Here is a 208,421-nt window from a genome sequence, read left to right as displayed (position 1 = left end):
GTTACCTGTTCGGGACGGCCCTTACGGGTATATAGCTACGCTCACTCCCCCTAGATAGTTTACACTCTCTTCGTAGCCAACTCATGTTACCTATTGGACTATACAGTTCTCAGTAACAGGTGACTGCTCATACCTTGCGTGATCCACAACCAGTTCATACTATTCAGATTGTTACTAGGAACCCTGACCCAGTCAGATCCAAGTAGGATCTTTAACAAAATGGAGCAGGTTAAAGAGGGATAGCATTCTATGTTCTTAATATTCAGTGCTATATAAGAAGTGATGATTGCTCTGTGCTGAGCTCACCTTCTGTCATTATAGCAAAACTCCATCCATTGTCCCGCACACCTCGATATACCCAAAAGCAACCAAAGCCTCCAGTCTCCACTACGGCAATTATATCTCTTTTTCAATATCTTAATATATTACGGCTTCTGTCTGTTCTATTTATACTTCTTGGATCGCATATATTATCGGTCACAGCCGGCCAATGCTTCTTAGACCAGTCCTTTGAGGCCCAAAACCCTCCTGCACCTCCATACGATACAGGAAAGCCATGTCGAGAGCCACCCCCAGGGGAGCTTTGGGCTTATCAAAATCTCGACTTTTCTACCGTGGATTGTCTCGTTGCTGACATCACTACGTGCGGAGTCATCGGAGCGAACAACGCTCCAAGTATCTTCTACTCCTTTGGCGTGGTTCAGGGACAAATTGATACACTTCGCGACTAAGTCGTCTCAGAAGGTAACTATTACGTTAACTGTTACGACGATGCCTATTAAATAAGTGTAATATCACCGATGAAGGCTACGGTAGGACAGGGAAGAACGGATGCTCTCATTGCGAGGTCTACGGAGGCGTACGCTAAGGTTGCTAGTGGCGAGATCCTAGTTTTTGTCGAAGATAGATTCAGTAAAAAAAAGAATGGCACAATGGGCATTTTCTAGACCCCTGGAGATGATACTCCGGAACCCAATATCTAGCAAATCTACGAACTTCCCATTCTGCAACGCAGCCCGACCGTCACACGAATTGTCAGCATTATTGTCTCCGAGAACTTCTAGAGATACGTGAATTGGGAGAATGAGCAATCGCCACCAGGGATGAACTTTCCTCTTCTACCCCTTAACAACGCAATGTCCGTGCCCGTCCCACTAATTTCTGCCGGGGCTCAGAAATATAAGAGAGATGAAAATGGCACCGAAGATGATGTCGCAATGACCCCTTGTTCTATTCCGGCTGCCGCCGCGGTTGTTACATCCAGCTCGGTGTCCTCGTTGCCAGCTTCCAAACCATCATGCATCTTACACGAGCAAGACCCAGATCAAGGCATAACGCAAGCATTCTGTCTCTACGATAGCACTGCGACTCTCTCTCCACTTTCTGTGGCATCGACGGGCCACCAGACCGACAGCTGCGCCTACACGACCATACCAGCTACAGCCAAGGAAACAATTACCACCGCCGCATCAACTTACACTAAGAACTGCCAGGGGTGTACCCAAGTTCGGTTCAATGCACTAAGCTGCACATCTGTTCCGAAATGTGCCCCCATCAGTGCAGAGGTTACTGTTCAAGCAGGCAGTTCTCCCGTGCACGTCGGCACTCTTACAGGCACAGCTCTCTACACTTCTGTTTCTAGCGCCCTGGAAAAACTGTGCCCATTGGTGACTCAAACTAAGAGTCCAACTGTCTGCGAGACAGGCAGCGTCACAGTACCGAATATTGAGTATGTCAGCGACGACAGCCTCGACAGAAATGGGGAGCTAGTGATCAAAGTGGCAGCAGGCTCGTACAACTCGACTGCGCTCCGCGATGCAATGATATCAAGTCTGCAGCTTTGACCGCACAAAAGGGATCCGAACAGACGAGTTCCTGTTCCAACCAAACTTATACCACCTTGGTGAAGCGCGAGAGACGCCCTCTATCGCGGATATACGGCAGAATGAGCGATGCTTTCGCCGGTTATATCCGAGACCGTCCAGAACCTGTTGTGCAGAAAGGTCTTTTCTGCAACACTGCGGCATTTGCAGGCGTGGGATCTTGCTACGGTCCCGGATATGCAGGCGTTTTGCGGCGGGACTCTTGTTGGATAATGTGACAGGAAATCTGGAAAAGAGGTGGCATTCTGAGAGATATTGGAATTAAGGCTCAGCTGGGGAGGCGTATACGGTTCTTGATGATGGATTAATGTTTTATGTATAGTAGCAATAATGAGATCTCTTCGAATGAACGTTCTGCTGCTCAATCTCCTTTAGCCGTACAGCCTTGTCTCGCCCCAGGGTTTTGCGTGGGGCCCCTAAGCCCGAACTGGCTTCTGAGAATTGGCCTCAGACAAGCTCCCTACGGCTCGCCCAGTGCTCGAGTGCGCTCCCCCGTACTCTGCCGCGGCTCCCACGACGCTCTCCCGTGCTCGGCCGGGCCTCCTCGATGCTCCGTCACGTGCCCGATTAAAGCGGCCTCGTTCCCCTTGAACGAAAATGGTATGGGATAAAGCATAGTTTGGGGTATATATAATAGATATATATATATATATATATATATGGAAATAGCATACCCAGTAAAGAACTAGCTCCCACAACGACCCCATCACATAGTTCATAATTCCTAGAATCGCTTTGCGGAGGATTTCCTGCGGAATTCACTGATCCCTCCCAGTATGCACAATACGTTACTAGGCAGATACATAGGCGAATCACCCGTTCGAATCTCCAGGTTAAGCAGAACACCGTCCCATGCAAGCCTCGTAGAGGCCTTTGACTCCCGCATAGCTGAAACGTTTTCGCCATCCCCCTCTCACCTCGTCTGGTTTCGTCAACTAGCCTCCAGAATCCCCTGCTCGCCTTCTTCCAAATAGTAGGATCCTATCACTGACGCAAGCTCACCAACTCAAAGTACTCCTCCTCTTCAACCTCCGCCGCTTCAAAACCTCTTGTCCACCCTTAGATTTTAGCCGCGTGAGATAGCCGTGTCGACGTTTCTGGACTCGTCTTGAGGGACTGTATGTATCACATCTCCTTCGATAACCGAGGAGGGTGGGTGTTGTGGAGAAAGGACGGCATAAAAGCACTGACAGCCGGGGCTGTGATGGAGAAGGTAAGGCCGACGACTGTATTGACAGGGAAGACGGTCTGAGAGCCGAACTACTTGGGGTGCGAAGCGAAAGATTGCTGAATGCGCGGGTGATTGAGGACGTCGAGGTTGGAGCATACGTGGCTCTAGGGAAGATCCCGGGTATTCGTCTGATCGTAGTAAAGGCTCTTCAAGGGCTAACAGTCAGTGCCTCTTCCGAGAAGAGATGGCAATCGTATTAAGCTCACCTTCGACTCGGCACATGATGAATCTTCACCCTCGAAGGCATACTGTCAAAGATGCATTTGACCACGCGGCCACAAATCCGGCACATGATGGGGTAGGAATGGTACTTGTAAGCACTGAAAGGTTTGGTCGTTGAGATTGAGTTGCTCCAAACCAACAAAAGAGCTACTTACTGTTGTATCCGAACGCAGTCGTGCTTTGCCGTGAAGTGCTCGCCGCACTTTCCCGATTTAGCCGAAGTAAGGCGTGTTTGAGGACACAAACCCCGTATGGCCCATCCTCCTGCGGTTCTGCGGCCTGCATGTCAACTCGCATTTACATATCGAATCGCATTTCATACATGCATTCGTCTCTCATTGCTTCTGACTAAACTGTGGAAGGAACCATGGCTTCCCTTCTTCAAATTCTCGGCGACTTCCCTCGTGTTCGTCTCTCAATGCCCTTCTCTCCGCCCTGTCTTCCCCTCACTAACCATTGTGTTATCTACAGCGCCTTGCGGTATTCCTTGACCGCCCTGGCTTCCCGTGGAAGAAACTGATCCTGGGGTTTTCTTTGGGCCAATATGTGCTCGAAGGTCTCTTATCGCTGAGGCAGTATAGAGTGCTGCAAAAGAAAAAACCGCCCAAGACATTGGAGGATGAAATCTCCCAGGATGTTTTCGACCAGAGTCAAGTACGCGCGCATCGCCCTTGACATTGCATCTGCACATGTACAACTTGCTGACCGTTGTCGCCAGGCATACGGTCGCGCAAAAGCCGAATTCGGCTTCTTCTCCGGCCTTTACTCCCAGATCCAGAACGTCCTCTTCATTCAATACGATGTCTTACCTAAGCTCTGGTCGTTGACAGGTCTCTGGCTGGCCCGTTACCTCCCAGATCGATTCTCCGGCGAGATTTCCCACTCGGTGCTCTTCTTCTTGACTTTCACTCTCATCTCCCAGATCTTGGCACTGCCACCTTCATACTACAGCACTTTCGTCTTGGAAGAGAAGTTCGGTTTCAATAAACAGACAGTGAAGTTGTGGATCACGGATATGCTCAAAGGCCAGGCGTTGATGGTGGTATTGGGGACACCTTTACTGAGCGCCTTTCTCAAGATCATCCAGGTGACGGGCACAAGGTTCTTCTACTATCTCTGGCTCTTTGGGATTGTCGTCCAACTCTTTGCCATTACCATTTATCCGATCTTCATTCTCCCATTGTTCAACAAGCTATCACCCCTCGAGCCTGGAGAACTCAAATCTGGAGTGGAAGCGTTAGCGCAAAGACTGAAGTTCCCCCTGAAGTCCCTGTACGTTATCGATGGAAGCAAACGGAGTGCGCATAGCAATGCGTACTTCTTCGGGTTGCCGTGGAAGAAGCACATTGTCATTTACGACACCCTGATCGAAAAGAGTGAACCTCAAGAAGTGGTGGCGGTGCTGGGTCATGAGCTAGGGCATTGGAGTCTGGCTCATACCACAAAACTGTTCGCAATTGCACAGGTATGTTGGACGCTTCCGACAAAAGCTCTGGGCTGACTGCTGTCTAGTTCCACATGTTTTACATCTTTGCGCTCTTCAGCATCTTCATCGACAACAATTCCCTTTACTCCTCCTTCGGCTTTCACGACTCGCACCCCATCATTATCGGCTTCATCTTGTTCTCAGATGCCCTCGCTCCGATGGATGCCGTGGTGAAGCTTCTTATGAACGTGCTCTCCCGGAAATTCGAATTCGAAGCCGACGCATTCGCAACTAGATTGGGATATGAGAAGGAGTTGGCCAGGAGTCTGATCAAATTGCAAGTGCAAAATTTGAGCACCATGGACGCCGATTGGATGTACGCAAGCTACCATTATAGCCATCCCATTCTAGCGGAGAGATTGGCTGCGCTGGGGTGGAAAAGTTCCAAGCCAACAGCGAATGGAAAGGTCGTTGAGTTGGGTGAGAAGGTTGTGGATGCGGATGTCGTGAAAGCGAGCCAGAGGGAGCTGTGATCGCCACGATTCGTTCGGCTTTTTGAATGATCTTCCTTTGATGTTGAGCCGGGGATGCTTCTCCCGTCGACGAATGATGGCGAGTTTCAACTTGAATTATGGCCTTGAAGCCGGCATAGAAGAGGCATGGCATGTGGAGAAAGCAGGTTTAGCCATTGTTTGTCTCGGGCTAGGCAAACAGAAGGCAATGGATGTGAAGTTGCTGGATATCGCTCGGCACTGAAACTTGGTCTGCTTGCGTTGTGATGGGTATTTTGGGCGAGGCAGCGCGCATGAACGCACAAAGCAGATGGGAACACCAAGTCCAGCCGAGCCACACCAAGGAGGCTCCATTCTATGTCATACTAACGCGAAGATAAGGGAAGAGGCTGAAGTCACAGATTAAATGCTACCGCCACGGTCTAAGGTTTTCAGCCGTCCATGCTCAAACCACAAACATCCACAACAACAAGGACTTACCCCCTGATCCTGCGACTGGTACGTCAAAGACCGGGCACAGCATCAATTCCGGTCCCAAACCAATAAACTAGACCAAAGATCTTCGCCGATTAGCAGAAGGATAGCCATATTCGCAGACTTGACGAGTAGCAGGGAGGAAGGTCAATGTTTCCTAGTGTCCTCAGGACTCAGTCGAGTCTTCGCCACGATATATAGCACTCGAACTTGTCGAGTGCATTCGTGACCTCGTGTGATTCTGGAGTTGTCTGTCTGGGAGATCGAAGCACCTTGTTTGGATCGATTTCAGGATCTAGTTTTCAATGTAGAGCAGGCGCAAAGACGAGGGATGGACGAGATCAGGCCACTTTATGAGAGTTCCCGGTATTAGAGGAAGAAATGCCACGTCGAATAGAATTCTAGAGAGTCTACTCTATATACCTCGTATCCTTTAGTGCTTCGTCGATGGTCAAGGGGCGTCCCGAATCAGGCACAATATGATTGGCTGAACCTTTTACTAACAAATCCGTCAGCCTGCGAAGCCTGCTTCCCCTGCTTCCCCTCGTATCCACGAAGTTTTTACGCAACCCTCTCCTCTTTAGCGACCAAGACACAGTCTTCTTCTTACTAGATAAGGTTCCCTCCGACGACAGCTTTGCGGTCTGAGTGCCGCCCGTCTCCATGCCCTCCATGGCGGGCTCCAAACCCGTGACGGAATTACCTCGATTCTTTCGACTGACATGGACCTCCGCCGCCCTCGTCCAGGCAGCGCCCCAGTCGATTCCCAAACGGCCTCCTGTAGCTCAAGCGCTGAAGGCGTCTTCCTTCGAGGCTGTCTCGAGGCCCAGAGCAATACATACCGGTGCAGCTAGGAGCTTGAGTATGACGAAAACTTCCCACTCACGGAAGAGACCGCGAACCTTTGTTCAATCACTTCCCCCAAACTCAGCTCCTCTCCGGCATAATGGGGTTTACGCCGCTGCATTCAAGCCGGCCCGTCGAGCATTCTCAACCACTCCTGTGCAACACAAAGCTCACCACTTTGACACGTTGCGATTCGTCCAAAGACTGAAAGATGAAGGCTTCACCGAAGAGCAGGCTGTGGCTATGATGCGCGTCCTGAACGACGTGATAGAAGAGTCGATCCAAAATCTCACTCGTACTATGGTCCTGAAGGAAGATGCTGAGAGAAGCACATACACCCAGAAGGTTGATTTTGCCAAACTGAGGAGTGAATTGTCCAATGCGGACAGCACCGAAGCACAATTAACACGATCCAGCCACGATCGTTTAACCAGCGACTTGGCCAAATTAAACTCGAGATTACGGGATGAGATCAGTCGCACGCAAGCCAGCGTGCGGCTGGACCTGAATCTCGAGAAGGGCAGGATACGAGAAGAAGCGAATGGACAGGAGATGAGGATCAAGGAGACCGAAGCTCGAATCGAACAAGAGGTGGCAAGTCTCCGGGAACGAGTCGAAGCAGTCAAGTTCTCGACCCTGCAGTGGCTCATGTAAGTATCATGCTCCCCTCCCAAGGCCAACGGAAAGTGATTCTGACCACCATGATAGGGGCGTCTGCACAGGCACAGCTGCGCTCATTCTGGGTGCTTGGCGCTTGCTAATGTAAACGCACTCAACACTATTGGTGCTACATAGCATGCCAGAGCAGAAATATTTCGTCTCCATCGGATATGGCCTCTTCCACACCCGCATCGCGCCCTAACTAGGCAGAAAGGCGACAACACCTTAGCGAGGTGACATTGCAAGTCTGCTAAAGCTCTCCTATCCGAAATGGTAAAGGCTCTTATAACTCTTAACGGCATTCAGACTGTGCAGAACGCAAGCTCACAGGAATGCTCCTCCATGTTTCGGAGTCGCATTGCCTCGGATCTGGTCGGCTCATTGAATGGACCCTTGTTTGAGCTGCATCACTAGCTCCACAATGCGGACTCCTCGCTTGAACGGCTGTGACTTCATATCGCACCTAGCCTGTCTACATATTAAATAATATGTGTTGCCTGAGGAGCCTTCATCTGATCGCGGACCATAGTCGTCATTCTTGTCCCTCTAGATATCTGCTGGTCTGGTCATCTTCACGTTCACCAGTACGCCCGGCCGATACCAATTTCCAATTCGGCCCGACCAAGTTTCGTTATCGAAGCTGTGATTATTGCCGATCCCAAAAATGTCCAAGACGACGACAAGGGTAAAATCATGGGTTCACACGACTGCGGGCTATCCAGAGACACTCCAGCTTTCCGAGACAGAAGTCCCTTCGATTCCGGCACCGGGTCATATTCTCATCCGCATGCACGCGGCAGCACTGAACCCAGTAGACATCCAACTTATGAACGTCCCGTTCAACTCGCTCCCTTATCTGAACGGTCCCAAGGTCGCTGGGCGGGATTTTGCGGGTACGGTACTAGCAGCAGGCCAAGGCGCCGAGTTCGAAAAGGGTGATGAGGTCTTTGGCATCAGCATGGCTCTCAACGGTACAGGCTCTTTGACTGAAGTGGCCGAAATTGATCTCAAGGGCGCATGCTTCATCAAGAAACCACTGCATCTTTCTTGGGCACAAGCCGCCAGTCTTCCGCTCGTCTACCTCACAGCGCGGACCATCATAGAAAGGTGCAGGCCGTTTATGAAGTCCTCAACTCCTTCTGAGAACAAATTTGTCGTCCTTGGTGGGTCTTCCGCAACAGGGATCTATACTGTGGAGATGGCAAAATCCCTAGGCTGGAAAGTCCTCGCCAGCTGCAGTGGTCGCAACGCCGAGTTCGTAAAAGGCCTCGGCGCTTCACAAACTGTGGATTATACTACATCATCGACAGCCGTTGCAAATGCTGTCCAGGATTTCTCCCCGAATGCGATTGCGGACTGTGTGGGCGGGACAGAGTGCATCGGTCTCGCTCCACAATATGTGACCATTGTGGGAGACAAAACTTCGCGTGCAGCTATGGGCGGACCCATGATATACCTAACGCATCCTCGAATGGTCTTCAGGTGGCTCTATGGATATCTGGGTTTGGGGCAGTCTTACGAGTGCATTATGCTAGATATGAGAAAGGAGTGGCTGGAGGAGACGACGAGGCTGGATCCAGATAAAGACCTCGTCATCGACAGCGTCTTTGACTTTTCCAGGACCAAGGAGGCATATGAAAGGCTGAATACTGGTCGAGCGAGGGGAAAAGTCGTGGTGGAAATCCAGCACTCGTAGAAACAAGCCTTCGTGTCCAGACTCCGTATATCCAATATTGAATTTCCATATATCTTGGTGGAAGGATTGTTGCCGAATATGCGGGTCTAAATGCAGAGCATAGAATGCCTGGTTCTTTCATTCAGGGCTGATACTGGGATACAAGGAGCTGGTCGTGGATGGGCACGTAGTACATAGTACCCGATAGACCTGGCTGTCTCGCTGTTGAATCCCGTCAAGATCTCATCCAGCCTTGTCAGGCTTCTGCATGGGTAAACTTCGGCAGTTGACCTTGACCCATGACTTTGTTCAATATGGCATCTTGTTTTGCCCACATGATCGTGTCACGCTGGCTTCATGCAAACAGTAGACGAGTCTGTCTGCCTGGAAAGTCGACGACTTCTTGGCTTCCGTTATGTGCGATCTTGTGAAGCGACAGCGACCGCGACATCATCTCACCTCCAGCTCGCGGCATTTCTGCCGAATGCGAATCTCCATTTCCTCCCTCCCGAACAATGAAGAAGTCTTTCATTGAACGAATCTTTCCGCACCCGCCTGGAAGTATAAGTTCACTTCCTCGCTACGAAGATGACGTTTCAGTCTCATCTTCACGATCTGACGCGACCCGTCCTCGAATTCTGCTCCAAGATGCAACATCCCCATTTTCATCGGCCGACCGGCGACGGACAGCATCGACCTCTCCGTCCTCTCCAGCACCCCAAAAGTTGAGCTCGTCTCTGGTGCGCCACGATGACCCCTTCCTCCCAGTAGAGAGAGCAGCCAAATCCCTCGAGCGGACGTTCCAAAGCCTTCTCGATGCGCAGTCAGAGGGACTCAGTGCTGGCAGCATTGCGACGGCGGAAGTGGATGACTCGTCTTCCGTTGGAAGCCCCACGCCCACCCCGTCCATCCTCTCAGCATCTACAAGAACGGGAGCGGAAACAGGACCGCGAACCCTACCGATCCGCCAACCAAAGTCCAAAAAGATCACACTCAGAGGCGCACGACGCGGTCTAGCAAAGTCCATGAAGGAGTTTGCAGCTCTCAGGGAGTGGGAATTGTCCCTGATCGACCGAGAAATTGTAGCCAGAGATAACGCCCTGAAACAGGCTTCCGACCTAGGAAATCGGAGAAAACTCCTAGAGGATGAAATCCACAGGATCAAAACTGAAGAAGGTCCGGTTGGGTTACGCTCTGAGATTGAAGCTGTGGAAGTGGAGATCCAACGCTTAGAAACAACGCTGCTGGAACTCAGGTCCAAGCACAGAATACTAGTGAACCAGCTTCGCGAGACTGAGAGCTCGAGGGACTCTGAGTTGAGCTCATACATGGAATCATTGGCACTGAGTGAGAACCAAGTCAAATCGTTCCTGCGCAGACCACCGATCCAGCAGAGCCTGATCTCTGGACAAGATCCGGGCGTGTACGCCTTGAAGCTAGAGAGGCGCACCCTGCAAATGGCGCAGGAGCAGTGGACAAGCGAAGTGCAGATGTTGGGCCAAAGAAAGGCGAGCGCCGAGAGTGAGAGGAATGCGCTGGAAGACGGATCGAGACTTTGGCGTGATGTTGTAAAGCGGATCGGTGAATTTGAGAGGGAGCTAAAGGCGAAAACACAAGAGCTATCTCAGTCGCAACTCCAATGGCCTGGCGCGAATGGAGCAGATTATCTTGAGGTTGCCCCGGCGGCAGAGACCGGAGATATGTCCATGCACCTCGTCTTGACAAAACTCTCCACGCTAATCTCATCTCTCGAGGAGGATCTTGAACTGGCCGAATCGAAGAACTGGAATCTCCTCAACTGTGCGATAGGGGCTGAGCTCGCGGCTTTCCGACAAGCGCACGATCTGCTCCAGCGGACGACTAACGTATCATCCGCGACAACCAGTGGTCAATTGTGCGATGGCGACAGTGTCAATGGATTCGAAGACCCGAATCGGCCTGCACATGACGAGGGACAGGGTGATAAATACACCGCGGATTTGTTCAGGGATGACCCGCTTCCGACCAGCAGGACGCGGAGCCCAGGCGAAAGCAGCAATCAAAGTCTAGAAGATACATTGCGTCAGTTTGGGGACCCGCTCAACAAAGGCAAGCAGAAGGAAGAGGACGCTTCTGTTCGAGGCCTCGAGCTCGATCCTTTGAGCGGCCCGAGGTGGTCACAGCCTCGTGCTCCGTCCTCCGATTTGGATGCCTTTGGTGGAGGAAGCGAGTGCGCCCCAAGCTCAGCACCAATGTCGATCCCGAACCTTCGACCGAAGCCTCCAGCTAGGACGATGACATCCGAAAGCGAAGACGACGAACCAGGGCCGGAGTTTCTTCTTTCCCATTCTTGATAGCCGAGTTTTCATTAGAAAGGCAAGGGATTGTATAATTAGAGGCGTGTCAAGCGGCATGCCCAAGTGCTTCATGAGCGTTGTATCATATTCAGCATTGTTCACACCACTTTCCAGACCTTTGTTCCCTCCATCGGTGAATTTGTTTCACAGTGGGCCAGTTCTTCTTTGATTTGAAACTTGAACAAAACTCGCCCATTCCTCTATCTGTTCTGGGTGGTACCCAGGCAGCAGGGACTTGTGCTTCAGCACTTCACAATGCGAGGAAAGCTTCGTGGGCGGCGTTTTCAGACCGTGTCTCTGGCCGATGGCTCTGTGTCTGGGAGGTCAATGAAGAATCTCTTCTGCAAGGCTAAGTGCCTTCAACGAGGACCGATACTGTTTCACCACCAGTCTCACCCTCACTGTTATCCTTCGTGCCCTGCTGTGCCTATTGTATTACCTACCATGCTGATGAACACCCAGGAACTCCCCCAACAAGATACGAAACACGCCCTGCAACCATTCTCTATCTCGGCTCCAACCCAGTCGAGTCAATCTTACCTTTCCTACCCTCTCAACCGCTCTTTATCACTCAGTGGCCCAGCAGAAACCCAAAAATGCTCGCAAGACTCTGGTCACGAATCAACCAGGACGACATCCCGTACCACTACCGAGCCTACCCAGTCTGGCGCTGCGAGACAAGACTGTACCATTGCTGCCCTCACTACGTCAACCCAAACTGCTGCCGTTACTGGTACGCGGACTCGTTCGGCCCATACGACGCCTGCGAGTTCATCACGCCAGAGGCATACTCTGCGAGGGGAGGCCGCTGGGACCAACTCGTCTCCTTGACCCTACCCGCCCCCTCTGAGATCTCTGCCTCCTCTCGCGCCTCCGTTATGATGACCGCCTGTCAGCGTACTTTCATACGCCTTGGCCGATCTGCTATCAGAACCGCTCGTGTGTACTACTTTGGACGAGAAGCTGTCGAGATACGTGAGCGCGAAGCGAACGTCCTCGCTAAGCGGCGTGAGATGGGGGAAAAGGAAGAATTTGTGATGCGCTTGATTGCGGTCAGGTATTTGGGCGCGGGACTATGGCGTGACGATTTGGAGGCGGATGGGGAAGGCGAGGACGGGGACGAGAACGAGCACGACATTTATAGTCTCAATGGCCGTGGCAGCTGTGGCTTGGCGGTTCTGAACGAGGGGAGGATCGCGGCGCCGGTAGTTAACCGAGACACAGCTCAGGGACGTGCAAGAATGCTCGGGACCGATGGCTGGCCCGGGAAGAGAAAACGGGGTGAATGATGGTGAAATGATGGGGAGACCGGGAAAAGGGAGACAGACTGATGGGTCTCGGTTCATGGCGAGGCTGAGTTTCACGGAGGCTCCAGACAGAATTGGATATGGATGGATGGATTCATTTATTCATTCCCCTAAGCCCCCCCGGCCCGAACTGTCCACCATGTACGTAAACATATACTAGCTCCCTCCAAACGCCTAACCATACATACACACCCATCAGTCCCTCCCTTTTTGGACAGTTGTCTGGTTGGTTAGCTACTGAGTTACCCGCCAATTTTGTCCCCTGCCGGCACGCTTCTTGACCAGATTCGAAGCCGTGGTGATTTCAATAGAGGGGGGAAGAAGAGAACAAGAAATAAAGAAAATTCGTCCATGTCATGGCGTGTAGGTGGGTCGATAGCTAAGCCGGTAGTGTTGGTCAATCTTGGTAGAAAACAAACCCGGGAGTTATGGTTCGATGTTCTGACTTTGATGTTTTACTTTTGTGCCTTGTCTGTTCCCGAGTCCCCGCGTTGGTGCTGGGATGACTTTTGTTGATGGGATTGTTGTAGCGTGAGCTATGAATGCCTGAAGATCTCGTTGACCGCATGGGTCTTGTCTTGGTTCCCGTCGTCCTGCCTCGTGGCTTGATCTGTGTAAGTGAAAGTAGCTCGCAAGGCATCTCTGGTCTCGACAATCTCTGGTTATTGTGGTGTTTTTGGCCGGCTTTCTTGGGCATTGTCGTCCATCCAAAAAAGAGGGTGACGGTGTTGGTGGTGGCAGATCATATTCATCCCCATAATTCGTCCTGGGGCGGCACCAAATCTGGTCCTTCGTACACCTTTGCTTCTCTGTCCTTCTCCTTGTCCTTCTCTTTCTCTCTTTCCTTCTTGATCAGGTTCACAATGTTGATCCCCGAGCCCTGCGGATCGGACGCCGCGATCTCGGCCTCGACATCGCGGGCAATGAGTTTGTAGTCCTGGACAACGTCGCCGTAGAACCCTTTGCTGGAGGCTCCCACCACCGCGGGGCCGTTCCATCCCTTGCGCGATTCAAAGTACATCTCGTCCGTCTCGGTCTCGATGTCGGTGGCCTCATCGGCGGTCAGCTCACCAGCAGAGGTCGAATCTGCCGCGCTTTCCCTGTCGGCAAATGCCACGACCGGGGTTCCGCGGCGAGCAATGATATCATCTCTGGGACTGGCGTGGCGGGAGAAGATGTCGTCCCTAGGGCTAGCATGGCGCGAGTTAACGCCGTCCTTGGGGCTGGTGCGACGCTGAAAAGGGTCGACTGATACAGCGCGCTGAGAATAGTCATCAGAGATACGGCGACGAGTGTATGGCTCGCGAGAGATTGCTCGACGGTTGAAACCGACCGGAGAGATTTCGCGTCGACCGGATGGGTCTCGGGAACGTGCTCGCCGCCGAGGATCTGGACCTGGAGACTCTGCGCGAGGACGGATCGGCTCGTCGGAGAAGACGCGAGGAATGGTCGCTTGTGGTGCGACGGACTCGTGAACAGCTTGTCCGCGAGACAGAGCCCGGCGGGTTTTGGGTTCCGGCGAATCTGCACGGCGAACAGCGGGCTCACGGGACAGAGCTCGACGACTTACTAGTGGAGGAGAGTCGGCATGTCGCCCACCTGGTTCTCTGCCTAGAGAGTGGCTGGAGATTGGTTCGCGCGATGCGTTTCTTCGCCCAGTCCTTCGGGAAAAGGCATGACTAGTCACACCTCGCACGGGGGAATCTGCACGGCGTTGTGCGGGTTCTCTCGAGAGAGCTCTTCGTCGCAGTGGTTCCACCGAGCCAGCTCGCCGCTCAGCAGGTTCTCGAGAAGCAGACCGACGTCCATCCCTTTGCTCTACGGCTCCCCGGGACGATGCTCGCATGTAACTCACTTCACCGATGCCAGGCCCTCGAGAAGGGGGACGGGAAGGTACTCTAGCAGTACTGCGGGAGTCGGGTCTCTCAATTGCTGTGTCAGGAGCTTCATCATCTGAGCTTGGGGTTTGAGATGATGGTAGAATTGGAGGCGTAGTGCGGGCTTGGCTTTCCAGACGGCTGGCCAAGCTTGCAGCATCAATCTGCCCGTCATAAGCCACAGGGAGGGCGGATTCGATCTTTCGAGCAATAGGAGTGTTATCCATGGGTGTGGCATTGTTGCTCTCCGAGAGCCCGTTGTACTTCTCTGCCACTGGACTCAAAATGGAGACTGCCGAAGCCGGTTGACTCTTGTTGGGTGGAACAGATGTCTGGATCTGTGGTAGTCGCGTCGGACCGGGATGCTTCTCGGGAAAGGCTGCCCTTGTGAAGAAAGTGCTAACATCGTCATATACGGGTGACTGAGTGTGCGTGATGGGCGAGTTTGAGCGATATGGTTCGATAGCTGGTCTGGATTCCGCGACAATGACTTCGTCAATGTTGGTGGTGATACTGCTGAGAACGGGCCGTGATTCCGCGGTGATCAACTTCTCTGCCACTTGGGCCAGCTGGGCCTGCTGTTGGCCGCTGGCCGATGACGATCTTCGGTGTGGCCTCCGACTCCATGGGAAGGGGATTGTGATGGTGATACCACCGCGTTCTCTCTGGATGAGCGGAGGAGTTGGCTGTCTGAATGGTTCGACGCTGACCTTTTCAATCTCGTCTTTGAAACTCAGGTCTGGGGAGTTGTTGACGAGGGTTTTCTGCGAGTCCGGACTGCCGTGAGCTTGATAGGTGACGTTATTGAGGTCACCCCCCACATAATGCTGGGTCCAACCGCCATTTGGAGCGGTGATTGCAACATCGCCCCAGCGAGCATGAAGTTGCTTCCCGGATTCTGATCGGGACCTTGAAGGTCGACGCCGGGATGAGATAAATCCTTCGAGCACGCCAGCCATGGTCGGTTAACGATAATAATAGTATGAGAGATTGAAAGATATTTCAGGCTGGTCGAGGGCTGATCGGACGTTGGGGCGATGTATGGACAGACGCCTGTATCAAAAGAAGAGCGCTGAGCTGAAAGGACTGGGTGAAGTTCAAGCCGTGTCGACGGGTGTTGAAGTGGAAGGCCGCACCAGGCGCCTACCCCCAAGCATGAAACCCAAAGAAAATGGAATGCAGCCAGATGACTGCTTTTATTATATTTGAGATTGTATCACTTGTTGAATCAAAATGTGCTCGATGAAGGAGTACAAAGGGGACACTCGGCGGTAGAAATAAGCCAGGCAAAAGAGAGGTACTTACCGTGTTTATTTTTGAATTCGTGATAGTGCTTGCCCAAAAGGAGCTGCGAGACGTGGTACAACAATATCAGAGGCTCTAGACTTCCTTGTCGCCTGATGCAGCTCGTGTTGAGCCCATCCGACGCCCTCGAGTTTAGCGAAGCTAGATACGGGGCTTAAGAAATGCAAGGGACGTCAGCGATTGTTCCCCAAAAAGAACTGGGACGTCAGGATAGCTGGTCGCCATTGGGGTCTTTTGGTCTGCAGGCGTTTGGAAGCGAAAGAGGATTGGATGACGGGAAAAGATGAGACAGATCGGATGCAGGGGGGTGTTGATGGGTCGTGGGCGAATAGACCACGTCGACTGCGTGTAAGCGCCGGCCAGGCCAATATTGTGGAGGCGAGTGCAAGACGGTGGAGATGAGTGGAGACCGGTGGAGATGATATTGGCTTTTGACGCTGTTCGCACGGAGCATCTATTGGTTGATGGCTATTTATATTCAGTCCAATCAGTGTTTACGGCTTGAGACCCACCGGGAAAAAGGGTGGACTCCAGCCTTGCGAGCTGCCTTACTGCCACGCACACCCACCCCTTCCGACTCATCCAGAACTGGACAGGTTGAACAGGTTGACGCGGAAGACTCCTTCCGGTCTGGACTCATTTTGACATCGAATGGCACCGTCAGAGCTGCACGTCAGCTGTTGAACGATCCGAACATGCGTCATATACGACTAAACGAAGGCTTGAAGAGCCACTAACTGGCGAGAAGCCTGAAGAATATACTTTCGCAACGGACACAAAGAAGTCACCTTGGCTTTGTTATTGGAGCTATGGCACATCTCATGGTGTAGAGGGATATACCATCGCACGATCCTTCAGCTCGCATCGGGCCGCGTTGCTCAATTTGTCGCAGACTCAGACCATTGAGTTTTTGTTTTCTGCTTCTCAGGAGCGAGCTGGAAAACATGGACATCAGAATTTCTCTTTTAGAATTTCTCTTTTAGAATTTGAGGGCGGCACGACTTACAGCAGTGCGGTGGTTACCAGCACCGGCAGCGGTCTGGAGCTTCTCCAACAATGTGCTGTCGGCATAGTCGTCGTAATCGATATCCACATATCCACGGGGCGCGTATCTTCGAGGGACGATGGCAAATGCTCGACCTGAGACAGCTCTATCAGTATCCTATTCGCAGAGAACGTGTCGCCTGCTTACCGTTGACTCGGGGATCAGACACGATCCTCAGCGTACACTGGCCAGCGTCCTCAACTGTGGCAAACTCGATGCCCGACTTCGTCAGATGTTCGACGACTGGTTTGCTCAGAATCTTGGTTTCGACAAACCTAGGTTGATCCAGTCAGCTTGGATGAAACTCGACAAGATATATTTCCATACCAAGGTCCAATATATGCCACTCGAATATTGTGTTGGTGCTCCGTCTTGCGAAGAGCCCTCATCATTCCGCGGAGACCAAACTTGGATGCAATGTACTGAATAGCTCCTGGCAGGTCGAGATATCCCGCTAGACTGCCCTGCAATATGAGGACTTGATCCAGAGGAGCTCCCTTGTTCAAAGCATTCTGTCGGCGGAAATAATGAAGCGCCAACTTGACAGTGTACATGACGCCGTTGAGATTCACATTGAGGATATTGAGCTTCGGCTCTTCAGGTTCCTCGGCTTCGGCTAGACAAGCCATCAGATTCTGTCCTGGTCATCTCTCGGGTTTTTCCTTACGATCGTTGAAGAAGACCGAATCGGCGCCGCTAATACCGGCATTTGCAATGACAATGTCCACCCTGCCAGAGGGTGAAGACGAAATTGCAGTTTTGAAGACGGCCAGTTGATCAGCCCAGACAGTGACATTGCACTTGACGAATTTGACCGAGCTGCGGACGGAACGTCAGTGGCATTATCGACGAAGCTCGAGGGGAACCTCTATTATGCTCACCTGCCCAATTCCTTTTCCAGCCTCGCTCCTTCTTCAGCGTCCAGATCTGCAATAACGACAAAAGCCCTGCATATCGATCAACGTGATGCCCGTTGCCATGTTAGAGGCTTGGTCATACCCGGCGCTTGTTAAAGCACGAACATATGCCTCACCAATGCCATTGGCTCCTGAGCAAGCATATCAGAAAATGTCACAGCTTTGTCTCGCTATGATCTAAGCATACCGCCGGTCACAATAGCAGTCTTGCCCTTGACATTGCTAGTGTCAATATCGACATCACAATTCACGGCTCCTGTATTCGTGTAAGGCTCCATGATGACAGGGCCGATTCGGCGGCTCGAGGTAGGCACTGATAAATATTGCCAACTCTGAATACACTGGTAACGAGGAAAATGCCGGGACCACCACAGTGCTAGGGCTCCTGGATCAACTGAAGGATCCGGAATGCTTCAAATTCATCCTTCGAGCTGTATATATCCTTCTCCCGTACAAACTGGTGTCAGCTTACCAAAGAGGGCGTATTAGCCTCGGTAAACTTCCGTCCAAGAAGCAACAACCGCCTGGGCAGTCGATTCGAAAGCTAGGCTTTGCTTTTGAACTGAGTACGTCGCGTTAGCCGGTGTTTGAATAGCGGGGAAGACATCACATGTCAACAGCCAGCTCGCCGGTGGGTCACTTGGGTTGTGTGCTCGAATTGCGTGTACGGGCTCCTGGGCTTTAGTCATAGCTCATAGCCCTGGCTCAGGGCCGAAAGGAGAAAGTTGCCGCGGACCATTTGGAGGAACTGGTTGATCCAGATTAGAATGGGCTATAACTCTGTCGGGCAACTGCTACGAGAATTGCAATGGGTGAATGGCAAGGCCTCCAAGGCGGCCCGACCGCTAGTTGGTCCGCGTCGTCTTCAGATATGTAGGCCGCTTGAAGGAGATGTGCGCGAACAAACGCTGCTTGCGTTGTCGAGTATAACGCTGCCTTCGGACGCGGCCTGCTGACACGAAAATCCCACTGGTGTCATGTCAAGTCGTTGATCGGAATGACGATGCAGTTTCCCGCATGTCAAGACATACTTAGGTGTACCACGTAGGGTAAGTTGAAGCGTGCGCTCCGTCGTTAAGTGGGCGTCCAAAGGCGAGACAGAGCAGCCGGACTATGGAATCTCCGCATCCGATTCTCTAATCCACAACGCGCAGCCTCGTCACATTTTCTGGTGACACTACTCGGTACCAAACTCGCGAGTCACCTACCGGCCTCACCAAATGGAACAATCAATGTGGCCTCGTCTATAACCGTCTGCCCTTGACCTAGTACCGAAGACAATGGCGCTCCTGTCCTCTACACTCCTTCTCCGCACGCACTCCCTCACCCTCCTCACATGCGCCTACTACCTCCTGACCTCGCCCATACACCTTCTGTCCTCGACCCCCATATGGCTCCTCGGGGAGAGCATGAGCGTCCGTCCCGCGGGATACGCCCCGGAAATAACACCCAACGATGCCTCATCGACTGCAGGCGCGAGCACACGAATGAGTAAGAACACGAACATGAAAGGCCTGCTCGCGGGACAGGGTAAGGGAACAGGGCAGCCCGAGAGGGAACTGTTCGCGTTTCTAGCGCTGCTGCTGGTGGTTTATGCGGTCACGCAGTTTCTCTTTGCGGGAGACCTGTCCATGCTTCAGAGTACTGCTGCAACCACCGCATCCTCGTCGTCTTCAACGCAAGCGAGGTCGTCGAGAGGCACGGGCGTGAGCAGCCCCCGAAAGGACTCCACTGCAAAGTCACCCTCGCGCTACGCCGAAGAGCTGCACACCCTCCTGACAGCCCAATCGCGCTGGCTCACGCTCTCGGCGATACACGTCTTGGCCTCGTCGACGTTGGTGTTTTGGATTTACACGTTCCACTCGCATTCTGCCTCGGAGGCTCCATCTGCAACAAGTTCTCCGGAAAAATGGACATCGCTACTCTCAGGACTGAATCTGCTAGCGAACCGAGTGACCTTCACGGTTGGGCTGGCTGATATGCTTTTCTGGGGGTACTTGTGGACGGTCCTAAAGGAGGAGGGGCGGGACATTGCGAAAGTATTGGCCAGGCGCAGAGAGACCGAAGACGATGAATAAAATACCGTCGAGACGCGTGTGGCGGGCACGAGACATACCTTCATTTGTAAGGGTCCAAATAACACAGTCCAAGCTCTCTCCCCCATACCTGATGCAAGTATTAAATGAAATAGGCCTGTGCATATTCTCCTATATCCAACATGGCAGATCAGAGCAGACATAATCGTCACATCTGGCCGCATTACATCTTCAACTATTTCCCACCTTTAAACCCGTCACTCTCGTCCAAGATGTTCGGATACATTCCCTCTGGAATCTGCACCTACAGCATAGCAGCCAATCCTAACATCCCGACCCCGACGGCACCCATCGCGATCGTCAAATGATTACCAGCACCTGTGGGACTCGCAGTCGCCGTAGAAGCAGACGAACTGGCACTGCTTTGGGCAGAAGAGAGAGACGCGCTGGCGCTGGATGCAGCAGAGCTGAGAGAGGCAGAGGCGCTCGCGCTAGAGGCGGCAGCAGAGGCAGACGAGGACACGCTGGCAGCGCTGCTTGCGGCGGAGGTGGTTGCACCGCCGGCCGTGCTGGATCCAGCCCCGGAGGACGAGGAGGTCGCGCTGCCGCTCGACGTCGAGGTACAGGTTGCCGATGCAGGCTGCAGAGGACAGAAGGTTCAGCTAGACTATCCCAAGGCGTGGATTGAAACCAGAAGATGAAGGCGGGTGTTCTCAGAGAGCATTGGCTGGTCTGGGCTAAGAGAAAGTCCGCCCATGGAATACAGTAGTGACCACACACGCCCGAAACCAATTAAGCGCAGTTGAATAGAAGGGAACGTACCAAAAGCGAAGAAGCCCCAACAGGGTCACAAATGCTGTGCGCGTAGGCGAGGGCGGCCGTCTGATCCGCGGTATCGCATGCCTGGAAGACGCAACAGGCGATCCCGTCGAGAAACGACGCGGTGTTGCAGATACCTATATCGAGTTGTCAGCCAGTGACGCCCCTTCTCTTCCCTTTTCCTTGCAATGTCAATGCGACCACCCCATAAGACCGGACTGACATGTTGGATTCCCGTTGCAGCTGGCGGGGAGGAGGCTAGACACGCAGCTGGTGGCACCTGCGTTGGAGTAAGTCAGCCATCAATGCTAAGGACGAGACGGATGTCAGACGCTTTTTTGCCTCTACAACTCTTTAGAGCACGGCGTCAAGAGCGCGCGACAAGAGATATTAATATGGACAGGTTCGGAACACGTACAGCTGGGAAGAGTTGGGGCCTGCTGGGCAGAGGCGATACCCACCAGGAGGGTGGAGGCGGCAAGGATGCTGCTGAGCTGACGAAGCATGGTGAATGGTGCCTTGAGCTTTCCCCGCAATCTAGGAGTCGCCAATTGATAGAGAACAGTAAGTATAGCCAGGTAGATGGCAGATGGAAACTATCGGTGGGAAGATAGGAAAATGGGAAAGAGGAAGAAGCGAACAGACCGTCGCCTGCGGATAAATACCTCGATGGGCAGGGTGCGCACCCTCAGCACCCTCCTTGCCTCTTCTGACGCATGTCTCTTCATCTGCCCTGCCCTGCTTCTTTAGTCCCGCTTCCGGATTCACGCTTGTTCACACTCTCCAAATGCGTCGAACTCTATCTCTGATTCTCCGTCATCCAGGTGTTAGCTCCCCCCCCCCCCCCCCCAAAGTTGCATGTAGACGTTCCCATTCAATCGAATCGCCACGCGCGATTGCGGGACCGAAGCGCACTTTGACCCAATCTTCATGCTCGAATTGACCGAGCTTCAATTGTTGCAAAACGACGCTGGGCGCACCTCGATGGGGAAGAAAAAGCAACCACCAACAACAAAGAAAAATAACAATACAATCAGGGCTGGCTGAATCTCGCGCTACTGGGGCCCCCGGATTGGCTATCCAAAGCATTAGATGCAAGCCAAGCAAACACCATGGAAAATGAGATCTCAATCGCAGCTGGGGCAGTGAGACACGAACTGCAGGCCTTGTCGTTGACAGAAGGGCGGAATAGATCGACACAAGGCTGGAAACCGACACGAGGCTGAGGATGGAAGAAATTCTTCACATACTAGTATGTTGTCATCAAACATTACACAATCGCCATCTTTTCACATCCCCCTCGCTTGACGGCGGCGACACATTGCCCGGCGAGCCCGACTACCTCTGGACCACCTTCTTCCTCGCAACGCTGCATGGGCACGGTGTTACAAAAAGAAAATATGTCCCAAAATGCACCATCAATCATCCAATATGATACCCATCGACATTCACATCCCAGAACCCCCCCCCCCAACATCAAGGCATATATACATCGCCCCCCTCGAGACATCCTCGTGACCTTTCCCCATCCTATAACTCCATCGCTGCCGAATCACTCCCCTTGAGGTCTTCAGATGATATTAATCGTGTAGGTGTAATCACTCGCAAACCAATACCCGTTCTCGTGGTCCAGCCTCTCCACGTAATTGTTCATCTCGGCCTCGCCTTTCATGACACTGCGGAATCGATCCCAATTGACCTGATCATACCGACTCACGTCAAACGCTCCGATCCTCCTGAACTCGCCCTTTTTCATCGTCGCGCACAGGAGCAATCCCTCTACCCGATCCACGACGTCGATGACTGGCAACAGGTAGATTTCGAGCATTTCGCAGAGCATCCCGCTGCCGGCGTCGGAGAGTTTTGGTAAGCGGTCGTCAAAGGATGCGTTCTCAAGTTCAACTTGTGCTTTGGTGCATTGGATCATGCAGGGCGTTGGGCCCCAGTAATCGCGCGTTCGTCTCAGCAACCCTCTCGCCATGAACCCTCGAACCTTCATCTTGCCACCCTCGACGAAACCGAAATTGTCGCCCGATGGACTATATTTCATGTCAAGATCGATGATCTCAATGCAGGTTTCTCGGGCCGACGATGCCGGTTCGGGGTATTTGACTTCGCCGTCGATCGACGCCCAGGTCCACGTCGGGGCTCTGTATTTTGTCGGTCGCCTGCCGCCTTCTACTCGCCAGAGTAACGCGTGAGGTAACTGCGGCTTCCATAGGCCAACCAAGTAATCGTCGGTATGTAATCTGTTCTTTGCCATATACTGCTTTGCTAGTCCTTGGATGGCCAACAGCTTGTCACTCGAATACGTCAATTTCTTGGGGGAGTACATCCTCACCAGCTGGTGCCAGTTCCCATGTCTTTGATGATGAACCTTCTTGCTGAAGAATTCCACACTCTCCTGAGAAGAAGGCGGGCCCATTGTTGCGGGAAGCCCCTTCGGAAACACCTCTGAACAACACATCTGCTGGCATTCCCAGAAAAGCTCATTGCGAGTAAAGTGTAATGTGCGTTTTGCAAGGCAGCGTTCTTGAAAGGCCCAAGCGCGCTTGTTGAGAGGGGAAGAGTCAACCAGATCGTGCCATAATGTGGAGCGTAGGATTTTGTACATCCCTTCATCGACGCCCAAGCCCGAGGAGACGGAGACAATGCATGGCTGTAAGGCGGAAACGTTTCGACTGTAGATCAACCCGCTTGCATCGTCCCTCGAGGACGTGGCGGCAATGTTGAGTGCCGCTTCCGAATAGACGCGGTGCATCTGTGCCACTTCCGCCAACACGTCTGTTTCGCTGTCATGCCGAATACACAATGCATCGATCCAAAGGTATCGAAAACCCAGCCGATCCGTCACAAGAGCTGCTTCGGCAAATGTCTTTGGTAGATTCGCCACACTGACGCCCTGCCTTAACGCCGCGAGAGTCCCTTTATGCAGACGAATCGTCTTGGATTTACCCCAGCAATGGCTAAGAGTCACATACTCGCTCAACGAGTCCGCGAACATGCCATCCACAAGTTTCACTCCAGGAGCGCCCTTGGGACCCCGGATCGAGACGTCGAGCAAATGCGTAGGCTTCCACGTCGCGTCGACGGGGGAAGTCACGGAGCATTTCATATGGTTGAAAGTACAGTCTTGGATCCACTGTTTGGCGAGATCGAAACTTTCTATCGATGCTGTACTCACGGATCTGGGGTCGATGGTTCGGACCCCGGGTTCGACGGCAACTGAGAAAACAGCATGTTAGCAGGCTTGATGAGGGTTTCCATATCGACCTTCGATTCAGACCGGGACAAGGCCCAAAGGAGCACTTACACCTCGGGTGCATCAAAATCAACTCAACCACCAACCCCGTCGTTTCCTCCCAACTCAATGTCAGACTCGCCTTCGACCCGCTACTACTCGGTGTAGGTCCCCTATTCTCCTTGTCCGCATCCGACTTCGTAGGCTTCACGTATCGAAACTTCAGCCTCGCTTGATCCCTGGCAATAGGCGACATCCAGGCAAACCCGACCGAGTTGGTTGTTAATCCTTTATTGCGGAAGTTTCTATAGGCGTCGGGGTCGATGGACATAAACACGGTCAGACATAGATGACAGCTGCTTGCTCGGCCCGCGAGTTCTTCCAAGCCATGATGCGGAATCTCGCCTGTTTCTTCGGATTTCTGCGTCTGTGGCTCAAAAATTGACTGACACGCTGCACAGAGCGTACTGGGCTGTAGTTCTGACATGGTTGCGATTTTTCTGTTCGATTGTATGATGTCGTTTCCCGCTTCTTTTCCTCGGCATCTCGATGTCGACGTTGCGGATTCGAGATTTTCTAACAGTCGCGACCACTGTTCATGTTCTTGGTTGCACAAATTAACTCTGGGGACAACCGTCGTCGGCAGTCTTTGTCAAAAATTCATCGGCCCGTCAAAGAGAGTTCAAGTGAAGTCGTCTTTCTCCTGAAATCGTCGCCGTTTGAGCCTAACACCAACCTCTTAATTTCCGAATGCGGGCGGAACCCAGCGCCACGCGACCCAAGCCCGTTTCAAATAATAGCAACGCGCTTCAAAGTGATACGCGCCTCTGGGAATTGCATCATACTCCTCGCCCAGTGACAGTCGGATCCTCGACTCACGGTGGCAAAGGGACGGGGAGAAAATGCAGTCGGCTCGTCACCCCGTCATCCGTTTCACTGTTGTGTGGGGTTGTCTTCATCCCCTTTTCGGAACAGCCAAATCTCAAGGAACTACCCCTGACAACCAACGTACAGTACTTACCGTACGGTAGGACCATGGTAGCGAAAGGTGGAGTCGGAGATCCTCATCCCCTTTTCCTGACATAATGAGGATCGGCTGGCTGGTGACAATAGGATTAGCTACATAGATATTCTACCCTGTATATAGACCTCCAAACTTCACGTCATCTGAGCTTCGTAATCTTCAAGAGATCATGCCGGTGGAAAAACTCCCTGTTCTTCTTCCCGAAGATATACATGGGAACACTCAGCACACAGATCGCAATCTCAATGCTACCGAATATGATAAATAAATGGTTGATGCGAATTGCGAATACCCAATTGAAGGCATGGTAGGCCAAGATGAAGGAAAAAATGTTCTTGAAGATGATGAGGTTTGTGAATGCCTCGACTGCGATGTCGCGATGCGCGTCAAGGAGATATTGGGCAGAGGCGATGGAGCCCATGACCATGCTGATTATAATGAAAGCGAGGAATACCTCGGGGACGATCCAGCCATATCGTGCCACATTGTTGGCCGTTATACCAAATCCGTAGAGACCAATGCAGGAGAACACGAGGGTCGGAATGACGAGCAGAATACGGAATTCAGGTTCGTACTTGCCCCTGTTGAGTTTGATCATGAACCTCGTCGTGAACTCGCTGTACAAACCAGCACCGAGCAGGCCGATGATGCTGCCGATGAACGCACTGGTGTACATCTTTCCTGCTCTCTCTTCATTAAAGAAGAGAGGCGGACCCAGAAAGATCAGCGAGAGTATGACTCCGACCATGACAGTCCAGCCGATAATCACACCTTGGATCAGGCAAGCCCAAAGGACTGCAGGATGTAGGAACAGCGGGAATGGCCGGAAAAGGAGCTTGAAGAAGGACTCATCGGTTTTTCGACCGTTAAATGGCATTAGCTGTTGCCAGTAGGAATTCTTGGGAGATGTTTCGATAGGCGCTGAAGAGTGCAGAGGCTTTTCTTCCGCATCTTTTGTAGTCAATGTCTCAGTTCCTCCATCCGTTTCCTTTGAAGAGTCCTCTTCGGAGAGGAGGTCAAGATCAAGAGAATGTTCTCGTCGATAGGCCGTCTCGGGCACGAGGAAGAACACGAGGAAGAATCCCAATGCCATGAAGATGGCAAGGAAGAAGAACTGTATGACCCTAGGTTAGAACATCTTTCATGCAGGAAATAGCCCGTCTCAACTGCCGTGAGTTGTTCAGGTCGGGAAACCAGCGAATCTGCTCAATATGGACCTGACGCCAACCACGCCTGCCGCGATTCAAAGACAAGGAACATATCAACTTACACTCCATTGCCAACCCATGTGAGCCGTGATCATACCCACGAAGACTGGCGTCAAGAAAGCTCCTCCAAAAAGGCAAGTATTTGTGACCGCCATTCGAATTCCACGCTCATGAACGTAATATAGATCGCCCACACAGGCATTGACTAGGGCCTCAAAGGGCGCCAGGGCGACTCCTTGAAAGATGCGACTCCACAATAGACTTGCATAATTATGACCGTTATGTGTAGAACCACCCCAGGCAGAGCTCACAACCATGAGCAGCGCTCCTAAGAGAAACAAGTGCCTTTTGCCCCATACTCTTGCGGATGCGACGAACAGCCACCCCGCTACACCCACGCCGCAGAGATGGTAGGCCGTGAGAAGGGCAGCATCTTGAAAAGTTCGCTTGAAGACGATCGCGAGTGTCGTTGAATCAGCGGCAAGGAGGGGAGAAGCTGTGGTGGCAAGGCAAGAGACAAAGCAAAGGATCCCAAGAATCAGGTCGCGACGCCATAACGGCCAATTCTGCGGCCCCTGTTAGCTTCGACATTGATGGAGTAGTTGGCGTGAGAAACACGAACCAAGGGATCGTTCGGGTCATCCGAGGGTTGAGGGACGAGAATGACTCGCCCGGTCCTGTCTTTCTTCAGATGCCGAGCAGTCTGCAACAGCTCAGCACGTCGTTGTTCCGTCTCATAGACGTACACGGTCCCTGGGACGTGTTCGACCTGCGGTTCAAGAATCCCCAGAGCCATTGCTTAGCTAAGGGCGCTGACGTTGGCGGAGCCGATGAATCGGCGGGGAGCAATCTCGCCTACTCTATTTTGATGCAGAATTCATGAGGGCTCAGGAGTTGCAAATACAGCCATGCCGCGAGTGCGACGCTTTAGAGGGGTTGACTGATCGCCAGAGGCGCTGATGGTCGAGGCCAACATGGGGTTCGAGCATAGAGAGCAGCGAAGATTGCGCGGCTCAAGCCACAAAGAGGAATGCAAGCGACAGCTCCAACGGCTTTGCCCCTTCGGTTCTGGACCTCAACTCGGACACGGCAATGGGAGCGAATGTCTAGTCACCGGGCTCCTCGATCCGATTGGGCAGCGATTCGTGCCTATCAAAATACAGCTAAGTATGTACGAGGTACAGAGGACGGAGCAAGGACGGAGTACAGAGTAATACATGTTATGGATTTCCATCTCGTCAGGCGGTGCAGGGTCGAAGTCCAGACAGAACCATTCTGAACCTCCCTGCACTGGCCCCTGTTTCCCAGAAGGCAGTACGGATGAAAGACCAAACGTACAACGACGTGCAAGATCAACCAGGCACCCTCAATGGATGGAAGGCCACACATTGAGTATGCATTGCTGTACGTTTGGGCCCTTCCCTTGCGCGTTATTGAACTCCAGACATTATGCTCCGTGCACCGAACAGTGACGAATTGACCCTCTCATTTCCCCTTTTCACTCCCATACATCGTCTTGTTCCACCATTTCTCAGGCTTGGTGGGGTTGTTCGGCCGCTGGTCGTCTCCCATCCCATCCTGCTGGCATCCTGTGGGTTTGTTTGTGGCAGAGCCTTCTCTCATCGGTGCATCTTCTTTTTGTCCCTGTATTGTTCCCCCATATGCCTTGGTGTGTGTGGAAGTGGCACCACTTCTCGCATAAGCTTTCTCTATGTTCTGTACACTGGTGGTTTTAGCGGTAGTAATTGGGGCGCCGGGAACTCCTGGTGAGGCGCTCGGCCAGAAATACAGTGCTGCGCCGACTACTAGGCCACCGAGGGCTATGCGCCGGCCGAGGGACATGCCGCTTTGCTCGGGATGGATTTCTGATGGAAGAGGTTTTCAAGTTTTGTTAATTGATGCTTGACTGTGCTGCGAGGCTTCTCAGGTGCCTTAGGTACGGGCAGAATATCTGCTGTTCGTCAAAGTAGCAGGTTTACCAGTAACGCAGGGAAGAGCGGATAGCGAGAGTGCAAAAGATACTGTCACGAAGCTGTTCAAAGAGATGGGAAATTCTTCTCACCGTAAAGGAGGCTCTTGCTGGTAATACAACCTCACAACCAAGGGTCAAGGTCCGTTTGGATAAGGACAACCCTTGATGCATGACGCAACTGTTGGTCAGGGACGAAAATGTGAGACGAAGCGGAAAGTCAGGCATGCTCTGGAGCTTCATATTGGATGTCCCTGAGGTTCAAGAGGGCAGTGGTTGGCACGGCGGCATGGCGGCAGTGGATGCGGAAATGAAGTCATGACTTTTACCCATCTCGCCATCCTAGCCCATCAAAATCAATGTGGCCGGTAAATCTTTGTCACACTGCCAAGGAATATGAGGTCAGGGTAAGTCAAGGTCACATGTCTTGCCTGAGCATGAGACCGAGATGACCGTCCAGCCGGCAGAGGTGGCAGCAGTCAAAGAATCAAAGAGGGATAAGACGAAGAAACACTGACCAGAACCCATAGTTGCACATGTCAAAGTGTGATTGTGGACCTTTCCGCGACGCGCTTGCTAACTCCATTCATCAATCCACCTGAGCTAAAAGCTATGTGGTATCGTAGGAGACAATAAAACGAAGAAATCAGTTTTGCCTTGGGGAATCGCATTCGATATGGATGGGGGGAATAGTTTGGGGGTAGGTAGTCTGCCCGGATCTGGGAGTCTTGGTAGTTCTCTCTCTCTCTCTGCCTTTATCTGGGCCCGTTGGAACAAATCACTTCGCACGCCTTCCAGTGCAATACCTAGAATCCATGCTCATTACAGACATGCTAGTGCAAGTGCTGCCATTTTGAGCAATAACCCTGCCCGGAAAACATAGAGAGTTGTTGATGTTGTTGTTGTTGTAAGCAAGAGTCGCCAAAAAGGCGGAAAGAAATGCACAGCTGCCTGTCGGCAATCTCTCTAGGAAGCTGGAGCAGCCTCTGTCTTGTCTGCAGGCTCGGCAGGAGCACCGGCCTCGGGCTTGTCTTCCTTGGGCGCATCGCCAGCCGGGCCAGCTTCACCTTCACCACCATCAGACGATGTCCACAGCGTCAAGTTGTCTCGGAGCAACTGCATGATAAGCGTGCTATCGCGGTACGACTCCTCGGAAAGCGAGTCAAGCTCGGCAATGGCATCATCAAAGGCTTGCTTAGCGAGGTGGCAGGCACGATCGGGGGAGTTAAGGATTTCGTAGTAGAAGACACTGAAGTTGAGGGCAAGACCCAACCGGATAGGATGGGTAGGGGTGAGTTCGGTCTGTGCGACATCGGTGGCATTCTGCAAGCGAGGGGAGTCAGTGAAATGTTTGTTACACCACGCAGGACCACTGTCATACCTTGTAGGCCTCGTGAGCAGCGGTGGCCGCAACCTTGCGCTTCTCTCCAGAAGCGAATTCTGCAAGGTATCGGTGGTAGTCGCCCTTCCTGTTGGCCGTGTTAGGTTTATCTCGAGCATCCGCTGCGCCAGGAGATGACGTACATCTTGTGATAGAAGACCTTGGACTCTCCAGATTCGGCCTTGGGGATGAGGGCCTTGTCGAGGACATCGAGAACATCCTGGCAGACCTTCTCAAGTTCGCTCTCGATCTTTTGGCGGTACTCGCGAATGGTGGCAACGTGTTTGTCAGAACCTTTTGACTCCTCCTTTTGTTCAATGGAGGAGATGATGCGCCAGGAAGCACGTCTGGTTCCAACGACGTTCTTGTAGGCAACGGAGAGGAGATTTCTCTCATCAACAGAGAGCTCGCCGCCCATCTAACACATGTCAGCCCGGTAAATCCACAATGATTGTCCAAAGGTGTAGACGTACGTTGGCCACCTCTTTCATGTAGTTGACCATCTCATCGTAGCGCTCAGCCTGCTCGCAGAGCCTCGCAAGGAATGTTTTACTGGAATAAGATCAGTGAATGGATGATTCGAGAGAGAGGTGAGGTAGTAATACCTTTCGCGCTACAAGTCGCATACAAGTCAGCACAGCGTCTTATCAACAACCAGATCGGGGGGGTTCATGTTGGACAGTGAAGCCAGCTGAGATTGAACCTGGAGGCGCGGGGGACCAGCACTTACATCGGTAGCCATTGTAAAGGATCAGGAAAACTGATGACAAGAGGGAGATGGTGTCGATGGGCTCTGAAGATGTGGACAAGAAAAGGAATCGAGGAGATGGGGGATGGAAAATCAAAGGACGAGGTGAATATCTGGTGATGGGAAATGGGGATTGGGTTGCAGATTGATGGTTTGTGAATGATGGCTCATAAGGCAGGTTGATGCTTAAAGGGCTAGAGCATCACCCAGGCACTGGAGGCGCTAGCCGCTCTGGGGCACCGGGCTTGCCTGCCTGCCTGCCTGCCTCTTGCCCGTTGCAGGTGACGAACAAGTGATTTTTGTTTGGCGCCAGCGCCTGAAACCTGCCGCCAGCTGCCACCCAGAGTTTCAGGATTCACCCACCATTCATCCATCTCTCAGTGAAGGATCTCTGATACAACAGCACAGCACCAGCACCTACTGGCTACCGAGTATATATGCACCTAAAGGACCACTCTGTACTGGCTTCACGTGCCTCCCTGCCATCTACTCCCTACGCCCTCTCCCTGCCCAGTATTCTGTTCTCCCTTCCCTCCCCTCCTCCGTAGTTCCTCCTGCCGTGCAAGTCATCGCCATACCAAGTGTGCCTCTGTCGCGTAGTTCCTATGGTTATTGCATAGGGCAAGAGGAAGTGTAGAACGACCACTGTAAATGTGCTGTATAGACGCCACTGCTTTGCCTGCGATTGTGCAAACCCCCCCGACCGGCCTCGTATTCTCGCCCTAGGCTGCGCTGTTCGGCGTCTGGAATTTTCGATGATTCAACAGTGTCCACCGTGTCCAATTCACCACGTGGGGCATAGATTCTCTATCCAAGTCACTGCCACAGTCGCTCTTTTCACCATGAAACTGTTAAAATAGATTCCCTACCTCTCATTGTCAATTTCGGCATTCCCTGGGCTTCACTTAGACGGTTCGCAGTGCTGCATGGATCTTCTCAGGTCGTTTCACAGCAACCTCATTTCCTTGTCCCTCCCATAGTCGTTCACTCCACGGCCCTCGCGAGATGGAGCGAGCATATGTGCGCTCGACTTTAGAAGTGCTGAGTCAGTTCCATGTCACCGAAGCAGCCGGGCTGTCGTCTGCACAAGTCGTCGAGTCAAGAAAAAAATATGGAAACAACTGTGAGCGCAATTGCAGGAAGTCGCGAAAATCAACCACCGAATGCTAACGGGCGCAACAGCCCTCCCAGAAGACCCTCCTACACCTCTATGGCAACTCGTTCTCGAGCAATTCAAAGACCAGTTAGTTCTCATACTGTTGGGCTCAGCCGCCATATCTTTCGTCCTAGCCCTGTTTGAAGAGTCGGACGACTGGACTGCGTTTGTCGATCCCGTGGTGGTACGTTGAAACAGATGGCTTGACGAGACGGCTGAGACTAATTGGCCTCTAGATCTTGACAATCCTCATTCTGAATGCGATCGTCGGTGTAACGCAAGAAAGCAGTGCTGAACAGGCCATCGCTGCCTTGCAAGAGTATTCCGCGAACGAAGCCAAGGTGATCCGGGATGGACACGTCCAGAAGGTCAAGGCAGACGAGCTTGTACCGGGAGACATTGTTACTGTCGCCATTGGAGATCGGATACCGGCCGACTGTCGATTGTTGTCCATTCAGAGCAACAGTTTTGCAGTCGATCAGGCTATTTTGACGGGCGAAAGCGAAAGTGTGAGCAAGGAGTGCAAAGCCATAGACGATGTGCAGGCTGTCAAACAAGATCAGGTCAACATGCTCTTCTCTGGCACAACAGTGGTGACAGGACACGCTACAGCAATCGTGGTTCTAACGGGTAGTTCTACTGCTATTGGCGACATCCACGAGAGCATTACTTCGCAAATTTCGGAGCCTACCCCCCTCAAGGAGAAGCTCAACGATTTTGGCGACACCCTGGCCAAAGTCATTACAGTAATTTGTATTTTGGTCTGGCTGATTAACATCCAACATTTCAATGATCCCTCGCACGGTGGAAGTTGGGCCAAGGGTGCCATCTACTACCTGAAAATCGCCGTTTCCCTGGGGGTTGCTGCAATTCCAGAAGGTCTCGCTGTGGTCATTACGACATGTCTTGCCTTGGGAACGAGGAAAATGGCCGCCAAGAATGCCATCGTCAGGAGTTTACCCTCTGTGGAGACCCTGGGTAGTTGCAGTGTTATATGCTCTGACAAAACCGGCACTCTCACGACTAACCAGATGAGCGTCGAGAAAATTGTGTATCTCAGCGAGTCTGGTGATGACCTGGAGGAGATCGAAGTCACAGGAACCACGTTCGCCCCGACGGGAGACCTCATCCGCAATGGCAAGAAGCTTCAGAATCCCGCGGCAACTTCAGACACTATAAAGCAGATGTCAGAAGTCCTGGCGCTATGCAACGAGGCGCATTTGTCCTATGACGTGAAGAACGACACCTATGCAAGCATTGGAGAACCTACCGAGGGAGCTCTCCGTGTGTTGGTTGAAAAGATTGGCACCGATGATGCTACGATGAACAAGACTCGAGAGGGTCTTGCTGGCGCTGAGCGAGTAGACTTTGCCAGTAAGTATTATGGAGAAAGACTTCCTCTGCAGGCAATGTATGAGTTCTCGAGGGATCGGAAGAGCATGTCCGTCCTAGTTGGTACCGGTCAAGCCCAAAAGCTCCTTGTTAAAGGTGCGCCCGAATCGATCATCGAACGGTGCTCTCACATCATTCTCGGGTCAAATGGGAAGAAAGCTCCGATCAACAAGCGGCATCAGGCACTCCTTACTCAGGAGCTCGTTGAATATGGACGGCATGGCCTCCGCGTACTCGCGCTGGCCAGCGTGGAAAATGTCAGCAGCAATGAGCTCCTGCACACCGCAAAGAGCAACCAAGCGTATGCTGAGCTGGAGCAAAACATGACCTTGATTGGACTTGTTGGCATGCTCGATCCACCTCGCCCGGAAGTGGCCAGGTCGATCATGAAGTGCAGAGAAGCAGGAATCCGGGTGATCGTGATAACGGGTGACAATCAGAACACTGCAGAGACAATCTGCAAACAGATTGGAGTATTTCACCAGGACGAAGATCTCACCGGCAAAAGCTTCACCGGCCGACAATTCGACTCGCTCACAGAAAGCGAAAAGCTCGAAGCTGCAAAGACGGCATCTCTGTTCTCTCGCGTCGAACCCACTCACAAATCTAAACTTGTTGATCTCCTGCAGGAAGCCGGCGAAGTAGTGGCCATGACAGGCGACGGCGTGAATGACGCCCCAGCGTTGAAGAAATCTGACATTGGGGTCGCCATGGGAACGGGCACCGACGTCGCCAAATTGGCTGCCGACATGGTCCTTGCGGATGACAACTTTGCCACGATCGAAATCGCCATTGAAGAAGGCCGCACTATTTACAGCAACACCCAGCAATTCATCCGATACCTCATCTCGTCCAACATCGGCGAGGTGGTCTCGATTTTCCTGACTGCCGCCCTGGGGTTGCCGGAAGCCTTGATCCCGGTGCAACTTCTCTGGGTGAATTTGGTCACGGATGGTCTTCCGGCAACGGCCCTCTCATTCAATCCGGCCGACCACGACGTGATGCGGCGGACCCCGCGGAAACGCGACGAGCCCCTCGTTTCTGGGTGGTTGTTCTTTCGATACATGGTTATCGGCACCTATGTCGGCGCTGCCACTGTGTTTGGCTATGTCTGGTGGTTCATGCTCTACCCTTCCGGGCCGCAGGTCAGCTTCACACAACTTCGAAGCTTCCACAAATGCTCACCGACCAATGCTGTCTTCAAGAACGTCGACTGCGCGGTTTTCTCGCCCTCGTCGGTACCGACACGCGCCGCGTCGACTGTGTCCTTGTCCATCTTAGTTGTGATCGAGATGTTCAATGCCATGAATGCCCTCAGCTCCTCGGAAAGCTTACTTCAGCTCCCGCTTTGGAAAAATATGAAGCTCATCTACGCCATTTGCCTCTCCATGCTTCTACACTTTCTCATTCTCTATACACCCATTTTGCAAGGTGTCTTCTCCATTGAAGCCCTGGGTTGGGACGAGTGGATGGCCGTATTGTGCATCTCGGCCCCAGTCATCCTCATAGACGAGATCCTGAAGGCGATCGAGAGGGCCGTCTACGTGAATTGCAAGGCAGAGCGGAGGAGACGGGCCAGCATTTCGGCTGGAAGTGGAAGCGGTCTGAAAGGGGAAGGGAACGGGTTTGTGGCAAACGGCAAGATCAAGGCGAATTGAGAGCGTGTACGCGAGAGAGAGGCTGGCCAGATTCAAAGCCAGAGCCAAAACCCTTGGTTTGTTATGTGACATTAGCTACAGTACCATAGATTCTGACGTGCGGCAACGAAAGAGAAGAAGAGAAAAAAAAGAAGAAGAATAGACATACATGAACATCATCCTGCATTCCATTCATGGATAGATACGAAAAAGAAAGGGAAGGGGGAGGAATGATGACTAGGGCAATGACATCCCGGTGGTGTTCTGTATGCTTTCAATCATTTATTCCCTCCCTTCTCTGCATCTATCTTTCTTGCTTGCTTGCCTGCATGCGAATATGCATGGTTACGGAGTCCATGGATGGGACTTGGGCTACTTCGTAGTGGCGTCGTGGTGGTTTGGCCATCATATGCTCGGTGTCTACGGAGCGCATCACATCACATCAAATTACAAATAGAGAGGACAAAGAGGATAGAAGACAGCACTGAAGTAGGTACACGCAATGAGCAGATGGCCCGTCAGCTGGGGTTCTTGTCTCGTCCCTTCTCGTCTGGTCTGTGTTGTCCTGCCTCGCATCGTCCCATCCCCATCAATCGACAGATAGATATACACACTGGGGCCGCTCGGACCCTCGCTTCTCTCCACTGTCTCTCTTCCTCCAGCAGCAGCCTCGTGTATCTCTTGACCAGAGTTCCAATTTGGCTCAGCCATCCAAGTTCAAGCCGGAGCTCGACGGAAAGGAGAGCTGGTCCCCGTCCTGTCTTCTCAAGCTCGAGCAGCCAAAGGGTGTTTGATGTTGATGTCGAAGTAGACAAACGCCCACTGCGCTCCCATCTCGTCTCATGCGACGCTAGTGGCGCTGCTTGCTACACGCCGTGATTTTCATATTCCTGTTTTGCATTCTCTCAAGAGCTTTTCAATCCGGCTTCAACATATCCGTCTATCACACACATGACTTTTTGGTCAGCATTGGACTCAAGCAAGCGGGAAGGTCTCTCCTTATACCTGTAGCTGAAGTACCATCTTGTCCCATCTCCTTCACGTCACAGCTCATGATGTTCTTGCATCGTTCAATAATAAGACGCGCATCCGCCCAAGTGTAGACTTTCAAAACCCCTGAATTCAAATATAGCCTCATGAAGAAGAGAATTCATTCATCATAACTGCACGCCCCAAAAACCTCTACCGCCACAAACCCCTAGCGTGCCCGCCGTCGGAGCCCAACTCAAATTGCTCACTTCAAACTTGGAATCCCAGACTGCTGACGGCCCCCTTTCTTGTCCCTGTCCTCCGCTGCTGTTGTTCGTAATGCCACCCGGCACACTGTTCTGTCCGGTTGAGGCACTCGAGCCCATGAGATCCCAGAGCAACACACAGCAATCATCTGCACCAGAAGCCAGTACGCCACGCTGCGAATTGCTCCAATCGATGCAGTTGACGGCGGCACCGTGCCCTTTCAGTTCAAGTAAGGCCTGGCCGGGCTGTCGAACGTCCAAAACACGAATGATATTCGAGTCTTGGCTAAATGTGGCGAGCAAGTGGGCGTCATGGGGAGAGGCCGCAATGCGGAGCAACGGAGGTGGAAAAGGGAGGGTTGAAACGCCACCTGAACCTGATGCGCGTGTCGGTGAACTGGAAAGAGGATCGGCAAGTTGTGCTTTGCAGATGTTAGCATGACCAAAGTGTAGGGTATCTAAGCCCCCAACTTACAATTTTTCTCTTGCTGCTGCTGCTTCTCTGACGGCTCATATATAATGGTGCTGTGTTCGAGACTTCTCAGATCGAACATCCTCACGCTTCCGTCCGCGCCACACGAGACAAACACGTCAACGCTATTCGCGCAAAACCGCACATCGTACACTTCCTTGTCGTGTGCGATTAGCTGCGTCTTGGCCGTGAGTGTGGGGATGTCCCAGATGGTGCAGGTGGTGTCGATTGACGATGTGATAATCAAGGATGGCTGGACCACATTCCAGTCCAGCGACGTGATGGGGGCGGTGTGTTCGGGGGATTTCGAATTCGAAAGCAATGCAAGTGGTGCCAGCTTCTGTAACGGAGGTGTTTTATTGGTGGCTGACCGCGTGATGGAGTTCGATTGATATGAATGTTGGTCATTTGGGAGGGACCACAGTCGAAGGTGGTCGCCAGACGTTGCTAATAGGTCTGTTGTCTGCTTATTCGACGAAGGCGGTTCCCATAATATCCTTGTCACGGGATATGCATGTGTAGCTTCTGCGGTTTTGAGAAACTCCAAACCTCGTTCACCGTGGGGGTTGTCTGGGTCTATTTGCGATCTTTGGGTATCCAGTATTTGAATCTGTCCCGAAATTGTCAGCCTCGTATTCTAGATATTTCCCGAGTTTAGCCTTGGCCATGAATGCTCACATAATTGTGGTTATCCTCCAGATAACTTCCAATAGCCACTTTGCCCGTCGAACCGCTGCTCGACCGAGGAGGCCACTTGCACCAATCAACCGCGTATATGGGCCAAGGCGCAATATAATTGCTATTTTGAGGATATTGTACAATGTCGTTCTCCTGCGCCACACCAGGACTGAAGGGCATATCCGTGAACGTCGGGTCTGTTCTCGGTCTGATGTCCGCTAGACCGAGAGGTGAATATGACGGAGGTCCTTGAGGCGTCTGGGGCACGTATGAACTCGGGGCGGTTGGATACTTGCCCTGATCCGGAGTATCTGAGAAAGGCTTGTATTTTGGCTGGTCCATGGCGCCTGGACTGGACCGAGAGTAGGAGTGGGTATGATTCAGAGTCGTTGGTCTTGCGGAAAGAGGAGGTTGCTGCTGCCCCTGCTGCTGCTGCTGCTGCTGTTGTTGTTGTTGCTGCTGTTGCATCTGGGTCGATATCTGCGGTAGAGTAGGGATTGTCGCAGCGGTGTTGCTGGCTGCTAGAGTCGCAGGTCTGCTTGCAAGACCCGGTTGCAGCGTACCCGGAACCGGCTGACTGGCGACACTGTTAGGATGCTGAGGTGTAGAGGGTTCGATCTTGATGGACAGTGCTTCCCCTGTGTAGGCCGGCGGTGCACCATAGTGGTGGACGTCGCTCATGGCCGTTCCCTGCTGATTCAAATGCAACTCGTCGGCCTGTTGGCGACCGATTGTAAGAGAGCGCCTCAGACCCGGCTGGTATTGGCCAGGCTGGGCCTCTTGCGCATTTGCGTACGCCGAGGGAGGAGGACCAGGACGATATGGGATCACGGTACCGTTGCCATTGGTGTTTGGCTGGGATTGAGGTAGGTAGGATCTGGATTCGGGAGCCGTGGTGGGCGGATTGGGGTGGTTGTCCAAGTACTGAGGGTTTGGGGCGCCGACAGAGCTCAAAGTCTGGCCGGCAGAGTATATGGCATTGACAGCGCTGTAGTAGTTGTCGTGGGTGAACTGAGGGTCGGAGAGGTGGTGCTGGTGGTGAGGGATGTGGAATGGCATAATATCTTGTAACGAGCAACGGGGAACAGCGAGCAGAGGATCAGATCAGCACATGCAGACCAAATTTGTGTTTCTGCGTGCGCGGTGAGAATCAGTGTTGGTCCAGTGGTTACAGCCTGGACAGTACACACGCCGCCAGGGCGCAGGCGGGTGGCAGGGGAGCAAGGGCGGCGGGAACGTTACGTTGTCTTTTGTCAGTGCCCGGGCCTGCTTCGGGCTTTGGGCGTCTTGGGGCTCTTGGGGCTCTTGGGGCTCTTGGGAATCTGGCTCTTAGGGCCAGCCAGCTCCCTGTTGTCAGCCGCGGGTGCCGCTGGTGCCGCTTAAGCGCGAGGTTGGAGGGGTCAAGAGGGTCAATGCTCTCTGAACAGCCATTGGGCACGAGCCAACCTCAAGTTACGTGCAGATTAAAAAACCCCCCGGTTCTCACTCACCTCGGTATATTCCAAGGCGACGACACAGTGAACACGACAACTCCTATGGAGATGGTTCAATAAGAATAAAGAACACAGCTGGCACGCAACAGTCTCTTCCCGCTCACTGCTCTGTCCTTCTCATCCAGCATCCCGCGCACCTCATTCCCTTTCATACCCTTGGGTGTGTGAACCATGGCACAAGAAATCGTTCTACTCCTCCTGCCCGCTCTCGCACCTTCGTCGCCAGCATCCTCTTTCAGATCAGCGTATAAAATCACATTTGAATCCCTGCTCCCTAAGCTCGTCCCAGCTGACAAACGGTCGACCTCTCGCCTGGATATTGGCCTGGTCCTGTCCCCCTCGTATCCCTTGAGCAGTAATACTTCCCGCGCCGTCGTATTTCCTCTCGTCCAAACTCTCCTGAAACAGACATATAGCCTCATTTGCTCCGTCGCCGCTCAGCAGGGAATCGACCTCGACTTCCCTGGCGGCATTGATGTCAGGATATTCATCCTGGAAGCTCGACTGGATGAACTTTCCGAGAATATCGTCGGCAAGCAATATCTGTCCGGACCGATAGTGGACCTCAAGACATTTGTCCTCTCCGACCGATCATATACAGCTCTTTATTCTGTCGAAGGCGAGGTTCCAGAAGCCTCCCTTCAGCATTTCATTAGAATATGGAACTCCAAGACCAACCCTCCGGCACTACCATCCGTCCACCGCCTCCAGAGCGGTCCGGCCATTGTTCACCCAGAAAGCTCCTCTCAAAAGCTCTCGGGATCGAATGTTGAGGACGGCCCGCTCACGATCCACCGTTCTGTCGCTGTAGGCGGCACATTTGACCACTTGCACATTGGGCACAAACTTCTGCTAACCGCCACCATTCTGACCGCCGAACCAGCTAAGTCTCCTAACCCCAACTCGAAAGAGTCTCGATTAATCACGGTCGGCATCACCGGGGACGAACTGCTCGTCAACAAAAAGTACGGCTCCCTAGTCGAACACTGGGATGTCCGACAACAACGCACCGCGGACTTCATCGACTCCATTCTGGCGTTCTACCCCTCCAAGACAAGCACGAGCAAAACCGCTACCACCAGCAGTCTCCGAATGACCGACTACGTCAACCAACCCGGCCCCAACGGCAAAGTCGTCCGTGTCAAGTATCATTTCCCCAGCTCCTCGTCTCTTGCTGGGGGTAGTAGTAGCATCGCAGATACAACCGTAAATTACACCCAGATCTCCGATCCGTTCGGCCCCACCATCACAGACCCGGATATCACTGCATTGGTGATTTCCGCCGAGACGCGCAGTGGCGGGAAAGCTGTCAACGACAAAAGGACGGAGAGGGGCTGGAAAGCACTGGAAGTCTTCGAGGTCGATGTCTTGGACGCAGGCGTCGGTCTGGAGGACGATGAAGACCTGTCAGAGGAAAGAGGAGAGAAGGAGGACAAGGAAAAGAAGGGGTTTGAGACGAAGATCAGCAGTACCGAGATAAGGAGAAGATTACAGCAGAAGGAGCAGGCGATATATCAGTAGAACACCGTCGCCCTTATCAGCAATAAGCCTGACTTGTATGAGCCGTCCATGCATTTGAAGCACGTTTGTATCGCGGTGCCAACAGAAGCGATCCTCTTGCATCAGCAGGTATACACCGTCACCAGGGTCAATAGGATCGCAGCACAACCACTCGAGGCATAAAATATTTGAAAAAAAGGTTGGAATTAGGTGACATTGCCTGGCTACAAAATGCCCGTGGAGGCTGCAAACTCACTGACTACCTATACCGCCACTGCACATATCAAACCCATGCACCATCAAGAATATTCCCGTCCAATATCTCATAGTCCGTCTATCTCCTGCCACCATCTTCTGAACTCCCGTTGACATAGTGCGTGCTCCAAAGCAATTGATACGCGAGATCCGGTAGAGCTTCCAAGAGAGTGTGGGCCATTTCGTGGTACCTATGCCGCTTATATTCTGCTTCGCTGATTGAATTGTTGGCATCAAAAGAGGACCAAGATCTTTTTTTTTTTTTTGGCGGAACTCGTTGCACCCTTTTCCACTCCCATAAGAGCGTGTCCATTTTTCCTCTACCTAGACTTCGGTGCCATTTGAAGTTCGTCTGTCTGCTGGTGGCGATGACTTCTCCTTGACCGGGACCTGATATTGCACACCTTCCAAGTGTTGCAATGCTCCGGCCAGAGGATTTTTGGTCGTCACAAAGGGGTCATCACCTGGCGATCCACTGGCAAACATGCCAAAAAAACTGCCAAAAGGAGAGTCGGATGGAGGAAGTCCAGGATCGGTAGGTGGTCGAATAGGGGACTTCCATGCCAAAGGGTTTGCGCCTGCACCTCGGAAGGCTATTGGAGGCCCTACCAATGGTGGGATATTCTCGTTTTCAACATGTGTTTCGTAGTATGCCTGATACTCTTGAGCCACTGGTCGGTAGGACGTATAAGAGTCGGTATATTGTAAGACCGATTGATACTGTGGTTGAAGCCAGGGTGTGGAAACCTTGGGTAGTTGCTGGAACGAGCCGTTACCATACCCTCGACTTCCAGACTGGAGAGGGTTCCGCGTTCCGCCCCGCGTCATGTTTCCGTGGTAGCCGGGGCTTCCGTCGGCGAAGATCTCAAATGGAGGAGGCCGTTTGCGAGGAGCGAAAGCTTGAATAGGTGGCTTGACGTCATCCTCATCATCTTCGGCCGGGAAATAGCGAGGACCCAATCCATACGAGTCGCCGGTGGATGAACTGGGCAAGTATGGAAGGGGAGGTAGCCCTTGGGCGAATGGAAGATCAGCATATCTCTTTGGGGCATTGGCTTTGGCCTTGCGTTTCACAAGTCGAGGAGCATTAGCGTCTCTCTCTGCAAGTGGCTTCCTCTTGCGAGATCGAGGGGCTTGCTTGACTTTTGGAATGGGAGTCTCCCCATCGACTAGACTGCTTCCATCTTCAAGGTCGTCAATGTGTCTCGCCTTCAGGACATTGCTGCCGCCAGGTGAATACACTACCTCGGTAGGCTCGACCAAGGCAGCGAGTTTCTCCATGCGTCTCAGAACGGAAGCATCCTTCTTCTGATTTCTCTTCTGTTGCATTTCCTGCGAGGCAGCATCAAAGAGGTCCATGCCTGGCCAAACGGTCCCTTTCAGTTTCATATGTTCTGGAGTGGCGAGAATCGGACCTGAGGGTTCATCCTCAGCCGGGCAATCATCGAGAGAAGGGTAAACGTCGTCAGAGAAAGGGGAATGCTTGACGGGAGAGTATCCTTGAAGTCGATGTGCTCTGTGTCTGGTATACTTGGTTAGTCTGGACAGGACACACCTGTAGGAGAGGCGCCCACCTAGGAGGTTTGACAGGAGTGAAGTCCGGGTCACTGTCATTGTCATCTCGTCTTGCCTTTTTGCCTCGACTGCGTTTCCTCTGCATTTGAGTCTGGGTCTGGGTCTGGGCCTTTGGTCTACCTGGGCGCTTTGGGGGCAAAGGTGGATTTAACTGTGCATGGTCAAATGTGCCTGGTTGCGGTACGCCAGCGTTTCGTACCGCTGCGGAAGCTCTTCTTTTCTTAGCCTGTTTGTTCTCTTTCATTTGCATTCTCTCCGAGAGCAGTCTGTCAATATCATGTTGTTGGTACCAGTGACCATACGTGGCCAATTCCACCCCGGCTGCGATGTCCTGGTAGCTCCGTACCTGGAGTTTGTGAAACTCAGATAGGTGACCTTTGGAACTGACGTGAGTGAGCAAGTGGGAGGTGTCGCTGAAGGAGGGTTGGCCTGGACAGATGCTGCAGCTCAGCAAGGCCGCTGCCATAATGGCCGGTGTAGGTCCGAGGGTAGAGAGCAAAATCGCAAGGAAGCAGCAAAGCAAATTTGAAGCGATAAGGACGAAACAGAAAACGGTTCAGGGAACAGACAAAATGCGGGGCCAAGGTATACTGCAGTCCAAGCAGGATGCACGGATGAACGAGAAAGAGAGAAGGGAGCACAGTGCGCGGACAGAAGTGACCCAGCCAGGGGAGTGGTGGAGGCGTGAGGGAGCGCAGGTGGCATTGATGAAGTGAGAGAAGAGAGAAAGAGAGAAACTCATCCAGCGCATCAAAGAGAGAGGAAACTCCGACCAAGCGCCCACCATGTCATCGCCTCGCCTTCGCCAGAAAGGCAGGAGCGCCCTGAATAACGACAGCTTAACACCTTAAGTCTATCGACTACCACAGGAAGCTGGCTGTGATGCTTGGGAGAGACGACTTTTGAGCTAAGCTCATCACAATACCGTGAAATCTCCATCTTCATGGTCTGCCAACAAAATAGAGTGCCTGTCCAATTGTTCCACCAGGTCTATGCTTCCTCTAGGGCGAGGACAGTCGAGTGATGAAGCGGATATAGGCCGTGGTGGACCTTTGCTCTTCTCTTGCCTTGTATCCCATCTTTCACAGGCCAACTCAAGTGGGGTATTAGATTGCAAGAGGGCTGCACCGAGCCACACAGGGTCATCATTTTTGCCAGTATGGCAGGGCTTTGGTGACTGCTTTGGGCATGCAGCTGAGGGCACCAATTAGCGTAGTATAAGAGAAGGCATCGTCTTTGCGAACTTACTATACGGGGTCGACCTCGACGAGGCCCGGATAGCCCAGCAAGCTCAACCCTGCAAGACCGAACACGGTATGGAAAACGTCCACCATGTCGCCGGGTCTGTCTGCAAATCCACCTCGATCGGCGTCTTGACACCTCAGAATAAATTTGATCAATTCTGCAGCATCGATCCAGCGCAGCTTTCCCAGCATTGAGATGCTGCTGAGCACCCACCAACTATAGCAAACGTCTTCAAGCTTTTCTGGGCGGCCATTGAGCCCACCGTTGGGAAGTTGTCTTTCACTTAACCATGCGGCCAGCCGGTCATGGTCCACAATGTCCAGTCTGCGAGCGATCGTCAAAGCCCCGAGACAAGTAAATATTTGGCCAGAATGAGACTCGGCGCCAGGCGATCGACCAAACCCTCCATCGAAATTTGCACAAGCCTGAATGTGGAAGACAGCCTTGTCCACATCCACTAGGTGCATCATGTCCAGGATGGAGAGGGCATTGAAGGCACCATAGAGAAAGCGAGTGTCTGTCTCACCCCACTCATCTCCGGCAAAGGTACCTGTATCGGCGTTCTGTAGGCTTGCGATGTCTCCAAAGGGGAGTATCAGCGGCGCCGGTCATAACTGTGGCGAGATGCGGAATTCGCTTACATTTTGCGGTTCGCTCCTTTCCTCCTCTTTCGGGCTTGTCCAAGGCTTCCAAGGCATTGATTGTGGCAAGAATCTGGACGGCGCTGACGGTGTACAACATGTGGGAATCATGCCCAGGAGCAGCACCAAAACCCCCATCTGGGTTCTGGCAGGAGAAGACGAATTGCAAGGTTTTGTCACGGGGCAGGGCATCTGGATAGCCGAGGAGATGAAGGGCTGTCAAACCCCAGTACACACCATTCAACCTCAGGTGTTCGGTCAACCAGTAGTCGAGTTCATCTTTTCGCTGGCACAAAGTATCAACATGCTGCGCAGTGTAAAGCACTCACATGGACGCACAGTATCCAGGAGCTGGATATATTTGACATGCTTTTCCACCACCAGGCTGAGATTTGAGGGCAAGGTCGAGTGTGATCCTCCCACCCCAGGTCCTGCAACCAGTGACATTTTCTCGGACAAGACGGATGTTGCTGCAATGGCACCAATGGAGGTGAGGATGGGGGCAAGCTTGAGTAAGATGGTTGACTAAGTCGATGAGAGTTGGCAGGCAATGTGTAGTGGAAAGGGGTTCGTCAGGAGGCTGAGGCTGCACACGAGGTGCAGTTGATCTGCTTGGCGTTGGTAGGTGTTGACAAGGCGGAGAGGTAGGTAAACTTTTCATCACAGGCACCATTTATTCCCGGGGTTAATTACGCGTCTTACTTTGCGGAGTATGTAATACCTATGTGATTGCCGCTCTCAGAATCGTGCCCGGTAGAGAAACATGACCAGGTGTGCGGTATTCCTACACGCAGTATCTCGCAGTTCAATCTGAAAACGCCGCGGTTGTGTGCTGGTGGCTTTTCCGCCCTCTTTTCTCGGGTCCTTCGCAGTTAGACCAGATCTCACAAATCTCAAGCCCTGTTGTCGATTTTCTCTTTGTTCCTGCGCGTTTAGCTTCCTTGCTTTACCTGATTGACTCGCTGGACAACAGCGGGCTCCAGCCGCGTGCATGTCGAGATATGTCTCTTGCCCCTGGCGACTTGGGGTGCCTGAGGGGCAGCCCAGGGGGGTCATCCGGGCCATCAGGGCCAGTTAGCTGGAGAGGCTAGGCAGCCTAGTGGGCAAGCAGGGCCCACTAGGGTGTCCACCTGCAAGTAACTTCGCTGGTGAAACCCAGATGGGGCTTGAGCCCTAGCCTCGATGGACGACACTGAAGCTCGAACCTCAGGTTGGTGAGGCACCAAAACATGGTCAAGCATGGTCTCCAAGCGAGTCCTGCTTCACCACCTGATCCCGTGTTTGAAGTCGCCATCGTTGAAATCGGCCTTTGGCATCAGCTGCTCATCCCCCCCACACAGCTGCTTGCGTTATGCACCCGCTATTCCAACTAACCTAGTCTGCACCAAAGAGCAACAAGAAGCATGCAGTAGCATAGTACCAAAGCAACCATGAAAATCATCGCCTGCCGCTACTGTAGGTGCAGGTAGAAGACGAAGCAAGCATTTTTGAGTGTTACGAATCCTTCTCGCAACGCATTGCAGGGTCTTGCTGTCCTCTCTCTTACAGCCCAGCCCCAGTCCATTAAGGTACGGGCAATTACGTGTCCAGGTAACTCCGTACCTATCGACCTAACTAGCGAGGCAAGGTAGATACCCAGTACGGAGTATCAACTGTTAACTCCAGGTAGGTAGGTCTTTCGCCTGCTGCGACACCTGCAACCCCAAAAGCCCAGAAAGTCCAGGCAGTCAGGCTCACCAGGCCCTTCCCCTTGGCGCCCTTGGTGCCCTAGGTGCCCTTGGCTCCGATTCCTGTTCCTGTTCCTGGCCCCTCAGTCGTCGTGCTCCATGCCTAACGCTGGTCCCCTCATTCCTTCTCACCGCTTGGTTCCGTCTCCTCCACCCACCACCACCACCACCACCATCACCACCGCGTTCGTTGATTTTGTCTGCACACCACCACCATCCATCCATCCCGCGTAACTTCGAAAGCACCCATACCTCCTTGAACCGCACCAACTCTCACACTCTTATACGCCTATAGCCTGTTGGTTCAATTTATTTGGGGCTTGGTTCTTCGTGCTTTTTTAGTCCTAAATTTGACCTTGCTCGTCCTGATCCTTGATTTCTGTCGCTCCTTCGATCCTCCTAGATTTCTCCTTTGTTAACCGCCCTCCTCGCAAGCCACTCAGCGATATTGGCAGTCAGCCTGTCACACGAGCACGCCTGGCAATGAACAACTGTCCGATGAGCAGCGTGTCTCTCAATTGAACTCAACGCTTTCACGCGGCTGCAAAAGCATTCCTTGCTCAGCGTCTTCTTCATCACCTATCATTTCCAATTCCACAAATCAAAGGCCTGCTCCTCTGTTACGGAATACTTGTTGGATAGCGAACAATACTTGACATTACTCGCTTGCGACACGCAAATTGGTTGCCGACACCTGGCTGCAGGCCCATAGCAATTGGAATACGTGGCAGTGAATCGATCATCGGAGACGTCCTGACGAGACCAGCACTCCCCTGCGCGAAACGAGCAGTACCAACCCCTTCCCACCTACACACCGTTTGATCTTGCGTCTCATATCAACCTGTCATCGCAAAAGAGGTGGTACAAAGACTCAATACATTCGACGGGGGATATCGCGGTCCCAGTGATCTGGCGCCAGCTGCTGCTTTGTCCGACTAGAAGAACACGGCCGGCTACCTGCAGTCGGCCTTGTGAATGACATTTTAAGGAGCTGCAGATATGCCAAAAGCCTCAGCTTTGCCCCATCTCAACTTGGCTCCTGAAAACAATGAGGAGCTTAATGGTCTAACTCCCGCGACGCTGAGCCCTCGCTCAACGGGCTCTCCTCACACTCCACGGTCAGCCCCGACATCTCCATATCTGCGAGGCCCTCCGCCATCTTTTATGTCGCATCAAGCCTCTGTATCTCAAGACAGTCCAAATGATGGCTCGCGTACAGGGCCCAGCTCTCCCCGAATCACAGCCATGCCCGAATTCCCTCCTTCGCCTGTTCCTCAATCACCAAAGCATGGTCGAGATCCCTCTAAGGGTTTCTTTTCCAACTTGATGGCCTCCAAATCTTCCCACAAATTGCATGCTTCGGAAACCAGCATTCCGGAGGGCGCAGAGAAGCCAAATGGAAGGAGCCGGGCTAGTTCGAAGGAGAGGTCCCTACATTCAGTAAAGAAGCAAGGTTCGACTCCAGACTTGCCGAAAGCTGGATCAGGAAGCGGCCCCATCAATGACAACGAGCCCCCAGCCTCATCGGAGTCGATTCCCTCTCAACCCTCTCTCGAGCCTGTCCTGGCGGCCAAAAAGACCAAGTCTAAGTTTGGAGGCATTCTCGCAAGGACCAAGACCGTGAAAATGGAGGAAATAACGCCAAAGCAGAAGCACCCGCCCCCGAGCCACCTGCAGCTAGACACCTCCAATGTAGGCAAAGACCACGACGACACATCCCCAAGGACTGCACCCATCAAACTCGAACACCGAGAGAGAGCGTTTGGCCCTGAGGGGAATGCAAGCGTTCGAAACCGCTCGGTAGATAGGCAGACTCAGACTCGTGACGACTCGCAATCCATAAAGAGAGATCGGCAGACGGGGAACATACCCATGTCGCACTCCTTCAGAGACGGATCAACCCTTCAAATTTTGTCGAACCTTGGGCAAACCGGCAAAGGCGTGGGCGACCGCCTTGGCAAGGCTGGGAAAGGCTTTTTCGGGAAGATTACACGGAGTGGGAGCAGCAACGAGCGCGAAGTTCTGACGGTCACGGATGACAATTACGTATGTACGACAATCAACCTGCCACTTGTTAAGCAAACTCGGAAAACCAGGATAGCAAGACGGCTGGAGTTATCCAAGGACAAGACTGAATTTTGGATGCCGGCGTTGCCTTGGCGGTGCATTGAGTATGTTGATCCTTCTTAAGTCTTCTGGCCCTGTACTAAACATGTTGTGCAGCTACCTAAATATGAATGGCGCCGAGGAAGAAGGCCTGTATCGGATTCCTGGCAGCGGAAGAGATGTGAAACACTGGCAGCGGCGCTTTGACACCGAATTCGATATCAACCTTTTTGATGAGCCTGATTTGTATGATATCAACACCATCGGATCAATGTTCAAATCATGGCTGCGGGAGTTGCCCGACGAGATCCTTCCCAAATCCGTGCAAAACAAGATTGCTACCCAGTGCGCCGGTGCGACTTCGGCGCCTCAACTGCTGAGAGACGAACTGTCGCGTCTGCCGCCCTTCAACTACTACCTGTTATTCGCCATCACATGCCACCTCAGCCTCCTTAACAGCTATGCCGAAAAGAACAAAATGGACTATCGAAATTTGTGTATTTGCTTTCAGCCTTGCCTGAAGATCGATGCCTTTTGCTTTCAGTTTCTGGTCATGGATTGGAAGAATTGCTGGCAGGGCTGCTGGACCGAAAAGGAGTACCTGGAAGAAGAATACCGATACGAGCGGGAAGGGTCGGTTAATGAAAGTGAGGACCTTGCCGTGGACGAGAGGGCCATTTCTTCCAGTGGCAGCAGTCAGCAACAGCAACCACCACCACCACCGGCGGCTGCTGATCGACAGGTATCTGCACAGCAACCTGTTCCTCCTCGAAGTGCAGATGCTGCAGCACACCGCAAGTCGATGGCGCCGAGGACAAAACAGAGGAGTCTGTCTCAGGGTGGAAGTGCTAGAGACAGATCTAACAGTGCGCATGCGCCTAGCCAATCCGTGCCCGCTGTACCACGGATGGTGACGCCAGAGCCTCCCAAACTGTCGCTTGACCAGAAGTTGCCTGAGCTGACAGGACTTTCTCCTATCAGAATGTGACGTCTTCGGGTATGTGTCGATGGCCTTGTTGTGATTCTCAACCGACATCTTCCCGTTCGGATGCGTCACGGACTGAGACATGTCCATTTTCCTTTGAACGCGCTGCTTGGATAAGCTTGCCTATAACGACTGTTTGGCATTGAAAGGCTCTAGGATATATCTTGTATTATCTATCTCCCTGGTTTTCCCTTAGCATTGCATTTCTCTTTGCAGTTGCATTGCATTGTGGCTTTCTTCTGGCTTTCGCCTCGAAACAATGATGAAGATTCATGAGGAGAATTGGTATAACCAAGGTAGAGACTGCAAGGAGGAGGATGCAGACTGAGGCTCTCTTTGTATGATTAGGTGCGTGTTAGAGCTTGGACTGGTCATGGCGAGAAAGCGCCGAGTGAGGTTGAATAGAAGGAGACAAGTGATCTTTGAGACCATAGACTCGCGATGCCTCGAGTCGAATGCAGACAGCGGCGGAAGATGCTGCCTCCTGTCGGATGATATTGCCCAGTTCATCACTCGAGTGTCTTTCAACAGCTTCGCGATATGTTCCCGTCCAACCCTGGATTGACCTGGCCTTTCTCGAACACGAGCTCCCCCACTAGTCGGATGCTCTCCGAGATCATTTTGGCAGAACGCCGCCACTCGCCCGTCGTGGACCCCCCCCCCCCATGGTGCAAGTATACATTCCTGCAGGGGGGACGAATGGATAGCAGCACCATGATTTTGCGCCCATTCCGGTACAGGGTTGATAAGAGCCACCGGCTGGCTGGCTGGTTCGCCGGTCGAGCAGACGCAGCCGCTTGATCCCAAACTTGGAGTTATTTTTTTTCTTTTTCCTTTTCATCAACCACTAGATCTCTGCGACGGTCCTTGTTGTTGCCCACGATCAACCCATCTTGCCAGCCTTTCTACTTGTCCGCTCATTATTCCTCTGCCGCCGCTCCTGCCTCTTGATCCTCTCCTTCCTCTCCCTCCTCCCTTCCCCTCTAAACGTCTTGCCGTCGCCACTTTCGGCGCCTGCTTTCTCCTTCTTGACTGCCTTGTCGTCCAACTCGACAAGCCATTCTCCTTCATCCTTCTTGTTCCGTCCCTTGTAGCCCCATTTCTTGACCCATTCGCCGCTCTCCTCGTCGTAGACCAGGTTCTTCCGCCTCTCCTCCTGCGCGGCACCGCCCTTCAGATTGCCTCCGTATTTGCCGATACCTTTCTTACGGGCGAACAATTCCCACTTCGTCGGCGCTTTCGGCTTCGGCAGCGGTTTCCATCTTGGTAGGTAGTGTTGCGGTGCGGGCGGGGTCATTACTAGGCCATCGGTCGTCGACTGGATGGGGCAAGTCGTGAGGAGGGTGTTCAGGAGGGATTGGGCGCCGTCGCGGGCAACTTGTCTGAGCGCCTCGTTGCGGTCGGAAAGTGATTGAGAGAGAAGTTGTGAAGTGGCGGGGAGGGGATTTGGGTCGGTCGCCGTCAGGTAGCCCAGATCGTAGGTGTATGGAGTGGGCTTTTCGACCGTTGTTGGGCTGGGGAGAAAAGGACAACAATTCGTTAGTAAGATTTGATCATAGAACAGCGCAATCTGGCGCCTCGAAGACAAGCAGACGTACAGTTTTTCTGATTTTGCAGGTGCATGGTGTGAGATAGTCGAGGCCAGGATTGACACTTGCGTTCCGGCCTCTACCATAACCGTGTCCATCATTGTATCGGTGGCCATATTTTCTCCGGAAGTGAGTTTTCTGTCCTCCGAACTATGTACTAAAAAAAAAAAGAAAGGTGTATTTTGGAGGAAGTGCTGAAGTGCGCTCTTTCTCCGCACTCGAAATTTTGACGAGGCTGAACTGTGATTCCGCTCGCACAACGAGGCTGAACTCCCTGTATGGAGAATTGCCAAATATCTTGGCGCAGTGAGGTGGACGGAGGGTCATTTCCCCAATCCGCATTGAAAAATAGACACCTTCAGAGTCCTTTGCTGTTCCAACAGCGGTGGCCTTTGTTGGTTATGCGTATTCCGTTTACCTTGGAAACGGTGGCCCTCTGTCATTCAGAACCATGCGGTCAAATATTTCCGATGGAATCATCGCTTTTGACGGTATTGAGCACTCTTGAGGTACATCTTCCGGTACTGGGTACATATTCTGAGACAGACTGTGCCACTTATTTTTGAACCCAGCGTGCCCCCGAGCATCCGACCTTGACACTCATCCCTGGTGGCTGCCCTGGGCACTAATCTTGTAAGGCCAATTGGCCCATCTCTCAGTACGAGTCTTCCATGCCTCGTGACACACGAAGTTATGCTCTCTGCACTGATCCAGGTTCGTAAACAAAGTATGCAGACGGCCCTGCACCAAATACCAAGGCCAATTCAACCTCTTCCCGATAGACAGCAAACCGATCCCGAGCTATTACGTGATGTTGCTTCATATACCAAACTACTTGCCGGGCTAGGCTCTACAAGGAGAAGGCCCGGGAAGTGCACCACGTCTCACACCACGAGAGTTGCGTGTTGCTGATGTGGCATCCTCATGCACGGGTGGGAATTCGATAGACCGATTGTGCGTTTTGTTTTCTCCCAGCCATTTTTTAAAGTCAAAGGCATCAACCTTCGTGTTTTCGTTGACAGTTTCCGATATCGAGATCTATCAGGACACCTCCGACACACTCCCGAACATCGAGCATTCTTTTTAGCGTATTTCGGTCACAAAAACCGCACACGACCCCTCATCCCCATGTTACAGGTCTCCTCGGTTGAGAGACCTCTTTATGGTCCTAGGGAATCGCCTTATCCTGGCAGCGTTCACGTCGTCACAACCTAGGTCACACGGTATAGTGGATATCAGTATCCTTCTTGACCATGGTACGGAGACCCAACCGTCCCTCTATCTCTCCTTTCAGCAAAACCCAAAAAGTTGAACTGACCAATAGGCTACCATCGAGCAAAACTTCCTTCGGATACTTGTTGATCCACACGATGCTGATATTGAGTACGTTAAGTCAAAGGTCAACTGCTTCCATATCCTGCCATGATCTGGCTTTGTATAGATCTCCATTTGAACCATGTCCCTCCGGGTAACAGCTATCCAGCATTGTGGCCGTACATGGCCTAAATCCGATCAACAAAAAATTCCATGCCGAGGCCACATGGACGGCTGACAACAAGAAGATGTGGTTGTGCGATTTCCTTCCCAAGCGCTTGCCAAATGCAAGGATTCTTCTCTTCGGATATAACTCCAACGTGGCGATCGAGACCTCGGCCGCTGGCGTCAACGAGCAGGCTGTCAACCTGCTTGATCGGTTCAATGCGCAACGAAGGCAAGTGGATCCGCACAGGCCGATTATATTCATCGCACACAGTCTGGGGGGTATTGTTGTCAAGAGAGTAAGTGGAAATTTACCCTCCTAGTCAGTACTCTGAGCCCCTTCTTGCGCGCATCTCTATTTCACTTCTTTCAGGAGAATCGAGTTGTCCGTCCCAGGGACCACCATTTGACTCTACCTAGGCACTCGTTGAAGCGAAACTCAACGACAAATACGCCAGTATTCGCAAAGCGACCTTCGGATTGGTCTTCTTCGCGACTCCTCATCGAGGAGGCCGTCATGCTCAATTGGGCGACATTGCTGCAGATATTGCCAGATGCATCCTGCGGAATCAGAAGAATACTTTCATGGATAATCTAAAGTACAACTCGCTGTTCTCTGAACATCTCCAGGACGAGTTCAGACATCAGTATGAAGACTATCAGATACTCTCATTCTATGAGACACTGCCAATGGGACCGCTGGGTTTGGTATGATGACCTTGAATTATCGCGGGCGCCGCAACTAACATACTTCAGATTGTGGACAAGCAATCTGCTACTCTTGGTCTCTCGGGACAACGAGAAACTGCCATCGCGCTTGACGGCGACCACAGAAGTATCTGCAAATTCCCCGAACCAAACTCGGCTTACCAGCAAGTCGAAGACGATTTAGTAGCATTGGTCGAAGAAGCACTTCAAACTCCGGTCCAGAAGAGTTCTCAAACCAGTAATGTTCAGTCGCCTACATGTAAGTGACGTGAAATTTTGAATGAGCAACTATTGCCTCATATAATATTGACGCTGCTTTTGAATCGCCGAACTCGAGTATCTCCTTTGTTGTATATGAATGCTCTGTCCCTTTTTTTTCCTTCTCCAACGAGAAACTTGTCGGAAGAACAGGTGCTGACATGGCCCTAGTCTTTGTACCATATCAAAAGAATTCGAGCTTTGTTGGCCGTGAGAAAATTATCGCGCGCTTGATTGAGATACTCTCACCTCATCCTGGATGGCAGAGGCGAGCAGCCCTTTACGGGCTTGGTGGGATAGGGTATGCTCATCAGAAAGTCTAAGCTACTACTTTACTCACCGTCACAGAAAGACTCAGATTGCCCTCAGCTACGCCCATTGGTGTAGAGAAACCCATCCTAAGACGTCTGTATTTTGGATACATGCCAGCAATTTGGAACGATTTCATCAATCATATATGGATTTGGCCGAGGAATTGAAGATACCAGGAGCGGACTCGCCTAAAGCAGACATCCTGAGCCTTGTGAAGAACTGGCTGAGTATAAAGAAGGATAGTGAGGATTGGTTAATGATCGTTGATAACGCCGACGACTTCGACATGTTCTTCAAGTCCTCTAATGCTGAAGGCAAAAGAAGTTTTTCGGGCAGGCTGGCAGATTATATACCAGACTGCGCACATGGCGCCGTTCTGTTGACAACCCGAGACAAGAAAGTAGGTATCGGGATGGTGAAGATGAGCTCATTGCTACAAGTCAAGCGTATGGCCGATATGGAAGCTATTGGTCTTGTCCGCAAGATTCTTGAGGATGAAGATGAATACAAGAAAGAGGACATCACTCAACTCGCAAACAAATTGGAGTACATACCGCTGGCTCTGACTCAGGCCGCGGCGTTCATTTGGGAGAACACCCTTAGCATTCAGAGATATCTACAGCGATATGAGGAGAGCAGGCTCAACGCGCTGAAACTCCTTGGTCATAGCGCTGCTAGCACCATGGCCGAGGATGAGGCTCGAAACGCAGTGACGACAACTTGGATGATGTCTTTCACACGGATCAAAGAACAGAACCGTCTGGCTGCCGATATTCTCTCTCTACTGGCCTTCCTGGACAGGCACTGTGTTCCCGACGAGCTAATTAGAAGACGAGATCAGAGCCTTCTAGACATCGATTTTGAAAAAGCCTGTGGGCTCTTGAAACGATTTTCTCTAGTCGAAGAAAGCCCCCTGACGCTACGAGGTGAGACCCATGCAGCATTCAGCTTGCATCGGATGGTGCAGCTGGTGACACAGCAGTGGCTGCAGTCTCACGGAGAAGCCGCTATTTGGGCGGAACAGGCACTGGTGGCTGTTTCAATTGTCTTTCCCCCTGGCGAAAGGGAAGAATGGAAAAGCTGCGAGATATATCTACCTCATGTCGAGGTGGTGCTGGAGAATAAGGTGCAGTCCGAAGATGGCAGAGTTTCGACATCGAAGGCGGCATTACTACACAATGCAGCCACATATTTTAGGGTCAAGGGCTACCATGGTCGTGCAGAAGAGACAGCATCCGAAGCTGTAGCCGTCAGGAAAGCTTCACTCGGAGCATGCCATCCTGATACATTGGCTAGCCACACCAGTCTTTCACGCATTCTTCTCGAGCAGGGCAAAATTGAAGAGGCTATGGCACTGCAGCTTCAGGCAGTGGCTACCGCAAAGCAATCCGTCCCGGAGGACAACCCAGACCTGCTGCGGGCGGTGGCTCATCTGGGGTCTCTTCATGGTATACAAGGTCGATACGAGGAGGCTGAGCGCCTACAAGGCCGTGTGCTGGAAGTGAGTAAACGAACACAGGGACTGAACCATCCCGACACCCTACTCACCATGCGCGACTTAGCCATCACCTATGGGCACCTGAGGCGCTATGACGAGGCAGAAACACTGAACAAGTTGGTCCTGGAGCGCAGACAACAAGTTCTAGGTGAAGACCATCCCGAGACTCTCATCAGCATGCTAGACCTAGCCGCGACTTATGTTCGCCAAAATTCTGACCAGAAGGCCGAGATGGCCGAGGAAATAGAGCTCCAGGTGATTGAAGCTCGCAAGAGAGTTCTTGGTGAGGAGCATCCGGCCACAATACAAGCAATGAAGCAACTTTGTGAAACATACGAATGGCAAGGCCGGCAGAAGGACCTGGCGAAACTCCAAGAGCAGATAAAGGCGATCGATCGAAGAGGCGGCCAGAAGACGAAGAAGCCATCAGACGCCGCGCTGCTGACCATGAGCCATGATATTTTGACATACGAGCTGCCGCTGCGGTCGAATCAGACACGGCGCATGTCTAGCGACGAGTGCACCGCAGTGGGAAGCGCCGAAAAGGAAGATAAAGAAGTGAGACCCACGATGCGAATTGTAAAAAGCTCAGTCGATCTAAAGCACGAGGTCAATAACGCGGTAAGCACCGTCGCATTCGTGGAGCAGGTCGAAATGCCCGCTTCCAACATGAATAAGGGGCATCACCACACTCAGTCAGTGTCGTCTTCCGCATCGCTGCTGTCCCCTGCGTACGTTCCCCCTCACGAACAAGCAAAGAGAACGCGGAGTTCCATACCCGGCATGCGTTCACGTTGGAAGAGCTGGCAGGGGGGTGTTGTTGAAGAGCCAGGGGAAGTGGTGGAGAAGCCTCGGAAGAGAGTCTGGAGCTTGAGGCATTAGGCCATGGATCGTTGAAAGACGCCCTCGTCATAGTCCTGGCCACTAAATAGTGATGGCAATAGTGACAGAGGATGTCTAGGTTTGTCAAAGGGATGTACGGAGGACATACGAGAAGTAGACGAAAGTCCCCACTATCTTGGTCACAAGTCATCGCACTATCCTGACGAGGCTGAGCAAGGCTGAGCACTATTAATGCCAAGGCACTAGACCGCTTCAGCCACCCTTCGGAAGTCGAACTGCCAGCGTCTTGTCCTCTCTGTCCTACATAATACTCGAACCTTACCCACCAGTAATGCGTGTATACCTGCGAGCCGAATCGAAAAAGGTGCATCCTGACAAGCATCAGCACGGCGCGGCCTATCTACCATCGAAACACTGAATAATTGACCAAAATGAGAGCTACTCCGATAGAGCTTACTCACGCGGTTGAGAGACAGGTAACTACCCCATCTCAAGGTATGTAACCTCCATTGTAAGTTAAGGCCACCTTTGATCTTTGCAGATACAAATGCTTGGTCATTCTTAGACAGTGGCCGCGGCCGAGGAAGACGTTTGGCAGACTCGTAACTTTTCATCAAGCGATCTCGGCCACTTCAAGTCAGCCAGTTGGATAATTTACGAATTAACAACCAGCAATAATCGAGCTTCTGCCGGAACCAGGGTCCACGCACCATTCACGATAACAAGATGGTTTTGTGAGTGCCGACATCTAGTTCATCTCATGCCACCTCACTGTCTTCGAGCTGGCTCGAACAGCTTCCCACAGCTGCTCGTCCCCGATTACATCGGATGGCGTCTCTCAATGAAGTACCCAAGAAGCGACTCCTTGCAATAGCTGCAGAACGGCAAAGAGTCCTGCACTTATTGCGACACCAAGGTCACCTCTGTCCGTCATTATAGAAACCGCAGCTCCAACTGCGACCAACAGGAGCAAATTCAGCCACATGAATCCCTTGGCCTGCTTTGTTGAAAATATCCGTCGGACAAAGACGACACTCTCTTCTGCTGTCGCCGTCCAGGTTCACAACTCCGGATAAGTGTTGCCAAATGGAAGTCCTGATTTCATCAATTCAGGGTGATGAAAAGCTTCTGTCATGCCCCGGTCAAACCGTCCCCTGCCAAGGAAGACTCGAGCAGATTGAAAGTTTGACTCAGCGTCGGCAAAGGTGAGCTGTAGCATACTCAGTCCTTGACTTCGCTCAATAGGGCGGCAAACAAACGGATGATTTTGGTATGATCTCAAGGGCTAGATCTTGGCAAAGAAGGCACTTTTGCAACTGCGTAACAGACGGACCATGGACTTCTCGGGAGTACTTCTCTTGAAGTTTGACCATTATTCCCGCGTAAGTCTCGAAAGGTCCGACGGGCATGTTGCTGTACACAAAATGCTTGCGGTGGTGTTGCAAGACTACACGAACACTTGTTTGATGGGTTGAGCTCGAACTCATTTTGGCATCCGTTTCCAACTGAGGCCTGATCAGCGGGAAAGTTGCGCTTCTTGCTGGAAAGCTTTACACCTGCGCTTAGCTTTAAAGTGTAAGGTTTGTCTCGGTCTTTTGGATCGCTTTTATCCATTTACATCGAACATTTTCCGTTGACGAGTGTCTCTATTGTCCATTTTGCAGCGTACCAGCACCAGTATCCGTACTGGCATACGAGTGCACGGCTGCATATCATCTCTTTCTAACTGTGGCATAGTGCTGTGCGATATATGCGTTCAACCTTTTCCTTTCGAACCCAAGACCTCCGACAGTTACAATTGCAAGTTATCTGAACGCGGAATCCGCAAAGCCAATTCAGGCCTCCCTCCTCCCTCAACGCTCAACCACAAGAAAAACTTCAACCACACTTTTAGTAGGTGGCGTTCTCATCGATGCGGCGGTGCTGCTCCTTTAGGGATGGCGCAGTTTGGGAAATACGAGGATTTAGGAACGCGGATTCTGCGTTGCGGATCGATTGCTTTGCGGAATTTCCCCAGACGCGAGTTTTAGTGTTGGCTCCAATCTTCAACGATGGATCACACTCAGCTCCTCCGGCAGCCTGCGCCGTTGAGATCATTCATCCATGCCATTTGAAATCCACTGAAACGAATCTATCAGCTAACGGATAACGGTCTCTATTTTATTGTAACAGTCCCTTCTACGAGTTCCAATCTCATTCCAGCATTGATTCCGACAGGCATAATGACTTCAGACTCCGCGGACGATGCCGTCCGTCAAGACGCCCCACGAACGTCCAAAACCAAGATCGCAGCTAGAATGGCCGGGCTCGTTTCACAGGTGAATTTATGGGCGCATGTCTGTGAAAAGCGAGATTCTATGGCAGGAACGAAGGCAAACCCGTCGGCCTCTACATCAATAATTGAGAGATTAAAACGAAGAAACACAGGTGACAGTCCCGCCAGGCCAAAATCCCGCCACTACAAGTATATCCCGATCACAACACCGATTCGCTGCGGAGAAGATAGATGGAGTTCTCATCTCCAAACGCCGATTCTTGATGTGGTGAATCCATCCTGCAGTCCATCCTCGGACACTGGACCCCGGTTCCCACAAACACTTATAGGCCCCCGCGGTCATTCGTTCCGAAGATGAGACATCAATGCACATATCTCCGAAGCAAGTCAAGTTCCAACATGCAGACTCGGAGACTCAATCGAGCCATGGCGGTACCACAGACTCCGGCTATTGGAGCGAGCATCGTGGTCTTAGGGCGTTTGATTTTCAAATCCAGATGACGGAGGAGGCAATGGATTTGGACCGATACTTCAACGCAATCCAGAAAAAGCAATCTAGTGACCTAACACTAGAAATAGGTGCAGGCTTTCGGGAGCAGAGTATTTCTTCTCGATTCAATGCAAAGTCGTCGAATCAGCTAACCCAACTATCAGATGAGATCCACCCATTACCCCATTACAACTTTTACCTGTCAAGAATGTGTGATGACATTTCAGAACTCCCTCCAACTCCAGTACCATTGCGCTAGTCTGCATTCTTCCTCATCCACCAAGCCCCTCAACATAATTGACGAGGATATCCTGGGACTAAATTCTGCACACGAAGCTTCTACTAGGGGTTTGCTCAAACTAGAAGCCGAGAATCATCGTCCCACATACCAAGTTGGCCTTGTACCTAATTCGCATGAGCTTACGATCTCATCGCCTTTGAAGTCGGGGGAAGCTCCCCTGCTCCCGATTTCCACGGGGCCCGAAATCGACTCGGAGTAGGAGACATCCGAGGATGAATCTTGCGCCTCAGACGACAGCTACGAGGCCTGCGAGCATCACGAATGGGTTATTCGGACGATCCTTGCCTGGGCCGAGAGAGAAATTCTTCCAATATTCGCAAGGTGGCTTCGTACGGGAGAGTTGGATGTGAATGGATTACTCCGAACAAGATCCATTGAAACTTCTTCCACATCAGCTGGCAATAGATCTTCTTCCAATGGCGCTCGCAGCTCCACCACAGTACCGACTTCACAGGGTAACTCGAACAACCTGAAGAGGAAAAGAGGTGACCAAGAAGATGACCATCGAAACAATGGCGGATTCAGGAAAAATGACACACCCGAGCAGCCGAAGTCATCCAAAAGACCCAATCGAAAATTAGCATGTCAATTCCACAAACTAAATCCCGGAAAATCCAGGAGGGGTTCGGTGAATGGACTCAAGTACAAAACATGTACGAACGGTTTCTCGGACACGAAGAGTCTGTCGTACCACTTGCGAACTATTCACTGTGGACCAAAGTACTTTTGTAAACGTTGTTCCGAACAGTTCGTCGACGAGGCCACTTTAGACAAGCATGCGAAAATGCCACAGCCATGTAAGGTACACGTCGATCCAGAATTCGCGGAAGAACGTTACATCATGACTGAGGAGCGTCGCAAGGCCTACGAGAAGAAAGCACCTTTGACGCCGCAAGAGGTCCGCTGGTTCCAAGTGTGGGACATTCTGTTTCCAAGCGAAAGTCGGCCAGAATCTCCTTATCAACATTTTGACTCTGTTGAACAAGCCATCATTCAGACTGCTGATGATATTATTCCCGATCAAGTGGAGTACCAGGTTCGCAACTTTCCTGGCTTGGACCGAGCGGATGCGGAGCGCATTACTCGACGCGTGTTGGACGATTTCCAGACTCTTCTCTGGGAGCGATTGGATGTAAATGGACTGGCCCGAAACACCATCGTGGCTCCGGCTGAAGTTGGCAACAACGTCGGTCGTGCTAGCAATCAGGGACCATTTTCAACCGCTTCTGTAGAGGCTCCCCAACCCAACGTGCATCCGAATACGACCAACGACGGCGCCACCCAAGGGGACCTTGTCAATGCTGCCAACATTGGTTGTGGTGGTAACAGTGGCACGGAACATGGCATCTCTGCGAACCTACTCCAGAAGGCTCACAACGCCAATATGCCTACAGACCATGGAGTTTCCCAGGATCTCAATCACACTGAGATTCCCAATAACACAGCTGTAAACTTTGACTGGCAAATCAGCCCTCAACTAGTGTGCACTGTCCACGGCGGTGTCCTTGAGAACGTCACCGCACCCGAACAGCCTTACCAAGAGGTACAGTACAGCCCAGATACAACGCGATCACCCAGAGATTTGGAAACGATCAGGGACATAGATTGGTCCACCCTGCTCGCAGAGGTGGACCCATCTACTTTTGGGGCGATTGATTGCGCGAAAGTCCTGCAGAACTGAAACGACAGACAAACGAAAACCATGACCGCAACCGCACATCTTGGAGACATCGACTCGTTGGCTACTGGAATGTTTGTTTGTCCGACGACAAAAATGCACCGAGAGTTCCGAATGAAGGCATTCATTTCATCGCAATCCTGATCTGGTTACTGCGTTGGTTTCATAGCTTGGTACCACGGATAACTTGAGGTACCCGACCCAAAACAAATTTCGTCCCCGAAAATCAGTTCAGAAACCTTCCGGTCGCATCAAGCAATACTTTGCATCTCGCTACGGTGACGCTCAGCCTACTATGCCCTGTCTTCGTTTCAAGCCATAACTGGTTTGAAGAAGTCGACCATATCTGCAATTGCAGGGTTGACAAAGTCATTCTTGTCGTAGAAGTCCATGTGCCTCCCATCTGGAACGACAACTTTCTTGACATTGTTGTTCTTGCCATCCAAGATCTTGTAGATCTTCTCCGAATGCCATCTGCTCTCGGCTTTCTCGCCCACGATAATGAGGACAGGCTGCGTCAAGAATAGATCGGCAAATTGCCAGGCATCGAAGTTGAGGACCAACGGCACAGAGCGTAGCAACATCTTGTTCTGCGCGTTCTTGTGCTGCGCCCGCGGGGTACAGTAGTAATTGTACGCATCGGCCAGATCGCCTGGGGTATTATCCCCCGGTGTTGGGGGAACGTATGGCGCAGTGGCAGCTTCGGCACCTTGAGCTTCGGCCTGGATGGCTTGAGCGACTTGGTCAAGGCTAGCGACCTGGCTGGATGGTTGCTCATTCCCATACCATCCGAAACGAGCACCGTCGCCAATGTTGACAGCGCTGACCATGGCGACGGCTTTGAGACGATGATCGCCTTTGGCAGCAGCGGCAGCATAGCCACCACCGGCACAGATTCCGACGACGGCGATGCGGTTCATGTTAACATAGTCGAGCCTTTCGAGGTAGTCGACCACGGCAGAAGCATCGGTGACTCTGGCCGAGGGATCTTCGAGAAAGTGAGGCAGACCCTCCGAGTCGCCTTGGTGGGCGGCATCGTAGCAGATGGTCACGAAACCCTGGTCTGAAAGACGCTTTGCGTATGTACTGGCAGTCTGCTCCTTCACACCGCCGCCGGGGTGAATCACCACAAGACCGGGGGCTTTGTCGGAGAGGGAAGCTGGCTTGAAGAGAAGGCCAGCAAGGTTGATAGAGCCCTTGGGGATTCTGATTGCAGACATTGCTTCAGTTCGTATGATGGGACTTAGATGGCATGTTGTGTGGATAGCTTCTCCAACCCTCGACATTATATCGACTCCCGCGGGGGCGAATTGAATGACGATATCTCATAAAAGCATTATGTTCGTATTTGAGAGCTGTCGAAGAGGCCACAGGAATGACCATAATTGGTCAAGTAGGCCCCGTCTTGATCATCAGCAGGCATCTCGATTCTCCACCCCCCGAAGATTGTCGGACACCGCGCAACAAACTCCCTTTCTCTTATACATGGAGAGAGTGATTGACGAATTACCCTGAGTTCTTGATCGGTATGGCCTTGTCCTCGCCAAAGCAGGCGGAACCAACCCGGCCTGGCGCAGATAAATGTTGCATTAGCTGGGCCGTGATCCGGCTTCCCCTTGTCTAACCGGCGGCATGTAACTGGTAGAGATACTGGCATGGACATCCTGAGACGTATCTAGGACCGGTGGTAATCCTTCCTCTCCGCCTTTAGTTCTGAGTCTGTTAGAGTCTGCGAGGCGCCGAACAGACCTGCAAGTCGTGACCAACACAAATCTTTCAACCCATTTCACCGTCTAAGCTGAACATTGCAAGCTCAACATGTCTGCCGGTCCGTCTCTGACAGGTTCGAAAGTGGCCGATGGTCTTCTACTGATCCTTGTCGTCGCTTACATCTCTTCTTGGCTGAGATCGTGGTACCAGCTTAGCCATATCCCGGGGCCTCGAGGCTGGGGATGGAGCATCTTCCCTTGGCTCAAACTGCACACTCGAACCGATCTTTTTGATCAGTTCTGTGATCTGACTGACAAGTACGGGCCCCTCGTGCGCGTCGGCCCTCAAACCCTCATTTGCTCCGATCCAGATGTTATGAGACGTCTTTCCGCGCCGCGCTCGCCCTACGTGCGTGGAGATTGGTACTATGCCATGCGGCTGAACCCAGGTCAAGACAATATCTTTTCCACCCTCAACGAGGCTCGACATGAAGAACTCCGTCGAAAGATGGCGGCCGGGTATTCTGGCAAGGAGAACACGTCGCTCGAACAGGATGTGAACGCTGCCCTCCTGGAGTTGATTGACCTTGTCAACAGGAAGTATATTAGCACGGATGGGATTATCAAACCTATGGACTTGGCCCGCAAAGTTGCCTTCTTCACTAGCGATGTCATGAGCAAGGTCGCCTTCGATGCCAAATTCCACGATCTACGTGACGATGAGGACAATTTTGGCTACATCGAGGAGCTGGAGGCCCTCTTCCCCAACATCACCTGGACAGCCACCGTGCCGGGGTTCCTGAAGTTCATGACGAATCTTGGCCTCTTACAAAAGCTGGCCGCAGCTGGAGACGGTAATATGGGTGTGGCCAAGGTCAAAGCGATTGCATTTGAGCAGGTAGGCAAGCGGTTTGGTCCCGACGGGAAGCCCAACCAAGATAAAGAGGACATGTTGGGAAGCTTCATTCGGCATGGGCTCGCCCAGGAGGAAGCAAAGCAGGAGAGTGTCCTCAATTTGTCCGCCTCACGTTGAACACAGTTGTCTGGAGCACTGACTCGTGATAGAACCGCTGGTTCTGACACCACGGCAACAGCAATCCGAGCAACCCTTTTGTGTATCATGACAAATCCAAGAATCTATCGCACACTCATGGCCGAGATTGACCAAGCTTTGGCGCAAGGAAAGATTCCCGCAGGGGCAACAGATATCGTTACAGAGGCTCAAGCAAAGCAGCTGCCATATCTTCAAGCCTGTATCAAGGAGGTTGACCTTGGGTTTCTTTCTTGCCAAGCTGTTAAAAATTGACATCATACAGGGGCTCCGTTGGTACCCTCCTGTGACCGGTGAGCTATCCAAGAAGGTCAGTTTCCAGTACGTACCTTATATATCGTTTTCGTTATAGTAACCGTAGCAGACTCCTCCTCAAGGCGACACGATATGTGGCTACGTCGTACCTGGTGGAATCAAAGTTGGGCAAGACTTGATCGTCCGGGCCTGCCTTTTGCATGCTAACTATCGAGCAGGTCCTCCGTCAAGGCAATCCATCGTAACCCGAAGCTCTTCGCACCAGATCCCGACTCGTTCCGCCCCGAGCGCTGGATCCTTGCTTCTGATCCGCATGGCCACGAGTCCTCAGCCGAGAAGCTCAAGGAAATGGAACGCAACAACGACCTTGTATTCGGCTATGGCAAGTATCAATGCCTGGGCAAGCCGGTTGCGTTTATGGAACTGAACAAGGTGTTTGTGGAACTGTTGAGGAGGTTTGAGGTCGAGGCTAAAGACCCGCTGCATCTGTGGGATACCCGCTGTTGTGGGACGCATCAGCAGAAGGACATGTGGGTGGTTGTGCGTAAGAGGTCTGTGTAGAAATCGGGGTTCATGTACTGGGTACTGGGTACCTCGTAGCGGCCTCGGGAGGTTGAGGGAGCCAGATGGAGTTTGTCAAGTCACCTGATGTCACCTGATCGTTTGTTTACGTAGGCCTCTGTTCCGGCAACCAACAGTCAAGCGGGAACTCACCTGCAACTTTGCATCCAATCTTCGGATCTGTGAGAAACTCTCAAGCAAGTCCCAACTACCTCGTACTCGGTACGAACTAGACGACCTGTGCTCGCGACCCCTTCCCACACAGACCATCTTCGGTCAACCACATCACTCGCTGCCTCCATGTCATCAACCATGTCCGGGGTCAGCGGCACATATCGAGGCACGCCCAACCGGCGTGGTCAACTCCCATTTGCAGACTCTCCTTCCGCAATCCCTCGTCCCAAGATGGAGTCTTCCACCAATACAGCCCCCAGCGAGATGTCTGGCACCTCCACCGTGTCTGCAAGTCGACAGAAGCAGAGTAAGAGAGACGAGGTGCGTGTTCTTATCCCGATCTTGTTCAAGCCCGCTCGGTGCCTAACATACATGGGCTGTTGCTACTAGGCAATTCGACGCAAGATGGAAGCCGACCTCAGCAAGAAGAAGCACGTCCCCTCCCGCGCCCGACACACCCGCAAGGCACCGCCGGGGACAGTCCTGGCCCTCAAACCCAGTCAGGCTTTACAGATCAAGCCCTCCACCACCGTCGCCGAGGCGGCTCAGCTGATGGCTGCCAAGAGAGAAGACTGCGTTTTGGTTACCGACGACGACGAGAGGATCGCGGGTATTTTCACCGCAAAGGACTTGGCTTTCCGCGTTGTCGGCGCCGGCATTAAAGCTAACCAAGTCACCATTGAACAGATCATGACCAAGAACCCGTTGTGCGCGAGAACTGACACGAGCGCCACCGATGCCCTGGATCTCATGGTCCGAAAAGGATTCAGACATCTGCCTGTCATGGATGAAAACCAAGACATATCCGGGATTCTTGACATCACGAAATGCTTTTACGAGGCTATGGAAAAGCTGGAACGTGCATATAGTTCTTCGCGCAAGTTGTACGATGCCCTGGAAGGCGTACAGTCTGAACTTGGCTCCAGCCAACCCCAACAGATTATCCAGTATGTCGAGGCTTTGAGACAGAAGATGTCGGGACCTACATTGGAATCGGTGCTGAATGGGCTCCCTCCTACGACCGTCTCGGTCAGGACGTCGGTCAAAGAGGCGGCTCAGCTCATGAAGGAGAATCACACAACCGCAGTGCTGGTGCAAGATCAAGGGTCTATCACCGGTATTTTTACGAGCAAGGATGTGGTATTACGTGTCATCGCCCCTGGTCTTGACCCGTCAACTTGTAGTGTCGTGAGAGTCATGACGCCTCATCCGGACTTTGCGCCCACAGACATGAGCATTCAGGCTGCTCTGCGCAAGATGCATGGTAAGTCTTTTCTGTGCCCAACCCGGGTAAAAGTGCTCACAGCTCTAGATGGACACTACCTCAATCTCCCCGTTATGAACGGCGAGGGTGAGATCGTCGGCATGGTGGACGTTCTCAAATTAACGTATGCCACCCTCGAACAGATCAACACTATGAATTCCGGAGAAGCGGAGGGCCCGGCATGGAACAAGTTCTGGCTGTCAATGGACAACGACACCGAATCCATCATGTCTGGTGAAGGCAGCCATCGCCCAACGACTCCTGGCCATCGTTCAATGATGGAGTCAGAGTCTGGCCGTCCTGGATTTGAAAGGGGGGACAGCGTGATGCCACACGACTCCGCTTCGCACCGAGGAGACGATGTTCACTCGGAGGTCCTTCCGTCTGTCGAATCGCCGGAGACACCATTCCCGTTCAAGTTCAAAGCCCCCAGCGGACGAGTCCATCGGATACAAGTCCACGCTAGCAGCGGTCTAGCCGAACTGGTCGACCAAGTCACCGCCAAACTAGGGGGTGAAGTGGAATCCGTAGGCGGAGAAGCCACTGTTGAGGAAGGCAAATTGGGTAAAGCAGGTTATGCATTGAGTTACCTGGACAATGAGGGCGATACAGTCTCTATCACCACGGATCAAGATCTTCTCGACGCAATACTGCTAGCGAGACAAGGGAAGAGAGATAAAGTCGACTTGTTCGTGCATGACCCGGCTCAACCGCCAATTGCCACGACGGTGGATCCGCGACCTCAGCTTTCGAAACCGCCCACTCCTCCAGAGTCCATACTCAAGGAGGCAGCAATAGTAGAAGCCGCAGACGAGGGCGATGAAGAAGAGGGAGAAGAAGAAGAAGCTGCGCCCGTAGCAAAGACGATACGATCGAAACGAGCACCACCCATGACGCAGCAACGGCAGGAAGAACAACCCCAGATTATTGCTGGTGTGCCGAATGACCTGCTTCTTCCTGGCGCCATTGTCACGCTTGCAGTTGTTATTGTTGGCGTTTTTGCAATTAGTCGAGCGACGGCGAAGTAAGAATGATACCCACGGCTCCAATGCTGTTGCAGCTACTACTACTCATTTTGCTGTTCAGCTTCTCGACTCTCTAATCCAGGGGTTGCGTTCCATATGACGGGGATAGAGGCAGTTTTTACTTAACTTCAATACTGCTAGGAGGTTTCATGAGTGAATATAGATTACTTACTTCCCAACTTACCTAGTTACCTACTGTACCGGCTCTCAAATTCTACTCCCCGTTTTGCTTTTATCTCTTCTTTTCTTTTCGGGCTTGTAATGCGAGCACATTTGTTCGACAGGCAATAGACGTGAGCTCTCTAGGGACTACGTACTCGGCCCAAGCAGGCAAGGGAGAGACCACTACGTAGTCTCCTGGTGCGAAAGGACATCAGGATGAACGAGTGAAAGGCAAGGCAAGGCAAGGCAAGGGGCATGTGCTATGAAGAACCTAGACTCTCCAGAATTCCTGGCCCGTAATAATCCATCTCATTCCTGACCTTTTTCTCACTTGGTCCTTTTTACATGATATGGAACTGGAACTGGATGGGTATTTGTACGTGTGTACCTCTCGCCTTGCTCGCTCGCAGGACAAGAGGGTCTTCACTCTGCGATTTGAAGGGTCCATAAACCCATCAACATCGGAGCCTGGTATGGCCTGACTGACTGACTGCCGGCCTACCCCACCTGTTTGCCTACGGACCTACTCATATGTATGTAATATTCTATATCAGAACAGAAGCGCATAGGTTGTGAGTATCCGATTTAATAACCCCTCTCTTTCTTTCCATTGTTACATCAAACTTGTCCTCCCCCCGACTCCCGTCCCGCCTTGACCAGAGGGCATCTCGCCGTTCCTCCCGACCACGAACTCCTCATAGATGGCGGCCAAGCGACGCTTCTCTTCAGGACTGATGGAGCTGCGGGTCGTCGCGAGCGATTTCTCCATGTGTCGCCACTCGATCACCACCTCGTCCTTGCCTCCGGACCCGCCGGGTTCCGCCCCGCTGTCGCCGTCTCCATCGGCGTCTCGGTCGTTGGCGGGAGTGAGAGCAGATGACACAGTCGACGACGGTGTGCGACGTGCAAAGGTGTTTTTCAGGGCGGCCTTTTCGCGTTTGCGCGCCAGTTTCAGCTCGTCTAGCTTCGAGGCGATGGCCGCTTTTGACTCCATCGCCGAGGCGCCCGTGCCGAAGAACTTCTTGGCCAGTGCGTCTTCTTCGGGCGAATACAGAAAATGGAAGAAATCGTGCTTGCCCTGGGTGCTGTGGCGTTTGCGCCGTTTTCCTCCTCCACCGGTGGCGCCACCGCTGCTGCTGTTGGTCCCGTTGACCAGTTCCCTGCCCTTTTCCCGATCGGATGGTTTGTCACCTAACAAATCGTGAATGGCCTCAAGATGAGCGTTGTACATGAGCGCTTGGAGATCTGCACCACTGAACCCCTCGGTGCGCTGCGCGACGCTGAGTAACCGATTCTCAACTTCGGGCTTCAGGCGTAGTTTTGTGCTGACTGCTTTCAAAATATCCAGCCGATCATTCATTTCTGGCATGTCGCACAACAGACTCTTGTCTAGTCGTCCCGGTCTGAGAAGGGCTGGGTCAATAAGATCCGGCCGACTTGTCGCTGCTAGCACGTAGACACCTTCGAGCCCTTCGGCGCCATCCATCTGCGTAAGCATCTGATTTACCACTCGATCCGTTACCCCCGTTGAATCATGGCCTCGCTTAGGCGCAATACTGTCGAACTCGTCAAAGAACAATACGCATGGCTTCGCAGCTTGAGCGCGCTCAAATAGATCTCGCACGGACTTTTCAGAAGCGCCGATGTACTTGTTCAAGATTTCTGGGCCTTTCACGGAGATGAAGTTTAGGTTACACTCGCCGGCTACGGCAGAGGCAAGGAGTGTCTTGCCGCAACCGGGGTATCCGTAGAGCAAAAGTCCCGAGCGGAGACGGAGTGGAGAGCGAGCGAAGATGGGTGCATATTTTGTCGGGTACAGGAGTGTTTCGAGGAGGGTATTGCGGGTGCCGTGTAGACCGCCGATGGAGGAAAAAGTGGTCGTTGAGTGAGTCAATGTTACGTTTCGAAGGGAAGAAGGCGTGAAATTCTTCAACGCGGCATCGAAGTCGGCTTTCGTGAGAGTGGGTGGTGCGTCTGAGTCATCGTTGTCTGATATCATGCGTGTTAGCGTTTCGTTTCGGGCGCGGGCCAGGAGGAGTACGAGGTCGGCGGGCATGTAGCCATCGGTTTTTCCAGCGACGTCGAGAAGATCGAGACTGGGAGCGAGGTGGAAACCTTCAGCTGGTGGTGATGAAGCAGCAGACGTTGGTCTTGACGACGGGTTTGACGGATCCATCCAAGAATTCTCAGACATACTTTGCGTATCACTTTGATTTCTGCTGTGGCCATGGCTGTTGACTTGCGACCCGTCATTTGTGAGTGACACAAGAATGTCTCGCCGGATTTCCTTCGTCGGTGCTTTTATGGAGATTATGTCGCCTACTATATGCCCTCCAATAATGATACTGTTGAGCGAATCCTTCGACTGTGCAGTTGCCAGAAGAGTGACACCAGAATGGATGCTGCAGTATTGGCGCACAATGGCACACAGAACCTCGGTGATTTGTCGACTGCGCCCATTGTCATTTCCGACCTCCAGTTCAGTCTCAGCGGGACAAATCTTGTCCAAGTCATCAAGGACGACGACTGACTGTCCGCCTAATCTTGCACACCAAGACGCCGACATGAATAACCTCGTAAGATTTTCCTTTACCGTGGAGACTCTTGTTTCGTCGGTTACCAGCTTCTGGCAATCAAAATACGTCACGTTGAAGACGTAATCCTCCCGCAGCTGTTGTGATATGCAATGAGCGAGCGAAGTCTTACCTGACCCAACGCCGCCAGTCAAAAGAACAGACGAACACAAAGTTAGATTTGAAAAGCATTGCTTTAAGATACCATCGACGCCTATCAGCTTGGGAAGCTTGTTAGGTATGCCATGGGCGAAGGTTGGAAATATGGTCGTCAATTCCACGGACCGGGCAACTTCAGCCTTGATCTCAAATTCATGGTCCTGCTCCTGTCCTAGCACCCACGGGCAAGAATTGTCGGGATCTTCTTCAGCCTCAGCTGGACGGCGAAATCTGAGAATACCGCCATCAAACGATGCCGCAGAAGAGGAGTCTCCAGAGGCCGGGAGAATCATTCCGTCAGTGACTGGCCCTGACAGCAATCCGTCCTCTCCGGCGAATGTCAGTCGGATTTTGTCAGCCAGGGCTTGTTTTGCTGCTTTCGAATCTCCACCAAATTGGAGACCATCTTTCTTTTTTGAATTCGCGGGCAGAAAGGGATAGAACTGGAACTTTTTAATAGAATATCGGGGCAACGGCGGCCCCGTAGCTTGAATTCGAACAATGATCCCAACCATCCCTTCGGCACCAAGCATTTTGCAAAGCGAGGCGGATAGAACCGCGTGATTCCTGTCAACCGGGGTAGGCCAGGGAAGGATTTGGGCGACCACTTTAGAAGCCGGCCTTCCAACTTCGCTGTTCTCTTCTTCCTTGAGCCGGTTGACTTGACTACTATCCAGTTGAACCCGCATACCGGCTGGTTTGATAATAGTGACATTTGCCCATGTCGCAGCTCTCAGACTCTCAGACTCAATCACATCATTACTGAGCCAGATGCACAGTTTATTGCGTTGCGATGGGTTTAGGTCTTCGTCGAAAAAGCTCCCGGCTATTGTTCGATCGATCGCACGCATGAACACTGCAGGTTTTGTGGGCCCCGTCCTATTACGGGCATTACTGACACCGCTTTTGCCGCTTCTCCTGCTTGCTGTGCTCCTTGCATCCCTTCTGTCATTCCTACCAGATTTGGGTCGAGTCTTAGGCGCAACAATAACCTCGGCGTCTGGGGCTATTTTTGCGAATGGTACGGTATTCGGGACCGGCGGTACCAAAGAAGTAACGACGATATTCGCTGTTGATGTTGGTGACAGGTGTAGGGTCAAGGGGTGGGTATTTTCTGCCTGAACGGTAGTTTTACTGCTGTATGCAGGATTTGGAAGTGCACGAATCTGAGATAGGAGGTTCAATTCCAGGAAAGTGGCATGCAATTCAATAACCTCCCAGTCGGCAGGTGTCAGTGGCTCGATATTGATACTGTGAGCAACAGGCGGGTCAAGATGGACCAGTATACCGATTTTCTGGCCCTCAGATAGTCCGAGCAGCTTTGCGAATGTCGCATCAATCTCGACGGTTTGACCATCCTGTTCTCTGGTTCCTGGTCGAGCTCGTTCGCTATTCAGAAGTGACGCCGGTCTCGCCCGGCTAGGCATCCCTGTCCAGCCAACGTAGGCAGATCGTTGGAAGCCGGCGCTATTGCCACTGGAGACAGCGCCAGAGGAGAGGGTCTGGGACCGATATTGTAGCTCGACGACAACATTTTGAGCGGGCTTAACGAAGGTGAGCAGCAGAAGAGAGCATTTCACAATGGTAGCTTACAATATTGGTATTGCTGATCAATGCAATCAGTCCAGGAGGCAGATTCACCAGGCAATTCTGGAGGGATACCAGCGCCACCTCAGCACGTACGGGAGGAGGCATCTTCTCGAATGTTGTGAAAGGCAAGCAACGTCCAGCCGGTTGGGAAAGAGCCTCGCAAATTAGCGGAAACAGACTCTTAATGACAGTGATAGCGCATTACGACTTTGGAGAGAAGGTAAAGATGTTCAGTAACGTGTAGGTTTCTTCAGAGAAATGTATTATGATGGTATGCAAAATGAATGAAGGAGGTTGTTGAGAGATGTTCAAGCGATGTCCTTTCGGAGGCAATTGCCACTCGTCGAGCCTCGGCAAAGAATCAGGTAGTGTCTGACTGAGGCATTCTCGACAATTTCTCTCTGAGAGCTCAAAGAGCTCCAGCATCATAGTGTCAGACAATAAAATTTATTTTCATTGGATAATGCTATACACGGTCTCTTGCTCCGGAGTAGCACTTAACGCGCGACGCGACGCGCTTGCATTTGAGGGCACCGCCCAACCCCCTCGTACTCCGTAGATTGTTCAATTGCTCGACTCGGTACAACGCTGGCAGCTTTCCACATCTTCCAATTGCACACAAGACCATGGCTCTCCTGCAGCACAAGGCGCTCGCCGACTACGAGAAGCAATTGGACGCCTTTCAGTCCTTCCTGGAGAAATTTGAAACCTCGAAGACGTCCTCAGACTCAGCTGCCGAAGCTATCAATGACCTTCACCTCGATGGCGATCATACCAGCGACGAGTATGATTTTATGGATGATGTTGCAGGCGAAGACCACAACAGGGCTCGCAGGCGGCCCAAGAGGAAGTACATGGAAATGCTTCAAGAGGTTGCAGACCGAGAGCGACAAAATATCCTAATAGAGCTGGACGATCTGAAAGAGGTATGCGTGATGTCGAGTCGAGAGATCCAGCCACTGACAGTTGTACAGTTTGAAGAGTCGTTGGGAGATGAGATGCACCTAAGACTTGTTGAGTCAGTCACGAACAATACCAAGCACTACGTTGATCTATTTTCGGAGGCGGTGGACAAGATAATGCCAAAAGCAAGCAAAGAGATATCGTATGGAACTTGCATCGCTTCCCTTGGGCTAGGTTCTGACGCACGAGTAGATTTAAAGACGATGTCCTCGATATCATCATGGCGCAACGAGCAAAACGGAACGAAACCGTGGCGTCAGCGACCGAAGCAGATGCTGAAGCTGCCATTCCTGTGTCGACATTTCCGGCAGAGCTAACCAGAAGGTACACTCTGAATTTCAAACCTGTCACGCCCACAGGCGCCGATGTCGGCAAGAAGACGCTCGCGGTGCGACAAGTGCGCGGAGAACACCTAGGCCACCTGATCACTGTTCGTGGTATCACTACTAGAGTATCAGACGTCAAGCCGGGCATACGAATTCAAGCTTACACCTGTGATCGCTGTGGTTCCGAAATCTTCCAACCAGTTTCTGCCAAACAATTTACACCGCTGCAAATGTGCCCGTCGGAGGAATGCAAGCAGAATGACTCCAAGGGTCAACTATTCCCATCAACACGTGCTTCGAAGTTCCTCCCATTTCAGGAAGTCAAAATCCAGGAGATGGCAGATCAAGTTCCTGTTGGTCACATTCCAAGGACGCTGACCGTTCACTGCAATGGTAGTCTAGCGCGACAGATGAATCCTGGTGATATTGTTGACATTGATGGCATCTTTCTGCCAACCCCCTACACAGGATTCAGAGCTATCCGAGCCGGTCTGTTGACTGATACGTATCTGGAGGCACAGCATATCACCCAGCACAAAAAAGCTTACCAAGACCTGAAAACAGATCCCCGCATCATACGCAAGATCGAATCCTTTAAGGCATCTGGACACATGTACGAATACCTGGCTCGTTCCATAGCACCAGAAATCTACGGTCATCTGGATGTCAAAAAGGCCCTCCTTCTTCTCCTCATTGGCGGTGTAACCAAAGAGATGGGTGACGGAATGCGCATCCGTGGAGACATCAATGTCTGCTTGATGGGGGACCCTGGTGTGGCCAAATCGCAATTACTTAAATACATCACTAAAGTTGCACCTCGAGGCGTATACACGACCGGCCGCGGATCCAGTGGTGTCGGGTTGACTGCAGCGGTAATGCGCGACCCTGTCACCGATGAAATGGTTCTTGAAGGCGGCGCACTCGTTCTAGCAGACAATGGTATCTGCTGTATTGATGAATTCGACAAGATGGACGACGGAGACAGAACCGCCATACACGAAGTCATGGAACAGCAGACCATCTCAATCAGCAAGGCTGGTATCACTACTACTTTAAACGCACGAACATCGATACTTGCAGCAGCCAATCCCCTCTATGGCCGGTACAACCCTAGGATCTCTCCTGTGGACAATATTAACCTTCCCGCTGCTCTACTTTCTCGATTCGACATTCTCTTCCTGATTCTTGACACGCCGTCCCGTGAAGCAGATGAAGAACTCGCTCAGCACGTCTGCCACGTGCACATGCACAATCGGCATCCAGAGCGTGAAGGGGAAGGCGTCGTTTTCTCTCCCCACGAAGTGAGGCAATATATCGCTCAAGCGCGCACATTCAGACCCAATGTACCTAAGTCAGTGAGTGACTACATGGTCGGCGCGTACGTTCGAATGCGCCAACAGCAAAAGCGTGATGAGGGGTCAAAGAAGCAGTTTACGCATACGTCGCCTCGTACTTTACTTGGTGTTTTACGCTTGTCGCAGGCGCTTGCGCGACTGAGATTCAGCAATGAAGTGGTAAATGAGGACGTCGATGAAGCGCTACGATTGATCGAGGTATCAAAGGCGAGTTTGGACCACGATCAGCGCTCCCAAGGTGATCAGACCGTGAGCTCAAAGATATACGACCTGATTCGCGGCATGAGAGATTCAGGAGCCGCGAGTGTTGGCCGTGGTGCAAGGGGCGAGCTGAATCTCGCGAGAGTCAGAGAGTTGGTGACCGCGAAAGGGTTTACGAATGATCAATTCACCCGAACCCTCGAGGAGTATGAATTGTTAGATGTAAGTGAACTAGTCTCCTTGTCCCATTTGTTGTTGTTCTCAAGTGTGAACGGTGTACTAACTTGCGGGGTTCAGGTTTGGCAACTTGCCAACAATAACACCCGGTTGGTCTGGATCGAAGCCGGAGACAGTGACGACGACAACGATGAGGACATGGGCGATGCTGACGACGACTGAGTGAGCAGCAGGAGTTCCTCGTTGGGATTAGAGCGAGCAAAATCCCCTTCCACCCTTCTCAGGTTGGCGAGCCAGTCCGGTGAGCTGCACTTACACGTCTGCGAAGTGTCAGACAACTTTCAGAGCCGCTCTGTTTGGCGGATTTCCAACAGATGGACTTGGATTTGGCTGGTTTCTGCGACATTGAATGTCATTGCATTGCATGAAAATTTGGATTGTACCACGGGGTCTCTGAATGGATAACTGGTACACCGTATTGCGATATTGAATTTTGAGTCCTCAGTTTCACGATTGTTCGGAGCGGCTTGGAGTGGGTGCGGGATCCAGAGAGATGGATAGCAACACCAGAGTCGAATGAAGGTTTATAACCAACAACCAAGCGCAAGAGCTGTGTGTGTAAGGGAGAGCGTTGGGCAGTGACCAGTCAATAGCTGAAGTCGGTACATGCTGCACAGGCCCCTTTCCCTCCGCCCCCCTTGTTTGGGAGCCTCGTCGGCTTACCAGCCTTACAATCCTTACAAACATCCTCTCCATACTACCTCCTAGGTAGGTATTGTCTCGTGTCAGCACCTGGTGACTCCTGTGGTTCGTCTTTGGGTCACTAACTTGTCTGATCTCCTTTGGTAGCAACCTCGGCCATCGATCAACAGCCGTGGGTAATTAGGGTTTTTTTCTGTTCCCCATCCCACTCAACCTCTCGTATAGAGACAGGAACCCTGTGGACCCCTCTTGACCACGACTAGGACTAATACTACCAAGTACACCTCACGCACGCCCTGCGCAGTCTTCTTTTGGAATAGCTTGATTCTTTCCCCCCTCGAGTTCGTTCATTCCAAAGAGTTCCTTGTATCAGGGCCGATAGCTCTTCCCCCTCGGAACGTGCCACGACACTTGTCACAGTTCCTCTCCGCAGAAACGTCTAGGCACGCCTATTCTTCCCTAGCCATTGGATACGTTGCTTGAAGACACTGGTCACCCTCCCCACGTGGAATCCTGGACTTCTCCAGTCACCCTCTTCAAGAATTTACCCGAGGCTTTTGAGGGGCATGTTTGCAACTCCAACGGGTTGGAGCATGCCACTGCCCCTCCTTTTACCAGGCGGTTTCTGGGGACGCTCGACAACTCTGACACGAGGAGTCGCGTGTTAGGGCGAGTCTGAGGTAAAGGGAGCTCATCATTGCGGGCTCCTAGGCGTGGAAAAGCCTTTCCGGGTCACATTATAAAGAGTGCAAGGTTCCCGATCAATTACCATACCTCCGTGTGACCGTTTCCTCGTGCTGCCCCTCAAATTGATTCCCAGTGAACACACTCTTTCCCTTCAACAAAATGGCGGACTATTCTAACCTTCCAGACTTTGACTCGCTTCCCAAAGTCGAGGGCATGCCTCAGGGCTGTGCCTGGGGCGTCTTCGATAAGGATGGGAAAAAGGACCACCTCGGCTGCATAAACCTCCTCACCCCGAAAGTCGTGCAAGAGGCCTTCAAAGAAGCCCGCGATGGCGTCTCCGTATCGCTCAACTGGCCCATTGGCGCCATCAACAAGCCGGGCTTCCAAAGAAAAGGCCTGGAACACAAGGTCTTCTCCTTCAAGGAAGGACCCTTCGACCTGTACGGGTTTGACGACGAGGTCGAATTCAACACCCAATGCTCCTCACAATGGGACAGCCTGGTACATTATTGCCATCAACCCACTGGTTGCGGCTACAATGGGGCCAAGCCAGCCCGCGAGCAGCTGGTGCAGGGCTTCGGCAACGTCGACCTTGACAAGGCCTTGCCAACCTTGAACCACTGGCACGACCGTGGTGGCCTTGTGGGACGGGGTGTCCTTCTCGACTACCGCGCCTATGCCGAAGCTAAGGGAATCAAGTATGACTGCTTCGATTCACACGCCATCTCGGTGCAAGATCTCGAGGCCGTGGCCGCTCACCAAGGCACGAAGTTCAAGCACGGCGACATCTTGATCGTTCGATCCGGGTTCACAGAGGACCTCGGGGTGGTGGGTGCCGAAGAACAAGAACGCATGCTGGGGACCCATAAGGCTGTGGGTGTCAAGGGGTGTAAGGAAACGGCGAAGTGGGTGTGGAATCACCATTTCGCTGCCGTCGCGGGAGACGCGATTGCGTTTGAGGTGCTTCCTCCCTCAATCGAGGAGGACGGGAACCGGCCAGGCACGATTGCAGAACTTGGTAAGTTATTGAGTCCTCAACACTCTGGACGCTTTCCTGCGAGCTCTTCTTCTGACCCGCCTCTCTTGTTCAGTTCTCCATCAATACTTCCTCTCCCTCTTCGGCCTCAACATCGGCGAACTCTGGGACCTCAAGAAACTCGGCGAGCATTGCAAGAAAGTCGGGCGGTACGAGTTCCTCTTGACGAGCGTGCCGTTGAACGTCCCCGGTGGAATCGGAAGTCCGCCGAACGCACTTGCGATTTTCTAGATCAATGATCACGCAGTGATGCTGGTGAGAAGGTGGAAGAAGAGGAAGAGTACGCATGAGACAAAAGAGGGATACAAAAGGTAAGAGTGGGGGGGAAGCAGGGAAACAGGAGATAATGCGCAGGGAGGAGCAAACAGCCCCATTGTAAGCGAGCGAAGGAGGCAAGGCCGTTGTTCCTGGCTTGAGAAGGGGAGAGAGGTGGTATGCAGCTGCAACTACTGGTACGGAGTCCATCAGATGCTCCTCGTCTACATGTACCTATTTTCTGTATGTACCTTGCTTGGGCACGAAACTGCTACCTATATGTCTCCCGAGTCGACTGCCAGTCCTCTTCCCTGTCGCCGAAATTCGATAAAGCTCGTCAGTCTGGTGTTGACGAACCAATCTCTTGATCTCTTTTGCTAAAGATTACGATCAAGCGTCATCTCCTTCATCCTCGTGGTCTTGTACAAGGGATACATGTGTAGGTCTGTATTCTTGAAGATCATTTGTATTGTACACAATCCTCCTCGATATCAGACAAGACGGAGGTCTCTCTGCGTCTGATCCGCGTATGAGGCAGCTGAACTTGATCACTCTCTTTCCGACATCTTATCCTCGGAGAAAGGGAGACGACAGGCTGCAGTGGGTTGTTCATTGTAGCGGTTGCTTGCTCAACAAAATCATGCACACTTGGCTGACCTTCTGACGCTTCCAAACCATCTCGCTTTCTTTCTCCCTGTTATACGATTCTAATTCTGCCATCCGTCACATATCGTCCTCTCCCCTTTCAAGCAATCACGCGTCTACCCAATTTTGCCAGCTCGCCCACGACTCCGCCTCCGCTCAGTCCCCTCATCTCACTCACCAACCCATCCGTGACGCGTTTATGTAAAAGCCCGCTCTTTGCGAAATATTCCAAATAACCCCGTGACTCTGATTTACTCAATCCCCTCAAATCCAACAGATTCAAATCGCCGCGAGTGACTGGTGCGGAAAGAGCGAGGATCCTAGGATCGGGTTTACTGTATGGCTTCGGCAAGGGGAAATTCGGGTGCGTGGGTGAGATAGAGTGTAGTTGGAGAGCGCGCATTTGAGAGAGGACGAGGTTGAAGGTTGGGTAATTCGGAGTGTTGGAGCCCGATGTGCTGTAGAGGACCATGCCGCCATTGACAAATGGCGACGCATTCGATGTGTCGCCCGAGAACAGGAGATTGATAAATTGCTTCACCAGCATAAATTGATGCGAATGAAGGATTTTATGCTCGCTGTCGCGGTATGCAGTGGGACCCATCCAGTGGTCAATGCCGTCGGCAGCAACAAGCACCGGTGGGCGACCGTTTTGGCCCGGCTCGGTAAGTTCCTTGTAAAAGGCTTGCCATGCCTGCCAGGAGAGGTGGTGGTCGCCGGCGCCTTTCTGCACGAGCTCCAGCAATGTGGAAGTATTCTTCAGAGAGAGTGCTTTGGGATGAGTGTGGTTGAGTCTCAAGGACTTCAGGACAGATTCGTTGGAGGTGGCAATACGGGTAAGGAGGAGTTGGGTCAGGTGTGGTTGGATGTACACGTGTTCGGACTCGTCTTCACCGTGTCTAAGAGGGGTGTATGAAGACGTATTGTTGACGAAAGCTTGGGCTGCAGAAATCCAAAGTCAGTTGCCTTGTCTCTGGTCGTGGATGAGCATGGAGAAGGTCCTACCTTCTGGGACATTCAGGACGATCCAGTTATCCATGTAGGCCATACTCATGGCCTGCAACACGAGCACACTCTTCCCACTGGCCCTCTCACCAATGACTAAATGCTTGACGAACTGCTTCTTCTCCCCTCCCTGCTTCACATTCGCGATATCCCTCGCGATCTGATGTGTCTCCTCTCTAATCAAAGTTGCCGGTCTCCGAAACAGACCCCAATTCTGCGTCGTCTTAAAGGCCCCTGAGTCTCTCAGTTGATCCAACAGTTCACCGTCAAGTGCCATCATCTTTCCAACGGACTGCTCGTCAACCATGTTCTCCTTGCTCCAGGTCTCCATGTCCGACACTGGTAAGGCATTGGTGTTTGAGAGAACGATGCGATGGCGTTGAGCTCGGCGTTCGCCCACAGGAGGAAGCTTGGGGCGCTCGCGGGATTTCTTCTTTAGGCGTGCAGATTGAGATTGACGGGATCTGGAGGATGCGGTACCAGATTGGGCGACTTTCTTCTTCAGCAGAGGGGATTTATATTGCGCGGCAGAGCTGTGGAAGGATGTTGTTTGGGTCAGCGTTGATGCCTGAACGGCGAGACCTTTGGGGGTCGTGGACGAGATTCGCAGCCGCGAGAGGCATTCGGTGCATATCGATAGCGACATGGTATCCGAACACAGTCTCTGCTGAGACAGCAGTGTGGTAATACCTGCTCAAAGTATCACCACGTCAAAGTCAATGGATGGCTAAATTGCTGCTCGAAGAGAAAGATGCGCAGTTAGCCCGCCTTGCCTAATACGCACTAGCTCAGTACGATACCCAAAGAGTCCAAAGAGTTGTCCGTCCCGCCGTTGTAATAGTACAAAGATAATCTCACCCAGTCCACCCAGTCTTGTCAGCCCTAGCTGTGAACAGATCGAATCGATGTGTTCCCGTGCACTTGCTGAACGAGATATTGCATATTGATCACTTTCGCCATGATCGGCCCTTTTGGTCATCAACCAGTATCTTGCACAGAATGTCAGCGTCGGAAACAAAAGGTACCATGGCGCTTGGTGAACTCCAGATGAGCAAGCTGCTGACGACTTGCAGTGCAACCGCGAATGGCCTCGCAATCATTGTCGCTCTGGAAAAGTATCTGATCTTTGCAATTTTACAGGAAGAAAAACACCGTCAAATCGTGCTTCAGTCCAGCAGCCACCGAGGTACCTCCCATCTAGACAGCTGCTGAAGCTTCTTGCCACTTGCTGCTGAATAGTCAATCATGGGGAGTTAAGAGGCGCATCGAGGAGGATCAAATCAAGGCTTTCAACAAAGGCCCATATTATCCCGAGTTGGACGAAGATACTGGTCTGAAAGCTCTGGGTTACATACCAGGCATTGCACATTTCAACCTTGATTTACCAGACTCCCAGGTATGCTCATCAGGCCTCTCTTGAACCTTGCTTCTCACCTGTCGGAGCATTCTGGGATTCCAAACAGCCCGAGGATCCTGTGGCGGAGGATGTCACATCAGCCCTCATCACTCTTCCTCCCCGATATTTGGGTGGTATAATGCCTCCCTTCCCAAAGTTCTTTGCCGGTTGATGCTGACACCCAGGAGATGTTTTGGTACAAAACTTTTTCAACACGTCAATTTCTTCTACTATAGCATCTACCCGCCTCACTTCCTCGAACGATACGCAGAGTGGTGGTCGCGCCGATCCACAGGACAACCAGTCTCTCAGCTATTGACGTGTTTGCTTCTAAGGATCTGTTCATGCTCGACGCAATACTTAGATACTTCTTTGCGTCGAAGGCTCGAATCGGAACTGAGAATTGGGAGCCAAACACTTGCTGAAAGGTATTATAGAGAAGCCGAACGTTTGAGTCGATGTTTTGCTCCGGGCAGAGGCGGCTTGATGCAAGCGCAACAGTTGTTTCTGACAGCTACCTGGTACAAGTGAGAAGCCAAGTTCGTCGAAGCATGGCATTCTCTCGGTGCAACTATTCGTGAAGCCCAAGAAATTGGTAGACAGATGGCTCAAATCTACTTAGAGCAGGCCCCGAATGACTTCATACAGGTTTACACTAAGACAGCCTCGCAAAAAACACGTCAAGTTTTGAGCTGGAAATGAGGAGGCGAACATGGTGCCTCCTCTTCGTGTGGGATTGGTATGTGTGCCTAAGAGTAGGTGTTTCAATTTGTCGCTGAGGCTGTGTCGAGGCAAATATCCTTCTGGTGGTCCCGACCTTTCCTGATCGACCACAAAAGCTGTGCCATTGCAGTGCCCAGTCTGTGCCTCGGGGAGTCCGATAACCCACCTGGGCCGCCCTCGCTGTTCACCCCAACGCGATTACAATATCAACTCCGCTTGACCCTGTCCTCCAAATATGATGGAGATCCACAGGACCGGAAGAACATGCCAACCATTCTGGAAGAAGTGGACTATTGGCAGAAGTCGTTTCTTAAAGCCTACAGCGTCACGAAACCAGACACGTCTTGGGACAAGGATTTTCCATATGTGCAGCTCCAGCGCGAGCATCTCCACACAATGTCCTACGGATCCAAGCTAGATGCTCTAAGGTCGTCTCTGACAGGTAAAGGGGTGGGAAAATCGCTGTCGGGGGTGACAAATTGCCTTCGAGCGATGGCTGTTGACATCTCCCTGAAGACCGTGGAGACGGGCGCCCGACTCTTCGACCTGACGTTCCCAGCTAAAGCTAAAGCACACATAGTGATGTGTACTACTTGTTTTTCAGTTCCACTCGAGACGCTAACCGCCTGATATACTCTTGTTAACCACATATTGCGTACCTTTGCTCCCAGTGTTCACATCTTCCTCGACGCTCAACTCCCTTCACTTGTAGTTATTGAGCAATGTGGCGTCCGACCACAGCACCAAGGTCTGTCTTTTTCGTTTACATGGTCGGCTCAGACACGATCTGGCGACCCGTAGCGTAGTGGAGGCTTCTGGTCCCGTAGGCAGGCGGTTATACTGATGTTTTGAAATGGCGGAGCACTTGTTTGTTGATTCCGGGTTCACCGGTGTCTTGATCGCTTGCTTCTGTGGGGTCTCGACAAGCTGTCGCAAAATGAAATCTGGCTGATTCAAGACTTGTAGGCAACCGGCTTGTGGCGCGCCTTCCTCGATTCAACAAGTGTGTTCGTGTCGATAGTGGTCACTTCGGACAAGGCGGTTCAGTTCTGAATCTTGACGTTCCTCGTCGCTCTGCTTCGCCCGCTTTTTTGTCATCGTCGAACATCCATTCCAGACTATGTATCCATTTGATGCCCGGAGATCCTCATCGAGATTAGCGAAGAGCAGGGGGCGAAGACGGCTCAAGTGTCTTGTAAGACGGTTTAAGCGTAGCAAGACTGGGAGCTCGTTTTGCAAGGCGGTCCTCTTGGCCCACCTCAATTTGTACGAACCATCTCGAACCATCCCTTCGATGAAGAAGGCCGCCATCTCTTGGATAGCAATACCATCCTTGAGAGACGCATTGTCCACAGGCTTGGGTCTAGGCTCGCTCTCGAAGCCTCCAATGACTTTACCAGGCTTGCCGTCTGCTAATATTTCTACTTCTGGAAGTTGTATTTTCTGTGACAAAGCTTTCAGAGTATACAACACGACCGCCGGAGATCGCCCATCCACCATCGGACTGACCACAATCACCCCCGGTGATTGTGCGTCGGGCCAATAGCCCCATTTTATGATCTCATTCTCTGCAGGTAGATTCAGTCCCGGTGCGGCGAAATAAGACTTCCACTTGAGGCATCTGGCCTGGTATTCCTCCGGTAAGTTTGGGAACGTGTAACCGACGATTCTGTATTCAACGTGGTCTTGTGTTGGCTCCGATTTCTCTTGGTCCGTCAACTGGAAATCCGGACTCTCGGGGCAGATAGTCGGCCGACTTTGGACCGTAGCCCCTAGTGGAAGTGAGTTAGCCTGGAATCCATAGACTAGATGAAAAGACTGACGACGATTGTAGTCTAGTGAGACCGCCGCTTGCACTTACATCTTCCCAAGCAGGTGGTGATTTGTAGTTGAGATTTTACTGGGTTTTTTTTTTTGTGTTTATGTTAGAGTTCTGTTAGTATTTATTCTCTGAAAATGCCCATTGTGGGCGGCATCGTGGTCGTCATCGTCGTGGTCGGCATCGCTGTCTTCGTCTTCCTCCTCCTCTTCGTCTTCGTCTTCCTCCTCCTCTTCGTCTTCGTCTTCCTCCTCCTCTTCGTCTTCGTCTCTTCAACTTCCTTCTGTACCTGCCTCTCCGGCCCCCGGTTTACGTAGCCTCGGCGCCCGCCGGCAGGTGCACGAGTATAGTATGTAATGGGGCCAGAGAGGGGGCCTTGGGCAAATGGCAAGACACATTCCTTTTCCTAAGAGGAGGTCGCCAGAGACAAGCCGGTAGAAGGGGAGTGGTTCCCCAGGATTAAGGGAGACGTCAGAAAGAGAATGAGAAAAGGAAAAGGTTGCCCATGCACGCCAGGGAAGAGACCTTACAAACGAAAACGACAGATTTTCTGGCTCTGGTCGGGCGCAATGTCGTAATGTAAGAAATAGCAAGACCATTGCTTGTCGAGAATGGATTGCACAGATACGCGGGTGAACTTGTCGGGTTGGTCAGAGTGTTGAAAGCAGTTGTCGGCCATGTTGGATGGTATGTGAGTTTCCTGAAAGCAAAAAGCCCTCGATACTTGCACCACAAGCAGCTGGGATTCATCAGATAATATTCCATCAGTGCACGGAGTAAATGTACCGACTATGGCAGCCCATTGAGGGATGTTGTTTAGGGCAGTTAGACATGGAGCCAGCCTCGTCTCTCGCCAAGTCAAAAGAGACTCGGCAGTTACCCCACTGCACTTGACTGTTTTTGGACTAGCTGCGGGTGTCATACTTGGCACCCACTGAACCGCGAAAATGCAGCTTCCAGTTTTCACATTATTCGCATGACACTTGAGCGCCTTGTCCTCTACAACTTTCATATCGGCCTCATCACGTCGTCCGCCACCACCACTTTTGCAACGCTTTTACCACGGTCAATACACTTCCGATACTTTCAGTACCATCTCACCACCACTCAACATGGTCAAGAAACGAGCCTCCAAGTACGCCGCCCTTTCGAGTTCAATTGAACATATCTAACACCGCCAGTGGTCGCAACAAGAAAGGCAGAGGCAGAGTCAAGCCCGTCAGATGCTCGAATTGCTCGCGCTGTGTACCCAAAGACAAGGGGGGTTTTCTTTATTCCAATGGATGGTTCATTTTGCTTATATGTCAATAGGCTGTGAAACGATTCACAATCCGCAACATGGTCGAGTCGGCAGCAATCCGTACGTATACCGAGAAACGTGTGAGGAAAAAAAAGGTGACTGACGGGATGGGGTGCCAAAAACAGGTGATATCTCCGATGCGTCAGTGTTCGCCGACTACGCCGTTCCGAAGATGTACTTGAAGCTCCAGTACTGCGTTTCGTGCGCCATCCATGGCAAGATCGTTCGTGTCCGGTCGCGCGAAGGCCGCCGAAACCGCGCTCCTCCGCCAAGAGTCCGATACAACAAGGATGGCAAGAAGGTCAACCCCCAGCAGGCCGCTAAGACCGCGCAGGCATGAGGGTTCTCTCGGATATTGGTGCGTGTGGACGACGGGAGAACGGGGCACTGATGGGCCTTTCGTCGTGGATCTGGTGCGATGCGTGTTGAAGAACTCCGGGCAGGGTTGACTTGCCCTTTGCAGAGGCCGAGTGCAGGATCCGGACCTGTGATGTTCTAGGCTTTTCTCCTACGATGTCAATGGCAGTGGCAACGGCAGTTCAAGACGGGAGCATGTCCACTGGTAGACAGGGCCTCGGTGCTACGAAAACGGCGGAATGACAATGCAAAGAAAGACCCATGGAAAAGAAAAGCATAAATGAGCTTTGGTCACAATCACAATCACAATCCAAAAATGCATTCTTGCAAGAAATACCCTTGGCCGGCCAACACTGAACCTGAACAAAATGGCTAACTGCTAGCAATGCGGCCGACATGCAGACCATCCCATCCTCCCCTTTCTAGTGCCAGCAGACCCATAAGGCATACTAACTCCAGGATTCCCAGTCAGTCATAAGGGCACATGATGTTTCGCACCCCTCCATAAAAAATGTTCGAGTCATTCCATCGCGACAAGACTGAGGGCATATCGACTCCTCAATTCTTTTCCCTAGCCAACGACGCTGCTAATTCATGCTCCAGCACCCACTGAGACGCATTCCATTGCACCGCTTCTTGGAGTCGCTATCTCCTCTTTGACGCCGGGAGAAGAGTGTCGTCCGGCAAACCCCCTCTTTTTGTGCCCGGCAAACTCCCAGTCCCAATGTCATTCGTTTCCGTGCTTACCCTTCTGTGCGGATATACCTCGTTTAGCCCCTCGAAGCAGTTGTTACTGACCCAGATTTTGCCTTTGTTCGGTCCGTCGTCGGTGTTTCTAAAGTATTCGTGATGGAGAGCTTGCTCTGCCGTCAATCGGAGATCCGGATCGTATTCGAACAGTTCAGACAAAAGCTGGAACCCACGTTGACCTGGAGACTTTTCTGGCGGGTAGCTGGCATGCCGGATGCAGTTGTTATACCACGCTTCCAGACCACTCCCATTGTTACTACCAGATCCGCGATTCAGAGATGTAGGAGGGGTCGGATATAAGCCCCCCGGCATACCACCACGGGAAACAATCAATGACTGCAATTGTGGATATTCCGGCATGTCCACCAATCCCTTCCAGTTTTCCCGTCGTGGCATACCCAAGATTTCCACAATCTTACCCATCTGATTCCTCTGAAAAGGCACCGTCTTTTTGCTGTCCATTTTAGTCTCTTCTCCCTTGAAGATTGGCCTGAGGCTGAGAAGTTCGGCAAAGATGCAGCCCACAGCCCACAAGTCGATTGATGGCGTATAATGGCGTGCACCCAGAAGAAGGTCGGGGCTCCGGTACCATATAGTAACCACAACTTTATCACCGGAGTACAGGGATGACAAAGGCTTGTGGAAAAGCCGGGCAAGTCCCAGGTCCCCAATGCGCACATGTCCAGAACTGGTGACCATGATGTTGGCCGGCTTCAGGTCGCGGTGGATCACCCAGTTCTGGTGAAGATAGTAAAGGCCGTTGAGAAGTTGAAATAGGATCGACTTGATCATGGTGGCGGGAATAGGGCGTCTGGTCGGCTGGGTGTGGTGGTGGATGATTTGGAGAAGATCATGTTCGCAGTATTCAAAGACCATGAAGACACACTTATCTTCTAAGATTATCTCGGCCAGGTGAACTAGATTTGGATGAGACAACTCAGTGCACAACGAAATCTCCCGGATAGCGGATTGAGACAATCCTGTATATTGTACATTGTCGCCTTCTTTCTCTGGCTTGAACCTGTGAGAGGTCAACGCTAAATCCGGGATAGAAGGGAACGGGGTGTTACTTTTTAATGGCATATAGTTCCTTCTGTGGAGATGTTCCTACAGGGCTGGAGGGATCGCCCTTTGGGTTCTTCTCCACAGCCTTGTAGACTCGACCGTAGGTGCCACTGCTAATGAAACCGATAATATTGTACTTGTGGCCGATTTTCACCTTTGTTGTGTAGTTGTTCCCGGGTTGCTTCTTGTCAAGGCCTCGGCCAGAATCTAACCATTCATGTCAGCTTGCTGCCGTCTGTGGTGTCCAGCCAATGGCCGAAATGGACTCCAAAAGAGAACCAAGGAAGCCAGTCGTACCTTCTAAGGCCAACTGAGTAGACTTGCGTAGCTGTTGGGCGATGTTCAGACTTGTGCCAGGGCGGGACATGCCAGGAATCGACATCTCGCTCAATGTACCAGACGAGATCTCGAGTTTTCCGCGCTCCAAAGACAAGCTTCCAATCTATCATGACCGGGGCGGCATTAGCGACATAATCGAACCAGGAGCATTCATATTCTCTACACCATAACCTCAATGAGGCTGTCTCCCACAATGATGATTAGGCAGAGTCCGATCGATTCCGGCGGCCGGCGGGCCAAAGCCGAGGGGCAAAGAAAGAGTTTAGTAGATCAACACAGGGGTAGATCCTGCTAGAAACTAGATCTGAGATGGGAATCTGAAAATCAATGGTTAATAGTCAGATGCGCATTTAAACTTGAAAGCATGAACCCTATGGAGGCGAAATGATCGACGTGAAGAGAGATTGAAACGAGGTTTAAAACGGAAGCCTCGCCATTGCCACATCGGCGGTACGAAGCCCGTCAAGGTCATGTACCCAGTACGACTTGGCAGTTTCGACCTGGCCAATGAGCTGCGACAAGGCCACGGCACGGCTGCACTTTCCCAAGTTTGAGTCTTGGCGCTGGACCGACTTCCTTCTTCCCTCTCGCCCAATTACTCCTTCTCTTCTTCTCTCCCTTTCATCGGAGGCCGCCGCTTCCTTCTCAATCAACCATGGAGAATCAAAACAATCTTGCTGCCTGCGGGCAGAGATACTGCACAATTACGCCACACTCTGCATCATTAGAACCAGTATCTGACCGTGTCTTATCGTCTTCGGGTCCATATTATAAGGGCGAGTTGTCTTCCTGGCAGCATTTGAGTCTGGATCCCCATCAACAGCTATCTCCCCAGCATAGATCAAGTTATGCTGACCAGAACCGACATTGGCTACAGGGCCCACAGGCAGGCCGACCTCGCTCCAACCCTGCCCCCCAAGGGCCTGATGGCTTCTCCAGAGCCTCAAGGCTTCACCCTGTTGCTCATCTATAGCGTCTACGTGGTCACACTTGGCCCTCTACTCTTTGGGTACCACTTGGTAAATCTCGGGTTACAAGCCGTGATCGGGATAGGACTGACAGACGTCAGGGAGAACTCAATGCCCCTCAGAAGGTCATCACTTGTCAAGTCGACCAAATCCCTGGATATGTTGCCCTAGGGCTCCCTCACTGCATTCGGATGAACGCTTTCCAATGGGGGATGGTGCAGTCCATGTTTACTGTCGGAGGTCTCTTCGGAGCCATTATGAGTGGTGCCGTCGCCACAAGATTCGGACGACTCTTTGCCTTGAAATGGGCCTCCTTTTTCCTGGTCGGCGGACCTATTGCCGAAGCACTTGCGGGTAAAATATGGGTAATGGCCTTGGGCAGAGCTCTCTCTGGACTTGGAGCCGGTACGGCCACCGTTGTATCTCCTATCTACATCTCCGAGGTATCGCCCCCAACGCGCCGTGGCTTTTTCGGGGCCTTTACCCAGGTCCAAATCAACTTCGGCATCGCTGTGGCACAACTCCTCGGATTTTTCTTGTCCAAATCCAACAAATGGCGTTGGGTCCTGGCCGCCGGCGGCTTCATTGCCGGACTCATGTTCTTCGGCCTCATGCTCACGCCAGAAACTCCGAAATGGCTTGCGGCAAACAATCGACCGCGAATGGCACGAGGTATTCTGCAGCGCCTCAGAGGGAAGACGGCAGACATCCGGGAGGAGATAGAGGACTGGGAGATGTCGGGAGAAGCTGAAGAGGAAAGCCTTCTCGGAGCCTCGAGAGGCTTTCGACAGCGCAAAGAACCCGGCCGATCCATCATTGACGTCGTCAGAAGGCGTAGGTACCGACGGCCCTTGGTTGCGGTGACGGGTACCATGATGGCTCAACAACTCTGTGGTATCAACAGCGTTGTCATGTACAGTGTCGCCATTATTGGCAAGATCATGCCCAAACACGCCGGCCTCGTCACGGTCATCGTCTCGGGGGCGAATGTCCTCGTCACCTTGTTAGCAGCCCCTCTACCTGACAAAATTGGTCGAAAGCCCTGTCTCCTTATTTCGATCGTGGGAATGGGCTTGGCATCGGGCATGCTGTATGCGGGGCTCGCAAGGGATATTCAAGCCCTCACGATCGTTGCCGTTGCACTATTCGTGGCCAGCTTTGGGATCGGACTCGGACCCATTCCGTTCATTTTATCGAGTGAACTTGTCGGACCTGAGGCTGTTGGAGCTGTCTCAAGCTGGGCACTTGCAGGCAACTGGCTATCGACATTCTTAGTGGCGATGTTCTTCCCTATCTTGAACAAGGTACTTGAAAATAATGTGTGGTGGATCTTCGTGGGAGTTTCTGGGGTTTGGGCTATCTTTGTGGCCGTCTTTGTCCCCGAAAGCAAAGGCAAGGCCAATGCGGACGAGGTGTGGCGGAGAAGTCGACCTTCCTGATCAAGATTGACCGCGGTGTGCGTTCGGAGGGCAGCGTGGGTGCAACCCCTCACAAGGCGCTTCTGGTGGTACCTGGACGCGTTAGAGGAGTGAAAGAGCCCTGGAGGAGGATAAACGGCTGATTGCCACTGTGGGCGTCTGTTGGCGAGATCGGTGCGTAGAGACAGCCTCGTCGCCTCGTGCTGCCCCTTGTATCATTAGCTCATCATTTGAGATTAAGGTTCATTCTCTTGGCAGGCCCCAAACAGGTTTATTCTGACTTGTTTGCTTGACTTCTTCTGTTGTGCTGCAACCACCGTCAACCTGTCCAGCACCAGCAGCGCTGTGCCAAATGGAGTCAAGCAATGCCACCATGTTCTCTCGGATGGAAAATGAGCCGACCAGCGTTGCCTTGACATTGCCGAAGACTGTGTGACCGCCGCATGCACTACCCCGCAGTCCTAATATCCTTCGAATGTTCTCCACAATGACTTCGTCGACAGATCTCAGTACCACCAAAACAGGTTGTGGGAAACGCTAGTTAGTTGCATGACTAGCTGAGCGTAGGAGCAAGATACTCGACCTCGCAGCCAACCACCCTTTCAAGCTCGGAGTGAGTCCGGAGAGAGATATGTTTCCAGCTCCGCTTTGCTCTAGGTTTGACGTACCACTGGTACTGACCTCGACGCACCAACTTATCTCAGTGCCTGTTTTCTGATCGACCTCAGTATGGCAAATGGGAGGCAAGAGGCGAACCGAATCCACCGACCCGTCATCCCAGCGATGCTGCCGAGGCAGGCCACCGAGGCAGATCCTGTCCATTCATCTATTGTATTCGCTCATTCCAGTGGTTCGAAATCACCCACCAGCGTATTCGGGCCGTGGAGATGATTGCCGTGTGGAGGGTGAAGCCGTTTCCTGCTTGGGAAGCTCGAATGCTCTCGGATTTTGTGTAACCCATCATTTGATGGATTTTCGAGACCCGTGTCAACCGTGCCCCCAGTCGGCGGCTTCAACCAAAGCTTCTCCAACACAGCGGCGGTCAAGAAGTATTTGAATATGCACTCTTCCCCACGTTCGAGACCTGTCTTCCGGAATTTCCCTCGAGCCCTCCAGAGGCAGGCTCTTCCTCTACTCTCACGATGGTATCTTTCATCAATCTGTCGCTTGCGGTGACTACGCTTTTATTCTGTTCTGTTGCTCGCACGCAGAGTGATCTTCCTCAGGTTGATCTTGGATACGAAATCCACAAGGCAATCAGCTTCAATGTATGTGTTTCGGTGGTCAAAATCAGAGCCTTGCTCATACTACTGACGCCTCTCTAAAGCAAACCGGGCAAACTTATAATTTTTCAAACATACGATTCGCCCAGCCTCCCATAGGTGATCTGCGTTTTGCTGCTCCCATCCCACCTACAGACAGAAACAGTGTCGTGCAGAATGGCAGTGTCGAGAGGATCTGTCCTCAAGCTGCCCCTGCATGGTCTCCAATTTCCACAGAGTTTGTTCAATATCTGTTAGCAGGCAATGCATCATCTTTCAACCTCACCAAAGCCGAAGAGCAACTTCAGATTGCATTACAAAACGCAAACCCTGTCCAGCCAGATCCAAGAATCTCGGGAAGACTGCCTGTTCTTGGATGTGATCGTGCCCAAACAGGTCTTTGACGGCTCCAAAAGCAGAATCAGGAGGCGTCAGAACGCGGGCGCTGCGGTGGTAGTCTGGTGAGTCTAGGCGATGTTCTCGAAATACTTAGCTTACCAGGGACAGGGTCTACGGTGGTGGTTACACGGAAGGGTGGAAAAGATCATCTGGTAACCCTAGTGGTCTCATTGAGGCTAGTCAGGCCGGCGGCGAAGAGGGTATCGTCTTCGTGGCCATGAACTACCGACTGGGTGCGATGGGCTGGCTTGCTGGTCCTACCTTGCAGGCTGCCGGAGGAGTATCCAATGCCGGTCTCTACGATCAGCGTCTCGCTCTGGAATGGGTTCAGAAGTACATCCATCTGTTCGGCGGCGACGCAAAGCGAGTCACCGTCATGGGTGAGTCCGCTGGAGGAGGCTCAGTCGTCCACCAGATCACCGCCTATGGAGACCAAAAGGGGGTTCCATTCCAGCAAGCTATCCCACAGTCACCTGGCTATCTTCCGACGCCGTCATATTTCGTCCAAGAAAACACCACGCAGACGTTTCTGTCTCTGCTAAACGTCAGCACCATCCAGGAAGCCAGGCAATTATCCTCAGCTGCCGTGATCAAAGCCAATGCACTTCAAGTGGGAGCGTCCACCTATGGAACGTTCACTTACGGGCCAGTGGTTGATGGAGTATTTGTACCGGCTCTACCCGGGACCCTTCTCAACGCAGGGCAATTTGCAAAGAATGTTAGCGTCATGGTTTCTCATATGCTCAGCGAAGGCCCCGCCTTTACGCCACCGAATGTACGAACCGACGATCAGTTAGAAGCGATGATACTCTCGCTGAATCCTGAAACCCCTGCTCCCGCAGTTAACTACATTGTGAAAACACTCTATCCGGCAAAATATGATGGAAGCCAGCCTTACAACTCTCCTATCGAGCGGACAACCCTGTTTGTCACCGAGACCTCCTTCACCTGCAACACCTATTTCCTCAATAAGGCATACGGCAACCAAACCTACGCATATCAATTCGCAGTTCCGCCGGGCTTTCATGGATTTGATGTGCCATATACGTTTTACAACGGTCAACCCACCAACCTGACCCAGGATATGATTGCGCCTGTGGGCAAAACCCTTCAAGCCTACCTTACTAATTTCATCATGACGGGCAACCCAAATGGAAAGGGGCTGCCGCCCTTCCCTATGCAGGGCCAGAACGCCAGTATGAATTCTATATCCACCACAGTAAAGCGGGTCAAAGATGATACCTCAAACCAGAGATGTGCATGGTGGGAGAAGTCGCTGTTTACTTGAAGATCGGTCGGGTGCTTGATCTGATACACATAGCGGAGGCTAATGATGTATGTGATGTGTTCCTTTTTACCATACGAAATCTCAGCTTTGTCAAAATGGCTGGGTCCTGATATGCAAGCTCAAAATGAAGAGGACTGACAGCAGCTCTTCTGGTTCGAAAGAGTGACCTCCCTTGGCTCATTTGACCTGTGACCATGTCTCAATGGCATTGAAGGTGGAAGGCTTTTCGTCACCATTTCTCTCATCTGTCCCCCTCCCCCCCCCCCCCCCCCGATTCACTTGCTCCTTCATGACTGCCATCGAACCCATGCCGCACCCTTCTGAGACACACAAACCAAATCTGACGGAAGTTCAAGGGCCAAAACTTTGCCACAGAGCAGATTCGGCCCGGGAGTTTGGGTTCTGGTCTGTGGTAAGTGAAACCTTGCTCTCTCGAGTGGGGGGGTTCTTTTTGCCTTACTCCTCAAGCTTAGCTACGGCCTACAAGAGGTAGGGTCAACTTCATTGCCCATCTGTTGACTCAGGCTCTGTGTAATCAGAGACAAACTGTGAAAGTACAAAATATATGTTCGACCTGGTGAAGGGAAAATGGTGATCATGTGATGTTATTAACGGTGACGGTCTCGGCGACAGTGAAGAGTCAAGATCATGCAAACGACTGTTCAGCCCACCGATTTATCATTTTCTCTTGGACAACTTTTCCACCGCCAGCTTGTACCTCTGTCGACAATTATTCTTCTCACACCTCATACCTCATGATGGCGTTCAAATTGCTCGTCCTGCTCTCAGCTCTACCCTCTATCTTCCCTCGGTTCGCCTCCGCGAACTACGAGAGTTGGACCGGGCTTCCCTACTGCGCAGTAAGTCCAGCAAAAGGAGATGTGGTTCCTCAACCCAAACTGACAATCCTTGCAGCAAGACTGCTTCAGCAAGGCAATCAATGATTCTCTCTCGACCTGCACCGATGTGTCGCTTGACTGCTTCTGTCGGAATACTGACGCTGCTAAGAAGTTCGACTTCTGCCTCGAGACCAATGTACCTTGTGACTCGAACCCTATCAACAACGATGTCGAGATCTTCAAGAATCGTGTCTTCTGCAACGCCTCCGCCAACAGTGGCTTCAAATACACGGTGATCAAGGGCGCCATGACCGTCACACTGGGATCAGCTTCCGGGGGCGATGAAGCAGCCACAGTCTCGGATTCTGATCAGACGCAGGCATGTTACCATGTCACACTGACAACCCAACTGCATGGTTCGAAGGACTAATATTCTGCAGATGTCCTCAACTTCGCAATCGTCCATCCCAACTACAATGTCAATTGACCCAACTCCGACCAAATGCGCTAACTCGAGCTCTGTGACTGCGACCCCTTCTCAGAGCTTATTTACCAGCACATCAACTGTTGTCGTGGAACTCACAAGCGCTATTTCATCCAGCCACATGTTTAATGGGACTTGGACTGGGTCTTCAGCGCCGACCGTTATCGTTGCAGGATCGGTCAACAGCGCAGCTCGTGCTCGTGCTGGTGTTTGGAAGACCGTGGAATTTGGAATATGCATCCTCGTGACATGGATTGTTGTTGCCAGGATATTCCACTGACGCGAGAACGACTCTGTATTTTGGTGGCCGTATCCCAACGTTCTTCCCTTCTTCGAAGGCTCAAGCGGTCTGGATGTTGGATATCAGATGAGCTCGGCGTTGGAATGTCACGGCAGCTAGAGAAGAGGCACAATGATACTGTTACGGAGTACTTGAAGGTTGAAACTTGGGTCGCACATTCAACAACACAACTGCGGATTGTTGCTCTAAGGTCCGGACCTCTCCATCAGTGACTCGCCATGGATAAATGCCTCCTCACAGATCAAGGTCGCACGGAGAACGTTGTGCATCTCACGAAGCTCTGCAGGGTATCTCCGGTGGGTGTAACGGTGCCTTATTTTTTTGTGTAGGAGTTTCGCTCTTCGTCGCGCAATTCATTTCCCTCGAAGGAATCATACATACATAATTTTCCGAGTGGCAATGCCATTTGTTCTCCCCTGTTATACATGCTTCCAGAACCCTCCAACCGACATTCACACCCGCTAACTCGTCGCATCATGTCATTGAACCCAGTTCAAACTCCGAGAAATTGAGCGATCGCCGACTCTCTGAAGAATTTACCTACTGTCTTTTATATTTACGATGGATTGTCATGGATTTTCTCCAGCACTTCGTGCACAGGAGCGGCGCCTAAATGTCACGGGGCTTCGTCTCTCGCCCTTGTTCTACCGACTTGAGCACGACACATTTCTATGGCATCACAGCAGCGTACGGTATCACTGTCTTCGAGCTCAAATCTCAGGCAGTGTTTCTACTCTCCAATTTTGGCCATTAGGACTTTGTTTCTCCGTCTATAAGTTCTTGGTTACTTCGCAAATCAACCCCGTTGTTCTTGGTCCTCTTGTTTGCACGCTACCCTCCCCTTGCCCTTCTTACTATTCAGCCCATCATTCTAACTTCGATAAAGCGTTTCTTCTCTTTGTACCGTTATGGCTATTGCGAAATCCACCATTTTGACCCTGATTCTGCTCGTTGCGGGCTATACATGTGCCCAATTCCATGGCTGGGACGACCTTCCCTCATGTGCGCAACAATGCTTCAACGACGCTTTCATGTCCATCATCAGCGACTGCGAGAAGCAGGCAGAAAGCAGACTCTCTGTTCGCGTCTGCACTTGCTTCGGCTCCACCTATAACAACACTTTGAGATCCTGTCTCTCCAAATCAAGCCCATGCAGTGATCAGATGCTCACAGATCAAATCCTGATGACTAACGACCGGATCTTCTGCAATCTGTCTATCGGCGTGGCGGCCTCCTGGGGAGGGCTATATCCGCTATGGGCTGTAGGTGGTGCGTTCGGAGCGACTATGTCTACGAGCACCAACTGGAATTGCCCTGCATCGACGACTGAGGTATGCAATTTTCAGGCTTCATAGATCATTTTCAGGGGAGACGACTTCTCTGACGCTTCAAAGGCGGACTCAGCGATCTCAGACCCTGGCTTCACTTCCTTCTCCAGCCCGTGTGCTGATTCTTCTTCTACAACTACACCCTCTACCTCTGCTTCTGGCCCAGCCTCTTCTCCCTGCACTTCTGCGAGCGGTTCCTCTTCCTATGCTCCTTCTATTCCATACTCGGCTCCAACCTATCCTCTTCCCTCACTTGCCTCCTCTTCCGATACCTCCTTCGCAACACCTCTTGCCTCCATCTTCCCTTCTACCCATTCTACGCATCCACAAGTCGCATCGTCACCTCCCCCTTCCGCCCCAAGCATATATACTTCCAGCACCACTGGATCTCGCTGCCTCAAGAGTCCACACTGTTATCAGAACACGACAATCACAATCTCAATCACAAGCACATCTTACGTAACAACCACTATCGCCTCGACTTTGCCCACAAGCATTCCCGGAGCTCCCACTTTGCACTATACACTCACATCCGCTTTCACGGATGCATGCCAAAGCACGTTTCCAGCCTGGGAGGGCACCACAAGCAGCATCGCGATATCGACGGCCCTGACGAGTGCGCAGCAACCTAGTTTCAGTCCAGGATATCCTACCCTAGTGACTCTTACATCAGCCGGGTCAATCACGAGCAGTAACGCCTGGTTCTCATACGAAAGCAGCGACAGCAGTAGCGGGTACGGTTACGGAAGCAGTCAAAGTACTGGCGGCGGCGGCAGTAGTGATGTGAATACCACTACAGGCCCACAAACACAAACGAAATCTCAGTCTCTACCAGTGACGACCCATACTAACACTTCTGGCACTACTGGTAGCATCACCTCAATCCCTTCTCGGACGAGTGGGAGTACAAGTACAAGCACACACGCAGTGCCCACCCAAACGGGTGGTGTGGGAGGACTAAACTTTCGGTTCGAAGCGGTCTTTGCAACATGCCTGCTGACGACCGTATGGGTTCTGGTACTTGGTATGTGATTATCAGAAGTGAATCGCATGGTAGCCTGAGACATTAATAGGAGGCTACTTAATTTGAGTATTAAATGTGTTGTGGATGCGGTAAACCACTTAAGCCCCTTTGGCTGCTGGAGTCTGAATGTTGACCAAAGTGAATGGATATGAACCATGTGAGGCAAGGGCCTCATGACGAGTTTTGTATGGTCATCAAGGAGTTACGATGAATCCATGACTCTGCACAGCCGATCTCTCGCTTTCATTTTTGGTGGCGTGCAGCCAGGTGTGAAGCCATCACTTCCTCACAGAATATCGAACAGTTAAACCTCAGACGCGACAGCGGTCTCGGCCTCTTCCTCGTCACTTGGTCTGGTGCACGAGACACGGGGATGACGGTGACATTCATGCTGTCTGCTGACATGTTTTCCTTCGTCGGTGGCTTTCCTCAGATACTATATCGATCGAGGAATCCAACGCCAGTTTAAAACTTGATCCGTTATACCCACCCGATTACTTTGGCCCGAAGATAGAACCAAGACAGATACCTGGCAGCGGCCAGCTAACAGAATGACTGTACCTACTCCCCTTCTCGAGGCGTTCCTCGCCGGCATGCTCGTACTTTCGCAACCAGCTCGGGCCCAGCATTACACCAACTGGACCCAACTCTCCCCATGCGTGCAATCATGCTTCAGCACCTCGCTTCTCGAGGCCTTCGGGTCCTGCGGTTCCATCCTCTCCAGCGGAGGCAATGCCACGGGCGTCGACGATTCTCCCAACACCCGACTACGGAGGTGCATCTGCACGGATTGCTCGTACCGCTCGACCTTGGGCGCGTGCCTGGAGAGCCATTGCGCGGGGTCCGGTGGCGGGTCGATCGACGAGATTTTGAACTTGGATGACCGGGCTTTTTGCAATGCGAGCGTGGATGCGAGGGTGCAGATGTGGGATCGCAATTTGATCTGGGTGGTTGATCAGAGCGACGATGGCGCTGGGACAGACAACCCTGCGAGCTCGTCGGGCAGCGCACAGGGGGTGCTTTGGACTTGTTCAGCGACCTCGAGCACTGTGGGTGATGGAGGAACAGGAACGGCCATCTCTAGAAGCAGCTCGACGTCGACATCTCCAGTTTGTTCTCTCTTGCTGAACCACTCGATCTGGGAGCTTGTCCTTGCTGACGCGCAATAGGCCACTGATTCGGCCATCCACACGGTGACTGTTCTAGCGACTCTAACGGTAGTGGCGCCTTCTCCTGATGCAGCCACGATCCAGAGCGTCCTGAGCGCTAACTCGACCACCGCTCCCTATGAGGGGAGCGGCAGATCAATGCCAACGTCAACATCGACAATGACATCGTCAAGCCAGGTCAATTCTTCACACAATATCCCGGCCACGCCGACGAGCCCTGCGGTGTCGCTGAGCACGACAGCACTGTCATTCACGTCTATGTCGTCAAACGGCACTATTGCTTCTGCGACAAACACCAGCGGGGCGGAGCCGCCAATCCGTCTATTCGGACCCGGAATCCTTTTGGCGTTGGCTGTGTCTAATCTTTTATTTCTGGGGACCTAGTCGGCGTCATCTCGCGCACTGCATAGTGAGACGATTGTCAACATAGACAGATAGCTGACGTTTGACGATAGCGACGGACAGCTCAACTTCTACCGGGGTAGTTTCTGTCGACACGGGAAAGGCGGATCTAGAGATCCAGAGTCGAGGAAGCGATAATTCAATTGGATATTGTCATTAAGCACAAAGAATGACCCTTGTCGGACTGTTGTTGCCGGTTGAGAGCACCGTTCAGACCAATCTCAGCCAAGGGGCATATTTTGTACCAGTAATATTAGTACGAATCGACTCACCAACCCGCCCACCAAGATTTCCTCACCAAAGAGAGCTGTAGAAACTGGGGTCAGCCTTGATCAGGTCGTTCTGGATCTCCTGCGGCAGTATTTCCGAGCTGTTCAAGTCTAGACAAACGAAGCCTGCGGCGAGAAGCCCATTTCCTGGCCGCTGATGAAGAACGAGTGCCCATTGAGGTCGGGATCGCACAGAGTCTGCAAAAGACATCAGCTGGCGTCCTGTTCCTCTGCCTCTGCGAACGGGACGCCGTGTGCCGCTTGTTCCCAGTCCTTCTCGGCCAGGATTTTCATCTTCAAGTACGCAACTATAGGCAAAGCGGATAGGTGATTTTCGTAGAGGAGAGAGAGAAATAGGGATAGGGGAGGCAGGGGAGGCAAGGGAGGCAAGGGAGGGAAGGGGAGGTCAAGGGGGTTTGCTAACGGTAGCACGTATACACCGCCAAGAAATCCAAGCTTTGGCCTTGGCAGCCATTTTCTTGCCGTCGAGCCCCTTCCACCCCTTCCCCCCTCCTCGGCTTCGGCTCAGCCTCATCGTCCCTTTCTTAGGGAGACCAGTCTGCTGCTCGGCTTCCTAGCCCTTTCTCTTCACTCCTCATCAAACGCCTCTATTTCGGGTGGAAGAGACTTTATGCGGTCTTCTAGGAAGGTGCAGTTTTAGGAACCTGGCAGACGTGAGACGATGGATAAGGCTCTGTTTCCAGAGGTTGCTCCTCCTTTCGCACCTGGATTGGATCATAAGGCCCGTGTTGGTGACGGCCACTACCAATTCTGTCCGTCGGGATTGAGATCGCCAGAGATTGCCGCCCATACTACCCAAGGGAACAGCCAGTTCACTGCTGAGGCTGAAATTCTAGTTAGAATTGGCGCTTCACCTTTCTTGTTCCTTCAACTGCATAACACCCATGACCGCATGCCCTCGTTCCATATATAGCATCCAAGAGTTTTCAATCGCCAGCCTCGCTTACCAACTGGATGTTCGGGCCGCGGAGACAGCTATACTCTCGGGTTCTAATCTGCAGCAGCGACACGAGTAAGGCGTTCGTGTTTGACTTGAAATCGGCAGACTCGAACTCGGAACTGGCGCACCCTTGGTCCCATGATCAATCTCTTCCCCCCTAAATTTAAAAGCAAGGGATTCACGTGTGCATAGAATTGAGAAGAGTGTCATTGGCATGCCGGTGCTGAGAACTGCGTCGACCGGCGGCTTTTCGAATTGAATTATGCAATGCATTTCGGTTACCATACGCAGAGCCACCAGCTACTAAGGTATACAGGCCAAGATACGAGCAGTGGCAGTGACACTTCTAGGCCGATCCATGGCACCTCGATAGGATGACTCCTTAATGCTTCCAGCAGAGACTATTGAAATGCGAAATAAGAACCACCGGGAGAGGAATCGTCACAATTATTCGGCTCTAGTCCCAGATACCTAAGCCAAGATGTTGCTTGTGTAACCTGAGAACGTCTTTGGGGCTTTGCAACCTGTGAGTGGGCAACAGATACTGGGCAACAGATACTGGGCTACTTGATTGATCACGAAAAGTGAGAAACAAATGGTGACCACTTCTACACAACAAACACGGCTGGTGAGCTTGCTCCGCAGCGTCAAAGAAGAAGGCATAACAGGCCATCTGCACAACATTGCGGCACCCAATAGTGTGCCACTCTATCGATGGTACAACTCATGCCTACTCAGCAACTTCACATTTGACCCCGCCATCACTCCGACCTAAAAGTCCACTCTCTTAGAACGTCATACCTGGGTGCACTATCGCGCTGGAATTTGTGGCAATCTATCTGCCCAAGAAAAGGACTGCGTTCAACAGGCATATAGGAGACCCATCAGCCACATTGTTTCGATGGACCCGAGGCTGAACGCGAGCGCCATCGTCAGGGCCAAATCGCTGTCGATCAACTTCACAAATCTGTTCCCACTCGGAGACAATGAGATAGCGCAAACCCTGTTGCATGAGATGATGCACTGTGCAGGGTGTACTCATCCCGTTCGCATCGACTCTCCAGCCCCGAACGCTGACGTCCCGTATGATGGCGGTAAATACTACGGAACCCCACCCCTTAAGGCGGAGCTGTGTATTGCTGGACAGCAGCGTGATTCTGCGACCATCCATCTCATGCTGGCACCATGTACCGACACGCAACAGAGGGCTTGCCCTCTAATTGGAATGACCTGAAGTCGAGGGAGGAGCCGGAGATCAGGGAGGAGATGGAGAGCAAAGAGGAGCTGGGCCCAAGTAGTGCTCAATGTAGCTAGGGAGGGGCAAAATATAGCAAAGGAAACGAGCCTATTAGTTGCGACATCCATGTGAATCCCTCCATCAAGCGTCCCCCGAAAGAGCAATGTGCTTCTCGGAGAAGTATACTAAATTAGGTTTTTCGCACTAATCAATTATGCAGTTTTTATTTGTACTGGCTTGAGCTTTGTCGCATCTCGCACCTTTTTAGTAATAGTGAGGCTTATGCTCCTTTCCGACTTGAACCTTGCAGACTTGCAAATTCGGTTGTAATCTGTTCGCCTACTGGACTCAAGTGAATTTTTATGGCTGCCAAATTCGGGCATGGCGTGCTATTTGTACGAGATGATAGTAAGCTCGCCTCTACCGTCTTATCTGGAATATTTGGGGTCCACTCCAGGGGTCATATTCCGTGTGTCTCACATAAGGGGGACTCCGGGGAACAACCACCGGAAAATCCGGTAAGCAGCATCGCTCTTGGTTGAACAGACTGGAAGTTTGCAAAGTCCTCCCAGTGAAGCTGGCTGGGCAGCCAGTCATCAAGTATATACCGAGCAATCCATATAAAACTTTATACCTATGTACGAGGTACTCCGTATTCGATTCACGAAAAGCTTGGATTCTCCACGAACCGATTCAATCTAACAAGCGGGAGCTAGCGTCGAGCGAAGTGGCTACGCTAATCAGGTTGGTGGAAATTCGAAGAAGGCGAACTTGGGGCCATGATCTGACATATGTGCTTACCTAGTCGCCTCGAATATAGACGCCGCGCAAACATTCACGACCTTTAGAGAGAGTCTGTCTCCAACCCGCGAGAAAGCTCGTGCTCCCAGGAAGATGGCATTGCAATTCTTGGTGCTCTACGGCTTAGGGCTGTGTCTGGCTGCTGTTGTCCTCAAGGCCGTCTACAGGCTCACCTTACATCCTTTGGCGCGATTTCCTGGTCCTAAAATCGCCGCAGTCACCAATCTATATGCTGTGAATCGCGATCTGGTTTCCAAAGACTCGCTCGTCAAGCACTTGAAGGCGCTTCACGACAAATACGGTACGCGAGGCTCGTGACTTAAAAAAGTGTTGACTTACAAGATCCAGGGCCTATCGTGAGAGTTCGACCGAATGAGTTGCATATCTTCGACTGGGAGTCTTATCGAGCGCAAGTTACCGTGGCTATTGTTTTAGTCAACCCCGTGGAGCTAACGTTGTCAGTGTGTTCAAAGCAGGCTCCGATTTCGATCGCCCTCGCGAATTCTATAACGCGCCTCAAGTCGAAGGCTCTTTTCTCAACATCAGCAACGGGCGAGTGGCGAAACCGCATCGAGACCTTTTCGTTCAAGCGTTCTCCAAGGCCCAGATTAATGGACTTGAGCCACTCATTCATGAGAAGGTGGCGCTTTTCCTCTACCGGTTGAAGGCTGAAGCAGACCAGGATCGGGCCATCGACCTCGACTTGGCCTTGAACTGCCTGACCGCTGATGTCACCATGTATTATTGCTATCAAATGAGCCTGGGCCTTCTCGATGCTCCCAGCTTCCGCCCCCACTTGATTGTTGAGCTCCATGAGTTCGCACCGATTGTTCCCTTTTTCTGGTGTAAGTTTGCTCCCGTTCCGTATGCGGCCGATGTCTAGAACTGCATATCTCATGCCTAAAGCGCCCTGGACATGGTTTATATACCAAATTGAGCGAATCATGCGTTAATTATGCGTGGTCGGGCAGATTTCCCTAACATAGGCAATATCATGAACAAGGTGATTTTCTCAGTGTTGCCTCATCAAGTGGTGAAGACTTGCTTTCCAGCTGCCGCATCCATGATGGATATGATGGCTGTAAGTTGAACAGACCTCCGAACTAGCTGCATAGCTGACAGAAGAAGCAATGTAGAGCGCTGATTACATCTCTGGCTCAAGCACCAGTCGACTCGAAGGAGGTGACATCTTCGATCTTCAGAACCGCCCTCAATCCAAACCGAGAAAAGGGGCAGTATCTTGCAACTCCAAACGAACTAGCGGCCGATGCCGTTTTGATGTTCCTCGCGGGCACCGATACCACTGCTCATGCACTGACATTCGGCATCTGGGAGATGATGAAAAAACCTGAGCTTTGGATGCGGTTGCGAGAAGAAGTTGTTGGAGTATTGCCAGATACGCGGAGTCTTGCGCATCTCAAGGATCTGGAGAGTCTGCCTTTTCTTGTAGGTTGACTCGGAGGTACGCTTGGATCGAACTAAACATCTACTTCCAGAGAGCTGTGATCAAAGAATCTCTTCGATTCTCCATGGGGACCTCTGCGCGGCTCCCCCGAGTCGTGCCACACAGTGGTGCAGTTCTCTGCGGAGAAAGTATTGCTCCAGGAGTATGTTTCCGCTTAACGAATTTTCCACTATTTCGTGCAGTGTCTTACTCGGCTTTCAGACCCGCGTCTCCTTCTCTCATTACGTGTACAACAACGACCCGGCGATATTCCCAGATCCATATTCATTCCGACCTGAACGCTGGCTTGGAGACAATGTGGATGAGCTCGAGAACCATATGGTCAGCTTTTCACGTGGAAGTCGCAATTGTATAGGAATGAAGTACGTTCCATCTCCATTCGCTTCTTTTTAAAAAGACAAGAATAAGTCGTTTTCCTGTTTCTACTATGTTGGTTTCTTCAATGGTGATAGATGTTTGAATTGCGACTAACAGGTGTCATCAACCAGCTTGGCTTATGCGGAACTCTACACTACATTTGCCCATCTGGTTCGTAGGTTCGATATAATAAACGACGGTACAACGAATGAGATGATGGATTGGACTGATGGATTTACGCCGAGATTCAAGGGTAATCTCAAGGTGAAATTACGAGCCCTTCATTCGGAGCTGGAATAAGTATCCTCCATTCAGCGTTAGGCTTCGGATACAGATAGGGTCTCACCACGTCGCCTCGTGCAAGAGCCATTGCAAATGCTGGAGAGCAAAGCAGAAGGGAAGAAAGCAAGAAGGGCGTATTCACACGATCTTCACGCCATGCTCTATTTTTTGTGGCATCCACGCAAGCGTGAGAAATTGGAACATATCGTGGAATACTTCAATCACGGTCTCAGGCTTCAGGGTGGTGGCTCTCCAGCAATTGGTCCTGAAGACGGCAATAATTTCCCTTCTCTTTGGAAGATCAACCAAATCTTTTGTCCTGTACGGGTCGAGTTTCAAAACTCGTTAGTCGTCGCGAGGTCTCCAAATTGTCCGAGGGCCTGAATGTTCTCTATTCTCCATGCAGGCTTTACGTTGATACGGAGTGAAATAGGGGTACCTTCACCACAAGAGGCTCTGGTTCCTCGCCATCGACGACTTCATCACCCGCATCAGACTTTAGCTCAAACCCTGGCTCCTATTGCCTGCTTCACTTCCATTATCGATGGGCTGTGGGAACGTCGTAGCCACGTCTGCGCTCTATATGCTATGGCTTACTCGCTGCCAATTCTGTCCACGGATTGACCTCTACCGAGTATGGCCAGCCTAGTGAATACGTCAGTTCGGTGGAAAGCCCTATCTCAGTCGTTGCCAACTAATTTGAGGCTAGGCTGAGACAAAAAGGGGTTGCATGTGTGGTGAAAAGTTTTCCCGTTGCCGGCCTTGCGGTAAAGTCAGAACTAAAAATTGCACCGTCAATTTTCCTTCGGACCGTGCAGCTGTGTCGGTCAAACCTCTTTTCAATGGCAAAAGAAGCTCTGCGCGTGCAATTGGGAGTATTGTACCTTGCTACCCTCCAAGCCAGCTGAAAGAATGGTCTCAACGCGTTCAACGAAAAGACGCTCCCACAGCCCAGCTGCGAAAACGACGGACAGTCGTCCGGCCAAAATCCGCCGAAAGCGGAAACACGCCGTAAGGAAGCCGAAGAAATCATTCCAAGGTGTTGAGGTCATCCTCCTTGATATAGGTAGGTGATATTTGAATGTGGCATTGTCCAATGTTGGATGCGACATTGGCTAACACCGGACAACAATCAGAGGGCACCATATGCCCAATCACCTTCGTGAAAGACACTCTGGTAAGAAAGTGCCGTTGGTCACTCTGCTCTCTTCCTCAGAACCGAGTCTATGGCCAAAGCATTAGAGCACTTATACGAATGAAAAAGTTCCCATACGCCCTCAAAGCCCTCCCCGATGTCCTAGCGTCGAAATGGGAGGACCCGACTTTCATATCCTACCGTGACGCTTTCCCCGAGTCGGCCACCTCGTCGCCTGAAGCATTCGAAGCCCACGTCAAAGACCTCACCGAGAGGGATGTAAAGATTGCTTACCTAAAGAACTTACAAGGTAAAGCTTTGTCTCTGCCACAGCCCAACATACTCATCGCCTACTCTTCCGGACTCACAACAAGCCAATACTAAAGCCAAGCAGGCTATCTGTGGGAAAATGGATATCAGACGCATGTCTACTCGACGCCCATTTACCCTGACGTCCTGACTGCTCTGGAAGGTTGGCATTCTTCTCCCACATCCGACAACGGCAACGACACCAGCAAAGAGATAGCCATTTACAGTAGCGGGTCAATTTTCGCACAAAAGCTTCTGTTTCAACATATCAAAGACCCCTCTTCGCCAAACGATCCCAAGGCCGTCTTTGACCGGCGGGACATCATTAAAGCGTGGTTTGATACGACAAATGCGGGTCTCAAACAAGAGGCTAGCAGCTACGAAAAGATCGCGGCAGAGCTCAGCCGAGATCCGAAGGAGATTTTGTTCTTGAGTGACAATGTGAACGAGGTGCGCGCGGCGACCAAAGCGGGCATGAAGGCGGCACTGGTAGACAGGCCAGGAAACGCGCCGCTCTCTGATGCGGAGAGAGACGAATTTGAAGTGGTGGGGAGCTTTGAGCAGATTGAGCTCTGAGGGCGCCTGTCGGAGAAGGATGAACCATAAGAAGAAAGCAGTTGGCTGACAGCTGAGGCTGTGAGAAACCCCATGTCTAACCCTGAACCCAGAAAGACCCCGAGCCACCCTTTCCGAACAGCACGCTGCGAACTTGTGTGCAGGAGAGTAATGGAAATCCCCGGCAACTATCTGTTCGATCTACCACACGTCCATGATCTGCCTTCAGGGTCCTGCTTGCCCGATTACTCATTACATCTTTCGTTAAGTTGTATTTTTTTTTTCGCGCTGCTACCATCAGGATCTTTGCTACTGGAAGTGTGATAAGGTGTATAGTAGTCACAACTGTGATCGATGTGGTTGGCTCTGACTTGCAAGTTGACCCGCCCTGTCCCTGTACTGCGATTGTGCTGATATGTAACGGTTTCCTCCAGATTCTTCTCTCCCAATGTGACCTCAATACGATTCTGATTTCTCGAACTTGAAGTTCACCGCACTTTTTCCTATTGAAACACCAATACCGCCGATGCGCCGTTCTCTGGGTCCTCCCTGAGACTCCGATGCGCTATTAAATCTAACGGACCCCTGGCCAAGCGCATGAATCATCTAGTTTTTCAGCTACCCTTCTATTCCGCATGTTGGACTCATAGGATCGACTGAGGAGAGAGAGGAAAACTACTTAGTCAAATAGGTTGCAACATGCAGATGATATAAGGTGATTGGCACGTGACTCGAACTGCCCAGGAGGCTGTGTAACTGTCAGTGCGCCATTCTATCACAATGGCAGCGATTAGATATACCGAAGGGATGATGTATAAGCTGCTATTCACAGTCCTTGTTGGTGTTATTGTGAAGTGGCTGTACGATACACGCCGGCGACGTCAGGTAGGTGAAATTAGATGTTCGATCGAACGAACAGTGTCCTATATCAACTGTGGGAAGGAAGAAGCGGCATTCGCTAGTATACACGGCTGTCAGCCACCACAGAGCGAGATCAAACACCGCTGGCCCTGGACTCTTGATCTAATTAAGAGACATGTTGAAACAGTCCTGAGTGATCATGCGTTGATGCTACAGATGTAGTTCACTGAGAGCATGGGCATAACCTTTGTAGCGTACATGTTGGTCTCGTTAGGTACTTCACTTGGATCCTGGTAACATCAAAGCCATCACAGAAACACTTTAACACATTATTAAGGTGCGTCATGCCTGTGGCCGAATCTAAGCTCGCATGAGTGATACGGAATTGAGATATGAGTCTGGGAGTGCGAAGGCCCGCCTGTTTCCCATTCTTTGGCGAGCGCACCTTTACCAAAGATGATCCGAATTAAAAACGTTCAGGAGAGATATTCCAAAGACAATTCACACGAGTCCAAGCTAGAGACTCAGAGACGCTAACTAAGCAGGCTAAGACTCTGATCTCGACTTTTCGACACTCTAAGGGCGTAGTGAATCTTCAGCGAACGTTCTTTCGATTCAATTTAACAACGACGACGGCGCTGCTCTTTGGCGAATCTATCGAGACACTGTCAGAAGCAGAGTAAACCGAATTTACTGAACATTTCGACAACGCAACTTCGGCTATCGCCGTACGACTACCTTTAGTACATCAAAGCATTCTATAGAACACTCTAAGCTATCGAAAGTCTTACAAAATCGTCAGGCACTATACAGACTACTTTATCGAGAGAGTATTTCAGTACGCCCATGAGTACGGTTGAGAAGAGGCTACCGAAAGCTAACTGGGGCTACAGCCCGTAGCATATACGTCGTCGAAAGGAGCTCTTTTGGTGAGGATGACAACGAGTATAAACCAGAACGGTGGTAAGATAGCAAGCTCTCCAACATCGACTGCGCGTATATCTCGTCCCTCCACGGATTCAGAACATGCCTGAGAAGGACTTAACACTGTCAGAAGCGAGCTCCGCTCTTGTTCGTCTACTTTAGACCAATCCAAAGTTAACGAAAGCTAGTGTTGCGAAGAAGGAGGAAAAATAAACGCCAAAAGGCTCAGGAAGGACTCCTGGACCGCTCAGGGACCCCTTCAGAAGCAAAAGGTGAGCCGAGGGTGAGCGACGGAGCCAGTCACGAGGTATGAAGGACCTTCTTGGACATTGCGACTCCGCAATTCGACACCTCTGTTGTTTAGTTCCCTGTTTCACGCCCATTTTTCTACCTTCAGGTCTGTACCATCGCACGATGCGACCGATTCACAGCGTGGCAGAGGCGATGGAAGGAGCTTCAGCATAGCAGTCAGTTCTGCTGGACTATCTCGCGCTCGTGGCACTTAACCCGGCATCTATTATTGTCAACGCCGTTATTCTTGTGACAGGATGTACTTTCGCGCATGCCATGATGAGGCGCGGATTAGTCTGAGGCGAAGTCACAAGGATGTTTTGATGGTAACAGTCGACCAACTGAATTTTTGCCGCGCATTCTCCATTCTGGCCGTTTCCTGTGTTGCTATCTCAAGTCACGTTGGCGAAGCGAAGGCAATTCTCCCCAGGCTTAATTGGGCATGATGAAGAATCCCACCTTGGGATCATGGCAGCATACCTTTCATCGTGGTATGACCAGTGGGAAGATGATGTCGATTGCTTGCATGCAGCAATTACTCCAGCAACCGATGGGAACCAAGGCCTTTGAAGCAGGTCTAGGGCACTCAACCTTCATTAGGCACCGCGCCTTCTCTTTACCGCACCCCAGTCCCCCCGATCAGGGATAATGCGAGGTTTTGAGAATCGCAGAAAGTACGAACCTCGACATTAACGGAAGGGAGATACGCAGTGAGTGGCCGGTCCTCAATCCTCAGTACCTGAAAGTGTGATCTTGACATTATGGACTTGTCATGAACTGGAGTGCATGATACAGTCCAAGATGTCTGTCATCCTGGTACGCCATTGTCGATAGACAAACGATCTAGTGGACTAGAATCTGTCGAAAGCACGAAAGGCGATCGAAGGAGACTGACGCCTGTCGTGCTGGCTCATAACTTGTCAAGGGCCTTTCTACCTTCATCAAATCTCTGATTTTCTGTACCTTCGCTAAAACTACGCGCACGGCATACTGGATTATGAGCGCCAACCGAAGACATACGATGGCTAAAAGGAGGGATCCTCCAGGGTTCGGGGATCACCCTTATTGGTTTTCTCAACGCATCCTTTGAAGTCAATTTAATACATCGATCCTCGTTGGGCCGATTTCCCAACTCCTACCGCCCTTATTGTCCCGCACGCCTCAAGGGAAATACCGCTTGTCTGATCTGTTAGCGGGTGGCCTGATATCAAATTTTCCTGGCCACGTCCAAAGACCCGCCGGAAGGAGCAGAGCCAGAGCTGGGCGAGCCACACGGAGAAGGACCAGAGAGTCTCGCAACGACCTACCCTTCCCTCCTTTGTGGTATGTCTCCTTTCAGGCCCGTCCAGCGCATCTCTTTCACAACAGGTACGTTAAAACAGCATGATGGGCCGCACCCACAAATCAGACTTCCCGCTTTCCGAAGATGAACTATGTCCGTCACACTTTGATGTGAGCACGAGATTGCCGTAAAATCAACCAGTACTCCTGTCGCTTCGCGGGATGGAAGGGCCACCATGCAGAAATATCCGCCACTCTCAGTGCGCCCTGGGTACGGACACAGGATCCTCTTAGCTCGTGTATCTGCGCTCTTCGTTCCCTTCTTGGTATAGCCTTTGAGTCTCGGTTCCCTTAAGCCACGTCGGCTCCTTGCAAGGAATTACATTACATAGGTCTATGGCCGTGAGCCAAACACAGAACCCGACTATCCCGGAGATCGGTGAGATGCGAGTCGCCCAGGCCTGCTTTGGATCATGGTTTGAGGAATCGCACAAAATTTTCGTTGCGAATCGGAAACGGTGTGCTCGGCTTGCTTCGTGCTCGTATTTCTCTACAACTAATACTAGGAATGTGATCAACGCGCTTGAATCAACCACGGTCCGGAACTTGGTAAGAGAGACGCAAGGAGACCTTGTTGATGCCTGGCCCTACACACTCGATCTAGTCGCAGAACGGAACGTTCGCTATATTTATAATTACGGCAGCAGCCATGGCCGCGCATGGAGATCCGTACATCATGTCTCGAGATCCTTTGGCATCCGGCAGACTGACGGCTCAGCACTATCTCCTCTTGAGGCGGCTGGGTTGGCTGCTTCATCCAGACATTGCAGTACAAATCAGAGGCTTCCATAGGCTCGAGATTGCAGATGTTGCCTGTGGCAACGCCATCTGGTCTCTTGATATGGCTGTCGATTATCCCCAGGCACAGATTACTGGTATCGACATATCCCCACAACAGTTTCCCCCACAGTTCACATGGCCGCAGAACGTGGCACTGGAGATCCATGACATCTTCCAGCCGATGCCGGACAGATACATCGGTCGATTCGATGTTGTGCATGTCCGATTGATCATGGCGGCGGTCTATTTCCAGGACAAGGACTGGGTTATGCACAATATCGTCAGATTATTGAAGCCGGGTGGGTTCATACAATGGACGGATGCCACCGTTCCCGTCCTTCGAGCAATGAGCGACCCTCTGAGATATCCGGGTGCATTTCGAGAGCCTCCAGCAATCACGGCTCCTTTGACCAGCCTGTTCTCTCATACGGAATGGTTACGACATCTTGCAGAAGAGCTCCAGCGTCACGGTCTGGTTAATCTTCGCTATGTCGATATGCATCCGGCGCCGTGGCTTTCGAGGCAGGAGACAGACAATGCAATTTGGGCTTTGACTGACATCCACGAAGGCCTGAAGGTCAGAGCGGCAAAGGAAGTGTCTGACCTATTTGGAAGAGCCGTGCAGGAAGCCCTCCAAGACATCAGGCAGGGCAGAGTCTACTATACCACGTATTACACAACAATTGGTCAGAAGCCTGGGTAGCTCAACGGGACGGATCTTAGACTTGGAAGATGTTACCCCTTTCCATGCACTGTTGGTCAGCCTCGTCATATAACCGAGTGCATGGAGCGGACACCCGCACTACGTACTTCCCTCCAAAGATTGCCCTTGCGAAACAAAAATTATTGTCACAGTTTTGCATTTTTTGTCCGAGGATGGCAGGCTTTGGTCAGTGGCTGTTGCCGGACCACACCTACGAGCATGGCATATGTGCTGTTTGGCACAGTGGATGTGCGGGACAAGCAGCCGAATACGGAGGTCCTAAAATGTCGAGAGATCTGCATTATTGAAACCCGTGCTTTGAAGATATCAGGCATTCCTGGCATAAATATAAGTCTGCGTTCTTTTCGGTTGCCAGATTGGACGTTTGAGTTTTGTCCTACTCTGCAAACACCAGCGTCTTCCAGTCCTTGCTTTCTTCCCAAGCCCCCGCGACCTTGTAGCATGTCAAGTCCTCGAAGCGCTTGCCGACAATCTGGAGCCCAGCCGGCAACTTGACATCCGCATTATCTGGAGCGGGCACAAATCCTACAGGCAGAGAAAGGGCTGGATGACCCGTGGAGTTGAACTGAGCCGTATTGCTGAGCACGCCCAACGGGTACGAGAGGCTTTCGAGCGGCCCGGCCTGAGAGCGACCTGTGGTGCTGTTGGGACCCCCGAGAAATGGCAACGCCGGCATGGGCACGGTCGGCATTACCAACACATCAACAGACCCAAGGGCGGCGTCATATGCCTGTGTCGCTTTGTTCAGCAGATTCATGCATTTGGCGTGCAAGCTGGCCCCATATTTGTCGTTGACATACAGATACCTCAAGTAAAGGTTTTGGGCGCCGGGACCCAGAGCGTCGAAAAACTCTTGCGAGAGCAGTGCTTTCTGACTTGGACCCATGGCAGGAGCAGCGACAGCACCGCGGTCTATCAGTTCAAGTTGCTTGCGCCCCGTGGTGTCGCCGAGCAGTCCTTCACGACCGGCACGCAGTGGCAGGGCACACATCCATATGACGCAGATCTGCTCATGATTCGGGACTGACACCTCGACAATTTCGGCGCCCATTTCTTTAAGATCGGAAATGGCTGAGCGGCACGCCTTGGCGACGTGGGCGTCCATTTGTTTGCCAGTGAAGCCTTCCTTCAGAATACCGATCTTGAAACCCTTTAGAAGTTGATCTTGTGGCTTGGTGGCACCTGCGGCAAGGAATTCGTCCAACGCGCTGGAGAAACGTAAGGATTCTGGGGCCATGAAAAATGGTTGTCGGTCATCTATCCCATCCGGACCAGAGATTGCTTCGAGCAGGCGAGCGTTGTCTCGAACGGTCGTCGTCATTGGACCGGTATGGTCAATAACGGATTGGAGGCCGAGGATACCGGTGTAAGGAACCAAACCCCAAGTTGGTTTGAGTCCGACGATACCACAGAATGCTGCTGGGATGCGGATTGACCTGTTACTCCTTCTGCGTTAATTCCAAGATTACCTTGATGAGATCGCCTTGGTGGTTTGTAAAGGACGAATACATACCCTCCTTGGTCAGCCCCCAAAGCCATATCGGCAGCGCCAATTGCGACCAACCGTCCCGATCCGCTACTAGAACCTCCACACGTATAACCGTCCGCGAACGGATTATGGACGACGCCGGTATACGAAGTATTAGAGATGGGTTCCATGCATGCATTCTCGCAAGCTACAGGTCCGTGGTTAGCCAGTTCGTCCTCCTCTGACCTCGAGCAAGCCCATGTGCCTTCAACACCTACCAGCTTTACCTGTGACTATGCCGCCAGCATCCAGTACTCTGGTCACAATAGTGGCATCATAAGTGGGGATCCACTCTCCATTGACAGGCGGAAGACCATTTGTACATCTGACCCCGGCAACTGCAATGTTGTCCTTCACTGCCACCGTGCGTCCGGCCAGCAGCGCACTTGTAGGAGCGGTACTCTTGACCGAGCATCGTGTCGCCCAGCCACCTTTCTCGGTGTTCTCTGGAATCTGGATATTTGTCCGGAGATACCGGTCTGGGTCGGGTATTGGCAGACAGTGGTCCTCCTGCAAGATGAGCTGTGCACAATCTTCGAACGAGCCAAGGAGAACACGCCATTCCTCGATTGCGCTGTCGGATATTGATAGACCGGCCGCTTTGACAAGTGCTCTAACTTCAGCAGCATCGAGCTTCGTTGCCCTATTTTCACCAGATGACAGAGAGGATACCAGGTCAGTTGAAGATGCCATTGATGCTGCTGTCTGCAGAAAGACTCACTTTCCCAATGATGCTACTGCCATTTTTGAGGTTGTCAAAGTGGCGTAAACAAACAGCAATTGTCTTCACGTACAGTGCCCTGAGATATAAGTACAAAGCATCCCTCTTCTTACTAGGCTTATTGCCCTCTTCTCCTTCTACTTCTTCTTGTTGCGCCCGTGTCTAAACTCTCAAAGCAAAAGAAATAATACCCCCGGTATATACGGACCCCAGTGTGTCCTGGCCCCAATGTGTGCCGACCCCAGTGCGTGCCGACTTCCGGCCACGGGGGTCATCCGAGACTGCATCCTGGAGTCTGTGTGGTTTCTGTAGAGCATTGTGGTCGTCGTAAGAGCCGTCCGCAAGTGATAAGACTCGGAGATATCGCTCCTGAGCCGTTGGATATAGCAGTGCTTTCGGTCTCAGACATCGAAACGAATTGAGAGATAGCAACGGTGGACATATCCGACCTCGTCTCGAGAAATGTTGGCTCGAGACGGCCAACACGTGACCTAGCCGAGATTTTGGAGTCCTTGTTGCTTGACTACGACCTCAATAGCCTCGTCGTTCATCGCCTTCGTCGATTCAGCATATGCCGCAACTCCGCCCATCGTTGCCTGTCATGGAAGGTGAGTGTGGCACGGAAAACTGTGGTCCGAGAACTATGGCACAGAAGTACGATTCGCGTCTTTCAAAGTCCTGATAAGAGATCATTCATGGTCTCCACTAGCCCAGGGTAAAGGCGTCGCGAGTTGTTGTTCCGGACATGTGCCCTTGGTGACCAAAATGGCAACTGAGGTCCAGGTAAGGCGGGATGGTATGAAAGATAGTCGCCCGTTCGGGAGGTATATATCAGGACCCCTGACACTGGCTGACTCTCTCAATCCATATCCTCTCCGGTGAGTTAGTCACCGCAATATCCTAACCATTATTTCCATATCAAACCCTTCTAGATGAAAGATGGACCAAACAGTCACAGAAAAGAAGCCCGACATCGAGGCCGTAACGTCGGCTAGCCCGGTGGAAGACGAGCCAAAATTCGGAAGTGTTGATGAGGCCGAAGTCTTTGTTACCGGGCATGATGGAGTCAACTTCCGAACCGTTGGCTGGATCAGAGCATCAATGTTCTTCTTGAAGATGACTTTCGCTGCCGGTGTTCTCTCTATCCCTGCTGCGCTTTACAATCTTGGTGCTGTTGCCGGGGCCATTTTCATTGTGTTCTGGGGTGCGCTCAATACTTATTGCGCGGTACTTCAGGGACGATTCAAGCTCAAATACCCATCGGTGCATACCGTCGCAGACAGTGCTCACATTGCCGCACTTGAGATGGGGTTTACGAAGAAAAGCGCCTGGGTTGTGAAAGAGATTACTGAATTCGTGTATCTCTTTACCTGGATCCTCTGCGCCGGTGTCTCGACGCTCGGTTTCTCCATTGCCCTCAACGCCGTCTCCAAGCATGCAACTTGCAGTGTCACATTTGGCTTCGTTGCCTACATCATCGTGGCCTCTGTTGCCAGCATTAGAAAAATCCACAATCTTGGCTGGATTACCTGGGTTGGGTTCATTTCGATTGTCACGGCTATCATGATCGTGGTCATTGCTGTCACACTACGCGATCGTCCAGCCGCTGCACCTCAAACAGGAGATTTCGACTTGGGGTTCGCTGCCCTTCCTCCTGCTGGGACGACCTTTGCTACAGCATGGTCGGCTTCGTTGGCCATATTCTCCTCCTCGGCGAATACTTCCGGGTTTGTTCCTGTGATATCGGAGATGCGAAGACCACAGGACTACTTCAGAAGTGTATATGTTTGCATGGCTTGGATCACATCATCCTACCTGGCACTTGCTACCACTGTCTACGCCTACTGTGGTAGATGGGTGGCCTCGCCAGCCTTGGGTTCAGCTGGGCCCACGATCAAGATAATATCATACGCTATTGCAATCCCCGGACTGATTGCTGGAACTATGATCTGTGTCCACGTGGCAGGGAAGAGCATTTTTGTCCGCATCCTGCGAAACACTCGTCATTTGACGCAGAATACAAAAACTCACTGGGCAGTTTGGCTGTCGTGCACGTATGGAACGGGATTACTTGGTTGGATTCTATGTGAAGCAATCCCGTTTTACGGTAGCCTGGTCTCGCTTATTGGGGCCTTGGGCTTTGGTTATCTGGGTGTCTGCATCCCTGCAATCCTTTGGTTGGTCTTGAACGACGATGCTCGCAAAGGTTCCGCCCCAGTGGTGATCCTCTGGTATGCCCATATTGGAATATTCGTGCTTGGTCTGCTGATCACAGTCGGTGGAACTTATGCCAACGTGGTGAGCATTATTGATCAATACAGGACAGGACAGGTCGGGTCAGCGTTCAGTTGCGTTGATAACAGCAACACCGTTGCTGGAGGTTGATTGCGAAAGCAAAAGCTGCTGCTTTGAGAGCGGTCTGCACCAAGGCAGAAAAGTCTGGGGATCAGTTGGTACCCGTACAACAAAACAATTGAGACCGCAGTTGACGACTGAAGTCTGTTGGATGTTTTCACCTGAGTCGGCGGCAGGAAGGCGGTTATTCTAGATGTTGGAAGCTTCGATGGAACTATTTAGAGAAGGGAATAGACTTTTTGCAATTCTATTGCTGTCAATTGTTGCCATTTGTATTCGGAATGAATCTAGAGGGAAATTGGAATAGAGAAATCTCGATTCTCAAAAGCGACCAAAAACTACAATGCTGGTAAATCCTAAAGTCCTGATCGATACTCCTCGGTGTTGCCGTCTGTGCGTATAGTTGGTCAGCTATTTCGGTGTGTCAAGAGGCATATGAAGTCGAGTTATATTCAGTACCAATAGTGCTAGAGAATTGCTAACTAAATTCTCATAGCTTTCTAGCGCGCCACACCGCACACCAAGTAGACTTCCGGTGAACATATATCATATGATCCTAGTCCCGCGTTGGATCAAATGTTCGAATGATAGCAAGAGATTCCACGAGATAGGCAGGTATACAAGGGAAGATAAGGAACGGAACTGACGGCCCACTTCTAGACCTCCACGGCCTAATCCGCCTCTTCAACCTTTTGACTCTGCCGCCAATCTTCTGCTCGTGATAAGAATAGCTGAAATGAAGAACTGGCTGTAATTAATAAGCCGTTCCTGAACTAGACTGGGACCGGGGCTCTGCATTTCGAGCATGTCAAGGTTCCAATCTCTCGCAACGAGGCTCGAGACGAAGATCAGAAGTAGAGGTGCGGTACAATGCCTTGCAATGATGGATCTCAGAACTCCATCACACGCCTTCGCGTGACTACGGGGTGGTACGTTGATCAGTTTCTTACCAACTACTCCTGTTGGTTCTTGGCCGAACGAAAAGGTCATCATGTTGCTGACCCAGAAGTGGTAAACGTATAGCCGTGTATGCAGGGCAAGGCAGGTCAAATGTGATGAACGCAAACCCATTTGCGGAAATTGTACCAAAAAGAATAGGCCGTGCTTGTACGAAGCCAGGTCGCCAGGTCGAAATCGTCCCGGCATTGAAAAGTTCGATAATCAAAAACGAGGCGATGTCGGGCGATCCAGGACTGGCTCCAATACCGCGTTGAACTCGAAAGCGACTGGCGCATTCTTCGAATCACCGACTAGTGACGAGGCTCAGCCTGTCACGACGCCTGCCTCTTTTGCACCTGTCCTCGCTCAGTACCTCAGCGACCAGTCTTCCTCGGGCGATCCATCCCAGAGATCGAAGAACAACACCCTCAAAAATCTCAACTTCGATGAAGATCTGCCTCGGCAAATTATTCCTCGCACAGCAAGTCTATCCTACTCGAGCCAAGGTAATCACCAAAATCTGTTGTTTTGGCGGGAGTCAACAAGGCTCGGCTCGGCTCGGCTCGAAGCTCACACCAGACTTCGTACAATCCCAACTCGGATTCCGCCCCCTCTACATGCACACCTCGGCGGCGTATCTTGTTCTCCTCGCGAATCGTGTCCGAGGCATGATGGGCTTGATCGTTCGGAACGCAGCAGTGTCTCGAATAACGTTTCCTATCCAGGCGCAATAAAATCCCATTCTCCTCTCCAGGCATTGGGATCCAATAACGCACTCCAGCTAACAGAGTTGGAATTGTTTATATTTCGAAACTTTGTGGAGCGAGTTGCGCGATGGGTATGTGGACACGTCTTCCACGTGGGACATCATGAAGTTGGCCAACTGACTCTGTCAGATTGAAGCATTCTCCTCGGAGAATCCGTGTTCCACTGTTGTCCCCATACTAGCCCTCGAGTGCCCAGCAGTTTTGTTCTCGTGTCTTGCTATTTCTGCGAAGCAACTGGCTTTGACAAAGGCGGGAGATGAACTTCAAATAAAGGAAGACGTCGCGGTGCAATACTATCAAAAGGCCCTGAAGGCCTTCAGTACCCTGTTGATGAAACCTGATTCGGCACATAGCGATGAAATCCTGGCATCCAGCATCATGCTCTCCAGGTACGATTCGCCTGTCCTGCTTCTTGACGCGTTATTTTCTGCCAAAAACACAATCAGGTTTTACTGACTAGAACCTCTCACATAGTTATGAGATGCTGGACGTAGTCGGCGAGAACTTCGGCTCTCACCTCCGTGGTATTGCTTCTCTCCTTCAGTTGTGGCAAGTGAACGGAGATTCACCAGGGATAAAAGGGGTCGTTTACTGGACATGGTATCGATCAGATATATGGGCAGCTTTGCACGCCGGACGCCGTATGTTTTTGGACGAACACCACTGGGAACCACGTGCGGTCGACTCATTTGATGAGATGTCTCACGAAGAGATTGCAAACCGTGCCATGTTCCTGCTCGGACAGTGTATAAGCTTCTGCAATAATGAAAATGGTCTGGGTAGTGCGGAGACGGCAGAAACGTTGGACGCAAAACAAAGGATGAGAACCAAAATTCAAAATGGCCTCGAACAATGGAAACGAAAGCTCCCCCCGTCAATGACACGACTCGTTGCAAGTCGGGTGCTTTGGGAAAGCCAACAAGAAGAAGGGACAACGCACCAGTATTCACCCGACATTTCATCCATGTGGTTTGTGTTTCCGCATTGTGGTAAGTGAACAGCAAGCTTGAATGCCATTTCGAGCATTGGCTGATGAAGGAAGCAGCTGTCGGAATCCAAATGTCCCATGCAAGTCAAATCCTATTGGCACTTAGTGGACCTCCATTTCCATCTCAGCGACAGGGGCGAAGTACCTCTACCTCTACAGTTGAATCACTTTCGGTGCGACGGCTAATCAACCAATCGCGCGAACAAATTGTCCTCATTGCAAGTTCCGGAATGACCGACGCCTTTAATTTCATCTCCACGCAGTGTTTGTATATCGCAGGATTGGTGACCGAGGGTGTTCAGGAGCGGCGGCGTACTCTCGAGCTTATCGAAGAATGTCAGCGGCAATCCGGTCGGCGCACCGTCTGCATCGCTGACGAGCTTCGAGCAGCATGGGCGGAGGAATGGTAGCCCCGGCCGTTGTTGCTGATATCGAGAAGTTCTTCTGCGCGGGTCTATAAGCTCGAACTCGGTCTTCAACAGTTCACACTCTTCTTTTTAAACCTATGCCGATACTAGATAAGCTCCACTTTGCTTCCTGGTTTAATTCTAGCTAGTGTATCATAGTGCTAGTTTAAACTTCATACCAACTCGCCGAGTACGGGGCGGTTAAGGATGCAGGAAGATCAACAAGGCTAAGCAAGGCCAAATCAATATCTTAGGCTTAGCTTGGCCTCGGGAGTGTGATGGCCTTGCGTTATGTACCCATACGATGTACTCCAAGTGAAGAAGGTGAGCCGAGGACAAGTGAAAGTGGCAAGAGAATGGGCTACAAGGAGAAACCGGGTCCTTGGGTCTCGCGTAATGTTTCTATCGCCCCAGCTTTGCCCAGCACGCCAGTAATTCTGAACTCACTCGTTAGTTGTGCGACATTCGACCTTTCCAGCCATACAAGGTACGGGCGTCAATTTTCCAGGCACCCTTTTGTGGAGCCTCAACATTTCACAAACATTGTGATCATCCCGCTTTGGAAGATTCGGCGATGAATAGCATCGACTGCCCCTCGATCCAGCATTGGCATCGCTGTGAACGGAGAGACAACGGATATGGCAGGCACTGCAGAAAATGCAGCTTCAAGCGAAGCGGCTTTGCTTAATGCTGCGGACAGAGGCTTGCATTCATCTAAGCCACCACAGCAAGTCACGGTCTATGATGCGGTGGCGGGAAGAGCAGGCTTGAATGGATTTTTGAATGCAGAACAGAGGGTATCGGAAAATGTTCTGCCCATTGCACCAGAGGAAGTCCTTATACGCCGATCCACCATTCCGGAGCACACAATATACGAGTCGTATGATGCAGCAGGAGAACTTCCTGGAACCCAAAAGCTGCCCGAGTCTGATATGCTCAAAGCAATCCATGCGTACGCCTCGGATTTCTACAGTCGGGCCACGGAAGAACAAGGGACACTTGATTTTCGGACCCTTGATGAGACAGCTCTTATCGCCTTCGGCATTCTACTCGAGGAAGCGGTCAAGGAGGCCCTAGGGCAAAACGGGGATATGGTTTTCGTGGAACCCGAGGGACTCGAGCATGGGCTCGACGAAACAAAATTGTCCAAATATCAAGTCAAGGGTCGAGCGAAGCCACAAAAAGCGTCCAAAAAGGACTCTTCAGAAGACAGTCTGCAAGAGGACGAATCACCAACGAAAAGGCAGCGCCGTTGAGAAGGAATCATCAAGACATGGGCCTGATGGTTTGAGGTTGGTCATGTGTCCGCCCGAGAAACAAATCTACAGTACAAGTACTGGTCACCAACGGCCAAATTTTGCAGAGACCGGTTCCGAGGGCAGAAATTGGTTAGACGGAGCTTGTGGAAGGGCCTAGATCATCCCCAAAGCTTGACGTGAGGAAGCTTTTCTGCGTCTAGCTTGTCGCAGATGCAGCAGGCTCAAAATTTGGCCTAGTCGAGCCACTCTCGCATTACGCGCGACGTGTTCAGATGGACAGGGTAAGGGCGCTGAACCGGGGTGTGAGACCGTCAGCTTTGTTTGTGGAATGTGTACGAGGTGACAGCGAGGAATCTCCCTCATAGGCAGTTACCGGCAAAGAACCACATGCTCGGCATATGTTTGGGGGCGCCCAGATGGATGATACCCCAGGTCAATCCAGGTCCAAGGTGCTGCAAGGGTTGATGGCCTCACCGGGTAGGTTAGGTTAAGTACTGGGTAGGCGCTGTCTGACGCCATCCTGCTCACAAGGATCGCTCCCTATCCACGTCTAGATCATTTTCGGAGACGGTGTGTCATCTCTCATGTTGTGGGTGGCACCGAGGTGGTTAGGACAAGTTGGATTCCCGGAGATGGGGTTCTGTTCCCAAAAGGCGCCTACCGACCTTTTACTCAGGCCCTTTAGCCCCTAACCAGTAGGTGGCCATTGGTTTTCCTTCCCTGTGGCCGCCTGTGGGACACCGACTCCACCCGAAGCGCCCCCTACCTAATGCTTCCTGGCTCCCCTGCCGGCTAGCCCCTGCCTGCCCTTGCTCCTCCTCGTGCCCCTCAGGGACCTACCCAAACCTGCCCCACGAGAGAGGGAAAAGCTTAACAGGCAGCGCAGACGAGCAGCCTGCAGCAGCCTAAAAGTGGCGCCCGAGTAAACAGCCACTGCAGCTGCAGTCGCTCATCCATCATGATCCTCGACTGACCTTTCACCACACCTACCTATTCTCATTTGACGCTCACGGCTTCGACAACATCCTCCCGTATCTACGAATCCACACAAGGTGTCACCGCTGCAGGCAGATTCCTCGCCCGGCTACGCACGCCCACCTCCCCTGTCATCCATCCTGCACCTCGTACGGAACAAGGAGGCACAAAATAAATCAAGCTGAAGTGGACCAACACCACTGGACGACGAATATCCGATGACAACGACAGCGTGGACAAGTTGACCTGGAATCTGCCAGTGGATTGAATGAACGGTGCATGGCTAACTATTTCTAACTAGCAAGCAGCAATCTGACATGCACGTCCTCCTCGTCGAAAACTCAGAGCAACCCACAGGGAAAATTCAGTCCTCGATACGGGACGGCATGCCAATGAGGACCACTCCTCCCCTGCCCTCACCACCCACCATCGAACCACCCGTTCTAGATCAAATTAGATAAGTCCAGCAGCCCGGCTACCAACTACCAACTGGAACTTCGCGCCCCCCGTCGCCCCTCGCCGTGACCTTCACGCCTGCACCACCGCGACCCTAAACCTCTTCCTGCTCCCCCCGACGCCCTCTGTCCCCCCTTCTCCAGTGGCTTCCCACTTCCTCCTCCCGACTCCCTTTCTCCTGTCATTTCCTCCTCGATCAGACCACAGAACTCTCGACCTGCCAAGCTCCGAAGCTTGAATTCGCAGACAAGCATTAATCCAGCTACTCCATCTTCCATCAACGTGGTACACTACCACTGTTGACCGAAGCTTAGCCATTTTACCTACAACCTCGAAACCCCATACATGGTAACTGCGCATTGTCGTTGGTACCGGCATTGGGAAGATCGACGACACACCCTCCCTCCCTCCCTCCCTCCTTCGGTCGCCGCGACGTACGGAGCAAGCCTTGTCGAAGTCCCATTCGAAACTCCCGATATTCCCCCCCCCCCGGCCCGCCTACAGGTCGAACGTGACCATTCGAGGATTCTGTCGACGTCTCCTGGAGATATACCACCTACAGCGCTTCGCCATGCGTCGCTAAGTCGGAATATACCTGATACCACCAACTCGTACAAATCGGCGCTGTGGTCCCCGAGTTATTGCGCAGGCATCGAGCCTAATTGATGACGAAGCTGACTGTCGCTCCCGGCCGCAGCGCAACACTCATTAGTAGATGCACAAACTGAGCCACACTATCGGTTGGAGACGATCTCGAACTACCAACCTCGCCCTCAAAAAAACACGCACCCTTCCCACAAAGTCCAACCAACAATGCTCTGGTCGTTGTCGCCGTTATAGCAGTGAATGGCTCTGGTCCTGACGGCGATGCCTCTCGAGTCACTGCTGACGAACCCCAATCCGCCAGTGCCTCGGCCTCGTTCCATACTGTCCTATTTGTCCAATCCTTTAGGGAAGCATGCTCGAAATATGTTTGATATCGCTATTGAACCCGAAGATCCATTCAAAGTCTATTCGCCGGGTCAGATCGTTAAGGGCAATGTGATTCTCACTGTCTTCAAGGGTTTCGACATCACCCATCTGGTTGTGGATCTGCATGGATATGCGAAGGTTTATAAACACCAAATACCCCCGGGCGAGGGTCTTCCGGCACCTGAGAGTTTGATAAATGGCAAGGGTTCAAGAGGGGTGCAATATCATGGCAACGGTCTGGTGTCATTATTCCAGCATGAGCAGGTTCTCTGTGGCAGTGGCTTCCTCAAGAAACAAGTCTACAAGTTTGCGTTCGAAGTCCCTTTTCCTTCAAGGGGCCTTCCTAGCACAATCGATGTACGTTGGCCGCTTCTCTGCCCCTGCCATGACACTAACGCTGTGATAGTTCGAACGAGGAACAATATCTTATTTGGTTACCACCACTCTCACCCGCCCAACGACAATTAGCCCTGTGACCAGTCGGAGTACCAAAATCAAGTTTCAAGATTTGATCGATATCGAGCACATGTACACACCGAAATCACGGGTAATCACCTTGGAGCCCGTCTCTAAACGTGGCAAAGTCAAAGTCGTCAAACCGGCGTCGTCCCTAACCACCCAGACGACATCAAGTCCGGGCGCTGGCCCTCTGAGCCGAAATAACACTCAACACAGCACGAACAGCCGGAGTACCCATTCCATCGGCAATCCTCCGCTGAGTCCCGCGCCAAGCGAGGAAACGATGCAGACAAATGCGACTCCGGTAAGTAGCCCAAGCTTTCAGATCGCGGACGACGCATCACCTCCACAAAATCCAAGTCCGCAGAACAGCGATGCTAGAAGTAACACGACCTCATCCTCCGCCAATACTATTACCGCTACCGCCGAGCTTCCACGACATGGAGCGCTGCCAGGGGACACAATCCCGATCAGAGTATCCATAGCACATACCAAGGCAGATGTGCGAGGGATGGTTATTGCAACCTTATACCGCCAGTGCAGAATTGACATGCATCCTCCACTTCCACTTCCGAACAGATCAGGCAAGGATAAGAAGATGGAATACGAAGACGTTTATCCGAAGTCCCGGACAGGCCTTGGAGGACTGTACTTTTCGGCAGCTTCACCCAACAGTGTTTTCCGAAAAGACCTCGCTCAGACGTCCACGATGATGATTGTCAACCCGGCAACTATGACTGCCGATATAACAACATCTATTAAAGTCCCCGACAATGCTTTTCCAACCATTGCCAACGTTCCGGGCGATATGATATCCTTCACCTACCATGTCGAAGTGGTGGTCGATCTCTTTGGAAAGATCGGGGAGACTCGGCTGTGGCCAAGACTCACCTCCAGCGAGCCAACATTTTCTCAGAGTTCTGATGCCGGCAATCAAATAACTTCAGAGTGGTCTCTCCATATCTTAGACACAGCCCCACTACGTCGGACCAAAAGCGTCGTCTCATTCGAAATGTCGCTTGTGGTTGGTACCCAGGATAGCAGTAGGAAAAGACGACAGAACAAGCAAGCAGAGTATCAGCATTCTAGAGATCTGACTCAAGAACCAGACCAACCCTGGCAGGATTGGCAATATTATAATGAGGCTTACGATGGACAGTATCACGATGAAGCGGGATACCCTTATTACGATGGCTATGGATATGATTATGGTTACGATCAGAATTCCCAAGCTTTTTATCCTACCCCGGCACCCGAGATGATACCTCCTCCTGCGCCGGAAGAAGAGGTCGACGAGAAAACACGGCTACGAAGACAAGAGCAACTATTATTCCCAAGCGAGCCTCCACTAGAGGGGGAAAGCTCCAACGGCCCATTGCGGTATGCACCAACCGCCCCGAATCTGTCCTCAAACCCTTTACCAAATGTGGTCGAGAACCAGAATGACGGAAGCATGACACCTTCAACGCTGCATGCTCCTGGTTCAGTCACATCAGCAAGATCTGGAGATACTGTCCGACCATACTCAACATCCCCACCTCCACCCCCTTCTTCAACCAGCGGTGCCGGACATACTGATGACAAGCAAGAATTGGAACGACGTCGACTTCTGGCGCAGACAAGTGGGCCGCCATCAGAGGAAGAGGCGCACGTGGCAGAGGCCGCCGCCGTTACCTCTTTAGCGCCAACGGCACCCATGATGGACGACGAGTACAGTGTACAGATGCTGAATCATGACCATACGGGGCCGGAGCTGCCGCAGTACCAGCGTTGATTCGAGATCCCATTTTGGTGCCTTTTTACATCCTTATTTCGATCGAAGCGACGGCGTTGGTGGATGACTACTCGGATTTTGAATCTGAATGGATACGAAGCTTGAAAACGTAGGGCTTGTTCCCTGATGTCGAGCATCTGAAAAGGGCGATTTGAATTGAGAAAACTCATTGGGGTGGGATTTTGTTTTTCAATGTTTTGGCTGAACAGCAGCTATCATGTCTGAAATTGATCGTCGACCAGGTCGACTTGATGCCAATAGGAAATGATCGACAGCTCGATCGATTGGAAAGTCCATTGTCCTGTCCTCCACGATTACCCTGTTTGTCGCTTGTGAAGCACAGATGTGATGGCTTTCGAACAGAGCATTCATCCCCTTCAGCACGACTTCATCTTCGCGCGATGGGTCTAGCTTGACCATCTCATCAAAGCATGACATTTCTTGAATGCAGAAGGTTAGGCCCCCAGCATTCACTGTAATCCTCCTGAATCCTTTGCCTCCGGCCAAAGGCCATGCCCGGAGTGGACTTGACGAGCGAAGAATTTGGCGTGCCCTGTTGTCTTAGTATTGTCTTGGCGATTCCAAGCCGCTTTGGATATAGATTTGAGCATCTTGGTATTGTCTGGAGAGGGCTGTGCTGCTAATGAAGTCGCCTTCTCCATGAAACATGCCGAGAATGCAGTGATATCCCTAAGCCCTAGTACAAAGTGCGTGCATAAGGAAGGCCAGCGAGCCAGTCGCCAGCCGATATAGTCACGTGAGACGCACCAATGACGTTGCCGTCACGTGCTGTCTCGAGAAGCCGCTGGGCGCAGCCCTGAACTCTTGTGAACGCCTTTGACCGACCATTCTATTCACTGTTGCACATTATTATAACACCCACCCATCCCCAATGGACTCTGCAGCTTGCCAATCGTGTGGCTAATAACTGGTTTCCGTCTTTACTCACCCACTTCGAGACTCGCACGCTTAATAAGCTGCCGAGACCCGGCGTCCCCAAGTCCGCCCTGGCCAGCCCCATCTACGGAGTAGCCTTCGTCCGGTCGCGCCTCCGTCATCACTGTCTAAGAATGACGAGCGCCGCTTGCAGTGACACAATGGCAGCGCCAAGCGTCTTCAGCTGACAACAAGACCGGAGTATAGACACAAATGTCACCTGCTTATCAGAGGGGAACCGTAGGCGCACACCCGGTAATCCTCTTCAAGAATCCTTCTAAGAACCTTCTGGCGGCGATCTGCAGTGGGAGATAGGGGATCTGTGCATTTTTGGTGATAGATCAACGGGGAGCTTGTGGCCATCTTATGATCGCTGTAACCCGAAGAGCAGCGGAAAGATGTCATATTCCCAGAGATCGCCAATGTGTGCGCGTGTCACTCCAGCCCCGTCTCTCCTGATGCTGGACACAAAAGGTTGAAGGGCCGGTGTCTAGCTCGACGATGATTGGTTCAGACACCTGCCAAAGCCATCCCCTTATCTCGAGTCGCAGAGCAGCCCTGTCTGAATAGGCGATCCCAAGCAGCCTCCGTGGTAGTAGTGCATACGCCACTTCAGCCAGAGTGAGGTTTTACTGGTTCGTATACGGTATGCTCAATAAGGAGAATTCCCGCCTTACCACCTTCCTGTGCCATGGCCTTGGCGGCCTCCGTCTAACATCACACAACCCTGCGATCGCGTGGCATGGCAGAAGGCAAGTGGACGACGGCGTTGTAAAGGCAGGCGGCATCATGATAAGCCAAAGCCAAGGAATCAACAGTCATGCTTGGGTCGGCTTGACCTTCTTAAATCTGCATGCCCCGTGCCTGACGTTGATAAAAGCCGGGGATCTCTTCTCATCTCGGCCATCCTTGACAAGAACTCTCAAACTCCCATCTAATCGTTCGTTATGGCCGACATTCTCTACCTGGAGAAGAAATCGGAAGCCTCTAAGGTAGCGCCGACCAACGTCGCCCACGATGTCGAAGATGGAGTCATTCACGCGACCAAGGATGACAATCACGACGTCGAAGAAGGAATCCATCGCCAAGCGAAGCTGAGCCGTGGCTTGCAAGGTCGACATATGCAGATGATCGCAATCGGTGGGCTGTCCCACTCTCGGGAGTCGACATTTGTGCTAATAGTTGTCGTGTAGGGGGGTCAATTGGTGCTGGTCTCTTCGTGGGTTCTGGTTCAGCCTTGCAGTCTGGGGGTCCGGCCTCACTGGTGCTCGGATTCGTCATCATCGGTGCCATGTTGCTTTGCACTGTACAAGCCCTCGGCGAATTGGCGGTTTTGTACCCCGTCAATGGAGCCTTTTACGTATACGGGGTGCGATTTATCGACCCTGCCTGGGTTCGTGACCTTTTGCCGCTGTTTTGAGATCTTTCACTGACGCGGAGAGCAGGGTTTTGCCATGGGATGGCAATATGTGAGCGTCTTCGAGAGCCTCGCGCCCGTGCCAGTATGTGAATAATATCAGGCTAACAGACGGATAGGCTATCGGTTGGCTGATCACACTTCCCTTCGAAATCACTGCAGCAGGCATAACGATCGACTACTGGCATCATTACAATATCGGTATCTGGATTGCTGTGTTTCTCGCTACCTTGATCATTGTCCAGTTCTTTGGTGTCAAGGGCTACGGAGAAGGTAAGTGTCCTTTGGCAGGCCGAGCTGGGAGTAAGGAATCGAGCTGACGAAGACAAGTCGAATTTGTTCTTGGTGTAATCAAGATCCTTGCTGTCTTAGGATTCATCATCTTTGGCATCATCGTTGACTGTGGCGGTATCCCTGGCGATGACCGTGGATACATCGGCTTCAGATACTGGGACGATGCCGAACATGGCAACAAGGCTTTCCGTAACGGTAAGACATGTTTTGCAGAGTTGATGAGTCAACCGCAAAGCTAATATCATTTCTAGGCTTCAAGGGCTTCTGCTCTGTCTTCGTCACTGCCGCCTTCGCATATGGGGGAACTGAACTTGTTGGCCTCGCCGCCGCTGAGGCCGCCAACCCAAGGAAGTCGCTCCCAAAGGCCACCAAACAAGTCTTCTGGCGCATCGCAGGTTTCTATGTTGTCTCGCTGCTCATCATGGGCATCATTGTTCCCAACAGCTCCCCCGACCTTCTCAACTCCTCGGGCGCAAACACTAAAGCCTCCCCCTTCGTGCTTGCCATCAAGTACGCTGGTGTCAAGGGTCTCCCTTCGGTGTTCAATGCTGTTATCACCATTTCCGTCATGTCAGTGGCAAACTCCTGTACGTACGGCTCTACCCGCACCATGCAGGCACTGGCTCAGGGCGGCATGGGTCCCCAGTTTTTGGCGTGGATCGATAAGAAAGGCCGCCCCGTGTGGCCTATTGTCATCCAAATGGCATTCGGTTTATTGGCGTTCATTAACGAGGCCGCCACTGGTGCGACGGTCTTCAATTGGCTGCTCGCCTTGACGGGTCTGTCGTCGTTCTTCGTCTGGGGCTCCATCTGCTACAGCCACATCCGTTTCCGTGCCGGATGGAAAGCTGCCGGCCGCTCACTCGATGACCTGCCGTTTAAGTCGCAACTGGGCGTGTACGGGTCTTGGGTCGGCGTGTCACTCGTCGTGCTGTGTTTGGCGGCAACATTCTATGTTTCCCTGTTCCCTCTCGGCGGCGATCCGGACCCTGAGACGTTCTTTGAGAGTTACATTGCCGCGCCGATAGTCATGGCACTGTTTGCCTTCTGGAAGCTTTGGACCAGAGATACGTCTTTTATGGTGAAGATTCGTGACATGGACCTCGACACTGGAAGGAGGGAGTTTCAGGATATCCCAGAGGATGAAGAGCCAGAGAGGAAGATGAGCGTTGGCAGGAGACTGAGCAGAGCGATCTTCTAATGGATCCCTAGGTGCCGCAAGAGTCGCACACTCTCCATAGCGAATAGTGGGAGGAGACGTACAGGCGGTAGACTCCAACACCACTGTTCGAGATACTCCAGGTTTATTGTTTCGTACCGACTCGGTTCAATTCCAATTGTCAGTCAATGACCTCTTTTTTTTTCTTTCTTTTCTCTCTGTCTCTCAATGCGGCGCCCGCCTGACCATCTGACCGTATTCCCAGAACAGCCAGAACGTGTGCGCGATACCCCAGTACAGTTGCTCGGGGATGACGCAGCCTTTCTTCAGGCTCCGGCGGAGGGTTCGCATTCTGGATTGGAGGGGTGAGAGCGGAGAGTGATAAGTGATGTGTCGGGTGTCGTTTCTCTCCTGGCTTGGTCCGAGAGGAGAGCAAGGTAGGACAGGGTATGGTATTATTGTCGAATAAATAGAACAGACCCAATGATTCCGAATGTATGAAGCCAAATGAATAGATCACTAGGCCATTGGAGGACGACCCCTCGATCTTAATCGCGGTTGAGAAGCGAGTCCATCGTCTCCAGGGGAGAAGGGATTAGATAATTATGTATCTCCTTGACTCGGGTGTCATATAGTCGTTGGGTTCCTCTTGGTGGTGGTGTGCTCGCTAAGTTGGTTGTTCAACCACAGTTTGCACATACCTATCCCACGCAATTGTTCCGTGACATGGGTGATGGTGGTGAGTGTTGCGTATGCCCTCGCCTGTGCCACAGCGCCACAAAACCATATTGAACTCCTCCGTTGTGATTCGTTTGGTGGCTACGGAGCATAACAAGTACATCACGTCTCTGTTCTCCCGTTCGCGCAGAAGGAAACGTTGTGCCGGATCCGTCCGCGTCCACGGTCCAGTTGGGTATCTTGATGCGGTGATCTGTCGTATTGCCGTAACAAGTAAACTCTCGCTTCATCGGCTTGCGTGGCTCAACTCAAGCCAACTCAGTCCGCCGCCGTGCGATTGGCGGGTTGCTTGGGTGATTGGGTTGGGTTTGCTGCACCGCCACAATCTGGATCCAACGTGTCAGTGGTTGACGCCCGAGACTCGCCGGGTCAGGGCCGTGGGCCTTGGGCGGCGATGTGACAAGACGACGGGTAGACACCGCGCTGGCTTTGCACGGGAACTAACTATTACATACAAGTACAAGTACAGTACGGCGCGGAAGAGCACGGTAGGTATTAGCGTAGTTCAAAGAGGAAAGAGGAGGGATGAGTATCCCATCTGCAGTCAACTTTGCTAAGTAATTTCTTGGCATAGATATTCACGGCCTATTCAGCAACACAACACTCAGTTTATAGGTCAATGGCTGTGATTTCTATAGATATTGGCATGCCCCGGCCTATTCTACGGCTAGTTTGTACACAGGCAGACGTTATAGGCGGTGGTTGAGATGAAAACCTACCGAGGGCGCCTATCTGGCCCGCCTAGTCTACCAATCATCACAATACTCCCTCGGAGTCTCCTAAGTACTCTGAAACTTGGGCTATTATAATGGGCCCTTGAGGAGACTATTAGGAGCTTATATTAATGTGTAATATAGAGCAAAAGGATGGAGAAAGGTGGAAGTTTAGTGGTGCCAAGACTTTACTTGGCAAAGTTGACTGTAGATGGGATATAGTATATAACATGGGATGGTGATTTACAGTATTTCGACCTGTACGTCCACTTCTAGGTGCTCTAAGCTACTATTTTCAGCGATGCCGCTTGCGTGGCGAACTTTCTAACACAAGAAACTTGTCCTCTTCCTTGGACTTGGGACTTTGGAACTTCGTGTGGGAGAGCGATGAGCCCCGGAGTGGATTGGACTGGGCTTATTCGAATAGCCTGATCCATACTGCCCACTTGTGGGTACTTCTGGTCATATATGTACGGCCGAAGGACGGTATAATAGTGACGAGGAATTGCGGCGGAACAGAAAGAGGCCTATAGTAGTGCATGACATATACATCACATTTTACAATTTTCAGCACAAGGATGCAAATTCGGCAGTAATGTGTTTGTGCAACGCTGACTGAGTAATGATCATCAGGCTGCGGGACGTCGAAAAGGACTGAATAATGCATATGTTCGCTGCGACGACGCATGGAAAAGTTGGACAGGAATGCAGATCAAGTCATCTCAGGGATTCAATTGCTCGAGTCCATCTCTCAATCCTTCCGATCCTATCTCATGCCTCCCGTGTAGGGCCACATACCATTTGGTCTATCGCTCTATCGTCCGAACGGTCAATCAATTTTCCGACCTGGTAGATCCTTCTAAAGCGATGGCTCCGTGTAATCGCTCCCTGTCACTGAAGAAAGTGGATGGAGAGAATTGAAGCACAAAGGCGGAATGCTGAGAGTCCAAAGAGAAAATCCTCATCTCCATTTGCTAGTCAGAGGCGCGCTGCAAGTCAGATGTCGAAGATCTCCTTGAGCTGCGCAATGGTATCCTCGGGTCCCTTGACAGCGTGACCAATGGTTCGAGGGTCGGTGTAGATCTCCCAGTCGTTACCCCCCTTGAACGCCTTGTCACCAAAGAAATGGATGTTCTTGTACTGAATTCCAGACAGGCCCTTTGTAGGGTCCGCTTCGGCTTCAATGTGCTGCAGGCAATAGGTCTTGTCCCATCCTGTGGGGAACACGTCGAAGGAGATTTGACCGCCGATCGAGTACCTGCGGTCTGTGTCAGCTCAAAGCAAACGCACATGATCGCCAATATGCCCGTACGTAAGTCCCAAATCGGGGAATTCCTTCTCAATGGCCGCAATCATCTGGGGTCTACAATTGCTTGTCTTGTCCCAAGCCTCAAACTCATCTCTTTCTGCTTTGCTGGCATTACGGCCAACCGGGCTGACGTTGATCATACCGTTACGGAACTCGATGAAGGTTCCACGCATGCGAGGGAGGCCCTCGAGCTCAGAGAGATATCTCAGGCAGAATTTAGCCAACTTTTGGTACTTCTCTTCTCCCAGCCACTCGATGAAAGAGTGAGAGGTCATTGGCTGGCCCAAGCGGTAGGCTGTGAGGCCATTCTCGGCAAAGCAGAAATCAAAGAGGGTGGTGACGGGAAGAGACGGAGTGCCCAATTGTTCCTGCTGTTTGGCAAGGTCTGAGCCTCCTACCTAGTACAACAAGGGTCAGTTTAATTGGAAGTCCCTTCACTTGACCAGGGCTTCACATACGAAGCCGATTGCGCAGTTGTGTCGCAGCTTGGACAGTGTCTGGAGCATCTCAGCAGAAACAGACTGCCGTGCAGGTGTAAGGGTGCCGTCGACATCGAAAAGACAGATAGTCTCTTTGACTGGGCGGTCCTTGAGATCCGGATACAGCTCGGCCATGGTTGCGGCGGTGAAGAGTTCAATTGGGAGACGAGGGGAAGAGAATGCGGTTCAAGATCAAGATTGGGGGTTGTTTATATCCTCTAAACAACAAGAAGAGACAGATGTGAGAGAGAGAGAGAGAGAGAGAGAGAGAGAAAGGCACAGCTTCACCTTCGGGGTGTGAGTAGAGGACAGTTTCACCGTAACTTCGTGGCACTTTTTTTTTCTATGGACAGCTGCGTCGCCGCAACCGCGATGGCGCAGGTGAACGCGACTTGAAGCTGGCGGAAGGGTGATGCCCCGCATATGGCACCGGCTGGGCCCGCACAAGTCACATTGGCGCCATCACTGCACAGTCACCAACGATAAGGACACCTCAAGGGTACCTCTCCAGTTTAGGCATAGAGCCCCTTAGCCGCTTAACCACCTAGGTAGCCCCAACACCAGAGACCCCTTGATGAGTAAGTATACTACATGCCCATCTCTCATCCGTCTCTCACCTCCTCCATGCTCCTCTCACTCGCTGCCCACCTATCACCACTGACAAACTGACTGGCTCCTTCGGGTCTCTGCCTGAAAGCTCCGACTCTTCCACGCCGTGGTATCCTGCAGTACGAGCCGAAGAACTTACATCCATCATCGTCTTTTCCTGCTTGATTTCAACGTCTGGCAGTCGGAAGCCGTGAGCTCGACGGACAAGGGCCTATGTGAGGTCAAATGAAGCTTGAATCAGTGAGGCTCTACAGCGAAAGAAACCGATTTGCCCTTATTTTGTTCCATAGCCACCCAATGCGAAAACGGAAGACAAATGACCACACTACAACAGAAAATAGGATTAGAGGCCGCTGTTCAGTTTCCGGCAGATGTGAGCTTACATAAAGCAGGCGGACCACGCACCATCGAACACCTTTGTACCTGGCCTCACTGCCGACCTGTGCCACAACCACTTGTGCACCGCCCGATTGTTTCTAATTGACGACAATCCTCCCTACTGAGCCACTCCTCAACCCAAGAACCGACCAAGCCCAGCTCTCTGGCCCCTCTTATGATCATGACCTCATGCGAGATTTGAAAATGCTGATGAAAGGCTGACATGAATTGAGTACACTTGACGCCAGCCGGTGAGCAATGGCCAGTATACCGACAGAGTCACCACCCTCCATTGTGGTTTGAATAGGATCGTGGTATATGAAAACCCTCACCAGGCTGAATTAGAAGAAGCGATTTGAACTCTTCCCTCCGAAAGACGCAGGTAAGTGAATCTCTCCATCTTCCAAACTGCCAACAAACCTTGCCCCCAAGCGTTCTCCTTCCTCCGCGCCACAGGTCCAACCCGGACAAACAATGCCTCCAACAACCCCGTCAGCTTCGAAGACGGCCGAAGCAGAGTCGAATTCCATAGACCGAACTCTGAATTCATGATGACGAATGCCATTCCGCCAAAGCTGAGTGGGCACTGGGGGAGAGGGAATAGGAGTTTCCCTCTCCATTTTCGTTTGAATGATTGACGCCCAGATGTACATTCTCTCGGGTTTTCGCTTCACGCGCATTGGCACAGAACTTGTGACCTGTGGCGGAGAGCATAGACAGCCCTTGGAGCGACTCCAGTGTCGAATATTCTGCGGTCAGCCGGCTTCTGGGACTTGTCTTGCGTAGAAGAGCTCGCCTAGGTCAGCAGCCTAGCTCTGTTATATCCCGAAACCTGAATTCCTCATTAACTTCTGAGAAATTGTTGGCTTGAGCTTCTTCGGCAAATACGTGGTCATTGTGGCAGCGTGGCAGCATGGCAGGGGTGGCTGGGACTGCTCGTAGTCACCACACTGACTTTGTGCCAGAGCGTCTGGAAGAGGTCGCCAAGACTGGCCGACAAGTCTGTAAGTCTCGGTGGTGGTGTCCTAGTGATAGAACTGTGTCTCGACATTGCACCTAAGAACGCTCGGCGCTGCTGTATGCTTTTGTTTTCCTCAGAGAGAGGGGCCATTTCCAGTTCCAGCTCAAGTGACGTCCCAAACGACGGGCTCGGTGTCGAAGGAGAAGTTTTCTGAAATCTGCATGGCAAAGTTGTCCCATCCGAACATGCCAAAGTCGAAGCCGCCGCCGTTTTCCAGTGGCCAATGGCTTAAGTCGGTCATCTGCAGCGTTCCGTGCAAATCAAAATCGCTCTCTACAGCCCCTTCTCCTCCTGCCCCTGCCCCTGCTCCCCCTCCCCCTCCTCCTGTTGCAGCTCCACTCGCCACGGCAGTGTCTGGAACCCCGAGGCCATGGTCGCTGGACTGCGGCGTGCGCGGGGAATACGTCGACTGAGATCCGGCGGCGCTCGGACTGACGTCTAGCGTCAAGATCTGGTCGACGTATTTGTTCTTGAAGCGGCGCTTTTCGCGCGAGAGATGTTGGCGGTGTCGTTGGATGACGTCGGCGAAGCCGCTGAGAATCTCGTAGTAGTGCTCAGCCTGGGGGCTGTGGACGGAGAGGTTTCGGAGGACCTCGCGCGCGTTGTTGAATGAGTCGTCCATGTCGAAGCGGGACTCGCCCTGCACGAACATCGAGAATCCCAACACCAGGCCGGCGGCGAAGACCCAGGCCCTGAGAGAAAGTCAGCTCCTGGTTACCATCCGCGCGTGAGGCACGAGTGGGGCTGGCCAGATACTTACTTCATTATACACATCTGTTTGAGCAGAATACCGGACTGGAGGGCTTCGTAGCACATATTGGCCATGAGAATGGCCGAGTCAATACAAGCCTGAGCCACATCGACCACATCCGCTTGCGATGCGGATGTCTCCCTTGCGACGGAGCCGTCGCCTGTGCTCCCAGTCAATTGATGCATCAGATGTGAGATCAGGAACGGTCTGGTCACGAGCATCACCGCGAAGTAATATATGCAGGAGACGTGGATATTCCCAATCATTTGCTCCTGCTCCGGCAGTGTCAAGGACTGATCGACGGGCTTCTTGAACTGCCGCATGTCATCGGGCAGGCTGACGCTCCATTCTTGGAGACGTTCGAGGAATCTTTCGGCGGTGCGGAAGCCAATGGATCCGTCACAGTCAAAGCGTTGGGTGATCTCGGTGATGATCGTACATGCCCGGAAGCTGGCATTCAATGCAAGGTCGCGAGACTTGCTCGTGTGCATGTCTATACTGTTCAATGCGACGTGGTCGGTTCTGATTGCTCCCGTCGAGTAAGGCCTCCCTAGAATCGAGCAATACATGACATCCAGGACCCGAAGGCTCTTCAGTGTGCGTAGCCTATTGGAGTCAGTAGGGTGGAAGAATGAGGTCCATCGACGACGAAAACGACGACTTACCGCACGCTCTGGTCTGAAGCATTGAAATGACGATATTGCTCGGTGACATGGAGGCCTAGGGCGGAGGCAGCCTGACTGGCAATTCCCATGTACATGAAAGCAGCATTTCTTCGACAGGCTCCCAGCATGTAGAACGTCATGAGGAGGAAGCAACGCACCATATCAAGACAAGGATCCTCGAGGCCGCCAGCGAGAGCAGTCTTCTGCGCTCGCGAAAAGAGTCTCACGGCATACTGTCGATCGAATTGATCTGCCGCTCGGCATTGTGCCCCGATAGCAACGATAAGGTCGAGAGCAGCCGTCATATACTCACGTTTCTCGACAACTGGAGCGTTCACAGTTGGCAAATATGCTTCAACTTCCTCTCTGGCAAATAGGTCCAAGATTCCGTTTGTCTATCAAGGTGAGTGATCACCTCAGAGGAAAAGAAGAAGAAAAAAAAAACTTTAGATGCAACTTACAGCAGCAAAGTAGACATCGATCATGGCTCGTTTCTGGAGTTCGTCTTCGACAAAGTTGTTATTTGTGTCTTCAGGGCTTGTGGCCTCTAGCATGACATGGCGACGATTATTTTCGGTAAACAGAGATGGCCCCATCTGCTGTCTGATGGTCTGGCGAAGGAATTGCAGAAACGAGAGGGAAGCAAATCCTCCGATGTAGACTACAACCCATCAGCACTTCGGTGCTCGGAGCCCATCCAGTGACAAATAGGGCAGATGCGTACCTTTCTCTCCCTTCGAATTGAGGAGCATTCGGCCTCCGGTGAGCCTCTGGCCAGTTGACGCGGGCACGTCGCGCGGGACAGAATTGATGCGTCCCGGAACGGGAGTCGACACCTCTCTGGACGTTGAAGTCACATAGTTGGGTCTTTTCGCAAACTGGTTGGACTCATCCGCCGATGTCCTGAAGGCCTGTGGCTGGCTATATTGAGGCTTTGCTGAATGCCTGGCATGACCCGATTCCACATAGCGACAGGATGATGTGGCTCTTCGCCTGATGCAGTTGGAACATGGTTGTTGAGCGTTGCAGCGTTTCTTTGACGCCTTACACGGCAAGCATGCTTTCGCAGACCGCTGCCGATCCTCTGGTCGGACCTTGGGGCGAGGCATCTCTCCTCATATTGACGCCACCCAGAGTGTAGGAGAAGGACGTTATCAAAAGGTTGTGTGCTTAGGACAAGAGTCATTGTCGAGGTGAAGGGTGGAGATTGCACAATGGCAGATAAGGACAAGGCCTGTGAGGGCCCCCACAGTCAAAGAATACATAGGTACGCAAGATAAGGCACTCGGCCACTAGATGAGCGTCCATAGAGGAGAGGGGCGCCCATAATAAAGCCTATTCTAGTTAATGCCTCGGGGCTGCAGGCCTAAGAGCTACTTATGGGCTACCGAGGCTGTACTCCGCATTGGGTGAATATCACGCATCGCAGTCCTTGAAATCTGGCAGCTTAAACAGCTTCCTCGCATTGTCCTTGCCAATCTTCCTTCTGTCCACCTCATTGATCTCGGCATTGTCATACCACTCACACGCATCTTCGAACTTCTCGAACGGATAGTCGATCGAAAACAGGATCCGATCAGCCCCGACTTCGTTCAGGCAGAAATGTAAGGTCGGCGTCGAAAAGTGCCCGCTGGTGGTGATCCAGATGTTCTGGGCAAAATACTCCCGGATCGTCTTCTTGCATGTTTCCTTCAGCCCCAGCGGCTTCTTGACGTCTTCGAACCAGTGATTGATCCGCCAAAGGTCGAAAGGGAGGTGCTCGCCCAGGTGTCCGATGACCACCTGTAGTCGAGGATGTCGGTCGAACACGCCGTTCGTCACCATCCCCAGGAGATGCAGACTGACTCCATGGGCAAAACTCAGTGGAGGCCCAACGAGCCATTTCCTCGCCGCCCAGAGCTTCTCATACATGGTTCCCGTCGGATTGCGAGGATGCAAGTAGAATGGGACATCCAGTTCGGTCACCGTCGACCAGAAGACATCCCATTCCGCCGAGTCATAAAAGATCATGTCGTCTCCGTCAGAACCTGCTCGTTGAGTGTCGTTCACCAGCGCACCCTTGAATCCATACTGCAGAACGCAGCGTCGAAGCTCATCTGCTGCTTGTTTAGGATCATGCATTGACAGCGTGCTAGGGCAGGGGTTAATACTTGTTCAGCACAGATCGGAGGGTAGATGAGTTTTACGCAAATGCTCCAAACCTATCTGGATGAGCCTTGATCGTTGATGCGAGGTAGTCATTGATCTCAACAGCCAACGCTTCTGCTTCCTTCCTGTCGAAGACATCCTGGACTCCTGGAGCCGTGTACGACAGAATCTGATACCCAACTCCATATTTATCCATGTACTGAATTCGAATGTCGTTGATGTCGTTCATTTCCCGAGCATGCTTGTCTGGATTCACAGCGAACATGGATGCCCACCATCTTGTTCTCTCCGCAAATCGGGGTAAAGCGAATGCTTCTTCGAGGGCTACTTTGCCGAGCATTTTGAATCGAGCAGGGCTGAAATGCAAATACCGTCGATTTCCAAGGTCGATGACTCCTTTTATAGCGACGTTTTGGCTGTATCCTGACCGGTCTAACAAAGAGATGTTCCTCCAACAATTACAGGTGCTGAGGCGAGTGCAACGAGGGAAAGCTCCGGCGTCAGTCCGGTCGGATATCAGTCGAAGATCAACTCCTCGTGATACCGTTTCTCCAATACTCCACGCCCATACCCGACGGACAGAAATCGGCCTTGTCTGACAATGAGCTAGCCTTTCTTGTGGTTCTAATGGTTCCATATGGTCGGTCAGACTCTGCCCCTTTTCTGACGATATGGCGGATGAGCAGCTGCGCGGGCAGCGCACCGTGCATTACCCGCCACCTCAGCGAATCGCGATCTGAGTCTCTTGTTAGGAGGTGCAACCAGCGTCAGAGGCAAGTACAGCTTCTCACCTAAGAGGCTGCCAAGAGACAAACTGCTTGCGATATCAAGCGGACTTCGGAACTCTCCCTTCGAGTCAATCGTTCCCACCTTCATGTGATCGCGTGGAACGGGTGTGGTGCCGATCCATGAGGCATCCGAGAGAAATGTCTTGGGTCCTTGTCAGGCAGAAGAACCTAACGGGAACATTGCGAAGATGGAACAAATATTAGATGCTTGAAATAAATACCGGGCAGCGCTTCAGTGGAACAAACCAGAACTCTCGAACAGTACATCAGACCTCTTCTCTTCTCTCGTCATCAAGCCTCGAGGTTGAACTAGCCTGGCCACGGTCCTAGCACGAGTATCATCCACCCATCAGACCATATGGAAGAACGTTGGAAGCCGTTGGACGTCGCTGTTATCGAGGGCGGCATCGGTAAGTGCAACGACACAAGCAAACTATCAGGGGTGAAAATTCATTCTGACCCTGAGAAGGCGGTCTCGCGGCGGCAACATCTCTCCGTCGAGCAGGCCACAACGTGACCATATATGAGCAAGCCCACTACGCCGGAGAAGTCGGGGCCTCGATCAGTTGTGCTGCTAACGGCACCCGGTGGCTGGAAGAATGGAACGTCGACATCTCCATCGGCAAGACAGTGGTGTTGCAGAATCTGATCTGCCACGATTGGAAGACTGGTGAAGTACAGAGCGTCTATGATCTGTCAGACTACAAGGACTAATGGGGATGGGTAAGTCTCCCATTTCAAGTCGTGGAGAGATTCAAGGATACTCTTTTTTTTTGGTAATGCTGAAATGACCGCAGGTCTACAATATGTTTCACCGCGTCAATATGCTCGAGATGCTCATGCATTCGGCGACGGGTACTGGCGAAGGGACTCCGGCAAAGCTGCGGCTGAATCACAAGTGCAAGGAGATCGACCATGACAAGGGGATTGTGACGTTTGAGAACGGGGTGGTTGCGCAGCATGATATGATCGTCGGTGCTGATGGGATCGGAGTGAGTTCATTCTTTGCTTTTGCGAGGCACCTTTCGACATCTCTAACGGGCAAGCCACAGTCTGCCGTGCGTAGCACATTAGGGGTAGTCACGACCCGTAAACAGTCTACGTCCACCTGCTACCACTGCGTCATCGAAGCCAGCGAAGTCTCCCGTCTCGGCCTCCTGGACCTGACGGGCAACTGCGCCATCGAATTCTGAGGCGGCGTGGGGGTTGAGAAGATCGTATACTCACCCTGCCGGGCCGGGGAAATCAACAGTTTTTACTGCTTCTTCCCGACCTCCAAGTCCGACCACGCTTCCGAGGGGTGGAGCCACGAAGCCAGCGTGGAGGGACTGTTGGCTTTGTTCCGGCACGCAAAAGACATCAAACCGTGGCGCCTGTTCGTGCATGAACCATGCACACATTGGACCATGGGTCGGACGTGCATCCTCGGCGATGCCGCGCATCCCATGCTTCCGGACCAAAGCCAAGGGGCATGTCAAGCGATCGAGGACGCCGCGGCCTTGGGCCTCATCTTCGGCCGGGACTATACCTACACGTCCGATGTCGCGGCCGGACTGGCGCTGTATGAGATGGTCCAGAAACCCAGGGCCACGAAAGTGCAGGCGGCCAGTGCGCGGGCGCGGGAAAACATCAATGAGAGGATCGGCTTTTCGAGCATGAAGATAGGGTACAAAGCGGCGGTGGCGATGGGTAAATTGACCATCGACGAGATGAACCTGTACGACATGCGAAGATACGTCGCTGACGAGGCGGCACCGCAGCGCAGGAGCAGGAGCGATGTGATTTCCCACAAGGGCGCCTTTGTTCCGCTCATGTCGGTTTCCAGGATGCCAGAGCAGTGGGCCAGGATGTAATTTTTGATCTTCTCGTGAGGACACGGGGGCGTTTTGATATTGTTGGCGACGGTTAGAGTCCTTGCTGTCTTGGCTGAAGAACGTACGGGGTTGCATACAGACATCCATCTATACATGCATACGAAGTAATCAGGGAAGGATCAAGTTTCCTTCCTGGCTTCGAGGCTGCCGTTGAAAAAGGAGGTGGGAAAGGAGAGTCCAGCGTTTACTGGGTACGAGGTACATATGTACCTATGTACCTATTTACCGGGTACCCCCACCGTCCACCTCGTGTCAGCAGTGTCGATGAAAACAAAAGGTGTGATTAGAATAATACACCTCGTTCTGCTCAGCCTGGCTTCTCAATCAACTCGTGCGCCTCCCTGCCGGCCAACCCTGGTTCGCGTGAAGGAGTAATATTAGTTCTGATTGAATCGCCCTCTTTGGAATCCCGACACCCCGAAATTTGATCTTCTCGGCAAACACCACCCACCATAAGTAATGAAAGGAAGGGATGGATGGAGGTCCCGTACGGAGCACGGAATCACGTCGGATCCGGGTTCCAGCTGTGCATCATTCATTACCAGCCCAATATGGCGATATATCATTATGCCGGGGTGTTAAGTGGTTTCTGAGCTTGTTTCAGGGTTGTAAGCCATTCGGCCGATTGCGAGCTGGTTGATGATTATGGTGATGGGGTGGCTTGATGCCAATGGTGCCAGCTTGACACCAGCTTGATGCCATCTCGCTCCTTACAAGTTACGAGGAGCTACTTGATATTAACTAAGCTTGACGCGAGGCGAACAAACCTGGAAGCCTTGCCGCGCTTTCCGATCCTTCCTGCTCCATCTCCACACGTTGGACCTCAATTGGGGCACGCGCTTTATTTTTATTTTTATTTTCTTTCTCTGTCTTTCTCACCTGTCTTTCTCATCGCGTTCTTTTTCCTAATTTCCCGCTTGACAAGGCTCTCGGCGGGGGCACGAGGATCTATTCCCAAAGCTAGCTTTGAGGTAACCTAAAGAAAAAGCTAGAGGTATAAATAACATTTCATAAGGATTTGGGAGGCCGAGGCCGACCGACCGACCTTGCGGAACCACCCCCCTCCCCCTTTGTGATTATTTCTCGCAATTCATAGGCACAGGAGCTCCTTTGAGTGACTTGTCCCAATGCAGGTACTGTGCGAGTAATGCAAGCCTCTCATAAATTGTGGATAACGGTAAGCAAAGGCAAACCAGAGGGAAACAAGGGGGAGGGGAAAGTTTCATGGACCAGTTTATCTCGTCATCGTTATAAGGCCTTTCTCTCCCTCTCCCCTTTGCACAGGGACCTGTGTCTATGTACTTATATCTGTATTTCTTTCCTCGACACATCTCACATCTTTTCTAGAGTACGAGGATTCAGGCCTGCGAGTCCCCAGTCAGTCAGTCCACTCATTCACATTGCTTCCATCATCACTCATTAGGCCCCCTTCTCCAAACCCACCACACACCACTGTCTCTGTCTCTCCCAGTGTCTTTCTCTGTGAGCTTGAACAGTTCTCATTCATCCATCCGTCCATTTCATCCTTCGAACTCAAAAGCAAGCAGCAAGAAGCACCAAAAAAGATGTTCATCTGCATTTCCATCTGGTACTCCGGCCTCGAGTCTATCTTCCTGAGCATCTACGGCATCTACCTCCGCCACGTGTACGTGCCTGGTCTTCAGAAAAAGTGAGATGGCAGGACGGTTGGCGATATCCGTATCGACGCCAATGCCAACGTCGACATCGAGGAACCAGAACTCCAAATTGGACCATTGGAGCTGTTGAGAGGAGGAGAAGAAGGAATCTCCAGTTAAGAACTGCGTCTCAGGACTGCCGCGGTAAGTTCCCGCAAAGTCAATGTGTTGAGAATGTTGGACCAGACAGTTGATGAAACCGAGCAGCAGGCCGTCAATATACCCCACAACCAAACAGCCGGTCATCTTCGTATTCTTCGCCCCTCTGTTCCCCAGGCGCCCGCTTGGTAAGAAGAGAGAGGAGTCTAAAACCGAGACGATACGCGCGCACACTGTGGTTCCCCCGTACGAGGGGACGAAGAGCTGCGTTCGGAAACAAACGGAGCAGTTGGGGTGCCATGGAAAAGGGAAATTCCGAAATCCAGCCCGGGGGACGACAATATTTGTGGTTCTGAATGGAATGGATGATTTTCAATAGGAGAGGAAATAAGAGACGAGAGACAGAATTCATGTGTATGCATGACTTCTGGAAGCCACACGTCGGGTTTCTCGCTCGCCCACGCCTCGACAACATGACAATCTGAATGGCACCATTGGGCATGAGGAAAGGAGCCAACAAGAAATCGAATCGAGTCGAATCGGGTCGTGGAGCTGGGACGAGGAGCGTTTGCCAGCCCAGACACAGACCGGCCCTACGCACGCAAGGCTGAGCGACGCTGAACGAGGCTGGCCTGACCAGAAACCCCTGGCCAGCCTCATCAATACAAGCCAGGGTTGATTGATGACCATCAAATTGCTCCTGAGGTCAAGTACGGTATACATGCGCAAGTACTCCGTACCCAGGCTAGTTGTTCATTCGTATCTGGCAACACTCAGCTTTTGAGGTTGAGCAGAGAAGCCTCTTCATCTCAACAAAATGTGCGAGTAATCTAGTCTATCCAGTCGTGAAATAGTAGTGGGGATTCATAAGAGAATGAATGCGCAACAACCGGCCGTCCATATCCCCAACAGTATGTCGAGCTGACAGTCGCTTTTTCCAACGCATCTCTTTCCAGATCGCTCCATTTTGGACGCACATGCGCGAGATCCGCGACACTCTATCGCCTCCAACGCCCACGCAAAATGCTCAATATAAAGATCCGACAGTGGTCTCTCATGGTTGCCCACTAGGCAGCTATACCTCCAGGCTTCATGCCCTTCACACTCTTCCACTCGACAAACACGGCCCCGAGAATCTGTAAACAGGTCATCGCCACAGCGATATACCATGTCTGCGTCAACGAGGTGTTGTACGCTGTCTGTACACCAGGTAGCAGCGCTTTTGGAATCTGATCCTTCAAACTCGTCGCCCCAACGTGTAAGATGATGGCCGGAGCAATCCCCGGTGCCTGTTTGGGGATTTCTGACATGAGCCGGTTGTTGAAGATGTTTTGGGCCACCGAGACAAAGAGGGCTCCCCCGAATGTTTGCATGAACATGACCAACGCAGTGCCCGTAGGAACATCCTTCAATGGGAGAACGGCCTGGACAGTGATGAGGGCTTGCTGCATGCCTAGCCCGACGCCGAGGCCGTAAATAACTTGATACCCAATCCACTTGTCGTGGCCCGTGGTGGTTTCAAACGTTGTCAGGAGACCGGCGCCGATGGCAGAGAAGACTACGCAGCCATAGTAGAAGGGGGCGTAGTACCCGATCACTGTTGTCCCCACACCAGTTAGGATGTTCGCAAGCACGAGTGCCAGGACCATCGGCAAGCACATGATGCCCGATTTAAACGCAGATGCACCCTTGATGGCTTGGAACCAGATGGGCACCCAGTAAATCAACACAAAGAATGCTCCGCCGAGGGCAAATGCGAACCAACAGGCAGATGCCACGCTTCGTTGTGAGATGATGTTGAATGGAATGGTTCCAAATTCCTTCATAAAGTATTGCCAGATGACGAAGACGATGGTTAGGACGCCAAAAAGAGTGAGGCACAGAATGATCCGCCAGTTGGACCAAGCGTATGTGGAGCCGCCCCATTGCAGTGCCAGAAGGCAAACCACAATGTCAACGATGAAGAGTGCAGTGCCGACTAGGTCAAGTTGATGGGCGCGTTCTCTGAGAGGCACTTTCTTCTCAGCCTTGCGGACAGGAGAGTGGAAGAAGAGGAAGATGACGACCAGGGTCACACCGCCAAGAGGGAGGTTAATATAGACTACATCTTCGGTCAGCCATGTTTTTGAATGGTCGTCGGTTCATCCTTCACTTACAACACCACCGCCAACCCGGCCCGTCGGTAAAGGCCCCGCCGAGTAACGGGCCAGCAATCGACGCAATTCCATACATGGCCCCGATAAGACCGGTATAGATTGGTCGTTTGATCAGCGGGACAGTGTACGCGATGATCACCAATGCGCCACTGAAAATGCCCGCGGAGCCGACGCCCGCTATCGCACGACCAACAATCAGGGCATCGGAAGTTGGGGCGGCACCACAAACGGCAGACCCGACTTCAAAGATGACGATCGAGACCAGATAGACCGTCTTGATAGAGTAAAAGGTGTACAGCCTGTTACGAGGTTTAGCTAACGATGTTCGCTCACCAAGCCGTTGGGGGAACTGACTTTCCAAAGAACAACTGCAAGGCACAAGTGGTGAGCAAGTAACTCGACCCATACCAACCGACGTCGCCCAGAGACTTGAAGTGATCTGTAATCTTGGGGATGGCCGTTGCGATAATCGTATTGTCCAGCGCGACCAAGAATACAGAAAGGCAAAGGGCAAGGGTGATGAGTGCCAGTTTCAATCCTCCCGGATAGACTACTTCATCGTCGTCCTCGGGGCCGGCTGGAGCAACCACACTGGCTGAGGTTGTGCTCTTTGCATCGGTCTGGATCTGTATATCCTCTTGCGTCTTGTCTCCAGTCCCCGGTGAGTGTATGGAAACATCTTCCGTCCTATCATCGGTCTCAAGTCCCTTTGCGTCCACGGCAGGTGTCTCTATGTCTCTACTCTTCTCCAATGAAGATGTGTCCGAGACATTCTGGCTGGGTACGGCGGTGGTATCTGCGGATTTGGCATTGTTCAGGTCCGGAGGCTCGAGAGTGGCTGACGCTGACGACGCTGTCTTTTTCGTAAACAGACCCATTGGGAGGGTCCTCACACACCTCTCTCTCTCTCCCCACGATGATGCCAAGGACCGCGATCGCTCTTTGAGGCTGAAAGGATTCAGGGGGCCCAAGGCTGTGTGTAGGACTTGTGTGTGGGGGCGGTCGAGGCTTCGCAAATTGTCGGTCGAGAGGGATTCGATGTCTTGCAGCTGAAGGTGCTTACTCCGTAGTCTTGTTTCAGATCTGGGTTCCGTAGAGGGGTGGAAGTCCTCTATTACTAGAGAGGGGTTTCCCGGGAGATAGAAGTCTGGCAGATGTCCGTGGTGTAATAACAGAGAGGCGAGGAATGCTGGGTGAAAATGTTAAAAGTGCATGTTTGAGAATTGTATTAAAACAAGGCCTAGTAGTAACACTCAAAGCAGGAACAGGGCCCGCGAAAGAAGAAGGAAATGACCCTGAACCAACAGAGAGCAGGGAGAAATTCTATGCAGAAAGACATCTATGCGGACTTGAGGATATATACAAGGCACGGAGTAGTTGTGGTTAGCGGGTGGGTAGAGGACAATTTGCGAGGAATCGATCCCCAAGGCTTTGGTGCAAGGTGGAAGAAAATGGCGACGATTGGGGGGTGGTAGCAGTGGGGGAGGCCGCCACCAGCGAGATCTTGGGTGGCCTGTAGGCCTCGCTAAGGGCTCCGGCGCCTAAACCTCATCGGACCAGCTGGGCACGCTAGGGGCTTTTAGGGCTTCCAGGCTCTTCGCCTGCCAATGGCGATGCTGGCAGTCCCCTTTCCTGTTAGGTGTCGATGGGACGGACACTCGGAGGCCTTCTCTTCCACCATCCGATCCGAGTGGCCAATGATTTTCACACAATACAAAGAATACGATTTCCGGTTAGCCATCACCCTCATCTGCCTTTCTTCTTCTTTCTTCTCCATGTCGTCAACAAGGCCGGTCCATGACGCGATGAACTGTCAATTCCCAATTCCAAGACGAACCGTCAATCGTATTCGCATAATGGAAGTCTTCTCCTTCCCAAACAAGCATTCGTCTTGCTGTGGTACTGTTTCAAACTTTGCAGATTCGCCAACAACCGGGAGAACTATTCGACCGTCTGGGGCTCCGCAGTCTCCATACTCCAATTTCCTTTCTTTTTCCTCTTTTATCTCCTGTCTACAGTAGAGGGGACTCGGGTTCCGGTCTCTTTTCACGCCGAGTGGCAATCCGCTCAAATCACGTGCTGGGTCGAAGAGTTTCGCTTTCCGCTGCCGGATTCAGAAACCGAGTCTTGAGTTAAGGAAGAGTTGGGTTAGACGGCATGAATCAGACAGTGCGGAGTAACGGGGACAAAGCACATATGTAGAAGGTAATGGGGTGCCTCACGATCAGATCCCAAAAAGCCTCGAGGTGCCCACCGACCTCGATGTCGATTGACCTCTATCGACGTTTCAGGCCGTGCTCAACACCATCACATAGCTGCCATAGCAGCCTTGACTTTGACGATGCCTTTGTTGATGGCAGGGGTTCTTTTGCCTGCCGACCTGTCTATTGCTGTATGTACAAACACTTCCCCCGGTCATCCTAATCCATCAGGTTGTCTCTGTTCACCTCTTCGGCCCCTACGCCTTTTCTCTCTTCTCAAACTCCACCACAGCGGGGGCCATTGGCCTCGAAAATAGACTCGAATAATCCGTGGGCACCAACTCCTTGCCCTCAATCTGTCGCAATTTCACCAGTCTCACGATCGTAGCGAGCACCGCTCCCAACTGTACATACGCAAATTGCTCGCCAATACACCGGTGTCGGCCCGCGCCAAATGGGAGATATGGTGAAGAAGCACCCTTGCTGATCATGCCGTATCCGTAGTCTTCGAATTCTTCCTTATCCATGCCCATTCGCGTGTATGCAAGGGGGTGACCTTCATCCCAACGGTGTGGTTCCCAGGTCATTGGGTCGGGGAAGAACTCGGATTCTCGCGACGTCACGCCAGGTGCGGACAGAAGTGTGTGGGTGGTCGGTATTTGATATGTCTTCGTCGTGGTGGGAGTATTCGCCACGATTGTCATCGGCGACTTGACCTTGCGAAGAATGCTGTGGATTGGGGCGTGTAATCTCAATGTCTCTTTGACCACCTGGGCATTCAGGGTAAGTTTCTGCAGGTTCTCGTATGTCAGGGGTGGCAAGTCCTCCCCTAGCACACGTTTTTGCTCCTCCAGCAAATCCTCCTGGATATCTGGTCTCGTTGCAAGTCTCAATAGAATCCAACTCGAGGTGGAGGAAGATGAGTGTTGGCCCGCCATCAAAAGCGCAATCATCATATGTGCCACTTCCCTGTCGGGCACGGGCGTGCCATCCTTGTAGGTGCAGCCCATCAGATTCCAAATCATGTCTTCATCTCCCTTTTCCCGCTTGCCGCCAGCATCGCGTCGTTGCTTGATGATTTCCATGTACGTGTCCGTCATCTTTTTTTGTGCAATGTCTCTCTTGCGGTTATGCGGGAGAGGAGCCCATGATAGCATGAAGTTGATGGGCGAAAACCCCATGTCCAGGTCGTGGTACAAGTCAGCAAAGGTCGAGTCGAATTTGGCCCGCACTTCAGGGCCCTGAAGCGATCGTGACGCCGTATAGATAGTCAGCTCGGCCATGGTGGGGACAATGTCAATTTTCCCAGAATGAGCCTGAAAGACCTTTCCCTTCTCCACGAATGACCGCGTCTCACTCGAGATCAAGTCGACATAGGACTGAAATGCCTCCATAGTGAGCCCAAACTTCACAAACTTCTTCTGTTCCATCAATTTTGAGTTTGGACAGTCGTACACCACACCTTCCCCAAACACCGGTGTGGTCAGTCCGGTATATATCTCCTCAGCGTTGACATCCTTCAGCTTGCCATTCAATATGAACTCGTTGCCCTTGGTCCCCAAACAAACGGTGACTCGTCGGCCAAGCAGGATGAAGGTGAAGACGTCGCCGTATTTTTCTTTGCAGGTGAAAAAGAAGTCGAAAGGGTCCATGCCGTACCATATTCTAGAGGTCAATCCATCGTTAGTCAAGGGGCGATATCCTCCTTTTTCAGTAGAACGTACGTATTTCCCAGCACGGGGAACCAACTCCAGACCTCCGGCGGCGCGTTCTTATCTTTCAACAAGACCTGCCTCACGACATTCCATGCCACGCAAAGCACAAGGAAGGCCGCAAAGCCAAGGAGAGCGAGTTGCCAGATGGGCAAAGAGACAAGGAGACGCTCGGCCGGCTTTGACAGTGTCGCGAGCAGACCCATTGTTTATCCTCCGTTGCGCGAAGGGGCGGTGCCTTTAGGAATGGAGGTCAAGTGAGGGTGATGGAGGACAGAGGCGGAACGACAGAGGGAGGGAACGAACGTGGGTGTCGTGAATTGATAAGGAGTATGGTACTGGGTAAAGTTGTTGGTGGCAGCGCAGCCGAGTATTTAGCAAGTGGCCGCCAGAAAATTAATTTGGGCGATTGATGGATTCAGGTACACGGCCAGTGTGATTGGCGAAAATTCCCATCTCGCATCAATTTATCCGAATCGAGCCACTGCGGTGGGTGGCACCGGTGGCACCACTCCAAGACCGTTCCCCTTGTTCTTTCCCCCTCACCGCTCAGCCTCGTCAGTCCACCAACCCGCCGAGGCTGAGTCTCTCAATACCATGGCAGACACGCAAGTCACGAGAGCTGTCTTGCCCGTCTCGCCGTCTACATACACCTGTAGCCGTAAAGTCCTAATCTATGCGTGCCTTGTACTTGTATGATCTACTACTAATACAGCCATCTCTGCGAGAATCTCATGTCGCACCTACAGCTTCCCCCCCACAACCCCTTCTCTCAAGTACCCATTGCTTTTCAGCCATCCCCGCACATCCTCCCCATCCCTCTTCAACCAATTCGCCTTTGCCCGGATGCTATCCATACTCTGCTGCAAGCTGCGGTCAAATCCCTTCTTGTCCTTACCCCCAAAGAAATCCTCAGCCTTCTTCAATTGTGCATCAGACGTGAAGCCAGCCACACAGATGCTGACCACACTACTCAGCATCGTCATGCTGGGAGGTAGTTTCTCCACAAGTTCATCCCAGTTGGCGCACATCCATTCCCATCTTCTCTCGATGCCCTCCGAAGTCGTTCCCAGGCCGCCAATGGGCATGTATATGTCTTGCATCTTGACTTGTCCGCTCAACGCAAAGTCAAGCGTCTTCTTGATCAGTTGTGGACTCTTTGCCCGGCCAAGAGTTCGCAGACAAGTGTTCTTTTCGTCCGAGGTTGGCGCAGAGAGATACCTAGCGACCAGTGCATCCCATTCCTTCTCTCCTCCGTCTCTCAATGCCATGGCAAATACCGACGACCGGAGGTTGGGGTGGATGGCCGAATAGTCACCTTGCATGAACCTCCCAAACATCTCCTTTGCTGCGGCTTGGATCTTCGCGTCGCCTGCAAGGCCCGCAGAGCCAAACATCAGGCTCTTGAACTGACTCAAGATGTGGTCTTCATTCTCTGAAAATTCCCATCCCAGCTCGTGCGCCTTTGCGGAGGTCAAATTCAGCTGGAATGCCTTGAGAGCATCTTTGACCGACTCGTCCTCAAAGATCCAGGTATTCCTCACGGCATTAATCCGACTGAGAATCTCGTTCCATACTACAAACTGTGCCTCGGTATTGAATGATTGCAGAAGACTCAAAATGCCCGATGTCTTGCCGTATCCACTAGCGGCAAGGGCACCAGCATCAGCGATCATGCCGGCTCGATCTTCAACCGAAAGCAGGCCCTTTTTCGCTGCCTCGCCAAGCTTTGCGAGTCTCTGTGGCGTGTAGCTCGTCCGGTAAAGCGCCGAGTGGTCTGCATTCAATTTGTAGAAGTCCAACCCTCCCTTGATGCCGAACGTCTGCTCCCGCTCAGTGAGCATTAGGCTCTCGTCCACCCCATCCTTGGTTTTCAATCCGAGAATCACCGGGTAGAGGACTTTATCCTCCTCTGGTTTAACATCACCCGTGCGCAAGAATCTGTTCTGCTTGACTGTGATGGTCGCGTCCTTCTCGTTTTCAGTCACCGTTATGACTGGATACCCAATGTTCTTCGTCCAAATGTCCATCACGTGCGCCACGTCCTTACCGCTCGCCTCGCCCAGCGCGTTCCAGAGATCGCCGGTTTGTGTATTTCCCCAGGCATGTTTCTTGATGTACCTCCTCACCCCTTCGATGAAGGCGTCTTCACCGAGATACTTCGAAATCATTCTTAGGACAGCCGATCCCTTGGAATATGAAATGGCGTCGAAGATCTGGTTGATATCCTCTGCACGATGGACGGGTACTTCGATCGGATGAGAACTTCGGAGCCCATCCAATCCCAGCGCCGATTGCAAGGTGTCGATCACAAAGGTCTCCCACACTCTCCACTCCGGGTAGAACTCGTTACAGCTGTACCAGCTCATCCATGTCGCAAACCCTTCATTGAGCCACAGTCCGTCCCAAAAATCCATTGTCACCAGATTCCCGAACCACTGGTGTGCCAGTTCATGCTGCACAACCTCTGCCACTCTCTCCTTGGTCGCGGCGCCCGCCGACTTCTCGTCGAAGAGGAGGTCCACCACGCGGTAAGTGACCAGACCCCAATTCTCCATTGCACCAGCGGCAAAATCAGGGATTGCCACCATATCCATCTTCGGCAATGGGTAGGGAGCTTGAAACGCCTTCTCGTAGAATGCCAGAGTCTTGGCAGCAACTTCGAGCGCAAATCTTCCATCTTCCTCGTTCTGCTCCGGGGTCATCCACACCTTGATAGGTAGTCTGAATTTGTCCGTAGAGATGGACTTCAGCTCTCCAACAATAAACGCCAATAAGTAGGTCGACATTCTGGGTGACCGATTGAATTTGACTGCCTTCCTCTTCCCTCCGGTGATCTCCGAGTGCACAACCTTGGTCGAGGCAACATCCATGTTCGACAGGCAAGTCATACCCTCGTCGGCGATCAATGTGACTGTAAACTCTGCTTTCAGGGCAGGCTCATCGAAACAAGGCATCGCTCTCCTCGCATCAGTGGCCTCAAACTGGGTGACTGCCAAATACTGCCCATCCTTCCTCTTGGACCTGTAGAATCCGGCCATCTTGTCATTCAATTGACCAGTGTACGTATGTTTCAATTGAACCTTTTGACCCTTGGAGAGGGACTTGCCTTCGCCAAGATCAATGGCTGTAGTCTGTGTGTCCGCATCGTAAGAGAGGGTCGGGGAGGAAGTTACAAGCGCGCCATCTGCGTGAATGGTCGTCGAGTGGATTTCGAGCTCCAAGGTATTTAAGGAAATAGAGGTGCTGTCCTTGGCGATGTCGAGGTCAATAATGACAGTTCCCTGGAAGGTGAACTTGTCGAAGTCAACTTCGAGAGTTACATCGTAGTGCTTCGGGACGACATTTGTAGGGAGCACGACCCGGCCTTGGGTTGGAACGGCGCCGGGCGAGTCGGACATGAAGCGGCACATGTTGGCAGTAGGAGAAGCTGAGGGTCGCAAGTATGTCGAAATTGCCGGAGTCTGGGCGGGCGACAGCTTCGGAGAACGAGGTCTTAAAGCTCCGAGCCTTGAAGACGAAACGGAAAATGGTCTTGTTTGCAGTGCCGGTGGCCGCGCAGAAAACTGTTTGAGGTCGGGACGCAGGCAACTGTTCCTGACGTAGGCGTGGTACGAAGTTTGCGCTTGAAAGGATCGTCGAAGGATCAGTGTTTGCAGTCGCTGCAGAGGGAGGATCCGCGGTTCAACAGCAAGACCGGTAAGAGACCGTGTGTAGAATGGCTGCATCTATTACTCGTACTCAGCCACTGGCGCCTGACTGTTCAACAGAGAAAAGGTCAGCTCCCGTCTAGAATCAAACTCAAAGGAAGGGAGAAGGAATGAAGGGATTCGCTGTCTGAAGCCGCTCGCCAGGGAGGGAGAAGGTCTCGTGCGCTATCCACCAGCCAGCCACCTACTTGTACAAATACGAGGTAGTACTTACACAGTGCCCAATGGGGCAAGTGCGGCGAGTTCATGTTTGTTCCCCGTGACTTGCATTTCTCCTCCACCTCTTTTCCTCTCTCTCCCTCCTTTTCGACCACAAATACTCCCGACCGAGCACATACCACGTCGTCTACGGTGTGGTGTCTGTATCTTCTGCCTTGCATCTTACTCCCGCCTGTCAGATCCGAGGCGTCACGATCTCCGGCCTCGTACTCGGCTCCTGCTGATCACACACTAGATGCTACTATGCGAGGAAGGATGATACGACATAGGTTCGGTCCCAAAGGATGATCTCTCACATCATACCCACCTGTTGGTTCCTTCGACGAAGCTGCCACTGGATGTATTGTGCAAGACGGTTGGTGGCGGCCCCCAGCCTCGCTGACCTCGATCACTTCCTTTTTGTAGCTGCTGACCTTCTCGGGTCGGTAGCTTGACCATACTCCGCACATTCCACAATCACTCCTTCACGATTCCCTCAAGCGGGCAAGAAGCGGCGTCAAAATGCTCTACATCTCCGTGCATTCTTGATTTGTTTTTACTTCCTTCTTGCTAGAACGAGATTACCCAGCAGAGTTTGAGGAAGTCACTTATTTAAATGGGTGACTCTCCATAGTTGTCTGGCACATTGTTGATAATCCTGGATGAAACAGTAGGAGGGGAAATAACCATGGAGGTCTCTTTTCTTTGTACTGAAGATTTGATCTCGATCTCTTGCCTCAGAGCCTTCATTGCTCTGCCTCAGCGATGTCAGAAAGACCACCTCAAAAAAAGGCGTTGCCACCAGTTCGTATAGACTTCGAGCACATACATAGTCATGCCCATGCTCATGGCTCCGTTCCGTATAAATTCCCCCCTTCACCGTCGAGAGTATAGCGCAAAAGAGCTAGGTATACACACAGAGCCAAATTGCCCACGCCACAACCAAAAGAGAAGCTCTCTGTTCCCTCCCCCAAGTAAAGCCCGTTCGAAGTTCTTGAACCGTCGCGCCAGCCTTCATCACATTTTCTTTAAAGTTCAAGTCGTCCGTGATCTGCATGTCATGAGCGGGTATCTTGTTCCATTCCGTTGTCCAAAATCTCCTTGCACGGACCAAAGCTCCACCGTCTCTTGCCTCATGTACGTAAGCCCTGGTGAGCTTGCTGAATTTCATCCGAGTTCAAGTTGGAAAAAAAAAAAGTATAGACGCCGATGGTATGCCACACCCGTGATGCCGAACGCTGTTCAACAGTGATTGCCACCGTCACCTCAACCCCAGAGAAACATTGGGGTGGGAAGATGTACGAAAATAAAACAAGTAGGATAATTACAAGCCAAGAGAGTCCACACGCACCAGCCTGAAGTCTTGTAAAACTCACTCTCCTGGCCGAGAAGTTCGAACAGACGCACCATTATATGCCAAATTGTGGCCACAGGACGACGGCTCGGGAGACAGCATTCCTGGGTCCATCCTAGACAAGCGCCCCCCAAGACGTATTCATGATTTCGTAAACTCGATCAGGTCATGACCGCGGAGGTGTAGCTGCAGTACCTGTAGTTGGGTTGCTACTCCGGTACGAAATAGGAGGAGATGCCCTGCTTGGAGAGGCAACGGCCGGTGCCGATGCACGCTTCTGGATGACTTGAAGCTTTCTCCGTATGATGGTCAGGCGTTGACGAATGCTTGCCACCACTGTAGGTAGAATGGTTAGCGTGTGGACCATCCCGCCAGCCGTGCTTGGACAGAACTTACAATTCTTCACGGTCCTCCTATCTTCAGCTTCCAGTCCATTAATGGGAGCCAAATCCTCTTTCTCATCTTGATCGCTCGTGCCACTACCATTTCTGGACAGGTTGTCGTCGTCATTCTCCAGGACAGCTTCTAACATCCGGATTGCCGTAACATATGAGATCTCGCATCCAACCAGGTCTTCATTGGTCAGCTCATTGATTGCGGCTGCTCGACTCATTTCCAAGGCTCGGTCATACATGAGCTTCTCGGCAGTAATGCCAGAACTCACAACCACTTGATCTGCCGAGGTCCCTAAGCCGGCACTTGATGCAGTTGTGGTCGAGACGTTGTTGGGGTGACTGGGATGATCTTCAGGCAGGCGCCGCTGGCTATCGATGAGTTTCAGTCGAACCAGGTCTGCCTTTTCGAGAACTTCGTTAAAGCGATTCCGAATCCATTGCACGACGTTGTTCATCCTCTGGCCTGCTGCAGCCGAGTTTGCGCTGGACCGGTACGTGACGTTGTCGCCAGTAGCGTCAGCGCGATTCTTGCGCGCCCACCAACGTGCCGCAATGTCCATGCCTTTGGCGAGCAGAGCCAACGCTTTCACGTAGAGCACCAAAGCCTCCTCCGCCACGATCACGACAGCTTCGATGGTGAGGTCTTCGTTAGAGGCACCAAATGGGCCCCCAGCGATGTTATCGCCGGATGCATTGCGCAAGCCGAGTCCGGGGTGGGAGGGGCCAGCAGGAATCAATTGCTTGTATTTGACCTCCGCAAATCCATACACGACATCGCTCCTGGTGGCAATTTCCTCCACAGTCTGCACGAATTTGGTGTCTTCGTCGGCTGGTGTTCCCTTAGAATCACCAATTACTACCAGGCTACTTTGTGCTCCAGGATATGTAGGAAACGGGCTATAGTTGATTGGGGGAGACTTGCCGCCACGGATCAAGTTAACTGGGGGAGAGAATCCCACCCCGAAGAGTCGACCGCTTGCCATATTCAGAGCCTTTGAAATCGCTGAAGTTGCCGAAGCAGGGCTTGGGCCATATCGTCGCTCGTACGAGTTTTGGCGCTGATGAAGTGACTCCGGTCTCCTCCCTGAGGCGATTTGGACGGCCCGAGAAGCGCTCGTTTGAGCGCCCGTTGCAGAGTTAGGCGGGCCTTGTGTCGTGGCTCTCCGGATCATCGCTCCCGACTTGGGGGACACGGCAGCCTGGAGAGAATTCCTGTTCAGCCGTGGGCTGGCTTCAAGCTCATCAGCCAAGGCGTTGACCTCCACCGCCTTCTTCTCCACTAGGACGTAATCTCTCTCGAAGGCAATGTCTTGCGCAACCCGCTCCCGTTCCTTCTCTTCCTGTTCCTTGCGCAGCGCGGCTTCCTGGTCTTCGTCGTAGACTTGGCTACGCAACGAAGACGGGGGCAGCTTGTGCGAGCCTGTGCTTGTCTGGCGGGCCATTGGAGCTGACAATGGACGAAGTACGAGCTCTTGCCTGGCGGGTGCGGTGGCATGAGGGTGGAGAGCAGGACGTCCTTCAGCTGGACTAGCAGGAGACTCGAGAGTTGCTTGGAGCTCTTCGTTTGTGATTCTTTGCGTGATAATTTGATCCTTTGTCCCGGATAATGGCCGGCTGTATCGCCTTGGTATAGTTTCCTCCGATGCGGTCTTGGAAGAATCAGTATAAGGACTTTGCGGTTCCTTTCGTGAGCCTGGGCGAGCTAGCCCTACGGGATCAGTTCGGCTGTTTCGCCGACGGTCGTTCCGGGGTTGGACGGGATCTTGGGGCATATCCTCTGGGTGTAAACCAGGAATGGGACCTGCCACAATCTCGTTGCTGAAGAAATCGGGAAATGAAAGCCTCTCCTCCGGATCTCTCTTAAGAAGTGCGCGGATGAGCTTCTTCATTTCTTCGGTGATTATGTATTCATCCCCAAACTTGAGCTTGTCCTCGCTCTTCTCGATTTTTCGAAGCAACTCGACATGATTCGAGGCCCGGAAAGGAGGCCGGGCGGTCATCATCTCGAAGAGTACGGTTCCCACAGACCAAAGATCCGCCTTTGCCCCGTATTTCTCGTACCGTAAGATCTCAGGAGCCATGTAGAGCGGTGAGCCACACAAGGTCTCGGCAAGGGCTGTCGAAGGCAGTGACCGAGCAAACCCAAAATCTGCAATCTTGAGCATAGGCAATGATTTGATGCCAGTTACGGGATTGAGCGAGTCGTCGCCGACTTTGTAAGGCATAGGATGTGGCTTGTGTTTTTCGAAGTAGTCAGGGGACGGGTTCAACAGGAGATTCTGGGGTTTGACATCTCGATGGATGAGATTTTTAGCTCGCAGAAACTGTAACGCGCTGGCAAGTTGCTTTAGGAAGTGCCGGACCACCACTTCGTGAAGCCCACCGTACCGAGGATTGGGATATTTGACCACCATGTTACCTACCAAGTCACTGTCCTTGATCTCATTTCGTCTCTTGATAAAGTGGGAAAGATCACCCAGAGCAACGTATTCCATGACCAGATGTATGTGAGCACTCGATTCTTTGCAGTCGATAAGGGCTACAATATGGGGATGATGGAGGCCTTTGAGGATCGAAATCTCCGACGTCAGGTTGTCCTTCAACTTCTTGTTCAACTTGGACATGTTGACAGATTTGATCGCCACGATGCTCTGCACACCCGATCCGGTCTAAGAAAGCTGTCAGCATGTATTCCAGAAGTTGTGGGTTAGATCGACGAACAGTATGGATGGCCTTGTAGACGGTTGCAAAGCTCCCTCGACCAATCTCTTCATGGCGCTGAAAGCTGCCTATCCGCTCCGACTCCTTTGACCTCCTCGGAGCAGACGAGTGCGGAGTTGTGGACGCCATATTCTCCCTTCGCCTCCTCCACCGACTTCGGTTGACAACGCCAGTAAAGGATGGGTCGGGTCAGGTGAGGTGAGGTTGCTTCGCAGATTATCTTCTCAGTTGAAGAGAGGGGTCCGAAGGGTTATGGTGGCCCATGGATTTCTTGGGATGAAGTGAACAATTGGAGGGGAAAGGCGAGAACGACCGATTAATGGATGGTTTGAGTCAACAGGTAGCAGGCGACAGGGCACAAATAGTACGGGTGGAGATGGCGCTATTAGACGGCAGGCTGCGTTGATTCCGGGCGGTTGCGCAACTGCAATGCCGAGAAGCTCAATAGACTCGGCGGGGAAGTGGTGATCAAAGAGCAGTGATTGATACTGATGAACAGCACAAATAGACCTCAGTTGGCCGGTGGGATGCGGGTTGCGTGTTGCGAGTTGTGAGAGGACGTGGTGGTTGTCGGGGGGCGCGACCCTTTTGGGGGGGGGGGTGGGAATATGTTGGTTGGACGAGCGAGGAGTGACGTGTGACTTTGGGATGCGGAGCACTGAACAACCAGCACGACACACAAAGAAAGCGAAAATAAGACAACGAATAGATGAAGGCTTGAAGAGAAAAAAAAATATTGGTAGGCAGCGGTAAACAGCAACAGTGAATTTCAAACGGCGTGCTGAAGGGTGGGAGAACGATAGAGGATGGAGCACAAGGGCAGTATAGGTGCAGGAGAAGTTAGTCATGCAGTCGTTTCGTTCGGGGTCGAGGTCGATCAAAGGGCGAGAGTTGTTCATGTATAGACTCTATTGGAGCACTACTACATCGTACTATCTACACCGTCTGCACCAACGGCACACAAGACGCAGACGTGGGCGGGCGTGGTGTGTGGATACTTGAGGCCCCTGCTTGACCCTGCTTGACCCTTGCCTGTGCTTGCCCACCTGCCCTCGGACTTTGGGGGGAGGCGTGGGCGTGGGATCACTGCGAACCGGTGACTGTTCTGCTACTGGTGCTACCAATCCGAGTGATATCGTGATGTGGGAGCAAGAGATAAGGCACCATCATCAATCTTATGTATGTATGTACTGGGTACAGTACTGGGTAGTCCTGCCAGCTTCGCCTCCTTGGCTGATCAGGCGCCGGAATGGCTGAAGCTGCCAGCTGCCAGCTGCCAGTCAAATAATCTCAGGCTTCCCCCCCCGGGATTCTTTGCCTCTCTTTGCCATCCACGAATCACTGCCTCCCAACATCTGACTCTCACTTCCGCGGAATCGCCCGACAGTCCATCTTTGCCGAGTGGGTTCGTTTTGCCGGATCTGCTCTGTGTACCTGGCGTAGCGGCACCGTAAAATAAGCTCGCAAGGATCCGGGAAGGCGGCAAGCATGTCCCAGACAAGAAGGACAAGGACCGTCCTGCCTGCCCAGAAGTGGAGCTGCTTGTGGTTGCAATCCTCCTATACCAACATGGTATCCGGGCGCTGGAGCAGCTGGATTTTCTGGCAATGATGTGCGCCCACACCGGATTATATATCCAAGCCCCTCACTAGTAGCCAGAGTCCAACCGGAACAACCACATTGTCGTTTGCCGCCGTCAGAGTACTCTCCAAAAGGCTCGCCCCTGTCCCCGCGACCACACACTTTCCCAGCATGAACATAAAAGAATCGCCGCCATGCCACGAGGCCCAGCCACCCAATCTGAGCCAGATCCAACAGGCCGAGAGACCGCATGTCACCGCCAACGCAAATGCGAGGCTGCCCTCCAAACTCTTCCCTCCTGCCCAGTACCATTTCGTCTTGCCGTAACGCCGTCCGATCAAGCTGGCCGCCGCATCGCCCATCCCGACGCAGATAACGCCGCTTACCATGCTCAGATCTCGCTCTGTTGTATCCCAACCAGCCCAAGGATCTTTGCCCACGCGCGGTGCGGCGGCAAGTGACAGCCACAGTGGTATTGCACATCCGATCAACAGGAAAATATGCGACACAATAACTGGCCCTCGATGATCTCGCCCATCCACGTATGGGGCGAGGAAAACAGTCAAAGGTTTAGAGATCGGAGGCAGCTGCGACGCTCGAAACAGATCTAGCAGGAGAAAAATCGCCAAAATCAAACTGAGCGTCAAGGCAATAAAACAAGGGTCCACAAAGATAGTTGGTAAGAGCATTGCGACCATAATGCCATGGAAGACTTTGCGTCTTGTGTCGACCTCGACCACCGAGGTGAGGCGCAGGACCGCGGCGATCCCAGCCATCAGCACCGCAAGGCAATACGCACAGATGATGAGGCGTGTGTTTGCTGCTCCCAGGGCATATTGGCGGGCATGTTCAACAATACCGTCTTCAAATGGCAGCGAGTGGCCTATTTCTCGAGCTGGGAGGCAGATCCACCGTTCGAGATTGTTGCTAACCACCCAAAGCCTGACGATGGATAGATTGCCGAGAAAATAGCCCAGCGCCCAACCAACAGGCTCATGGCTTGACAATGCTCGTTTGCCAACGTAAAGCCGAACCGGACCCAGAATTGTGATAGTCACAAACATGTACGCGATCGCCGCATATGCATACTTTCGAACTCGAGCTTGTTCCACGCTGAATGATAGGAACGCGGCGGAAGGGCCAGTAGGAGTTGGTTTTACCTTCTTCGCCGTCGGCATCTGATGCTTGCGGCGACCTTGGTCAAATGCTGTGAACGTGTTCCTTCGAAGTGGTGTCGACAAAGCCGCGGTGTCCAATGAGGTAGCCTTGGAAAGCGGGATGTCAAAGGCTGACGCCGGCTCCTGAGCCGAATCGGTAGCAGAAAAGGCTCGGCCGTTCAGTTGCAGCTTCAATCTGGGTCTCAGTCTGGGAATAGAATTCATGGGTTGCACCTCATCTTCAGTGTCCGAGCTGTCTACCGCTACGCGTTGACGTCTGCTCCGCACAAGAAAGGTGCATAGGTATTGATCGAACTTGGAGATCAATCCCCCAGGCCGCCGTGAGCGCAACAGCCTCCAAGTGGGCACTCGTGCCAGGGCGACTTCCCACATCAGAAGGTTCTTACAGGTAATGAAAATGGACAAACCCCCGAGCCATATCATTGCCTTGAGAATCTCAGCTTGGGGCGTCCGGGAAAAAATGTAGAGATTTATTAGCGCCGACGAGAGCAGATGGAGTTCTGAAACATCCAGGCTTGAGGTCGTAAGGTACCCGAGCATTGAGGTTAAAGCCTGGTGCAGGGGAAACAAGACGACCAGGTCTTCCCTAGTCAAGGGAGAACCGGGGTCAACTTTCAATAACAACGGCTTCGAAATTGAGGTCGAATATAATCGGTACTTGGAGGTATGTAGAGGTAAGATGGAAAGAAGCCAATGTAGATGCTCGCCAATCGCTGGAGTCTTTGGTGTTGCTGTAATCAGCGGCGGTATCGACGACAGTCCACAGACAATTGCAGCTGGGAGAAAAGCAACACTCCGGTGAAACAGTGAAATGGATACCATTAGTGGCAGCGTTACCGGATACAATAACGGTCCAGGGTCAAATCGAGAGGGGATATGGAATCCTAGCCTGAATGCTTGCAGAACAGATTTTTTGGCAGCCAAGGCACGCGCCGTAAGTCTGAGCGGATAGAGTAGGTAGACGACTGGCGGAAGTAAGAGGAATGCCGCGACTTCGTTGAGCCAGTCCTTGAGACCTGCTGAACCTCCTCTGCTGTTCCAAACGACAACCCCAATGCCACAGAGAAGCGAGGTTTCCGTGCATCGTCGAACGATCTCGCGTCGCTTCCGTTTCTTATATGCTTCGTAGTCTCTCACCTGCTCCCTCGTCCGTTGTGGTCTTTTCCCGGTCCTCTGTACCGAGTCAAAAAAACGGGGGCCGTCTCCTTCAACAAAGGCTGGAGGTGTGGGAAGCGGACTATGAGCGGGAGTCAGGTTGGCCGGTGAAGTCCCTCGAAGTCCCTTGTGCAGACGTGGAGGGGGGGCAGGAAGCCCCTTGAGAAAAGGACCCTTCTCGTCGTCTGCCTCTGTGCCGCTCTCACTGGACTCAGAGCGACTGGGTCTCAGGGAGGGAACATGTCCGTTCGAGACGACGCCAGAGCCATTGTCAGTTGGCTGTCTATGCGCCGTCCTCAGGGTCTCTGCCCGCAGAAGATAGGGACGTGGCGTGCGAGACAGCGTCAGGTCATGTTGGTCGTGGATATCCTGGGACGTCGATCGGCCAGAATCATTTCTCGTGAGCTGCTGAGGCGTCATCGGAGGGCAAAGCCGCGGCACCAGCGGTCGGGCGCCAAAAGGGTAGGAGAGTCGTCGCAGTCTATCATATGAATTCTTTCACGGGGGGTCGGAAAAGTCTAAGAGAGGTACCGCAAGCACCGCAGACACGAAAGCCATCCTGACATGGGATGGGCAGGCAGGTGGGCTCTTGTTGGGACAATGAGCAAGTAGTTCACATGCAACGCAAGAATCTGGTGAGAGGGCGAGAGGACGATAGGGCCACTTTGGTCTCTTTTCCGAACTGTGTTCCTGCGGAGTGACGCACGCACCGAGCCACCACCCCCCTTACCGGGTACGTAGCCACCATACTAGGTACGAAGCACATATTACCTAGGTACCCGAGTTAGCCAGCTCACCAGGGTTTAGCTCGTCGATTCCAATGCTTAGCCACGTGATACGACCGCTCACACAAACCTCAGAAGAGGTAAACTGTATTTTGTGCATTGCAGGATGGGTACCTGGGTACCGATATAAACGTGCAAGCTAACTCGATTGTTCCTGGGTTCCAAAAGAATACAAGTGGGGTTTTGTATGCACTTCTTTAGTGTTGGATACCATTGACGAGCGCCGCCGTCGCCGTCTTCTGGCCATTAGCCTTTGCGGCAACCATTTCTGGTGGAGGCACTGGTCCAAACACTGGCTTCGCGATTTCGGTCGCCAACTCCTCTTCTGCCTCATAACTCGCTTCGTCATCCTCATCCTCATCTTCGAACTCTTCGTCATACTCGCTTTCAGTGCCTTCTTCGTCCACCGCCTCTTGCTGGACCGGCCGACCTCGGCCTTGTTCCTGCATGATTTTGATGATATTCCGCATCCGCTGCTCCTGCTTTCTCAACCTCTCCAGATCCTCCTTGTCCCTCGTGCGCTCCTCGGCCATTTCCAAGATGTTCCGATTGGTTTGGTCATGCTTGCGCGTGAGCGTGAGGTTTTCTTTCTCGAGCCGCTTCGTCTTCTTGGACATCTCCTCCATCTCTTTTCGAAATGTGAGGAATAGCTCGTTGCTGTTATTGAGGGTGTCTTCCACCTGCTGGATGGTGAGCAAAGAGTTTCAGCTCATGCATCTTATCAAAATAAGGTAAGGGATGGGACGGGACTAACCTGCTTGAATTTCTCCACGTAGATATTCAGTTGACTGCGTAACTCCGCTTCCGTGTGAGAGAAGGTTCCCACTTGGCCTGTCAGGGTGCGGCACCGAGCTGCTTCAGTGTCTGCTCTTCGACGCTCAACCTCGTGTTTGGCTTGCAGGTGAGCAATCTCAGCGTCCTTGTGCCGAAGTATTGATTTGAAGTGCATTTCCCGGATTTCGGCTTGATCTGCTAGAACTTTGCATCGCGTCCTGAATCTGGCGGCGCATTAGCATGACTCCAAAATCCATCATGGTGCATACTTACAGCTCGTCAAGCTCAAGATGAAGGTTCTCAGGATGTGCGCTGGTCTTGGAGTTCATAGCTTCCTGCACATCGTAAAGCATTTGATCCAAACGTTCATTGATGCTTTCTCGCGCCCTTTTTTCCTTCTCCACAAGATTTTTATTGTCATCTTTGAGTTTCTTGTTGTCTTTTGTCAACTCCCTGCACAGTTTCTCCAGCTTGTCCTTCATAGTGGTGGTCTTATTGTGCTCCGACTTGGATTTCTCGGCCTCCTTCTGGTACTGATCGCGACTCTTCTTGGCCCTGAGGTGTTCGCGCTCCGTCTTTTTCATTTCAGCAAGGAGCTCCTCATATTTCTGCTTGACGAGGTCGATCCCCTTGAGGGGCTCAACGCCGTTGATTAACTCATTGAGGTCGCGGATGGCTTTCTTCACCTCACGGTCGATCTCCGCCTGCTGAGCTTTATCGCCCGCCTTCTCCTGCTCCAGCTGTGACAGCCGCGCCTGTACTAATTTTGCGTTTTCCTCGGCGCTGAGTTGCTTGTCCTTCTTTCCCTTGCCTTTCTTTGCTGTAGGTGCGGGCGCGGGCAAATCGTGAGTGTCGCCATTCGTGGTTTGGGAGGTCGGACTTTGCGCTGCGGTAGCCATAGGATCGGAAAGTGTTGGATTGTGAATGTTGGCCTTTATATACCTTTAAGACCAGCGACAGCCTTCAAAACTCGTGCCCGCGGCTGGGGTGCTCGGCCTTGACATCTGCGACAAAGGCTTTCACAGTGGCGTCAGAGGGCAGTTGAATGCACTGAATGCGACGAGTATGAAAAATCCGTGTGTCAAGGTGATAACTGATCTATTCTATGTTGTGTGGAAATTATGCGGACCCATAGAAGAGGAGATAGGACCGTCAAGTAAGGTGGAAAGAGATCGATCGAGGTGAACCTCGATCGGAGGACGTGCCGCTGCCGCGCAGATCTGGGATTTCCTTCACGGCCAAGCACTCTGTACAAATGCGCAATATACCAAACTTCAGTGTCACTACTAGCCACAGCAAGACTTGGATTGATCCTCAACAATGTTTGTAATATTCGTCTGTGCCCTCTCCCACCATAACACAAAGCCTCCTTTCGACATTGGTATTGGTCAACAAGCTTCGCCGATCGGATGGCATTGACACGTGACTCCCAGAACTTTTTGCTAGGCAATTCTGCTTTCTGCTTTGCCTTCTGCTCCGTACCCATTCCTGCGTTTGCAATCGCTGAGAACTGCTGACAACAGGTCGACTCTCCTCCCCCAACATCGCACCGTCGTGAGCCGGTCCGAGAAATCCTCTCTTCGAGAAAGCGGCTTCTGCAGTTTGAGAAAGTAAATCCTACGATTGGGAGATGCTCAAGCATGGCGCCATTCGCCAGGGCATTCCTCGTTGCGCCAGGTCGTATCTATCTAGAAGACTGTATGCATCGGTGACAGATTTGGAAGCTTATCCCAAGCCTGGAGAGAGGATACATGGTTTTACATTGAGGGAAATCAAGCATGTCCCAGAGCTACACTTGACGGCGTTGAGGTTGGAGCATGACAAGACTGGCGCAGAGTACCTCCATGTCGCGCGAGACGACAAGAACAATGTCTTTGCAATCAACTTCAAAACCAATCCTACCGATAGAACAGGTTTGCCGCATATTCTCGAGCATGTCACACTGTGTGGGAGCGAAAAGTATCCCGTGAGGGATCCTTTTTTCAAGATGATGCCGAGATCTTTGGCCAATTTCATGAATGCATTTACATCTTCCGACTACACCTCATACCCGTTCGCCACCACAAATCTGCAAGACTACCGCAATTTGTCTTCGGTATACATGGACGCAACTCTCCACCCGCTGCTGAAACGCTCAGACTTCTTGCAAGAGGGATGGCGCCTTGGCCCTGAAGATCCACGAGGGCCGCCAACAGAGGACAATATTAAGTTCAAAGGAGTTGTCTACAATGAGATGAAAGGGCAGATGTCGGATGCTAGTTATCTTTTCTACATCAGATTCAGAGAGCACCTCATACCCTCTCTACACAATTCTGGTGGTGATCCCGAGTTCATGACTCAGCTCACGCACGATCGGCTCGTCGACTTCTCTCGCAAGAACTATCATCCCAGCAATGCAAAGATATTTTCATACGGAAGTTTAAGCCTCGCCGAACAGCTTCAGTATGTTGACAAGACCATATCAAAATTCGAAAAGGGAACGCCGGACTTGGAGATCAAGATGCCAATCAGTTTTTCCCATGGCCCCCTATCTTTTGAGGTCCCTGGCCCGGTTGATACAATGCAACCCTCTGACCGGCAATTCAAGTCTTCTGTTTCCTGGATGGGCTGTCTTTCTTCAGACATTGTCGAGACCTTTTGTGTGAGCATAATGATGTCATTGCTGATGAATGGCTATGGCTCTCCTCTGTACCAAGGATTAATCGAATCGGGATTGGGAACCAATTTCAGCCCAAATTCCGGTTACGACGGCTCCACAAGGGTCGGAGTGTTCTCGATTGGGCTCGATGGCATGAAGGCTGACGATATTGTCGGATTGAAACAGAGCATTCAGGGGATATTGCGGGACAAGGCTCACGAAGCATTTCAGCCAAACAAGATCGAAGGTTATATGCATCAGCTAGAGCTTTCATTAAAGCACAAGACCGCCAATTTTGGAATGGGTCTGCTAGAAAAAACTCTTCCTGGGTGGTTCAACGGAGTGAACCCAATGGATGCGCTGGCATGGAACGAAATCATTGACGCTTTCAAACAACAGATGAAAGAAGAAAATTACCTTGAGCGTCTTGTACGAAAATATCTCCTGAACGACAACTGCATGCAATTCACAATGAGCCCTTCAGAATCTTATGGCGTCACCCTAGACATACGGGAAGAAGAGCGGAGAAAGACCATTCTAGACACCATCAAGAAGACCGCCAGCTCACCCGAAGCCGCCATTGCTGAGCTTGGTCAACAGGAACTCCAGCTCGTCGAGGAACAAGAAAGGGCCCAAGACAAGAATTTGGACACCCTCCCCTCTCTCAGTGTTAGCGATATTGCCCGGGAGAAGGAGAGGAAACCACGATATCACTTGAAAATTGGTGATGTGGACTGCATGTGGCGTGAAACTGAGACGAACGGCATCACGTATTTTCAAGCAAAGTATCTTTTCAAGAACCTTCCTAACGAGCTGAGGCTTTTGGTGCCACTATTTGCGGACTCACTGCTGCGATTGGGCACCGAAACAATGTCTGTGGGAGACCTCGAGGCTGAAATCCTTCTTAAAACTGGCGGCATAACGGTTTCGTCATTTGCGGCGCCCGACCCGTGGAGCCTGGACAAATGCAAAGAAGGTCTCTTGATTGACGGATATGCGCTCGACAGGAATGTTCCAGCAATGTTCGACCTAATCCGGACGCTGTTATTGGACGTCGACTTTACCAGGCCGGGGGCTGTTGCCGCGATTCGCGAACTCCTTGAATCTAAAGCATCAGGCGCGCTGGACGCAGTTGCAGAAAGTGGTCACCACTTCGCCATAACGAGCGCTTCTGCTGCCCTGACGGAGAGAGGGCGGATTCAAGATCAACTTTCTGGTCTTTCGCAAATGGAGTCTACTGCCCGCATACTGGACGCAGCCAGACGAGACCCACAGACTCTTGAGCACGTTATCCAAGCTCTGCGAACCATTCAATCGATAGCAGTCGCCAACTCAGCCGATCTGTCTGTGCGTGTTGTGTGTGAACCTGGCTCAGTGAAGAATAATCGAGATCTGATCGAGAGATTTCTTGCGCAACTGCCGCAAGGTCAAGTATCATTCAGAAATCCAGCCCTTTCAGACACCGTACCGGGCTCGTCATTTTCAAGGCGAACATTCTTCGACTTGCCATTTCAGGTCTCCTATACAGGAACATGCCTACAAACTGTACCCTATCATTCGCCAGACAAAGCACCACTCACGGTGCTTGGCCAGCTCCTTGTCCACAACTTCCTCCATCCAGAAGTCCGAGAAAAAGGTGGCGCATACGGCGCATCAGCTAGCGCAAGCCCTATCAGTGGATTGTTCACCTTGTCTTCATACCGGGATCCTAATCCTCGCACTTCGTTGAGCGTGTTCAAGCGCGCAGGATTGTATGCCCGCGACAAAGACTGGAGCAGTCGAGAACTTGAGGAGAGCAAACTCAGCATCTTTCAAGGCATTGACGCTCCCAGAAGCGTGAGCAGTGAAGCAAGCAAAGAGTTCATGTACGGCATCACGGAGGATATGGACCAGGAGATGCGCAAGCGCTTACTAGGCGTCACGAAGGAGGCTGTTCAAGCGGTCGCCCAGAAGTATCTCGTGGAACTCTCTTCGGATTTGATGTCCGTGTGTGTGCTTGGGGAGAAGAAAGACTGGGTCGAGCGGGATCCCGATCGATGGCAGGTTAAAACCTTGAAGATGTCGGTCGAGGGCTAGACACTTGGTAGAGTAAGTGCCGCCAACCATTGTATATTTATTCCACTCCTCAAATGATACCCAATGCATTCCGACGAGCAACTGCCCATACTGAGTTCTTCGCCTTTTTCTTTTCTTTCATCTCAAAGAGCGCGACTCAGAACAGAGCAATTACGTCTGCGACCGCAATCAATACTCCCATGGTCGGAGATCACAAGTCACGAAGTGCCATGGAGCATTTCATCCGCGCGAGATCGAGGCTTGGTGGCCGGGTGCTCTTCCCAGCAAGCTCTTCTTTCGGGTTGATGCTCGCTGTGGTTGGCCCTCCACCGAGCTCAGTGGCATACCTATTTCAGACCTGCCCTGTCTAAGAGATTCAGGAATGGCAGACTAGAGGTGTGCATACATGCATTCGCGCTTTTCTCACATATCAACATCTTCGAGCTATTTTCTATTTTTCTCCAATCCCCCAACCTTCTCAAGCTCCCCTTCCCAGCCATATCACTCACACCTCAAGTGAATTTTGGTCGCCTCCCTCAATGTTGATGCTGCATGTGGCAACTTTCAAGGTATTTCTTGTGTCCTTCACTTTCGCTTGACACCAAGGCACCGATCTGCAATATATCATGTCCCTCTGGCTCTTGATTTTATACATCAGTGCTCCTTATCGCTTGGTCCATCATAAACCGACAAAGCGACTTGAAACGTGCAGGCTTCTTTCTTTTTATTTTTTTTCACTCGTAGTTAACCTATCTTCCGTATTTCAACCATTCCCCCTGTTTTCATCCTCCCCTTTTTGACATTCCAGTCATTTGGACTGAAAATCCATGAACGCATTTTGAACGATCTCACGCGCCAGCCATACGAGGAGAGCTTGTCGAAATGGCGGCCACAGAAAGCGACCTAAAGACGTACGTACCTGGCCAGCCCGTTACTTCCCGTCCGTGATCCATCGACCTCACAAAGATATAGCTTCGCCTCTTCCCTTAAGAAGGAGCGTCAACCTGATTTCGACATCATTGTGAAAGCCTATCGGTGGTCAGTCCATAGTCATATTGTCTCTAGCCACGGGTTCTTCGGAAGGCTCTGCAGCGGCGCGCCCGAGGTATGCATTCAACACCGTCAGGTTCTAATCCACTTCAAATCAACTGACTGAGGCCTCTCTACTGGGCACTTCAGCAGGACGGTAACCGACACGAAGTGCATCTCGATGATGACGAACCCGTCATCATTGCCCACTTGATCCTCTGGTGGTACACGAAAGAATACGACACCGAGGCTATATATGACATCGCTGGGTTCGACCTGGAAAGTCTTATGAACTATGGCACGATATCTCCATCCTTTTGCTCCAACGCTCTGCCCGCCCCCGAGACAGAACCCGACAATGATGGGGACTTTGATGGGACAAATCTTTCCCCCATATCACTGCACGCGAAGATGTACCTTATTGCCGACAAATATGGTATCACGGAACTACGTGAGAAAGCAGTGTATGAGATCAGCGAAATTCTCGACGCCGTGAAGGAAGATTTGCTACCATGTTTGGTTCATTTCTTTATCACCAATTCCTCGGTCGATAGTTCCGTGGACGGCGACAACAGCGGCATTCCTCCTGACCAGAACATTGATGCTTCCGCCACTGCTACAACTGGCAACAACCTGCCGCCAAAATGTACTATTTCGGAACAACGGGACCCGGAACTGTGGAAAATTCTCGCCGAAACTGCAAGCAAACACTTCCTCTCATACCGCACTGACGCGACCTTCCAGCAGATCATAACCTGTGACCCACGCTTCCATTGGGATGTGATGGGCAGAGTTGCCAGTATGTTGGAAGCTGCACAGGACAAACTGGCAAGTGCTCCTGTTGAAGCGCCAAAGACGCCGAAGAAGAGGGGAAAGAAGAAGCAGGAAAATAACCCGAGCTCGGAGTCGGCCGGAGACAAACAGAAGAAGAAAGAGAAAGGAGGAAACGCGCCTGCTGCGAAGAAGCTGAAGAAGGAGCCATGAACGGCGAACGAACAGTGAGGGAGGCGAGGGAGGCTTGATCGGAGAGTTGGTTTCGACATCGGAGAGGCTTCGTCTGGGACACAAATGCCGCTTCCTGAAGGGACATCAAGGAAAAAGAAAGAATCGTGCCAAGGACATTTGAGGTATTCTTCAGCTTTGCAACTGTATCAGGCGACAAGCGCTGGTCACATTTTCTCTTGCACGCTCACTCGCCCATGGCACTTTGCCCAGCGACCCAGGCCTCCTGGGGAAAAAAAAAAAGAGAGACCTACACGCACAACACGCACAACACGCACAACACATGAGAACCAGACCTCGAGTGCAAGCTTTGACATCCCACGAATGAGGAAAAGCTAGATACATGATTCTTTTCGAGGCTCAGAGTGGTCTTTTGTTGTACACAGAATGAGAGTGGATCTATCTACTTGATTGTGTTCTGTCCCCCTGGCTATTCAGAGAGACTCTGTCTGTTTATATACGCTTTGGCCTGTAATCTGAAGGCCATTCCTGAAACCTCCTATTCCGTCGCCATCCTATCACAGGTCTGCAAGAACAACGATGTTGAGGTAAGTGCCGCAGTTGGTGAAACGCCTAGCGTCTCAGGAGGTTTGCCACAGTGGCGATCTCGTGACCCTGTCAACACCGAGACCAGGCTGGTGGACTGAGATGCCAAGCCATGTGTTGAATCAGCTCCTTGGCGGCCTGCCCAGTATCAAGACCAGCAGACCGAGCCTCCTCCGCCCCTCTAATCTAATATCTTAACCCACTAGACACACAACGTCACGGCAATCGGGCATCGCAGTGCAATATATTCTTTCATAACATCTCAAAAGCCTCAAGGTATACTTCGAGGGTCGTTCGCATTCTAAGGCGTTGGGATTCATGTTGTGGTATGCATGACCCTGATAAGAATACTAGTAGCGAGCTTCCAGAACACGGAATCGTTCTAAGGGCATCCTCTTCGCTCTATTTGCTTCAACTCATCCATGTGGGATACAATTCTATCTTTGGCTTCACTTCACCTCGCAAACACGAACGAAGGATACCTTCCCTCCGTCTCCTCAGCCAATTTGGCGATATAATTCTGCAGGCCGGCCAAGAAAAAGGCACTGTATTTCTTCTTTCCCTGCACATTATCATTCTGGATCCACGATTTCACTTTATTGAAAACAGTTGCCCTGGAGATCTGCTGGACGGTTTGAGCCCATTCAGCCTGGGCCTTGGCGTCCGCCTCCACGGTTTTTTCCCCTCTCCTGCTTGCCTCTTGGATGAGCTTGACGATGAAATCCCCTTGCAACTCGATTGACGGAAGCATGTTTGCGAAAGGCCCTCCCGGCCCTGTAACTGTGAAAAAGTTGGGGAACTCTGAGACGCTGACGCCATACAGAGCGTTCGCGCCGCCCTTCCACGCGTCTGCCAATGTGAGTCCATTACGCCCGGTAATGTCAATGTTGTGGTAGGCGCCGTCCACCCCATCAAACCCGGTGGCGTACACAATGATGTCAAATTCAAACGTCTTCCCGTCTTGAAGTTCCAACCCAGTGGGAATGACCTTGGCGATAGGATTGTTGGAGATGTCAACAAGAGAGACATTCGGCTCATTGAATGCTTCATAATAACCTTGTGTGCAAAGCGGCCGGCCGCCATAATGTCCCTTGGGCTGGAGCAGTTTCGCAGTTTCAGGATCTTTGACTATTTGGGCGATCTTGTCCCGAACAAATGCCGCAGCAGTCTCGTTCGCATCCACATTTGTTCCGAGATCGTTGAAGGTCTCGAAGAAGAAACGGAACCCGCCCCCTTTATTCCATATGCGTTCATATACTTCCCTCCGCTCTGCTTCCGACACTTCCAGCGCTGATTTCTCACTCTCTGCAAAGCCCATCGCAAAAAGCGAATTGAAAACAGTGTCCCAGACCTTGTCGTAGTTTTCATAGATCTCCCTCTTCTCTTCCTCGGTCACCGGGCGATCATTGACAGGGACGATATATTGAGCTCGCTGCTGGAAAACTGTGATCTTCTTCACGAGAGGATGGATGGTCCCTGTTATCTGGCTTCCGGACGGTCCAGTGCCAATAACGGCGATACTTTTTCCTGTTACGTCGAGACCTTTAGGCCACCTGGCAGAATGAAAGGAGAGACCCTTAAAGGAGTCGATCCCGGGAAAAGCCGGGATGTAAGGGTTAGTGAGGATCCCAAGAGCAGTGAGAAAGTAAGTTGCGGAAAATTGGAATCCTTTGTCCGTCGAAATAAGCCAGCGGTTGTCAGTCGCATGGTAATGTGCCGAGACGACTTCATTCTCGAAGACATACTTCTTCAAGACATTGGACTTCTTAGCCGTGTCAATGATCTGCTTTTGGAGATCCTCAGCCTTCAGATATCGCGTGTTCCATTTAGGCAGGTCACGGTCATCGGAGAAGCGATAGACCCAGCTCTCAGTGTCAGTCTGGGATCCGGGATACTGATTCCAGTACCAGGTCCCTCCCAAAGCGCTGCCTTTCTCAATTGCGACGATGTTCTGAAAATGAAGCTTGTCCTGGAGAAGACTGACGAGACGTATACCGCCAAACCCTCCACCGACAACGACTGCGTCCACTTTATTGGTGGTGGCTGACATTTGGTTTCCTTCTGGGGAAACTAGGAGAGAGAATTGGTCTCCTTGAGGAATAGGTTCGTGTTTGATCTGCCTGGTGAGCCCTCAAACAAGCCGTGGCAGTCGGATGGAAAGGCGAAAACAGGCACAAACCCAGGTGGCTTGGGCAGTAACTCACCCGTTCTGCGACAGGGTTCTGCTAAGCTGGAGTGACTGTAGAAATCAGCTGAGTAACTACAAGTGTTGAGCATGTAATCGCAAGGTCAGGCGATAAGCAGAGACAGATATATTCGAGGGGTTCCTCTTCAAGAGGTGATCCTAAGCTTAATCGCGCCATTTTGTCGTCCTTCGAGGCGCCTCAAACTCGATATTGCATTCGCCGCTAAAATTGCGCCATCGTCTGAAGCTGGAAAGTCCAGTTGTCAGACTGACAACTCGTCTTCGTATATGGATAGAGGACGAAACTAGGCCGAGAAATCGCAGGCCCGTGCCTCATCGCGTCTTTCCCTCGCCAAATTTGGCATCAAGACTAGGCAAATAGTGGGGCAGATACCCTAGTCCATATACGGCAAAGTGGGCTCCAAGCAGTGGGGAAAGTCAGCCTCGCGACCCATGAGCGCACTGGGGCTGCCTTCAGCCTTGCCATGCACCTGAATTGGATGCTCTCTTTTCTTTCTTTATCACAACGTCGGTTCTTTTCGGCCAGTTGCAAGACTTCAAAGCGACTAGCCGAAACTGTTCTATATACGCACACCTAGCTCTCGTCTCAGCTGGAGCACATTGAACACTGGGGGCCCAACACAATTACCGAGTTCTCATTAAGCTGTCTATGCACATTTCACACTTATCTTAGGATGCAAAGGCCAGCCATCCAACCCACGAAGCAAGGCTACGCAAAGATTTACTACTCCAGTAGGCAGGCGCTACGCAACGGTCTCCGAAACATTCAAGCGAGCGAATTAACGCATTGAATGTGCGGCATTTGCCTCTGGGATTGAAGTGTCTTTGCTCCAGGTGTTCGAGTTAAGCCATCCAGAGCACGGCTCTGAATGCTCGGACACAGCATATAATGCGCAGAAGATAGACCTGAATACTACATACCCAAAGGAACAGTTTGAATACCTTGAGCAACGAGAATGGATGCGTATGACAACACAGCAACTATCTCTAATAACGTATTTGTTACTCCTGGCTATGCACCCACTGTCTTTGATCATGCGTCGAAAGCCATGAGTGCAAATCATCAAATTTGATAATGAAGGAGCAAGAAAATGGAAGGTTGAAACTCTCCAACCTGCTCGGCTACTGCGGCCCGCCAGAGACTCACACGAAGTCGAAAAATAAACCGAACACCGAACCGAACACGGTAATTCTTCATATCCTCATCAAAGCAAGTTTCAACTATTCATCACACACATTGATTCAGACTTGCCGTTTTCTTTCCTCTTCAGTTCTCCTTTCCGACAAAGCTCCTCGTGATGCTGATCAGCCCCTTCTTTGTCTAAACCCTTGCTGTTTCCGTAGTTCGTCAATGGAGAGGGCGACAATTAAATCTTTCCCGAGTTTGAATTCCACCCCAGTCTTGGTGAAGAATATGACTGCCTTTTCGTTCTTTGCTTGCGCAGCTAGATATTATTTCCTCGCCTTAAAGAAACCCAAAATTTTGAGGGCGCGGCTCTCTTCCGATAAGTGCCTTGAGATGTACTCTTTTGCCGCGAGTGTGACCTCCTCTGCATCCCAAAGTTCTTTGAATTCGAATCCATATCGGTCGGCATTTCGGTGGCCATTAGCTACAGCGTCGCACTAGCCCAGTTAAGAAAGGCAAAATCATATTCAAGAACTGGGAGTGTTCTCTTGAGGTCTGCTTCCATTTCCACGCACTCGTGCCCTTCTTTAAGTGGAGCGCTACCTGGCGTACCCTTTCGAAATTTGGCTCCCGTCTCGGTGAAAGACATCTATCTCGTCGTGCGGGAGTGCTAATAGCCACATCATGAAGTTCAGAGCAGCGTCCAATTGTAGAAATTATTGTGCAGCTGCGTTCGGGTTGAACGTTGTTGCCAAGGGGCAGTCAACAAAAGGCTGTTATGCGCCGCACACTCTGGTCTTCGAAAAAGGTTTCGAGGGTGATTGAGACGTCATCTCTGAGACCTTTAACCCAATGCTTTCTGCATTCTCGATAATGCCTCTTTGCGCAATAAGGGCCTACAGACAGGAAAGTAAGTGGCAAGATCTCTGGAGCACGGTGAGACATTTGGTTCCGCAACTGGAGCTTTTCCTTCTTCCAACGTGAGGCACGACATGTCGATTTACGTCCTCGCGCCCAACCCTCCCCTCTCCAATGCCAATCATATGCAAAGACGACGTCCGGGCCCAAGCCCTTTTTGGAAAGCAGTTGAACGCTCTGGCTGCTCTCATCCCAGAACTTGGTGACTCCACCCTCTTCTAGACTGACAGTGTAGGATTAGTCCGTGCCTTTTTTTTTTTTTTTCTTTTTTTTTATCAAGCTTTGATACCACTTCTATGGTGAATTGTAGTGCGACATTTGAGCCTTGGAGATTTATCTCTTCCGAGGGTACTTCTAGGCCGGCGGCATCTTCAAGGACTGAGTTTAACGGCTCTCAGGGTTGAAATTGTTGGAGGGACGGATTTGTTTGCGTCAGCTTGTGGAAGACTTGTGTCCCTTTCGTTTTCGAAGTGTAGCTTCGTCGGCCTTGATGGCAAAGTTATGAGAAGCACCGGGATTGCCAGCAGTTTAGAGAGTTCTCTGTCCTTTCTGTTTTATCTTCGAGGTGCGGAAGTTACAAAGACTCTCATACACAAGACTTCCGATATCCACGGATGTTTTCGGGCTTGAGGCACTAAGCTGAAGCTACGAAAGGTGAAGAGGTCTGCATGATATCAAATGCATACGGAAGAGGGCGATAGTAATAATGACTACGAAAATGGGATGGAAGAGTTGCTGGCGTAGAGCCTTTGCGTGACGTGCAACGTAGGCGAAATCTTAAATTGAATAGGGAAACATTGTAGGCAGTGCTGGCAGAGCTTGGAAGACTTGCTGCTTTGTTGACGTTCGGTAGTGCATACGTACACTACTTCATTAATCGGCGAAGGGCAACATCGTTTTATCTGGTTTTCACTGCGCATTGAAAATGATGCACTTTACGACGCCTCATTATTACAACCCGATAGCAAGATATTCTATGCGCTGATGTCTAAGCAAATACCACCGCTTTGATATTACCATTAGGTGACTGCTAAGTTTCAGCGTAAGATAAGTGGATTTGATATAGGATTCACCTGGCTGGGACTAAATCTAAATGCAAAGCATACGGAAACAAAGAAAAGAACAAAAAAAGTTTGCGGCCACTGTGGATCGAACACAGGACCTTCAGATACACTGAACCGAAGTTGAACTTCAGTCTCTGTTTGATATTAGTTAACGGTCGAAGAGAGCACATTGGTTGTCACTTACGACGCTCTCCCAGCTTTGAGGGGTTAGCAATTGAAATCTCCTGTAGGATACTGGTATTTTTACCTGAGCTATAGCCGCATTGAATTTGTTGACTAAGAATTGGATTGCTTAATATATAAACAATCAAATAATCTTGCTACGCACGTGTTTTGCCAAGGAATAAGTAGCAGCTGGGCATTTAAGATCCCAATTCAGGCAGGTTAGCCGAGGGTTTTTGTATTTATGCGCTTTCCACCGTTTTGGCTTAGTATGGCGCATCTATTTGTAAAATTTAGTGAGTGCTGGCTGCCGTTGCCTGCGAGCCAAATACAGCCTCAATAAAAAGGGCAAATGTCCCTATAGCCGCTACCTCCTGTCGGTGCTAACGGAATTACCCCTTAGATCACGTAGAGGGTCCCGAACGAGCTTTCAGCAGCTAAACAAGCTCACGGGTGCGAATGGGACCCGCTAAATACATAGAATTAAGCCCCTCAGAAAACAGGTTCAACCCGCAATTTTCAACAGTATTTGATGTGGGATTGATCAGAATAGGGGCATACTGCAACGATCTATGAACGCTGTCATCAACACGGCATGATGCCTCAGCCGTGAAGAAACATGACTAACTTAGAAGAGGTCCTACATAGAACATATCCACTTCCTTCTCCCACGTCTCCTTCTCGCATCCCTATCAAAGCCGCACTGCCATTGCCTTACCGCCTGTACGCTGCTCGCTGGTGGTTTCAACTGACATCATAGCGGCAAGGATTATTGAGACGTGTCCCTTCTGCCGTCGTGGCCTCTATTTCCTCGAAACCTGGATATCTCCCCTTCACCCGCTGCCAACTCAATCCTTCTCTCTCTCTCGAATGCTCATAGTCATAGTAGGAATTTCAGATTTTAGATTTCCTGGCTTCGTGAAGATGCTAAGGCAACATGTAGTACGGAGAACTGTGGCGGCAGTGAAAATAAGAGGGTTGACAACCTGCGTTTGCCGTCCCATGTTGAGAACACTGATTTTTTGTTTTTGTTTTTGTTTTTCATTCCTTTTACGGTAATCTCTAACAATATTATTGCTCGATGAAGCTGCTCTTGGTCTCCAACTGTCTTTGCGAAGTCGTTCATCACCGAGATCGTGTCTAGATATCCCTCGTCGAGATACGTCACAAATCCCCAGCTTTCGTTTCATTCCAGATTTCAATCAGCGCTGTCATAGTGTAAGGCTACTTCACATCGCTGCTATCAACGTCCCCAATCAAGAGAATGAGAAGTATCCCAGCTTAAGCGAAGAACCCACGAGTTTGTTCAAATTTTGATATATGGTCTGCCTGCACTCTCTCAATCGTCGGGGCTCCAGGGCCGGAAGGATCGGCATTTCAAGATCCTTTTTCCCCGAACCAAACGTCTTCAGACACTGTCTGAGCGAGGTATCGCTTCAGCGGAGTGTACTCCCGGCGACGCTCGTCGTCCTTGCCGTTGAGCCCATTTTGATTGGTTTCTTCGGTACGTGATGCGCTCTTGTCGCCTATTGGATGGTGAGGATAGCACTCGATCTCGTCAGAGCAGGCTTGGACATACTCCTGTCGCTCGTACTATCGGATGAATCTGCGTCCATACAACCCGAACCGCTCTGTTGGTTGAGATCAGAACGCTCAGACCATGAGCTCTTTGCGTCTCCTGAGCACAGCCCGTGAGCCTGTGTAGGCACCCACACATGGCCCCTAGATTCCCAGTTTTAGGTATTTCACGTTTTCGGAAGGCCAAGTTCAGCGCCATCCGACTTGGATATTGTTGCCAGCATAGACCCTGGGGCAACGTTCCCGGCCATACTGCCGCCTTGGAGGAGGCACTCCTTGAACCATTTCGCAGTTGCTCCTTTTGTCTCCTGGGTAGTTGTCAGCGATCATATACGAAATCACATGAATTTCGTTCGTTATGTTCACGCATCTTCATTGTACTCACAAGTACCCAGTATCTAGTTTAGTTTAGGTACATACCTCCTTGTTGATGTGGTAACCATATATTGACGGAAATATTACCCTTCGCCTCGCAGTCTCTCGCCTCCTAAAATGATAACCACCGTAAGGAAGTTTTCCTCTGTCGGATTCGGGCTAGTGTTTCCGTGCTCGCACAGTACGCATCCGCGTTCCGGTGAAGAAGGTAAGGGACCATGACCAAGAAGAGCCTCGGTTGATTCGGCGAGATTATGGAAATGCCCGTGACTTGTCTTGAACAGAAGCAAGACTCTAGGAGACAAAAGGCTTAAAGCACATTAGGGATAATTATTAATGATATCCGACGACGGAAAGCCATTTGTATCCACCGCAGCTGGGACGCTGTATTAGCAAACGCGATTTAAGGGCGATGATCAGACCGAGTCGTGCATCGATGTTTAGCAGTGAGGGAAGTGTTATACCCCAGTATTGGCGCCTGGTTTCACGTATGTCTCATTCTTTATCGCTGGAGCAAGGGGCATGGATTCAGGTATTCTCGCTGCTGAAACGCTAAGTCGGTGCACTGTGTCGTGGTAAGGCTACTGGAGGTTTGGTCGAACAAGGCAGATTCGCATCCCTTCAAGTCGGCTCTGCAATCAAAAGCGAGATGGGGGAAGTAGCGGCTCGTGTTTCAGCCACGCGCTGCGGCGAAACCCTGGCGCTGTCTTAATGTAAATTTCAGAATACAAGTTCACCTTTTAAAAGCCAGTTGCGCATTGCGGCTGCTTGTTCTTGATACGAGGAAAAAGGGATCGCAATGCCATTGGGTGAAGAAACGGGAAGAGGTATCCATAGTTTAGCGCTAAACATGGATGATATGAGTGGTCGAAGAATGGATGTAACAAGTACTTGTGTAGCAGGTGTTGGCGCGAAATCCCCCCGGGGGACAATAATAGAAGAGGCGGCTGCAAGGATTTTAAAGGGGCAAGAAGGGGAAAAGATTGGCCACCAGTCGTTGATATTGTGTATTAAGTCATGTGTAATCTGACTTGGCTGCCGGCGGCATGATGAGCCTGTGACGCAGAGTTACGATTGAGGGCTGGTGTGCCGTTGGCCCCCCCTCGAAGAGCCCAGTGAGCCAGGGCAAGCCAGGGTTACCCTTGAACGTGATTCAATACTACTGGGACAAATCCATTAGCCATCTCTAGAACAAAGAGTGAGGCATGCAGAACGGCACCAATTTCGTGCTCACCCCCTGGCTCGCTCGAGTCTGGGGAATAATTGTCAATGTAACATGGGCCGTAGGCGCGCTTGTCGAGTTTCCCGGACGCGCCGACACTTGCTGTGCTTCCGATGTTCATCTGCAATACGTTACAAAACTCTGAAGTTGCTTGCCATTGAAAATAGATCACGCCTTAGGGTTTGAGGATGTATTCCAATTCACCATTATGGCTATCATTCGATAACACACAAGTTTGCGCCACGATTGCTGTTCATGTCTAAGCATAGGCATTGCTACGAGGTACACTCATAGTCAAAACTTTCGCCCTCCCAAATTTCGTTCAACCATGTCAATATTTGTCCTGCTGGTTCTCGGGAGCAGTCCCGCGACGTTGGCGGAGACTTGCTATAACAACATCGGCAACCAAGATACTGGCTTCGTCGCGTGCGACCCAAATGCCGAATCCAGCGCATGCTGTAGTCCTGGTGACATTTGTTATAGCAATGGCCTTTGTCAACCTGGCCCGGAGCAGCCGAACAAAGGGATCACACCATACTATGTCGATGGTTGCACAGACCCAAGCTGGAATAGTCCCGTATGTATGGCAAAGTGTTTGAACGGTCAGACTTGTATAAACCAGCGCCTCTGGAGATATCTGACAAAAGTCATAGTTACTGGTAACGGCGTTGAGACCTGCGGAGGCCTCAACCAGTACTGCTGCTATGGGTTTGGGGGCTGTGACTGCTCGAATTCGACGCAAGTCATTAGCATTGCTGCCGGCATTGTTATTACCACCATACCAATGACGTCCTCAACTGCAAGCATCAGCAACTCTTCAACAAGCTCTACGACATCTGTCCCTAGCAGCACCGACAGCTTCCGAAGTGCAACGACCACACCAGCCTCAAAATTATCAAGCTTCACAAGCGTCCTCGCATCGCCTACCGCCGTCTCCTCAAACTCCTCGAACCAATCGTCAACTAGTCTCTCTACCGGTGCGAAAGCTGGAATCGGGATAGGGGTTGGCCTCGGAGCCGCATTGGCCTTAATTGGCCTGGCATTCTTCCTGATGGGCTGGCGCAGACGAACAAGACCAAGCTATAATGCCCAAGACCATAGCAAACCTGGCTACAAGCTAGAGGTGAATGCGCGCCAAGACGGTGAAGCCAAAAGATGGACGGAACAGAATTTCCACGAACTGTCCGCTCATCGAGACCAGACTCTAGCCGAAATGGATGCTCCCTAAATTCGCAAAGGGGGGCTTCGTTGAACCGATCCATGCACGGTGAGAATTGGCAGCCTAGTCACGTTCAACATCCTCAACACTGAACGGTTTCAGGCTGGCCCTGGACACGCTTTTTGGCTCCCAACCTAGACGACGACGATCAGCTCTAGAATACACAAGCATTCGGCATCTGTTGGGCCACAGGTACCTCTCTTGGCCCTGTGTATCAACGCGATAACCATGCACTCGCCACCTACACAACCATCAGCCTTGTACATCACTGCCTCTTTACGATTTATCATGCGTTCCTGTTCTTGCTGTTTCAGAATGCTACCTTGCGTTGGTCACTGCTCTTTTATACCCCGTGTGGCGTCGCCTACGCCGTACACTCTGTCCTTACCCCACTTTTCGACCTTTTGTAATAGATCGCATAAACTCCTATTGATCCTGGAGAGCCGAAGTGTGAGAGAAGGCTATAGGGATAGACGGATCGATGGAAGTGACGAGTGCTAAGATACCCTTCCGTATTCGCACGATATACATAGACTCCAAGCCGAAGGTACGACCCTCGGGCGCTTATCCCTCCCCGGCTCCTTTGCCGTGTTTGCTACCTTCCTTTATCGTTGCCATGGGCGTCCTTCGGGCGTCCTACTAATTATCTACCTGACTACGAGTATCCTGTTCTCAGTTACTCGGCTGGGAGACTGGTTCAGGGAACCCTTTGGATCCCACAACGGACCCTCGAAAATAACCGTCTAGAGTTGGTGTATTCCGTGAAAGTCTCATGCCTGCAAGGTGCAAGTGGTCCAATGACAGGAATGGTTCAGAAACGGGACTGAGCATGGTGAAGAAATAGAATGAGCAACCTGAGCAGGTGAGCGGTCAGGTTGAACATATTCGGGTGAGGCCATGCCGAAGGTGAGCCTGATCTGATCACATGACCCCGAGTTAAACGGCGTGGCGGCAAGGCCGCGGACCCCCCAAAAAGGGGCATTCCCCTAACTTGCCTGGAACCCTCAGAGAGCTCTGCAAGGGCAGCCCGAGTTGGATGAACAAAACGGCAGTGCTGAACTCTCGAAGCTATCAACTCTATGTACGCATGGTACTAGGATTCTGCCAAGTGCTACGCATATCTAATTAACGTTGACTTTCTACTGAAAGACTAAAGTATTAGCTAGAGCTCTGAACGTAGCGTATAGTTTTACGAGAGGATGGACGTTACAAGAGCTCATCGCCCCACGTGAATTGAACAACTTTAATCGATCTCGTAGAAGTCTATTGGAACCAAGTCCTCGCCGTAAAAGCGCATCAACGCTATGACGGGTGTTCAACCAACGGCTTTGTCATTGGGATCATTGCACAACTCCTCCGTGGAACAGCGAATGGCATGGGCGTCAAACAGAACAACCACGCGAAAGGAGGATATTGGGTACTGCCTTTTGGGAATGTTTGACGTTCATATACCGATGCTCTGTGGAGAGGGGAGAAAAGCATTCATAAGACTCCAAGAAGAGATGATCAAGCGACATGCTGATCATTTCATCTTTGCTTGGACCCATTTTACGGAAGACAGAACTCTGTTGGCCCGTTCACCGATATGGTTCGAAGACAGCCATAAGTTCATCCAATGTGCCCCATGAGTGGGCGAAGGGACATTCTACTCAATGACGACTCTGGACTTGGAGATTGAACTACCGCTTATCATCTGGTCATTGAATATCTGTCTTGTGCTTCTGTCGTGCCGCAATGCGGCTACCGACGAACAAATCGGGACTTTCGTCCACCCCAACTAGCTTTCATGTCAATACTACCAAGTCGCATCCAACAAAAGTCCCATCGGACGCATGAAGAAGAATGTACTTCTCGCATTACGGAGGAATCCCATGAACCAGTGCATTCAAGGTCAAAGACTATTGCTTCAGCAAGATACAGGTTGGTTTGTGAACAACACTCTATATGGGTTCGCCTAAGTGATTGTTTGGCATTTAACAGTGCTTTGGACAGTCCAGAATATTTGGAAGTTTATGCGCCGAAATGGGATCCTCGAAACAGAATCATCGAGATACCAGAAGAATGCTGCGGCACAGTTGGAGTGCTCGTATTCCGCGGCCAGAAAACTGGCAGTTCACCTGTGAGGAGTTACTGATATTGGCATAACCGCAGCAGTCTCAGATCAGCGTTTCCCTGATGGTCAAAGTTGCGTCAGATTGCTTCGCTGGAATATCTTTTCAAATGACAGATGGGAGCTTTTGACGAACTCTCCAACAGGTTCTTGGTCAAATTTATCTACGAGAGAGTGGAGAGATACTGGGGATTTACCTTCAACATCTCCAACAGCTCGTCTGGGGAACATGAGCAGCTAACTAGACTCCCCGTGGGAATCAGCACCAGCGAAGGCGAAAGTCCAGATAGATGAGCGAGAAGGTACAGGCTTCGGATGCTGCAATGGCTTGCTGCCCAGCCCATGTCCGAAAAGGAGATCGGATTCCCTCCATACCGGGCCAGGGGATGTATCGTGCTTCGAGGATTGGATTGTGGTGACACTGGGGTCTACCGACGATAGGCTCCGGTCTTTCCGATATCCATGACTGACAAAAAGAAGTAACCTGGCATACGTCTTCATGTTGGACAAACGCATTTTGATATATCTATGGCTGTAACATAATGTCAACAGCAGCTATTTCCTGTTTTTATCCCACCCCGGCCAGATCTCCCCCGCCAGCTTCTTGACCAGCTCCAGCTTCTCCCACATGCGCTCTCGTGTCATCCCGATCCCTCCTTCTGAATGGTCACTCGCAAAGCCACACTGGGGGGACACCGCGAGGTTATCTCGGAGCGCATCCTCTCTTGTCCTCCCGTTGCCTTGCCCCTCTGCTACCACGTCTGCAGCCTGATAGACCCGTTTCTTCAACTCGTCCAGATCCTCCATCTCTGCGGACTTGGTCGTCACCACACCCAAGACCACCGCCTTGTCCTGTGGAAGGTACTTCAGGGGTGTAAAATCCCCGGCCCGTGGGCTGTCAAATTCGAGGTAGAACAACCTGTACCCAGTCTCATTGAACAGCTTCCTCGCAATCCGTTCATAGCTACCGCTGGCGAGGCCCACGCCATTGGGGAAGTTCCCACGGCAGATGTGAATTCCGACGTGCAGGTCCGCCGGCAAGTCTCTGATGGCGTCGTTGTGGGATTTGATGTACAACTCCAGCAGCCGCTCGAGGTCGACACCTTCCTTTTGGCACGCCTGGATCCACTCATCGTCGCAGAAGAACGACAGGTTCGGGTCGTCCACCTGCACCATCCTCAAGCCGTGCTCATACAGCGTCAAGATCTCCTTCCTGACTGCGGCGCTCAAGTCCCGCAATAGCGCCTCGTCATTCTCAAACAGATCCGGATCAAAGGGTTCCTTGAGTTGGATATGCCACCACCCGGGCGGCGGCACCGTCATTTTCGCGTCCCTCCACCTCTCCTCCGGAAGGAGGCTGCGGAAATACAACCAGTCGCCCAGGTACGCGGACTTCTCGAGCGTAACTTTCCTAGCGGTAGGGAACCCCGCGTCGCGACCGGGGAGACCCCATTTGATCAAGGGGCGGTTCGTGGGGAAGTCGACCTTGAAGTCGGACATGGGCGTGTACCGCACCGTGAAACCGGAGAGGGACTCGAAGAAATTGCCATAGAAGATCGCTCGCTCGTACTCACCCGTGGTGATGGGAAGTATGTGTCGGGCGAGCTGCTCGGCGACGACATCTTGGATGGCGTTTGCTTGCTCAACTCGGAGGACTTCCATGGGGTCGGCGCCGCTGGAAGAAGAGCTGGCAGCGACAACCTCGCCATCTCCTTGCTCGGCTGCAGGGCCATTCCTGAGTCGCGCTCCCTGGAGATTGGAGTTCTTCCTGGCTTCGACCAGGCCCTTCGGACGGAGCAGCGATCCGACCTGATCGGCTCGGAAAAGTGGTGCCATGGTGCGCGTTCTGTCGATTCTAAACCTTGAGTATATCTGCGACCGAGTTAGCAGAAAAGATAGAATCCAGCGTTACTGTTGGTCTGTTCCTGAGATAGATACTGAGAGGCCTTCCCAACACAGTACACACTGTCGTGGGGCTGCGATCTCGGCCGGTTGCTTTTGTCTTGTGGCCCACATGAATGATGAGGGGGAACTGTTATGTATGCCAGTAACAGCAAAGCAGAGCCATGTGGGGCCCAAATATTGCAATACTTACAATATCACCCAGGATGTGATATTTGCTCAAGCAGGACGCCGCACAGAGATGCGTCGAGGGGATCAGAGTGGCTTGGTGAGCCTAAGGTTATTTACCCGGTTATCAGAACAAAGAGTGAAGCCACCGGGTTGAATAGAAAGAAAGACGACCAAAATTAACGACATAACTCTTGCTGAGGATGGAGCTTTTCGTTTTCTTTCGCTCAGACGTCTCAAAGGCTCCCATTGTGCGCCATCTCAAGAGGAGAGAACCGCTGACTCCCAGTGTGCTGGAGAGGCATGTGAACTATATACGCTTCCCTACAACACCATACGCCATTCCCGGGGGGGGGGGGGGGTTGTCCGGCCCTCTGAAGGAACTTCCTTTCCGCGGAAGCAACGTCTAAACCCAAACAATCACTTTTGTTACAGCATGCGTATCTTCAAGACATATATTATAGAGTGGAAACCGTTCATGAACGTCGTGTAGGATCAAGCGATGTTCCCAGCCATTCCCTGATCTCAATTAGTCGGCAGGTCATGTGTGCATGAGAGTAAGCTGAGCCCAATCACAGGGGGAAGATCTTCGGGATTAGGCTTACCAGAAATATGGCCTGCACTGCAAGCTGCAAACTCCATAATCCAACTTTCTTAAATCGCCTCAACCGAGCCTGCTCATCAGTGACATCTCGCGCGAAGGCGTCGTACACTTCGGCCGACAAATCATCCATCAATCCGGAATCAAATACAGTCCAGCTCCCATCAAAATCTGAGAGACGCTTGACCACCCGACAGTTGATCGGAATGAACGTCCTTCGGGAGTTGATATAGGCGACAATGGGGCGGATGAGCGCGTTGTTGATGTATGATAGATCGCGGGTGAAAATCGGGACGACGGCGCGAACATCGTTCAGGTGGATTCGGAGATCCATTACGATGAATCGCTTGTCTTCTTCTCTCACTGCTTGTGAGTTTGGAGTTGACAAGACGACTCCACCGGAGGCGATGGGCTCATCCTCCAGAGAAATTTCGCCTAGACGTTGCTGCTCGAGATGTTTCCTCGACGTCAGAGTGGCTTCCATCCTCTCGTAGAAATCAGCCATAACTTTCATGACGGATTCCTCGCCATCATTAGGGATCATGATATCCGCCACAATGTCAACGTTTCCTTCATGAATCCAAGACAAGGGGCCAACCGCCCCGCGATTTATATGATCGATGTTTATGCCATCAATGCGAATCCGTGATTGTTTTTTCCAAGGTTCGTTGGATGGATCTTCGGGGTCGTTGAGTTGTGTGCCTGTGTATGAGTGCGTCTGCCGCGGATGGATGGTGAAGATAGATTTGTCGAATTCTCCCGTGATGTTGTTCGCACAGAGGAAATCGTAGAACAGCCACTGCTTCCGCAAACGAGGTAGGTCCGCGTTATAAATACTGACAGGGAATGGCCGGAATCCCTCTGGTTGGAGGATTGTCAGCAAAAGATCTTCGATTTTGAAAGACTCGATCTCGAAATCTCCAGGGTTGTGCTCGTGTCGAAATGTTTTTGGATCGATATCTTCACCGGTTGCAAAGACGTGAGTCCGGTCGACGACTCCTCTAACGTGTTTGACTTCCACATTTTGCAATAGGCCTTTGGAGTTCCACCATTTGCTGAACGACAGGGTTACATTGACTTCCCCGACTGTGATGTCAAACTGGGTGTAATTCTGTTCTTCTGGAGGCACGGGATCTTCCGTCGACGATGCTTGAGCAGCTGCCACTGGGGATCCTTTGATGACGCGGGATTGCACTCGGCCCGGTCTTCTGGAGACGAATACATTCTTGAATGTGATAACCCCATCGCCCCATTTGGGAACAATGGCTGATTCGAAAACGACTTGGAGGCCAGATGATTTCGTCAAATAGTTCCCGATCCAACCAGCGAGTGTTTCTTGCGCAAAGACGGTATTTATAGCCAGAATGGCGAGAGAAACAAATGTGGTAGTGCCGACCACGATCCAGACGACATGGCCCAACGCAATCCAGGAGATGAATCCGACAATTTCATCCAGGTTGAAAGGCCTTGTGCTCTTGATTGTGAACCATTTAAAGTGGACCTTGAGGCGAGACCAGAAACCTGTGGCCGCGGCCAAGAGTTCTTCCTTCGTAGGACGGTGGAACTGCGGCATGTGCAGTCTATCGTAGAAACGACTCTGATGGGAATGATGCTGTCCGGAACCAGACTGAGAGGCTCCGCTCGGAGTTGGTTCTGATTTTGACGCATCTTCTGCTCTTTCTTGTTTTGCGCGTCCTTCACTTTCTTTGTCTGCCCTGTCTCTTGCGAAGCATGTAGTATGGAATTCTCGCCACCGTATCGAGGGCGACTCTCTATGTTGACTGGGCCTGACGTCCTTCCAACTGTTCTGGAGTCCCAAAAACCCCGGACTTGAGATGTGTTCATTTTCTCTAACAAGGTCTCCCAGCCAGGTTGGAGGACTCGACCTCCAAGAGGACGCTACGCCTTGCCCAGAAAGAATCTTGACCTGAGGGTATCGAGGCCTAACAGGAAGCTTGCCAAGCTGCCACGGCTGGCTTGTGGTATTCTTCGCGGTCGTCAGGTTTGATATCCGCCTGGGTATGTGGTATCTGAAGCTTCGGTCGGAGGACGCTGGGAGCTTTCGGACGATTTTTGTCGCCCGCAGCGGCGCGAGAGAAGCAATCCTCGAGACATCGCGCGTGCCCTGGACGAAGGCCTCTATCATGATTGAAAGACCATGACGGCCGGTGGATAAATAGAACCCTGGTTGGGTAGAAGTGGTCGTCTCTAGGAGATGGCGTGTGTGGAAGACGGCGACTGCGAGAGACAAAACGCATGTGCAAGGTGATGCAAGTTCTGCGGATGCGGAGATCCACAATCACTTGTGCAAATGCGGAGAAACTTGCCCTTGACTTGTACCTCCCAGCACCTCCTTGGCCTCGCCGTGACTGCCCTTGTGCTGCCTCTTCACAAAGCACCCATGGCACTTTGTCTATTTAAATACAGGTAGGAGCAGCTTCGATAACCTAAAGTTTTTCTTGTCGTTCTTTGTACAATATTCGACCCCTCAGATCCTTCCTCCTGTCAACATACTCCTTCTGCCGCTGTGGCCAGCCTCGTCCTCGGCGAACTCCTCTTGCCCGAGAACGAAAGCAGACTCCAAAAAGGGCCCCGATCCCTTTCTCTCGCATCTCGGAACCCCCCCAAATTGACCTCGAAAGTCCCTAATCTGCGTATGTAGAGACTAAAATGATGGAAATGAACATCACTGGAAAGAAACCAGCAAGCAGGCCGCCATTTGGGAGAACAAAGATGCGGATACACCCTGCGTTCGCCGAGTCGCCTCCATGCAGACTCACATATTCTATGGGCTATTTTTTCGCTGATGACATCTTTGCATTCCTCTCCTAGTCGAACTGGTCTCAGAGCGATGGTGAACTAACAACGTTCACATCTGAATTGATCGTGAGGCTGGTCCTGCAGGTTTCGAATAAACGAGCGTTGGGAGTTTAAGGGCTGCGACTGAACAAGCGATCGAAACAGGCAGACCGGTGAAACCTCGAGATCCAATCATTGGCTAGGAGATGGGCAAAAGGGGAACGAGTTCTTAACTTGCATGGAGGACCGAGTGCTGAGTACGGTACACAGCGAGACAGTACTTGAACAGAAGAACTGATGCGGCTTTCGGCACGCTTCGCCAAGCCCTGTGTTCAAAGTGACGACGGTCAAGACGATCTGGGCATTTGGACTTCAGAAAAGCCTGATATCGAGTTTGCATCGTCTGATTTTCAGTCCTCAAAACGGTCAAAGCTTACCACAAGTGCCAATTAGCAGTAGGTCTAGAACAAGCCAACGGAACGGCGGGTGGGCTCCAATACAAGCATCAAAGGGCAAAGCGAAAGGCCAATTGCGATCCATATCTATACGTTATGCCACAAGTTTACTTTCTACCCAAGTGAGCAAATACGATTCAATTAGGGGCCAGAAAACGGGACAAAAGCATGGGAGTGGACTAATGGAACATTGAAATCTTTCTACCGTTGCGTTCACATCCCCCCCAGCGAAGCCGAGGCCCGACGAGGCTGATTGTCGCAGTCTGGCCCACCATTTCAGTCGACCTCTCTCAGTCGTGGACCAACGTCTCCGTCTATATTGCCAACAACTCCGATCCTGCCCCGAACATGCCACATCGCAGATGGCCCGTAACTTGGTACGATGATAGCACGGGAAAAGGGTACAAATACGGTGGTTGGGCATACAATAGCTCGGACTGGACTGCCGATCTTTGGTCTTACGAACCTGGTGGACTTACTATCTACTGGTCCCAAGAAGTCGCGCCTGCAACATATGGGCTATCATTCGGGTCTAATGCCCCTTGGGCATCAGCCCGGGCCGTGGGCATCTCGACGTTGTACAACTTGGGAGGCTCCATCGCTGGCGGCGGCTCTCTAACCCCGAACACCATTCTCTCTGGTTTAGTGGAGCATTTTCCGTCAAGCGAGCGTTGGAGCAATTCTACAGGTGACGTTCCAGGCAGCTCCCCATACTTCAATCAGGCGCAGGCTCAATTTGCTCCGAATTTCGGTCGAGAAGGTTTTGTGATTGTAGTCGGAGGTACTAACCCAAGTGGACAAACATTCACATTTGAGCAAGATGCGTCGATGCGCGACATGGCAGATATAGTCTTGTATGACGTATCCACGAAGAAATGGTATGTTCAGCGAGCTACCGGAGACATTCCTCCCCCCAAGGACCGAGTTCTGTACGGTGGGAAAGGCCTCATCCGACCGGAAGACATACGAACTGTAAAGTATATCCTTAGGTACCTGCCGATCTATGCTGACTCGACCGCATCAGATTTGTACACGGGGGTATGTCGAATACAACCTACGACCTCAACTACCCTGATGAGCTTGGCTACTTGAATGTCTATGTTCTCTCCCTACCAGCATTCAGATAGTTCCAGACCCCAGCAACGACGAGCACCCGCAGATGCAGCCACACTTGTTCCATTATCGGCAACAGGCAAATGGTATCTATCGGTGGCTAGCCGCCTAGAACGTTTAACCAATTCGGCGCCGATTACGATGAATGGGCCAGCGGTATAGGAGTTTTGGACATGACTGAACTACAATGGAAGGACCACTATGACGCGGGAGCTGCACCCTATGAGCGAGCACAGTTGGTCCAGAAATACTACAACCAAAGTTTTGTCAAGCCAACGTGGAGTGATCCGGCACTGGCAACAATATTCGGCAAGCGTCCTGTTCGTCTCAAGGTTCAGGGACGGAGGCTCGTCTCATACTGGCGCTATTGCTGGCGGCGTCGTGGGAGGCGTCGTAGGCTTGGGTCTTATTGCTAGGTTCGCGTACTTCCTCGGAACGCGTCGTAGTCGCAAAACCGCCGCCCCCGGAGTCTCCCCCCCTCCGCCTTCAGAGCTAAAGTCTTCTCACATACCCAACAGCCCTTCAACAATGCAGAAGCCATCGCCGGAGATGGGCCAAACGCAGGTGTTTGAACCAAGTGAGTTGGAGGGCGAACCTCGTCAGGTGGCCGAATTACCGGGGTATTACGGGAGCTTTGCACCAGGACAAAGATAACCCATAAACGTCCATTTGGGCGGGAATAGGAAGGTAGTGGGAACTCTCATTCTGGGACTTCATAGTAATCAAGGTTCTGATTTGGCATGTTTCCCCTAAGATGAAGCTGCCATGGTATGTATGGTTTTGCCAAAAAAGGCTATATATTTTGTGTCAATTGTTAGTCCTTCACAACAGCTAGGTTTGGTAAAGACTGGCGCTCTTGTCTCCAAAGAACGAGAGTAGTTCTGTTGGATTCAAATTTGCACTTTGACCATGTTGCTGGTGAGAACGACTAGTAGCTTCATTCCAGGAATAATAGTGCTCGCCCGAGTACCCTTCGTGCCCTCTCGCCACCCCCACGACCAGATGGGAAATGTGCAATGCTGCGGAGAAAATTATTTCTTTGCCCGAACATCAGCCGTCGAACACAAAGTCGCCCCAAGTCACCTTGCAAAAAGTGAACCTCAAGACTCGAGACGAGCAGCGGGCGACTACTTCTTTCATAGTTTACACAGAGACCAAGAGAGCAATCCGAGCAAGGAATCGACAGCAATGCCTGCTCCGACGGCGCTGCAGCCCGCTGCTCTAGAGGCAATCTCAGAGTCCGAACCCCATCCCCACGATATCCTTCTACCGCCCGTCACAAATGAAGAAAATATCGAAGTGGACATCATAACAACGCCTCAGCCCGAAACCCTACCTCATCAGACGCAAGAAGAGACAGACATGGTAATGCAAATCGACGAAGAAGGTCGACCTCGATTCGCTCCCGCCTTGTCATCGTCCCAGACCCCCTCAGAGACGACGGCTCTACGAATTCAATCGCGCAAAGTGCCTGTGCCGCCACACCGCATGTCCCCCCTCAAGCAAAGCTGGTCGAAGATCTACCCACCGCTAGTCGAGCACCTGAAGCTGCAAGTGCGGATGAACATCAAGTCGAAGGCGGTGGAGCTGCGGACGTCGCGGTTCACGACCGACACGGGGGCGCTGCAGAAGGGCGAGGACTTCGTTCGGGCGTTCACGCTGGGGTTCGACGTCGACGACGCCATCGCCCTGCTGCGACTGGACGACCTGTACATCGAGACCTTCGAGATCAAGGACGTCAAGACCCTGCAGGGAGAGCACCTGGGCCGCGCCATCGGCCGCATCGCAGGCAAGGACGGCAAGACCAAGTTCGCCATTGAAAATACTTCAAAGACCCGCGTCGTCTTGGCCGACACAAAGATCCATATTCTAGGCGGCTTTCAGAACATCCGCATCGCCAGGGAGGCCGTGGTCAGTTTGATCCTGGGCGCCCCGCCGGGCAAGGTGTATGGAAATCTGCGGACCGTGGCGTCGAGGATGAAGGAGAGATTTTGAGCTTGTTTGGGTTTCTTTTCAACTATTTCCCACAGCACGATGCATCAAACGGCTGTTTTTTCACGAATGCGTATGACATGTTGCGCTGATAAACAGCATTGGGCGTTTTGAGACGATGGAATGGCTTGCATTAGAGCAGTGAGAGTGGGCTGTGGATGATTGTTACCACTTGCGGATCCTCAATGAAGTCCTGACAATGGAAAGAAGAATGAAGAAAAAAGTTTCTTGAACCCATTGATGACGACCCCAGGTAAACCTGATTAACCCATGTGGTTTCGGATTTCCAGCCTGATCCCGTTTCGCGCCGAGCTATGCATACAGAAACAAGACCCCCCGAGAAGCCGAGTCTTCTGTGGTTCTAATCTCTTTTGAGGGGCGTGAACGTCTCCTCTATCCCGTCCTTTGTGATGACCAACATCTGCAATCCATCACCCACCTCAATATGTCGTTCTGTTGCACTGGTAAACGCATCCTTGACTAGTCCGACAACCACATCCTTGGGCAAACTCTCAATCGGCCTCTGCTTCAAGTCATGACCCACGCCTGATGCTGGTATGTACTGGTTCTTGTAGTTGACTTGATTGTCCAGAAACGGCATGATCAGACTCGCCGCTGCGCCCGCAGCCCGGCACTGTTCTCGCTCGTAACTCCCCACAGGATCGTATGAATACAATGCTCCCTTGCCGTCTTCGTCCAAACCTCCCAGAATTGCATGCACATAGTAGGGGAAAAATCTCTTCTGGTACAAGATCGTAGAAAGTCGTTGCGCGCACGCCTTCACACTAATGGGTTTGTTATGCTGATACTTGTACATCTTGACAATGGCATCGAGGCGTTCTTTCAGGGCGTTGCCGTCGGCTGCAAAGCCTACAACTGCAAGCACGATCCGCGAGCTTTGCTCATCAGAGGCGTCCTCTCCGATGCGGAAGAGCTTGGGCACGTAGCGGGAGTTGATGTTGTAGCCGGAGGTGGATCGCGTGTCGCCGGCGAGAATAGCGAAGTCTGCGCCGGTGATACCAAGTGTAGACCCGCCGTTGTCGGTGTACCTATTGCAAGGTCAGTCAAGTCGTCAGGATCTCACGAGACAATGGCAAACGAACGGGTAGAAGGCATGTTGTTTGGGCCCTGCGGCTTCTTGCCCTGAGGCAGCGTGGTTTGCAAATGAGTAGCCCGGTTGATCCGATGGTATATGTTCTGAATTCAGTAGAGATGCCATGGCTGCGAGAAGAATCGAATGTCTTAGCGTAGATGGCAGAGAAAATGAGCTTGAGGTGCTGGATCTTTAATTCATCAATGACGGGCACGCAGATGGTCGTACGCAACTGCTCTCTCCGCCTAGTTGCACCGCCGCTCCTGTGGCTGGTGCCCGCCAAGCGGAAAAGGAACGCCACATTTGGCTGCTCTCAATTCGACCTCTCAGCACAACAGCCTCTGCGTTTGAATTCAATGTTCCTTCACCCGTCGATCTGCGTTCAGTCCGCCTAGCGGGTGGCAGACAAGCCAAAGATGAGCGGGCTTGTCAGCTACGAAAGCAGCAGCGATGAAGAACAGCCATCCCCTCCAAAAGCTGAAGCCATTGCGCTCTCCAAGGGAAAACCAGCCGATTTAACAGTACCTACTGATGGCGTTGCTAGCAGCAGTATCAACAAAGATTTTCCAACCACAGAGCCAGGAGAGGGGACAGATGGAACTACGAGCGTTGGCAATGGGCCAATGCTGGGTCCAGCCATGCCAGATCAAATGCGCAACAACGACGAGATTATCGAGCAGCAAGATTCGCCTGCAAAAATCTCTCAAAATATGTCTGGACGCGAAACTATCCACCTTCTCACACAGGCAACATGTCCAATGACGGCCATCCCGCCTTCACCCCCAGGTTCTCCTGATCCTGCATTGGACGCAAAATTCAAGCGTTTTTTGGAGCTCAAGGCTGAAGGGGTGCATTTCAACGAAGACTTGGCGAATAGGTCTACCTTTCGCAATCCCGGGTTGCTGGCTACGATGATGGCTCGAGCAGGGCTGGAGGGAGACGACCAGTACAGAACTTCTTTGCCACGGGAGTTCTGGGATCCTTTAGGCTTTCCTTCGTTTGCCTACAAGGAGGAACTACTCCAAAGTCAGCAAACTCTACGCGAGCAGGACGCAGCCTCCAAGAAAAGCCTGGCAGCTGCGGGAAAGAGAACGATTCAGTTCAGCTCAGGCGGAAAGTCTGGGGCTTCGAGCAGAGAGTCGACTCCGGGACTGGCCAACAAACGGAAACGACCTTAATGACGTGTTGACATGTTCGTATTGTTTGGAGAAACGGTTGAACCACACGCAGCTGGGCCTGGAAGAGAGTCGTCGGAAGGCCCCCCCCCCCCGGTGTCTTTACCAGTAAATGGTGCAAACTGCTGGCGTTTATGGAGCATTTGTCATCTCTATGGATATTTCCAGCAGAGGCAGTCATGCGTCCCGGCGCCTTCAGGTTGTAAGGGAGGGTCGGAGGACCAATCACGAACAGTCTGATATCATGTGTGTGCCAACTCAGTCTCTTCCGAGGTCATGCATATGCTCAGCCTCCAAAGGAGGTCAGCAAGAGTGGAAGGTTTTCCTGAAGAAAACGGAAGATGCTCACTCCAAAACCCTGAATGGTCACCAAAAGATCTGGTCGGTGTGAAAGGATGTTGATGATGCACAGGTGATTCCTGGTAGGCGGAGGTTGATTGGACTTGAGCGAAGCCCAGGGCAGGCCAATCACACGGAAGGACTGGGGATGCTCGGGTTCCTGCAGCTGAAACGATCCGAGCGTCGGTTCGAGGTGGTGACGGTGGTGGTGGAAGAGGGAGCTCTGGCGGTGCACGAGCAGAGAAACATATCCGTGCCCCTCAGGCCCTAGGATCAACTCTCGCCTGCCTCTTGTCTGCAATAATATGAGTGCTTGAAGCAGGGGAAAGGAGTAAAGATGTCACGATGGGCATGGGGCCTTTGCCAGGGGCCCTGGCAACCTTCGCTTCGCTTCTCGGATTTTCAGGGTCCAGAATCTGATCGGCGCAGGGAGGGTGGCCATAAAGGACTTGGACAATGCATGAAGGTGCAGCGTTAGGCATGTAGCGCCTGTAGGGGACTCGTAGATGTGGGTGGTGCTGTCAAAGAGGGAGGGTCGCGTCGGTTGCGTCTGTCTACCTACTGTTCCATGGCTAGGTAGGCTTTTTAATCAAGAGGTTTTGGTTTCCAGAAAGCGGGCCGGGGCACGTTTGTTTCATGCCTTTCCCGCGACCGCTTGAAACCAATTTGCGCAGATTCCTGAGATGAAATATTGGTGGGTGCGCGAGACGAGACCTTGAGAGGGAGGCTCGAAATCAAGCTCGTTCAGATTGACAAATGGTGGAAGCTCAACCCGGTCTCTTTCTCTGCTGGAGCGACCTTTATCTTTGCTGGCCATGTTCATTAGGCGAAGGTGGAGAGAGGGACAAGCCGTCGGTGCATGATTGCGTCTTTGGCGGTGGTGGCCGTGGTGTTGGTGGCCAAACGAGTGGGAACCGTGGCAGGTCAGTTGCCAGTCTTGCTGGCTCGCAGCCAGTCGCAACCAGTGGAAAAATTGGCAGGCCACGCTCACGCCTCAAGCATGCTCCATTCTCTTGCTCCTCAGAGTCCTCTCCACCTCCACGTCTTCTTCGTATTATTGCCCATCGAATCTGAAAGGCCGACCTCTTATCCACGTTGGCCCAAGTGCCTACCTAGGTAGTGGGCTCGCTCACGGCCAATCGCCTCCACCTGGACGTGCCTCCGGCGCTTACGGCTGGTGAGGCCACCACCTAATGCTTGCCCTCTCCTGCCCTTCTCACTCGCTCTTTTGTGAAGCAGCACGAGCAAATCGACACCGACCCTCGACCTCGACGCTGTCTCCGTTTGGGCTGTTCGGCGTGCTGCAAAGCCTCTGGCAACTTTGTCAACTTTGTCCTTGCGCCGCTTCGCACAGCTGGCCTGTCAGCGGTCTCCAAGTGTTTCCCCCCCGATCCTGGTGCCAATAATGGCTCGAAGTCTAAGAAGCAACCCCCCCATTCCCTATGCAGCCTGATCGAGTTGCCCGAAATGTCCCAGTCGACCGCCGATACACTTCCCCCTCAGTCTCCCCAGGATCGTTTGGCCCAAACAGCCGCTGGTGTTTCAACCTCCTCGCTGGCCAGCCCTCATCCGTATATTCTGGCCTCCCGCAAACCACAAAGTCCCGCTGTGCTACAGGGGAGTTTAATCCCTCGAGACTACCTGAGCTCGTTATCCAGCTCGAGGTCGCCCTCGGACCAGCAGCGCAAGATCGCGGAGGACAATACCTTGTACGAGAAGACGCCCACTCCTAATGAATCTGGGAAGAGGCTCGTCAAAAATACAACGGAGGGCCAGGCTGCCCTGACCCGAGACAAGTGCCACAACAGCACTGCGCCGCCCAACGAGCTGGAATCAAGCGTATTATCAACCTCTCAGAGTCCAAAGGAACAGGGGGTTACAGCTCTCTGGGAATCCCCAAAATCGTACGCTTCTTCTTCGGCTAGCGTGCACCCACTGAACAATATGCCGCGGACATCCTCAATCGATTCCGCCATTTCCAACATCTCAAATGCTTCGCATGCTCAGAAACAACTCGGAGAGGTCAAAGAGCTCACGCGAGAAGAAGTCCAGAATCTCATTGCCACAGCTGGCTCTGCGGAGAACCTGATCCAGCACCTCTTGAAGGACAAAGGTCACGCTGCTGCTCAAAATGCCCAGCTATGGAAACTGGTCGACAAACAAAGGGCGCTGTTACTGGGTCTGAACAAGGATCTCGAGCGGCTGACGAAAGAGAGGGACAGATATAGGAAGAGAGTAAAGGAATTGCAGGCCCAACCCTCGATGGCGCAGGTGGACCGTCTCCGGATGGAAGAAGGGAACTCGCCTCAATCTGACGGAGAAGCCTCAGTCGCCTCGAGGGAACCTGAACCTGCAGCAAGCTTAGATCTGGGCTTGAGGCCAGTTGAGCAGATTCTGAGTAAGGGTGTCACCGATAGCCACATGCAGAGCTCGCCCATCGATCCTGCCATGATGCCGTCACCACTCTATTTACAACAACAGCCACCAAAGATGCAGAGTCTGGCCACACACTTGGCACAGCCTTCCTTTGCGCTCACCGAGCCGACCCCGCTCACCGAGAAGCCACCAAAGTCATTCCAAGCCTCCAGGAAAGCACCGCCTAAACCGCTTGATCTCCGCCCAACAAAGGAAGAAGTGACAGCTCACCAAGTCATTGTCCCGAACGAGGTGATTGTCAGCGGCGACGAAGATGATGAAGAACGAGAACCCATGCAGAGAGGGCGACGAAAAACTCGAGAAGAAGATGACCGAGACCGCGAACTTCTTGTACTCAAAGAGCAGGAAGTCAGAAGTCGGTCCAAAAAGGAGAAGAAAGCGAAGACCGAAACAGAGGACCCCACGGTTCTGGAGCAGATGCCTTTGTCGCCGCCTGTCACTGAAGTCAGCCAAACCTTACCTTTGAGACAAGATCATCTCTCTCCTGCCTCGATAACGTCCGGCTCAGTGGGATCCTCAGTTCAGATGTCACTCCCTTTGCGAAGTCCTGGTCTTCCGATGAGCCCTCGTCCCATGATGGGGTCTGCGCTTCCCATGTCCCCACGTCTTGCTAGTGGTAACTTCCCTCTTTCACCTCGTGCGCCAAAGATGCCTTTACCTATGCCTACTACACCCGGCCAGCAAGCACCTAACCCACAGGCACTGGCACAAGTGCAGATAGCTGCTTCAGAATCTCACAAGAAGATCGGCCCGTCGTCCCTGTCGAAGATGAACACCGCTGCAGGCGCTGATTCGGATCGAGGTCAGATCCATGAGTCTCCTCTGAGCCCGGGTGAGGTGCCACTAGTAAACCGGGGCCTGGTGGATCCGAGTTGGCCTGACCTGCTTCTCCCTCCAAATGCCTTACCTTCGATTCAGGTGAAAGTCGCCTCTTCTCGACTGCGGCCCTCAAGAAACAGCATGCTCGGGCTGAGGATGCCAGAGGAGAATGCGGTTTTCAGTTTGTCAATCTTTGAGCGTGCGACCGCATCTGAATTTTGGCGAGTGGAGAAAATTCCTACTTCACTACCAATTCTGGAACAGCAATTAAGATCTCGCTGTTCCGATCTACCGAAACTACCTGACCGAAAACTCTTCTCTGGTCATTCGCCTGCTGTCGTTGACGCGAGAAGAAATGCAATTAATGAATACTTTGACGACTTGCTTGACACTCCCATGGATGAACAAGCAGCTGCGGTCATATGCCGATTTTTGTCGACAGACGTCATGGAGCCACAACCCACCGTCCCCTCACATCATAATGAAGACACACAAATTAGACAGGTGTCACAATTGCACTCAGGCGTTCCGACCAAATCCGGTTACTTGACCAAAAAGGGCAAGAACTTTGGAGGATGGAAGTCCCGATATTTTGTTCTGGACAGCCCGGAGCTGAGGTATTTTGAAGCACCTGGTGGTGCACATCTTGGCACGATCAAGTTATTGAATGCCCGGATTGGCCGGCAAACTCAATCAGACCCTCCCTCAGAGGTTGATTCGGAAAACCAATATCGGCACGCCTTTCTCATCCTAGAACCCAAGCGCAAGGACTTGAACAGCCATGTTCGGCATGTGCTTTGCGCGGAAAGCGATGCAGAGCGGGACGAATGGGTGGAGACGTTGTTGCATTACATCGACGAGAGGCCGATGGAGCCCAAATCACAGTATGGAGCGGGCGTTCAGACCTCACACACCAAGGATGCGAAGCTGTCCCAAAGGATGGGGTATGAGGATGCCGAGTCGAAATCGAACGGGAGCCCGCAAACCCACAGTGATACACCCTCCCCCTCCATTGCATCTAGCCAGACTCCGGAGCTCCTTCAGGAACCGGTGGCAACATCAAAGGCGTACAACATTTCGGGTCCAATGAATGGGGCTGTCATATCGGATGCCGGAAGCTGGGGCAACAAATCCGCGAGCAACAGTGGGAGCAAAGAGCGAGAGCAAAAGAAGCGCAATCTCTTCCATTTCAGGAAGCCGTCGTACGAGCAGCTTGCTCCCTTGCAGCCGGTTCAGCCCAAGAAATCGGAACTCAACGCTCGCCGAGGTGGGCACGTTAGACCGGTGTTCGGGATGCAACTCCAGGAAGCAGTGGAGTACTACTCACCTGTGGACGTGGAGGTATATCTTCCGGCCGTGGTGTATCGCTGCATCGAGTTTCTCCGAGTCAAGAATGCTGCGAATGAAGAAGGCTTGTTCAGACTTAGCGGATCGAACATCGTGATTCGGCTGCTCAAAGATCGGTTCAACACTGAAGGTGATGTCGATCTGCTGGCAGACGAGGAGGATTACGATGTACATGCCGTGGCCTCGCTCTTCAAAACGTATCTCCGTGAATTACCGTCCACGATTTTAACCCGCGAATTGCACCTGGAATTCCTGAAGGGATTGGAATTGCCTGAGAAGTCACAAAAGATCGTGACCTTCAACATTTTGGTGCATCAGCTGCCTAATGCGAACTTCTCGTTGTTGCGGACGCTTTCACAATATCTGCTCGAGGTGGTACAGAACTCGGAGCGGAACAAGATGACCATTAAGAATGTCGGAATTGTGTTCTCTCCGACGCTCAACATCCCAGCGCCTCTCTTCGCCTTGTTTCTGACAGATTTTGAGGCGATCTTCGATAAGCCCACCGATCAGGAGTCTATTCGATCGACAGAGTTTGAGCGTGGGGAGGGAGCCCTCACGCCAGAAGACATCCGATCGCCTCGGCGGCAGATGTTTACCGACTTACCAACGCCCATGTACAATCAAGACAGCTTTGCTCACAATGCTCGGGCTACTGGAGGGAGTGCACGACCAGAATACCAGCTTGATCCCACCAGCGACTTAGGATTTGCGCCGCTCCAACCATCGTACGAATGCAGACAATATGTCTCGATTCCACACGACATGGCCATGAGCGCCCCCAGGTACCCCCCACCACAACCCCCCAACCAACATGGAGGGAGCAACCAGTACGGAGGATCAAATAATATGATGGCCCCAGAAAATGCGGCGAGTGCCAGAGCGAGACGGCGCGAGAGCTCGATGCTATTCATGTGAATGAAATGTCTCGACTTGACGATGGAATATTCTGAAGGCGGAGAGGTAAAGATGACCTCATGCGCCATTGCTGGATAGTTATTGTCTTGTTGTCTTTCGCTTCCAAATACCCCATTTTGCAGGCGGGTTTATTTTCGTTCGGTCTTTTTCTCGGAAAATTTCTGTCCCAGGACAAGCATCTGAGCGAATCTAGCTGTTTTGTACTATCTTTGAAAGAGCGGAAGGGGGGCGAGGACCTTCTTCTCCATCATGCCAATCACTTAATGAGAGCCTTTGGAGTCAAGATGAAACTTTGGAGGACGGGCGACGGAAGGGATGAAAGGGATATGAATGTCAAGATCCATTCGATTATTGGGAATATGGGGAGGCATCATGACAGACGTTCCGAGTTCGGGGGGTTCCTCATTAACAGCGGCGAGATTTGGCCCACAAGGTTGCAGAACGAGCAGTCAATAGATCAGTTGGCCTGGACCATGGTATTCCACTTCGTTTTGCCCCTTCTCCTTGTCCCGACTCTCATGCCCGTGAAAGAGGATTGGTGGATGAGCTGAGTGAGGGACGCCTGCAGACGTCGCCAGTCATATTTGCAGCAACTTCGGCTTCGCCACGCCACATATAACACCCGAATATGCAGTGTTGAGGAGTAGAGTTTGGAGAGCGGTTCGTCGTCACAGCCCCTGGCCTTGTCGAGTATTCCCATGCTGGTTTAGTTCGTTGGACCAAGTCGGTAGGATTCGTAAGGTCTTAGTCAGGCTTGTTGGTCTGGGGTAGCGAAGGCAGCAAAGAAGTGTTGTCGTAGACAGAACAGTTGAGAAGGAAGCGCGATGAGTTGGTGCCTCATCGGATGAAGCACCCGGTTCTACTTGTACATAGGAATTGTCCGACTCGATGGCTGGTTGGCTGGCTATCCTTCCTGCCCACAAAGCCAACATGTCCTCCTCGTACTCCGCAGACTGGACTCCTATATTGACATAACTTTTGCCCGCTCTGTGAGGAAAGGGTCCAATCAATTCGGATAGACAGGGCCCCTTGCTTTCGAGGCCTCTCCCTCCCCTGAAAACTCAACCCGCTCCTCCAGCCTCAGCCAGCCTTATGCATTAACGCCCGGCCCCTTAGGACTCCGTTGCAGGGCCCGATTCGCTGGCCTAGCTGGATGCGGCAGTCAGACTCCACCGGAGGGCCGGAACTAGTCCAAATACAGTACTTGTGGATTGCTGGGGTCCGATGCCCCCACCAGTAAGCAGCCAGAAGGTCTCCTGGGATCTCCTGGCCGCCTCCCTGGCGCAAGCCTCCAACCAAGTCAACTCCCTTGTCCAACTGGTTCTGGTAGCTGTCTCGCTGTCGTCGTTGTGGAAAATATACTTAGTTAGTGTATATACCAAGGCAATCTCTTTTTTTTTTTGGACTTCTGACTTGGGCCCGAGTTCTCCGTCAAATCAATCTTCGCCATCTCCGCCACCCTCGCGCTTTGAAACCCCACGGCTGACTGCCCGTTGTCGCTTGGCTCCAAGTCATGAGTCAGGTAGGAGATATCCTTCTGAGCGTTCTGTCCGACTCATTGGGCCGAAGCGCAAGCAGATACGAGGCTCGAAAGCGGTCCAGCGCATCCTCAAGCACTCAACGGTTAGTCGGCATTGGAGGAGCGCAAACGAGCCCTCACCATTTCGAACGCGCCGATCCAAAGCGCCTGTCAACAAAAGTTTCAAAGAAACAAGGATGCGGTTAGACGGGTGACCCTTTCTTCATGGGGTGCAGGAGACCAACTGAACTTAACTTAAGTACCTTTGCCCTACAAATAGTCGGACTCTTGACTCCACGCAATGTAAGCGAGTCTAGCGGCAGGCAGCCTTGCAAGGGGGTTCTATACTTCAATTGCATGGCACGTCGCGCTACGGAAGTATTGAGCACATTGATGCAAAGCCTACCGAGCAATGGCTCCAATGGCTCTGTGATTGACACTCACTACTAAAAAGAGTAGTTAAGGCCCCGCCCTGTTGTCCCTGGTGTCCCTTGCTGGGCCCTTGGTCGTGGTCGTGGTCATTGTTTACACGACTGGCCACCGCATCGAAAAGTGACACGAACAACAATCAATTCATATTTCAACACCCGCGCACCCCTTGGGCCTTTCCTCTCTTTCCCTTTCACTCAGCTCTGCTCCTTCCACTCTCCACTTGCTCCTTCCTCTCCTACACCTCTGTCGCCTGGTGTCTACACTGTCACTGTTCTTTTCTCCTTTGCTCTTCTCCCCAGCACTGCAGTCTGGTCATGGCAGACGAGCCATCCTCACCCAAGGACATGCCCCAGGCGACGGCCACCGAGGCGCCTGAGGCCGAGACTTCGATACCGCCTTCCATCTCTAGCGGTGAGAACAACAATGAGAAGGCTGGTGCTCACACGGCCACCGCCGTCGACCTCGACCGCGTCGGTGAGACCGATGGCTATGTGCTCGACGAAGCCCGAATTCGCGAGAAGCTTGGCCTGGCCTCCGACGTCCCCCTCAAGAAGTCGAGCCATGGCAAAGTCCTGATTCCCCAACCCACCGAGGATCCTGAGGACCCGTTGAACTGGCCCAGATGGAAGAAGGCAGCCATCTTGTTGGTGATTGCGGTCAATGCTGCGACTTCTGATTACTCTGCAGCCACTGGCGCAAGCGCTCTCATTCCCCAGGCGACACAGTGGCGTATCAGTCCGGACGAAGTCAATCATGCTACGGCTGGGTATGTCCTCTCGTCGCCGCTGACCACAAAATTCTGCGCTAACACGTTAAAAGCAATACATTCATGCTGGGCGTCGGCGGTATTTTGACCGTCTGGCTCTCGGCCTGGATTGGTCGTCTTCCCGTCCTCTTCTGGTTTGGATGTCTTTCCGCCGGTACAGCTGCTTGGTCCGCCGCGGCGAAGTCTTTCGAATCATACATGGCGTCACGCATTTTGAACGGCATGTTTGCTGTTGCCGGTGCGGGTGGCGGTCTCATGTGGATCAAGGATGTGTGGTTCTTTCACGAGCATGCCAGGAAAATCAACATCTGGAGTACCGCCATCATTCTGTCTCCCTTCCTGGGGCCGCAATTCATGGCTGCCATCCTCAGCGTGAGTACATGGAGGACGGGAATGTGGCTAAACTTCGGTATCATTTCGCTCGGATTGGCCATGACCATTGTTCTCGGCGACGAGACATTTTACCCAAGGCACCTGATGCCAGATCGAGTTCCAAAGCGCAAGAACCGTCTCCTCAGAGTTGTCGGCATCGAGCAGTACAAGACCAAGTACACGACCAACACTTTCCTTGAAGCTGGAAGTCGATTGGGATGGACCGTTCTCAAGTTGCCGGTGTTTCTGACTTGCCTCTTCTACTTCTTCGACTGTAAGTGCGCCTCCATCCAGTTCCCGAAGTCAAGGCTAATCTCACACAGTCCCTTGGACAATCGGCAACAACACAACCATCTCGGTCTTCATTATTCCTGCATATAATTTCGACTTCCGTAACCTTGCAGCAATCTACACTGCACCTGTCGTGGGTGCGATCCTGGGACTTGTCATCGGCCATTTCATGTTCGACTTCATTGCTAGAATGTGGGCGAAGCGCCATAATGGCATCATCGCCCCCGAGAACAGGTTGATCATCCTGTGGCTCGTTTTGCCATTCAAGCTCATCGGCTACAACCTGATCGGCACGACTTTGCATCATGCTCCCGCATGGTCATACTGGGTTCTCGTCGTGGGATGGGGAATGCACAACTTCGCCACAATCGTCACCACCTCAGCGGTGGGTGCGTACTTGCTGGACTCCTACCCCGAGGCAGCTGGTGAATGTGCCGCTCTGCTCAACTTTGCCAGAACACTGGGTGGATTTATTATCGGGTACGTGTCGGCCATTCGTCTTGCATTTTCATCCCCACGGCTGACATTTACCTTGAAAATAGGTACATCCAGATCAATTGGGCCACCAAAGCGGGCACGCAAACGGAATATGGTATTCAGAGCGGCATCATGGGAGCAGCATTCTTTTTGGTCGTGTTCTTGCAATTCTTCGGGGCCAAATTGAGGCATGCTCAGGGGCCGTTGAACTTCAAGACTTACTAGGTTGGACAGAACGAACCTGGTAGGCCTTTCTCGGTGGTGTGGTGGAAAGAATGGTATGGCGGACGACATTGGAAAAGAAGAACGATAGCAGAAACATGTTTTGAGTCAAGTAGTGGTGATGTCTGATCAACCAACACATTTACTGAATGCATCGCAATCCCTCATCTCGTCCTGCTCGTCGTTCATCGTTTGTTGGTACAATGTCCGAGAAAATGCCTTGGAGCCTCGCAGCCTCACAGCCTCGCAGCCTCGCAGCCTCGCAGCCTTAGCCTCGCTTGATCAGATGGGCGGGCCCAGATTGGTCCGCCGACGTCATCCTGATTTGCTGCACTGCGTCTCGGCCGTGATTGGCCAGAAGCTTGGTGCGGCCATTTGCATCAGAAGCAAAAGCTCCTCCTCGAGTCTTCCACCCTCGATAAGTTTTCTTTGCTTTCGCTTTCTGCACACCACGACAAGGACCGACTTCACACCCCCCCTCCAGTCATTGTTTGACATTCAGCTGCAATGTCGCTGGCCAGGTCAACTCGTAGCGCTCAGGTAAGAATATCTCAAGCTGCCCCGCGTGCCAGAGATCTAACCAGGCATTTTTTGCTTCTTTTTTGCAGGCGCTGTTCCGTGCTGCCCGGCGGGCAAGCAAGCCACAAGCTGCTTCGCCCTTCCTCGCAAGATGTGAGCGGATGTGTCGACTCTAGTCTATCCTCCTCCGAAGCTAATGTGCTCGTTTCTCCCCGCAGCCTACGCAACCGTCGAATCCGACATCTTCAAGCCTACGAAATATGGCGGGAAATACACGGTGACGTTGATCCCTGGTACGATATGGCCCTTGAGCTCCGCCGCGTGCGATTGATGCCCGTGCTCACTCGTTGGAACCGGCGCCAGGTGACGGTATCGGTGCCGAAGTGGCCGAAGCAGTCAAGACGATATTCAAGGCCGACAATGTCCCTATTGAATGGGAGCAAGTCGACGTATCCGGCGTCGATACAGGAGACAAGTACTCGGAAGAGCTGTTCAAGGAATCAATAGCGTCTTTGAGACGAAACAAGCTTGGGTTGAAAGGTATCCTGCACACACCCATTGAGAGATCGGGTCACCAATCCTTCAACGTGGCGCTGCGACAAGAACTCGATATCTACGCTTCGGTCGTTTTGGTCAAGAACATCCCGGGTCTGGTGACTCGACACAAGAACGTCGATCTGTGCATTGTGCGTGAGAATACCGAGGGCGAGTACTCTGGTCTAGAGCATCAGTCTGTGCAAGGCGTGGTCGAGTCCTTGAAGATCATCACGCGAGCCAAATCGGAGCGCATCGCCAAATTTGCCTTTTCATTTGCTCTGGCAAACAACAGGAAGAAGGTGACGTGTATCCACAAGGCCAACATCATGAAACTTGCAGATGGTTTGTTCCGAAACACGGTCAAGAAGGTCGGAGAGGATTATCCCAGCTTGGAGGTGAATGATATGATTGTCGACAATGCTTCTATGCAAGCTGTATCCCGCCCTCAACAGTTTGACGTTATGGTCATGCCCAATCTTTACGGAGGTATCCTTACGAACATCGCCGCCGCGCTTGTTGGCGGGCCTGGCGTAGTGCCTGGTTGCAACATGGGCCGGGAAGTTGCGGTATTTGAACCGGGTTGCCGACACGTTGGTCTCGACATTCAGGGCAAGGATCAAGCGAATCCGACAGCCCTTCTTCTTTCGGGCACCATGCTCCTCAGACATTTGGGCCTTGACGAGCATGCCAACCGTATCTCCCGGGCGGTGTACGATGTGATTGCCGATGGGTAAGTGAAAAGGTTTGTGTGTGACACAAAGACCAAGAGGCTGACTGGTTTACAGCAAGGTGCGAACTCGCGACATGGGTGGCTCAGCTACGACGCATGAATTTGTCAGGACGATTCTGGACAAGATGGAAGCTGAATTCTAAGATGTGATGTACATAGGCTGGAGCGGATTGGGAGTGTGTGATTGAAGCAGCTGGTGGCCGATTCACGGATGCAATGGAACTTAACTGTTTTTTTTTTTCTTGACGCTGATAGCCCTGCATTGATGTTAGAGGTGGATCCTAGGATGTGCAATTCCGCAATGTTCCAATATATATACAATGCAACACAGTACGATACGATAATATTTTCTGCCATGCACTCTCTTCATCGAGCGCACTTTCCACCCACTCGCAGAGGATTATTAGTATCGAGTACTCCGTACTCTGGACGTCTTCAATCCGGGCCGAGAAATCCTACGTAGCTATCATAATCACCTCTTTAAGCTCGGTATCGGTATCTGGTGGGTGGTACAGTAGCTGGCGCAAACCTCGGTCCAAGTTCCAAGTTCCATCGAGCAGCTGTTACTACCGACCGACCCCACACTTTGATTCTCACCTCAGAGGTCCAGAGGTGTGTATACGAGTCCTACATGCCGTGTCAATCTTCATAGGTAAAGGAGGCTTATTTATTTTGTTTCTACTTGTTTTGACTTGGCTTCTCCTCTCAGTCTCAATTCTCACTCCTCACTCTCCCGGCCTCAGACTCAGTCTCCCTTTTAAGTGAATATACGGAGGATTTATATACATATCCTCGTCCCTCCCACCATTCACAACGAGGTAGCTACATAGCTAGCGCATCAGACACTCTTGTCCTCCTCCTGCTCGATATCGAACACCTCCTTCTCTCACATATATACGCACATATATACTCACCGACGAGGCGGTGTAACATAGACATCACCCGACATATCGTCCACCACATCGCCATCATGTCGTCTTCATCAGTCCCGGCGCTCAGCACGCCTCTGACAAAGCTCTTGGGAATCAAGTACCCCATCATGCTGGCCGGGATGGCACGTACCTCGGGCGGACCCCTGGCCGCGGCCGTGTCCAACGCAGGCGGCATCGGCACCATAGGCGGATTGGGGTATACGCCTAAGCAGTTGCAGGAGGTACGTTGATTAGATTTTTTTCTTCTTTCTTTTTCCTTTCTAGACAGTGTTGAACCATGTTGCTACGGGGTATGGAGGACGGGGTACGTGGTGGAAGAGGGATGATAAGGGATGAAGGAAGGAGTAGCAAGGATGAAGATACGGTGTCAAAGAGGGAGGATGTAATACAGAGGACAGATGAGCCCGACAATAACAATTGCCCTGCCCTGCCTTTGTGCTGCTGCTGGTTACTCTCCGTTCACTCCCCTTCTTCGTTCCGGAGTCTCTTCTCCCCAGCAGATTTGAGATCCACTTCAAGCCGACGGCTGACATTCCCCTCCCGCCCCAGATCATCGACGACCTCAAATCCAACCTGACAGACCCGTCGCTCCCGTTCGGCGTGGACCTGGCGCTCCCGCAGGTCGGGGGCTCGGCGCGCAAGACGAACCACGACTACACGCACGGGCAGCTGGACGAGCTGATCGAGGTGACGATCCGGAACGGAGCCAAGATCTTCGTCAGCGCCGTGGGAGTGCCGCCGGCGCGCACCATCAAGCGGCTCCACGAGGCGGGCATCCTGGTCATGAACATGGTGGGCGCACCCAAGCACGCCGAGAAGGCGCTCAAGGCCGGCGTCGACATCGTCTGCGCCCAGGGCACCGAGGGCGGCGGCCACACGGGCGACATCGCCAACAGCGTCCTGATCCCCGCCGTGTGCGACGTGGCCAAGAAGTACCGCTCCCCCCTGACCGGTGAGCCCGCGCTGGTCGTCGCGGCCGGCGGCATCTACGACGGGCGCAGCCTGGCCAGCTCGCTGATGCAGGGCGCCGTGGGTGTGTGGGTGGGCACGCGGTTCGTGGCGGCCGAGGAGAGTGGCGCCAGCAGGCTGCACAAGGAGGCCGTGGTCAGCGCCGACTTCACCGACACGCTGCGCACGCTGGTCGTCTCGGGCCGGCCGCTGCGCGTGCGCCTCAACGACTATGTCGCCAAGTGGGAGGCCCAGCCCGAGCGCATCAAGGAGCTGACCCAACGGGGGATCGTGCCCATGGCCTACGACCTCGAGCAGGAGGCCGAGATCGACATGCCCTTCCTCATGGGCCAGGTCAGCGCCATCATCAAGGACATCAAGCCCGCCAGGCAAATCGTCGAGGAGATGGTCACCCAGGCCGTCGACATGTTGAAGCTCGGCGGCACCTATATCGAGGCAGCGCCAAGGAGTAAATTGTGATTGACATGTGAGGTGTAAGGCCTGGTCGCGAGCATTTGGGAGTTCTTTTAGTGCCATTTGAGACAATATGATAGTGAAAGATGACCATGTGAAAACACCAAATATATCTCTCTGCCCACCACCACCGACCGCTTACCTCGACAGAGACTTGGGTGTCTGAGCAGGAAGACGACCTCAAAAAAAAAAATCTGCTACTGTAGGGCTCACCTGGCAGTGATCCATGTCAAGCTGGACGCTGAAAGGGAAACAACACTTCATGAGCATTAGCTACCGATCAATACAGCTCGCTGGGTCCTTCTGTAACTCCTATGTACGCCGTCATTATCATCTGTAATGCTGTGTGGACACAACACCTCGCTGGTATCCGTGTAGGGGGGGTTTTTTTTTGGTCTAGCCTTCCGTGGTCTCTATGCCCTATAATCCGTACTTCCATATCGTATACACTTGAACACCGTGATTGACACTTGTCTTGGTAAAGATGGATGCGACTCATGGCTTTTGTTTCGCTTTGGATTTTGTGTAGTGGTCTCAGGCAGTGTTTGTTCCGGCATGATCAACCAATCTGCGAAGTCGAGTTGTTGCCCTTGTACACTGTCCCATGCACCTTAACACTGACACCAACGGCAATTCCCACGGCGGCTCCAATGATCACCAACCCGACGAGCAGCTTGACCAGGAGTCGTTGGCGTGGAGACAACCGAGTGAACCACACACATCCTCTAGGCTTCGGCTTCGTCATGCACTGCTTCTCTCTCTTCCAGAACTTGAACCTGTCTCTGGCCGCCCAATTTTGTGCAACTTTTTTCTCTTGGGTGATTGAAGGTGAGAGATTGAAGGTGCCCGCCTCCAGATCTTGGATGGCCACTTGGACGGGATTGTTGGACTTCTTGACGTCAACGGACGGGCGGGGAGAGTCATGGTTATAGAGGTAGAAAGGGGAGGAAACTTTGGCGTTGCAGCACGGATCAAATTCCGACTTGGGGCGATGGATCGAGGTGGGCGGTGGTTGCTCAGTGAGCTCGGTGGCTTCAACTGCGGTTGCCATGGTTTGGATCTTTCGGTCGGGAGTGATAGAGGTGCCAATGCAAATCTGAAGAGTCGCAGGGGGGGGCTAGAGATGTGGTCTTTGAAGCCAATGCTCCTGAAGGAAAATAACTAGTAAGTGCCTAAGGGCCGAGGGCAGAGGTTTAAAAGTCCATGGTGAGCAGGAAGTGTCCACTTGGTGAGGATGTCTCGGGTGATGCTTGGACAACGGGCGATGGCGTCGAGAGACGGAGTCTCAGGTGTCAATTGGCACTGTCAACTTGCAACGGTCAACAGTCAAGATGGCTTCTCGAGGCCAGGCAGGAGCGTTGCCAGGAGGCGGTGATGTCAAGATGGATGCTCCCTTCCTAGGACGCGTGCGAGGTGACTCGGAACCCTACTGCGCACGAGGGACTGAGTTTCACCTTTTTATGAGTGACTGTTCATGCCAACCGCATGGGGAACCTGTGGGATTGCCAATATATTGGGGCGCCAGGGCCCACGATGCTGGTTCCGAGATGGGGTGTTGGTTCATCAGCTCATCAGCCCTCCGATTGGGAGCTGGACCCGAGTGCAATCAAAAGGTGGCCAGACTCCATGCAACTGTTGAGTGGGCAGCACGGGGAAGGCAAGGGGAAGGCAAGGGGAAGGCAAGGGGAAGGCAAGGGGAAGGCAGGGAAAGGCTGGTCCTCCCTGGCTCCTGGTGATTGTACATGGAACAACAAAAAGGACGCCACAAGCGCGCCTCCCGCTGAAACTACGGCGACGCCAATGCTCGGTGGGGGAAACGAGGAAGGTCTTGTGGATCACGCTGATTCGGTGGATATCACGTGAATTGGCTGGGACAATTGCCCCGTCGAGGACTGCACTCGGTATATACCTCGAATTATCACTCCGACAATACCAGGTATACCTAGCGTACCTATTCAGCCCACGCTGTCATCCTCTCTGCAAATTGTCGAGGCTCTTCGAAGATTTCATGACGGAAAGCTGGCTGAGAACCTCAAAGTCCTGCCCTACCTGTCAAAAGGTCGCCACCCCTTGTTCTGAGCGACAAGGGAAGACCTTGCCTTACTCGTCGGAGTTGGCTGGGATTTCCTCAATACAGCCGGCTGATATTTGTGCGGACAGCATCAATTGAAGTTTCAACGTTGAGACGGATATGGCCTTCCTTGCCACTCTAGGAGCAGTTCGGACCGTCCTCTGGAACGAGGTCGGACACCCACTACTTGCCTTTGATTTCCGTCCCTCTCATACTTGTACTTGTAGGTATCCCAAGTAGAATTGCTTGGTGTCATAAGCTAGAGGGCGGCCAGGCCCAACTGGCCCCTCGTTAATTCACAAACTCTCCGTTTGGGCCTGAAACCCTGCGAATAGATCGCACGGGGTGGCGGCCGAGGCGGTTCGCTTTGACGATTTGCATCGTCGCCCTCGCCGTCTTTGGCACCGTATAAATACGCTACACTCGCCCTTCGCTGATGCACTTTCAGGGAGACAACATGTTACTTATCCTTGGCATCTCCTCCCCCAAGCTCGAGCTCAACTCCTGAGGAAGGGTAGCGGTCCACCGAGGGGGTGTCCTTCTCGTCAGCGTCGGCCCTGCCGCGCCAGCCCCATATCGATACGGGCCGGGATTGTACCTATGCTTATTGTCGGTCGGAGTGACCCGTTTGGAAATCGAAGGAGTCAAGGAGGGAATTCCGGACCAATGGCCAAGTCACTGATACCGACTCTGGCACATCAGGCGATGAGGCCCGATAGGGGTTGTAACCGCTCAACTTGGAAGACGTCGAGCTGTTAGCCGACACCACAGTCCGTCAATGCTTCCGGTCTAAGACCGTTTGTCGCGGTTCTCACGCCGGGCATCTTCGGCCCTGCGGACGGATTTTCGCAAGCTGGGTTTGACATCCAAGATGCGCTGGGCTTTGACCAAGAGCGCCACTTGTCGTGGAAGGTATACCTAAGTGATCGAGCTGAAGCCCCACATCTCGTCATTAACCAATCTGCATACGATATGCGCGGAGTCGGGTGTATGATGGTGTACCGAGACAAGTGAAAAGCTGAAAACTATCCCTTCTTTGGGGGATTAGCATTCATCGACTCCCTTGTGCTGCTGTGAGAGACCCTCACAGGGAATATAACTGTCCTTTGGGAGGGACACTTTGCTCCCGTCGATTTTGTCACATGCAATTCATTTTCAACCCCTGCTGGTCTAGCGAATTTGAGCAGGCCTCATGTGACTCAGTGGAAGGGAGGACATGATAGATTCTACTCGGTATAGGGCCACGGGGACTGGTCTGACTATACCTAGTATACTGTCTGGTTAATTACACTGGTGCTATCGACGCTAGCCCTCGGCTAAAGGCCTTTGGAGTGATGAGACAATCTTTATATGTGTCGGCTACTCTGTCAGTCACACTCACACTCGTTGTACGCCGCCGCCCTGTGGCGCTCTGTCGCTAGGGGGACGTTCTGTCGCTGGGGGGACGTTCTGTCGCTAGGGGGACGTTCTGTCGCTAAGAGGACGCTCTGTCGCTAGGAGACGTTCTGTCGTTACTAAAAGTTCTCAACGATAAGATTTCTGAATGCGAACGGCGACGGCGAGATTAGACTTGTGGAATATGGAATTGTAGGGTTTTTGTGACCAGGAGGAATAAGTGCCTGCCATATTATGTGGCAGCAGTTTCTGCCAAGTATTTGAGTGAAGTTCACGAGGTCGCTATCGGGAATGGCTCTGAAGCAGCCGGATCACTTTTCCTTGCTACAGCGGAACCTTATTTAGACAAGGGGCTATAAGTTCTTTTGCACGGATCCGTCCTCTATTCACGCGGAACGAATCGTGTTGATGCGGACCCGCGCTTAGAGGCATGGGTGCTCGGTGGTTGGCAAGATTACATGTACCTTGTAGGCTGCAGCCTGCAGGCAAAGTAACTAGACATGCCTGTGAGGGTGGCCAGCCGCTATCCCGCCAGCCTTCCGCGTGCCCTCCTGGCTAGCGCAACGGGCGGAAGGCCCCCTTGAGTGACCTATGACAACCAAACCAGTATGAAGAGTTTCTCTAACAACGCCCCCCTGTCCACTGTCACGAAAAAGCCTATAAATTCGATGCCCCTTCCGCCAAAATTAAAATCGAAGGATAGTTCTCTTCTCTCTTCCATTAATCTCTTGTGTCGGTGGTCGTCGGTCTCTCTACGCTCTATCCCCGCCCTCTCTCTCCTGCAAAAATTCGTTGCTAGTCTAGTGCATCAAGCTCTAACACCAAACACTGTCCATACGACTTTACGCGTCTCTACAAGGGGAATAGCATCATGCCCGTGCAAAAGCGGGTCAAAACACGAGGTAAGTGCGCCAAAAGTTATACTATACTACTATAGAGACGTGCTAACATATTGATGCCTATATAGGGAATGATGGTCCAGGCAATCGAAAGCAGCGACCGTCGGACAAAGCATCGTATGCCCTGTCGCCCCTTTCGATAGTCAAATGCCAAAGTCTCACATACTACTGTTGGACACAGCCTTGAAGGAGACCGGTCACGAGCCGCACGAGCACGACTCATCACACTCGTTGGGCACGTGGGGGGATCCATAGGAGAACAAGGCTGAGTCACGTGGTATGCCCTGTTGGCTCTGTAGGCCCTGCTGGCCCTGTTGGTGCAGGGCGCACAGAGCGCACAGAGCGCGCAGAGCATGGGCATTATATATACACCCTCATTACCCCCAGA

The 208,421-nt window shown here is 52.0% G+C and overlaps 74 protein-coding genes across 74 annotated transcripts; 45 read left to right on the top strand and 29 right to left on the bottom strand.

Annotated features, from left to right (window-relative positions):
- Positions 1-1,136: 1,136 nt before the first annotated feature.
- A1O5_13040 (uncharacterized protein) lies at positions 1,137-1,844 on the top strand (the record flags this gene model as incomplete). The annotated part of the gene is made up of 1 exon (XM_007753609.1): positions 1,137-1,844. The coding sequence occupies one exon, from the start codon at positions 1,137-1,139 to the stop codon at positions 1,842-1,844; it is 708 nt and encodes a 235-aa protein (XP_007751799.1).
- A 1,859-nt stretch (positions 1,845-3,703) lies between these two features.
- A1O5_13039 (STE24 endopeptidase) lies at positions 3,704-5,295 on the top strand (the record flags this gene model as incomplete). The annotated part of the gene is made up of 4 exons (XM_007753608.1): positions 3,704-3,742; positions 3,808-3,990; positions 4,055-4,801; positions 4,849-5,295. The coding sequence occupies 4 exons, from the start codon at positions 3,704-3,706 to the stop codon at positions 5,293-5,295; spliced, it is 1,416 nt and encodes a 471-aa protein (XP_007751798.1).
- A 1,125-nt stretch (positions 5,296-6,420) lies between these two features.
- On the top strand, positions 6,421-7,360 carry A1O5_13038 (uncharacterized protein; the record flags this gene model as incomplete). The annotated part of the gene is made up of 2 exons (XM_007753607.1): positions 6,421-7,244; positions 7,303-7,360. The coding sequence occupies 2 exons, from the start codon at positions 6,421-6,423 to the stop codon at positions 7,358-7,360; spliced, it is 882 nt and encodes a 293-aa protein (XP_007751797.1).
- A 558-nt stretch (positions 7,361-7,918) lies between these two features.
- On the top strand, positions 7,919-8,950 carry A1O5_13037 (uncharacterized protein; the record flags this gene model as incomplete). The annotated part of the gene is made up of 1 exon (XM_007753606.1): positions 7,919-8,950. The coding sequence occupies one exon, from the start codon at positions 7,919-7,921 to the stop codon at positions 8,948-8,950; it is 1,032 nt and encodes a 343-aa protein (XP_007751796.1).
- A 494-nt stretch (positions 8,951-9,444) lies between these two features.
- A1O5_13036 (uncharacterized protein) lies at positions 9,445-11,262 on the top strand (the record flags this gene model as incomplete). Its single annotated transcript, XM_007753605.1, has 1 exon — positions 9,445-11,262. One exon carries the CDS (start codon positions 9,445-9,447, stop codon positions 11,260-11,262), a length of 1,818 nt encoding a protein of 605 aa, XP_007751795.1.
- A 2,058-nt stretch (positions 11,263-13,320) lies between these two features.
- On the bottom strand, positions 13,321-15,408 carry A1O5_13035 (uncharacterized protein; the record flags this gene model as incomplete). Its single annotated transcript, XM_007753604.1, has 1 exon — positions 13,321-15,408. The coding sequence occupies one exon, from the start codon at positions 15,406-15,408 to the stop codon at positions 13,321-13,323; it is 2,088 nt and encodes a 695-aa protein (XP_007751794.1).
- Positions 15,409-16,733: 1,325 nt separating this feature from the next.
- On the bottom strand, positions 16,734-17,994 carry A1O5_13034 (uncharacterized protein; the record flags this gene model as incomplete). The annotated part of the gene is made up of 7 exons (XM_007753603.1): positions 16,734-16,894; positions 16,947-17,074; positions 17,127-17,415; positions 17,467-17,618; positions 17,681-17,746; positions 17,799-17,847; positions 17,904-17,994. The coding sequence occupies 7 exons, from the start codon at positions 17,992-17,994 to the stop codon at positions 16,734-16,736; spliced, it is 936 nt and encodes a 311-aa protein (XP_007751793.1).
- Positions 17,995-18,996: 1,002 nt separating this feature from the next.
- A1O5_13033 (uncharacterized protein) lies at positions 18,997-19,794 on the top strand (the record flags this gene model as incomplete). The annotated part of the gene is made up of 1 exon (XM_007753602.1): positions 18,997-19,794. The coding sequence occupies one exon, from the start codon at positions 18,997-18,999 to the stop codon at positions 19,792-19,794; it is 798 nt and encodes a 265-aa protein (XP_007751792.1).
- A 2,347-nt stretch (positions 19,795-22,141) lies between these two features.
- A1O5_13032 (uncharacterized protein) lies at positions 22,142-24,299 on the bottom strand (the record flags this gene model as incomplete). The annotated part of the gene is made up of 2 exons (XM_007753601.1): positions 22,142-23,796; positions 23,885-24,299. 2 exons carry the CDS (start codon positions 24,297-24,299, stop codon positions 22,142-22,144), a joined length of 2,070 nt encoding a protein of 689 aa, XP_007751791.1.
- A 676-nt stretch (positions 24,300-24,975) lies between these two features.
- Positions 24,976-26,840, bottom strand: A1O5_13031 (uncharacterized protein; the record flags this gene model as incomplete). The annotated part of the gene is made up of 3 exons (XM_007753600.1): positions 24,976-25,950; positions 26,107-26,610; positions 26,667-26,840. 3 exons carry the CDS (start codon positions 26,838-26,840, stop codon positions 24,976-24,978), a joined length of 1,653 nt encoding a protein of 550 aa, XP_007751790.1.
- A 689-nt stretch (positions 26,841-27,529) lies between these two features.
- A1O5_13030 (uncharacterized protein) lies at positions 27,530-27,901 on the bottom strand (the record flags this gene model as incomplete). Its single annotated transcript, XM_007753599.1, has 1 exon — positions 27,530-27,901. The coding sequence occupies exon 1, from the start codon at positions 27,884-27,886 to the stop codon at positions 27,530-27,532; it is 357 nt and encodes a 118-aa protein (XP_007751789.1). The 5' UTR covers positions 27,887-27,901.
- Positions 27,902-28,979: 1,078 nt separating this feature from the next.
- On the bottom strand, positions 28,980-29,897 carry A1O5_13029 (14-3-3 family protein; the record flags this gene model as incomplete). Its single annotated transcript, XM_007753598.1, has 4 exons — positions 28,980-29,336; positions 29,395-29,482; positions 29,538-29,812; positions 29,868-29,897. The coding sequence occupies 4 exons, from the start codon at positions 29,895-29,897 to the stop codon at positions 28,980-28,982; spliced, it is 750 nt and encodes a 249-aa protein (XP_007751788.1).
- A 1,250-nt stretch (positions 29,898-31,147) lies between these two features.
- Positions 31,148-34,348, top strand: A1O5_13028 (Ca2+ transporting ATPase, sarcoplasmic/endoplasmic reticulum; the record flags this gene model as incomplete). The annotated part of the gene is made up of 3 exons (XM_007753597.1): positions 31,148-31,265; positions 31,325-31,482; positions 31,535-34,348. The coding sequence occupies 3 exons, from the start codon at positions 31,148-31,150 to the stop codon at positions 34,346-34,348; spliced, it is 3,090 nt and encodes a 1,029-aa protein (XP_007751787.1).
- A 1,136-nt stretch (positions 34,349-35,484) lies between these two features.
- On the bottom strand, positions 35,485-37,771 carry A1O5_13027 (uncharacterized protein; the record flags this gene model as incomplete). Its single annotated transcript, XM_007753596.1, has 3 exons — positions 35,485-35,984; positions 36,038-36,644; positions 36,713-37,771. The coding sequence occupies 3 exons, from the start codon at positions 37,769-37,771 to the stop codon at positions 35,485-35,487; spliced, it is 2,166 nt and encodes a 721-aa protein (XP_007751786.1).
- Positions 37,772-38,376: 605 nt separating this feature from the next.
- On the top strand, positions 38,377-39,726 carry A1O5_13026 (uncharacterized protein; the record flags this gene model as incomplete). Its single annotated transcript, XM_007753595.1, has 1 exon — positions 38,377-39,726. One exon carries the CDS (start codon positions 38,377-38,379, stop codon positions 39,724-39,726), a length of 1,350 nt encoding a protein of 449 aa, XP_007751785.1.
- Positions 39,727-40,284: 558 nt separating this feature from the next.
- On the bottom strand, positions 40,285-42,001 carry A1O5_13025 (uncharacterized protein; the record flags this gene model as incomplete). The annotated part of the gene is made up of 2 exons (XM_007753594.1): positions 40,285-41,482; positions 41,535-42,001. 2 exons carry the CDS (start codon positions 41,999-42,001, stop codon positions 40,285-40,287), a joined length of 1,665 nt encoding a protein of 554 aa, XP_007751784.1.
- A 781-nt stretch (positions 42,002-42,782) lies between these two features.
- A1O5_13024 (geranylgeranyl transferase type-2 subunit beta) lies at positions 42,783-43,868 on the bottom strand (the record flags this gene model as incomplete). Its single annotated transcript, XM_007753593.1, has 3 exons — positions 42,783-43,360; positions 43,422-43,707; positions 43,761-43,868. 3 exons carry the CDS (start codon positions 43,866-43,868, stop codon positions 42,783-42,785), a joined length of 972 nt encoding a protein of 323 aa, XP_007751783.1.
- A 2,279-nt stretch (positions 43,869-46,147) lies between these two features.
- A1O5_13023 (uncharacterized protein) lies at positions 46,148-48,242 on the top strand (the record flags this gene model as incomplete). The annotated part of the gene is made up of 2 exons (XM_007753592.1): positions 46,148-47,319; positions 47,372-48,242. The coding sequence occupies 2 exons, from the start codon at positions 46,148-46,150 to the stop codon at positions 48,240-48,242; spliced, it is 2,043 nt and encodes a 680-aa protein (XP_007751782.1).
- An 880-nt stretch (positions 48,243-49,122) lies between these two features.
- On the bottom strand, positions 49,123-49,944 carry A1O5_13022 (uncharacterized protein; the record flags this gene model as incomplete). The annotated part of the gene is made up of 2 exons (XM_007753591.1): positions 49,123-49,753; positions 49,838-49,944. 2 exons carry the CDS (start codon positions 49,942-49,944, stop codon positions 49,123-49,125), a joined length of 738 nt encoding a protein of 245 aa, XP_007751781.1.
- A 1,340-nt stretch (positions 49,945-51,284) lies between these two features.
- Positions 51,285-54,965, top strand: A1O5_13021 (uncharacterized protein; the record flags this gene model as incomplete). Its single annotated transcript, XM_007753590.1, has 6 exons — positions 51,285-51,296; positions 51,391-51,606; positions 51,728-52,015; positions 52,064-52,274; positions 52,445-52,574; positions 52,622-54,965. 6 exons carry the CDS (start codon positions 51,285-51,287, stop codon positions 54,963-54,965), a joined length of 3,201 nt encoding a protein of 1,066 aa, XP_007751780.1.
- A 3,811-nt stretch (positions 54,966-58,776) lies between these two features.
- A1O5_13020 (uncharacterized protein) lies at positions 58,777-59,673 on the top strand (the record flags this gene model as incomplete). The annotated part of the gene is made up of 1 exon (XM_007753589.1): positions 58,777-59,673. One exon carries the CDS (start codon positions 58,777-58,779, stop codon positions 59,671-59,673), a length of 897 nt encoding a protein of 298 aa, XP_007751779.1.
- A 308-nt stretch (positions 59,674-59,981) lies between these two features.
- A1O5_13019 (uncharacterized protein) lies at positions 59,982-60,890 on the bottom strand (the record flags this gene model as incomplete). The annotated part of the gene is made up of 1 exon (XM_007753588.1): positions 59,982-60,890. The coding sequence occupies one exon, from the start codon at positions 60,888-60,890 to the stop codon at positions 59,982-59,984; it is 909 nt and encodes a 302-aa protein (XP_007751778.1).
- Positions 60,891-61,488: 598 nt separating this feature from the next.
- Positions 61,489-63,246, top strand: A1O5_13018 (uncharacterized protein; the record flags this gene model as incomplete). The annotated part of the gene is made up of 5 exons (XM_007753587.1): positions 61,489-62,396; positions 62,445-62,643; positions 62,696-62,740; positions 62,795-62,866; positions 62,917-63,246. 5 exons carry the CDS (start codon positions 61,489-61,491, stop codon positions 63,244-63,246), a joined length of 1,554 nt encoding a protein of 517 aa, XP_007751777.1.
- Positions 63,247-63,558: 312 nt separating this feature from the next.
- A1O5_13017 (uncharacterized protein) lies at positions 63,559-65,712 on the top strand (the record flags this gene model as incomplete). Its single annotated transcript, XM_007753586.1, has 3 exons — positions 63,559-63,741; positions 63,811-64,684; positions 64,727-65,712. 3 exons carry the CDS (start codon positions 63,559-63,561, stop codon positions 65,710-65,712), a joined length of 2,043 nt encoding a protein of 680 aa, XP_007751776.1.
- Positions 65,713-66,484: 772 nt separating this feature from the next.
- A1O5_13016 (uncharacterized protein) lies at positions 66,485-70,298 on the bottom strand (the record flags this gene model as incomplete). Its single annotated transcript, XM_007753585.1, has 2 exons — positions 66,485-70,147; positions 70,197-70,298. 2 exons carry the CDS (start codon positions 70,296-70,298, stop codon positions 66,485-66,487), a joined length of 3,765 nt encoding a protein of 1,254 aa, XP_007751775.1.
- A 521-nt stretch (positions 70,299-70,819) lies between these two features.
- Positions 70,820-73,437, top strand: A1O5_13015 (minichromosome maintenance protein 7 (cell division control protein 47); the record flags this gene model as incomplete). Its single annotated transcript, XM_007753584.1, has 4 exons — positions 70,820-71,119; positions 71,168-71,298; positions 71,349-73,260; positions 73,336-73,437. 4 exons carry the CDS (start codon positions 70,820-70,822, stop codon positions 73,435-73,437), a joined length of 2,445 nt encoding a protein of 814 aa, XP_007751774.1.
- Positions 73,438-74,763: 1,326 nt separating this feature from the next.
- On the top strand, positions 74,764-75,871 carry A1O5_13014 (uncharacterized protein; the record flags this gene model as incomplete). The annotated part of the gene is made up of 2 exons (XM_007753583.1): positions 74,764-75,622; positions 75,696-75,871. The coding sequence occupies 2 exons, from the start codon at positions 74,764-74,766 to the stop codon at positions 75,869-75,871; spliced, it is 1,035 nt and encodes a 344-aa protein (XP_007751773.1).
- A 769-nt stretch (positions 75,872-76,640) lies between these two features.
- A1O5_13013 (uncharacterized protein) lies at positions 76,641-78,191 on the bottom strand (the record flags this gene model as incomplete). Its single annotated transcript, XM_007753582.1, has 2 exons — positions 76,641-77,482; positions 77,546-78,191. The coding sequence occupies 2 exons, from the start codon at positions 78,189-78,191 to the stop codon at positions 76,641-76,643; spliced, it is 1,488 nt and encodes a 495-aa protein (XP_007751772.1).
- Positions 78,192-82,821: 4,630 nt separating this feature from the next.
- A1O5_13012 (30S ribosomal protein S26e) lies at positions 82,822-83,123 on the top strand (the record flags this gene model as incomplete). Its single annotated transcript, XM_007753581.1, has 2 exons — positions 82,822-82,843; positions 82,909-83,123. 2 exons carry the CDS (start codon positions 82,822-82,824, stop codon positions 83,121-83,123), a joined length of 237 nt encoding a protein of 78 aa, XP_007751771.1.
- Positions 83,124-83,785: 662 nt separating this feature from the next.
- A1O5_13011 (CMGC/CDK/CDK8 protein kinase) lies at positions 83,786-85,337 on the bottom strand (the record flags this gene model as incomplete). The annotated part of the gene is made up of 3 exons (XM_007753580.1): positions 83,786-84,911; positions 84,961-85,162; positions 85,253-85,337. 3 exons carry the CDS (start codon positions 85,335-85,337, stop codon positions 83,786-83,788), a joined length of 1,413 nt encoding a protein of 470 aa, XP_007751770.1.
- Positions 85,338-86,220: 883 nt separating this feature from the next.
- Positions 86,221-87,701, top strand: A1O5_13010 (uncharacterized protein; the record flags this gene model as incomplete). The annotated part of the gene is made up of 2 exons (XM_007753579.1): positions 86,221-86,313; positions 86,364-87,701. 2 exons carry the CDS (start codon positions 86,221-86,223, stop codon positions 87,699-87,701), a joined length of 1,431 nt encoding a protein of 476 aa, XP_007751769.1.
- Positions 87,702-89,206: 1,505 nt separating this feature from the next.
- Positions 89,207-90,629, top strand: A1O5_13009 (uncharacterized protein; the record flags this gene model as incomplete). The annotated part of the gene is made up of 2 exons (XM_007753578.1): positions 89,207-89,403; positions 89,450-90,629. The coding sequence occupies 2 exons, from the start codon at positions 89,207-89,209 to the stop codon at positions 90,627-90,629; spliced, it is 1,377 nt and encodes a 458-aa protein (XP_007751768.1).
- Positions 90,630-91,387: 758 nt separating this feature from the next.
- A1O5_13008 (uncharacterized protein) lies at positions 91,388-91,898 on the top strand (the record flags this gene model as incomplete). The annotated part of the gene is made up of 2 exons (XM_007753577.1): positions 91,388-91,489; positions 91,545-91,898. The coding sequence occupies 2 exons, from the start codon at positions 91,388-91,390 to the stop codon at positions 91,896-91,898; spliced, it is 456 nt and encodes a 151-aa protein (XP_007751767.1).
- Positions 91,899-95,156: 3,258 nt separating this feature from the next.
- A1O5_13007 (uncharacterized protein) lies at positions 95,157-96,136 on the top strand (the record flags this gene model as incomplete). Its single annotated transcript, XM_007753576.1, has 3 exons — positions 95,157-95,714; positions 95,775-95,822; positions 95,909-96,136. The coding sequence occupies 3 exons, from the start codon at positions 95,157-95,159 to the stop codon at positions 96,134-96,136; spliced, it is 834 nt and encodes a 277-aa protein (XP_007751766.1).
- Positions 96,137-99,537: 3,401 nt separating this feature from the next.
- Positions 99,538-100,327, top strand: A1O5_13006 (uncharacterized protein; the record flags this gene model as incomplete). The annotated part of the gene is made up of 3 exons (XM_007753575.1): positions 99,538-99,745; positions 99,793-99,841; positions 99,907-100,327. 3 exons carry the CDS (start codon positions 99,538-99,540, stop codon positions 100,325-100,327), a joined length of 678 nt encoding a protein of 225 aa, XP_007751765.1.
- Positions 100,328-100,510: 183 nt separating this feature from the next.
- A1O5_13005 (uncharacterized protein) lies at positions 100,511-101,566 on the top strand (the record flags this gene model as incomplete). The annotated part of the gene is made up of 5 exons (XM_007753574.1): positions 100,511-100,525; positions 100,570-100,890; positions 100,941-101,051; positions 101,111-101,230; positions 101,384-101,566. 5 exons carry the CDS (start codon positions 100,511-100,513, stop codon positions 101,564-101,566), a joined length of 750 nt encoding a protein of 249 aa, XP_007751764.1.
- Positions 101,567-102,803: 1,237 nt separating this feature from the next.
- A1O5_13004 (2,3-diketo-5-methylthio-1-phosphopentane phosphatase) lies at positions 102,804-103,568 on the top strand (the record flags this gene model as incomplete). Its single annotated transcript, XM_007753573.1, has 2 exons — positions 102,804-102,993; positions 103,078-103,568. The coding sequence occupies 2 exons, from the start codon at positions 102,804-102,806 to the stop codon at positions 103,566-103,568; spliced, it is 681 nt and encodes a 226-aa protein (XP_007751763.1).
- Positions 103,569-104,878: 1,310 nt separating this feature from the next.
- Positions 104,879-105,076, top strand: A1O5_13003 (uncharacterized protein; the record flags this gene model as incomplete). The annotated part of the gene is made up of 1 exon (XM_007753572.1): positions 104,879-105,076. A coding segment is annotated over one exon (198 nt), but the record flags the coding sequence as incomplete, so codon positions are not given.
- A 2,537-nt stretch (positions 105,077-107,613) lies between these two features.
- A1O5_13002 (uncharacterized protein) lies at positions 107,614-108,447 on the top strand (the record flags this gene model as incomplete). Its single annotated transcript, XM_007753571.1, has 1 exon — positions 107,614-108,447. The coding sequence occupies one exon, from the start codon at positions 107,614-107,616 to the stop codon at positions 108,445-108,447; it is 834 nt and encodes a 277-aa protein (XP_007751761.1).
- A 397-nt stretch (positions 108,448-108,844) lies between these two features.
- Positions 108,845-110,689, bottom strand: A1O5_13001 (uncharacterized protein; the record flags this gene model as incomplete). The annotated part of the gene is made up of 3 exons (XM_007753570.1): positions 108,845-109,904; positions 109,982-110,144; positions 110,215-110,689. 3 exons carry the CDS (start codon positions 110,687-110,689, stop codon positions 108,845-108,847), a joined length of 1,698 nt encoding a protein of 565 aa, XP_007751760.1.
- A 967-nt stretch (positions 110,690-111,656) lies between these two features.
- On the top strand, positions 111,657-113,102 carry A1O5_13000 (uncharacterized protein; the record flags this gene model as incomplete). Its single annotated transcript, XM_007753569.1, has 1 exon — positions 111,657-113,102. One exon carries the CDS (start codon positions 111,657-111,659, stop codon positions 113,100-113,102), a length of 1,446 nt encoding a protein of 481 aa, XP_007751759.1.
- Positions 113,103-114,937: 1,835 nt separating this feature from the next.
- Positions 114,938-115,646, top strand: A1O5_12999 (uncharacterized protein; the record flags this gene model as incomplete). Its single annotated transcript, XM_007753568.1, has 2 exons — positions 114,938-115,167; positions 115,253-115,646. Coding segments are annotated over 2 exons (624 nt in total), but the record flags the coding sequence as incomplete, so codon positions are not given.
- A 1,165-nt stretch (positions 115,647-116,811) lies between these two features.
- A1O5_12998 (uncharacterized protein) lies at positions 116,812-117,429 on the top strand (the record flags this gene model as incomplete). The annotated part of the gene is made up of 1 exon (XM_007753567.1): positions 116,812-117,429. The coding sequence occupies one exon, from the start codon at positions 116,812-116,814 to the stop codon at positions 117,427-117,429; it is 618 nt and encodes a 205-aa protein (XP_007751757.1).
- A 2,301-nt stretch (positions 117,430-119,730) lies between these two features.
- On the top strand, positions 119,731-122,068 carry A1O5_12997 (uncharacterized protein; the record flags this gene model as incomplete). Its single annotated transcript, XM_007753566.1, has 2 exons — positions 119,731-120,192; positions 120,242-122,068. 2 exons carry the CDS (start codon positions 119,731-119,733, stop codon positions 122,066-122,068), a joined length of 2,289 nt encoding a protein of 762 aa, XP_007751756.1.
- A 1,883-nt stretch (positions 122,069-123,951) lies between these two features.
- A1O5_12996 (uncharacterized protein) lies at positions 123,952-125,916 on the top strand (the record flags this gene model as incomplete). The annotated part of the gene is made up of 6 exons (XM_007753565.1): positions 123,952-124,144; positions 124,198-124,397; positions 124,450-124,473; positions 124,541-124,694; positions 124,752-124,910; positions 124,967-125,916. The coding sequence occupies 6 exons, from the start codon at positions 123,952-123,954 to the stop codon at positions 125,914-125,916; spliced, it is 1,680 nt and encodes a 559-aa protein (XP_007751755.1).
- A 2,405-nt stretch (positions 125,917-128,321) lies between these two features.
- A1O5_12995 (phosphomannomutase) lies at positions 128,322-129,248 on the bottom strand (the record flags this gene model as incomplete). The annotated part of the gene is made up of 3 exons (XM_007753564.1): positions 128,322-128,583; positions 128,638-129,032; positions 129,093-129,248. 3 exons carry the CDS (start codon positions 129,246-129,248, stop codon positions 128,322-128,324), a joined length of 813 nt encoding a protein of 270 aa, XP_007751754.1.
- A 1,976-nt stretch (positions 129,249-131,224) lies between these two features.
- Positions 131,225-133,656, bottom strand: A1O5_12994 (uncharacterized protein; the record flags this gene model as incomplete). The annotated part of the gene is made up of 6 exons (XM_007753563.1): positions 131,225-131,813; positions 131,882-132,478; positions 132,538-132,932; positions 132,999-133,198; positions 133,262-133,530; positions 133,586-133,656. The coding sequence occupies 6 exons, from the start codon at positions 133,654-133,656 to the stop codon at positions 131,225-131,227; spliced, it is 2,121 nt and encodes a 706-aa protein (XP_007751753.1).
- Positions 133,657-133,953: 297 nt separating this feature from the next.
- A1O5_12993 (2,3-dihydroxybenzoate decarboxylase) lies at positions 133,954-135,025 on the bottom strand (the record flags this gene model as incomplete). Its single annotated transcript, XM_007753562.1, has 2 exons — positions 133,954-134,668; positions 134,724-135,025. The coding sequence occupies 2 exons, from the start codon at positions 135,023-135,025 to the stop codon at positions 133,954-133,956; spliced, it is 1,017 nt and encodes a 338-aa protein (XP_007751752.1).
- An 806-nt stretch (positions 135,026-135,831) lies between these two features.
- Positions 135,832-136,187, top strand: A1O5_12992 (salicylate hydroxylase; the record flags this gene model as incomplete). The annotated part of the gene is made up of 2 exons (XM_007753561.1): positions 135,832-135,883; positions 135,943-136,187. 2 exons carry the CDS (start codon positions 135,832-135,834, stop codon positions 136,185-136,187), a joined length of 297 nt encoding a protein of 98 aa, XP_007751751.1.
- A 110-nt stretch (positions 136,188-136,297) lies between these two features.
- On the top strand, positions 136,298-136,666 carry A1O5_12991 (uncharacterized protein; the record flags this gene model as incomplete). The annotated part of the gene is made up of 2 exons (XM_007753560.1): positions 136,298-136,465; positions 136,526-136,666. The coding sequence occupies 2 exons, from the start codon at positions 136,298-136,300 to the stop codon at positions 136,664-136,666; spliced, it is 309 nt and encodes a 102-aa protein (XP_007751750.1).
- A 213-nt stretch (positions 136,667-136,879) lies between these two features.
- On the top strand, positions 136,880-137,326 carry A1O5_12990 (salicylate hydroxylase; the record flags this gene model as incomplete). Its single annotated transcript, XM_007753559.1, has 1 exon — positions 136,880-137,326. The coding sequence occupies one exon, from the start codon at positions 136,880-136,882 to the stop codon at positions 137,324-137,326; it is 447 nt and encodes a 148-aa protein (XP_007751749.1).
- Positions 137,327-140,189: 2,863 nt separating this feature from the next.
- Positions 140,190-142,156, bottom strand: A1O5_12989 (uncharacterized protein; the record flags this gene model as incomplete). Its single annotated transcript, XM_007753558.1, has 3 exons — positions 140,190-141,223; positions 141,279-141,577; positions 141,633-142,156. The coding sequence occupies 3 exons, from the start codon at positions 142,154-142,156 to the stop codon at positions 140,190-140,192; spliced, it is 1,857 nt and encodes a 618-aa protein (XP_007751748.1).
- A 1,580-nt stretch (positions 142,157-143,736) lies between these two features.
- On the bottom strand, positions 143,737-145,397 carry A1O5_12988 (cytochrome P450, family 51 (sterol 14-demethylase); the record flags this gene model as incomplete). Its single annotated transcript, XM_007753557.1, has 2 exons — positions 143,737-145,144; positions 145,204-145,397. The coding sequence occupies 2 exons, from the start codon at positions 145,395-145,397 to the stop codon at positions 143,737-143,739; spliced, it is 1,602 nt and encodes a 533-aa protein (XP_007751747.1).
- A 537-nt stretch (positions 145,398-145,934) lies between these two features.
- A1O5_12987 (aminopeptidase) lies at positions 145,935-148,604 on the bottom strand (the record flags this gene model as incomplete). Its single annotated transcript, XM_007753556.1, has 1 exon — positions 145,935-148,604. The coding sequence occupies one exon, from the start codon at positions 148,602-148,604 to the stop codon at positions 145,935-145,937; it is 2,670 nt and encodes an 889-aa protein (XP_007751746.1).
- Positions 148,605-150,619: 2,015 nt separating this feature from the next.
- On the bottom strand, positions 150,620-153,698 carry A1O5_12986 (ULK/ULK protein kinase; the record flags this gene model as incomplete). The annotated part of the gene is made up of 3 exons (XM_007753555.1): positions 150,620-150,789; positions 150,850-153,517; positions 153,570-153,698. The coding sequence occupies 3 exons, from the start codon at positions 153,696-153,698 to the stop codon at positions 150,620-150,622; spliced, it is 2,967 nt and encodes a 988-aa protein (XP_007751745.1).
- Positions 153,699-155,197: 1,499 nt separating this feature from the next.
- On the bottom strand, positions 155,198-157,903 carry A1O5_12985 (uncharacterized protein; the record flags this gene model as incomplete). The annotated part of the gene is made up of 1 exon (XM_007753554.1): positions 155,198-157,903. The coding sequence occupies one exon, from the start codon at positions 157,901-157,903 to the stop codon at positions 155,198-155,200; it is 2,706 nt and encodes a 901-aa protein (XP_007751744.1).
- Positions 157,904-158,465: 562 nt separating this feature from the next.
- Positions 158,466-159,941, bottom strand: A1O5_12984 (uncharacterized protein; the record flags this gene model as incomplete). The annotated part of the gene is made up of 3 exons (XM_007753553.1): positions 158,466-158,948; positions 159,023-159,266; positions 159,316-159,941. 3 exons carry the CDS (start codon positions 159,939-159,941, stop codon positions 158,466-158,468), a joined length of 1,353 nt encoding a protein of 450 aa, XP_007751743.1.
- A 731-nt stretch (positions 159,942-160,672) lies between these two features.
- On the top strand, positions 160,673-163,756 carry A1O5_12983 (uncharacterized protein; the record flags this gene model as incomplete). The annotated part of the gene is made up of 1 exon (XM_007753552.1): positions 160,673-163,756. One exon carries the CDS (start codon positions 160,673-160,675, stop codon positions 163,754-163,756), a length of 3,084 nt encoding a protein of 1,027 aa, XP_007751742.1.
- An 861-nt stretch (positions 163,757-164,617) lies between these two features.
- On the top strand, positions 164,618-165,748 carry A1O5_12982 (uncharacterized protein; the record flags this gene model as incomplete). The annotated part of the gene is made up of 3 exons (XM_007753551.1): positions 164,618-164,646; positions 164,708-164,840; positions 164,918-165,748. The coding sequence occupies 3 exons, from the start codon at positions 164,618-164,620 to the stop codon at positions 165,746-165,748; spliced, it is 993 nt and encodes a 330-aa protein (XP_007751741.1).
- Positions 165,749-166,766: 1,018 nt separating this feature from the next.
- On the bottom strand, positions 166,767-168,362 carry A1O5_12981 (uncharacterized protein; the record flags this gene model as incomplete). The annotated part of the gene is made up of 1 exon (XM_007753550.1): positions 166,767-168,362. One exon carries the CDS (start codon positions 168,360-168,362, stop codon positions 166,767-166,769), a length of 1,596 nt encoding a protein of 531 aa, XP_007751740.1.
- Positions 168,363-175,291: 6,929 nt separating this feature from the next.
- Positions 175,292-176,191, top strand: A1O5_12980 (uncharacterized protein; the record flags this gene model as incomplete). Its single annotated transcript, XM_007753549.1, has 2 exons — positions 175,292-175,565; positions 175,617-176,191. 2 exons carry the CDS (start codon positions 175,292-175,294, stop codon positions 176,189-176,191), a joined length of 849 nt encoding a protein of 282 aa, XP_007751739.1.
- A 1,055-nt stretch (positions 176,192-177,246) lies between these two features.
- Positions 177,247-177,726, top strand: A1O5_12979 (uncharacterized protein; the record flags this gene model as incomplete). Its single annotated transcript, XM_007753548.1, has 1 exon — positions 177,247-177,726. A coding segment is annotated over exon 1 (240 nt), but the record flags the coding sequence as incomplete, so codon positions are not given.
- A 1,121-nt stretch (positions 177,727-178,847) lies between these two features.
- On the bottom strand, positions 178,848-180,128 carry A1O5_12978 (uncharacterized protein; the record flags this gene model as incomplete). Its single annotated transcript, XM_007753547.1, has 1 exon — positions 178,848-180,128. One exon carries the CDS (start codon positions 180,126-180,128, stop codon positions 178,848-178,850), a length of 1,281 nt encoding a protein of 426 aa, XP_007751737.1.
- An 806-nt stretch (positions 180,129-180,934) lies between these two features.
- A1O5_12977 (uncharacterized protein) lies at positions 180,935-182,536 on the bottom strand (the record flags this gene model as incomplete). Its single annotated transcript, XM_007753546.1, has 1 exon — positions 180,935-182,536. The coding sequence occupies one exon, from the start codon at positions 182,534-182,536 to the stop codon at positions 180,935-180,937; it is 1,602 nt and encodes a 533-aa protein (XP_007751736.1).
- Positions 182,537-184,565: 2,029 nt separating this feature from the next.
- A1O5_12976 (uncharacterized protein) lies at positions 184,566-185,292 on the top strand (the record flags this gene model as incomplete). The annotated part of the gene is made up of 2 exons (XM_007753545.1): positions 184,566-185,189; positions 185,242-185,292. The coding sequence occupies 2 exons, from the start codon at positions 184,566-184,568 to the stop codon at positions 185,290-185,292; spliced, it is 675 nt and encodes a 224-aa protein (XP_007751735.1).
- Positions 185,293-185,531: 239 nt separating this feature from the next.
- A1O5_12975 (uncharacterized protein) lies at positions 185,532-185,984 on the top strand (the record flags this gene model as incomplete). The annotated part of the gene is made up of 1 exon (XM_007753544.1): positions 185,532-185,984. One exon carries the CDS (start codon positions 185,532-185,534, stop codon positions 185,982-185,984), a length of 453 nt encoding a protein of 150 aa, XP_007751734.1.
- Positions 185,985-186,518: 534 nt separating this feature from the next.
- On the top strand, positions 186,519-187,325 carry A1O5_12974 (pre-rRNA-processing protein PNO1; the record flags this gene model as incomplete). The annotated part of the gene is made up of 1 exon (XM_007753543.1): positions 186,519-187,325. One exon carries the CDS (start codon positions 186,519-186,521, stop codon positions 187,323-187,325), a length of 807 nt encoding a protein of 268 aa, XP_007751733.1.
- Positions 187,326-187,683: 358 nt separating this feature from the next.
- A1O5_12973 (20S proteasome subunit beta 6) lies at positions 187,684-188,541 on the bottom strand (the record flags this gene model as incomplete). The annotated part of the gene is made up of 2 exons (XM_007753542.1): positions 187,684-188,371; positions 188,426-188,541. 2 exons carry the CDS (start codon positions 188,539-188,541, stop codon positions 187,684-187,686), a joined length of 804 nt encoding a protein of 267 aa, XP_007751732.1.
- Positions 188,542-188,831: 290 nt separating this feature from the next.
- On the top strand, positions 188,832-189,593 carry A1O5_12972 (uncharacterized protein; the record flags this gene model as incomplete). Its single annotated transcript, XM_007753541.1, has 1 exon — positions 188,832-189,593. One exon carries the CDS (start codon positions 188,832-188,834, stop codon positions 189,591-189,593), a length of 762 nt encoding a protein of 253 aa, XP_007751731.1.
- A 1,803-nt stretch (positions 189,594-191,396) lies between these two features.
- A1O5_12971 (RalA-binding protein 1) lies at positions 191,397-195,449 on the top strand (the record flags this gene model as incomplete). The annotated part of the gene is made up of 1 exon (XM_007753540.1): positions 191,397-195,449. The coding sequence occupies one exon, from the start codon at positions 191,397-191,399 to the stop codon at positions 195,447-195,449; it is 4,053 nt and encodes a 1,350-aa protein (XP_007751730.1).
- A 2,265-nt stretch (positions 195,450-197,714) lies between these two features.
- On the top strand, positions 197,715-199,531 carry A1O5_12970 (uncharacterized protein; the record flags this gene model as incomplete). Its single annotated transcript, XM_007753539.1, has 4 exons — positions 197,715-198,166; positions 198,220-198,812; positions 198,862-199,309; positions 199,372-199,531. 4 exons carry the CDS (start codon positions 197,715-197,717, stop codon positions 199,529-199,531), a joined length of 1,653 nt encoding a protein of 550 aa, XP_007751729.1.
- Positions 199,532-200,243: 712 nt separating this feature from the next.
- On the top strand, positions 200,244-201,457 carry A1O5_12969 (isocitrate dehydrogenase [NAD] subunit 1, mitochondrial; the record flags this gene model as incomplete). The annotated part of the gene is made up of 3 exons (XM_007753538.1): positions 200,244-200,340; positions 200,411-201,314; positions 201,370-201,457. 3 exons carry the CDS (start codon positions 200,244-200,246, stop codon positions 201,455-201,457), a joined length of 1,089 nt encoding a protein of 362 aa, XP_007751728.1.
- An 827-nt stretch (positions 201,458-202,284) lies between these two features.
- Positions 202,285-203,674, top strand: A1O5_12968 (oxidoreductase; the record flags this gene model as incomplete). Its single annotated transcript, XM_007753537.1, has 2 exons — positions 202,285-202,467; positions 202,796-203,674. The coding sequence occupies 2 exons, from the start codon at positions 202,285-202,287 to the stop codon at positions 203,672-203,674; spliced, it is 1,062 nt and encodes a 353-aa protein (XP_007751727.1).
- Positions 203,675-204,227: 553 nt separating this feature from the next.
- On the bottom strand, positions 204,228-204,719 carry A1O5_12967 (uncharacterized protein; the record flags this gene model as incomplete). Its single annotated transcript, XM_007753536.1, has 1 exon — positions 204,228-204,719. One exon carries the CDS (start codon positions 204,717-204,719, stop codon positions 204,228-204,230), a length of 492 nt encoding a protein of 163 aa, XP_007751726.1.
- Between the last annotated feature and the right edge of the window lie 3,702 nt (positions 204,720-208,421).

This window comes from Cladophialophora psammophila, assembly GCF_000585535.1.
Source record: "Cladophialophora psammophila CBS 110553 chromosome Unknown aczJe-supercont1.40, whole genome shotgun sequence".
Classification (NCBI taxonomy): domain Eukaryota; kingdom Fungi; phylum Ascomycota; class Eurotiomycetes; order Chaetothyriales; family Herpotrichiellaceae; genus Cladophialophora; species Cladophialophora psammophila.
Note: the sequence above shows the minus strand (reverse complement) of the source record. Positions and strands in the feature narration are given on the sequence as shown.